The 288,358-nt window shown below is 39.6% G+C and overlaps 1 protein-coding gene across 1 annotated transcript; it reads right to left on the bottom strand.

Annotated features, from left to right (window-relative positions):
- Positions 1-52,753: 52,753 nt before the first annotated feature.
- On the bottom strand, positions 52,754-195,390 carry GALNT9 (polypeptide N-acetylgalactosaminyltransferase 9). The gene is made up of 11 exons (XM_010199562.2): positions 195,150-195,390; positions 167,078-167,258; positions 145,305-145,471; positions 143,053-143,227; positions 130,894-131,091; positions 119,749-119,866; positions 67,095-67,280; positions 63,832-63,969; positions 61,769-61,864; positions 53,634-53,801; positions 52,754-52,925 (listed from the first exon to the last, which is right to left on the bottom strand). The coding sequence occupies exons 1-11, from the start codon at positions 195,388-195,390 to the stop codon at positions 52,779-52,781; spliced, it is 1,815 nt and encodes a 604-aa protein (XP_010197864.2). The 3' UTR covers positions 52,754-52,778.
- Positions 195,391-288,358: the final 92,968 nt, after the last annotated feature.

The following is a 288,358-nucleotide window of genomic DNA, read 5'->3' as shown; positions in this document are numbered from 1 at the left end:
AGTAACCCTTAGTGTCAAAACAATTCTCCAAAGTTGATGAAAATGACAGATTGTCACTACCATCGCAATTAGGCTTCTTCCCTGCTTCCAACTGCTGTCAGAACACCAGTGAAAAGTGCTTTTCAGGTTATATAAACCTGGATATCCACTCTGTCAAGTGGCTTTAGATCTAAGTCTTTTGTTTGTAAAATTTAGCTAGCTGGAAAGAAAGATTTACAAGTATGAAAGTATGAAAATGAGGAGGGGATCCAGTTGCTGGAAGATATGCATTTTTTTTCCCCCAAAATGTAGCAAATCCAGAATTTACTTGTAATTACTCAGAGTAGGACGATGTGAATTGGTTGAATGAAGACAGTGTTTGGAATGGAAAAGTCTCTGAAAATGTATCCTACCATAAGAGAAAAGACAGATCCATGAAACCTCCTAAAAAACCAAAATCAGATTTGAAACCATATTCAAAGCTAAAAACATCCAGATGTTTAAGTCCCACTCTAGGACCATCTCTGATGAGTAACGACTAGCTAGCATGGTGGATATCTCAATACTCTTCTCCAGCTCTGTGTGGCTTCTGTATGAGTGCAGAATGAGTACTTACTGATGAGTGCAGACAGAAGGCTGCACAATGAAGAAAATGTGGTCATTTTTAAAAAAACATATCTTTCTGAAACAATTTATACAGGGGGCTTTGAAAAGTGGGAAACACAACAAAATATAACAGCACAGAATTCTTTATTATATGATTAATGCTAGTATGTGGTCATTAAGAGTAGTGAGCCTGTCTAGAGAAGTACTGATGTGGTGCTCTAGGCTTTGTAACTGCTTATTGTGGAAAAAAACCCCTCACAGATCTGGCAAATACCGTTGACATTCCTGCTACATCAAACTCAGTCTTCTGGGACAGAAGCCAGAGTGAAGGATTTGCTTTCTACTTGACCTTGAAGAAGTCACTTGACCTCTGAGTAACCATACTAGAAAACCAGGTAGGTAGAAGAGCTTTAATGAGAATGAGATGTTGTATCTGAACTGAATTTTCATGAGTTCATGAATTATAGAAACCCTAGCAGCAGAGGTGGTATCAATCTTATAATTCAATTTCAGATGATGTTTCAGAGTCCTCTTCCAGCATACGTAGATCCAGTGGGAATCTAAAGAACTTTTGTGAGTTCCTTTTGTTAGATCTGAATATCAAATAACTCTCTGATTTGCTTCGTACCTCAGATGAGAATTCTCTAGGTTTGATTCTTCACCTATCCCAGTGGGCAGTCTGTAGTTTCATATGCAAATATCCCTATTATTGCAGGGTACTCTGTTTCACCACTGTACACATGGTTAACCAAAGTACAAGTCAGTTATAAACAAGTCTGTCTCTGAAATCACACTTAGCCTTGCTTGAAACTTCCCCTGACGTTGATGGATGCTTTAAAAAATACAGAGAACTGACAAGACACTAAAGGCAACCACTAAACAGCTTTTGCATGCATTTGGTTAGAAACTATCCCACCCTCATTGTCTTCAAGCAGCTGTTAGTGACTACAGCGGATGGAAAATGCTTTTTGACTGTCTGTAAAACTTGTGCTATGTAATTTTACTCCTCTAAAATGAGAGCACATACACATGGAAACAAAATGTAGAGTCCTTAGCTTATTCATCTCTCGTCTTGTCTGGGTAGCTGATACGGAAAGTGACTGTTTGCCATACATCAGAGCCCTTTTCCTTAAGAGCCAAGCAGGTATTAGAGCAATCCGGGGCCCTGTCTGATAACACCATCTTCCTTTGGCTCTTCTATCTCAAGTATTGCTCGTTAAAAAAGGCAGCTGTGTGTAGCAGATGGCCCGATGTGCTTCAATACACTCACATGCAATGCAGTGCATCGACACATAGTCTGCAGTTCCAACCTCAGACCTCACAAGCCCAGAACTGACTCCTAAATTATTTATTTCTCAGATCAGGCTTAATAATGGTGTGGGGAAGAACTTGCTTTTGTGATGAAGGGTGATTTAAACAGAGCTAACAGTCTGCCTACAAGCTTTGCTGAGGCTATTCAGCAAAGAGGTGAACATTCTGCTGCGCTATTAGTGGTTATGGGTAGTTAGTCATCAGGCATTAACCAGCTGTCATGAATAAAATCCCTGCAATCTACCAGTTTCTGGACATATAGCAAAACAGTCTGTCCTATGGAAAAAAATACTGCCTTCTGGATCAATGGATAGGAGCACAAGATGTTGCAGTTTACTTTGGTTTTGTTTTGCTGAGAAACTGGCATTCTTGTTGTTTGGATCAACCCTAATGAAACACCTGCTAGGTTTTAATTAAAATAAAATGGAATGCAGTTGTATGAACAGGTGGAAGGAGAAGATGATATACCATAGAGCTCAAATCCCTCCATGTGTTTGGAGACTTTGCAAAGTCCCAGCCATCACATCCATAAACCACCGATGGAGTGTGTGAAGAACATTTTGATTGTGCACACGAGGCTGGTTAAAAAGTCATCTACTTAGTCAGGGAACAGCAGAAAGATAATATTCAAGTAGTCTTACATTATGTCCAGGTAATGGCTGGTGTAATGGTTTCTCACTTCTCATGTACTACATGGTGATATTTTCCAGTTGTGAGAAGCTGGACTATTCAAATAATTCACAATAAAATGTTAGACATCAAAACAACAGTCAGACATCAAAATATATGAAGCATATAATGACTATGATCTTAAAAAAAACCCCTCCAAAACAACACTAAAAACAATTCCTATCCTGTATCCATCCTTTGTTGCAAAGAGCTGTCCTCAAGAGACATGAGGCTGTGCCAACAGTCAAACAAACCTGGGCACAATTAGCTTTGTTTCATATATTCTTCAGGTATAGAAGAGAGATGATGCTATTCAATAGCCTCTTGAACTTGGCACCAGGTTAATTGCCATCTGTATGTAGCAAGAAATGAAGAGTCAGAGTCCTGGCCTTGGCATGATAAAGTAGATAATTGTGAAACGTGCACCTAGTGCAAGAGCTCATTCTAGTGCTATCATTTATGGACAATTTAAGTTTTAAATGACATAAGTGAACTTAATGGGCTAGAAAATCTGGCCCTTTGCCAAAAAATCTTTAGTACTGATTGCTTTAAATTAGGTCTGTTCTTTAAGCGTTGGCTTTCTATGCATTTACTATCAGTGAGCCTGTAAGTGTTCATCTGTTATTATTTTGGTGGGTATTTTCTTCTAAAATGATAGTTCTAAAACAACAACAGAAAATCCCATATGAATTCTGAAATGCCCTCCCTCATTTTCCTCGGGAGAAACTCATGTCAAGGACTTTTCTAGTTGCAAATAAACTACTGCAGAAGTCCTTAGCTTCTATCTACTGATGAAGTCAGTGCATATTATTTTGTGCATGGGTTATTTATCTTTAATAAACTTTTCAGTCTATCACATTGAAACAGTTGAATGTTATAAAATACTTAGGGAAGTGAGGTTTTCTGTACATAAACATCCTCTATTTTCTGATATGCAAGGCATAAAAGCCTTTCTGGTTTTTGCTTTCAAGATAACAGAAGTCCTCTAAGAACTAATGATTTGTAAAATTTCAGTTTGACTTTAAAGTATAGGGGAAAGAACATAACATGCTGCTCTCAAAGGAGCTCTTCATTTCAAATAACTCCAGGAATTGCAATCATATACAGTAAAAGGTAAGAGACAGAGCTGGAAATTTGACCTAGTAGCTACCAGCTCGTTCTGTTTGCTGTATATTTTATACAGTAGGTTAATTACTGATTATCTCCTGTAAAACAAGGAGTTTTCTGACATGCTGAAAAAAAGTCTGTAGTTTGTGCTTTGATTTAGAAAATGAAACATTAGTGGTATTTTAAAAGAGAACTCTATCAAAGAATGCATAGAACTTGGAGAAAGTTTCTCTTTCTGAGGGATGCAATCCAGGGCACTGTTCCTTGGCAATGGGTTGAGAAGCCTAAGGAAGCAACAAGCCTGATAGAAGCTGGTAATTAAAACAATTTCATAAGTGTAAAAATGGTTTGGAGACAGAGCATAAGGAAGGATGACCTTGGTACGAGCCAGATCCTTACCTAATCCAAACATATGCTGTTCTATCTGAGGGCAGGGAAGTCACCAGATCCAATTACTTATGACAGATAATTCTGTATATGTTTAAAAGCATCTGCCTATGTGATTTTTTTTGCTTGAACACTCATTGCAAGCAGCAAGGAACTCTGGATTCCTTTAACAGATGCTTTAGAATCAAGAGTAGATTACAACAAAAACTATGTATTCTCTCATATTGCTGAAATGAGCCAAACTCTTCCAGTAAAAAAATTAGCAAAGTTTAACTAAGAAAACACTTGCTCATGCACAGTTGGATACAACCTCACATCAATTAGTCGTGTGGCCTGCACCAAAAAAGACAGTGACATTTAAAAGTAAGTAATTGGGTACATTTTTCTCTTGGCTAGTGGTGGTAGGCTAGGCACTCCACTATCTCATTATCATCACTCTCTGATCCTGAGGAGCAGAAAACTAACACTTTTTTTGTTAGGAATGAAAAGCAATCTTGTGCAACAAGACAACAGTGTGAATAGCTGCAACACAAATCCTCACCATGGTTGCAACATGTTGTTTTCCTAATATTACAGTTTCTCCATCTGCAAATAAGATGTCCAGTCAGTTACACTAAAAAAACCCCACCCAAACCTAAGTCCTATTTAATTATTTTCATAAGCTTCTGAATGCACATGGACTGCATTATGGAGTGGAAGCAAAGTACCCTAAATTTAAGGTGTGTCTTGGTTAAGGAAAACACTTATTGCCTCTTTGATGTTGTAAAAATCCCCTACTTTTGTACTCTATTTGAGCATATAGTGCCTCTTTGTGGGCAAGTTCTGAGATCTGAGGGAAGCATGAAGGACTGCAAATGTTTTACAGGTCAAAGATTAAGTTTACTTAGTAGGACTGAAATGGTTTGGGATACTTTTCCAGTGAAGATTTGATTGTCTTCTCTCAATTGCTTTAATAATTATGGTGAAATGAACTCCCAATGTGCCTAGTCATGAGCCCCCAATGTGTCTTGTCACTGACCTATCTTCCTCTTAAATATTATATTGCACAGGGCCTTGAGACATCTTGTCCTATTTATTACCTGTCTCAGTCTGGGTTAACCCTTTCACACTTTGTCTGTGTCCCTCTTCCAGTCCCATTCTTCTCTTCTCAGAGATACAAACTTGGAGCTGGAACTCAGGAGCATAGGTCCCTCCTACCTTCCCCTGGCAATCTCTGTATGAGCTTTACTTACATCACCACTTCCCAAATGCATTTAAAAAAAACCCCCAACTCTCTTAAACACGTGTAATTCCCAAACCTAACACTTAATTTTACTAAATCAGAACAGATTGCTCTACTTTTTACACCCTAGTAATTGTCCATTAATAAATCTTACTCCTGCTCAGCCTTATCGTTCAGTTACACAGTAGCAGCAAGATTCAATTCAAAATTGTTCCCAAGAGGGCTATAAGAAGAAAGCTTTTGCCCTTGGCAGGCATCAATGATAATAGTTAAGTGGTAAGGTGCTGACCTACATCCATCTCACAAGCAGATGAGCTAAAGAAAGTCTTGAATGTAGCACTTCAATCTGCCTTTCAGCCCCAGACTGTTCACATTTATCAGAATATCACATATTTGGAAATAGAGCTGGCATTGGTGTGGTGGTTCTGGTTTTTTTTTCATGGGACTGTGAGGGAGCCAGGGAAACTGTGCTGTGTAAAATGAAGCAGTGAGCAGTTTCTGGGCTAACCAGTCACTGACCATATTTGGCTGTGAAAAAGAACATGGGTAAAAGAAGATCATATGTTTGAGGATCAACATTACAAACATGGACTAAGAATGAAGAGGTGTGAAGGGTGAAAAGGGGTTAGTGCTGGAGACACACACACACACACATATCCTCCAGCAGCCTCAGAGAGTGTTTAGAGGATGAGGACACGGTTCCTTGAAGCTCTGGAGATGTTCAAGAGCTCCAGGAATTAGGATGGCCATGGTTTTCCACAGAGTTTTACTACAGCTGCTTTCATGATGTGGTACAGAGGCATACTGCCAGTTAAACTCTATCTGCTTACCTAATTTTCTTCCTACTTATGATTCAGAAGTACTCAAAGACGTTGACACAAGAACTGCTTCAAGATTAATGGGATTTTGTTCCCTTTGTACCAAACACAAGAGGGGTTGTACTTTGGGGTCTACAGTTTCACTTTTGCTTAAACTAAACTAGCTTTTATCCTGTGAAAGTTACAATTGAAGCAGAAAAGAAACTTCACTTTAAGCTGTGGCTTTAAATTGTTCACAAGCCTTCTCATGGTGCTCACTGTCAGCTACACTTCAGAAGCAGCAAGTCACTCCAAACATGTAGAATGCAAGCTCTGCCTATGAAACAGGTGCTCAAGGAAAGACAGCACTTTGTTTAATGTAACCCAATGCCTCTGTGTCCCTCTCATCTGCAGTGCCTAGAGAGTAAAATAGATACAAGTGGCAGATTCTCTGCAACTGCTTGTCCCTATTTTAAAGATGAGTTCCCCACTCTCCAGAGGATGAGCTTTTCCTTTTCTAAAATAATGGTTTACCAGCTGTTTTAAAGTTTTCTTTGCTTACAACTGTCTTCTCTTTCTTTGTACTCCCTTGGGGCAAATAATCCCCTTCTCTTCATTTGGTTTTGTGAGCTTTCAAAAGAAAACCTTTAAAGGCGTACCACAACCTCCACATTTGCGATGGCTTCTTCAAATCTGTTTAGACAAATTGATTCCAAGTTACATGAGGGCAAACTAATTTTAATTGATGGACAATTTCATTTTAGACTGTATTTAGCTAAAAGACTCCGAATAACTGTGACCTGAAACAAACCACTTTTTCCCCGGAGGTAGTAAATAACTCACCTGAAATCAGTTAAATACTGTGCAAATGTAAAGCCTGAGTCTCTATTCCATTCTCAGCGTGTCACTACAGTTTTCATCTAAACTGGTGAGAGTCCAGGAGGGAAGTTACAAATCAAAGTCTGATTGGGAAAGTTGAGATGTTTTTTCAAAGCTGAGAGATTATAATAAAGATATAATATTTGCTTTAAGGAAAAAGCTTTGGAGCAAGTGTCTCCCATTTGATCAGCATGCTGTCTACTTTGCCTGCCTCTCCTCCTTCAAAAGGCTAATAGAAATAATTTCTTTAGAGACTGCACACAGTGATAAGTGCAATGGAGTCATAGACCTCTAGTGAATGTGCTTATCAGCCACTTCCAAAGGGCATGGAAATGAGCTCCTTCTGACTTCATCAGCAGACTGGGAACAATTCAAACACTTCAGCCCTGAAAGCATCAGATTTTTATACACATGGCAAAAGAAAGGGTTACAGCAACATATTTCCTTTCATACAGTCTCAATAAAGAGTGTAACTTGCTTTTATCTGCTTTGCAGCATCTCTCAGAAGCTTTTTTGAAAAACATCATTGAAAACTCAACTTCTTGGGCAATTCATTTGTCCACCTGACATGCTAAATGATCACTTTCTATTTCAAATAATGGTATTTAAAGAAAAATGACAGATATAACCCATAAAGAGGAAATTATCAAAAGTCCTTAAGAACAGGATCATACTTGCTATAGAAATGCCTTATCCCAGCATGAAACAGGTGGGCAGAACTCTAACTAAACTTGACAGGTATTGCTACCAGTGGAGTTGAATGTTTGACTGTAGGTTCCCACGAGCTTGTGATACACTAGCTATTTTGTGCAGACATGCAGTGCAGCAACATTTAGATTAGATTCATATTTAAATTCCCTCCACATCCAAACAGATTTTGTACCTCCTACGTACTTAGATGAATGCATCCAGCAATAACAGCTCACTTCTGGCTGTTGGCAAGAGGTTTGTTCTTCTTGGGTTACTCTTTTCTTCTCTGGCCCACTGCTGGTTTTTATTCACAACCACTTAGCCCAGTTTCTGTGACACCAGTCAATTTTATCTCTTATTCCCCCAAAAGACTATGTTAAGGTGACTACGTGCATTCCAGACAACATTGACTGCAATTATCTGCCTAATTTAATTTTTCCAGGCATTTTCTGTGATTTTACTCAAAGCATTTACAACTATTGTCTCAGATTTGTATCCGTAGCAGAGATAGAAACCCCATGAAAAGTGAAAGTCTGATACTCCCAATGATGATCTTAAATTCTGAAGCTTTTCCAGGGAAACTATTTGCTCTAGCACTCAAACTCACAAGGTATTTCCCTTAGAAAGTATTACAGTATGTTCACTTAAACTAAAGGTCATGGTGGACTAAACAAGAAAAAAAAGAGTGAAGACGATCAGTGGGAATGTAGTACAGAGACCAGTATTCTGTCTACCATACAAAGGACTACTCTGCTGAAGACTGCTGTATTATGTGCTGCTTTTCCTCACTAGTGAATGCCACCATTCCTAAGCAGAGCAGCTTAGCAGCAAGCTCCAGGCATCGATTTCCATTTAATTGTTGGAAGGCGAAAGGAGAGAGCAGAAAAAGAGTAGAAAGGGGAAGTAGAAAGAGAGATTGCTTTTCAAAAATCAACAAGGTACAACAGGGTGATGAAACTACACAGGAGCACGGTCACGCTGCTGTCAGCACCACAGTTGCTCCTTTTGGTACCCCATGCTCTCAAACATTCACTTCATGTGTTCTCCAAAAGGTGCAATTCTGCTTACCGTTTCTGTTTACTTTTCAAGCTCAGTTTGCCTGAAATGAATCTTGTCAACATGATGTTGGGATCAAAGTATAATTAGGATAGGACTCAAAGTAGATTTATGATTTATTAACCACTGATTGGGTCTCCTTGGCTTCACTGCTAACGTGTTACTCATCCAAGAATTGGGCTTTTATACTCTGGTGTCAATCAGGACTCTCCTGAAGGGCTCTATGAAGAAGAGTGATGTTTTGCATTTCAAAGTGTTAATGGAGAACAAGTAGAAATGATAGATGTAGCTATTATACACAGTCTGCCTTTGTCATTCATTAGCACGATATCCTGGTAGGAGTCCTCACTATGCATTTTATCCCATGCAAATATTTACAGTCCTGTGGTCTTTCCTATGCCCCAATGAAACTAGAAAACCAAGCAAGCAGAAGTCAAAGCCACATGCATCTGCTGTCAAACCAAACACCTCCTTTGATTTAAATTCAGTTCTACTCAGTGAAGTTGACCCCAGTTTTGGTGCTACTACATGACTTTTTGTGCTTAACCTGAAGTTGCCTGACTTTTTATTGCTCTTTACTATCCAATTCTCCTCAGAGGAGTTACACTTGCTTCTGCAGTAGAATGTTTCAGAAGTGCTGCTCTATTACAGGGACCTGATTAGGGCTTACTGGAACTAATGCTAAAGTTTCTACTGACAGCTTCTTTTAGCTGGGTCAATCAGGCGTTTTAGCAGTAAACCTGCCCATTTATGTAGTCTACTGTCTAATTTTGAAAGATTGCTTTTGAGACAAGCAATAATCACACAACCTCAATATTTCATGATATCCAGTGAGTAAAACTTGTAGTTAATGCCTTTGCAAAAAGCCCTCAATGCCATTTAATTATTACAATGGGAAAATTGGTTCTTTCCTGGCAATGAAAAACAAGAGGAAAAGATCTTAAAAGCCTATAATCAAAAGTACAAAATACATCCCTGGAGGAGAGTTGCAAAGGAGGCTTTTTTTTTTTTTTCAGGCAGTTCAGAACACAAACTGCTACAGAAAAATCAATGCAAGGGCTGGACAGTTTTCCTGACACTTTTCCTTTTCTGAATGGCTCTCAAAATATTTTCGCAGATTCTTAGAGTTCTTTGCTTCACAACAGATTTAGAAGTGCCTGCATGCAGCATTCTAGTTGCTCCTCAGAAGACAATGTACTTGCTTATTCCAAGAGTTATATAGAAAGGAAATTAAAAAATTGAAGATCATATCAAATCAAAGAGAGTCAGTCTCAAATATTGCAATAAAGGTACAAAATTACACCACCACTCCGTAAAAGCAGCACCTTGACAAGCAATCAAGAAAATCACAGCTCTGGTTTATAGTTCTGCTTGAGATGGCTCAGAAGAATGAGGATCCTATTCAATGGATTATGTAAATGCAGGCATAGATCCCATGGTTTCTAACTGGATGCAGTCCTTCCTTCCTTACAAGTTTTGTGTTATGAGTGTGCAATGGAGGCGAATAAGACTCTTCAGGTAGGGCTTCCAACTTCATAGATCATTAATCTGGATTAGAACAAAAGATCATTTTTTTTTAGGGCAAATTCATTAGTTGGTAGCCTTGGAAATGTCACATTATCAATTTTGCTTGTACCAAGGTCTGTTCCTCTGCTAACAACTTCTAGGTCACGGAACTAGCTATGTCAAAGCTGATGTAGGAACTTTCCTTTTCAGATCATGAATTAATGAAGGAATCCTACTGTTTCTGGGAAAGTGATGCTGCTGCACCACCACTTCTATCTGACAGTTGATGAGGACAAGTTCACCCAGGGGAGGCACATCTACCAGTCCTCCCAAAGCTCTACATTGGCAGAATGACAAAATTCAGATACAAATTTGTCATCTTCCCTGAAAAATGGCATGATGGAAATAGATTTTAATTCCAGAAGCTGTTATTTTGTTCAATAAGTAGACCACCACAGGCATAGAATTTTGTCTAGTTAACCCCTCAGAGGCCAAATGACTTATGTTCACTTAAATCTAAATCAAAACTGTCCAGACAGGTTGCAGCATCTCATGGGTAAAGAAATACAAAGTCACCTATTAGATTAAGTTGCTAATTAATTGGTAATTATACTCACAATTATATATAAATATATAAGAATATATATGTTTAAGTATACACACCTCATTTTAAATTCATTTGGAATTCTTCTTCAGCTCCTGGGTCTTTCAGGTTCACTTAAGTGAGTGAAATTTGTCCAAAAGCTAGGAAAATCTTAGTTTTTTGTTATCCACTCTTGAGGGATAACAGTAGGACACCTTTTGGAATTGAAAATGGACTTATTCACTTTTTCCACAGTCACCAGCAGTTTGTAAGACTCAGGGGGACTGTAAGCAACACATTTGCTTATTAAGTCTCCTTAAAGTACCTTTGTCATGCTGGAGCCCTTCTGGAGCATGTGTCAGTGCAAGTCTGATAGTTGGTGTCACATCATTGCAGACTTCAAACCAAATTCACTTCTTCGCACCTCAGTCACACATGATCAGCACTCATCTCAGCAGCGGATTCAGACTTGCACAGACGTCTCTAGTCCTGTCCATCTCATTCATGCAAATTAAGAACTTCATTTTACCAGGGCTCAGCTGCCACTGCTCCTCCTTTCTACTGTTTGTACTTTATCACAGTTGGAGGTTTTTTTTGTCTTGCCATGAATGAGTCTCCTCTACTTTTACAAGAATCTCTCTTTATAAAAGATTGTGTTTTTTCTTCTCTCCTTCAGGCATTTTCATTACAGGGTACTTTATAAAAACAACAAAACAATAGTGCAGTGGGCCAGTCAATAGTGAAATTATGAGAAGTGTAATCTACTCTCCTCACCTTAATGAGCTGATGAGTAAATAACTGTCAGAACATTGCACTGAACTATTGATTAGGGCTTCCCACAGAGCTGATATGCTGCATAGGTATCTGCTGCTAAACAGAAGAGATCAATATAGGAAACTTCTGAAAACAATAGCAAAAGGCTTCAGGTTTTTCAGATGCTTTCTCTCATGTGCTGGGACAGCACATCTTCATTGCTAGATCACACCTTCTACCTTGCTTCTTGCCTTTCACCTTGAAAAGGTTAAACATGTTCTGTAAACACATAGTGCCCTGGGACAGAAAGGACTGATTAGTAAGAAGTGGAGTTTAGTGAAGGTAGATATTAAAGCAGCTAGCTGAGAACTTCATCTGCAACAATTGCTGCAGGGAAAATTTCCTCAAGGATCTAAGCCTTACCTTTTTTGCCCCTACTCAACACAGCCAACACATCATACACAGTGGCTTCCTATTCTATCAAGAGCCAAAGCTTGAAATTGTTTGGCTTCCAAAAGCTTTGAAGGAGGTTCTACACTGAGTGTCATGCTGTGTCACTCCATTTTCCACAATATCATCCTTCATTTAGCACCAAACTTTCACAACAAGGCTCTTATCTTCTGCTACATGTTTCTTTTTCTTTTTTTAGCTTCTCAAATCTCAGTTGAAAAGTCCTTTCCCCTTCTAGACCTCCAAGTATTATTTTTTGTCCTCTGATCCTATTATTTACTTTGATGGTTCTATTTTTTCAAGGCTTATCATAGCTTTGCCCTTACATCGTCTTGTTGAGGCTAGACATAGTCACAGATGTCAGCCTTGAATGTCAGTTTTTTGAAATTTCCTTTCTATCCTGTAATACAACTACTTTCCATTTGAACTCTTATAATATTTTTGTCCGTTTACCATCATTAAAATATGAATAAAACATTTACTTTTTTAATGGGAAAAAATGTCAATTGACATTAGCTCATCTTAAAAAGCTGCAGGGTATGAACAACTGCAAAAATCTTATTTAATTTGGTGATGTAAAACATTCTAATTCAGGGACGTTCTCACAAATTATTACATCCTGTTGTACTGTAAAGATAAAGAGACTTGAATGTTACGTGATTATCATCTGATGAATTCACAAGCAGCTATACCTGAAACTTCAAGTGGATAGCATGTATCTCCAGATAAACAAGTCCCTGTTATTGTACCTAAATCAACAACATGTGGAAGCATACTGTTCTCCTTCCTGCAGAGCTGAGACCCTGTAATTACAAAGCATGAGCTTCCTTTTATATATTTTTTTATTGTCTCACAGAGAAATCCTGAAATAAACACACTATCACATTTCATGACTGATATGATTAAATATTAAGTTGACAAATGAAAAGTACTTTTCCCAACAGAAAAAAAATGTAACAATTTGAATATAATTTTTCAAATGGGAAAATTCAAGCAAAGATTTGAGTCTTGTCAAACAAACAAAACAGTTGTTTTGAAGTGTGGAAAACTTCTGCTTTCATAGAGAGCCCTGACACACACCACCTTGTGAAAAGATTGGTTATAAAGTTTCCAAAATCAGCACACATTTCATAGAATCATAGAATGTCAGAGAGTTGGAAAGGACCCTTAGAGATCATCTAGTCCAACCACCCTGCAGAAGCAGGTCCACCTGGATCAGGTCACATAGGAACGTGTCCAGGCAGATTTTGAAGACCTTTCTTGAAAGACAATTTCTTTCTTGACATCTTGATCTGTGATATTAAAAAGAGTTTCAGAATCTCAGAGTTTTCTTCAGAGTTTGCTTGCATTTGGTGATTTCTTGTAAGAATTCTTTGAGGTATAGACTCCACCAGTGTTCATTTTTTGCTGAATTTATTGTATGCTGTGGATATTTGGCTTCATCACATAGCCCAGAAGGATGTAATGACAACATTTTTTTCAGTAATGTCAAACTTTTCTTGCTCAAATTCAATAATTAAAGATAAAAAGGAGAAGTGGATTAGACAAGACATTCTATCCCTTCCTGTCACATTGCCCCAAGTCATTTTATCACAGAGAAGATATTTTCAGCAGATAGGTACTTGTCTCCATTAAAATGCAGCAGAGGAAATTTTAAGAATGATCAAGGGGGCAGATGGAGGTTTTCCCGTTAACAAACAAGAGAACTTGATGTACAATTCAGAAAACAAGGAATAAAAAAGAAAGCTTAGACAAATAAAAGAGATAACAGCACACAGAAGATAAGTTATCAAACAGGAGACCTTGAAGTAAAGCATATTTTGTTCATTTCAATAAAGAACAGAAGATTCCATACAAGAAGATTATTATTTTCTACTCTGACAGATTCATGTTTGCAGTTTCTTACAATTTATTTTTATATAGATGTACTATAATCAATTCCCTCCTTCAGACTGCACTCCCAACCTATAGATCTCAAGCCCCAGAAGCTACTGTGCAGCTGAAGTTACTCAGTTGTGAGATACTGTCAGCTATGAAATTTAAAAGGGGAAAAAAAGAATGAAAGTAAGAAACCTGGAAACTGCAACATGTCGTTAAAGTGAACAATGGACAACATAGCAGAATGCACTGAAAGCTATTTCATAGAGCCAGTATCTGGACTGTTGAACTTGATATAAATATTTTGAAAAAAGTATTAATTCTTAAGAAACAATTCATATTCATGTAGACTGCAAACCAGTCATTCAAGCTCTGGGTCAACAGCAGAAAACACTACAGTCTTTAGATCCTAGTAATAAGGCCACTGGTTATAAGGGCTCATTTTTAAGAATTTGACACATGGACTAACTGGATAATCTAATCATGCAGAGCTTGCTCTCTATGTCAGCTAATTAAGAAGCATGCCCACATTTTCTCAGTGAAGAAGAAAATGATATAGAATCAAAGAGAATGGAAGCTACCATGAAAAATGCCCACCTCAGAGATCAAGGAGCAAAACCAAAGAAAGTAAAAAGCAGTTAGTGACCAATCAGGATCTTGTTCAGCGTTAGAACCTCACCAGGATTCTCTTGATGTTTCTTTTTGAGGGTCACCTTTCTCAAAAGGCAAATCTCAGAGGTAATCAATAATGCTAGAAGGAAAGATGAAAGAACTAATATAGTTCTCTTTCCAGCACCTAGGGATATGGTGTGAACAGACAAGGAAGAACTACAATAAGTCTACAATAAGAAAACTATAATCTCTTTCATACGAGGAAAGGCTGTGGGAACTGGGGCTGTTTAGTCTGGAGAAGAGAAGACTGAGAGGAGATCTCATTAACATTTATAAATATCTAAAGGGTGGGTGTCAGGAGGTTGGGACATCCCTTTTTTCTATTGTAGCTAGCAACAGGACAAGGGGTAATGGGATGAAGCTGGAACACAAAAAGTTCCACTTAAATATAAGAAAAAGCTATTTCACTGTTGAGGTGAGGGAGCCCTGGCACAGGCTGCCCAGAGGGGTTGTGGAGTCTCCTTGCTTGGAAGTCTTCAACACCCCCCTGGACATGTTCCTATGCGACCTGATCTAGGTGAACCTGGTTCTGCAGGGGGGTTGAACTAGATGATCTCTAAAGGTCCCTTCCAACTCCTACCATTCTATGATTCTATGACTCTCCCTGTCAAACAGAATGCCAGCAGACTTCAGGAAATTAGTCAAGGAAAAGCTTTCTAGTGCTCCTGGGTGTGATTTGTATTATACTGTTGATGTCTAGGGTACAAAGGTTTTACTACCATAAATCTGAACATGCCAAGTGTTTTCCTGCAGTTAGAATCCAAGACAGGTTGGCTTTTGCCTGAGATCCAATGCATAGTGACAACTGTATTTCCAAAACCAGGATGTGCATGGGAGAACAGAAAGACTTCTCTGTGTTTGAGGCTTCAGCTGGCATACATCAATCCCGTAGCTAGTGGTGGTAGCCAACATTAATCAGAGCTACAAGAGGCCAGATTAAAAAAAATAAATTAAAAATCTACATGCAGGCACTTTGTCTGACAGCATCTAATTAGGCTGAGAAATTCATTGACCACTGGATGCTCATTAAGGCTGAAACCATCAATCATAGTCAAAGAGGGAGTGGACATCAGACAGTTATGGAAGAAGTGCAGATGACCCCAACACTTCAGAGAGACACTAAATCTCCATTTCTTGGACTTAAGTGGGGTTTTTTTCTGACTAGACATTAGGGCAAAAGCTTTAAGGCAAAGGAGAGGCAGCACAGGTTATTCCTGCTCCTAGTATGTAAAGGAATTTTCTTGTGGAGTACTTTGTTACAGGTCAGGATATTAGTCTGATAGGTTACTTGCAGGATGTACTAACTAGATGAAGTCATATGCTGGCAACTACAACATCCACAAATAATTCGCATAGATTCCTATTAGTGCACTACAAAATTGTTCCTGTTAATATAATAGCTGCTGTTGAAATAGGCAAGGAAACAGTTCATAGTGTCCACTCCCTTGTGTGGTAGGCAGGGATTTCAGTGCAGTTGCTGCCATCTCACGTGCATTACAAGAGCTCCCAATGTCTTTTGCAACCTTCCATGACCCCGTTCAGGGAGTTTGAGTTCTGATGATTTGTGCTAAAGCAGAGCTTTGAATTGTAGTAATGAAGTCACTTCCCTCTTTTCCCTCAGGGACTTGTGGATTCCTTCCCAATTGGAAAGATCACAAGAAAGGAGAGGTTGGTGGGCTTCTTTCTTGCAGGACTGGTCACAATCCAGACTGAAGCATTTGTTAGAGAGTTTGCTACTGCTCTTTTCATAACAGATTTGGCTGGTAAACCTGGTAACATCTGCGTAAGCTATGCTTGTGATCCATACACTTAATTCTCAACTGGAAAACCTGTCATTGTTCATCACTAGATGACAGCAATGCACTTCTGTGCATGCCTTGAACTGTTACTAAGGGCATGACTCCAACCAGCCTTATGCAGTTCTGTGGCCTGTTTCCCTGCTGTAATCACAGTTACATCAGAAAACGATAGGAAGAGGATGTACTTGGGGAGATAACTGCATGGGTGAGGTGCCAAAGAAAGGAAACACCAGTTCAGGAAAATATGAATTAAGAATAGTTGTGGATCTCAGGATTTAGTGTCTCTAGGTGGACCTGCTTCTGTGGAGGGGTTGGACTAGATGGTCTCTAAAGGTCCCTTCCAACCCCTACCATTCTATGATTCCCCACAGACTGAAATATTATCTCCCTTCTTATCACCATGTAGAGCACACTCAGAGGAACTTAGTATACATAGGATTTCCTTCTGCTACAGCACAAGTGCAGATGATGTTGCAACAGAAGGCAGAGACATGAAAAGAAAAACTTCTAACCATGTGATGCTATGCTCTCACTACCAGGAATAGACATGCTGGGCTGCAGGAAAGGAGTACCAGAGGAAGTGTGAAGCCTGTGGCTGCAATTCCTGCCTCAGGATTCCCACCTTCCCAGTGGGAAGCACAGCAGCTAGCAGTCATGCCAGGGAGACCATTTGAGCGACTTGTGAGTGTGAACAAGTTGGTCAGGAAACAAAGTCGGCCTTGGATCAATGGGGCCCATGTCCACCATTTTGCCTTACAGCCAGTAACATCCTCAAACTATTATTCCACAAGGGCTGGGAGCAGCAAGAGCAAAAAATGGAGCTGCAAAAAGCAGGGATATTTTGTCATACCCCATAGCAAGCAATCTGGCCTATTTGTATTTTCTCCAAAGGTTACAATTTAAATGAAAAGCTGGATGCAAATGAGCTCATAAATGGAGGATGGGAGTGTGGAGGAAGAAAGGAAACAAATACAAATACAAAACCCCAAGCAAAGCAAACAGACTGGATGCATGACCAATTCATAGCCAAATACTACTTCAACTGAAGCAACTATAATTTAATCCTCCAGTTTCCACAGGAAGAGAGTTTATAGATTTAACTGCATACATACATATGAATACCCCCATTCACAGAAATCCTAGTGTGAGAATGGGAACATGAATATCTGCAACTTCAGTGATTTCTTGCCTGCTGGTGAGAGAATAATAATTTTCTTAGTTGAATCTCTGACAAGCCATTTATTTTCATAATGACCTTTTTTCCTTCTCACTAGATATTTTGTCTTTGCTGTATAGTTATTCATTTATGTTAATTATGTTAATTCAGCAGTTAGCTTTGGGGTAGGTAGTCTTACAGAATATGAGGGTCTTGAGGTCATTAAAGACTCCAAGTCAAGAAAATTATCTGTGAACAAGAAAACTTGGTTCTCTCTACCTACAAGGACTAAGCATATGCCTGGTAAGGCCAAAAAAAACCCCTCACCCCAAAACAGACAAAAAAAAAATCAGCTATAAGAGCATAGAGGAATGTTCATCTTAGAAAAAAATGGAAGACTTACATTGCTTTTGAAATATCAAATTCTCTGGGTTATCCACTTGCAGATATCAGGGAGCTATGCCTTCTTTCTCTCTCACTTTAGGATGACAAACTGTGGTTATTTCCTTCTGGAATGGGATCATCAACTAACAAGCAAGTCATTTTGTTTTAGTGAAAATCATCAGCCTGAGGTGCTCAGCCTACATAAAATATCTTTGTCATCCTTACAAGAGCCAAACCTTCTGAAAAGAGCTTATAAAGGAAGGTGCCAGTTCAACTGTTTATCTTCATCACAATTATAAAAGCCATTTTTTTTTTTACAGAAATGAGGAGAGTAGAGAAAGTCATAAACACAAGTTCAGCATGGTAGCCATACTGCGGCTACTTAGGCTAGCTTTATAGAGTTTTTTGCCTTCTCAGTCATCAATCCTCAAGTCCATAGCAACTTGTGAGATAGTCCCACAGTTCCCTAGGAGAACTGAGAGGACTCAGTCTGACTTTCCACTCGGCAAGATCTGTAGCAAGGCACAATGGAAAGCAATGTGGGCTGCTTTGTCCAGCTAAATGAAAGATACTGGAGCTATTCTCTACCACAGAAGTAAAACAGATTACAAAAAAATGACACCTGGATCTTTTTTTGGCAAAATACTAAAAATTTTAGACCTTACTCTACAGAAAATAAATGTCATCTTGGGATGGCCCCAGCTGTCTCCAAAACTAAATCAGTTCTTCACTAGGTGAATCCAGATGCCTCTGAAACTCTGCTCTTGAGTGTTTTTATTTTGCTTATATAATTATGCACAACTTATATTAATCAATGAAGCATGTGATTCAGAAGACCTAATTGTAGAGGTCCTTCCCTCTTGTACACTTCCATTCTCTCTCCCACTGCAAACTTCCCTGCTGTGTATTCACTGCCCTTCACACACCAGCATCTAAACTTGCCCTTTACCTCAGCTTCTAACATGCAGGAAATCCCACAGCACATTCTGTATCTGGTGTCTTGCAAAAATAAGTTTAAGAAAACATGAAACAATGTCATTGTACTTAAAGCACACTAATGATTGGTAGGGGACTGACTGTTCCCTATAATGAAAGGGAAGGTGGAACAGGCTTCAACTTTTGCAGCTCTTTGGGGAAGTGTTGTTGTTTTCCCTCTTCAAATAAATCTTGAAAAGGTGACAGGTGAACTCTAACTGCAACTCCCTTTGAAGCTAATAAAGCATCTGATGGAATTTCTGCACATCTGTAAGTCAAGTAATATGGATTAATCAACATACAATATCACCTCACTTGGACTGTTTTTGCAAGAACATCCTCTTGACATTATTTTGATATTCATAGTTCAGTCTTTATTTGTTCCTTGTCTTTCAAGGTGGTGGATGAAGGTTAGAAAAGCAAATCTCGGTAAAGAATTTCCCTTTGGACACTTGACTTAATCCCTAGAAGCATTTAAGGGCAGGTTGGATGAGGTTTTGAACAATCTGGTGTGGTGGAAGGTGTCCCTGGCCATGGCAGGGGGGTTGGAACAAGATGAGTTTAAGGTCCATTCTAATCCAGACTGTTCTATGATTCCATGATGATAGAATCAGGCTAATTTTCACCATAGATTGTCATTCACATAACAGTAGGGAGAACTCCCTGGAAACTTCTTTAAGTCTTCCACCCCAAAAAGAAAATGGGAAAAAACAAGATTTTTCAGAGAAAAGCTTTGCATTACTGTAAGTGTCCAGTTAGTTTTGTAGTTATTAGGAAGCTCATTTTCACATACAATGGAAATTTGGAAAGTCACAATTGCACATTTTTTTTTTTACACAATATGAAAATGTAAAACTGAAATACTTTGAAATGGTTGGAGTTAATAAAAGTGTTTTCCAAACTTTATTGATGTGATGAGGAAGCAGCAAACATCATATTTAAATATTTAACTTTAGAGAGGTATAATTTTGTCTGATATGATGCACTTAAATGAAATCTTAAAGATCTCATAACTACAGAGGAAATCGTGTCTGTCTCAACATAAAAGTAATTTGATTAAATTATAGGGTATATTAGGAGATATAAGTTTTGATGTCTTCAGTACTTTCAATTGATTTGCTTTAAAATTTGTGGTTTAATAGCATCCTCCACTGAGTTTTGAGACAGCTCTGCAAGTTTTGGAGTAGTTTCCTGAAAGAATATCAGCCTACTCTTAGGTGTGTCACAAGTTCTTCTGTGCCAAGTAGGACTGCTTTCATCCATTTTTCTATTACACTCAATTTTATAAAAAGCCTCCTAAACCGAAACATTCAATGTAAACCATGATATAATAAGTCTTTGAATTCCAGTTCAGTATTGTCCCAACATTGGTTTTCTGACTCAAATAAGTATTTGTCTTACATTTGTAGTTCCTTCTTAGAAATGAAGATTTTTCATGTTAAAACTACTTTTTCAGCTTACCTGGCTCAACAAATGGGTCTATTAATCAACTTATCCTCTAAAATGTTGCAAATTCTGAACATGGTTCAAATGACAGATCAAATCTTTCTAAATAAACCTACTCATAAATCTTTGTAGGTAAACATCTGTCATGCACCTAAGTAAACTGGAGGAAAAAGGAGATTCACGACCACTCATTTGCTTGCTTTATCCACTTTCTCTTTGCTGGTTCATCTCTCTGGTTGCCTAAAGCTTGGCAGAGATAGAAGGCACATTTGTTGCAGTCAGCTCTGAGTGCATTTGGAAAGTTTTGCTAACATGACTTTTTTATGCCTGCATGAGGACACAGCGAAAAGCCAAATGGGAAATGTTCTGGACAAACAAGAACTTCATCAAATACCACTAGTAGCAGAGCACAGTCAACAACAAAGATATGCCGGTGAGAAGAATATCCAAGTCAAAATCTAGCAGCAATCACAACAACTCCGAGAATTCATAAAGATATTTAGACCTGAACAGCAAACAAGTCCCAGAGTTGAGTCAGGAGTTTAATTTCTGCAGCCACTGCACTGCTGCAGGGCTACAGGTACTAAAACAGCTGCTGCTACCAGTGCTGTAGAAAAGCTGCTGGACACAGTAAATTGATTCATTTTTTACATATCTTCCTCAGCTAATTCTCACATGTACTTCCCTGTTTAAATCAATGGGCTGATTAGGAATGACTTGCTTGTGGCAGGACTGCAGAAGCTTATTAATATCACATAACAGAAAAGAAGAAATAAAAGGGCACTAGGGAATCTTACAGGCCACCAGAAACATGCTGCTCTGTCTTAGGGGGCTTGCTTCCATTACACTGATAAATTATCTCTCTATTACTTGTCAGCTACAGGATAAAATAGGCATCTTTATTAGCAACAACACACTCTAATTGGAACTTTAAAAGAAATTACTTGCTTAAGAGCTCACTCAACATTATTAGGAATATGCTTTACTTTGTGCTACAGAATGGAAGTGTTTCAATAGTAACAGCCTATTTTGCCTAAGTTCATATCCTGACAGGGTAATGTGAATTTATCACTATGCCTGTCAGTTATCTTAGGATGATGATTGTGTCTTCCAGCTAGGGAATAAAGCCTTAATAAAAATATTTATGAACACATGATTTTTCTTAATAGTGCTCAAGTTGGGAAGACTCAACTTGCAGTAGCTAAGCAAAACTCCACTCAAAACAATTAAAAACAATTCTTCAAGCTCTCAGCAGTTAGACTTGAAACATTAACAAGTGACAAAGTGATAACACTTAAAATCGTGAAAATTAAACTAGCATAAGTAAAGAGATGTACTGTTGAGAAATCTGAAAGAACTATGCTGCAATTCCTTGAACTATTCATCCTCAAAATCTTATGCTGCTTTGGTCATGCCTTTTGGACTCAAACGCTCAAGAAGTCACTTCTTGACAGTTACAATTGCAGTCAGGGAAAATAACAAAAAATAGACAAGATTCAGCAAAGAGACCATTCATCTTCCACAAATGAGCAGGTGGAGAAACCAGTGCAGAATTCTAAAAACAAAGGAAGAACCAATTGAGCAAACAAAGAACATATGGTCCAGAGACACCATTGCACCATCTGCCTCCATTTACAGTGGAAATGGCAGTTAGGAGTAAATCTATCTTTTGAGCAGCAGCTGGACAGCAGCTCCTTGTTCCATAGGGAATACTGCTCTCTGAAACAAGACATTCTAGGAAAAACTGTCTTTGTTTCCTAAAAACAAGCTTATGTTCCAGCTTTTAGCTGCTCTCAGCTTAAGCCTTGATATATTGTTTCCATCCAATTTGCACACATAACTGGCAGTCCTAAATCAGGAACACCTTGTTGTGACAACTGAAGTAACCTTTGCAGTTGGCTGACAGTCAACAGATACGGCTGCAAGATTCACAGAAGCCTCAACTGAAAAAATTCACGAGTTCCATCAGTGGTAACTTCTTTACAAGTTCTATTTATTCATGAAACTGCAAAGAAAACAAATGAAAGTATGAAGTGAATGCTGTTCCCCTAGGGCTGAGGCTATTTCAGAGGTAGATTATCTCTATCTTTCTCCATAGGAGAAGCTAAAGACATAGCCAAGGCCCATAATCCTGTCTTGTGAAGTGTAAATGCTCATCAAAAGCTTTTGGAAAAGAACAGGGTTATCCTGACAGCTAATCAACCAAGGACTATTGTTTATTTCTAGAAATGACCTATCTGTTGTTGCAGTGTCAACTTTTATTTGAAGAACACATCACAGTACATCAATGCAGATGTAGGGGCATGCAAACTATTCTATCTGACAACTGTCATCTTCAATCCTTCTTTTCCTACCTACCTCAGACTTCTTGTCTTAACCTGTTGTAACAAATTCTAAAATGCTCCCAGGATCTTGGCATCTTGTAAGAGTTGCTGGAAAAAAGGGATTCCAGCCTGTCCAAGTCTATCTATGACCTGGTGTAATTAGTATACAATTGCAGAGGAGCAACTTGAAAGAGAAAGGACGTGCACAAGTGCAGCCTAGAGACCTGTTTATGTGCATTTGTAAGGTACATTGACAGGTCCCAAATTATACTGAAAATTACTTTTGATTTTTTTCCCCAGCCTTTGTCTCCAGCAAGACAGTTTGGCATAATCTTACCCAGGGACATTAGGAGTCTCTGTTGATACTTTTAACTTCTAAAACCAAGTGAAGATTAAGCTGTGATGCTATAGGAGCACACATGGACTAGAACACCAGGGTGCTGCTATAGCACTGAGTTGGGCTCATCTAAAAAATTCCTGTGGAAAAACCCACTAAGAGTTGAAGTGCCATTAATCCATTTTCAGCCGCTTGGAAATCAATCAATGGATTTGTACTATTGCCAGGGAAGATTCAGTCCACATGTCTGACAGAACTGCTGATTTGGAGAAGATCAGGCTTTGTCTTTTCAGGAGAAAATGCTGTTTGAACACTGAGCAAACTGATCAGCCTAAGTCTGATATTCAGCTAAATGTCTGTCATGAAAAGAAAAACATGCACTTTCTCTGTACTAAGATCATTGTTGTTCCTAGAGGTTTTGAAGGGTCTCCATAGCAAGCTAGTTCAGGTTTTAGTTCTGCCAGGTGATACAATTTACATGCAACCTGAAACACACAGACTTTGAGGATACAGAGTACTTCTGTTGGAAAATTTTTAAGTACTCTTGGTACAGGTATATTCTAGAATGCTTGCTGCATAAACATCTTCCATGTTTAAGTGAGAGGACTAGAGTACCCTAAACTGTCTTGACTCCCAGGACACAGGGCACTGAAATCTTCTAATCAGCATTTAATTTTCCCTTCACACCAGAATTATCTACTCTGTTTAAGAACAGATACTTTCATCACATTCAATCTTCATTATAATCTAATCAATACATGAACCCTGTCCTCTTGCAATCACCTTTTGCCAATAGTTCCAGTTGCATAATCAACGCCTACATTTCTTAAGCCTGTAATATCTTGCTGTTAGTCGCATTGTTTAGCACACTCAATCACCTACTGATGCAAGCCTCAAACACATCTGTCTCTTCTGGGCCTCAGCTTCCCCCAGGAAAGTCTACTTCATAATAGAAAACTTCTTGAAGATACTTTGCAATCTTCATACCTATCAGAGTAAGCAGATTCCACCAAAGAATTGCTCCATGTGATTCAATTTCAGCACTCAATCTGGTTGTAAATATGAATGGATACTTCCCAGATACATAGAGTGAGCAGAAACCAAGCTCCCATGAACAAAGCAAGGGAGGGGGGGAAGTGCTTCTCAAATATTAAAAAAGCAAATAAAATTGTTTTGACATGTCTGTTTCTACACTGTGGCTTGATTTGAACATTACCTTAATTGGATGACTACGGTAAGTATAAGAGACTAGAATGGCATTCTATAAAGACTCACAACCAGTTATTATTATTCTTATTTATGCTTGTTTACCCGCTGCCCATACTGCATAATAATGGCAGAAATAAGCACTGCTATTGTCTTCCTGCAGCTGTCCTGCTTTCAAAATAATTTTATTTCAGTCTCCTTCCTCCAAGATATAACTTCATTTCTAATTACAGTTTTCTGTTCCATTTAATTTCCATTAGGCTCTTTAAGGATAGGAAAAAGAAGATCTCTGTACTGTTTTGACTCTGCATGTCCATCCTTAATCATATGAAGCTCCCAGCTATTTTCAGCATATGCACACTTGTGACCCAACTGATGATTCATTTCCTTCTGAATTTCCCTGTTAACATGCATTTTAAACAAACTTTGCATTAAACAATTGGGTTGTCAGACAATGAAGGAAGTCAGCTTTCTGTGTATGTACAGATATATGACAAAACACGGTCCCTGTGTCAGAGCAGTAATACATCTGCATTAACTCACTGTTACAAACACCTAGGCCTGACAACAGCTCAACAGGATGCCTCAATACTGGCAGAGAAGTGCATTATTGCAGCTATGTACTCTGAGGTCCAAAAACAAGGCTCACATCCTTCTGAGTATCACAGCACTGTGCCAGGTAGAATAACAACAGTGCAGAAAACTCTCAGTCTTTCAATTGTCCTTTTGAGAGAGATAATAATAGCTCAAACACGCAATTAAGCAAACTAGTAATTGATTTCAACTTGAACTACATCAGCAACAGAGAGAGATTTAAAACTGTATTAGAGATGAAAAGTTTTTAAAGAGTAATTCTTATTTTCTACATTTTCATACCTTGCCTTTGTTGCCAGTTTTTGTAGTTACTTTGCTCTGAAGGCTGCCTTTCAGTGTTCATTTGTATACACACACTGCCCACTACTACTCACACTCAAGTCAAGCAGAGAATATTTACTCCTGTTATGCCAAGCCAGGAAAACCCAACCATAAACTGACCCATTCTGCTTTAGCCAAGGGAATTCTGCTTCACTGTTACCACAGACAGCAACATTTAATCACCTACTGAAACGTACTCATTTTCATTTAGGCACACTGCACCTCCATCATCCTATAACTGATGTGGCCCAGGAAGTCATTTGCTTTAAATAGAGGTGAGTGTCCTTGGCATTTGTAAGGCAGTTATCACCATCAGGGGCCTTCATTGAAATCACAGGGCAAACCACTCATTACAACTGCAATTCATATTAAGCTTAATTTCCAACATGATGTAAATTGAATGTATCATGTTGAGCCATAGAACAATACATCTACCTGCCTGGTTTCAAGGTTCATTGTCATTAGAACTTGTATTCCAGTTAGTTGTAATAAATCAGGTCTATCAAAAAAAAAAGAGCTCCAGTAACAGCAGGTTTCCAGACTTTGCTTCAGCTCTTCTCTACCTGTAATTAATGTTTCATCATTGTGCTTGAGGGAGAACATCTGTTTTCACAGACCATGCTAATTCTTGGTTAAATACTACTGTCTTTACTGTTCCCCAAACCATTTTTGGCAGATCCTAAACATATTGGATCAGATTTTTCAGGAGATTTTTATAACTGTTATCCTAAACTGTTTCCTATTCCCTTTGTAGGTCCTAAGAAACCTTTTTTCCTATTAACTAACAAGGAATTACTATCCTACTTCCACTGCCTAGAGGAAGAGCTGCAGTATGAGACTATCATCATTATTATTGTTAGAATTATTCTCAATTACACTATGCTACAATCACAAATAGCACATGATATCACTATCAGCATCACATCTAGTATTACTAAGGAAAAGAAAGGGTGACGATAATAAGCAAAGTGATACGAATACTCTTTTCTCAAGGTAAGAGTTTCAAACCTTTTCTTGAATGCAGACTTTTGCCTACAGACACAATACAGAAAGGGCAGTCAACTGCAGAGATGGCAGTCTTAGAGTCAAATAATCATATTGGCAGCAGAACCATTTTAAAGAAAGTAAAGCTCATAGTAGATTTTGATAAATAGCACTTCATTAGCAGAGACTCAATGAGACAGAGGTTAGTGAATAAGTTAGAGTCCAGTCAGATTTGTAACTATGTTTGCAAATTAAATCCTTCATTTAGAACATTCAAAGTAGAATCTGGGTTTTATGGCTCATGTACATTTGCTACCCTACTCAGGTATTAGCCATCATTTTCCCCATCCAGCACACCACAAAAAGAAAGAATTCCCCTCTCTCCCTTTTAAATGCATACAGTTGTCTTGTGTTTTCAGATAAAAACTGTTAGTACCTAGTAAGTATAAGAATTAAAGCTTTGGCACATCTGATGTTTCTTAAACAGGAAACAAGCCCTGCAATCCAGTTAGCTACCTTTCACAGTAAATTTAATTTCTAACTTCGGGTACAACTCTTTCAAGATAACCACTCTGTGCTGTGAGCTCCCACCATGCCTGGTATTTATTTATCACTGTCAAAAAGAGTGCCAGAAACTAAAATACTTCAACTTAGAGTTAGAAAGTAAGGGCTTTGTAAAAGCAGCTAATAACTGCAGTAGCATTCATAATCCCATTTTAAGCTTCTATTGGCTCAGTCATTGTAGACTTAGTACAGACAAGTAAAATTGAGCAATCATATGACAGCGAAGAGTCAGTTTTGAGTGTAGACACCCAAGAAAGAGTAGAAGCAAGTTGATTCTGAGTCATTCCAACAAAGGATCAGAAAAAGCACCAAGTGATCTCACATCAGTGGTCCAGCTCTGCCAGTCAACCAACAGAGAGACTGACAAGTTTGAGCTCCAGATGCTCAAATTAGTTTGTCCAAACCACTGAGTGGAGAGTTACAATATGTAACTATAAAAGTACAAAGAAAGGATGGTAAGATTTCCTCTCCTTCTAACAAGGAAATTCAACTGAATAGTGAAAGCAATTTCTGCTTAATTCCTTTATAAACTCAAATCTGACTTCTTTTAGTTACACCAACCTGCAGGCAAGCTTCTCTGAAGTCTGTAAGGTAGTGAAAATAAGAGACTACACAGAAAATAAAGTACTGGGAACTACAAAGTTTCTTGCTATTTTTTTTCTGAAAGGCTCCACATGACAATGACCACATACAATACCCACACATCAAAGAGCACCCCATAACCAGACAGAAGTTGTAAAACATCCTGCAGCACACGAATACAATGTACCTACCACCCTGGGATCTTAACTTTGACTTGAGGCTTTGAATTCATATCAGAGATTATCTATTACTTTGATTCAAAATCTAAGAATATCTGTATTTAACCACCATCATGTAAAAGAATCCTTAGCCTTCTATCAAATTAGACTTGTTTTATCAGAAGACTTAGTGATCCTTAGAGAATGAATTGACTTCCTACCCCTTCCAGGTATCTATAGATAGACACCTCACAGCCAAACACACCAGACTCCTATTTGGTGCAGAATTAGGTTCTAACAACATGAATTGCAAAAGCAAACCAATAAAAAGCAAAACAAATAAAGCAGACTAGGTAAAAAAAAATAGAAAATAAAATGGTTATAGTGCTTATGAACTCATTTATCAGTATGACTTCCCTATATTACAACCATAATTCATTCCTCTGAGTAGCTGACAAAGTTCCCTCAAAAGCAGTCAGCAATCTCCAATTTTTCATTCTAAGCTCTTCATATTACATTCTTTTACTTCTCGGAGACAACATCAAGCAAACTCCTAAGCACAAGAAGTGAACCAAGATAAACTATTCCATAATTTCAGAAGGCTTACCTCAAGCTCTGATCAGTAGTAGAAACCATACAGCAGCAAAACCACACTCCCTCCACGAGCTCATTTTGTATGATTACAGGCACCTGTTTATCAAGTGCTAATGGCAGTTAATTAGCATCAATTATGAAAAGCTACGATTTCACCTGTTTCAGATCAAAACCGCTGGTACTTGTAGATTGTTCATTTACCTTGTCCTAACTAGCAAAGAAGTTGACCTTCTGTTTGAAGTTAACTCCTGCCTTCCAGGCTATTTAGATTCGTGATGCAGTGTTTGCAGTGTGCAGTTATAGAATTGTCTGCATAGTTTCTCTAGTGAATTCTTCCTAGTTAGTATTTTAGAAGTGAAGTAAAAATATTTTGGAAGCAGCACACAAGTTTGCTGGAATATTCTGTTCAATCATAAGCAGTTTTTCTAATTAAGATTCTTTCTTAAAGAAGAAGACAATTCCTCTTTGTAGGCAAGTCCTTCTAGTCTTTTTACCATGAAAAAGGAGCTCTTAACAGATTGTATGCTTTGATAAGGACTTGTATTTTCTTTCTTAGCTCTTTAGTTACATTCTTGCTGTCTGCAGTTCACTTGTTTGCACTTTATTAAAACTTCAGTGGAAGCTGGCCTGCTGCTATCATCTGTATCCTCCCCAAATTCTCTTTCTTCTTGGCTGATTTATTTTTTTTAATTAGAAAAGAAAACGAAATTAGACAGTTTATTTTTATGAAGCCATTCAAGTTTCCAATTTTCAACCTTTACAAATAAGAAGACATCCAGTTCTAGAACAAATTAAAATTACCTCAATTATTATGAAGATAAATTCACTGCAAGTGAATAACATTGATATCACAGGTACCTGATTTGCAATAATTTACTCATTGAACAACTATAAACCAGTTGATTTACATTAGAATGGTTAAGTACTTTAATTCAATTATGGAATTACTACTGAGTGATTAAAGACTGAGAATAAATAACAAATAAGTCAGAGTTCATTTTATTTATCTACTAGCTACTAACTCCATGACTTAACAAGATTGTCAGTTTAATTACATTTGTTCCTATGGGAATTTATCTGGTCTTACTAAATGCAAATGTGTACACTAAGGAATGACTTTGCATTTCTAGGAGAATTTTGGGATCAGGAAGGGAGACCTTATGCAAATTCTTTTTCAAAATTGTGGACACAAAAATCTTTCACAAAGGTTGTAAAACCAAGAAGAAACATTTGAGACTTTTATAAATAAATTCATACAAAACTGGTTGAAAGAGAGAAAAGTTGAGCTATAAATGTGTAGCTGGCTTCTAACTCAACGTGTGATACATATGAGGAACTGATACCCTGTTTGCTTGCAAAGCTTTCGATCAATGTGAAAAGTCTTCAGATAACTACTCAAACTTTGTGAACCTGCCTTAGCCGAATAGGTGTTTAGGGACAAATGATTACAGGTCTCTCTTCTGACACAAGAGGATTTCCTTGTAGTTAGGCACTCAGTATCATGACTAAGCACCTCATGCTCCTTTGGGATGCTCACAAGCCCTAGGCATTACTTGACTGTGCTTATTCTAGGAGAAATGTAAGTTGGAAGTTATTATATTCTACATTACAAAGGGCAAATCATAAAAATCTCTGTATTTAATGTGCCTCTCCTATCACTTCTGCCTTTTTAGCACTCCAAGGTGATTGTGAATGAAAACTGCTGTTCTGCAAAGCACTATTAAATCTGTTTAATGGAAAACAACTTGCATTGAATGTGCATGTATAGTATGTGTGCTTGTAAAAATCCTCAAACACCACTAAGTTATTGTTCAAATCTTGGCTTGCAGTTGTTCTTTTCTGGCACTCTGAGGACCACTTGGCAATGGTTAGGAAGCTGGGGTGTTTTGATCACTAATTATAACTCTGCCATAACTGCATTACTGGTCTATTGGCTTCTCCCTCTTCTGATGATCCTATCTCTTCAACTGACTATGTCATAACTTCCCTTGTAGATTTTAACAGGTTTTTAGGGCCGCTGCCTTTCTATAAAGGCTCTGTACAGCACAAGATATGATGGGCCTGAGCCTTCTAGGCACACAACAAACCAAACAATAAAAAGGCAGAAAGGAAAACATGAGACGATGTATATGTGCATTTAAACCTGGCATTCACAGTATTTCCCATTAAAAGATATTGGCAATTTAAATATTTCTGGTCATTTGCTCTTATTGTACTGATCACATTTCTAATTTCTCCCAGGCTCATCCAAGAAAATGATTTAACACACAGTGCAGATCTTCCATGTAAAAAGGACCAGCATTTTTAATTATAGTCATTTCAAAGCATCTAATAGCAATAAGGTTCCCATAAATGTTGAGAATCTAACAAGCTTCACAGCACTTTGCAAAGAGTAGCCATCATTCAGCAGAAATGTTAGAATGCCCTTTATTCCCTTTTTCTATTTCCTAGCAAGCATCCCAGGAGAATCATTGGTTTTAAATTTGCTCAGGCGTGAAGGGATTGTGTGCCCCTTGAGCCTTTGTATTATGATAATGCATACATAAAGGTAAGTTTTATTAATTGGAGCTCTATCCACAGGGGTTACTACAACGAAGGAGGCAGGGAAAAGGGAACTGAATGGGAGAAGGAGTGACTCTGCTGAGCAGTGATTCCAAGATCTAAAATTCAATCCTGATATACTTCCCCTTGAGCCTGCCCTCTTTACCTGAGCACTGACTTAACATGAACTGTTCCAGGCAGCACTAATTTTTAACAATTCACTCCAATTTATTGTCTTTTCAAAAAAATCAATACTTGAAACTCTCCTTTGTACTTATCTTAAAAATTGCTCTCAGGCAAGATTGGAATTCATTACTGTAGCCTTTGCATAAAAGTACTTTGAGTTCAGGCTCTGTGCCTTCTTAACAGCTCGCTCTGCCTTTCTAACACCACTAGCATAGATGTGATAGATTTCTCAGTATTTTCCCCATTGCTGTCAAATTACACTGGATTTCACTCCTTTTTATTTGCCTCTCTTATATCTGTGACTCCTATCATTATTGCTTTCTTCTTATATCTTTCCCCATTTTAATAGCTGAGGGATATATTTGATGGTGCCAGATTCCTTCTTCCAATCTTGCTACAAGCGCAAGCATGACTAAATTGTTGCAGAGCCTTTCCCTCCATCCCTACCACCTCTAAAGGTGAGTGTAAAGATGAGCTGCTTCACTTTGGGAAACAAAAGCCTACACAACAAATGTCCTCTTGCTTTCTTACCAGCTAACCAGGCTTTTGAGGGAAAGAAGAAAATACAATGTGGTGGCAGGTTACTTTCCTGCTTCATTATCTCCTCAGGAAGCCAGCAAACACATGCTTTGAATACAATTTGTAAGCTCTGATTTGTCAGAGAGAATGTCATCATGAAAGTGTTCCATATTCACAAAAGTAAATTAAAAAGGCACCAGCATTGAGCAGATTGACCTAATTATGCTTTCACACATCTCTAGTGGCTTCAAGTGAGACACTCAGAGAGCCCCTCAGGACAGAGACCAATCCAAAGACAATAAATACTGGAAAGGGCCCTGACACGTATTGTGTATCAGCATACATGAAGAGAGGAGGAGGAAATCACTGGCATGGGCTGGGGACATACAAATAAGCCTTCAGACATACCTGGTAGGAACTCAAGACAAACATGAAGAATTCAGGAGTGTATTGTTAGAATCCTCCCTCCACCAGTTTCCCAAATGCAATAGGACTTTTTTTCCCCTAACTGAAATTCACTGAAAACAAAAATATTACAGAATTTAGATGGGTTAAAGTTGCTCATTGGGTAGGAGGAAAAAATTGTGCTGTAAGGAAAAATAAGTAGGCTTTGTAATTTTTAATAGGTAAGTTCAGAGTCTTACTAAGAAAATACAATGAGAAAAAAATTCCTTCTGAACCAAGACTACTTGTCTCTGATTCATTTTGGCATGAAAAACTGAAATGTGACACTCAGGCAAATCTGACAGAAAATTTGTTTCCAGTTTCAGCCATTAAACATTAAAAAAAAAAGCTATTTGCATGGATCTTCTGTTGTACCAGACAAAACAAGATATCAAATATTCTTCAAAGATTTCTTTCATGTGAATTCATTGGAACAGCAAAGAACAGGACCAATAAAAACCAAATGCTTTAAACTTTCTGCAGCTTCTTGGGTTGTTGCTTCTGTCTCTAATACTCAAGCAGAGCCTTTTCACTGTTAAAAAATGAAAGAACTTGGGCTTTGTTCTGCTTTTTCTGCCACAGACCCATTCTCTTTAAAGGGCACAAGTGGAGTGTAGCTAAAATGAACTTCTTTAGGATGTGATGGCTGACAGTTGTAGTTTTTAAGATGTACAGGGATGGGGAAAAGCTTACAGTGACTTCTGGAAATTGAAGCAAAATCAAAGAAATGGACCTCTCTCTTCTACCTGCTGGGTGACTCGCCCAGGTGTTCTGGGTATCTCCAAAGCTGGGTCTGACCAGAGAATGCTCAGAGAAGCCAGTAATTTTTGCACATCATGTTACAGAAAAGGGAACTGGTTACTTCTCAGATCCCTGTGTTTTGCAAGTTTTGACCAGGCTTGGTCTCTTCTCTCCATTACAATCTTAGGGCATTATGTGTCTTGGAAACAGACTTCATGTGGTACAGCATATGAGGGCTGGTAAATAAATCTGACAGCACCAAAGCAGAGCTTGAATCAGACATGTCTGTCTCACTGCACTAACAATTTTGGATAAGATATTGTTTCTCATATCATGTTCTCACATATATGTCTCAACAGCATCTGAACATCCTGGCCTTCTGAATATTCATAAAGAAGAAAGTCATAAAGCAAAGTCATTGTATTTAGCTGTATGTCCCCACTTAGCAAACACCCTGCCAATACAATTGGAATGCAAGTTTGCATACCTTACCATGGAGCCTTCCTACCTGCTACATATTGGAAAAAGAATTGTTTATTTCACAAAAAGGCTTGCAGAGCTGATACCTCCTCAAGTAGCTCCAATCCTGCTGGCGTTCCCTACTTCAGTAGAAAGCAATGAGCAAGAGTTTGTTGCCCAACCTGACAAGTAAGGGTAAATTGACTTAGAGAGTTTAATTACTTTTAAAAAAAATACTAATGCCACTGGTTGCTATGGCAATACATTCTCATTAGATGGAACAGCATTGGCAGTATTGAAGAAACAGTCTGGTTTTGTAACAGCTAGTCTTACAATAAAACACAGTTATTAACTACGATGTGTGGCTTTGAAGAATTGGGAATAGCTCTCTGTGGTAACAAGTGGGCAGAGGGACTATTGAGAGAAATATTAATCTCTATGTCCTGCTCCTACTTTTTCCTAAACACTTGCCCAAAACAGTTTAAACAAGCAAACCAGTAGCTACAAATGTGTTATTGATGGAAGTGATAAATAAAGCTAACCAACCACTGAGCTGACAGTTTGGACCCTAACCAGTTATTGCCAAAGGTAAAGGCAAGGTCCAAACTTTTGCTTTCATGAACGTGGAATCCTGACTGGCTTCTCCAAGTTTTTCTCTGCATCTGGCTCTTCATATTCCTTCTCTTTTCTCAGAAGTAGAGCTTAGGTAAAAAAAAAGTATCCTGGAATAACCATCTTAGGAATGATTGACAAAGTAAACAGTAAAATTGTGAGATGATGGGCTTCAACAAAAACCTGTCAGTGCCCTATTCATTTTCAGCTGTTTGAGCTTCAAGGTGTGGAAATACTTGAGAAATTTTATGGCATGTCGTTAAAGTACAAAACCTGGATTGTTAATACTGATTTGTAGAATTACAGAAGCAAGTTGCAGAAGAAAGAAATACTTGGTTTAAGTTTAAACAGTTGGCCCTCATTCTGGGGAAGGAAAAAAATAACCCCTAACTTTAATTGTATTAGTTATGCTCATTGAGATCATCCAGATCTTTTAGATTTTTTCTAAAGGAAAAAAACTACTTGCAGCTTTGAACTAGGATTTGGAAGCATAAGTTTTGCTTTTGTTCTGTAAATATATTTCTGAAAAGCTCTACAAGAGCATGCCTGTAGGTGAGGATTTTGCAGCTTTGCTTGCAAACCTGCAAACAGACCAAATAAACATTTCCAAGTGTTCATAGCTTACATTTTTCAGGAGTTGACCTGGGGATCCTAATGGTGAGAACACATTCAAGGTAAAAAATGATGCCCTATATTAATGGCTCTGACATGTTCTCCACTATCAAATGAAAAGGAAAATCATAATAGTATATAAACCAGCCAAACACAAGAGATTTCCTGGTGGAAGGCATTACTCTCTTATTTGTCATCCAGCATTCAGAGCAAATATCTCTGGATTTTGCTTTTTATGAAGACTAGGAAAGAGCTTGTCATACTGGCACACAGTGTAGAAAACTAAAATGGATATTGGATTGTTCTTTTAATTCAAAGGATGAGCAGATAGTCATGCAATATTTATCACTGAAGGGCAGAGGAAGCAATCAATAATGTTTTCCCACATGGGTAATTTTTCTCGTTACTTTATAGGACAGATCCAGGTCTCCAAATACATGAAACATAGATAAAATTCACCCCTGCACACAAGGGTAGTATTAAGATCTATCTGCTTCTCTTGCCCTGCTTTGGAGGTCTGAACTCTTGCACTAATTCCCCTGCTCGGGAGTGAGTTCCATCCGACAGATACTGTTTACCCCTAAGCAAGAACAGAGGTCAGGTTTTAAGTTTCAGCATTTAAGACTGCTTATGTAGTAAAAGATAACAATGTTCAATAGCTGGTGTTAAAGAAGGAAAAAACTCAAACCCACACAACCCCAGACAACAAGAGTAGAAAATCCACCTAAACCATGACTTGCAAGTTAGGAACAGTCAGTCTTTCTGAAATACATTAATCTGCTTATCCTCTATTTCCAGTTCTTTCCCTTCTTCCTCAAACCCAGATAGATTTATTCCTTGTACTAACAAAACTCACCAGCTTCAGCTAGCTATTCCAAATTAAAAACAAGGTAAAAAAGATTTAGGAAAGAAGATGAAAATGCTTAAATAGTGGCATAAGAGGTAAATACCTTTCATATTTAATTAATAATGCTTTGGATCCTTAAAGAACTGGAATTGATTTGTATGCTTTTCATAGCATGCTCTGTACTTTCAAAAGAAATCAAAGAAGCTATGTCAGATTTGGAATTCATGTCTTAATGATAAGTCATTAACAAAAATGTCATCCAGGAGCAGTTTGTTATTTAACAGCTATAGGAAAAGAGAAATGCGTCCAAGCTGCATGCAGTTCAACAAACAGTCTCACCCCCCAAAATCTGTATGAAACCAAAGCTTTGGGTTTCAGAGTTTTGCAAAACCTCTAGGTTTCCCTTACTAATAAAAAATAACATTTGGCAAAGTGTCATAAGTTTACTTTATGCTGCTGCTTTGAGAACTGCAACAATATAGGTATCCTCTTGAAGTGTCAATTGAATTAATTTCCCAGTTCTTTTCATAGTTTCTGTTACTGCCAGCAGCCCTTGTACTGGAGCAAAACATATACAGGACCCCTAGAATGGAAAAACGGCTACTTTTTTGGCTCTTAAAAATAAGCAAGCAAACAAACTCTCATTTCAAATGCTTAAAACCAATGAAAAAGGAAACAAAATACAAAAAGAGTGATGCAGAGAAGTCCTGTATACAGCCATCTGGGCCACACTGACCATACCATGATTCCTTGGGCTCACACTTCCATGATTGTGCCAGATTTTAGCCTTTGCCTCTGAGCCTGAAGAGCAAACCACGTTTACCTACAATGTAAACAAATTAACTCTTAGTGGATTGTGTAGAATCCCATAAAGAAAGGCTCCATATTTTGAAAGCTGTAAGAAAGATAACAAGAGATTTCAGACTCTCTTTTAATTAAACCAAAAAGTAATTTTGATGAGTGGCTGTTCCACTTGTATCAGTGTGGAGAAACACTATACTTTGATGTTGAAATGAGAAACTACATTGTCATGCAAGAGATGGAGGTCATTTAGATTCATCACGTACTCATCTCTGTACAGCTAAGGCAACAAAATCCTTGACTGCAGAAATTATCCTACAAAGCAACCATTCTGGGTAAGGCTGTAGATTCAGTAATAGGTTAAACCACAGAAATCTGGTTTCTCCAGATAAAGTACAGTCTCATAGCTTGACATAAGCATTCCAGGTAATGCATTTTGCTCCAGTGGAAATGTTTTACTGCAGGACAAACTAAGGCATCATCCCCTCAGTCTTCAGACAAGCAACTACAGCCTATTCATTGAAGCAACATGATGCACTTGAAGTTTATGCCCTCAAGTTTCAATTCTGACAGCTTATCTGTCTCATTTCTTGGAGGCCTAAGAAATGCTGAAAACAAGGTAGCTGCATCTCGCTTTTTGCTCAGATAGTGAGCAAAACCCAGTGTATTTCAGGTCTCTTTGGTTCATTCCTTGCTTATCTTCCACATATACAAAATTAAGGCTACATCTTCTCTTTGCAGCAATCCCTGCTGCCAGCTGCTTTGACCAATGCACTCAGGTCCACAGGAACACAATGGCACTTTGCTTGTCGTTAGTATTCTTGTCCTGAACACCTCATAAAAGATGAACACCTCAGATGAAGTAATGGGGTTTTTATTTTCCTCTCCTTTCACTCAGATTTCAATCTTTCAATGTATCCTGTCATCAATAAGATTCTGACTGATGTAAAAGGACTGCCTCTGATAGAAGCCAAAGGCCACCATCACTGACAGCACTAACATAACCAATACAGACTGTTCAGCTGAGCTTTAACGTCATTAGAGTCACTCGAGGGCACAGGGCAGCACATTGTGTTCTTAGAGTTCAAAGAGGAAGGTTCCACAGGTCTTGTGTAAAATATTTTTCAAAACATTTAGGTGGTAACTTCACATATCAAACTGTTCAATCATGGAAGTTTCCTGTCCAAATATAAACAACAAGAAGCTCAATTTGGAAGTATTGCAAAGACCATTTTGTTCAAGAAAGAAAATCTCTATGTACTCACAAAATTTTGCTGTTTGTGAAATTGTGCTGTTGCTTTCTCCAGCCAGACAAAGGAAAAAAGAAGCTTAAAGGATACAAAATCTTTTTGTAGATACATCTCACTTTTTGTTAGACATTCCACTCTGACTTTTTTCCCTAGTTCTGAAAGACTGAAGTTGGTGAAGTTTTAGCCTTTTATTTTTTCCCCTCACAAGCCAAGCACTCGATTTTTTTAGCTTCAACATTACCTTTTTGGGTTCTCTCTTTTTTTTTTTAAGTTAAAAGCTTGTAAGGTTTTCAATTTTAAAAAAAGTAATCTAAATGTGTTTTTAATGGCACAGTAAACAGACCACTTCTTACAGCACATTAACAAGGAGCAAAATCTCACCATGCACATGGAGCTGCAACAGCAGAGCTACTTGTATCCACACCCTTCTCAAATTCTTTATAAACAAATCTCCTTTTCAAGCTAATAAGACAATGAGAGACCAGACTCATCTCACCTGAGACATCTCAATTATTTAATTAAAAAAATCACATTTGGACATGCTAATCCTGGCTTAGGTTTAGTTTTCAGTCTCAGAAGAAGGTGATTACTAACGCAAGCAAATCAACATTCTGCAGCAATGTGGTACCTCAAGTGTATTTGTAAACAGGAAGGTATTATTAAAAAATAAAGAGCTCCCAAGCTCAGGCTGAATATGCAATTAGAATTGACTATGAAACTCTGCCATTATCATAAACTCACCAAGAGAGATAGCTAAAACCACTGTTAAGAACAGTTCTGGTCCTCAGGAACAAGGGGATAACACTGCTGCTTTCTCCTCCCAGGCTTCCAAGGATAAGGCTTGTTGCTCAGACTGCAAAGGGTCAGAATTAATTTTATCTGGGCCCACAAACCCATTCTGGGATTTAACCTTTGGCTTTGGCTGGTGGAAGGTGATAGCTAATGAGATTTGCTTCAGAGTTAGACAAGGGGATATGGGAGAGTAGTGCAATGTATTAATGCAGCAAGAATAACTAGGCAAAAAAATCCAGGCTGTGTTCCTTCCTCTTCACTGTGCAAGTGTGGCAGAGCCACTTCTCAGATACTTCACTGTAGGCACTGAACACTGACTTTATGGGATGAAGGAGAATTGCAAATATAAATGGTATTTTTACAAATTAAAAAAGAGAAAAGTTTAAACATCTTTTTTCCATCTTTACCACTGAAAATGGCATTTTCACAGAAAGTGGAAACACTATTAGAAATTGCCATAGTCACACCAATGAGGGTCAGCTAGCTTCAACAAGGGACGAGCCTTTCTTGATATCTTCTTCAAGATGTAACTAAGGCTATGAGAGATGTTGTTGTCACAGGTAGTAAAAACTGAGCACACTTGAAGGATACAGGGTCAAACACTCTTTGGAAAACAAAAGCCCTTTGGGGACAAAATGTCTGGATTTTGTGATTTTTTTTTTATAGTCCATTGCTCTAAGGTGGTCTGAGGGATAAATCAATCCATTCTAAAACATTGCTCGGCGTTTACTCACATGCATTAGCATAATCTAGTTTGATCACAGCTCCAGAAATTTACAGCTCTGAAAGATATTTCTAACTCAAAAAAGATCATCTTGTCAGCATATTCCTGCCTCTGCAAGGACAAAGCTTGTTCCCCTGAAACTATTTTCCTTTCCTGTGATTAAATGCAACAATACACAGCAGGAAAAGGGGAGTAGAAAAGAGCAGATCTCTGACCACACATCATTACACAACCCTTTCAGGTGGTAGGCAATGACCAAGAGTCATCCCCTTGGAGGTGACTGCCTTGAGCTTTGACTCTGCTTCTCCAGAGGCCACTGGGCTCAAAGCCCACCCAGTCACTCCTTCTGAACAAAACCACTGCTAATCATTGCACCTCCAGCCCATTGTGAAAAAAAAAAACCCTGCAGCTTGCAAACTTGTTACAACCGGAATTATCTTTAGCACAGTAAGCTCAAGTCGTTAGTTATTTATTCCCTGACAGTGTAGGTGGATAATTAGTGCATAATTTGAGGTTTTCTAAGCATGACAGTCTGCTCTGATAGCTGCCCCTAGCCCTGATTAAATCTCTGCCTCAGATCTCACAGCAGCATGTCATGTGAGAAAATTCCAGGCTCTACCAATACCAGGTTGCTGTCTCACAGTTTGAAACTATTGCCAGTGCTTTGGGGTTTGTTTTGTTTTGTTGAGGAAGAAATTATTGGTTTTTTTTCCTTTTTTCCTGAAGCTTTGACTGAGTGTTGCCTTGCATCCAAAGCACCTGTGAGAACATGGATGCAACTGCAGCAGAATGAAGGGATCCTACACATGAGGTATTAAAATAACATTATGAACAGAGCCATTACAACGCACACAGACCATCTGCCTCCTACACCACAGTGCCCAGTGCTTCACAAGAAGCCTCCTGGGCAGAGTAAAAGCAGTTTACTGGGCATTAGTCTTCCCAGGGAGGGAAAGGGAGTGCAGGCTGTCTCTACTTCTCTCTGGTGAGTAGCTCTGGGAAGCCCCGATTCACCAAAGACCGGGGGGTGGGAGGGAGTGTATGTGAAATTTTCCTTCCAGATCCTCAGGAAAAAGCCTTTTTTCTCATTCCATTGATGCCCAAGGGTAGCCTGTGTTGTCTGGAAAGTGGATTTGTTACCTGGTGTGCAACTCATCACACACTCAGGAGAGCCATTAAAACTTCACAGGTTTGTACAGTCCTGGGTGCTTGGTGGTAATTCCACAAACCCAGCACATCTGACACAAGTTTCTGCATTGTACACAAAAAGTTACAAGGTTATTCACTCCTGTTTCCAATGATTAGTTAGTAATTTGCATACAATTGTAACAGTGCTGTGTCATTCTAAACATCTACTATGCATGCTCTCAGAGGGTCCTGTGTGGTTTCTGGTGGTTGTTATTGAAGACTCTCACCAGTCCAAGACAATAAAGGACCAACAGGATGCCATTTGATCCACAGATGGTGAAACTTCTATTTCTCTCTTCTCTCATTCTTCCTCTCACTCCCTTTCTTTTCCTTTTCCCTTCAGACTATCCTTTCTCATAAGTCTTAAGAACAAAAGCCCAAGCCATTCTGCACTGTCTGACCTCACCTGTGTCTTAACCCAGCATAGGGTAAAAGCCCCTATGCTGTGAATTGGCACACTACCTTAACCCCTTCCTGGGGATCAGGACCTTATATTAAATTGGGCAGGATATTCTGCTGACTGTGCCAGCCTTCCCATGCATTGGGACATTATGCCTCACTCAGAGGGACACAATGACCAGGCACCTGCTGTACCCTCAGACAGATACCAGCTGCTTCTGGGGCAGCAGCTGGGGATGGAGAGGCCACACAGAGCAGATCTCCATCTTCAGGAGGAAGCCTTCAGCAGCCTCTTGCTGAAGGCCTAGTGTCTGAGCCTTCCTGCTCCCCTGAGTTGGGTTCAAGCCCCTCATTACCTCGAGGTACTCCCATGTTTGTTCAGCTCCAGGGCAGTGTTTGGGTTTGAGGAGGTATTGATTTTGCAGATGGCAGCAGTAGTGGGGTGGCTGGTTCCTGCCTGAGGCACACAGACTTAGTTGCTTGTCCTCAGTGAGATCTGCAGATTTTATACATTGTGCTTGGAAAGGTCATAACTCTCTGAAGTCTGCGAGCTGTATCATCACCCTATTCATCTCTCCATTCACTAAATGCCAGTTATCTGAGTGGCCTCTGGCAACAAATTAAAAACAGTGGGATAAAGTGGACTGTAATCTCTGATTCACAGAGTGGGGTTCTGTACAGATGTTTGTGTAAGATTTTTCTGCTCCCATAAAATACTGGAGTATTTTATAATACTGATAAAATACACTGAATCTACTCTCTTGTTCTTTCATTCTTACTGTTGGTGCTGTCCCTGAAGAGCACAGGAATAAACAATGGCAAAGCCTGGCCCAAGGGTACCCTGAGACCCCACATATATGCAGCTCACCAAGCATCAGACCTCTGGTCCCTCCCTGAGTGCCAGGACCAACATCATGAGCACTTGAGGTGAATGTAATAGGAGGGAGAATCTGACCCTGTCTCAAGGTCAAACCAAGAAAGGAGATATCAAGTTGCTGCTTGTGTTCTCAAGCTCTTGGCCTTCTCTTTACCTAGTTTCAGCTGGCAAGCACCCTCATAGCACAGGAGATACAGGATAGCTGTTCTCACCTTCTCTGCCTTCCAGTCCTGCTCACACATGGGCTAAAGAGTCTACCTTGAGTACTACCAAGGCACAGAGGGACTTCTGGCAATTACATTAACCTAAATTGCCTCTGTGGATATAGATTTGATAAGGGCATCCTTTACACAGCTTGCCTTCCAGAGTCCAGTTCAATACCTCAATCCATAGCTATTCCATAGATGTTGAACAGATGTCACCCCAAACTCCCATCACAAAATATTACCTCTCAGCATCTTAATACATTTCTTTCTTTCCTTGGTCTGATCCCTTATTACATTTCAGGGGCTAGCTTGCAGGGGACAGGTTCATTTGCTAATACATGAATCATTATTGCTTTGAGCCCCCGAGCTAGCATTTTTATGAGCACGTTTCAAAATGTATGTGATTGCTGTTAGAAATCGTTTTGGTTCACACTCGACAACCAAGCTAACCTAAGCCAATATGCTCTGCCTGGCACTGTGAAAGGATGTTGTGAGAGTTTAATTACTAACTGCAAGTTACTGTGCATATGGTGAATTTTAAATGTACTTTTTTTTTTGTTTGCCTCCAAGATAAAAACACCCAGTTGTTTAACTCCAGCTTATTAAGATTGCTGTCTAGCAGTTCTGATAAAATTGTTTCAGATTGCACACCCTACAGAGAACAGCGTGCTGCCTTTTCCTATCCATGAGCTGCTTGCAGACCATAAATGCCATCCAAGCCAAAGTGAGTTCTCTTTGCCCTTCCATGTGTTAGAGATTAGAGTTACTTCATTGCCTTCACGTAAGAAAGCTTTTGGAAAAACATTTGGTTTATGTGATAAGGTACAACAAAACATCACTAAACAGAACTACTTAGTGCTGACAGCAAGAGTCTCACCTTGGGGAAGGAAGAGAGAGAAGGAGGGAGGGATTGTGGAGATGTATACTGTAAAAATGCATTTTAAATTGTTTAAATCCACCCACTTTTACTTCTGTTTTTCTTTTGCCCTGCTATGACGATGGTGATCTTCCATTGTTTGGCTTCCATGTACTTATGTGACAGGAAAACACCAGTATATGTCACACTGATACACACAGAGAGGAAATCAGAACCTCATAGTGAATCAGATTTCATCAGCACATTAACAAGAGGAGGAAGAGGATTTTTCAGAATGTCTCTTTTTAATACCTACAGCACAGCATAAAGTCCATGGAGAATTCAGCCCATAAATGCTTTTACTACACTGTGCTTGTACCTAATATTCTTTCCAGTGAGTTGACTAAAACAATTTGGGCCCCATTCTATGTATGTATTCCCTTAATTATTTTCCTCTGTGGAATATATAGTGTGCATCACATTCCTCACTGTCAACCAGCTCAGTTTAATCTCCAGGAAAGCTCAGTGATGCAGTCTACATTGCCCTTGTTAGGAACCTGGTACCACACCTTTTATTAGAAGCTGACTGCCAGTTGCACAAAGCAGCAGGATATCACTCAGTCAGCAGTAGAAACAGGGAAAGTATGACAAGAAGGCAGAAGAAGGATTTGAGGTGGGAAAAGTAGCTTTTCCAGATGGCAAAATAACATATATGTTTACAGTTCAGCTCCCTCCCTTTGTCTTTCTGTAAAACAGACATTTCAGTGCATTGAGCCTCCTTTAGGACAAACATTTTCCACATTCAGCAGCATGGACTGCCTTAGATACATCTTCTTACCTGTAAGAGCTGCATGCTTACAGGGATGGAAAATTAAATCATTAAATTGATCTGGAAATCTCCCTTCTTTTGGTGATTTTTCCCCCCTCTCTCTCCTTTATCTGAATTCCAGTGCTAATCTGCTTCGTTGTGAAGTTTTTTTATCTTGAACAATTCAGATTGGAGGGCTGGATATAAAGAGTGTGACTTGAATTTGTTGTAGAACAGAAAAACTGCTGTGGATGGTGAAAAACAAGACTGGAAATGTGGAGTAATGATGCCAGAAATAGAAAAGTGATTTAGAAGCATCCAAAGAAGCATCTGCCGACTTTCACCTCAAGATAAAACTGAAGCTGCTTCTTTAAAAACCCACTCTCCCTAGATGACACTTCTCTTTGGAGGAGGATTTGAAGGGATTTGATAACATGCTACTTGAAGGGGAACACCACTGAAGTACAAATGACCTGAGACAAATATAGCTGTTCTGGAGGCCGACAAGTTACCATTATTCTTAATTACAGGTCTGAGGGGACACATTCCACCCACCATGTTACATTCAATTACATCTAATTTCCCCACAGCTTAACCGTGTCTGCCTAGTGTTAAATCCAACAACTCCACTGAAGATCGTGAGCCACTTTTCCCTGCATGCATGAATGAAGGAGAAAGCACATCTTCTCCCTGCTTCATTCAAGACACATGATGTTCACCCCTCTGTTTTGTTACAGACTTCTGCTGGTGAACCACTTCAGCTAGACTTTTTGCCTTAGTATGTACCCTGAATTCAAATTTTGGAGAGACAGGCAGAAGAGAAAAAAAGCAAAGAGCACTTTGTTCTTGGGACTTCTTTTCCCTCCAGACAGCTGAGGGCATGGAATTCTCCTCAGCTGTCTAGAATAAGCTAGGATAAATTCAGTCTTTATCCTCCTTGTACTGCAACTCCTCCTCTCTGTGAGGTGGAAGATACCTTACAAAGATACTGTAGGGACAGGTTTGTTAGTATTTGTGACACATTCAGATATATAACAATGAGAGTCACATTGCTTATCAATGCATTTCAAAAAGGAAAAGAAGGAAAGAAAGAACTCTTAAAAGTCCTGTGCTTGGACTTGTGGTCAGGCAGAGAAGTTAACAAAGTGCTCCAAAAACCTTAGAATTGAAAGGTTTTAAACAGGTTTAATGTTACTCAGAGTCCCGTTCTGCTAAACCCAGTGAAGCAATGGTATAAAGAAGGAAAGCTTTATGTCACCCTGGCTTGATGGATAGCAAAAAAGGTCTCTCTAAGTGTTTCAAACTTCAGAAAGGAGCTTTGACTCCAGGATCAAAACATAAAGCAGGCTCATAAGACAGGGAAAGTTCCTGACTTTCTGATAAGGCTGAACACAGCACAAATCCCCCACTGCCCCTCAGAGCCCACTAAAGCTTTGAACTTCGTTTCTGTTCAGAAGAAAGTGTCATGATGCAGTATTCTGGGCCTCAGTATTAAGGTATCTTGAGACTGTGAGGGAAACACATGGCTTGGACATGCTAGGATGTATTCTGAGTATTTCAAACAGAAACTCCAACAGAATCATTCAACATGTACCTTTCCAAAGAACAAGGAAAAACATATTCAAAACACCTGTGCCATTTCAATGAGACTATATCTGCTTTCTAGACTGACTCAAAATGACCATGCAAAAAGAGAAAAAATGGATACAAAGTTATTGAGGTTCAGATTCACAAAAGCATTTAACTACTTTCCTTCAGTGAGGTGCACCTCAGTTGATTTGCTTGACTTGCAATTTGCATCTTTGATGCAGATTCTCTTCTTGTAACACTGCCCTTTGGCCAGGAAGAAAAGGCTATCCAATGTTTGTCTAGCCCAGACCTTCCCCTTGCAGTGAGAGTGACCAGCCACTCTCAGCACTACATTTACCCTGAATCTTGAACAGGTCCATCACCTTCCTAATTGCTTTTTAAATACAAACCCACCAGCCTTGAAATGAAAATAGCAGTTTCTTCAGTTTAAACAAATCATTTTTTGCTACTTGAATTCCTCCTTCTTGCTGATAGGTGGCACCATTTTCTCTACAGAATGCCAACACCTGAAATATATTGAATATTTAAATTGATTTTGGCAAATGCTTAATTGCCAACACACCACAGCACCAACTGGTGTGTGTTTCAGAGCTCTGTCAACAGATTAGACAGATTTCACTGTAATAAGGTGCAAAATCAGAAAAAAAATCTTTCAGAAAGCCTGATGAAAAACTCATTATTAAGGCTCAGTTATTCATGTAAAGAACCCAGGGCTTTATCACTTGGTATCCTTGTAGAAATCAGGAAGCAGAAAGTTTGTGCACTCAGGTCTCATCCAGTTAATTCAACTGACCCAAAGGAGTGCAAGAGTCAGGAAGGCAGAAGGATGCACATTCCTGTCTGTCCAAGAACTGTAACCCATGGGTGAGCCTTACAGCCTCCTTCTAGCAAAAGAAGCAGAGCAGAGCAGGGAGCTCTTCCTAGCAGAATGAGAGAAGGTACCAGATCTTTTCTCAGATGCTCTGTGCTCCTTGATCACAAATTGTAAACTTTGTGTGTGCACACTAACAGAAGAGAAACAGTCTTGGCTGAGATCCAAAGTCAACATTAAAGCCAGTAATGTATGTTTTATACTGCCGAGCAGTTCAAGAACCCGATCAGTTCTCACTGTGCTATCACCTAGTCCAATTTGACACAGAGCATCTGCTTGTGCTTTACAAAGTTGTTTGCTAGCAATACAGAAAAGCATGACAGTCAATCAGTTCTCAAATGCGTTTCAAAAGAGGATGACAGAGGTCAAACTAAGAAGGGGGTTATAAAAGAGTTGGCAGCAGTGATTCACAGTTTTTCTCTGTAAGGGAACTACAGGGCATCCTATGGAATGAAAAGCAGAGATAGTGACTTGCAGCAATTGTGCTATTTATTACAACAGAGTTGTGACATCCAGAGGTGTGAGTGGATTTGATTCACACAGGCACACAGGAGTTATTAACTCTAATGGTTGGGTTGGTGTGCATAGCTTCCTGTCCTTACCTTTTGAAAGGAGGGGGGAGATGTGTGATGAAAGGATCATTCTGTGTTTTCCCTGTCTCTTATTTCATTCTTCTAAGCATCAATTATTGACTGTTTTCAATGATGAGGTGCTGGGCTGTGTAGACTTCTGATAGAAGTATGACACTACAGAAGGGAGTTCATAAGCACTTCATTTCCCCTTTCTATTGGCTTTAGCCAGATAAAAGTGACTTTGGAAACAGAAAAAAGTCAAGACAATAGCAATATCATCAGTTGCAACAAACGAGTCTGTAGATGGTATAAATTACTACAGTTCCCACCGCTGCTTTTCCTTCAGTTCCTTCCTTGCTGGCTGTAGCAGAGCAATGCCATTTTCTATTATCTGCAAATCTGGCCTCTCTGGTGCTATAGGTCAGGTCACAGGGTGTGGGATATCCTTCACTCCTTTCTGTTAACCAGGAAACGTGGGAATTAGAAGGTGCTCTGTTTCTTTGGCGGTGTTCTTTAGAAGAGATGACATCATCAATGACAGATCAGGTGTACTCAATACATTTGAATTGCTAAAAGAGAGCTCCAATGCAAAACTCCTAGAAAAAGAACACTTTCATCATCAGCTTCCTAGATGTGGTTTGACAGCTATCTTTCCCCATAGTTCAATGATTCCAGGAATGGTGATTGCAAGGTCAGATTTTTTTAATGGAGATCTTTTTAATCTATGTTTGAGTGTTCCTTGTGGAGTGTTTACTAGTCCAGAGGGACTGTAAAAGAACGGAGCTTGTATTGCTGTGCAGATTGGTACCTGCAAGCATTACACAAGTACATCTTTGTACTAAGATGGCAAGATAAGCCTTCCCTCAGCTCTGACAGTCACAGTGCAGCCACAGACTGTGTTGCTACCAGTCTAGGTTTGGATGTGCACTCTCTGGGGCCAAGTCTCTGAGTGTGTGGTGATATGTTTCCTTGGACATACACAGAGCTCATCTGTGGTTTGCTGCAAAGTGTGCTGTGCTCATCACAAAAATGGGCTGACTACCTTCCAGACAGATTATGTGCAATTTAAACTTTAAAAGGTGTGTATGCTTTACTTTTTTACTTTTCCTTTGTGTGACAACTTTGAGTTTTAATACAAGGTGCCCAAATGTAGAATGATAAAAAATGCAGCTCATGTCAGCAGTAAAATGCATAGTAATTTATTAACTTTTCAAGTGTAATTACAAATTGATTTGATGATGTGCCACATAATGAAAAATTATTTGCAGTCACAACTTGCATTCTAGTTGCTGCCCCATTTTTCAAAGTTAAACTTCTTACAACGAGCTTGGAAACTGCTCAATACTTGTTGGTAGCCAAAACTGTAACCCTGTGAAAAGTAGTAAATGCTGCTACACATCTTCGAAGAATGCTCTTGGTTCAAAAATTCTGTTCTTCAAAAACAAGTTGCCATACATTGCTTCACTGGAGTATTTATAAGTAAGTATTTTTGGTCAGAGGAACATTGTTTTTACTTAGGGCAATCCATGAACTCAATACTTTTAGCTACATATCATTAATGCTGTTGTAACATAAGTCCATTAATTTTGTGAAACGATTCTAGAATCCATTACAACACACTAAAGGGGTCACTGTATATCTCTTTTTCAAATGCCATTAGTAGCTGGGGAATTGTGAAGACACAGCTAATGCATAAGCATCCCAGATATTTATATGGACAAGGTATTTTCAATAGTTCTCAGAGTATAATTGAGAGAACTTGAAGCTAAGTCCTTACATTTTTTTAGATAATGCAAATATTGATGAAACTCACTGAGAATTAACTATATACTTTCAGTATTTACTCCTTGAGTTCCCTCAGTTCACTAGGTAAACAGACTCCATCTCCAGTAGAATGTAGTCAGTATATTAGTACTTACTTGAAGAATATCCTTATTACCACACAGGAAGCTTTAAATGTATGAGATACATACTTCAGTAGACCACAGTGCAAATGAATGTATTTTCCATGTTTTCAGTAATTACAGCTCTTACCTTAAGTCCACTAATATCATTCACAGAAAATCAAATTGTATCTGCAAAATACAGGTTTAGAGATACACACCACAGTGGTCTCTTGAAGAGGAATTCCTGATAAAGCAATACAAAATGTGTCAAGTTTGAGATTCTTTCCAGAGAAAACATATTTCCTTCGGTGACATCCAAATCTAGAGACATGTGAAGACTTGACAATTCCTTGGTTCTTCTACCTTTCAATATCATCTTTTATCTGTGGCATGACCTCACAATCAACTCTGATTAGGGGCAAGAAGCAGGCAGTCAAAATAGCAGCAGTCAAAAACAGAACATCATCACTAGAAACACTTTCAATTAAGCAAATTCTAACAGTTGTTCTTCCTCACAAAGCTTTTCATGAAAAAGACAAAGGTGTTTGCCTCCTAAGTGAATAGTAATACCTCAAACTCCCTCTGAATTCTAACTTTAATAAAGTTCTTGTTACGACCCAACTCATTGGGTCCTGAAACAGGCCATAATGTGCTTTAGTATGGCTGTTAATGAACCATTTCAAATGAATATGGGATACCGAAGGAATTACATGCTGTGTAATTGATCTAAAGAACAGATTAGGATGGTGTTATTTCATTAAATCTTACTAGCTCTGGCTCAAGTACTTAAAATGCAGCTGTCCCATCTCAGATAGATTATGCCCCCTGTCACATGGCAATGCAGATTTTCATCTACTAGATCACAGTTTTAGAAAGAAATGAAAGCAAAAGACTGAGAAGGTCTGATCTTCAGAGGCATCAGGCACCAAATTATTCATTGGAATGAGACAGATAGTTCACCACTTTCAGAATACACATGAAGACCCATTGTTTGTTTCTGTACTTTTGTCTTGGATCATAGAATCATAGAATGGTAGGATTGGAAGGGACATTTAAAGATCATCTAGTCCAACCCCCCTGCAGAAGCATGTCAACCTAGATCTTGTCTATGGAACCAGAGTTTAGCTTTTATGGATGTGGGAACAGTCCTAAAGAGTTCTCATGCCTCATGTATAAACACAATATAGATCTTTGTGCAATTGCAGGGGAATTCACTGGGTCTTTGAAGACCAGCTTTTTAAGCTCTTTCATTCTCTTAGTTTCTTTCCACTGGAGGTTAACGTACCTGAGGAACCAGTGAGTCAATAAAGCCAGAGGACAATTTTGGCTGAGGAAGAAAGGGCTTTAATCAAGCTAAAAAGAAATTTATCTTGGAAAACAGTTTATAGCTCTCAAAGGAAAATGGCCTTTTTTTCCCCCCACAGGACTCAAAGTAATTTTTAGTGACTTTGATACGTTAAAACAATGGGACTTTTTTTTTTGTTCTGATTTGCCTTTGACAGCAGTGTACCAGGCTTGATGTTCTTTCTCATGTTCTATTCTTCTGTCCTAGGACCTTGTATTTAACTCCATAATCCTCCCAAATCAAACAAAATAGCAATTGAAGATTTTGATCCGAATTTGCTCTGCAAGGTATAGTACACTACATTAAATACTTTCTATAATATCTGGACTGCTGCACTGGAGGAAACAAAACTGAAACAACATTAAGCAGGATTTCAGATAATACTAAGGAGTGAAATACTCACAAAAGACCCACAGACTGGTTAGAACAGATATTACTCAAGGGTTTTTTTATTATTATTCATTTTATGAGAGAATATTTAAGACTCTCTCACATGCAGAGTGACTGTGTTCTTACCACAGCCAAAGCACTAGTTCATACAGATAAAGACTAAAGTAAAAATAATCCAAGAGATGTGGTTTTCAAATATAAGAAAGGCTTTCAATAAATCTTAAAAAAAAGAGACAATCACAACTCCATCTTGAAAAGTTATCAGAATTCTTTTATATTCTTCTGTACATCTCAGAGCTATTTATCTATCACAAAAATCTGATTTCCGTTTTATACTAAACGTCTGGTTCTTGCAAGTCTTCTGCAGCCTGTGGTCTCTGCACTCAAAGCTTGCCAGGACTGACCACTCACTGTTGGTGTGGCCACAGTCAAATGCTTTGCACTGGGCACTGAAAATGTTCAGTAGCAAAATTCCAAGAGAACCAACTCACACTCATTCTGGTGGTGTCATACTGAAGGGTTGTCATGCTTGCTTGAAATCTTTGCCAGTAAACATATATCTATCTGGTCTTCTCAGTTTCAAAGCTCCTAAACTGTAAATGCAACAGCCCTTTCAGAATAATAAATTTAAAACCTGGTGTTCCTCCAAATATTCAGCTTTCCTTTTTCAATTACTCAGGACTTGAAAGGCTTGCTGCTCCATTGCTAACCAAGTATCAAGTGTAGATTTGTAATTCAAGACAAGGGGGAGAAAAGGAGGGGAAGTATGTGTTATATTTGCTTCTGATCAACATGGTAACTTTATAGTCTAATAGTTCAGCATTTAGTAGTCAAACTAATATATAATTACTTTCAATTTCCAGGCATCTTTATATAAAAAAGTTATCACTTACTCATTGGAAAGTGTACAAATGGTGTGAATGACCTGTGGCATTACTCCCCAAAAATCTCCCCCAAAACATCCATCTCTTCTTTTGCCTTCTCACCTTCCTCAGACAAATATTTCATGGAGTAAAACTTCATCAGAGTAAACAAAAGAAGAACACAGCTTTCAGACATTGTCTCCCTTTTAAACTGTATCTGGAGAGAAGATGAAAAGTCACTTACAGATAGAACTCCTTTAACAAAGCATTCAACACCTGTTCCATAGATGGTAACTGTCCTTTCAAATTGTCCAATATGTTAACATAAGGAGGTTAAATACAGGGCAACTGTTCCTAGTCGATACTTAGCCTGAAATTTCCTATCTGTTTAAGACCTGCAGGAAGGCTTGAACACTGAGCTTGTCTGTGATTTTTTTACTGTATTGCTTGATTTCTTAAAGATGCTAGCTCTCCCTGCAAATCTTGCTACACTGTTGAAGAGGTCATGTTCAACCAACCATAAACATAGAATTTTAAGCATTTTCATACTTAGAATCTCACTCAGAATTATTCTTTTGTGTATATTCATGCAAAACATGATCCATGTGACATAAAGATCAGCAATTAGACAGAAATAAACTCCAGGAGAATTGGCTTTGTGTTACATTTTGCATACTCTGTTTCAAACATAAAACCGGGGCAAAACATAGTGATATGCTCTCTAGATACCAATCAAGAGTTAACAAGAATTGAGGGATTTTGTGTGTTAAAAGTAAATATTTTATTACATATCATGCCTTTGAAAAATTAACTTTGCTTCCATTCCATTTTGTTCAGCATGCCTTGAAATAGGAATGGCAAAAGCTCTCCAAGAAACAGATTGCCAAGATTCATGGTACCACAGGGTCTGCAATTACCTGTCTCAGTAAAACAAAGCAAAACTCTTTAAAAAATTACTATAAAATATTGAACAGTAAAGTTCACAGACAACATCTTTGTCTCTCAGTATGACAATCTTCCATAATTAAAAGCTGCTTGCCATGGACTCACATCCAAACCCTGCTTCTTTTATCAGTGGTCACCAACTTCTGATAGTCTTTTTGGGTAAAGCCTTGTCATTGCTCTGCCTACCTGTGCACAGATACTGCACAAACCACTGAATACATTATTAAAATCAGTTCACAACAATCCTGTCAATGGGTCAACTACAGTAGAATATTTATATTGCAGAGTAACAGTATTTATAGAAGCTGTCTAGTTCTTGCCCTAGTTTGTCCTCTTATCACTAAGTTTTTGTTTGTTTTTCAAATGCTGAAAAGAGTTTGTTGCTTTGTTCAGGAAATTTGTCTAGACAGTGCTCACAAAGCAGTTTTGCTCACATTTGACATTTTCACAGGATGGGTGACAAAATGGAAGATTCAAGTTGTTAAATTCCACAGATGGCACCTAAGTCAGCCAACTTGTTTTCAGAAGTAGTGTCCAGCTTCCAGGCAATTTCTGGAATAACACAGCAACGCACCTGCACACAAAGTACTGCGGGATGGGAACCTTGTACTTACATACTCTGGGCTTGTGGGCCAACTGAGGCCTCTAGAAATTCATCCATCTACTAGGACTTGTAAGAGTTAAATACACAAGTGCATATTGTGATGCCTTCACAGTCAAGAAATGTAAATTGTGGCAATATAATAGAGCATGTGGCTATTTTACCTATTCAACATTTACCTGTGTCTAACTAGAAGAGGTCTCCAAAATGCTGCTTTTCAGCAGCTTGAAGGTTGAGAACCACCACCTGTAAACATTTGTGGAATAGTCTCTTTCTAGAAATAGAGACTCCTAAACAATCAACCTTGAAATTTATCATATATTATATTATATTTCCAGTGTTATTTACAGATCTTGTCGTTTAGTACAATGAACCAGACATGCTGAAAAGGTAGGATTGTTCCAGCCCCCTTTTTATACCAAGTACAATAAAAAAGGCACATGATTATTCACCATAGGAGTTGTGCACCAGTCAATAACTTAAAGCTAAAAAGCTACCCATCAGAGAGCTCTCTTTATGAGGCAGTATTGAGATCTCTCCTTTCAACTCATCTCAGAAACATCCGTCCATTGATTCCTCTAGGAGAGCTTAAGGAACACATTTTTCTGCTGTGTTCTGATCTTCAGAAGATTTCAAAACCAACAGAAAACTCTTGTTCAGCTTCCCAGGTCATCTGCCAGAGCAAAGAAGAGTCAAATAGGGCAAGTACATGTCTACTTTTCTGTTTTCTTTTTTTTCCTTTTTCCCTTTGAATGCCCAATTATGGAGGAATCCCGGGAGCCAAGTCCTGTTCAAACCAATCTGCTTTAAGACAAATGCCTTGCAAGATATGGCACACTGAGCAATGGACAACAGCAGGAGAGGCAGCTTCTCAGCCCCAGCAGTCAATGTCTGCCATGTTTTATCCAGTTTCTAATCATCCATTTTTGCCCCGAGCATCTTTGTACGACTAATCTGAGCCCAAAATTTGCATCCTTTGACATTTCCACTTCTAGACAGCGGCCAGTGTCTCTGCTGATGATTGGACCATTCTAAGAAAAAGAAGAGGGGGAAAAAAAGGGATTATTAGAAGAAATAGAAAAGGCAAAAGGGCTAAAAGTAGTGCTAGATCTGTAAATCCTTAGAAAATACTATAAAATGCCTGGAAAGTTCTGCATACATCAATTGATAAAAGTCCCTGGAAAGTGCTAGAAATTCCTAGAAGCTAGATAACATACACAAAGTGCCAAAACAAGTCAGTGGTAATTCTAGATGTAGGAATTGCTAGAAAATTCCCCAGAAATCACAAAAAAAACCCCCTCTAAAAAACCACTAGAGGATCTCTACAGCCTCCAAGACATAGAATATACCAAAAACTGTAAGAATGCCTTTAGAAGTTCTAAAAACTATTTGAAAGCTCTAGAGTTAAAGATTTCTAGAAAGATGTTAGAAAATTTCTAGAAACCTTCTAAAAATGAAAATTCCTAGAAACACATACACACATACAAAGAGAGGTATCTTCTTGACAATCACTCCAGAAACTGAGAATCTTCCAAGAAAGGATGACTAAACATTCCTAAAAAGCATACTCCAAAATCCCAGGTAATAATGCAAGAAAACTCCTGGATAGCACACGACCTGTGGAAAACATATTTGACTATTTCTAGAAGGCATAAAGGGAAATTCCAAGAATAGTCCTCTAAAGAGCTTGTTTTTCATTAAATGTGCACCTCTGCAAGGCTCCCTGTGCTCTTCCATACCTGTGTGAAATCCCAGAACCTCTGTGCTGGCCTCAGGACATCTTCACACTTCTTCAGAGTCGGTGTCCTGCCCTTCCCATCATCCACGAGGCATTTGGAGTCGGGCAGGAAGGCGGTGGAGCCCAGTGGGCCCAGCTGCAGCACACCCTCTGAGCTGTACCGCACAAGCTGCAGAGCACAGGGAAGGGAAGGAAGCAAAAGGAAAGGTAGACTTGAACTGCAGCTGCAGGGACCCCCAGTGATAGGACACAAAACCGACCTGCAGCTTCCAGCTCAAGCCCTGCTGAGGACTCCTCTCTCCTGCTACATGTTGGGACCTGGAACACTCAGTGCTCAAGGGCAAAGCTTAGGAAATTTGTTTTACCAACACGGGGTCTCTCTCAATATTCCCTTCTTTCACACCTCTGCTCCCCACCATTCCCTCCCCGCTATTCCACTGCAAAAGGGCAATCAAGGAAGTGAGGCAATCAATATGTGAATCATACCCACTCAGCAGGAGCTGATTTAACAAGGACACAATGTCAATTTGCCAGGCAGTTTGTTATTAAGAGCTCAGTTAGAGGCTATTGATAGCAACAAGTCTAATTAGTTTTTGTAAATAAATGTTACTGAAAAAATCCAGCCATGCAACCTGTACCCAAAAATGTGAGAGAGGAAAGAAAGAAATCATGAGGGATATAACAGCAAATTTGCTAACATATGCTTCAGGCCTACATAATAAAGAATCAGAGTCTCTTATTTCAGTTTGTGTGAGGCTTAACTGTTCTGCAATTTCATGATGTGGTAAATGCTACTGGCTGTAATTAAAGGTTTCAGGTAAGGGTCATTTATTATTTTAATAAAAAAAACTTCAGCACAGTCATTCATGTTAATTTTTACAGGAGTATAATTTATGTTTTTAACCTTTCTTCTGTTCTAAGTGATTGTTTCACTTGCCTCACAATAGAATGGCCCTAAAGAAAAAAAATCCCATCTGTAGAAGGTGAGGTGGTCTCTTGTAATCACAGTGTGCCAGAATATGTTTCATTTCATTAATATTGGACCAAGAAAAAACCATTTAAAGATATAAAGGATATCTCTAGATGACTTTTGTTGAGCACAACTAATTGGCACAGTACAAATGTGGGATGGAACAGAACTGTTCTGTTCACAGCAGCCTTCTTCTGTAAGCAGAGGGTGGCACAGCATGTGTGGGAAGGGGCACAGCCAGCAGCAGCAGACATAAACCCACATCTCAAGGCAACAAAGGCAAAAAGGTTTTTCTAGGGACACACTGGGAACCTTGGAAAGTTTCTTGCAACTCAAGAAGCCACTGAAAAACTGCTGGGTGATGGCAGGTCTGAAGAACACAGCCTTGATGAAGGAAGGTTGATTTCAAATCCTTTATTCTGCCTCTTCCAGATCTGATCTTTCTCTACTAAAATTGATTTCAATCTGTATTCTAATAAAGCCTCAGAGCCCTAAGGGCAGGTTTAGTACGCTCATTTAGTGGGAAAAGGAGCTCTGTCAGCTCCCTCTCTATCACACTGCACTGAGATAACTATGATAGCAATGGAGTCCTCATTTATAAGTTACAAAAGTTAATAAGTAATCTTCTTAATTACTACTACTTTCCAGATAGTTCAGGGAGAGCCTATTGAGGGAGATTTCAAAGCACATTAAAGTGAAAATGCACAAGGTTAATATGGCAGCAGACTAATATGTCAAATCAGATGTATCTACTTCTTATTTTTTCTGTGTTTAAATCCAGAGTCATTACACCAGCACAATATTTTGCCCTTCTTATCCTAGCAGCAGCCAAGTGCAGCACTCGGATGCCAAAAGGCTGCAAAATGGAGTCTGCTTAATGGCTTGTGTGCTGTGAGGCTGGATGCTGCAGGGTAAAGATCGGAGCCACTGAAGAAATGCAATTATCACCCAGGAAATTCATTGCCTGTCTGGCCTTATTGCTGTTATATGGCTGAAATTACTTAACAAGAAAGCAAAGGAAGGTCAGAAGTGCCTGCCATTTATTGGATGCTACTGACCGGTGCATGAGATATCATTAAGAGTCAATCAAAATACCTGAAATTAGAGTCCAGCTTTCTGCCACCATCCTTATTAACCTCAGAAGAACCACACTGTGAATAATCATATCTTGCTGGTGTTAAAAAGAGCATGGTCTAGTCGCTCCTAGACTAGATGCACTTTGACAAAGTATGTGTTCATTTTCCCACCTGCCACTTCTGTTCAGAGCAACCATGTGAAGCACAGAGTTAAAACAGATCCTACATCAGAGAAAGCAGAGGGATAACCACACAAAGATATGCTCTGGTATGAACGATGCCATTGTTGAGGCACTGTTTATACACAGTCAATCAACACTTTTTTTTTGCTTTTCACTATAAGGGCATAGGACACACAGGTAAAAGAAGCTCAAGCAAGCAAAGTGATTCAAATGTGAATGACAGATTACCTTCCTTTTTTCTCCTGCATATAAAAGAGAGAAGAAAGACACCACTCTTTTTTTCTAAAAAAAGTAAAATGTGTCTATGTATTTGTCACTTCTCATGTCTCATGGGTACTCAGCAGAGCACAAATTAACTGCCATGTGTTTGTCTTACAGTCTTTATTACATCTCCCCAAAATACCACTTTGCAATCTGGTTGGCTTTGCCTTATTTAGATAATCAGAACCAATGTTTATGACAGGCTACTTGTGCTCTAGCATAGGATCAATGTTCCCTGTGGTTTAAGATGAGCAGCATTTCAAAATGGTCTAAGGCATTCTTTGTCTTTAGAATCTCAATAGCCAGAATTGCTATTGTGTGCTCTGCATCACAGTACCCATGTACTTGGGAAAGATACTGTTACACACAAGTCTGTCAAACCAGAAAGTATCATTTCTGACATTACTGCTGTTATATGGCTGAAATTACTTAACAAGAAAGCAAAGGAAGGTCAGAAGTGCCTGCCATTTATTGAATGCTACTGACCAGTGCATGAGATATCATTAAGAGTCAATCAAAACATCTGAAATTAGAGTCCAGCTTTCTGCCACCATCCTTATTAACCTCAGAAGAGTTATAACCTCAGAAGAACCCTAGAAAGAACCCTTTCTGCTTAGGCTTTGGAAGTGGAAGATAGATTAACTCTATTACAAACCACCTCCGATATTGAAAGCGGCAGTTGTGTGATAGCTCAACAGTCAGCACTGGCTCAGTGCAGCCAACTGCTGTCTATCCAATGGAGAGACAAATGGAACACCATGGGCTGAGCTTTCCTGAATATGTACTTTCTGCCAACACTCACAACAGTCATAAAAGCTTAGGCTTAGCTTATAAAACTCACCTACAATTATCTTGGTTTAGACCACATTACATAGTAAAGCTTTAGCTCCTGCTTCTGCAAAATCAGTTGAGAAACTAAGGTTCAAGCAGCTCATATATGGTTAACAGCATCTCCCTCCAAAACTTCATATCATAACTTCATAGGGACAGCATAAACCATGAAAATAAAATAATCATTAAAATAAGTTTCTTATTACTGTAGAGAGGAAAGCAGGAACTGGGGTGGAGAGTCAATGAAATGGTGAAAGTTTCACCTGCTGTGTTCAAATGTGATCTTAAGAGCAATCACCATACTGAAAAAGAAGTAAATGCTGGGTTTGCATTAGAACTATGAGTGTGATACACCACACCAAATCCATTCCCAGTGCCAGTCAGCCAAAATCAAACTTATTAAGGAAAATTCAATCCCATTCATTAAAAAAAGTCTGTGCAAGGATCGATGGGCTGAGAGCCTTAGGTATCCACATCCTCTCATTACAAACTGCAGAACAGAAACACCATTTTATACAGCACACAAGGAGGGATTTTCAGTTCTTCTCTTATCTGAGAAGAGCTGAAGGATCCATATAAACAACACTGAGGCTAAATGCTCTATTAAATACTCCAAGATCTAATCCTGATACTATCTGCTGTACCTATAACACAGGATAGTTTTCCCTTCAACAGTCAGAAATCTGAGTAGAATGGAAAGATGTCAAAGGTTGTTTATCAAAGTCATCCTATCTGGTTCAAAAACAGTGAGTAGTGCTGCCTGTGCAAGGTGATCCTCCAGGAGCATCAACACGATAAGAAAATGCCAGCTTCTAACTGAAAGCTTTGACTCCAGAAAATCCATTCCTGCTAATTTCCAGTCAAGTGAAAAAACCCACAAAACAACAGGTAATTGTTTGTTGGAAACGGTTACATGGATGGGTCTGTTTTATTTATCCCCTCTCACTTTTCTCCAAGCAATAGGAAAACTTTACGATCTTTTCAGCCCTAAAGGTTAAGGTAAGCTGTAAAGCTGAATCAGAGAGATATACAGGCTATCTGAATATAGTTTTTTGGAATACTTGTGGTCTGTTTGTCTTATGGTGACAAGTAACCAAACCTTTGGGTTGGCTACAGAATCTCACTCATTGCTTCATGAAAGTTAAGAAACTACCTTTTCATCCACCCAAGCAATCAGATCTGCTACCCAGTGTGCAACTCTGGGAAGACAAAGCTCTACCAAGCAAAACGTTAAATAACTGCCCTCAAGCAACAGTTTAAGTAAAGCCTTTCATCTCCTTTTATTCCATCTGTTTGTATATCTGTGAGCTCCAGGAACATGAACATCGAGATCTCCCTTCCTTCTGCTTGATCTCAGTGCAGAGGGAGTTCTTGCTTCATAGCTGCAGTGCCTCCTCCTTCTCTCAGTGTGAAAGAGAAGAGAGCAGGGTGGAGAAGGGGGATGTTCACTGGGCCGGTTTAGTAAGTTCTCCTTCCACACACTGTATAATCTGTTCCACATCACAGCACTCAAGATAGACTCTGAGACAGTGAATATTTCCACAGAGGCTATGCTCTATAACAATTCTAAGACACTTCCAGAACAACACATTCCACTTTTGGGGGGTTGTGTCATCCATCTGTCCCCCCTCCTCTCTTTTTGTTTTACAACCAAAGTGTATTATGCAGTGCTGTACTATGTTCTACAACCAAAGTGTATTATGCAGGGGGCTTTACAGGTGGTCTTACAGGAGAAGCTACATGCAGAGGCAAGGCAGTTCAACACTCCCAATATACTGCTTTGTTTCTGAATTTTCCCTAGCCCTGGACTGTTTCCTATTGCTCTCCCAGCAGTATTTGCAAATCTCCTTTTTACTTTTTACTCTTTTTATTACTTTTCTGTAAAGTGAGTTTTGAAATCAGCTTAGACTGATGCAAAAAGCTTTCCTAGATATGTCTAACTCTTAGCTTACACCGACTTAGCTCAGTCAAATTCATTAAGCTAAACTGATGTAAACTCAGGCTAACTGTATTCCAGTGCATCCATAAAAGAGCTCGTCTCTATTTGAATAAAGAAATTTAAAAGCTCATGCCACTGAAAAGATGTGATTTATCATGGTAAAAACTAGTTTCAGAATACACAAAGGCATTTTGTTCATGGAGTAGTAATGGTGGAAAGGTTTCACTTTTCCCTGGTAATGCAGGACACCACCATTCAGTGGGGTGCAGTACAGAAGGGAAACCAAAGGGTACCAAGTAGAAGAAAAAGAACAATTTATCACAGATGAACAGGAATCTTATCCGTAACTCAGCTTTCTTTAAACATTTGACTGACTTTTGCTGGTTTCAGTGGAACCATGTGTATACTAAAAATCACTGGTAATTTGCTTGTCAGAATTGAGGAATATAAAAAACAAACAAGTCTGCAGCAGAAAAGCAAGAGGCTTTCACACCGGTAGGACACATCAAGCACCAGTGATATCCCTAAGCCGGTGAAAATGAGTTCCATGTTTATATTAATTTATATTCAGTAGGCATGTACAACTAACCCACATCTCAACTCAGCAGGGGTATTTTATGCCCTATGCTTGAGATGAAAAATGTCAGAAACTGAAAGCTAAACAGAACAGACAACTATGCTCACCCAGGCTGATTAGAAGAAGGGCTTTAAAAATGTTTATGTATTAAAACTCTTGCTGTCAACACCTTTCATGCTATGTGCTTGAATATCCTTGATTAGGGTTTGTGCAGCTGTGGTTCTCATACTGAATTAAGTTTGTAAATTGTGGTGAGATGATAGAAGTTTTCCAGCTGTGTAATCATTAATTAACTTGGCTGCATCTGAGTGGCTCCAACCCATGCTCATCTCTGAAATACTAAACTTTGACAAAGCTTCACCTCTGTCTTCTGCTTGGTGTTTCTTACAGAATGAAAACTTTCCTTCTCCTCCTCCTCTTTTTCTTTTTTTCCCAAGAAAAGGAAATGGAAGGCACTGCACAATGATATGGGAGATTAACTTTTTGCCTCTCCTATACTTTAACAATTCTCACACACAGGGGATGCTTTTCACTTTTAAGGATCTGGGAAGAGTGACTTTCTCTTTTCATGTGTTTACATGGTGTTAGTAACAAAAGGGCTCTAGCTTGAGGCTGTAATATAAAGCTTTCCAGGCTTTTCCAGAAAATTCACACAGACAGCATACTAAAGACATGTAGCAGAAGTGAGACAGAAGAGATTTAACTGTTCAGTACCCAACTTCAGCCTGCAAGCAGTTGTATATTGTTATTTGCACCTGACAAGAGCTGCCCAGTGTCCACTCTGGGGCACAGAATTCAAGGCTTCATCTAATAGGCAAGGTACTTGTACATCTTACTGAACCAAGAAGGACGTGCTCCTTAATGTATAAAATTGGTCAGAGCTGGAAGTTGAGAAATCAGCTACTTTATGCCCCAGAGTTTACTGAGTTAGTCAGGAGAAGCTGGGCACATCATACTTCCTTTCAAATAAATTCACAGAAACTTACATCCTCATCTATCTCCTTCTTTTGGAAGCCAATGAATATTTTATGGAAAAGGAGTCATGGAGGCAAACAAGTGGGTTAAGGACTTAAAATGCAAATAAATTACAGTCACCACTATTTATTTCATTATTCTTTCCAGTGCTTGCATGGTGATAGGAGATTGCACGTTGCAAAGGGACTCTCTGGAAGGACTTGAATTTACAACTTCCTGTTCAGAATTAGAATGGAGCAAGAGACTGAACTCTGAGTGCCTTAACATCTATAACTAGAGTCTTCTTGAAAAGCTCATTTACATCTAATTAAGCAATGCTATTTTGTTACCTTACTGAAAGGCTGTTCCTCCTGCCTCTACTAGGAAAATGTCTGTCAAATGCTCCATAATGATCCTGCCAAAGGTGGACATTTTGTCAGCAGGAATTACCATCTATCTCACTTTGCTTTAATAAGGTATGACTCTTCAGCAGCTTGAAATTAAACAAAATAGGCAATATTTATATTTTGCAACTCTTGTTATGCCTCCATGGTGATGTACAAGCCAGGACTGCAAATCAATATACGTATGACTAAACTTCAGATAATTATTCAGTCTGTGATAAGGTCAGAGTTTATTTACCCATGAGAATGTTCATTAATGTAGTTTTGATTCAGATGGTACTTCAAAAGAAATCAGAATTACACTTCAGAAGAAGCTCAAACCTTCGATTTAAATAATATCCAACTTATATTAAAAAAAAAAACCCAAGTAACATCACTACGAGCTTGGGAAGAAGAAATGTCATTGTAAAATCTTCAGATATCTGTAAGAAAATAATACACTGAGGGACTAACAAAAAAAGAGAACTCTTCAATTTTACAAAAGCATTACCTTAAAAGGGATCTTTAATTCCCTTTGAAGTTGATGTTAAATATGTGCTTAACTTTTTGCCTACTCAGGGAATTACATCAGCAGCTTGCTAAATCTTTTCTGCATAGGATTCTATTGGACCAACGAACTGTTAAAGAGATACTGTTCCTAGATTAAGTCAAAGCATAATGAGAAGAGTGAATGCTCACTCACAAACTGTCTAAATTCATTAATCTTTGGTGGATCTCTCTGTTATCAGAACAAGTTACCGTGATTCTTTTGTTTTTCTAACTGGCATCTTCAGTGTATAGATTCAGAACCTTGGAGAGGGTGCCCAAAAGCACCAGAGTAAAGTCAGGTATTTTCCTTTGCAAATCAGGAACATTCTGCCACATTGAAGAACTTTTTGTTTCTTAAAATAAACCTCTATAAGTTAAAAGTTTCTCACTAATAATGGGATTTTAACCATTTACCTGAGAAGACATTCCATGGCAAGGATAAAGGATTGCTTTGTCATCCTCTTCAGCTCCCTGATCTAGGCAGTAGCCACTGGCTTTGCTGTTACGTACCTTGAACCAGATCAAATAGGAAAAAAGTTGTATTAGAAATTGATCGTACAATGCAAATCCAATCTAGATAAATCTTAGCTGCACCACAGCTAGCATGTAAAACTATTCTCTGAGAAACACACGCTTATTCTCCAGATGTGATAGGATGCCAATACTGATTTTTGCTCCTGGAAAAGGCATTACTTGGACAACTTCAGGGAATCTGACTGGATAAGGGTTAAATTTCACCAATAGTTAAATTTCAGGAGGTTTATTTTATGACTTGAGTACAATAAAGGCTAAAGAAGATGAAGATAGCTTTACGACAGGGCTTTAAAAAATGTGAATTGAGTCACTAGGAAATATTTTTTTTACTGCTATTTCAATCTGTTTCAAATCTCCTCAATACATTTATTTCCCTTAATCTCACTAAAATCCAGACATCTTTTCCTCCAGGAAAATAACCAGATGAGAAAGTATTTAATAACAAGCTTGATGTCATTTAAGATGAAACCTCCAGTTTTTTTCATTATGGGCACAGAAGACTAAAAGGGAACTATGCCAGCCTATGCTAGCTAAATAGCTGGTGAGGCTCTATTTTTCTTATACATTTTAATGAATTAGACACTTCCTGTTTGACTCAAGAACCTTCTATGTGACCACTCAATAGAAACAAACTTCTTTTTAGAGCCCAGCTTGCTAACCATGTGGTATAATTGACACAACATTGGCAGTTCTGCCAATGTTCTTTGCAGTTAACAGCCTTCTCAGAGCTGACAGTTACTAATAGCTCCCGTTGAATTTACTGAATGTCTTTCCTCAGTTACTGCCAGAGATAGTTATATTAGGATGCAAAGTGACGTTATGCAATAAAACCTGCACTTTGTATCAATACCTGAAGTGCCTGACTTATTTTTATATGAAGTCAATCAAATGCAACAGAAAGGAAGAATGTCCATTTAGTCATCTTGTGTGAAAATATATTGCCTTTGGATTTACTTGGAGTTTAAGTAGACAATTAAAACAGAATTTTAAAAACATTATGCAGCTGGATTGCTCCTAGAAGTTCACCCCAGCTTGCAGTCCCAAGTGACAGTAGTCATTACAGTATTATTACAAGCACGTGATACAGATTTAAAGTTACAAAAGGCATATCTGATTTCTTTAAGGACTGGGGACAAGCATATGTTTTGATTGGTTCACAGAAGAGAGAGAAATGATCCAGACAGCTGAGGTGAACTGAAATATCTACACATTTCACAGAATCACGGTATCTCAAGGGTTGGAAGAGAAAGATCATCTAGTCCAGCCTCACTGGACACAGCATTTTACTGGAGTTAAGTATCATATCCACTCAGCTATCTCCAATTAAGTATTGCAAGGTCTTACTCAATACTGGTACACAAGAGAAATTGAAAATACAGAATCTTAGCACAAAACCACAACATTGTTTTTCCTCTAATGATGTTTCCATGATGAGATAACGACCTGCCAAGCAATAGCCTCACCTCAATCTAAACAAAAATGTGTTGCATTTTCTCCTGTAAAAGTGAATTATGAAAATGAATGCAATTCTTCAAATAGTTTGGCCAAACTCAAAAAAGGGGTCACTCTTTACCTAAAAACAACTCAGCAAACTCAACTGTTCTCCTTAATCGTAATTATTTTCTCTTGACTGCTGATGTATCTGTGGCACTCTATTTGGGAAAATGCTTACCTCAAATGTATGTCCTCAGAGCTGTTCTATTTTAAAATGAAAACAAAGAAGGTTGTGTATCAACATTAATAAGAATGATGTCATCTGATAGACTCCAATGAGAAGGACGGTGCTTCTCAAAGTCACACTCAGTGATCAAAAATAGGGGAAGATACTCCTGTTGCTACTACAGTGATGACTTGAAATTGCTCCTTACATCCTAATACCCAGCACTAAAATGAAAAGAACTGCTCTAATGCAGTCATGATGTATTTCCAAAGACATACAGTACCTCTCCATAAGTAACTGTATTATTATAAACCCTCATTTCAGGATAGACATTCTCCAAGTACCACTTAAAACTCCGGCACTGCAGTCGCTGTCGTAGAGCTATTCTTTCAGAAACATCTCCAAAATCAACTCCAGGGTTCTGGAAAGCAGAAAAAGAATAAAGACACTCACTGCATCAACTTTATGGTTGTTTTCCTTACTGAAACCAAATTGGAGTTCATTTTGTATACTGAGCTTTATTTCCTGCTCTTCTTTCTCTTTTGTAAGAAGCAGCTCATCAAACAGCTGCTGTTGAGAGCACAGAATAAATATTAATAAAAGTCAGTGGAAGAAGGATAACAAAGAAGTAAAACCCAAACATAAATCAAAATAATATGAATACAATAAGAATGTTGTTACTTACAGCAATCCTAAATCTTTGCAATCAAACCTGAACTCCTTTGCTTTCAAATTCATTAGGAGTTTAGGCAGTAATTCTGATCTAAGAAATGGCAGCTCGATCATGGTTTTCTCTAGTAACAGCCTTGGATATTCACTATCGTAAATGAGATCAGAACAGACCTGTTAAAACTTTAAAGCAGAGCTTCTCAAAAAGTCATTAAGCTCCATTAAATGTTTGCATAGACCAGCATCCAGTTTTTACTGTAACTGGAGCTCATTTGCAGACTTGAGCCATAAAACCTTGTTGATAATTCTACTTCAGAATGGAATTAATGTCTGAATACAGACCCTGGGAAAAACACAGGCAGGGAGAGTCAAGTCAATATGATCAAACCTGGCCATTTAAAAGCAGCCAGTCCCGAGTTAGTGTCTGTTGATTTAAACCATTATAAATCATCACAGTTCAGCGTTAAGACAGCAAGAGCTTCTTCGTCTGGAAATCTTTTCTGACACTGTATGAATCAAATGGACTGAAACTGGGGACTTTTGCAGAGATCTGTCTAAAGTGCCTTGTACATTTCCTCCAGAAAGATTTCTGTATATTTTACAGATTATGTCTAATGCAGGGTTACAAGACAGCAGCAAATCTTAGCTCAGGGTTTATTACAATCCCCAACAGATGCCTAGTTTCCAGGAGAGAATACAAGTGTCATACTGAACAGGTTTTTCTATTTGCCACAGAGTTTGCTGTGCTCACTGCTGCTTGCTGATGCATACTTTGTCATCAGCTCTCTCTGCAGCACCCATTCAAATGAATATTAATTTACGTACTACTTCAGGCTACGTGCAAGGAGAGCAATTCTAAAAGGCACTCAGTGCAATAAATCATTCAATATAAGATTCCTTTATCACTAAAATTATTGAGGGATAGATCATAAGCAGGGGCATATAAAATATTTGGTTAACTAAAATAAAGCTGCTTTTGAAGGTTATAGGAATGATCTTGCAGATGCATCCAAAGTTCATTCGCTAATCACAGAATCACATTATGCTCAGTTTCCCAACTTGGGAAGGGAACAAGTTGTAAAAAAGATTATGAATTATGTAAAGGGTTTGGTATGGGAGAAAACATGTATTTTTCTTGCTTCCTTTCTGCCCTACTCTAAAATGAGACAGTACAGTGCCCTGTTTGCAGTGACATTTCTACAGAACACAAGAGCAGCAATCTCCATGTGCAGGTTACAGTGTGATGGTACAAGAATGAGGTGTCCACAGAACCTAATATGTGGACACATCATTTTTTAACCAGGCAGCAATGTTTGTAGTTCTCCTGCAGAAGGTTTTTCTAACAGTTATATGAGTACAGTACTTCTCAGTCATCTAGACTGACTATTACAGCAGAATAACTCTATGAACACCACTAGCTTCCTTTTCCTGAGAGCTAATGGGGTTATTTTTATGACGTACATTTTATCAATCAATTTATTTTATGGAAAGAAAATGTTAGTGATCAGTACATCTGCTGAGTTTATGTATTTTAACATAGATGTGCCTGGTTGGGTTTTTTTTTTTTCAAGAGTGCTGCTGTACAGCTTAATGCAGAAAACTACATCAATAAGTAATCTCAGAGAGATTAAAGAAAATCATGTGTTGGTGTAAAAGCTTATTTAAGTGTCTTGCTTTTCCTCAGAATTCATTTGCAGATGGCATCAAACAAACAAATTTACCAATGATACTTTTTCTCTTATTCGAAATGGACGATTTTATCAAATAGACAGTGCTAAAATGCCCCTAAGAACTTAGATGGAGACTGCTTTGTCTTCCTCCTATGATCATGGAAATCTCATGTGGGATAGATGTTATACAGTATTGCCTTTTGTTAAGACAAAATAATTCTCTGCAATTACCTCTCATGCCAAAAGAAGTCATCAAAACACATCTTCTCATCTTCCATTGAAAACACTCCTGTGACTTTGACGGGCTCTAGGTCATAACTCATTAGTCACAAAGACACTGCTGGGCTGGCACATTTTTCTGTTCCAACAGGAACATTCTTGTTTCAACTTACTTCAATTAGTTCTGGGCAAACCCCTCATATAAGGGTTAACTAAACCATCACTACCTACAGACCAGAATATGCTTCCTCTCAGCCGCTCTCCCTGTGCCCCTTCACATGAATAATTTGGATGCAAATACCACTAAAGAACACAGCAGCAGTCAGCTTCCACCTGACTGGGATATAATATATATCTCTTCTCTCCAAGAATTATGCTCACTGGAGATGTAACATGTGATATACTTACAGAATAAAGTGACAAATTGAACCCACAGTTTATCTAATATTTATATTACATGGATTCCTAGAGGTCCCCACATGCCATCTACAATTCACATGCACAGTAAGAAACAGAATGTGTCCACATTACAACTCTCAGCCTGCGGACAATAAAGCTAGTTAATGTGCGATTCCTTTATCACATACTTTGTTTTTTATGCTGGTGAGGTCTACTGAGTCTCACAATGAATAATGACGTTTATTTACAGACATTTCTGTAGTCCTCATCAGTGTAGCATATGAGCACTTCCAAGTTTAATGGCATCCCGAATTAACGACGACTTCTGAGGAAGCACATAAACCTGAAACATCGTCCTCTACATTATAGATCTGCGTCACTGCTCCTGAGTGGGCAACAAAACTTATACCCAAGGAAGCAAGTTTATATGGCAGAACTCTGTATATTAAGCATGCACCAGCATGAAACACTCTTCCTCCTAAGCTTAGCTTGCTTTGTACAACTGTAGTAATATCCTTCACCTCAAAGGGATAATCAGGAGTGCCATCCACGTCTCTCCCTCTGTTCAGGAGGAGTGACCCATACTTACTGCCATGGGGATGTTCCACGCCATGTAAACATGCGACTTGAAGTCGTCCATCCAGACCTCAGCGGCCCGCAGGGCGTTGCGCTTTGCATAGTAGTCGATGTCGTTGTTGTAGGGCTTCTTTGTGCGCTCAATGTGTGCCACGCGAGAGCAGGGTAACACCTCCATGCTCCCTCCGCACTGCCACACCTGGGAGGGTTGGAGGAAAAATGATTACGTGATTTTTTCACTTGGTTTTTAAACTGTAAAGAACAATAGAGCTGCTTCATTAAGGGCTACAAAAATGATGGGACTGGAACATCTCTCTTATGAGGAAAGGCTGCAAAACTTGAGGCTGTGCAGCCTGGAGAAGAGAAGGCTGAGGGGAGACCTCATTAACACTTATAAATACCCAAAGGCTGGGTGTCAAGAGGATGGAGTGACACTTTTTTCTGTAGTGTCCAGCAACACAAAGTTCCACTTAAACACAGGGAAACACTTCTTTGGTGTTGAGGTGAGGGAGCCCTGGCACAGGCTGCCCAGGGAGGGTGTGGAGGCTCCCTCTCAGGAGGTTTCCAAACCCATCTGGACATGTTCCTGTGTGCCCTGATCGAGGGGAACCTGCTTTAGCAGAGGCTAGGACTGGATGATCTCTAGACATCTCTTCTGACCTCCACTGTTCTATTAGATGCCATAAATATCCAACTCATTCCCTACAATGTCACTTTTCTTGGAACCATTAGGCACAAGACAAATTATAAGGTGGCAACCTCTACATAGGGACTAGTTTAACCTAGTACTTGTGACTGAAACTTCAACAAAACTTGGCTATATCATCTGACAGTGTTTGGTACTATATCTGCAGGGGTTAACTTTTAGTAGTTTAAATGTGTCTGGCAGAACCATCCGATACACATTTCATTTACATAAGCATCTCAGATGATCTATTCCACACCAGAGCCTTTTATGTGGGGACTGGAACATTACCTTTGGGAAATAAAATGAAACAAATCACCCAAATGCACAACAAGAAGAGAGAGAGAGAGAAAAAAAAGCATGGAAATACACTCATGGAAACTCAAGACTTTGACTGTGAGTCAGTCAATTATTCTTTTCTTTTTTCTAACTGAGCCCCTGTGGGCTTCACTGATTTTCAGTGCAGCAGTTCTCCCTTGCCAAACACACTTTGCCTTACCTTCATTAAGAAACAGGTACTGACTTACCTGTTTGGTACAGGACGTCCCATGGAAATTTTGCCCAAGAATAAAGACACAAATCTTAGCACAGGAGGTCTTGGTGAAAATGTGCATTTACAGGAGTTACAACAGCAGTTACTGCCACATTGGCAGTGGTTGTAGGCAAAGCAAATGCATTTCTCACCCCATGCTTCTACAGCCTCTCAGCTCTTATCAGCCAGGCAGAGAAGGAGAAACCTCTGGTGAAACTATTCTGTATACTTTCACCTGCAGCCAGGTCACATAAGAAGCAATAAATGACCACTTACACCTCTGCCCCTGAGCTGATGAAGATGGATAAAAGAGACTGACTAGAGATTGTATCATCCAGCCTTCCCAGGTAACACCATTCCCATACTGTCCAATCTTTTCTTGTTCATTAATTACTGTCTGAACTCTGTGGTAGGAAACAAAGAGAACTCATCTCTCTCAATCAGTGAGATTTGGAGTGATGCAGAGTGAGTAAACCTTATGCATTTAAGTTCTCTCAGGTCTGCACCTAGTACTACAGTCTAGCTGAAATAAAATATATTAAAATACAAGCAAATAATCCATTGCTTTTCAAGGTTGCCTTTTACAGAGCATAAAAGTTCATTTCCAGAAAGGATGCACTCCAGGACAATACTGAGGCAGTACTCCACCTAACCTGCCTTCTCAGGGAGCAAGATAAATTGTTTGGGAAGTGTCAGATAAAAATCTTCTCCTCCAGTTTAGCTTTTTTTTTGGTTTTGAAAATAGTGTTAGGTAGTATTTATTTGCTGCTTTCCAAACAGTTCTGTAGTAAATCACTGGCCATGGGAATTTACATTTGATAAATGAAATACACTGAGAACCACACTGCTCATAAATTTGGACTGACATATGCTGAGGGTTTCCAGTACAAAGGGGAAGTGCTAAACAAAAAGAAGTGAAATAATTAATTTTCATGATCAGAAGGGCAAATCAGCAGCATACTTTAGTACAGTGCTATTTGCCCAACCCATTCTGGAAGTCAGCTAGTTAATGCACAGCACATTTTTCTTTCTCTTGCTATGGCTAATGACCTTGTAATTTTTATTTATATATTTTGGTAGCAAGGGCAAATACATTATCTGAGTGACAGATTTATTTCCTTCAAATGCCTGTGCTCATACAAACCTGAAAGGGAAAAAGGTACTAAACTGCAACATGAAAGGGAAACAGTTTAGCTCATCTGTAAATTCAACACAAACAGTTATTTATCAGATCCCCAGATCAAATCCACAGGGAACTCAGACACCTGGCTTTGAAGAAAACACAGCAAACAAAAAAAGGCAGCATCAGCCTCAGGGCAGATAATTCTCACCCTGCCAGACTGGATTGTCGGTGCGAATTTGCACTGTGGTGTGACTGCCCTATCTGCAGTCCTGGACGTTGCTTTACACATTTACATTCACTCACTTCTTCCCCTAACCCCTCAGCTCCATTTTGCTCTTTGCAAAGACAAATCAGAGGGAAGGAGGGAAAGAAATATTCAAAGAAGTTGTGTTTCTTGTGAAAATGCTGATTTACCCCAGATTGCTTGTGGGTTTTTTATCTTTTCTGGGCATACAGAACTTTTAACACCAGTGCAGGATGTTTCCCAGGGTAAGGATGGGATTACCAATGCCAGAGAGAGAACTAGATGTACAGCATATGGGGTGTGGAGGCAGTTAGATAAGTCGTGCATCACCAGGTGTACATCATCCTGCCACCATTTCTCCATATCTCAAATAAATGCCACAGCAGCTCAACTATGGCTCATTTCTTTTCAGGCCAGACAAGGTCTCCTGTTTCAGTTCATAAAGATTAGTTGCTTTTCAATGGAGCATGGACAGGATTCTGTATCCTCACACCCTTTCAAAGCCCTACTAAGTATAGAGTGAAGCTCTTGTCCTCTCCCTTTCCAGCCTCAAGATTACTTAAATTTACACAAAATGAAGGAGTTTCAGTAGTACAACCAAGTATGTGCACTCAAAACCAAACAAGATCCCAGTAGTTAGGAGCACCCATGTGAGATTTAGATGAGACTCAAGACTTGAGTCTGAATAGAGAAGATTCACCTTCTCTACACTGGACAAAGAATTGAAAGACACAGTGATTCAGGAAACCATTACCTGTCTGCCCCTAACTACAATAAGTCTGTGAAATACAAGGAAAGATAAAAGAATGAAGAAAGTTTTACTGCACAAAACAGATGAAAGGTGAGTCATTGGCTGCCCCTGAAACCAGTTGATTCTGCTTCTCTTTTCTTCTTCAATACTGTAATTAATGACCCAATTTAACAGTAGTAAACAAGCCATTTGTTTCCACATCTAACTATGAAATCATGCCAGAAAAATAATTACATGCCTCTATATAGCATTTATCATGCAGAGTTCTTCAAGTGCCTTACTGTGGGAAGCAAACTATTTCTACCTGTGAGCATAAAATGATATCTAAGTGCCCCAAAATTGACATGATTCAGGCAGAGGAAGCCAACTTCCATACCTATGACTCATCTTCTGGGTTAAAAATCACATTTCCAGCCCAAATTATTCCTCATATACTGAGTTGCCAACACTAAACATGTGTTCCAAGGTTCATTTAGTGAGAAGGTAGAAGCTGAACAGCTTCTCTGAGCTGGTCCCTACATGTGGGGAAAGCACTAAAATGCAAAGTCAGCCTTCTGTTCCCCCAAAGGGGCAAACACCCAATAGCAAATGTTTTTGGCATCACAGCATGCACTTACCAAACCTGTACTGAAGGGCAACAGCCCAGGCTCCACTGAAGGCAGACACAGGTTCAAAAGGTGCCCTGAGCTGGGCTTAGAAGTAGCTCCAGCTGATAGGGAAGAGCAGCAGAGAAGCAAATAGGCTTCTGCTTGGTGTGCCCCTTGACTCAGTGCAGCTGACACAGCCCAGGCAGTTGGCTTTGCCTTCATAAATGTCACACTGTGCAATGTTTTAAGACATGATCAAGTAATTCCAAGAGATACTCAATTTATTTGCTAATTGTAGTTAATTTCTAATTTCAGTATTGCTCTTTAGGCTGCTATAAACAAAATTGATAGCAATATAAATGTTACCATAGCTGTGTTACCTTAGCATTTTTACTGCTAATTATCTCAATCAACTTTTCTATAAACAGACATATTAAGTATTAAAAAGAACAAGTACCCACATCAGGGGTAAATTACAAATGGAATGATAGTGTTTGTGTTTTGTGCTACAATGATTTACTGCTGCTAATTATTAGCCATTCCTGTGCACCTGAGATATGGCTGTCCTACAGAAAAGTGGTTATCATTTATTATACAGTAGTCAATCGGACAATACATCCTATGCAAAGAGAAACAGAGATGAGATGGTGTCTTGTCTACCATGACCCAAACTGTGCATCACCAAAGTTCTCTGAATGCAGTTAGGGTACATGGTTTGGAAAGGCTAATAAATTGCTATGCTTTAACTCTTGCCAAGCAAGAAGAAATGTTCTGAGGAAGTTTATTTTCTCCACAAGTACTTGTTTTTCAAGGTCCAGATTACCATTTCAAATAAGATTTTTAAAAATATGTTGGTTTCCTAAAAAAAGACCAACTTTTTTTTTGGCTGAAATTACGATGAAGTACAGTTTCGAAAGGAAAACCACAACACTTCTGACCAAAATCTAGGTATCTTGGGAGTGAGGAAAGGGAGCAAAGTGAAATATCAAATTATATCAAACCAATTTGTCCTTTGGTGAAAAAACCTGTGTCTTATGTATAAAGTCAAACAAGAGGCCTGGTCACTAACTGCAGCAGGATGCAGAGCTGTGTGGACTGTTGGGCTAATCAATTCCTAAGTCACGGCAGTATATACAGAGAGAACATTGCTGACCTGGTCTCCAGCTCTGCAGGTCAGATCTATTTCCAATAGCAACACGCCCTGCTGGGTGAATGTCAGAGCTCAAAAATATAACAGGATTTACTGTTCAGGTGAGCTGTTTGCAACAGGGCAGCTGCATCTCCCAGGGCACTCACAGTGATTACAGGGAGAGCTCTTCACTCTCCATGACGTAGTGCCCTGTAAATGGGAAAGCACCCCACCCTATCTGCAGCCATTCCAGTTTGTCACAATGCACATTTACTGACTAATGAGAGAAATGATACACATCAAAAATGGCAATGAAACTCCAATATTTTGTGGTCATTCTTTCACATGTGTCAGGAGAAATTGGTGCCTGCAGTGTACAAGTAACTAATACTAGACATTATTAATTGTTTCAGTCAAAAAACCTTCATAGCTTCACAAGTTAATGTATGACATTATTTTGTACACCAAGAAGACTCTAGGGGGTTATTTAACTTGGTTAAAATTATCTTACTAAAAGCAGTAGATAAAAATAAAAAATGGCACTGGTATAAAGGCACAGCTGAGGAAGCAGTTAACTCTCTTAACTTAGAAAACAGACTGGAAAGAAAGATCATGATCCCTAAGAACTTTGTATCCTGCTGTGAATGTTGCAGTTTAAACACCTTGGTGCTCAGTGGGAGAGAAAAATAAAAGTTTCAGACTCCCTGTTTGAACTATTTTTTCTATCAAATACACCTTTGATTCAAGCAGCTGGAGAGATGAGGTATCCAAGAAAGTGTAATAGTAGAAAGAAGACTTCAGCCTATCTGAGACTTGCTTCCAAAAAACTGCCCTTTGCTAACAATTTCACGGCCCATTCTAACAGGCATACCAGTTCTTTCCATTGGTGTGAACACTACAAGTTTACAGATGCCAAAGCAACTCCAACACAGAATGAGACAGGCATTTGCAATGCATTGGTCTCCACCTCTTCTAAAAACAACTGAGCAAGCCTTGGCTTGCTTCTCCAAAAGAGCTGGGATTAGTCCTGTTCTCTAATAATATAGAAAATCAAGTAATTCATGAGATTTGCAATAATCTGAGATTTTGAACCCAGCAAGCTCTTGGGAGGTGGTGCCCAAAGGGACTATCATCATACACTTTGCAATTGTGTAGTAGCAGCTTTGTCCTTAGAAACATATTAAAGAATTTCTGAACATTTCAGTGGGCCTTTGCTGAAAGGAATAATCACAGTCTACATCTTCCAGTGGTAAGGAAATATAAAGAACCAGCTTCAAACCATGCATGTGGCAGCAGGGTCCCCTCATTTCTAATATACCCAGCAGAGTATGTCATCTGGCATTTCTGCAATGGCTTCTGCCAGAGGCAGCACTTCAGAGGTGGATGTTCAGCACATCCTGAAATGAAACCCTTATGCTAGAATTGGACTCTGATGTTTTATAAAAAACAGTTCTGAACTCCACCTGAGAAGCTCTTCATAGAAGTAGCCTTTCAGATTTCAGACTTTCTTTTCCATGTGAAGGCAACAGAAGAGATGGAGGAGTTTTTAAAGCTCAGATATCACTGTTTTATGATATCCCAGCGTGGGAATTCTTAAAAGTCAGGGATCTCAGGTTTTCTTCAATTTTCAAAGCAAAGCCTACCAAAGATGGATGTCTTCTAGACTACCCACACACACTTACAGCAGGTCCAGAAAAGATCTTCCCATCATGAAAGAATTTCCATGTCTCAGAATTTTTACTGTCCTAAATTGTCAAGAATAATATAAAATCTTAAAGGTTTTCCCTAGTTGAAGCACTGGCTCTCTGTAACCTTCATCTTCTTCCCTCTCAGAAAACTACTCCCAAAAAGTTTTTCTTAAATAGAACCACAGACAATTTTCAGAAGATCTGTTTAGTGTTAAAAGTTGAGGGTTTTTTTAATGTATAACCACCTGAAAGGTCAGTTTAAACTGAAAGCCCAAACCTTTGTTGCAAAAACAGCAAAACACAAATTTCTGACATTAAAACCAGGTATTTATTCCCATTTAGAAATTTTGCCAAAGCACGGCCTTTTCCACAGAAATATTTTTGCTTAACTTATCAGTTGGAAAAGTCTCAAATGCCTGCCTATCAAACTGTAAGGTGGCCAGCAGGCTCACAGTGCTTCTCAGAGTACATGTGGCCTGGAGATAAAGATGCCTTAAATCACTGCGACAGACCGTCCAAATGATGGAATCTGACACTGTGATTAAATTGGGGTTCCTCAAGGTGAAATAAGTCTAAGCACTTTCTGGCAAAAGCTGCAGTACCTGAAGGGTTGGAAGCTTCACAACCCAGGTTGTAAATTCACACCAGCCAGCACCACTGGGCTCTTTCCAGCTCCTTTAACACCACCGTGTAAAACTAAGTCCACACGTACAGCACAGCGACGGGAATACTCCTGCTCTGATGAAGACAAACAGAAAGATAACTCTTGATATTTAAAAACATCTATAGGAAGATGATGTTGTAGTTTTGGTCTCTCCAATCAGATATAGATCAATATTTAAATCAGAGGGAATTCTTAAAAGTCAATCTGAAATGAGACAATAAAATCCTTTCCCATCTGAAAGAAAGGAGCCCTCTAGTTTTTCTCTAGTCCTTAATAGATCTCACACCTGTTCTAGTGCCTGCTCCAAAAACACAGATTAACATAAGTATAGCACACTTCTTATTCTTGTATCTCCAAGTTGACAATTTAGAGTTCACTGAAGACTGTTTTTTTCCAAGTAATTTATATCCCGTTCTTTTCTTGTTTTCTCATGGGGCTTTATGGATATTCTTTCTTCCATGTATTCTCAGTGCTGACTAGAGAGTCATATTTAATCATATGTTCTAGATAAAATGCTTTCTCTCTGTTTTTCACTTCACATAGGATGCTGTTAAAAACTAGGAAGCTGTCATAATCCAACACGACATATGGAAAAATTAATCACATGGTCTTGTTTTGTTCATCAGCTACATTTTTATCAGCATCTTTCAAGGCAGCCATAATTATGGTTTAAAAAAGTCCCAACACTCATTTCTCAAAATAGTCTGTGCTATTTAACAGTGCACTTATACAGCAAAAATCTCTCTGTGCTTGATAAAACAGCTTACAGAGATACTTCTAGCTGTGAAAAAAAGAACTGAAAAAAGGGTGAATGAAATATCTCAAGATTAACAGGTCAAAAGATTGCGGGATAAACTTCTGAACAATGCTGGCAAATTACAGAACCTTAAAGGGCCCTTGTTTGACTGATCATGACATTGTCTCTACTACAGTCTCTGCCTTTTTGTTTTTAACTCCTGTCAACAGCAGTTTACAGCTAATCTGCTAATAGCAGATATACAGGGAGTGTGACAAAATCTCACCCATAAAAGCTAATTCTGTCACTAGGATAGTCTTATTAATGTAGACATGTAAACACCTCGGCTCCACTGCTCTTCCTGCCCTGTAAAGGTGAGAACATGCAGCACTGTTTGTAGATTATTAATTTTGGAGGGTTGACTTTCACTTGGGGCTCTCCTCAGTTGACTTCTTAGTTTAGTTTCCTTGGGGTTTTCTAATATTTACAGATGAATTGCTGGCAGAGAAAAAAGGCAGTGGGACAATAATACTCTTGCAATGAGATACTCAACTAATGTAAGTTACATTTCTCCAGTGTCTCTTCTTCAGGAGCAAATTTAGAAGTTGTCCTTCACATACTTCTTAGAGGTTACACACAACCTCAAGACAGCTAAGATCTTGGATCTGACAAAACTCTCTGTTAACCCTCTTACAGAAGAAAATAGATGAGCCTGAAGAAATTGAAACCCGTTCTAGAGAAACACAAACAGAGCAATTGCTATCTTGCTGTAAAGACAGCAATTAACAGGCAACGACCAAGCAGGCAACCTCACAGGCATGGTGTCTAGAAAACGTAGGTGTTCAGTATTGCTTAGGGATGGCATTAGGGTCCAAGAGGAGATGAAGCATTGAGGAATGGGAGTAGGGAGAAAGAATAGCCTACCTAAGGGAAGGTTTTAATTTTCAGAGATTTGATTTTCTTAAATAAATGACTGTTGGCACCTCAAAACACTCCAGGAGATGTTAACAGCTCCTATGTGTAAATGACAGGCATAGGAAAGAGATTGCTTTGAGGCATACCCTTAAACTTCATAGACTAGAGATGATACCTGCATGCTCTGAATTCTCCTCAAGTTTGAAAGAGGCTGCAAATATCTTCTTCTGGTCTAATACCAGATGTTTTTTTGCAAGCCCAAATAATTTTTCCTTGCTTTAAGTAAATGCAACTTGGTATCTCTAATTTGCTTTTCTAATTGTCCCAGGCAAACGCTTCTTATATTTTTTAAGAACATATTTGATGAGAATAATTTTCTGCCTTCTTACAGATTTACTTAACTTTTTTCCAAACCAATAGAACCACCATCAATCACTTCTGCAAATCTGTCAGCACTGACACTGTTTCTACTGTAACTACTAAAACTCAACCAATTGGCCTTGGATAAATACAATCCACATGACATACATGAAATGACATTAAAGACCAGCCAATCATCCTTGTTCCTCAATTCTCATTCACATGATTGCTTTAGGTTGTTTCTTCTCACTTATCCCAAAAGACCACAGAGAAAATTTCTGGTTAAATTCAAGTCTCAGCAAGGGATAAAGACATAGGTACATTAAGCTTACTTCAGAAAATCTGCAGCTGAGCTCCTGCAACATTTAAGTTCTTAGGAAAACAGCTGTTTTCCCAGACCTTGAGCTTTACAAACCTGCACCAAATCACCAAATAATGCTGACTGGTCAATTTAGAAGCTTCTCCTGAAACAATAGAATCAACATACTAGCTGCCACAGTTCAATGCTCGCTTAGACATTACTTAAGAGGCTCAAGACTAGGTCAGCAGTAGTCCAAATCAGCACACTATCAGATGCCAGGAGATGATTATCAAGAACATTGAAGGTCAGATTCAGTAGGGATTCCTTGCTTGACATGTGTAGGTGTTCACACAACACTTCCATAGAACACTTCCATCTGCAATGATGGAGATTTCACAGTCTCTCTGGGCAACCTCTCAACATTGTTTCAACAGGTTGATTTTAATTAACTTTCTTCAAAATGGTAAATGAAATGGTTTTCACACTACTTATGGTGCCTGTCCTAGTATATTGGGGGAGATATTTGCTTTTCTTACCTTGCAGAAAGGGCAAACAGCAAGTGTTTAGAAAAGCACCTTTTCTAACAGGCAGGCAAACACATTAGCCTAAAACTAGGCAGAACCTGTAATAGCATCTCCCTTCTCTTATTACCTAAGCTAAGCCAGGATGAAAGTAAAAGGAAAAAGTTCTTTTTTTCCTCTCTCAAAGTGACTTCTCAGCTTCCTTGTGTAATACCATTAGTTCACACTTTCAGGCTTTTGCTAAAGAAATAATACTTACTCCATGTTCAACCTTCAGTGAGAAGGCTGAAAAATGATAAAATGCTTCCTGGCATTTTTAGCTGAGACCACAGGGAGGTAAGAATAAAGAGTGGAATTTATTGATGCTTCCATTAGAATACAGTCATTCTTGAGTAAGAAAATATTGAAACAGACTGTCTAATGAAGTGATCACAAAGGGTCTTTTCAAAGGATCCTAAGTGTAGTCATCCTCATTTGTTTTCTCTTTCCACAACAGCTCCTTAAATGATCTTTGCATAGTGTCTGCACTAAATCCTGCAGGGCTGCTGTTTCATTTTAAAGAAAAAAGCTTTTAGGCTGCAAGGGATTCATTCAGTGAGAGCTATTATGCTTATTGTGATTCTGCTGCAGAGCCAAGGGATTTACTATATGCTCATTAGATCCTGCTTTGTTCCAAAACAACCTTTTGCAATGCAAATTTTAGCATGCTGATCTACTTAGAATAACACTTGCAAAAAAAAAAAAAGGCTATTAAAGCAAAAGCTTCTTTCAATGCAGAAACACTAAAAACTCAGATTAATTGCTAATATTTTAGACCATGAAGACATCTGGTGTCTCAGTTTTGAACATAGTTATGAGAGGTCACAAGGTCTCAGTGTCAGGGGTACAAAGCAATGCTGTGGATATCACAGAGCTCAGAGGCTACATTACAAAGCCCTCACATACAAGGCATATTTGCTGGTTAGCTTCTTGGTGGCTGGAGTACAGAAGACTGCATTTGTTCAAGCATTGGCACCTGAGGAATCCAGGCAGTGGAGAAGCCTCACCAGCAGAGATGTTCATTCACTGAGATCTCTGAGGAAGCTACATGAGACAAGAGGTGTGAGTTCTCCACAGCCCTGCTGCATTACCCATCATGGGGGGAGTGCCAATGAAAAAAGGAAAGAAAGCATGGCAAATGGAGCTGGAAAAACATGGCAGAAGCAAGCAGAAACAACCCCCTGAGTTCTGATGCTGGATGTGCAGCACTCAGGGAGTTCTGACAGTTTCCATCTCATGGGAGGACTCTTTAAATTCACATTTGGCAGCCGTGACCTGCAGAGGTGTTGATGATGCAGAGCACATCCTTGTTTTTAAAGCATTAATTCTGTCTTGTTCCTCCTCTGTGACCTTCCCAAGGGAACAGTTGTATGAACACAGAACGATGAATATTATCATCCACGAGATATACCTGATAGCTCATTCTTAATAGTTCTATAAATCTGAAGTCTTTGTGCTTTAAATATACAGCAGAGATAGTACTGCTGGAAGGAATAGTATGAATCCATCTGTCATAAGTACAGCAACCAGCCAGTCTAGTGACACTATATTAAATAATTCTCTCTCGTGCTCTGATTAGCAGAACTCAAGCTGGAGGTAAAATTTATGCTGAAAACTCATCTCTAGGAAGATAATTAATAAAATATCAGAGCTGAGCAATAAGGAAAAAAAAACAGTTGGCTGGCAGAAGTACTAACAAATCATTATAGTAATTCCAGGCAGCATTTCCCACACACCCCTTCTAAATCTCATCAAAGTAAACATGCAATTTAAATTAAAGAAAATCTGCAAATCATCACCTGCTTATACTGGACAAGTTCATCTGGTGGGAATAACCACCTGGTCACTAAACCAACACATGATTACTGAATTGAGATGGCATCCTGTTTTACATAAGTGCCAAATCCATAATAAACACGAGACGCAGGTGTGTGTGAGCACGGCTTTCAACTGGGAATGCTTATTTACTTCACATGACAAACCCACAATTAAGATTCTCCCTGGGAAAACATAACCAGTGCTATAGGAAAGCACTGAAGGAGAGGAGTTGCCCACAAACAACTGGAACAAACAGCCTGAAATAGGTCTCTGAAGTTTGAAAAACATGCCTCTGACTACAATGCCTCTTTGCTCAAGCACAGCTACCCCTGGTAGGCATCTGAGCTGCAAGAACACCAAAAAATGAAGAAAACTCCATCAAATCTGTTACAATATACTTTGAATTCACTTTTCTGACTAAAAAACTGAATGATTTTTGAGTATCTTAGAGGAAAGGCACAAAGGCAGAGACAACTTCAACAGAAGAAAGTGTTATTATGTCCTAGTCATTCACTCTGCTTAAATGCTTTATTGCTATTATTAATGGGCAGATGATGATAACATTAATCACAGGCTGTGAAGTGACTGACAAACTAAGCTATTTTATATGAACAGATTGCTTAGTGCATCACCTAAAGAGTTGGTAAAGAGATGTGATTTGAGTAAAACACAAAAGAAAAAGGCTGCTTGTGATTTTGATGGACAACTCCCTAAAGAATCTCCAAATCCCAGGACTACAAAGTAGGCTGTCACATTTGTAGATTTGCTGCCTCTCCAGGGAAATTTGAAGGGAGGTGTATCATCAGACACAGCCTTGTTCTGGCTCTTTCCATTTCTTCAGGACCATTCCCATTTACAAAGATTTAGACTAAAACTTTAGTTGATAAATCCTTTTGTTTGGAAGATTTTTATTTTGTTGTTGTTCTATTGTATAAGGAAAACAACAGAAATGTATTGATGGTGATATAGAAAAGAATGTACATGTCTTTATATCTTAAACTAGATAGGACACATTCCATCTAGCATAGGAATGTGAATATACACATACACATCTAGCAGCATTTTTCCCAAGCTACAACTGTCCTCACAATTGAACACTGTAAATATTAGCTTCAGCTTATTGGGAAGATAGTGTCCTGTATTATTAAAGTACTGAGCAAAGAAGGGATGTTCTCTGTAAGAGATTTCTAGAAGCTGAATATATATGTATAGATACAGATATGGTTTCAGATTGAACCAAAAATGTGCTTGGCATTTCAAGGAGTTTGACAACTCAAAAGTACAGAAATAAAGTTCATTTCAAGATCAAGCAAAATATTTTGTTTCAATAGCTGAAAACACTGGGTTTTGAGAATGGAATTTAATGGATTCTTCTTTCTCAACAGATGAATTTAAATTTGAAATAATATTTCCAAATATGTATTTTTTTCAAAACAATATCTTGAAAATTACTGTCCCATTATAGATTAGTCAATTACAATGAAAACATTGATATTTACCTTTTGCCTTTTTATGGCTTCCTTAATTAAGTCAAGCATAATTTTTCCCTCCTTGGCTGGGAACCTACACAGCAAATTTCTGCTGAGAGCAGATTTAAAAAAACTCCTTCCCTTAGAGACAGTCTTGAAAGCAAACTATGTAGAAGAGAAGTGGCATCAGCTCTGCCCCTGCCCTTGGAGACATCTGTATGACAGAGCTCAGCAGAGGTTAGAAGTGTTTTTGTATCATTCTTGCTTACTCTTATCCTGACACCTGAGAGTGATTTGCAGACACCACTGTGAGCATTGAGAACAGTACCCCAGTTTCATACACTTGGAAATGAAACAGGATGTTTTTCATGCCATCTCTTGATGACTCTATTCTTAAAAAAACACCATTGCCTCCATGAACCTGTTAGCATGGAAAAGGTTAGAACAATTAGGATATGTTAGATGAGGATTTCAGAGAATACTTGGAGCACTTGGTTATACAGTGTGCTCATCCCTCCCCTCTCAGTCCTGCTCTGATCTACCCCTCCCTGCCCTGGCACAGAATTCAGCCTCTCTGTGTTTCACATACTGTTTGCTGTAGAACAGGATGACAGGGCAAATATGCACTCCCAAACGTGGCACTGCTTGACTTGTGTGCCAGAGAGTTATATATAGTCATGGAATACAGGTATAGGCACAAAACTGACCTCAAAAAGCTATCAGACATGACCAGAAGAGTATTGCGTTAGTATAAGTACAGAGTTTACTGCTTGATGACTGCTTTATGTTCCCAGACAGTTGCTACAGTTTTACTCCAAAATATTCACTTCAACTACAGCTTGGCTAAAATAAATAAACAAACCCCAACTCCTCTGATTCTCCAGTAATTTATTTGTGAAGAACAGTAGTAATCATTAAATACTATTTTGCTTCATTAAAGTCTGATTTTCCAAGAACTGGAAGGGATAGTGCCACAGGATTAAGTAATTCTTCCATCACATAGCTGATGTGTTTTATCCCTGCTGGGTTACAAGTGCTCTTCATTTACTGAGCTCCAGGTTTTATCTATTTATTTGTGTATCTTCTGTTGCAAACATTCTGGGCTGCCAAAAAAATCATCAGGAGTCTTTCCTACTTTTCTTTTTCAACCTAAATATAACTCTTTGTTAAAAAAAACCCTCCTTTTCTGGTAAAGTGGGATGGATGATAAAAAAACTTCAAAACAATTAAAGGGCCTGCATTGCTTTGCCTGTCATCTGTAAGAGAAATTGATAAAATATAGCTCTACATCATTTTTATGAAGGTACTTTTCTGGACTTTCAGTTAATTTAATTTTGCCCTGGAGTATCTTTGCTGTGAGTAACACAGAATATGATCCACTTGTCTGTCCCATTGCCTCTAAATAATCTCTTTCTATCTTCTCTCAGAGCCAGGCTGTCACAAGCAGTGTAACACCTCCACAGAGATGAAATAAGACAAAAGCAATAACCACAGTCACGGCCCCCAGGGATTTCTTCACTAGCTCTAACTACAGTGTCCACTGTATCAAAATCCTGCCTTGTTGCCCTGTGTCAATGTTTACATGCTCTGCTGCGTCTACCACTTGCATTTTCTGGGAATTCCAGCCTTATTATCTTTGTCAGGCTCTTGCCACAACCATTTCCTTTCCCCATTTCTCCTGTCATTGTCACCTTCTGCCAACCAACTCAGGTCACAGCCCCTGTGGTATGACTGAACTATGCTAAGCAATTCCAGTATTGTATGAAGGATGCTGCGTTTAAAAACTACTCAAGCATCCCATGACACTGCAGGAAAAAGGGCTTTGTGGCTGCTTGTGTCCCATTGCTGAAACTAAACTGTTGGTTTGTTTTGGTCCGGCCAGGTGAAGTCCTTATCCTAGAAGTCTGTGCCACTCTTGACTCATTCCTTCTGCCCTCCTTATTTCCCCATCCCCAGACAACTGCTACTCCTTGAGCTGGTCATGCAAATGCCCTGTAATCTGGGTAAATTAGAAGCCAAAGTGATATAGTCTGGTTTGAACAGAACAGAAGATGTAACCTTACTTTGACAGATTTGGAAAGATTAAATAGGCAGCTGAGATTTAAGGGAATGGTAATCTCTGTTTCAGGATGAAGACAAAGAGAAGGCAACATATTTTTTTCCCAGCTTTACTGGAAACAAATACTTGCCTGTAATTTATGTCATCATGGACCTGTTAAAGGGTGAATTTCATTTCTTTGGAAAGAAGAGTACTGTGGCTCTTATGTGACAGCAGTTAAGGAAGCTCCAATCATATCCAGATGCTACACATGCATGCATTAAAATACCAGAGGCATTTTAGAGATCTTATGAAACATGGACAATGACAGAAATATTTCCTCCCATCTGCCATAAACAAAAAACTGAATATAGGGAAATAAAGATGTCTTATCCAAAGTCACAAAGTCACATCTCAATTCAGAGTCACATCTCAACCTATGGCAGAAACAGAAATAAACTCCAATGAATGGGCTAGTGCATTAGCTGAAAGATTACAGCAGGCAGCCATGGCCAGTCTGTAGGCTTTGCATAGAGCAGGCAGAGTGGTTTTTTACTCATTAGCAGATCTCTGCAGGATTTCTGTCCAGGAAACATCAGTTCCACTCAGTATTTCAAAATTTGTGTTCAATCCACTTTTCCCTCACCTTTATTATTTTGAAGGGAAATCCTCCTTGGTGCTCTTACTGGAATCAGGAGCTGAGAAACACTGTAAGCCCCAGGTGAACTGGGATTCTTAAACAGGGACAGTTCTCCAGTGAATGCATAGGACTCTCCATGAGCTGCCCCGAGGAGCCCCCAGGCCCCCCAAAGCCATGCACAAGAGGGCTGCTGATGAACCTAACCTAGTGAAAGACCAGGCAAATCCTAAGAAGCCAAATCAAATAAACAAGACTGCTCATTAGATGAAATATTATAAACCATTGCTTTTCAATCAAGAAATATTCTCTTAATTTTTTTCCCCAGTGAAGTTTAACTGGAATCCTCCTTCCTGATCAGAGCCAGTGATTACTGATGGCCCCCAGAAAACAGGCTAATAAATTCACATGCTGACAGACACATACAAGTTATGATAATACAAAGATACTGCTCTTCAAGATGTCTAAATACTGTCTCCCAATGTCTCAAATGATTTGTGTCAAAATGCCTCAGGGAGGGCTCAGTACCACCATCTGCTCCCTTGAGAGAATATGACACATATATTCAATGTCTAACTGAATTAATGCATACAGACAGGCACCACAGCAGAGCGGAGCATCTAAAGGGGATGGCTGGAGATCACTAGAAAACTGCAGGTAAGCCTGTCCCTTATTTGCACTTGTTAGTGTCACACTTCAGGTGGAACAAGGGTTGTGCAAATGGACCAAGAAAAAGTACTTTTCCTTTCACAAACTAACTCTGTTTCACCTGTGATCTTTCTAAATTGCAGAAGTGGGTTTTTTTAAATCTCAAAAAAAAAGCCATGCAGTAAGACTTGAGAAGCCCAATCTATCTTCTGAAAGAAGTCCAAACAATAGTTTGATAACTAGCTGTATGAGAAGAAATCCCTGGTCCTAGCTCTTGAATTAAAGAAGCCTGCTAGAAGTTGGGCAGTTTAACCTTGCATATCAAATTGACAAAGTATTGTGAATGAAGGAAATACCAATCACCAAACTCTGCTTCTCCAAGCTTGATAAATTGCATCAGCAGGTTTTATGTATCAAAAATTAATCAAGCAAGCTTCCCAGACTGGGCTCAATCTGGTCTAGTGATTGTTTGAGGCAGAACTACAGTTTCTTTCCTCAAATTTCTCAAACTATTGTAACTACAGGGCAAAAGATACAGGTGGATATCAAAGACTGCTTCACAAGAGGAAAAACAATGAATGTAGAGTGCATCACTTATTGGTAATCCAAAACAAAATAGAACAACATCTTCCTCTGTTTGTAATCACTAAGGATGTGCAGTAAACCAGAAGTTATTAAGTAGAACAAACTTAATGCACTTGAGAGCAGCAGTGTCATGGTTTTATATTAATAAACTCAAGAGTAGGCAGCAAGCAACAGCTACTACTAAACAGGCACCGTGGCCAGAACTGAGCTTGCTATGTGACAACACCTCAGAAGCCAATGTTCCTGTAAGTGTCTTCCTCAAATAGAAAGTGGAAACTTTATTTTTAAGCTAGCCTTTGAGGGCAGTCATCAAGTTATGCTAAATAATAATTATAAAAAGGCAAGGAACAGTTACTGGGAAACAGACAGATAAAGTGAGTTGCTTCCAAGTCCACTCTCTCCAAATATTATAGAATCATTATGGTTGGAAAAACCTTTAAGATCGAGTCCAACTTCTCATCTCACACTGCCAAACCCATCACTAACCCATTTCTCTCAGCACCTCATCTGTCCATCTTTTAAATGTCTCCAGGGATGGAGACTCCAACACCTCCCTGGGCAGCCTGTTCCAATGCTTAATAAGCATCTTAGTGAAAAAGTTCCACCTAACATCCAATCTAAACCTTCCAGTCCGTCAGAGTGACTATGCAGGACTTGCAGAAGCCATGGTGTATCTGGAGGGCAGCCCCAAGTCTGCACATAAGTCTGCTTCACACACTCTGCTGAGCTCTGAAGGCAGTCTGTGGTGCAGCTGCACTGCAGCCTCTGGGACATGGAGGGACTCAACACACAGCACCCTAGCAGAGCTGTAAGCCTCAAAAATAACTGCTCATGGGCACCTCTCTGACTGCTGCAGAAGCACACCTACAGACATTCCTTGTATCCCAGCATGGATTATCTCAACTTGGACCTTCCAAACTACTTTCCATTTTTAACCACTAGACTGCATTTTACCTTTATCTACTGACATAAAGAAATTTCTGCTACTGTAAATCTCTTTTAATCGCATTATCGAGGGCAGAAAAGCAATTTGCAATTGCCTGTAGCTCCAGATCCAGCCAAGCACTTGACTGCTTGCTTAACTATACAGCTCTATGTTATTCCATTGACTACAGCAGGACCAGTCACACAGTTAAAATTAAATGCCTATTTAAGTGCCTTGTAGGTTTTTGGCTTGTTAACAATTCACTGCCAATACCTCAACCTGCTTAGACTATCATTCTCTTTCCCTTGTAGTGGTTTTCTGGTGTTAACTGGAGTTTAAAAACTCCTTTTAACTTCAATTTGAACAAGTGCTTCTGAAAACACTCATGAGAAGACCTACTGAAGAACCTGCTATCTTTCCTACTTATGCAATTTTCATAACAGAACTGTACATCACACTTATCTCATTAGCAGTCATCGCCTCAGGCACTACACACAATGTGGGTGGGTTTTCTTTTTTCTGATTACCTAGGAAGTCTTGGTGCTTCTAATTTTCCTTGAATCTTATGACTTGCCACTGAAATCTTTATAGCTACAGTACCATGGAATGTTATACTCTAAACCAATTGTATACCAAATGAAACGATTCAATACCTAACAAATGTGATGAAGAAAGTGGCACATTTCTAAGCAGTGCCTTTTGGCAATGAAATCAACCCAAAGATGATTGATGGGGAAGAGCTCCATTTCTGGGAGTAGCAGTCTCAGGTATGTGCTAATACTGAGAGGGGACATCAGAGACGTCACAAAACCAACCAGTACAACCTAACTTCCCAGCCAGATTTGGCAAAGCTGTAACAATGGGTCCATCAAACAAGGCTTACTAATCCTCTTTGCACCAGACAATGCACTAAAGTGCACTAATGCAGATATGGAAGGAAAGTCAACATGCACGGAACTAAAGCAAAGAGGCAAGCAGAGCTTCTGGAACTGTCCAATTGACAGGTTTGGTTTGGATGAACTCCTCAAAGGCACAGACTGTTATTCCTCAGAACAGCGAGGTCAGAAAAAATCACAGAAACAGTCTCTCACCTTTCTATTTCAGCTGAAGCCTGAAAATGTTGATGTGTGAAACTGGGAGCTAATTTTGCAAGAACTTTCTGGAGCACTCAGATGTTGACTTTTGAAACGCTGCAAAGAGACGATTCTCATTTTAACTGAGAATAGTGGAAGCCACCCCCAAGATGAAATCAGCATTCTTGGAAATGTAACTTCAATTTGGAGAACAGTCTCATTCTTTCACCCCTCAAAGTAGCCTGTAACAGATCTAATCAAATAATTATAATATGCTTTTGCTAGAAGGGTAAAGAACCAAAACTATGGATGGGAATGAAAAGAGGATGGGTCACAATAGTAGCAATGACTTATGAGGGTTATTTCTCACATCTGAAAACCCAATAACTCACAAGCACCCTAGCCATAAGTGAATTATATAAGTCTTTTGTGCAAGTACAATTTTCCATTATGTACCTAGTCTGATGTGCTGTAACAATTTGTCTCTATTCATAAAACTATAAGCATTGTTTCCAAGAGAACTTCAAGAGCCACAGAGGGTAAATAGCTTTCTTGCCTGTGAAAATTCCTCTGCCTCAGTGGCATGCCTCTCTACATTTAAAGCTGTCTAAGTGCTTAACACTCTCCTTTTGATGCTTTGTAGGAACTGTGCCCTACAATTCATCATTGGCATACAGTTTATATCTCCTATTTCCCTCTTTTTTTTTTCCTCTGGTACCTTTCACACAATAAGACTAAATGGTATTTTCAGCTTGGCTGCTGTAGATTTACAATAAAGTCATTGACTCGAGTAAAGTCAGTCTGTAACTATACCAGCCTGAAGGCAGCAGCTGGCCACAAGAACAGCTTTTGTCTTACAGATGTGCTCTCCTCTTACCTGATTTATCACAGCTGGACCCAGCAATCCTCTAGGTTTTCAGCATATGAAAAAAAACTAACAAACCAATCAAACCCCAAAACCCCTGGCTAAAAAGTAGTATGTCTCTGCAGTTTGGCTCATGGACCTCTTGAAGTAGTTTAGATGATGTAGTGAGAGACTTTACATTTCTAAACTTCAGAGGTTAAAAATTAATTTTTATTCTATTTTTATCTTATATAGAAGTTGTGTTGTAGAGGGTGATCCTGGCAGGGAAACAGTACAGATTATAGACTTTAATTCCATTTCTCAGTTCCTCAATTTAACCCTCAGGCTTTGAATAAAAAGCCCTTATTGACATAATGACTGTATAGAAGTGGGGACCCCCATCTGACCTCATTCTGGACAGAAAACTGCTTTAACTCTAACTTCCAATCAGCTTCAAAAGACAAATGCAATCAGGAGTCCATATCTAAAGCAAAATGGAAGATGTCAGCCCTGGTTCTTCTCTCCAGCTCTGGATACCACAACTGGAAGAAACCAATCTGATGCCCTCAAATAGTCTTGGTTGAGGATCAGAAGTGTGCTTTACACTATGGTAACAAAACTTGCATGTTTCTCATCTCCTATCTGTATCTTGTTCCATTATCCATTTCTCTGTTTGCAAAAGAAAAATGAAGAAAAAGGTGGGAGGACCTTTGCAGAGCCTTTGTACCCACAGAGAACTGCACATGCTACAGCTAAATTTTCAACTTTAAAAATTTCTACCCATTTCAGGGCTACTGTGCATACTGTCCTGAACATGCAGTGTGGAAAATGATGCTAATTATAACTGTGATATAACACATTAGGTGATTAAACCACATACCTGGGACTATGACTAAATCTCAACACAACAAATGAGTCTACATGCTTGATTCTTCCAGTGGCACAGGAGCTGTGAGTGCTCCTTCAGGCAATAACCCGTGACATCCTTAAACACACAGTTTTAAGCATTTCCCCTGACAGGAATGGTAAATTAAAAAGTGTGCTTAAAAACCTGTGTTCTATTGGGATGGAATTCAATCTGTGCTGGTCCTGCATGCTCTTGTATCTTTGCATGATGGAGCTCTGTAATCGTCTCCCACTTAATCAAAACACAACTCAGCATAGCTTTGATTACACAGTTTCCAATGATGAGTAACAGTCTTCATCTTTGGTTTTGAGCAATTCTGAGTTCCCTACCAACATGGATAATTCGTTATTCAAAAATGGCACTTAATCATTGGAAGACATTCTGTATCTGAACAGAAGAGAACAAGCAAAGGAAAAATAATCAAACAATATTTGAATTGAAAGAAAAAAGTGTTTTGAACAATTTTGTCCCAAGTGTTGAGCTCAGCAAGGGTAGGCTAAGTTAACAAAACCTGTACTGATCAACAAATGGAATAAACACCCAACCCTGTCTTGTTTCACTTGGTATTTCACACCATCTACAAGTTGCTACACAGGAGGCAATTTTTAGAGGATTTATGGGTGTTTTGTATTCTGAACAAATTCATTTGCTCAGCAAGAGAAATGACATTAAACTGCTGACAAAATATACAAGGCAGAGCTGGTTTCAGATATTCATGCCTTAGACTGTGTCAAAAGCACTGCAAACATTAATATCAAACCATGACTACCTCTAATAGAAAGTATGAGAGAAGTAAAAATAAAATGTGTTTTCTAAAGCAAGAAGCTGAAAAAAACATGTCTTGGGATGATAAAGAGACTGTGGAAAATTCAGGTACTGATTTCATGGGTATTAACTATGCATAATATACATATGCAAGAAGACAGCATAACCTTGTGAGTAGGGCATTTTTGTAAGCCTGAGAAGGAGAGTTGGCTTGAATCTTTGGTTCTGCCAGAAGCAGAGTATTTCAATAATACATCCCACACCTCAGTGTACTCACATGTAAAAGGTAGATAATAAAATTGCCTTCTGTTAAAACCACAGGAGAATCAGAAGCTGAAAAAAAGACTCAGAAATTAAATACCCTGGCTTTTTTGTTTCTGAAACAACAGCATAGGAAAACACTGACAATCTGTGTCCAGATAAGAACATAGAATTTGCAGTTGACTTAGAGTATGGGTCCTCCAGACATCACTGATTATTGGGGTACATCAGTTTGCAGATGGCCAGTTTTCTTTTAGCCCCCCTACAGTTATTTCCCAGTTTAGAAACAGCAAAAATAGGACAGTCGAGCCTGGTACTCCCCTTTCTGCTACTAAACACTTCACCATACTGTGCAGCTTGTCATGTTGTAACCACTGCCTTTTGTTAGATGGATCATCACAAGTCTAAGGGCAGATGCCATCAAATATAATTCTGCCTTAGCTGAAGTGCCATTCCATGAAATGGTTACTACTCCCAGCAATTTGAGCAAGACACATATTAGGACAGACCAGTGTTTTATGTCAGCAATGGATGATACCTACACCAAAAATGAAGTAAAATGTATTTCTTTACATCCTTGATCTTCAAGGATTGCAATTTAAACCAGTTATATATGGTGAACATTACAGTGTATACAGCTTTCATAATTTTCAGTTGTCCTCAGCCACCGAACATGCCCTGCCCACACCAGGTTAGCATCAGTGTCATCCTCCCCAAACCTCCCTGTGGGTAATGTTCTGCAGCACTGCTTTCTCAGCATTTCTCTATATGGAAAAGAAAAGCAACATCAAGTTCAGGGAGAGAAGGACTTGACTCTCCATTTGGACAAGAAATCACCAGCTTTCATTGACTCTTTGCAGCCTTGGAGAACAAGGCATTTAGCTCCCCAGCTGCTCTGTGGTCCTATTGGTAATATTAGCACCTGGGAGAGGTCTGAGCACACAAGATTGCTCCAAGTGATATTATGTTGGCCCATCTGTTGGAGGGAGAAAATGTACCTACAAACATAGAAGCACTGGAAATGCTTGGCTGTCCAATTAGTGAGGTGATTAGTAGCCCTGGCACACTTTCAGGCAACTATTCCACTCAGTAAGAAACAAAATACATTTTCATCAGCTGAAACACAGAAACTGAACCTATAAACATAATGCATTTGCTTTGTGAAAGTGAAAGAAAAGAGGAGAAAAAAATGAGAAGCATCACAGCTTTCAAACGATAAAAGCCCTTCTCAGAACAACATACTGTATTTGCTGAAAATGTGTGCAGCATCATTTGTCAGTTATGAAATTTTAAAGTGAGGATCAAAAGGTATTGAAGACAGAGTACTTACACGACACTGCTCCATTTTTCTCTCTCTGAAAGCCTTACAGTGCTTTTAACACAAGAAATCGTCGATGTGGCATCACATTCGTGCCACACACATTTTCAGCATTGACAGGTAGTGATTAGAAAGCCTGTTGAATGCAATTAGCAGTTGCAGGGATGACAGCATTGGACATTGGACCACATGCCACTGCTTACTGCTGAGAGTGAAACCAGTCTGTTCTAACTCACTGTCACAGGGACACCAAACTTCCTTACCAAGTGCCACCTTCTCTGGTGACCACATTCTGTACCTCAGTCATAACACACCATAGTCCTGGCTTTCCTGCAAGCTATGCTTCAGAACTCAAATGAATATGCAATAGATTCAGGAAAACAAGATCTGATCTTTCTAATTTAGGTGCTTTAAAAGCAGCCCTATTTCATAGAAAATGTCTTTTTCATCTTCTTCAGGTGAATGATGCAAAACAAGTTCCACTCCTATAAAATTATACTGTAGTGATGTTGTAAATCACGATGGTTTAGAGATTAAAAAAACCCTTAAAATAGGTCTCTGAGCTCAAGAACTCCCTACTTTTTCTATATATATATGTCAGCTAACCAAACATTCTTTCTGTGGCTTCAGCTATCAAGTACATTATTTCCTATATATTTTACTAATACTATTCCCTTCTTCCAATGTACTACTTTAGAAATCTAGTCTCAGACCCACATACTTTTGTACCTGGCACTTAGAAACAAAGATTCTGGCAGATATTGTTTCTTTTCATGACATTACCATGCAAATATGGACATAAATAATCTGGATGGGAAGTCAATCTCTTGGCTCTGCCTAGTGCACAATAAAGACAACACACAACAAAAAAACCTGTGGCTGAAAAAACCAGGAATGATCAAATTTCTTACTGTTCTGATATAACCTGCAGAATGCTTCAAAAGAGAGGAGTGACAAACTCCACAAGGAGTGGCTGTAGCAATGTGGGAGAAGTATTTTGATGCTTGAAAAACGAACTTCATCTAGAAAGCAGAGCAAGAAAATGCTGCTTGGAAATAAGTGCTGCAAACTGACAAGAGTTTTGCCTGACAGAAATCAAAACACAACCCTGCTCAGCCCATTTATTGAAAGATAATGTTTTCATTAGACAAAAAATACAGCTGTTGTGAAGTTCGTCAGAGGACAAATCTGATTGTCAGCATTGTCTTTACTGTTTGGTAGTTCCAACAGCATAAGATATGAGAATCAAATATTAAAAACCCTGTTTCTCATGCATGCTTCCCTAATGTAAGGAGATATCTCTCATCATCCTGTTCCTTATAGCAATTGTGACCTTTCTCATCTTAGGTCAATTCCTAAGAAATCCAGAACCACTAAATCAGAGGATGGGTAGCGCAACCCACCCAGCTTAAAAGTCCATTAGTGTTTGGACAAATCTTTTGCATCTCCTTCCAATCATTTAGTAAACCAGAGTCAGCATTTGGTAACCTGAGTCACCTTGAAGAACACAAACTCTAACTGTTCTACTTCTGAGAAGGTGCATAGCTGTTCACACCATCACTCCTGGCAGCACAGCATCACACGAGGGCATCATTGCACTGTAAAGACACCGAAAGAAAACCAGCTCCTACCTTGAAATACTCACTGTCCTCACAGACAAATGGAGAAAATAAACCAAGCAAAGGGAGGAACTTCCCTAAAAGCTTCATTTTTACCTAAGGAAAGAGACAGCAGTGGAGCTGGTGCTCCTATTTAACATCACTTCCTAATTGGAAGAATGGATTTTGTATTTCTTCCTCCCTTCTAATCACCATCCCCCTCCTAGATGCTGTATCCTTCATTTTCATTGGAGGACCATGTTGGTTTGAGCACTTCCCTGCTGCTTTCTCTTTGATGCATCTTTGTGAAGAACAATGCTACAACTTTTTTCAAATGTCACCTCCTCTCTGGTTTTAGGTATTCATTTTGCAGGCTAAGACAGGACTCCTCACAGTATGCCTGCCTTCACCTGCAGGCAGCAAAGCCCTTTAGGCAGGCACTCAATTCCCATGGATACCCAGGAGACTTACATGAGTGCTTCATACTAAGGAGGTACTTCAGGACTTTGCTGAATTGGAGCCTGAACTTTGATTGAAGACTTGGATGTGAGGAGTTTCAACTTCCATTTCTAGTTGTTTTTCTAATCTCATTTGCCTTCCTAAAACACAATAACAGCTATTCACCTTTTGGTTTTTAACCCCATGTAATCATACAACAGCTAAGTTAGCACCTCTAAGCACTGAATACAACATTTGAAGTAAGTCGGATTCAACTCAGGAGTCAGCTCTACTGATGGCAAAGCCCCAAAGTTTCACCAAAAGATTGTGTCAGTTCAAATGTCTGACTGCCATCCAGGGAATATGCTTTGGTTCACTTCCTAAAGCTTCTCTCAGCTATTTAAAGAAAAAACAATGTACACACAAAGCACTGTGTTCTCCTACCCAGAAAATCTGGTCAGGAGATTTTAATTTAAAGCATTTAAAAAAAATGTTTCTACTTTTTTTGTGGGTTTGAATATTGTAATTACTGTGTGTTAATCATCAAGAAAGCAAACAGGCTGCAGGTGCTGTGACAGATCACTTAAGTTTTGGGAACATATTTTGCTGTCACTCATTAAAATCAGCTGTGGCTATATATATATATATATATGGTAATAACCCCCTAAAATTACATATATACATGTATCACTTTAGGGTACATTCATGTATAGGCAACTCTCAGCATCCTTCTCCAAAGTTTTTGTTGAGGGGAAGTGCTGCAGTGCTAACTTCCAGATTATTCTAATTGAACAAACACAAAAACTCATCAAAAGCAACACTGCAAGTATGAAATTGAGTTTGAGATGTGCTACAGAACTCCAGACTCCCCTCAGGCAGGATCTGGTAGAACTGCAACATTTTACTAGGGAAATTTTTGAGTGGAAATTCACTGGGATTTCCACATCCAAGTCATTGAGCATCATCTGGAATATTTTACCCCTTTTATTGATTTTTCCTTAAATCAGATGCATGCCTAGCAGTATAGAGAAACACGAGCATGTGACTGCACATTGGGAAGGAGGAGAGAAAAGGAAGGACACCAAATCTCAGGCCAGGATGATATCTGACATTAAAATTACTTTATTATTTCCACTCCACTTGATTTTTTTGGGCTAGCAATCAAGCCAGACGGATTTATATTAGCAGAGGACCTAGTCTTCACTTTTCTTCTGAATCGACTATTCTGGCTACACATCAAAACACATCTTGGGCATTTGACAGGGCAAGAAGTCAAGATTGCAGGCTCAAGGATTATTTGTTTTTTTGGTGGTGGAGTAGGGTTTTTTTTAAGCTTCTTTTAGAAAGGTTTAGTGGTATTTATCTTCTGCAAGAAAGTGGGCAGGGCTTACAAGAGAAGCTTTGTTCAGCAGGCTTTGGTGTCATGCAGGCATGCTGCCTTATTTGAGTACCTCTCTTTTGTGTAAAGGATTTATAATTTGTTTGTTGTCAAGACACCTTCAGGTATTAGCCCCCACTTCTTATAAAGAGATTATTTTTCTATTATTTTTCACACTGTTCCCCTCCAGCAGTTTCAGCCATTGTAATACTTGAGGATGTGCCAAAAGGCAGAAGGATAATGCAGGGACATTGAAAAAATGTAATGTAATGTTGTGGCTTCAGATTCTCTTTCCTGAAGTCATTTTCCTTTGAAGTGGCTTCTCAGTCTCTAAATACTGACTCCTTGTGCTCTCTTAATTCTTTCTCTGTATTTAATATGAGTTTTTAACCGCCATGGCTTTACTTGTGGCCATGTAGTCCTATGCTACTGTCATGAGACACTGCAAAAATAAAGCAGGATCAAGAAGCCTGTCCCTCCTAGCAAAGTTGACCCTAGAAAGTAGCTTCTTGGCACCTTGAAGGAAGTCATAAAGACTTGATTCTCCTCAGAATAGCTCATTTTCTCCTTCAGCCGTAGACCTGGGAGCTGATCCAGTTCCAGCACCCAGTCCCACCTCCTGCATTGGACTACACAACCCTTCAAAAAAACTAGTGTGTATCTAGTCTTTAAAAAAAAAAAAAACAGAAAGAGAGGTCACTGCCCTGGAGGAGTTAATTTGAAAATAAAACTGACAAGTCAGCAATACAGAAGATGCCATTAGGGTAACCTCAAGGTAAGAGTATGAGGAAGAATAGGTAAAATGAGGGGAACATTATTATAAGTCTCAATTTCTTGTCTCAGTGTGTACAAGATATCAACTAGATGGGTTTGTTCTCTGAACAGGTGAAGAAGTGAAGCACACGCACAAAGACAGAGTTCCAATGCCATGAGGCATTTCCAAGCTGTCAAAAAACCCCACACTGAATTCAAGCTGTTCTGACTCACTGGTACATGAATACAGAAATAGCTAGTCTGGCACCTTTCAGCTCTCTTCAGGATAACAGTCTAAAAGGACTATGCCTGGAAGAAAATGTCAACAGCTTCAACTTGCTAAGGCAGAAACATTTGACACAAGGCATTTGAAAAATAAACATTTAAATGGAACATGAATCTGGACCCAGTAGAGCTTCCTGGTTTATACCTTGAACTGGTATGGACTGGCATCTCATTATCAACTTCACGAAAACCATGCTCATCTCAACCAAAAATGAGACATAGTCCCTTTATCACTGGCCATAACTGAGTTTTAGGACATCAGGAATTAACAGAATGTAATTTTAGCAGCTTTGCACATAATAGATAAATAAAAGCCTAATGAGAGTGATGGCTGATAACTTGCACAAAAGAGTAGTTGAGGTGCATGGAAAGGAAACATTAGACTGCTTCACAAAAATCAGACAGTAACACCATTCAGAAAAAAGTTATCTTGAGATACTGCACTAAATCTAGTGATGAATGTGCTGATAACTCAACACTTAGCTGTGTGTCACCACTGTAAATCAGAGGTCATTTTTCAAAAGTCTAAATGTTATTCTTTCTTGGTCCATCTTCAGCTGAGGGTTCTCAGCTCTAATGGCAAAAAGAAAATTTATAGTCCAGAACTTTGAGTTGATTCTCATGTTTGATGGAAGCTTGTCTCCAGAGGTTAAGCTAACATATTTCTTACTCTAACAGATGCTTGGACGTTTTTAAGGAAGCCTGAGGTTGCCAAAAAAAAAAAGAGAAGAAATAGCCTAAGACACAGTGGAGAGAGAAAACCAGTATTTTTTAAATGGTGAGGTTTTAAGTCTTTGTTATGTAAATTCTTAATTCTGGACATGAGGTCTTGTTCTTCACTCCAGACTGATACTCTAGAGCCCTCAGATGTCCAGTACAGATATTTATCCATGGACAAAAGTCACGGAGCCCAATTCACTCCCACCAGCACACCACACGGCCCTAGCACAGCAGAAAATCCACTCAAGGGCTTTAGCAGTTCAGTACACAATCTAATACTTTTCCTTTTGATCCAGATATTTCAAGGCTTGTCAAAGATCAAATTAAGATTGGTTAATTAAAGTGACCTTATGTGTTTATTCAATTAGATTGGACTGCTATGAACACACCAATTCAGGTGTAAATGGCTCCACATTAAAGATCTTGGTTTAGCAATCTAAGGCCACTTTACACACACATGATAACTTCACACTTTGAATTGATTCACCCTTTCTGAATCAAATCAGCAAGGCATTCATTTCTTTAGCATCTTTACTGAAAGGATGTGTCAAACTCTGAAAACACTTGGAAATTTGTCACAGACGTAACTGAGACAAGTGATTTAGTATTTGGTGTTGACATGAGTAAACTGTTTACTGCTACTTTTTTGGAACACAGAAGTGAAACACTGTGAGTAGTGAAATGCATTTATGCTGGTTAGAGAAGCAATCTAAAACTGGATTTGGTAAATGTATCGAGGGAAAAGACATGAGGGAAAACAATTTCACTAAGGACACTTGGAACAAATGTATATAAAACTCTTTTGCAAAATCAAGGCTTTACATTTACAGTAGAACAAAATAAATAGTGTTTTGTGCCAAATTTTGTCCTCAGAAATGCCTTTGCAACCCTGCTGCCATCAGCTGAAGCAGACTAAAGGGTAATGAAATGCATTTTGTTTCTGCCAGAGAGGCAAAGGAGCTGGGTGAATGCATTAATCAATATACAGGAGGAAGGATCCTACCTCAGCTTCCTCTGGTTTCAAGCTTGAGATGTTAGCTGCATAGCATGGGTATTATTCTATAAATGTTTTGAGACTGTTTACTAATACTATGTAACTCTTTTCTGGTTACTTCATAGAACTTTTCACTACAGTCTTTAACTGCATTCATAATGTCTACTGACATAGCTTCAGGTTTGCTTGCCTGGCCAAGGCTATAGAAGCCCCAACACCTCCCCTTCCTCTCTATCCTACTAGTGGCACCAAAGCCCCATGATACAGAGTCAATCAATGCATACAGTGAACATCAGGAGCTGATGTTACTCTGATTTATATAAAGCTTTGTTTCCTCTGATACTGGCACAACACTACCTTTGAACAAACAAACCCTAATGATCTGTGCACACGAGCCAAGGTATGATGGAAGCACAGATACATGTCAATGAAGCACAGAAGACAGAAGGACTGGAAAAATCCTCAGTTTGGGGAATTTTTTTTGTTGCTAAATCATAGTGATTACTGAAATGCAATTTTCAGTAGAGGAAACCCAAACAATGGAAAGAATCTATGCGTCAAATCTGGGCCATTTCAGAAGACAAAACAAGTTTTCAGTTACACTGAAAATATTGCATTCCTTCTTGTCAAATTGTTTTGCACAATATCACATACTCAATCAAAATACGACCACAGAATTGTTTCTCACTGGAGAGTACTGGGGAAAACAAAACTTTTCACCAAGGGAAAACTGTGCTGTGACTCAGGCCTAGAGAGCAAGAGAATTTCTGTTGTAAGGGGAGGTTGCTGAGATGCTCATTTCTGAAGACATAACTGACACCAGATTATCAAACACAATTCTGTTAGTTTAAATGTCTTCAGGGGAAGGGATGCAGCAGTAAGATATCACATGACAAGTCTATCAAGAATGACTTTCCAAAGGTACTAAAAGGCATGTGCAACGTAAGCCAGGATAGTTGTGACAATTCCAGTCAGGTAAGAGGCAAAAAACCCACATCCATTATCACCCAGCAGTGCTCAGTGTCCTTACACTTCCCATTACACAGAAATTCCAGACTTTATAAAGTCCAGCCATAAATAACAAGCCTTGTGCAAATTCATTCTACAAGAAAAGTACTAATGGCCTGTGTCCTTGCCAGTAGATTGTCTTCCTGCACCTCCAGTGGAGACAGTTCACTATTTACAAAGAGCACTTTGCTTCTTGGATGCACAAAAAATATTGTCAGATACATTTAAAATGACAAATTAGAAACAAAACAAAAGCTAAATGGTCTAAATTGGGTGAAGGTTAATAATTTAAGGGGCAGAGTCAAAATGTGATATCTGCTCCAAATCTAAGCCTCACCTGGGGGATCTGTGTTTGTATAATCAAAATAAGGAGCTTGTGGTCTCATAGCTCTGAATACCTAGATCTGCCAACAAACCTCAGGAAATTAAATCCTCCTATTGACCAGTGGGCTCTTGCTGCCACTAGATGTTCCTGTGTGGTTGTGATATAGAACATCCCACTTGTTGGCCTCAGATGATAGCACCTGAGGCTCTGGGCAGCACTGGAAGGAATAAATCTGCATAGTGGGTGCAACAAAATCAAAAGTACTTGGCACCCACAAATGACTCTCTGCCTTCACTTATAAAACCACTGTGGAGGTGGCTCATGGTGCTTCAGGGAGAAGTCCATTTGTTCAGCCCATCTCTGCTCTTGATGTGTGTCACGATCCCCTGTTGGGTTTTAATTTGGCAGAAGTTAAGCCCCCTTGCTTGTCCATGGAGGGGACAGCTAAAATTTGCCCCTCTGTGAGTCTTCAAATAATTTCTTTTCTGGTCCTAGCCCATGAGGCCAACAGACATAGTGTAATACACAAATGTTAATGTAGCTCATTCTTGCCAGTTAATTAATACTTCTTCTCAGAAACCATTTAGTAAATTATTTGTATGATGAATAGTGCTTTGAAAGGGTTTTGCAGTTACTAATAACACCATTCTGTCTTCCTGTTCCACAGCTGGTTTTATTAATAGAATCCTTTCAGAGATGAGGGCTGATCTGCAAGAACATTTGCTAAAATAACATCCAGAAAAGTATTATATCTAGGCTGTTCTGAATCTCTGACCTGTGAGAAGTACAGCTCTGGTTTAGGAAACCATCAGTATGCTGGCTGAAACTAGAGGAGATGAACTGCTTTCAGGAACAGAGTCTGAAATTATGTGAGAAGCTGCTGGGAGTTTTCTAACTTTCCATAAAATACTAGAGCTCCAGAGAAGGAAAAATTCACCTGCTCTCTCTCTTATTGAACTTCATCAAGTCTAATGGTCTCTACACGTTCATTTTCACTTAATTGGCTCTAACATGTTACCTCATTATTAGCAGAGCTGCAGACATTCCTACCATCTTGGAAAGGTAAATTGGACCTAAAATCAGAGAATGACTCCTTTAATTGGGTTGGATTGATCAGAAAGGCTACAAAGATCACCTCTATTAGCTACAAATCGGGCTGTAGACTCTCCCTAGAGTTAGGGAGTGACAAATGATCATAGAAGCCTTGTCTTGTAGCATCCAGTAGCATGAGACCAAGCTCTGAGATGCTCCAGTAAGGCCATCTATCCAACAGGCCACAGACTGCAGTCATGCTTAGTTGAAATTTGTTACTATAATGAACTGAACCATCTCAAAGTAGCAGATGCCAGGAGGGAAGGATGTTAGATGGATTTCCAATACCAGCCAAACAGCCTCAAGCTTGGAGCCAAAATTCTGTCACTTTGCCACTCCATGGAGTGTCTTGTTTATGGACTTTCATTACTTATTCTGCTTTGTAAACCACTCATTCCAGAGCTCCCAATAGTATAAGCAACTTATCATCACTTGCCATCAGCTGTTGTATATTATGTACATTAGTAAAGTTCCCCATGGAAACATAGCATAATAGAAGCAGTTTGTTTTATTTTCCCCAGTAAGAAAAAAAATAGTCAAGATTTCTGCAGAAATGAGCTTCTGAATATATAAAAATTAATAAGAAGGCACTAAATGTTTCTGTGCCAAATGACAGAGTAGGGCAATGAAAAGCTATTCAATATGTTGGTGCCTGGATAACACAACACATGTTCTGGGAGGGATTTAAAAATGGCTTAAGTGCTCTTGTAAGTGTTCCAATTTCAATGATATCTCTGCCTTAAAATTGCTAAAGTGATCTTCAGATTCTCCCTTTTCAACACCCAACTTATACCATTAGACAGCTCTCAATAAGAGCTGAAACATAGGTAGTGGAGTACCCAGAAGACAGTGTTTGGATGGTGCCAAAATGTATTGTGAAAAGTTTCCTGCTGCTTTATTAATTTTGAGTTCGATTGAAAAACAGGTCTCAGTTAGAATACAGATACTCCTGCTTGCAAAAGCTCATAAACCAATCTCAGTTATATGCAAAACATCTGTACTCTATATTCTGTTATGGCTATAAATCTGTATTATGCTCCTCTGCACACCAGTATTTATCTTTGTTGTTTAGTGCACCTCTGTACACAGGAGAATTCATTAGGAAAACTACACAGTCATGCAGTGTGGCCATAAATTAGTGTTCTGCCTGAAGAAATGCTATTGATTTTGCATGGCACTCCTGGATTTCTATGTTTGCCAGTTAGCTTAACCATAACACTATAATGTACATCAAAGAATATCCTCAAGAGTTGAGTTTGCAGCCTAAGGCTTCATTTTGGCAATATGTTAAGCCTTCACATAATGCCAGTGAGGAAAAAAAGCCTCCAAACCAATCAATTAAACAGCTTAGATTTAACCAAGCATTAAAAAAAAAGGTAAATTTTGTAGCTTTCTGTCTTTAACACTTAAGTAGAGCAACAGTGAGAAGTGAACTCTTTAGCTGATATGCTAAAGTGGTTCCTCTCTGTCCAGCAATTTGAGGGATGACCTTGGCATGCTACATTCAACTAACCCACGACTCAGAAAATGCTTCTTGCACAACAAGTCAAGCAAAATGAGATCCAGCACAACCAGCCTAGTTTATCCATTTTCATAACACATAGAATATGCAGATTCCCAGAGAGTAGAAACAAATGGAATTTCCCTGGCTTGGACAAAATGAGATAGATAATGCAGAACTCCATCAAGACACCAGTGACATCCTGGTAAAGGCAATGAGGGAAGAACACTCCTTGTGGGAAGCACCTGCAGGGCCTGATAGCAGGGATGTGAGTCAGAGGGAAACAAAGATTTACACCACCAGATGGAAGCCAGAAAAATACACAGAGGACTTGCTACTTGCAAAACTCAGTAGCTGCTATCTATGAGCTACAGATGCCTCAGCATTTACAACCATGACAGGGACACCTCATCTCTCACCACTCAACTAAAAAGTCTTAAAACTGTGATTTGGCTTTAACTAGCCTGCAATCAATTATTGCAGGAGAGCCAATTGATCACATATCGTGATTAGACAGATAATTTGCTTCATACCTCCACTAATGAGCCCAATAGGCATGATTAATTGCCACACAGGGTAGAATTTCAGCCTGGCTAGTGGGGAACCTCCTTTGTAATATTGTGAATCCCATTATCCTTAATGGAAATTTAACAGCCAAACCCCTTGTGGATCACTTAGAAAAAAATTACCCCTTAAGGTTAAAGGGGATTTCATTAACAGTGTTCTAGGATGCTCTGATTTAAAAGTGCTGTAAGCCTCCAGTGTCACGTAGAAATATGCATCCCACTGTTTTTTTGCATATCCCTTCTTATTATGTCTATCACATCACCCTTCTCAAATGGAACTTCAAAACACAGCTCAGTCTATTGAAATGTAAGGCACATTAAGGGTAAATTTTCTAAAACTTATTCAAGGAGATTTATCTGCCAAAATTCCTATTAATATTAATGGGAATTGCTCAGCTACGTTGCTAGACACTACCCTGAAAATGAACCCCAACAGCAATTTATCAGGCTCCTGATTCTTGATGCTCACAACAAAATATACACTACATATAAGTCTAAAATTTGGACTGGAAATCTAGATACCATGTTGTCATGGTTAATGACATCTAACGTTTCATTTTACACTAATCTGAGATATAGACAGAATCTTATAAATGACTTTCTGGAGTGTTTGGCATCACAAGCCAGTACATGGATGTCATTTGAACCTAGCTAAAGGACATCTAGAAAAATATTAAGTTGTCACTCTAGAGTGCCTTACTGACTGTCAAGCAGTAAGAAACACTAGCAACAGAATGCTCCTATTGTTGGGCAGCCAAATTGATAGAGTTAAATTCCCCCTGAAATGCAAGTTTTATGTTCTCTGGAAACCAAGGTCTGTTAAGATGGATGCCCCAAAGAGTCACCTTTTAAATACACATGAAACAAAAGGATAGCTGGAAATATTAGCCAGTCTATCTCAGACTGGGGATCCCAATCACTCAGAAGACATCTGCCTATTTTCCAATTCACAATTAATTCACAAATTGAGCAGCATTTTCACAAAATTTGTGTATTGCTGATAATTAAACTGGCTATTTATTGTTAACATATGACTATGACTAATGGTTAAACAGTTTGATATTAGCCAAAGTCATACAGTACTGCATCTACTACTCCTTGATCAAACTCTTCATGTAGGGAAGTGTCAACTACTGAATGTCAGCAGTGTCACGGTGCATGTATGGACTCGCTCATTTAACCACAAACACAACCATTCAGTGAAACCACAGCTTTGAATGTAAGCAGTCTGTGCATATCTCTTTGTTATGGTGTTCAAACACCATTACATTGAACACCCACAGGAAATGGTCCCTATGGCACTCTTCTATGACCTTTTACTGATGCAACCACTCAAAAAAAAATCATGACTGCTTATTAAAAACACCCATCCCCCCAAAAAAACCCTTTTGTGTTTCTGTTCAAAGTTAAGAGAAAAAAAATGGATCAAAAAACATAAAAGTTGGCACAGTTAGCAGCAGCCACAGCTTGATGCCATGACAGCCAAGTGGTTGCAAAAAATCCCCTGACTAGTTTGGGCATACTCATGCACAGAAGCTGAAACATCTGCACTAATCAACTTGTCTATAATATCAAGCCATTATTAGAATCAAAACCACCTCTAAACAGTTTAGCTGCAATGAAGGACCCACCTATCCCATCTCTGACAATATTCAGGATTGATGGATACTGTAAGAATTTTAAATATTGTTTTCTGTTCCACTTCTACATCCTACAACTGTTTTTATATTAAAACTACATCTCCATTAGGCAACCTGATCTCTGTGTACTATGGGGCCCCAAGGTCTATATTTCATCAGGCTGCTGAAAGCCAATGTTGGGTTCTTGTTAGCATGAGAGAAATTCTAGCTACTTTGTCCAGCTACCTCAGGGGTGAATGGATGAGAAGCAAGCAGGCAGCACTAAAACCAAGCGACCACACAGAGGAGAGACTAAAGAAACAGAAAAGGCAATCAGGAAAAAGATAACAGAGGAGTAAGGGATACAGTAGACAAACCTCAGAACAGGGTTAGTTTTTGAGACCTTGAGGATTTTAGAGATTTCTCCATATACATCCCAGTCTGTCATTCCTTTGGCCCATTAACCTGATTCTATTTGTGACCACCTTTGGGGACATTTCCTGAGGTCACTGTTTGAAATGCACAGCATCTCTAGAAGTGTTTACTCCATCATCTTTCTACAGTCAGAGATTAAGTCAAAAGAAAGCTCTATGATCAACAAAGGTTGATTTCCCTACAAAACATAAGCCTCTTCTACTTTTCTCTGACTTAATATCTGTTCAAACTAAAAAGATTTCTTTTATGGTATCATTTTGTGTCACAGAGAGTTAGTTGTCTTTGCTATGAAAAAAGCACTTTCTTCATGAGTAACAGGTTTTCTTCTCTAGTCTAGGCTTTTTCTCTTAAGCAAGAAAAGCTCCTCAAACCACTAATGCTTCCCTCACTTTGAACATCCATTGTGAAAGATGTTTATGAGCTTTCCTGGGACTTGCTTAGGTGCTTAAGAGGTCTGGTGTCCACAGCAGCACTGAGCTCATAAGTCACTGGCACAGCCAGATGAGAATGTGGAACATTAATTCCTGGTGGAGCTGAGCCAGGAAAGGTGCTGGGGTAGGAGAGTGATGAAAAATAATAAGACATATTGGTAACAGCAGAAAACAGAAGGTAGAGAAAAGGCCTAAAGTCTTGCCAGAAAGAAAGGATTTAGGATTGGAAGCTGAACTAAGGTAGGAAAATTCTCTCAATTTTCAACCTTCCCCTTCCACAGCTCAAGATGATTCAGTCTTGTTGATTTGTCTCATCTTTGCTATCCCCACAAAACACCATTTTCATTGCCAGCTCCATGCCCAGAACAAAAAAGATGTCCAAATCCCAAAGATTACCCTAGAGAGGATGCAATGAATGCTACTTGCATACAAATCCTGCCTTTCAGGCTGAAAACTGAGTAAAGTCAAACATGCATCTCCCTATGAATCCTGTTTTTATGGGGCTGTGGTTAACAGTCAGTCATTCATATCTAGACTTCATCCCCTTTATTATCTGAGTTGGGCATGGGACAGAAGCACCAACAGCAAAAATAAAGGATACAAACAGACTTCAGTGAAGACAAATGGTTAGTGGGGAAAATATTGTATGAGAAGCTCTCTCAGTGACAGAAGCAGAAACAGAGCAGAAATTAAGGCATGAAAGGGAGAGGGCTGGTATGTCAGATCTTTATTAACGTGGTGACAAAGTTAAAAGAGCACTGAATTTACCAGAGTTGTTTTGAAAACAAGTGCCATCCAGATCTACAGTAACTAAAATCAGTGGTTGCTGTGCCTCTGCAATTTGAGCAGAGATCCACCCCCACCCCACATGCTGGGAAGACATAAATATCTTTGACTGGGTTGGGCACTCCATTTTGGTGTGTAACACAATTTAAGGAGGTCAACATGCAGCAAGTTGAAAGATTTATCATGGAATCTTTAGCAGGATCATAGATCCAGTCTGCCATTTAAGGGCTTTCCATTTTGCTGCATCACAGCACTTTCTTCATATCTAAGAGAGTGTGAACATTCTGATAATAACAGTGAAGCAGAGTTTTTTCCCTGTCTTTATTTACCAAAGGGAAAAGATCTCACAAGATCTTTAATATACATTTTGAGATGCAGTCATCTAGGTCACCATATCACCAGTCCTTCTTTCTCTTGCTGTCACATTTGCCTCAATTTCGTATTTTACCTGTGTCTTGTGTCATTGCTAAGTTTGAAACTAAAAATGCTAGATTGCTCTACATTTGCCTATCTGCTTGCTTTGAAAAAACAGAAAAAGAAAAATCAGTGCTCCACAAGGTATGTAGAATGAAAATGTTCTGTGTGAAGGCCTATGAAGTATCTTAATAAGTACTAGAGTTTGCTACATTTTCATGTAGAAACTGCCTTTGATGTTTGACAAGACAGGAGATGTTGCTTCAGGAAGATGGACAACAGGTTATGCTTAATTAAAGCAGGTAGAAAGAATGGAGAAGGTGAAAAAGTAACTCATACCACATTTGTACATCACTGCAGTCACCTGAAGAGATACTGAATATGAATTAATGAGGAACAAGAAAAAGGAACCATGTTTCTCTTACCAATTATTTTTGCTGTGCTTCCTGTTGAAGACAACCATGAGTTGCCTGTGTAAATGAAAGCACATACAAAGTGAAGAGCTGCTGCTGAGCACAGGCTGACACAAACCTGCCTGAGTTTTGCTTTCTAAAACTCACTTCTGACTACTGCTGCAACCCAGAGAAGAACAGCTCACCATGACTTGAAGCAAAATGCATTGACCCTCAAGTTTAAAAAGGTTCTAGGATAGAGCTGGGAAGAAGGAGACGGAAGAATGTCTGTCTCTTGCATGGCACAGCAGGAAAGTTAATGGACCAATTTGGTTCATACCAGGTCTGCAATGAACACCCAAAATGTTAGGCCAGAACACTCAGGGCCTGGCATCATGATCTGTTATCCATACCCGCTTCCTCTCCAGGGACAGGTCAGGCTCATTTAAAGTAGCTGGTCAAACCATAAGTGGTTTAAAAACCAACTCTACCAGGATTAATCCTCTTCTTTCAGGAGATGCCTATCAAAGCTTGCTTTGACATGTCTCTTTCTGCACTCCACTGCATTATGATGCCCTGGACATCAGGAAGTTGCCTTCCATCCCCTTGGAAAATCCCCACATTTCAGTTTGTCTCAGTCTCCAGATGCCTGTCTGTGTTAAACACAATCTCCAAACACTGGTTTCTAGCTTGCCTTACCTCACTGCTCTGGTTTCTCAAGACACTTTTTTTAAGCTCCCTATCAGCTATTTTATTCTCCTTTTTCTTATAGACTAAGCCCAGCTATGCTTCACTGTCCCCCATAATTCATGTTATAGGCATCAGGTAAGGCAGACAGGAGAAAGCAGCATACACAGTGAACTGAATAATCAGCTAACCAAATTTCAAAGGTGATGGAGGCAGTTCAAATAATATTGAACTATTAGCTCAATACACAATAGTTCACTACAGTTGACTGAGAAAATAAATGCATTATTGGCAAGCTGTTGTACACACTGAACCCCAAATATAGAGTTTCAGGTACCAGGTAAAATTTCAAGCTGACAAAGAGAGATGTTCGAGATCCACAACCTCCAAGGGATGATTTTGGAGGTGGGTGCTGTATCAGCTCTACACACAGCAGATCTTAAAGTAACTTCACATCTTTACAAACAAACATGGATTCACCCTAAAGCTTCAGGCAGTGATACCTTGAACAAATAACTGAATATAAACCAACCTGATTTGCTTTCTGAATTCCCATTCCCACGTGTTTTCTATCCCTAATTAAGGGCATTTTGCCTTGGGAATTTGGAATCTCGTTAAATAAAATGTCAAGACGTACTATATGATAACCAACTTCTAAATTGCTAGTTCAAACTAGATCTCTAAGAATGAATAGCTGAGAGAGGTTTTACATGCATCTATTAGAGAGCTGACATCTGACCACAAACTATATTTAATAGCTGATATAATTAGAACCAGGTCTTTAGAGGAATTAGTTACTGAAGGTGATATTTTAACACAAATCCATAGAGGATCATATACCTAAAAGATATGTGTTAATTGGTAATGTCTCTGTTGTATGGGAAGAAAATATTGCAGTGACAAATTTCTGTGCAAGGTAGATAATAGGCAAGCTGAGGGAAAAATTCAGTTGTCTTTCCTGTTCTGGTTCTTCATTTGATGGAGGTAACTGCTTTTCCAGAGTGCTGTGCCTTTTTTTAAGTAATAAATTCTGATGCCAGAGCACAACTGGCAAAGTGTTTCAGAAGGCAAAAACTAAATATGAATTTACCAAGAAAGTGCCATTTTGGTTGGACAGGTGGATTACTGGGGATGGAGCAGAGCAGTGCAATATATACAAATCACGTAGCCGTAATTTATCATGTAAATCCATTCTCACAATAGTATATTGTACGGTACAAAATGAAGTCCTCAAGGTTTCATCTTCTGGCTTACTCTCAAGCTTTAAAGGTTTATCATTTGAGAATTAACATTTAAAAGATCTGAAAACAACAGCCATTGAGAATGGAAATACTGAGAAGTGCTTTTATAAGCATGCAAAACCAAAATACCCTTGATAATCTGTGCAGCCTTTCTGAGTGAAAATGCTTTGACTCGTACAAGCAAATCCCTCCTCATGTCATCTGGCATGTGCTCAAGAAGCCAATATTCTACAGAAACTAACACTTTTCTCTTATCTATTTACTTTAACAGCTTCTTTGCCTGATTCCTAAGTATAGCATAATACTTCCCTGGCCCTTAAACTATAATCTTCATCCTCTTCTGACCGCTCTGTAAACATTTTTTTCTATAATACCAGTAATCAGAAAAGCACACATTTTGAGGCTTGGAGCCACCTGCCTGGGTTGGCTAATCTTTCAAGAGCTTCTATACCATTCTCAAAATCCTTCTTACTAGGCAATTTGCTTCTTACCACTCAGCACTGTGGCTGACCCTTCTTTCCATCAACAAACCCCATTTTTCCTTCTTTTCTCTCATTGCTGCTCTTAACACCGTGATCATACAAATGGGGTACAATTGATACCATCCATTTAGTTAAGCTCTTGTAATAGGAAAGGTTCTTTCTCTTTTCCAGCTTTCTCTCTCTCAACCCATCTGCAGTACTTGTATGGAAAAACCTTTATTGAAAAGTAAGGTAAAACCTCTTGTTTTCCTAACCACTTACATTCTAACCCTACATGTATACTGAGGGTGGATCAGTTCATCACAGCACCCAAATGGTTTGGCATACAAACAACAGATTTATAATAGTCCCTTTTAAATTATACATACACTATTGATTATGTGTATTAATGGGACAATTTATGTGTGAAAGTGATGGTCATATATTTATAGTTAAGACAACTGGAGCAATACAGAATGCTCACAGTGAAACTTTTAAATCCACCTAATTTAAAGCCTCTTTCCTGCTTTCATTTGCAAAATTGATTGAAGCCAAAATAAAGTTTCTCCCTTTAATTATTTGCTACTAAATATGGCACCTACATCCATTTCTGCTTTTGGAGAAGAAAAAACCAACTTTCTGTATTTGAAATTGTGCACTTTTTATTAACTGTACAATGAAGTTCAGTGTTTTGGCATAAATTGAGTTATTTGACAGAAGCCCTGAGGGAAGGAATGGCCCCAAATGAGCATTAGTCTATGACCTCTACATACATATAAATATGTATACATACACTTATGCACACAAACACACGGATGAATCATTGAAGTGGGGAGACAGAAAGTGTGTATGATGCTGCAGAAAGAGGGCATGCTTAATTAAGCAGATAACAGTACATAGAAAATAAGTCTGTGTTTGTTGCAAAAAGTCTGGCTGTCTGATATTGAAAACATTGCAATATTTGATTCCAGGTTTAAGAAAGTTGAACATACTTTGACAGAGACACGTGAAGTAGTAACAGAAAGGAATCCTGTCCTCAGAGTCTTTTCACGTGCTCGGTCAGCAACCAGCAAAAGATGATTGTTTTAGAAAAAGAATATAATTAAGCAGTGATTGATATTGCTAATATTCCTGCATAGGAGGGAAATGAAGAAACTCAGTTATACAGGAAATCACAAAGAAAAAAAACATATACTGTAAGTCATGTGAGTTCTTCTGAACATCTGCATTGGTTCCAAGTAAAAAGTCCCTGTGAAGCAAAGATATGACACAGAAACAAGAGTGCAGTATAGTATTACAGCATACAAAGGGCTGCTTCCAACATCCTCCACTTTTGTTTTGGTTAAAGATCTCTTTGCCTATGTCCTGTCTTGGGAAGAAGAGGACATGAACTCAAGTCATTTGAAAGCCACCCTGGATGGGTAGGGCAGCTGGTGGAAAAGGCAGCCCAAGTGCTCTCACTTCATAATGCACAGCAACCCAAACTCCTTGTGACAAAGGAAATCAATACTTCACTAAGAGATGTGTCCCAGCTTGGCACAGAATCTCAAATGAACAAAAGGCCTCCTCCTGCCTGAAGATCACCCCTAGAGCACTGTATCAAAACTCATCTAATACAAGCATCTGCAGAGGGTATTTTTTCCCTCCACGCCTCCCACGTCCTTCTTTACCATTTACTGTTTGAGATCAGTAGTCCATACAATTTATTGTACCTGTCAAGGCTAATTTATTCATGCGATTTGGCAGTAATCAAAAGGACTGAGATCGATGTGCCAGCAAACCCTGACATTTATTCATATTTTAAAGTCCCATTTGACCTTGAACTGCAGCTAACTGGAGCTGAACTTGTCAGCATCTCTCCGAGGCTCGCTGGGTCTGACAGATCAGTGCCTCTGGGCTGAAGGCACCATGCCAGGGGAACAAATGCTTGGACCACGAGTATAAAAGGCTGAACCACAAACAGAAGGGTAGGGAAAAGGGCATCATCAACAATGCAGTGGTCACAGATCCACCAGCCGACCCAGTGCAGTTTGTTCCTCCTCTTCATGAGTCATTGAATTTCTTGCTGAGGGCTAAAAAGGGTGAGGAAAAGGAGTGAAGAAAGAATGTGACATATGTCTGCCTGCAGTAGCACAAGCAGGACACCCTGCGCTGTCCTCAGCAAGATTGCTTCCAGACTAGTCTCACATGGGACACTCACGGTGAGGGGCAAAGGAAGAAGCATAAAATAACAGCACCTTCCCTCCCCGGGAGGGGAACAGTGACACTAGCTGGGGATCCAGCCACAAAGGGCAACGCAGAACATATATCAAAAGCTCTGTAACCCTCTAGGTACCTGCCAGCACAATGTGGCAAGATCAAATGGAAACAGGATCAGAAAAAACCATTCTCAAGAGGATTGCTTTGAATGTGCTCTTGCATTTCTGCTCAGGAACAAGTTTTAGAAGTTGCTTATTCCTCTTGAAGTCCATCATCCTTGTCCTCTCCTCACTCAGTCATGCCCTAAAGGAACACAGGAATTTCAAGTACACTTATTCCAACACATGCATGTGCTGCAACTTCCAGTAATCTTTTCAGGCTTTGAATTCTGAACAATCAATATGGAAAAACAAGAAATACTATTTAAAATAGTTTCCAACTGTGCTGTGCCACCTAACTGCTCTCAAACAGTTCATGACGACATTGTTAGAGACTTCTACCTCAGTTTCCCCTTGTTTAAATAGAGGCATACTTATTTACCTGCTTCCCTAGAGCAGGCTAGGAATTGTATGAGTGTGACATGCTTTGACATTATTGAATTGTTTGTTTTCTGCTGATAGCAAGATATTTGTGTAAGTGACGTGCTATCAGAGATGCAGAGGAAATCTAAGCGGCATTTTAGGTAGAAATATGCAGCTACAGTTTTAATGAAACATGCAAATAGATTATTTTAGTACAGTTAAAACACTTGAATATGCAATATGCAGTTGTACCTAAAACAGACTTTGCAGCCGTATTTTGATGCTTCTCTGGATTCTCCTTGGCCGCATTTCTCACGCTATAAATTTTGCATGTCATATTAAATATGATTTCTAACTCAGACCTGCTTTCTCTAAGACTAGAGTACAAATAGAAATGACAGATATGCCATTTTTCGTTTGTTTTTCTTCTCTTTTAAATAGCTAACACCTTTCCATTATGTCAGAAGAGAGTTACCAAAGGAAAGCAATTGGCATTTGGACCGATAAATTTGTGCACGTTATGTATGTCTAACATTGCTATGCACTCTAATCTTATGCTCATGGAAGAGAAATGATGACATTTGAGGATGCAAGTGTCTGTAAGGATCTAGACTAGCTGCAGCATATAAGCAGTGAAGCTACACATGGAGCTATGCAAGTTACAGTAAATATGCTAACAAAGCATTTCAGCCAACTTGTTTCCTTATTTTACCTATGTAGGAAACAAAATTTGAGAGAAATAATCTTGGAGATCATAAAATCAAGGCAACCTTGGGAAAATAGTGTTTACCTGCAGGACGAAGATTGGGTGCCAACAGAAGAACTTTTCATCTACTGTCTGTTTGGAGTCTGTGTCAAGAACTTTCCATCTGTGTTCAAACAAACATGGATCTGTTTTCCTGCTTTGTGTCCCTGTTCTGGCCTCTCTATGCCAAGTCTTATTCCTCTGTGACCTCTCTGGGGGAGAAACTGTCTCTACCTGCCCCTTTCCTGCAAGGTGCCTGTCCAATACTGCCTTTCTGAAACGTTAATTGCAAAACACAACAGCACACCTGCACTCCTTTCAGAGGACACTTTCTGCCACTCTAGAGATGATAACTTTACCATTCTCTATACCATTTTGCACATCACACAGTTAATGTTATCATTGTCATTTGCAGATGGGCAAAGTGAAGGAAACAGAGTCCTCAAGATCATGCAACTGGTGAATATTCCCCTGTCCAGGGGGTCCTGTGTTCTGAATATTTTGATTGCACTATGGAGGCCATTAAAACCAAATTTATGGAAGAGCTGCATGAAAAATTTCACATTACTGGCTAATCTTCTGCTGCCTTCAACAGAAAATACTTCATCTCTTTCATGCTCATTGCTAAGTTGCTTTTTTCTGTGTATTATACATAATACATGTAATTTTTTGGCACCAAGGAGCAAATCTTTACTCAACAACATGGTAGGTACATTATTCTTTCCCTTCTCCTCAGATCAGAGTATCTGTCACACAGATCAACTCAACAAGCTTTGCTTTGTTCAGGTAACACTATTGCAAGGATAATTATTAATCAGTTGGACATTTCTTTAGCTGACTGCAAAAAATACACAGAAAAAAAAAAGGTCATATTCTCTCCCAGAGTTTTCCAGACAGAACGAAAGCAAACAAACCTAAAGCCCCCAATACTTTCATCCTCCAAATCCACAACTCAAAGATCAACTGATTTCCTCATGCTCACAGGATAAGAATGTTTACCAGTGGTAAGGATTTATATGTGTCTGTTTAACATCATAAATAAAGGTGACTTGAATTTTCCTACAGTGGTAGCACCTCAGCAACAGATGGCAACTTAAAATTTCAATGCCTACAAACCCATCTCCAGTTCCTGAACTTAAGAATGGAGATCCTATAACTCTGAGAGCTCCTCTCTAAGGCTGAAGTACATTTTCCCAAATGAGATGGTTTGCCTGGAAGACAGTACCTGGGAAAACCCTCCAGTAAGACAACTATGCATAGAAGCCCTGGCTACAATGAAGAAAAGCAGTTGGAACTGTGGGTCTCACATTCCCTGTCTGCTATTCCAGGACTTACCCAGCCTGCTGATCTAGAACCTCCATACAGGACACAAGCCCAAACGAAGATTTTACAACTGCAAAAGCTCAGTTTGAAAAGACTCCTCTCATGCTCAATGCTTCCCCAAGGGTCAGATTTTAAATCTCTCATCCCAGAAAAACAAGAACCACCTGGGGAGCTAATGAAAAGGTCAATTATAAAATGGGCATCTCCCTGCTCTGGGAACAGTTGGTATTTTGAAACACTTTTGCATTTCTTTTTTTTTTTTCCTGAGTGGAAAGACAATGCTTTCCACAGCACTAATATATTTTTAAGAGTTCTGAAATAGATTCAGAACAGTTCCTCAAAGAAACTTTTGGCCAGGTGTGCTGGGACTCAGCTAAGGACTGACAGCTGGGTACCTCTGGGTACACAAAAGCCCAAGCCAGGCTTCAGTAATCAGCATCAAAATTTAGAGTTCCATAGAACATTTGGAGTTCTGGATGAGCTGTTATTTTGCAATAGAAATATAATAGAAAATACGTTGCATCAGAAAGTTTCTGACCAGCTGTAGCTCATCTCCAGGTTTGTGGTTCAGTCTCATCATTAGGCAAGTGAAACCTATTTCCATCTCAACACAATTAACACACTCTCCTTTGTGGCATTTTTCCTCTGATTCTCATGCAGCTCACACTTGCCATGGCAGGGGAACCTGTGTTGGATTTAGACTAAATCTGCAGGAAAGGGGCCAAGGAAAAAGCAGCAAAGACAAAGGAAGTATTTTCTTTCCTCAGTTCTTTCATCGTTCATCTCTTTCTGAAATTTCCAGCCTTGTATTTTATAATGTGGAGTACATGAAAGAGTTTGTAACATAAAATGTTACACTTGATGGAGCATGATGTGATATCGAAGCCAAATGGCCAGATGCTCTCTTCTGAGCTATTTCCAATGCTCCCACTTTAGAGAGTGTTTTCAACGATCTTCACAAGCTCCAGTCCTGTAGTTTGCTGGCAATTTCATGCTAGAGCACCGTTACACTATGTTCTGATGAAAACATTGTTTTCCATTCAAGGTTACAGTTATCTTCAATTTAATAAAAACAAAAAGGAAAGATAGAAGACAATGTTTAAAGGAATTGTAGACAGGTAAGGAGTTGGATTCTCTCATGCACCCCATTTGCAGTGCAATAAAGATTATATAAATTATCTGCTCAGAGGAAACCCCAAGTATTCTAACTTAGTTGGAGCAGGTCAAACAGTACCTTTTAGTTGTTTGGCTTTGTTTTACACTGTTTTCACACTCTTTCATGTGTGGTAACACCCTTTACATGGAAAATCCTCTGGATTGAAATATGGTTGATGTCAGACATTTGAAACCTGTCACCAGGCTTTGGCTGTCATACTGGAATTCAGCCTGTCTTCTTCAGCTGCTCCTTCACGGTCTTCTTGTTTGTTGACAGTGCTGCATCTCTTTGGTTCACTGCACAGAGGCACGAGCACCCGTTATGAGGAGGAAATAACCAGAGAGCCAGGCTGGTTATAATAAGCAGGGCTGCTGTCAGCTTTCTTCCAGCTGTTGATGCAGTTACTGCCCTGTGTAGCCCATTGGGACTGGCAGTTGCACACTTTGGCAATGGGGGCAGTGGTGATTCATGGTGACTTCAGATACTTCAGGGTTCAGCAGCCTGGGATTTAATGCCTGCACGAGCATCTTCACCTACAACTAAGTCTGTCTGCTTTCCCAGACAGAATGCATTACTGCTTTATACAAATGTCAAGCCTAATCTCATCCTGTCTGAATCAATGAAACTCTGCTGGAATTAAAAGATGCTGAACATTTAAATAGGCTGAGGACCTGGCTCATCATATACACATATCACCACAGCATAACTATTCCAATCCCTATTTTGAAGAAGGAAAGGAGCTGCGAATGAATGTAATCCCAGCACCGTGAATTCAATCCTTTCATGATTTCTTAATGCTTGACTTTACAAGCTTAACATTCTTTTTCCTTAGGAAATGCTTTCTGAAATGCTAAATTAAATTGGAGATGGGAAAGAGAACACTTTACTTACATGGCTTATCTGGAGGGTGAGACCTAGGAAATTTATCAGAGATCTTCGCAATCTATGCAATGGGACAATTTCCAATAACTGTAGATTACATCACTTATTAGGATTTTGCTTAGGCAGTGCAGAGTTCAGTGGAGAACTGGTCAGAAACATTTTAATAGCATTTAACTTCATGCTGAAAATGCTAATTTATCACACTCCAGTGTGAACAGGTGTGTCTAAGGACAGAGAGCACTACATTTCAGATGCCAGCAATTGCTAATTTTGTTAATATCATCTAAATGATGAAATGCCTTCAAACTAAAAGGCTTTCTTTTTAAAGTTTTCATTTGAATCTGAAATAACTTATACTAAAAATTACAACTTGGGAAAGGGCAAAATAAAAAATAAACATCACCAAAGTAAGACATTTTGATTAACCTGTATTTTTGTCCAGTTCTCACTTGTATTTTACCACAGTATGTAAGAGAAAACCCTGAAATTTTGAGAAAGCCTCCAGAACAGGGCTCCTACTCACCTCTTGGCTCTAAGACTAAGGGCCTGTCTTCATGAATCACACAGGGTAAAAAAACATTGTCCAGAGTTCAGAATTAAAGTTTGCTATACATAAACCTTGTGACATTTTTATCACAGCATCCCGGCCTAGAATCTGCATTTAAAACACTGCCTGCTCAAAGGAATCTAAATCTCCTGAGCTAAAGGCAATAAAACCAGGTCAAGAATTCGCTACTCAACAATCTACCCTTAGCATTTCTGTTCAGAGGAAATGCAGTTCATCTGTTCTTAAAGAAAGAAAAGCTGGGCCCTATAGCATAAGTTTGGAAAGGATAATGATTTGCTTGAGCTTGTAAGTCCTCTAAGTTACAAGTTTTATTTCCTCATAAAGAGATTTCAGTGAATCTGTATGATGATTTTTGTTTTTACATACAGTATTTCTGGAAAGCCCAGAGGTGGGACTGCATTTCTATGTACATAACCCACACTTGATTTCAGCTAGGCAGCTTGGCCACCTTTAGCACTGTAATCACAACAGCAGACTGCAAATGACCTGAGCCTTTATTCTCTTTCAGACAGTTCTCCACAGTCCTGATGAACTATGTGTTCCCAAGGCCATGCCATTGCCAGAACTAGCCAAAGTTACCTGTGACACATCTTCATCAGCCAAGGTGACAAATGACCTTAAGCATCCAGACAAGCTCTGCTGGAGAATTAAGCCATCAGTTGAATTCACCATAGAGTTAATTTGCCACCCTGGAACCTGATTTCTCTGGCCAGCACCTCTTAAACCATAGGTTTCTTTAAGATATCTCAAATTGGGTAAGACATTGGTTGGTGGGAAAGGGCAGAGTCTATTCAGTGTTTGAATTTTTTAAATCTCTCAGCACCTCTAAGAATTCCTCAACTGCTGTAAATTTCTTCCTTTGAGGTATATCATAGTGCTACTGAGAATAAAGTAGTATGGCCAGTGGATGCTGGCCATAAAAGAGAGAAAGTTTTGCTTTGAGTTGTCAACGTGGTAACATATTTTTTCTTTAATTTGTTTGGATTCTTAATGGTGGAAGCAGAATTTAATTTGTCCTGGAGCATCCTTTAAAATAAATGCTTGATCTCATCCCACCCATCATTACAGTTGATAGGTACAAAATAAAAAGGAGAGCAATTCATTCACCTTATCACTACAACACCAGAGGAAGAGAGAGATCCTTAGTGCTATGATTAACGACTCTCTATAAAAAGATGCATCATAAACTGCTTGTATTAGGTCAAATCATAAACTAGGCTTTTAATGTTTATATGATCCCTTTCTAAATAATTAAGTGTCTGCAGCTCCCACCAGAAAGGGAACCACACAACACTTGCAAACCACACAGTTTCTTATAGAGTCATAATTTAGGACTTACTTAAAAGGATCTCTGTCTTCTTCCTCATTCAAGCATTGCTTGAATTTCTCTTACTATTGGGACATGTCTCTGTACTACAGGTCAGAGAGACCATATGATATTCAGAAGGAATTTAACATGATCTACCCTTAGACTGGAGTGGCACAGACACATCCACAACTCTCTACCACTGTTTTTCTTCATCTCTGGGAAAAGAACAGATGACCCACAGATGATATAAAAATAGAACTATCTACTGCTCATTGGATCCAGGTGGATACAAGGAGGCAGAGCAGCAGCATGGGGCTTGCCTGCATGCAGCTAGCAAGCCAAGTTGCCCATGCTTGTTAAGGGCACCTTGTCCAAACAGGAGTCAGCCATAACTCGACTTTGTAAATTCTTGGCCAAAATCAGCTTTAAGGTGCTCACAGATAATTCCCATCAGCTTCAGTAGCTGGTTGCTCAACGCTAATAGTACCATTTATCCAGAACAGAATTCAGTCCTGTATTTATCCATCCCACAGTGAAACTGTCATCTTTGAAAAATACAGTACAAAATGACATTGTATGTGTCCATCTATTTCCTCACTATCACAAGCCTGCAATCACATCCATCTCTCTTTTATTTCACAGAACAGCTGGTGCTTTTTCTCCACTAAACCAGAATCTCCCTAGCTTGGCAAACAGACACTGTCTTTACTGCAAAGTTACCCCATCAGGAGAACATCATAGCTCTAACTAATATAAAGTTACTCCCAAAATAATATGAGTCAAAAAAGAGCTGCAGAGCTCCCATCTATTTTCAGTAGATGTGGTAGCTCCAGTCAGTTTACACTCCTTACTCAATATAAGATATGGTAGCCCCAGTCAATTTGCACTCTTTACTGAATATAGAAAATCACTTAGGTTTATTATTTATATATTTCCATCTATGGAATTTAGAAAAGACAAAAGCCTATAGTGGAATACGCAAGATGATGATTTTTTAATAAACAATAGATTAAAGGGGGATTAGCTGGATTATCAAATAGTATCCTCCCAAATCAGCTCATTAGTTTCACCAACTTTCCCTATTTCACTGTATTAAAACGATTTAAATGAGGGTTCATTAGATGCAATGTAATCTAATTCAGATACTCCAAGGCTAATCCCTTTTCTTTTAGCAGTAACGTGATAATAGTTTGCCAAAAAGTTTAAAGGATTATTGATACAGCTATTTTAAATAGGGACTGTTTTCAGCCAAATGGATGCCACCACTTCCTCACCATTTTATTAGACATTATTGTATTATTTCTTGCTCTTGATGCATTCACTCATTTAGTCCTTCCCTTTTCTGTCTTTCATTGCTTCACACAAGCAGTCACACACAGGCAGCAGCATCCCTCTCTGCAGGTGTAGGGGATATGCCAGATATCCCCGCGTGGGCCAGGGCACCAGGCCTTAGAAAAGGAATTACTTTCTGTGACTTACTTTGATATCCTGGAGATAAAAAACCCGTCCTTTGTAAATTCACAGTGATTTTATAAATATCCTAGAGGGAAGGAAGAAGCTTCCTGTGCATTTTCACGCTGCTAGTTTCTGGCAGCTCTGAAAGACACACAGGAGGGGATCACACGGAAGACTTGCAAATTAGGAGGCAGACACTGTATATTACTTACCATGCTAGATCCAGGCTGAAACTATAGATTAATGGATCCATGTTATAGAGACACAGCTCCTTTTAGAAAGCACTTGTACCCCTGTACTTTCTCAAAGCCCTTCTCAAACAATAGGGTTAATTATTCTTTATAGGGCAAAAAATCCTAAATCAAAAAACCCCAACCCCAAAGAATGGGAGCTGGTTTCTGCAGACTTTGACAGAGTCTCTATTCCTCAAAACCTGTCCTTCCTCACTTCAAATCCGTGTCTCTTCAAGCAAGTACCATTTCATAATCCTATTAAAACCTTTGCCTCTGTTTACCAAGAGCCCTAATCGTACTCAGCAAGTTCTTCTTGTCTAAGGAAGAGCGACAGCTTTCAGATTTTTTAGGAGGCTTATTCATCAGCCACGCCAGAGTTTTGGCCAAAGCGTTCAATCTATTCTGAGAGCAGCCATGTGGAAAAAGTTTCAAACAGCTCAAAGCCCTGCACAATGATAAAGGAAAGCTCACACAATCCTGGTAATAGCCTGACTCTCTTAAGGAAAATTGGATGATTTGTGGTAGCAGTTTTTCTGTCCCCTCTGTGAATTCGGAACCTTAAAAGTGTAAGCAGTGCATTTGCACAGTCCCATTACAAACCCTATCCCTCTTGTGAAACTGGGATAATAAATACACGTCCATATGCCAAAATAAACTCTTGCTGCAATGACCTTCTTCCTCAGTCCACTAGTGTGAAGGAGTTTGTAGCCATTTTAGAAAAAAAAAAGAGTCAGATAAAGAATGAACTAATTTGACATTCAGTGGTTCACCATGAGCAGAATATATGCTTTAATGAGCACATTACATGCACCAGGGACGTGTTACTGTGAAGCAGGGAATAAAGAGTAAGGGGAAAATAATTAAACAGTCAGCTTTATAATGAGGAAACTGTGTTCATGCAACATTAAGTGGCCTAATTTTCGAGTGCTAAGCAAAGACATTTTCCTTGGACTTCCGAAGGACTCGCTGGCAAGCAACACCTTGAAAACAAGGGCAAAGGATCACAAGCATCAAAACTCCTGTAGGTCCAGAAGTGCAGGGTGGACTGATGCTCTCCTAAAGTCATTTCTCCACCCTTTGCAATGACCTACCTGACAGGACTGAATGGATACCTGTACTTTGTAGTTCTTATTCTATAATGAAGACCCAAGAAGTTTTAAAGTACCACAGCATTCATCACCTGTGGTATGTAGAACATTACAACTGACTTCTAGCAGCCTGGCCTTAGCTTTCTGTTTGTATTGCCTCTGCTAGGCCACATACACCATCATCTGGGCACCATGAGAACATTAAGACTTAATGCAGCTGTTTGCACCAGCAGAGCTAGGGGGACAGGAGAAAATCTGTCTCACTGGGTTCAGGCTCCAACAGAATGAAACAATAAACCATATTTCTGCCTGTTATCAGTTCTCTCAAGGCCAGTAAGGCCACAAACATTTATTTACTGGGACTGTCAGTTCCAGATAATGTTGTGATATCAATTACTTCAGTGTAATAGCCTGTCAGTCAGACAGCAATTCTGTTAGGCCATGAGCCCTCTGTCTTCCTTTGCAAATTGATATGGCACAAGTCTGCTCTTTGTTACTCACCCTCATGCCTAATTCAATGTTTTCTCCTCCATAGACCTCCATACCAGGGTCGAGCAAGCCAATCTCACCAAAATACTCTCGGTCTACTACAAATGAGCATCCAATCATGGCTGGTGTCCTGCACAGAGAGATCAAAGCAAAGAATGAAGTTCTTTATTAGCTACTACAGTACCCACTTCATAACAAATTTACACAGATAAAATAGTTCTTAGTCTCTAAGTTTACATTTAAAATTTATCTATGAGCATGCAATCACATTGCACTTCATCCCCCAAAGGATACAGAGGCTGTGAGATCAGAGTCACCCAAATAACTAGCACACTTCTAGACACACTTGGATCAGCTGTCTGAGGGACAGACACAAGATGCGAAGCCAAGTACTCCATGCATGTAAGTGAAGCATCAGGCCATTTTCCTTTGTTTCATAGACATTTCAGTGCTAGAGCTAAAATTCAACACCATACAGAGGAGAACAAGAGCTAGACAACACTTTATTAGAAGACTAATACACAAAAAAGACCCATAAGCTTCGTCAGAAAGGAGAGTCCCCTTAACCACATACTAAAAGTAAGTGCATATCAAGAGCCACGGATTAATCATGGCGTGAAGTTTGGTGAAGGACTTTCTGGAGTCAACTCTAGTAGATAAATTTCAGCCTTTGTGAAGCTGCTACATGATTAATATTTCTGTGTTTGCTGAAATCAGTCTTTATAAAGAGAAAAATTTCAGATGAAGAGACTCTGCCCTCGGATCTGCCACCGACCAACTCAGTGATTTCATATAAATCATTTTCCTTCTCTGCATCAATTTCTTTGTGAGTAAAACTATGGTTCTGCTTTCCTTTATAAAGCAATCTGAAACTTGTCACTGAGCAGCAGTACATGACAACAAATTTGGAGACCATTTACCATATGAACTCAAGCATTATTTCAATGCAATACAAGCTAGTGACATTTGCTGTTTCATTTTTCCACACTCTCTACATCTCTGTGCTGGTCACAACACCTGTCTCTTTAAAGTTCAAGGTAGGAGCTATGTTTTGCTACTATAGCCCACAATTTAAAAATGGAAGCTTGACTAACTTTCAGGTAGAAAAACCAACAAGAGCCTGAAGCTCCATGCTGGACTTGCAGTTCAGTTGCAGGTTGCACAGTGCCTACTGCAGAATCAGAGGTAGTTATCCTGCAACCTCATTTACAGGATGTGCCCAGGCTCTGGGGACAGAACCTCCCATTTCATTGGGATTCCAACAGGCCAGACAGCTGAATCAGGAAAGGTATCAAATCATTTGAGTAATTGAACACTTTTGGAGCTGACCTAGAAGAATTAGCTGTGCTCCCTCTTCCATAGAAAGAGAAGCAGTTTTGGACCATCTGGCAGATACAACATCATTCCTAACAGTACTATAGTAAAAAGACATCAGGAAAACTCTGGTTTATGCCAATTTTCTATTTTCTAGTAGAATAGAAAATACTCTATCCATGGCCCTAGCTTATACATACACTATGAACACAATGGAAAAGGTCTAAAATCTATTTTAAGGAGTGTCCTTTGTAATGCACTGATTATATACTGCCACTGTAAGGTCCCTCTGGTCCCAGATACCTTAAAGCTTCTTCAGTCTGTACAGAAAGCTATTCACAAGGTGTTTGCCTGTGAAATCTAAGAACCACATTCATGAGGCAGCTGCATATACATGTGAAAAACTATCCTGGCCAGGAAAATGAAGACATTTTTTTCCCCATCTATTGGTGGATGCCACTGGTAGCAGCAGGTGGCTGCTAGAACAGTACCATAACATCAGGTCCTTTTTCTCATCAGCAGTTCCTCATTCCTACAGCAGAGGGTTAAAAAAGCTTCAAACAAACAGCAGGAACATGGTTAGAAAAAACAATTCTTTGCTCCTGGGCCTAATGCATACCCTGACATTGCAGAAAACAGACCGACCTGCAGCAGGAACTATTTGGTACCTTGAAAAGGTTCATTTGCTGAAGCGCTGCTATTGCTTATTGTTAATGGACTCTGCTACAGCACTCACATTACTAGTACTGCTTTGGCATCTCTCCTTTGCAGTTTTTCTCTGTTTGAAAGCCATTGCAACCTCTGAGATCATTACAAGCCTATACTGCAGTGCACACTGTCCCTCTCATGTTTTCTCTGCGTAATTGAAAAAGGCAGCAGTTGATAGAAACACATTTGATTGGAACTGTTTCTGACAAAGAAGTTGAAAGAGCTTCATTAATTTCACCCTTACAAAATGGGATACATTCCCTGGATCATGAGCTGGGGGGACAAGACTCAATGGTGGTTGCAAAGGCAAACATTTGGCTTTCACAGATGACTTGGGATTGAAGTGAGACTCTCAGACAGGTCTCTGCACCCGTTCAGTCAAAAAGGCTGTAGGAAACTGAGAACAAATGTCACAAACCCTACAAAGAAACTGCAGCAGAGTCACCACCAGCATCCACAGTGCTTAGACCTCTCCCACACCCACAGACCTGTTGTTGTTTGTGCAAGGAATTCCAGCACTTCTCTGGTGCTGATATTTGTGAAGACTTTCTGTTGAATCAGTCTCTAGTTATAAGTGGTCTCAGGACTCTATAAAAACCCAGCATGGCTCTGGGTACTCCTGGCTGGACACATCCATCTTCTGTTGATGCATACACCAGGATTTTTGCAAGATGGATGGCATTCACAGGTTCAAGTTCTTTGGTAAAATGTATCTGCCTGTTTATAGTTTCCAGAGCCATGTCTGAAGGCAGACTTGCCTAAAAAGGCTGAAAGCTTTCCTGTACACTGGACTAGACATATCCTATATATGCATACATATATATATCCCACTGTCACCTTCTGTATCACTGAAAACCCTATTTTAGGCTAACAAGGAATAAATTTGGTTTAGAAACTGAAATAAAAGGATCTGACAGAGAAAAGGGAATTCAGCAGCTCTGAAATAAATAAGCCTTTCAGGGAATATTTAGGTACTTCTTCAGTGTTAACCAAGGTCAAAAAAAGAAGGTGGAGGAAGAAAAACACACCAAGTTCTTCATTTTCCTTTTTACTGTATTTAAAGCTAAACACAGGCTTTACTGGAAGGAGACTGGAGCATCACTGTTTTTGCAAAACTGAGCTGCTAGTTTGGGCTTAGGCTCATTCTCTCCCCTCCTCCCCCGCGTCAACCCTCTGGAAGCAGCTCCTTAACTGTGGTAGGATGTTCCCATGAGGACGTTTCTCCTTCCTTCCTAATGAGGAATGGTACTGCTCAGCTGCTCTTAGGTGCTGGAATCTCTCTCTCTGAGGGATGAATTTTTGCAGCTGTCCATTAAAACACTGACTTGTTAATTGAATAGGGGTGGGAAACACATTTTAGATGCAACTACATAATTATCACTCACAGATGAATGCCACTGAGGACTGTCTTTGCAACTCTCTTTCTTCTAGGGTTTACTCTTTCTCATTAGATAGATTCAAATACAGACTGCACAAGCCTCCATAGCTTATTCAGAAAAAACCTATATTTTCAGGAAAGAGCAACAATAGGAGTGCAAAGCTGCTCAGAGAAGCCAGCCAAAAATTACCACTGTTAGTGCCTTTCTCTACCTGCATTTGGCTGCCTGTGTCCTCTACTCTGCAAACCTAGAGGCTGAACTGAGAAGCTGAGAAGTCTGGGCTGCATCCTGGTGTGATGGAAGAACTTGTCTGTGATGCACAATGTTGAATTTTCTGCATACTGCATGTTCAACACTTTCATCAGGTTCAACAGGAGTTTTAGGCACTCAATCCCCATCAAGTCCAGGCCTTTAACTTCCCTGCATTTTGACTGACCCAACTGTAGACTAAGTGTAATGTGATTGCACAGCCCAGTGAGCTGGTAACAGTGCTGCAAGCCAGGGGACCCTCACTCTATTCCCAGCTCTGTCATTCATCTGGTCTTCAGTGAGTCACCTCCCTTTGCCTCTAGTTCTCCATCTGTGAAGCACACATAATAATAAGGGGTAAAAGTGAGAATTGCTTCAGCAGCTTGAAAGCCTAAGATTTGCTTCTGAGAGCAGTTTAAGCACATAGGTGGATCATTTCATCCTGGACTGCAGAGTTACACTGACATATTGCAAACAGTTTAAAAAAACATGGCTCCCCAAAAAGCACAAGACCCTCATCTGTCATCCCTGGGTGATGGAAAATCTCCAGTGTACCTACCATCTTCAGTACAGTGCAGCAAAGACTTCCCTTGAAAGTCAGAAATGGGTGCATGAGCAAAAGCAACTGTGTTAGTATATCTTAAACACTGCTCACCAGACAAGGGACAGCAAAAGAGAACGTGTCTGCCCTCAGCCCTTCACAGCTGTTGAGAAAAAGATATTAACCTAAATCACACCTGCTTTATATAAAAGGACCTTTTTCCCTTAAGTCACGTGCTTTCTAGTAAAATACTGACACTTTTAGAAGGAAGGTATCACAAAATAACAATTAGAGGTTTACTATTTTTTACCAAAGGTGCTGGGAAACTTAATTGATCTGTGGAATATTCTTTGAGATAACTGAGGATGCTGTAAGCATTAATGATCATCACCAGAAGCACTCAAAGGATAACGTGGAAAACGTAGCAGAACGGTTTTTGCAGCTAAAACCTTAAAATACAGCATTGCATAGTATTGATTCTGCACTGGAGGAAGACACAGCATAGTCAATTTGTGGAAATTACCTGATGGCATGGCTGTAGCAAGGGAGATATGAGAGACACAGTACTCTAGGTAATACTCCAGGGAAAGGAAGGAAGCAGAGAGAGCAGCACTTCATGGTGGTAAACATCCCTCTCCCTCCCCACTGCTGCTGCAGCAGGTACAGTGTGGGTGGCTGTGAGGGAAGAGAGACACTGTATAGAAAAGGGCAGTGCCTGCTGTGGGGTGCACTACGAGAAGCAGAAGACACGTTGGCCAGAAGTGAAAGCCACTCACTGTAGGTCTGAGTCATGACTATTTCCTTTCAGGGAGATCTCCAGGAGCATGGCTCTGTCAGGAAAACTCCCACAGGCATCAATACTCATATCTCCAGATAGATGCATCTTCCTTCTCTTTACAGACAACTGAAGGATGCTGCCTGGGGACTTCATCAAGAGCAAGTGAAGGAGAAAGGGATGAGCACTAGACTGACATACTGCACATGATAGGCTAAGTCTTCCTCTTCCTTATGCATCTTTCTCTCTCTGCCTTAAGGTCAGTATACATGAAATCACATTTGAAACAATTTTAAGAGCATGCAACTAGAACTGACCTACAAACATGAATACATAAATGCAAACACAAATGTAACTATAAAGAAATATATAAACACAAATGTATCTATACTGGGATAAGGAGAGAGAGAAAGCAATTCAAATGACACATCATACATCATTGAGTTTTCCACCTTTCCTAGCAGAATGTTTCTTTAATTCAGGTTCTTAAGCAGCACCTCACCCCTGGCCTGACAGATAAGTGGGGAAACCTGTGGGGTTTATTTTTTCTTGTGACTCATGTCTTCTGCAAGAAAGAGTCACGCTAGACTGTGAGAACAGAACTCAAGGTTTGCTGCTCAGGAGCTGTAGGAAAAAGCCTGGCAAGCTGAATGATTGTTAACCCTTTGGAGAGCTACAGCATGTGAGAAAAAGCAACCCAGAATGCTTGGCTAGGAAAGGCATGGCAATAGGGATGTAGAATAACTCTCTGATACCCCACAGAAGGATATTCTTTGGCACAGGCAAGATATTTATCAGAACCCAGATGAATAAAAATGAAACTGCTCTGTTATAGGCTCCTGTGGACCAGCAAGAGAAAAGGTAGCCATAACCAATCAATAATCAATCATCAGTTTTATTATTACATGACAGCATGATTTATCCTGAAAGACTTTACAGAGCAGCCCCTTCCTAAGCTGAGGTACACAGATGGATTCCTTCCCAGAGCAGCAAAGATCCAGCATGGCTGCATCACCATTGCTATGACAGAGCAGCACAGAGCCTGCCTTGCCCATGAGATGGGCACACACACTCCCAATAGTTTATATACACAAATGCCATGCAGGTGCCTCCTGGAGTGGCTGATTCAGTGCACATATGTACACATTCCTACTGGTACCAAACTATGGCATATTAAAGCAATAAGTGAGAGCATATGCAACAATGAAATGCACCAGTGCTGCTGGAAGAAGATAAAATGGAAAGCTGCGTGGCACTTGGCTGAGTGAGGCTGACTAATGACTCTAATGTTAGTAGCTGCTGATCAAGAAATCAAACACAGAGCAGTCCATCATCATCACAGCAGGTGAGGGGAGATGAACCAGAGCTGGAGCTCAGGATATCAAAAACCTTCCTTGCTGTTCCAAAACCCAGTAGTATCTTCTGCATACAGAAAGAATCCCCAGCTTGTCTAAATGCATAGTTAAATTCATTAGAAACCCTCTGAAACAGGATCCTTTGATACACAGTTTGTTGCCAGATGATAAGGACGATTTTGGGCAGTGTTTTCTTAGGAACATAAATGGAAAGCGATATGATGGACACAGTGTGTCAAAACAACAACCCTCATTTAAACCTTCACATTCAAGACATCTTACACTCAAATGTCAAACATGCAGAATGGGTTGTCTGCAGAAGGCGACTCGGGGAACATCAATTGTTCTGAATTTCAGAGTATTAACGTGGAAAAAAAAGGAAAGATCTGACTTTAAACTGTACCAGAAATCTTTACAAAATCTGACACTTTGTTCTTGCTACTTTTTTACCTTTGTTTGCACTTCAAGGCCACATCCCCTTTGTCTCTTGGACCACAACAGCTGATCTGACATTTTACGGTGCACACTTGACACGACTGCCTACACAGTGCCCCATTGACTTGAGGGACAGCTCCTGCTCGTTCCCAGCAAGGCTCTGAGTAGCATCACACCATTGTTAATGTTCAAGAAAGTAGAAGATCAGGCTTCAAACAGAAAACTTCTGAGAAAAGAAGCAAGTACATTTGCTGTATAAACCCAGAAGAAAACAGGGACTGGACTCTTAACTTTCTGAAAGTCTCACCTGATTCTGGAGATCGATATTTATTCATACAATGCAAACATCAGAAATGTGCCAGGGCTCTGATCCTCACTGATGCCAGGCTATGCATGGGTTTTTTTTAACACTGAAAATCTTTAATTCCTTTGAAGATCTGGAAACATTCAGCTACACCAAACATAAAACCAGTCACAGGGGTTACTAGTTATTAGCCTTTTCTTTTACAAAACATGCAGAGAGGTAAAAAACAAACCCACTATAGCTGAAGACAGCATCAAGGGAAGCTTCGAGAGTGTCAGCAAGGAGTAAATGAATTTGCAGTTTTCATGCTGATGAACAGTACTGCTATCTTATGAACCTACAGAACAAGCACATGGATCCAAACACTGTCAATGTGGATCAGTTTGCCTGCATTGCAAACTGGACTGAAACAGACATCATGGTTGCAGGACATGGTTTGCAAGCCGGTTATAAACCCAAAACTTGTACTAAATCAACAGAGATTTTTGAAAGTCTGCTCACCAGTCTGGCTTCTCCTTCTTTTTGAAAAGATGCCTTACAGTTTCTAGAGCTGCTAAGTTCCTATCATGGGTGCTTTCACATCTCAATTCTAAGTACAGACTTCCTGATCCCTTTCATCAGTAACACCCACACATTCACTCTTTCTATTGCCATAATTACACTCCCATATCACTTTAAAAAAGCCACAAAATTGCACTGTATTTCTATAGGCAGGAATAACACCACAGGACAGCCAAATGCTTTAGCAAATCCATCCAGATGCTACTACTTCGGAGGCCTATCAGAAATCAATGCAGTGTGGCTATTAAGTGGATGCTCTGCCCTGCTCTCCTAGATCACTGCCCTCAAAGCACATGTTTCCAGGGAGACATGTAAGTGTTCATGGTTAGACGTGGATGTGTCTGCATTTTATGGTACATAATTCATCATTTGCAGGAGAGAGACGTATGCAACCATGACATCTCAGTGCTCATGATATATGACAGCAAGGGTTGGGTGCTCTCCTCCTTCTGCTGCTTGTCTCATCTGTCTCTGGGCAGTTTATGCACTGTTGAATTGGAGGGTTTCTTTGCTTGGTTCAGAGCAAAAATCCCTGCTTTCAGGAGCCAGCTACTTACATGCATCAGATTTCAACAGTACTCACTGCTTGAATTTGGACCTTATTGACTTATATATCAGCCCAACGCAGTGCCAGAATAACTCTGGCAAGAGGTTAGACATGAATTGAGGAGAGTCCATGGTAAATCAGGTCCTGCATTGCTGAAAAAAAACCTCTTCTGCCACCATTACAGGGTTGAGTTTCTTCATTTTCTATTAAGAAGATCTGTATTAGAATTTCCACAAGTGTTTTGCAGACACAGCTTCTGTACTTTTGGCAGTGTTTGAGCTACCATTGCTGAAGTTCAGTCTTATCTGATATCTGATCATTGTCTCCAGAACAGAAGATTCTCAAATACTAGAACAACTCATGTGAAAATTAATACAGTGATTTCACATATAAACTGGAAGTAATGAAGCGTGCAAAACCTTTCAGGAATAAAAGACTGAAACCTTGATTTCAGGAATGAAAGCCTTGGCTGATTAATTTTCCTTCATCAATAAACTATTTCTCAGGGCTGAGTCAAATAGATATAAAACATCTACACTTTTAAATCAATGTGAGGAGAGCAGGGCATGTTATCCTGGAAAACTGATTTTCTAAGTAATTACTTTCCTGCTTATTCAGGTTTCAAGCTGAGCAAAGGGTCAGTGATGAAAGACTGAGCTGTCTTGTAGTAAATAAGGTTAATGTTACTATATAGCTCCATTTTGCAGTCACAGGGTGTGAGAATGAACCCAAGTGCAACTTGCAGCACTTGCTCAAATATGGGTTGAAATATTTCTGTATGAGGGACAGATCCTGTGAGACAGCTTCTATCACTTAGAAATGTGAACAGTTAGTCTGTATCCTTTCACTACCAGGTGAATTCTTTTGGTTGCATCTGTGGTTTGAAGTGCTTGGATGGACTTCTCAGGACCTGACAATTCAAGCTCTACATTGGAAGGGGAGTCCATCGGCTTCTCTGCCAGAGCCTACATTAGGATCATACAACAGAGCTTTAGCTTACTTTAGGATGAAGCTGATATACATAAAAATGAAGACAACTCTAAGGTGGTAATTTGTGTCCTTCCTAAGAAATCTCAAAGTAGTACAGAAGAACCTAAAGTGCCTATCTAGACTTCAGATCCTTTAGCGTTTATTCCAACAGTTGCTGACAATAGTTCCCTTCACCCAGCATGGTACATCTCAGAGGAGCTGTCAGACAAGCATCTGCACTGGAGATAAAGGACTAGGAGATGTGCATTTTCAAATGAAAGGGAAAGAAAGCCCCTTTCTTATCAGTCCATGTTTTCCCACTGTAACAATTCTCAAAACCACTATCACAAGTCATGAAACAGTATTTCCTTAGAAAATTCTATTACTGTAAGGTAAAATGTTCCCTTTTAGAGAAAAATAAAATGACACTCTGAATACATGGTCCAATTTAACTTTAAAATTAATCTGGTAGGAAAACCCAGAACATGTGCAAAGTTCTCACAAAAAATGAGCAACTCCCAAACAAGGCAAGGCTAACACATCTCCTACTACTGCTCCTGGAAAGCTCTGGTTTGGGCTGATGGCCAAGAGTGCTGCCTACAGACCAAAAGTGAAGGCAGCCTCTTCATCATCACATACAAAATACCTTTGTTTCCCATACACATGTTTCACTGGCTTATTACTCATGCCAGAGTCTACTGGAAAATAAAAGCACAGATAAAAAAGATTTTGCTGTCCCACCACGGGATTCAATGTGAACATGAACCACACACTCACAGCTAAAGCAAAAGCAAAAGCACTTCTGTGTGCACTGTGGTGCAGCCCTGAGACGTGATATGTGTATCCAAAGCTCTGTAGAGCCATCTGTTTTCTTCAGTTTCATTTTGCTGTCCCTGTGATGAACTTCATGTATAGGGGGACACCTCCAGGTCCTTCTTCACCAGGCATGTTTCCAGCCCCTCTGTCCAAGGCCTGTGGCATTGCTTGGGGTTGGTGCAGCCCAAGGGCAGAACCTGGCCCTGAGCCTTCCTGACCTGCACACAACAGGGCTTGGCCCCTTGCTCCAGCCTGGCCAGATCCCTCACCCTGGCTGCTCATGCCTCTGGAGCGTCGGCTGCAGGGGATCTGACTGATGGTCACTCAGGACACACCAACACCACACATGCAGCCTGTGCCTCTGCAAACCAGCTCTGGCCCTCGGGTGCCGTCACCCATCCGTGTCTTGCTTGGAGACATCCTGGCTACAACTACTGCTCTTGGGAGCCAGATCATGGTGAGGAATTTTATGGAATGGAATTCTCCTTTAAGCAAGGACAAGGAGATGAGTCTCTTGGGAAACGAGCTCCGGTGGTTAGAAGAAGGGGATAAGGCTGAGGCTATAGTAACACTGTAGAGGTTTGCATGACCATGGATCAACAGCTTCATTGTGTGAACCTGATCACTCTGTGTTCTTGAAGCGGGACCAGAGACTGATAAGAAGGGAATCTCCTGCCTCAGGAGGCCCAAAGGCTGGATGATGCCTAATTAGCACTGAAGTCAGCAAAAATCTGTGGTAACTGGGGAAAGGTAAAGGCAGCAGGGGCAGATTGTGACCACTGACTCAATTCTAGACCAAAAAGGCACCACCTCCCCACCCCCATGCCTGAGTAGCATGCCTACTAATTAACATGGCAAGCCAGGCTAATTTAAATATAACTAATCAATAGCAGAAGGAAAGGTAATTACTAACTGAGTGTAAATTTTGGTAGGATCTTGCTAATCAAGTAACAAGATAAAAACAGGAAAGTTTTTTGGTGTGCTGGCTTTGTAGAATTCCCACCCAGCACCAGAGTTTGAATAAACATGACATAAAGGAGTATCGTGACTCTGTGTGTAGATTGCCTCATTGTACAGCAGGTACTGAACCCTGTGCGACAACACCTGTACAAAGCCTGTATCCTTGCTTCACTTAAATTCCCCCTTGGCAGACAGCTGAGACTGAAATGTGGTTAGTTCCAAAGTGACAGCACAGGAGATTTACCTGATGGGAGCTGACTCATCCCCTTTATCGAGCCAGTCCTGTGGTGGGATTATGTACATGCACCAGAGCCCCCAGTTATAGCCGTGGGCTGCGTTGGCATATTGCTGCACTTCAAAAGTGTTGTACTTGATGTTGTCAATTGCTGGTAAGATGATCCGCTTTCGATCTTCTTTGATCCGGGTAAGTGCAGGTTCCACCCTGAGAACAATAAAAACAGTAAAATGCTTTACAGCCGTCCAGTAAGCCCAGGTACTGCTTTGCAGTCTGATAAAACAAACTTCTCTAACATCGAGAGCAGCAACCCAGCGAGATGGCAGCCCTGAACCCAGCTCTGTTGGATCGAATCCAGATCACTGCCATATACTGAAGAGGCTGGAGCTTGGTGTGGGTTATTTCACACAGCATCAGCACACCTTTATCATACCTTTATGAAGCTGTACCAGAGTTTAACAACATAAATTTTTTCTGAACGCTTATTCTGAGGCCTCGAGACTGTCGATTCATTTTGCAATGGACAAGTGTTGAGAGCCACTATCACCAAGAGTAACTAAATGGTCTCCTAACAGCTATGCCATCAGGATGCCTGGAAGAGATTAAATACCTGCTTTTGCCGACAAGGTCTGAAGAACAAAACACACACCAGGGACTGAACGGATCTGAAGGTTACTCAGAGGTTTTAATCTTGTTTCCTAAGGACTGACCCCACTGGATCTAGTTTGAATGACAAGCGTGGCTGCATTATGCCTTCTAAAACCTCTTTGGTGATGAGAAGATTTCAATTGTCAAATGGTGCAAAAGCAGCAAACTGCGGGAAATGTGCCATCATTTCAAAAGGCTTTAAAACGTTCATGTGCTTTCAAGAGAAGCTACATCCCAAAGTGTTTCAGAAAACTGAAAAGCTTCAGTACAAACATTCATTTCTGAGCAAGGTAGTCTGAATTTGCTAGGAATTTACAGAGAAACTGATCCAAAGAGGTAGCAGACTTACGTAAAGGTAGACAGCACTTCTCAAAGGACAAACAGAAATAGCCACTGGTTCACCCCTTTGTATCCATGTTCTCCCTTGAAATAAGCTTTGAAGGTTTTGCAGATCTCTCACATGTATCTTTAAGGGAATGGTGGCTTGCTGGGATTCACAGAGGCAGTGGGATTTGAACACTGATCTTTTCCCATGTTTCTTTCCTTGTTGGTTAAAAGGCAATTGTTCTTTTGCAGTTTCAAGTTTGTTAGCTTATGTTTTGTTTGTTATATTTAGTTTGTTACCATCTGTTTTCTTGTGCAGGCCGACAGAAAGGGATAAGTTATGAAATGAATACAGGCTCTATTTTCAATCTTCAGTGCCTCAATCTGAACTATACAAATTTCTGTAAGAAGAAAGCAACTTTCCTGTACTTCAATATGGCCAAAAGATTTGTCTTTTATGTACACAGACTCCATATTGCTTACATGAGGTTGTGTACTGCTTTTTTCTTTTCTTTCTACTTGTCCCACATCAATAAAAAGACACGTACATGCAGTGAAACCCTTGAGTATTGGTGATGAGCTACTTACTGCAAATAAACCATCACAAAACAATGTAAAATAAGAGTGTAACTGACAAAAAGACAAGATGTCACAGCATTTCATTTGGAAAGAAGTCAAAGGGAATTAAACTAGGTTTATTTGGATTCCTCTAGAAAAATGACATTTGAATCTATCATCTGGATGCAAATACCACAGAGCATGGAAGTTTTAATAAAAAGGATGATCACAAGTATGGTAGGAAGAGAACAGCATTGCAAGTTGCAGAAATTGCCTGTGGCCTGGAAGGTTATCAAAGCAATGCTCGTCTCATATGCAACACATATTGTTTTGTTACTCTACTTGATTTATTCTGAGAATAAATCAATGCATCTGTCATATCTGGAAGGGCCTCAGGTCTCTCTTACTACTGCCTGCCACCTGAAATTTTTGGTGCAGTACTCCCATTGTCAAAGCCTAGTAAGGTACCAAAGACCTCCACAGAAGCATGAAAGGGCACCAGCCCAGAGGAAGTACAGTGATTTCAGCTCAGGTTGTTAAGTACCTTGTTGGCTTTAAAATATTTCCTTAGACTGTAGAATCATATGTTGTTTCTTTCCTCCCTTTTTTTTGTATGACATTTAAAGACCTTCACCCCTGACACAAAGCAGTTTGTTTTCTGTGAGAGCGACAAGAAACAATGGAGAGAGATTCAGGACAGCGCACTACATGATTCAGAATGCCAATTCATGCACCCACATGGAGAGCCAAGATGACCCACCAAATCTGGATAAGCCACTTCCATTATTAACATGAGATTATATTTATGAGATTAGTTGTTTAAAAAAACCCCAAACAGTGAATAGCAGAGAAACTCTTGCAAATCCAATAAAGCAGAGAAAAACACAGAAAAGATGAACCTGTTTTGTTCTTCCCAGAACGGTATTTCTGCCAAGAAACAAGCCACAGAACAACAGAGATGCCAATCAGACACCCTTCTCACATCAGCTGCCTTCATGCATGGCTGTGGTAACCCCGGTACACAATATCAGCAGGAGGCTCACCATTCCCTTCTGGCCTCTCAAACAAAGGCTTCCAAAATACCTAACAACAGGTATAGATGTCACTAATGACAGGCCACTAATTGTTTGACTGGAAGAAGAATCCTCTTTGTGGCTGTAGAGGATGACCTTGGAGCAGGTCACTGTCCACACAGAGCACTTGCAGCAGAAGCCTCGTTACAAAACTGACTCTGAGTTCCCACCTTGGGAGGCAGCCCACTCCTGAAGCCACCAGGCACTGCTTCAACAGATACACTGCAGTGGGGAAGTCACAGAGCAGAGGGATTACATCCTCCAGTGAGATCTGCAGCACATTGTGGGATACAGTTGCTCCCAGTGACTCCCCAACACACAAATTTTGTGTGTTTGGGTCTGATTTCCAGACCTGCCCTGCAAAGCAGGAAAACTGACTGTATGCCTTCTGAACCAGAAAACTGTAAATGAGTTTCCTTTGCAAGAATCAAATTCTGTCACTCTTACTACCATCTGATTCTGGAAACAGCTCTTTGATGAGCAAGGAAAGATGGTAAGTTTTTAAAGCTACTTTTATCTCTCTTAGAGTTCTTTGATCACCAAATGATCCTTAAGTCCTCAGTTCTTAGGATGTTTATGTTGATACAAAGCAAAACCGTTTAACCATCATACTCAAAACTATGCTGAAGTTTACATGTTTCTTCTACAGTTCCTCCTTGTGTGTTTGCTTTGCAATTATTTTACTTTGAACAGTAGATTGAGATCACATAATGAAAAAGCCAAAAGAAATAACGAATTCTCCTTTAATGTTAGATGTCTGCAACAGACCCTCCACGTCCAAGGTAATTGCCTTAAACTTTCATTCTCAGCAGAGAGAGACGGAGGCTGGCACTTTCATAGTAAAATTCTTCTCATAATAACATCGACACTGAAAATAGGTAAGATTAATGATGTTCCAGGGGAGCCTATTTTGAATATAAAGGGAATTTAGCCTGATACTCTGCAAGAGATTATAAAATTGGACTGTTGAAGTGTATCCCAAATAATGGCTACAGAAAGAAAGTGAAGAAAATATTAACAGTCGCTCTGATTTTCATCCTTCAATTGTATTTGTGATTCTATTCATCTGATACTCGTGTCTTGGAAATGCTAATCTTGGTCTCTATTTTCTTCAGAATAATAAGAACAATCCGTTCCCAGCTCTGGTGCTGCTGTCACACCGGCCATCACCAAACTACTCCTGTCACTCCACAATTGACTGAATTCATGTGGTTTTTTCAGTTGTATGGCTTACATTTATTACCACCTGACTTGGTGCTTTACATATGAATGGCACAGGAAAGGATCTCTGAAATGTAATACAGGAGTCAGACCTAAACACATGATGAACTTTCCTTAATCTCTAGCAATCTATTAATTTGAAATATCAGATTTTGAACTTTGCAAAATCAGAGGAGTCTGAAAGCTGTCCACGTGATGCAAGTTCTGGTTCTTTCCCCTGCACTTAAGACATGTAAATGTTGAAGATATTATTACTTCAGCAAGTGTTGACATCTCTGCCCTCAGGCTATAGATGAAATGCCATGGCGAGGTTATGGAGTGAATCGGTATAAAAGCAACTGCTGGAACTGCATTTTCTCAACCTCCCGTCTCCCTCAGGGGAGGTGACTTTCTTCCTCTGTCTGTATCCACATGTGTGGAAATCACATTCCCACAGGTATTAGGAAGAGGAAACATTCAGTATTTAGACAGACTGCAAGTTTATCTAACTTTCAAAATACATTCACACCCACAAGCTAGAGAGCAGGCTCTGAGTCACAGACGGAAAGAGAAAATCCAGTGCAGAGTGATTCTCTGTTAGTGAGCAAAACTCCGAATGGGGAGCCTTTTAATTAAACATTGTGCACCTAAGAGATTTCACAGCTTGTCTTTCCTGATTAGGGACAGCAGAAATAGCAACAGGGTTTTCAGATGCCAGGCCCTAGCTCATTGCAGTGAGATCTACAGGAACGTTCCAGTCCCAGATTCTGCCAATGGCCTTTGCACCACCTGCAGAACACACTGCTTGTGTTCTGTTTTCCTGCCTGCCAAGATCCTTAGGTAATGGCCAATGAAGAAGGACTATGAGCTTGAACAGCACTGGGTAATGGATTGTGTTTACATTCTTTATCTTAGGTAATCCATGAAATATGAGGGGTTTTATTGCTAGCAAGGTCCAGCCTTGGAGTAGCTCTGTTAGGCTCAATGGACAGGCAGAGCGTCTTCATAAGCTGAGCTGCACATTCATCAAATCCTTTGTCAACTTTGCAGGTAATTCTAGATTTTTCTAATTGGTTCAAGTTTTTGAAAGGATTCCAATTAAATCTTCCTAGTAATTTCTATTGTTTTCCCTATTAAACTGCTACGTTATCACACATTTACTCATCCTCTTTAGAGACACCGGTGTTCTTTCCTTTGTTTTTTTTCCCCCTTTGTTTTGTTTTTTCACTGTGCATCTGCAGAAGTCAGGTGCTCCTGGCAGCTGCCAGGACTAAAAGGACAGAGTGGAAGAGGTTGCTAAAGTCCAAGTATGTTCAGCGCACTATGCTGATGAGTTGGAACGTGTGGTTTGAGTATTCCCTTTCCACATGGCTACTGCTGGCAGTGAGGCAGGATTCAGCCAGGCCCAATTGGGTACAAAAGCCAGATGTGCATTTTGAGATTCATCTCTGTTTTTCACAGATGCAAAAATATGAGGTTCCTAGCTTGCATCTGAATCAATGCACTTTATGAGCACAGCGTAGTGTATGTTATTAACAAGTTATTTACTGGAGCAAGAGGAAAAATTCTCCCAGGCATATTCATAGACATGATGGATTTCAGTAAACTAAATATAATCAAAAGATTCAGCTTTAAAGGTGGTGCTTCACATTACCTAGTTCTTTCTTCCAACTAGTAAAAATCAAGTAGACAATTCAGGCTGGAATTTGAGTGACATAAGAAGTTCCCTCTTTCTTTGCCCTCTAAAAACATATATTTGTCAGGGGTCCTCCTCTCACTCTGAATAGATTGCTAGTGAATGGTTTAAGCCAGAAGAAAAAGGACAGTAAATTTAGTTCTCTTATAGACTTCACTAGGCTAAAGGGTATTTTTACTTGAGTTTCATTTCTCTGAGGCAATTCCAGAAATACAGTAACACACTGCTGAAGTATCCTTCCTTGGACTCAGCCCTGCAATTGACAGTGCTTGGTTGAAACTCCACAAAGTATATCACTGACCCATGATTGTGGTGAGCTTCCCATAGGCACAGGGATGTGCTACGAGGAACATCCACAGCAGGTGCCTTGGTAAGTGACTCCTCCTTACAATCTTCTTATAGCAACTCCCTTGGGGAATTTGTGGGAGGAATCTCTGATCAGGAAGAAACTCACAACAAAAGGATGTGTTGATTCATCAAAGACTGTTGAGTCTTTGTTGAGTATATCACTAAACCAAGTACATGTATTTCATGCATTTAATGCTTTTGCCTACCAATAGATCAATTTCTGGATTAACACAGGTTAATCCATTTCTGGATTTTCCAAGGTTTTGAGCGCCCATGATGAGTTCAGTGGGAGCTTCAGCAGTGCCAATACCATGGGCCTCAAACAGTAAGTGTTCCCAAGATAAACATTAAAGTTAGGAAAAGAGCTGAAAGGGAGAATTTAACCCAGAGTATAGAGTAAGTCTGTAAGAAGACTGAGAGCAAAGGTAGAGGCTATACTGTGATCACATGAGTTTCTCTAATCTCATTGTAAGTCTATGTCAGAGCATTGGTGCATTGTATTCCATATTAGGCCAATTGAGAGCAGCTCAAACCCCACAGGAAACCACAGCAAACAAGAATTGTATGTTGTCTTACATCTTTATCAGATTGCCAGAGAGTTCATGCCAATGGGGAAGTCTGATTTTTTCACAATGCTAAAAAGAACAGCTTCTTCCAGATAAAAAACAGATAAAAACAAGTCAGTAATGAGCTCCTCACCACACATGATTATATAATTTGCTTTTTTTAAATAGGTAAAAACACCTGCTGACTTCAAGCAGACTTCTAAAAAGGCACAACACAAGGAATAAACACATGCTATCTAAAAGAAACCACACACATGCTACAGCCAGATCCTCCGCTGTCCAACTCTTGTACTTCAATGCACTCCACAACGTCAGGGATGCTTTGCTAATATGCATCATCTGAGGAGCAGACTCAGAATACTTTTCAGTTCTTGATTAGAAGGATTGTATTAAGCATTTGTCAATAACTCCTCGTCCCAATGCCATTTTTTCTGAACTTGTCCAGAAGTCAATCCTTTCCTAAGTGACAGGAATTGCAATGGAAAATGTTGCTCTTAAATTCTGCCCCATCCCAAGAGGGTACTCAAGTACCTTGATCTCTGGTTTCTTTTGAGATAAATATGTCTTTTTTTCCCCTCTCCAGATGACTATTTTAATTTTTACTCCATTAAAAAAAAATGAAGAACAAACATTAAAAAATACAAGTTTTTTTCTTCTCTTTCACAAGTCAGAATGTCTTTTTTTTAAGGTGAGGTTGAATGGGACTTTGAGCAATCTAGTCCAGTGGAAGGTGTCCCTACCCATGGCAGGGGCATTGAACTGAGATGACCTTAAGGGTCTCTTGCAATCCATATAATTTATGATTCTATGTTTTTTGTCTTGCAAGGACTTAAGGAAGAGTCCTTACAAGACACAAATGACAAAACAACATGGTCTCATCTGCTAGATTTTACAGTTCAGTGTGTTTAACACTGTATTTTACTCTGACTTTACCACTGCCAGGTACCATGAGGTTAAAACTTCACACAGAAGTGTAAGAGAAAAACCTGTGTAAACTGAAAGCTTATTTTGCATATGGTTTTATACACTACCTCATATTTCACTGACAATATACATTTATCAGATGCAGACAAGCAGATCTACTGACATACACAATTCTTCACTGAGGCCAAGTGAGAGATATCTTGTGCAGAATGCCTTCCCTGGAAATAAGTGTTCAGAGAACTAAAAAAATAATGATAATAATAAAAATCATACTTCCTTCCTTGGTCTCTAAGAGGAGAGAAAAATTCCCCATCTGTTCTATCTGACATCTCTATCTGCATTTCCACGTGCCTGGGGAGGTTTCAGACCTGCAGCCCCTGGCCAGAATGGAGCGAACACACCATAAACGCCTGCTGGAGAGTTAAAGATCAGCTCTTTGGCTGCCAAATCTGAATAGCTCTTTTCTGCACCACTGAAAAGTAATGAGGATGCTTCAATGAACATTCTAGGTTGTTTAGGTAGATGAATAGTTGAAGCTGCTTTTCTGGCATGTCCTCTGCATGTAAGCTGGCACTGTCCCATGAATCTGAAAGGCCCACGTGGCTTATGTTGCATGCTTCCCTCGTCACTCAGATAATATTAGTTCATTTCTGCTATCTAAAACATCTATTCCATTAACCTTCCAAACTGATGCTAAGTGATGGTAGAGGCTTTTGTTGAGAAAAAACTCCCATGTCCTTTTCTTTGCATTTGCATAAATATAACTTCCCAGGTCAAACTTAGCATGGTACCGGGAATGCTGAAGTGAACCATGTTCTCGGCAGGAGTGATAGGCTGAAACCCTCCAGAGGAGATGAACTGCACAGGACTGCAAACATAATTGCACCCTTATCTTCAGCACGTCTCTCACAAGAAGGAAAGAATCACCTGGACCTTGACAGGTTTCCAAACAGCGACCTGAACGCGAACAGAGGGGATAGTTAGGTGACTTGATGGTAGATGGGTTTCCAGTATGTTGTATGAATATATTACAGGGGACTTTTTGTTTCAGAAGGGCGTAAACCCTGTGGTTTTGCCCTACAAAAGCATGACCATGTCTCTGTTACAGAGTACTTGGGAAAATCCAAGTCAATAGAGTAAGAGGAAATCAACTTCCTTTTTTTCCTTATGCTCTCTTTTGAGAATCCATTGCTTATGGCCACTACAGTAAATTGTACTACACATTACAGTCTAAAACAGTATTTGCAAAATATCATCCATAGACCTTGGGATCTTGATCTTCAGCTCTTCTTCCTAGTTCATGAAAATGCTAGTTTTCTATATTTTAAAACACTGCCAACTTCAGGGATAATCCATTAGGATGGAATGTGTATGGCACAATCTAATGGATACTCAGCTTGTATTTCAGGTCCTCATTCTCGTTTCAGGCTGTCTCTATCTCTCTAGTATATTGAAATCTTTTGATTAAATTCTTTTACTTCACTGAATCCTTATACTGATACTCCTCCTTTGTCTGGCAAAATTTTAATTACTACAGTACTGCACAACTCCATTCAATGCTTTGATACTACCTCTGTGATAGAAGCAAAAGCAATTCCTAAGATAGAATCCAAGTATGATACTCTATCATTATGTCTTCTTTTATGGCTCCTAGCACCCTCTTTATGGCTGCTAATATATTGTCCTCTCTGTCTTTCACTTACTGATTTCTGCTCTCCTTCACTCAATGTGTCCTTTATCTCACCCAGAGAATTAACACCCTATCACTGCAATCTCTTTTCCTTCTCCCAGATATAACATAGTGAAGTTCTCATCTCCTTGTCACATTATTCTTTCCCATCTCTCAAAGACAGGTATCTATATAGTGTTCCATCTTTTCTTCAACACAATTATCAGACAGGATGCAATGGTCTGTATTCAGTGTTACTGTGGGTTGCTTAATGCACAGGGAGTGGACTCAATACAGAAGTCAGAGCAGGAATGCTGAGTCCTTCAAAGGACTGGAGAGAAAACTGAACTGTGTAAGTTTAAACACACCAACAGAAAGAATGTACAGGGAATGCAGTGTTTTCATACCCACTGGTTCTGCTGGGTGCTGATGCTAGATGCTGACTCTTATTGACATCAAGTAACCATTAAACCCAGACAAGGTTCTACTGCAAAGCAGTTAGAGTTTTACATATGAACTGTACACATACATTATCATGTCATTGTAATTTAAAATTCCATTTGAGAATTAACAGTAATGGCCTCCCTTTCAGCTAGTCCTCTCCACTTTGGCTCTCACAGCAGCAGCATTGGCTTACACTATCAAAAGCCCTAAGGGGCACAGGTCAGTAGAAAATCTCTGCTCTGTACTAATACATTTCAACACCTGAGAAGCAAAAAAGCACCAATTAAGCACAGCAAAATAAATAATTCAATAGGTAATTTGACCCTCCAGGTTGCAGAGTATTTTTTTTATATCCTACCAGATTGTATTTTCGTCAAGAAGAAGTGTCCCTGGAGAGTAAAGCTGTAAGAGCCTGTAAAATGCTACAGTGTGATATAAGGCAAAAGCTCACCCAGAAGTGGGGCAACTATTGTTTAAAGAAATATTTTTTTTTCTTGAGTCCTGCATATTTCATGAGACACTGATGAAGTCCTTCTCTGATTCTTTATGAATTAATCTGCCAACTGATTAGGCAGCTGAAGCCGCCATAGATTGGGAGGCTAAAACTGCACTGCAGGTACTTGGCTTTTAGATGGAAAACAAACCAAACTGAAAGCTTTCTCTTTTTTTTTGCTGTGGCAAAGGAACTGGCTTCTTTTTAATTGCTTCACAAATAATCCATAGACAGCTTTGAGTGGGAGCAATCCATGTGGACTCTGAATACATGAATATACATTGAAAATGGGGGGAAATATTCCTGCAAGATGAAACTTAGTAGGAGAGCAGAACAGCGGTACTTTAACAAGATATTCCCACATGACTAATAAGTTTATAGGGTAGTAGAGTCAGGGTAATGTTAACCTGGTGGTAAAAAATAAAACAGTCCAGATGGAAGAATTTCCAGTCCCTCCTTGTAAAAGAAGATGAGATGAAAATTGAGATGACAGGCAACTGCTTGTGCACAGGTGGATAGAATTAAAACTGGGAGGAAACAGGTCAAGCAAGGTTTGAGATGGCTGTCAGCAGCCCTGACTTGAGGGGAACAACAGGAGAAACACCAGAAAGGAACACTTTGAGCCTCACGTACAGCTTTGAAACAAAGGGTTATGTGATGCTTCTGGTGTGCATTTGCTGTTCTTGTTCATCCTCTGTGCCCACCCCAGAAGCGAAGTGATCTCAGAGCAGCTGCACAGCCTGGCTCAGCAGTATTCCTGAGCCTTAAGCACGCTTGTTGAAAGGAGAGTACACCAGGGAGGATGCAATAAAAGCAAGGACTTTTTATACACACACTCTCATTTACTGAGTAGTCTCTTGCTATGCTGATTTCCACCCTTTCTGACATTAATGCAATGCACTAAAGTTAAAAAAAAAAAAAACCCAAACAACCCCAAAAGCAACCAAAAAACCCTTTCCTGCTTACTGACACCATTGCTCAGCTTCTGTGAGTACAGTACATCAGTAAGATCTCAATGTCCTTTAGAGAAGTGACAACAAAATCCCCCACAAGGCTCAGAAAGCTGCAGCTTGGGCAGGACAAGCACTGGGATGAGCACCCGGAGCATGCTCCCTCCAGCCCTTGATTCTATCCAGTAGCTGATATTACATTGCATGAACATTTGTGATGATTTGAAAGTTCTAGTTGCTTTAAAAGTAAATAAATAAATTAAACCAGCTTTTAAGGTTCTAGAAAATGACTACAACTGCTATTAGCATCTTTCATAGTCCCAGGGAAAACAAAAGGGTAAACAGAAACCAAGTGCTCTACAAGACTTACTGCATCTCCCATTTTATAAAGATATTCATGAACATATAAACACTCCACTCCTTTGCAGCTAAGTTCTCTCTGGTTGTAAGTAAAGCTATTTTTAGTTTTAATTTGGGGATATCTCCCAGAACTGCAGAGCATAATCAGCTCCACCATAACTCTGCATCATCATTATCAAACAACAGACTATCTCTGGAAAATACACATTTTACATACCGAAGGTCCCAGCAGCACTTTTCAGCTGACTGCACAGATCTGTTCCTTCGGCCCCAGCAATGCCAAGCATTGGCCACTAAGTGGGGCTACAAAGATTCATTCCAACTGCAGATCTGGCCCATAAAGCCCAAAATTGTGCTTGCCACAGCCAATATTGCTCCCTTGCAAAACAAAGAGGATGAGGAAAGTCGTACTAATTTCAAGCTCCGTTAAAAATGCAGGAAATAATTCATTGTTTCCCTCAAATTTAAATGCAAGAAAACTTATGATGAAATCAAGTTTTTATTCAAGCTCCTAAAAGGAAATTATAGAAAATGAGGAGATAAGAAAAGTACTTGAAAGTATGCCTTTGCCTCCAGCCCAGAGCCTCCTCAATGGCCTCTCTCCATTTGACTGCTTTGGAGATTTCATATCCATTGTGCTTTAAATTACTTATTTCATCACTGAGCTGTACAAAAGCAGGCACAAGAGGGTTTTCCATGGATCTTGCTGCCATTGCAGAAGTTTGTCATCAATGTTGCAATAACCAAGAATATTATTCCAATGTAAGTGCTAACATGATAACACCAATTTACACCCATCTCATCTCTACAGCTGTTCAGCTTCTGTGCTGCTGAGCAAACCTCTATCACAGCCTTTGAGATACAGGACACAGTGTAATAGTACTGTTCTCCCTCTGGGAGCAACCAACAACTTACCAGCCAATGTTGAACTCAACATGAGCATCAAAGAAGCCGACAACAGGAGAGGTTGCTGCTTTCCAGCCTTGGATTCTGGCTCGGATCAGCCCTTCTCGTTTGTTATTGCGCACGATTTTCACCAGACCTGGGTATCTTTTATTGACATATTGGTCCAAATTAAATTTCAGCTCAACTGCAGGACAAAAAACAAAACCCCACACAAATATTGTGAATGAGAAAAGCCTTGCAATGATCTGTTTTTGTTTGATTTGTTCTGTAACAGAAAGGGAAAGAAACCTTTAAATATTCCCAGGCTTTCAGTGAGTCTCACAGGTAGAAACCAAGTAACACAGTTGTGGCCTGGACCAGTTCCAGCGGCATCGGTTCAGAGAAATTCTCTGCACATGAGAGTTGCACAGGCTTAATATGGCCTGAAGGATTTGAATATTATTTTGAAGAGGTAGTTTGTTTCTGTGTCTTTAAAGAACTGCTGTTGTAACTCTCTGATGGTTTGCATCAGGCTACAGCAGGCCTCTGGAGCAGCAATTCTTACCTGGCTGAAGTGTAACATGGGAGGCTGCTGATTTTTTTTTTCCTGATTTATGCTATTCAGTTAAATTTTGAAAAACAACCTCAATGGATTTTGGGTCAAGACATAACTCAGAATACATTTCCCTTAATTTTAAGGGTTTTACCTTAAATATAACTAAGAGTCCTCAATACCAGGCTTCTTCTCCATTGAACTAAATGGATATTGAAGATTATATCTCCTCTTTTGTTCATTTTCAGACATTCAATCACAGACGGAGCAGGAACTCATTCACTCCTTTATTCAGATTCATTTCAATAGGCTTATAAACAGGCAAATTACCAAAATGGTCTCTCTACGTTTTTAAATCAATCTAGTTTGGTAATTCATTTACACTGCTACTTATAATGCAGCTTTTGCTCAAATATATTTATTAGGAAAACTAATAGAAGCTTCCAGGACATTAGAATCCTCATTCTTCTGATCTAAATTACTCAGTAGAATCATTACAATCGGAATGAAAGACCTGATAAATCTCCAGTTATCTAGAAGAATGACAGAGAAAAGCCATATAAGAGTTCATTGAGAAGCGAGTCCAATTCCCCTCTGTACTGCATTGATTCAAACACTTTGCAATCTTATATAACTACTCCAAAGGTTACACTGCCATAACTGAAAGCAGAATTGGACAAAAGGTTTCTTAAATCTATAGGATTTGGAGCTTTTTGTATGGTTTTAGTGATTTTTTCTCTCAAACGTTTATTTCTTTTTGAGGAGCTTGAAGAGGAATACCAACTTAAACCAAAAGACTTAAAGCTGTTGATCTGTGGAGGAAATGCTGAACTTGAGCCTTGTTTTAACAAATATGATTTGAGAAGATACAACAGTTCTAGAAGTCTAAGGTGTAACAGCTTTGAATATAACAACACTGCTAGTCATGTGTATCCTGTAAGTTGTAACCTGACCATCCTCTGAAGGGTGTCCATCAATAGCACCCTTATACCCTCACCAATATTTTGAATTTTGATTACTCTAACAGAAATGTCATTAAAGAACCAATGACCTGAAAATTGCATGTGCTTTGTGCCCATTCTGTTTCACTCTCATGGTCTGATTTAATCTCTACCTACCTCAAAAAAATATTTCACACTCAAACCCTGATATTATTGACAACTGTTTAAGTGATGAAGAAGCAAAGTTTGCTGCCATGTAAAAGAATAGAAACTACCTTTAGGGGAATCTGTATCCTCACTTTTCCTTTAAAGCAGAATCTAAACTTTTAGTCCATTAATCATGATATTCCTCTGGCTCTGAATGTTTAGAGAAAAGTGTCAGTTCTATATTAAGATTGTCTATAGATGTGTCAGTCATCCTCTGACGATTTCAATGAAATTTCCAGAGTTTATTCACATAATGTTTATTTGTTATACCAATAGTTAACGTTTACTCACAGCTTTGTGCAAGTGGCTGGATCAACGCTCTCATCAATGAGCACAACTCTTGTAAATCCTACTGATTGCACCAGAGGTATGTTACTTTACATCAATTTGTGATCTAGCTGATTAGCCATGAACTAAATCAGTGGTTACATGTATGACCTTCCTCCTCTGGCTGTTTAAATGCAGAACTCAACACTGTTTCATCCCAACACTTTAAAAAAACCAAACTCCCTTTGATTTACATTTCATGTCCGTTAACCACACTGGATACAGGACTCAGAGGAAAATTTATGTGTGTTCACCATTGTCACTGTTGTCATCCACTAGAATGATCTCCTTGAGCAAGTGTGACGGGGTGTGATTCACAACACTGTGCACAGAGCGCAGGATGACAGAGAGCGCCTCGTTTACAAATATAAACACCACCGAGATCTGGGGCAGGTTATCTGGGTAAGTCATCTGTTTGCACCTGGAGAGAAAAAAAGAAATAATTAAAACCCAAGGAACCACTTTTAGAGATAAAACACCCTGAAGAGCGTCCTCTCCTCATTGCTCTCCAGTGTACAAGAACTTGCAGGTTTTGTTCTTTCTGATCCCAAAGAAAGATGTGGTAAAAGTTGAAAAGAAGCAGCATAGCAAGGAGCAGTAAACTTTCTATTAACTCAGCAAAAACAAAAGTGTATCTGTATGCACACAAGACTTTAGTAGCTCTCATTCTCTGGAAGTTTAAGAGCATCACTTTGAAAACCAAAGGAATATCAATGACTTTGCTCAAAAACAACCCGGAGAAGGCCCACAATACCAGTCTTCTGTTTTCTTATGTTTTTAAAGCCAGAACCCACTCAAGCAAGTTTACATTTGTCCATACAAAGAGCACTTGCTGCTCTTTCTGATTTTGTGCAGCAATAACAAAGGCATGGACTTGCTGAAATGTTGGCAAAACAAATCTGCTCCAGCTGAGATGTCATCTTGGCAGGCAGCTACACCCTGAGGTTCACAATTTCCTTTTCTGCTTGCCTGCTGATGCATATATGTTACAATAGACCATTTTGAGAAGACTAAAGCCTGGAGAAGACACACAGCACAGAGCAGAGCCTCTGCTTCCCAAGCCCCCAACCCATACCCTCTGTAACACCACACTATCTTATATTAGTGGAATTCTCTCCCATTAGCAAAGACTTAAAAAAATTACCTATGTGTTCTCACAGTCAAAAGCACTTCAGAATTACCATAGCAATTACTGAACCTTCTCTCTAAAATACTGCTAATGATATCATAGGAAATGACTTTTCCTGCTCTTATCAAACTTTCTTACCTCTTTGCTCATTACTTTGGCATAACAATCACTATTTTACTCCTCACCATCAGCAGTCATGGCAATGGAGAGGGCAACAATCGCTTGACTGGTGGGTAACCTCTGGAAATCAGTTATGAATTCTAGGAAAGTCCAATTATGCATAATTCCTCCTCATCCCAGCACTATTTGCTCAGAGACCTGAGTGCTTGTCATTGATTACAGTGTTACCATAGCTACTTCACTAGCAGCTTGCTGGTGGCCTGTACCATCCAGGGAACCACTGTGTGAAAACTTCTGGCTAAGGAGCATTCTTGCACAATCTAAAAATAACCTGGAACAAGGACAGAGATTTACAGGAGATGTGAATGCTCTGACACAGTCTCTTTTTTTAAATTTCTTTTTGAATGTGATTTTCCTCTTGACCACACCAACATAACAAAGAAATCTGTCAGGCGTCCTCTTCATGAACAGGAAAGAGCCATCAGCTAAAGACATGGACATCACAAGATTTCTGTTGATGAGGGACATCTTTGATCTGACAGCAATTTGCTTCAGAGCCTCACTTGTATGAGCAGGATGTAGCAAATTGCATCTCAGTAAATTAGAGTGGTACTCGAGGAGTGGGTGCATTGCTGGTGGAAGAGAGACAGAGGAGGAAGTCCACACCAGGCCATGCATTCTGATGAGGTCCTGCATTAACACTAAAAGCTAGAGGAAACAAGGGAAGCAAAGAAACTACATAGCCAAAGTCTGGAGACAGCAAGGACACTGTGGCAGGGGAGGAGAAGGAAGTGCAGTGAGAATGAGAGAGCAGATAAAGCAGTGCTTGCACTGCAGAGAGACAAGCAATCAAAGGAAAGGTAGGATGGACACAAAGATCAGAAGCAGAGAAGCCTGTGTGGAAGGACCAACATTTTTGCCAAAGAAAAGACAGGGAACCACAGGAACCACTGAAATAGTACAAGAATATCTCGGGTAACCCTGCTGCAACAGGAACATCAAGATGGGCAAAGGCGAGCCTCAGAATTTAGCAGTGGTTTAAAAGCTGTCATAATTTTATTTATTACAGCAAGGATGAAGAACACCAAAAGAAGCTGTGCAGCTGAGCAGACTTTTCAAAGTACAGCAGTGATTTAGGAGTTTATCTCCTGCAGACTTCCAGTCAACCTTGAACTCCCAGTTCCTAAAGTCACTTCAGAAAATGAGATGGATGTGCTGAGGTAGTCAGGAGAAAGTACTGGTCTACTAACAAACACTTCTGATGATGTCTGGGAGCATGAGCAATCCTAGACAAGGGGCCTTTCCTTAAAATTCAGTGGGTGCTTAAGTGCTTTGTTGGATTGTTGCCCAAGTGCTTCCCAACCTATTCTGTAATTAGGAAACAGCCACAGCAATTTACAGTTAATACTTCCTTCATTCCAAGAAACTCTAACCAGCAATTGACACTCTGAGCCAAACAGTGACATTAGCAAGCCATATGCAAGGATGCTCTGCCATCAAAGCACTGCCATGCCCACTGCCTCCTTACAATGCCTTTGCAGCGCTATTCTTGGCAGGATGTAGACAACAGAGTGCACTGTAACAGAACACTCAGTCGCTGGTGCCTGTCTGCCAGGTGGAGAAAGTCAAAGTGTCAGGAAGACACGTGAGGTCCTCTTTGGCGCAGGAGAGAGGTCATTCCAGAGAAGTGCCAGGACATGCAAGGCTATAACAAGCCTATTGACTTTCGATAGCACATCCTCTCAGAAAATGGTTGGAGCAGCAGTCTGGAAACAGAGGGGGAGCATCAGGCAAGAAATCTATGAGCTAACAATAGAGGAGCTTAACATAGGACTAGTCACTTCTACTATTTGTTTTGAGAAGAAAAGTAACCAGAGGTTACTTTTACAAAGTGTCCTAGCAAGGCACACCATTATATGCTTTAACCTGACACCTAAAAGGAATTTGTTAAGAAGTTATAAATCATCCTTTTCTTGCAGCCCTGACACTGTGCAGTAAAGTGCCTGGATGTTTCTCAGGGTGCTGAGGGTTGGCTGCCCTGCTCGTGGGGCCCACAGCACCAGCATTATGCCCAGTACTCTGCCTAGGAAGGAAACACCATAGTCTCCACTTCTCTGGACTAGGTTTGACCACATTATGAACTGTGACAACTGGATGAGGGAGGACAATTATAGTAACTGATAGACGAATCTCTTGACCTCATTAACATCCATCTAACAGTACTGAGTTTGAAAAGAATTCGGAGCACACATTTGACCTCTGTGGCAGCTAACAGTGCTCTAACCTGGCCAGGCACAACTCACATTTCATATTACTGTGATTCTAAATTAGTACTATGGACTGTCATCAGATCTTGAAGTGCACAACCAGCAAAGGAGGTCTGCATGGGAGGCAGTGCCCCTCTCCAGGGCAGACAGGCGTGCTGCAGAGAAACACACCATTGGGGGCAATTTAGGAGCACCAATTCCAAACAAAGACTGATGATGCCACGGCTAATCATCTCCATGGACCAGCTGAGGATGGATTAGACCTGATATGTGAAACAACCCTTCAGGCACCTTTATACAACATGCCAAGCATCAAACCTGAGGCATCCTGCTGTTGTCTGTATTGGCTACCGCAGAGCTTAGCTGGCATCTGAGAAGTATTTCCTTTCGACGTGACAGAGAGCTTGATGTCACATATTTTGCTCTACTCTGAACATGATTTTCACTCATTCTTTCCCTTGCATTGAACTCATTCCTTAAATGAACATTTCCTAGACAGTCCACTGAGCCCAAATGTGAATACTGTCTATGCAGGCATAAGAAAACAGGAAAGGCTCTTCAGTTAGCAGACCAGAACCTTGGAAAAAACCCAATCATGTAATAACACAAAAAAGATTAGAAAACATAGATTAGAAACTGTGGCAATGAGAAAACAAAAGCTTGTCAGCTCTCATGGCATTCATGTGAGCATGCAGGCAATAAAGGAAAGAAGGACATTTTCTTTTGCCTGAACCTTAATTCCTTGATAGCTGTATTACTCTATTTGTGAAGGACACACACTACAGCCATTCAGGTAGTTAAGTGCATTACCAAGGAAAGAAGAATCTTCCCTACTCTTTCTCCTTCCTTCTCTCCTGTCTGCTTGCTTGCTAAACTGAGTTTTGCTTGCAGACCTTAATATACTGAGTTTGGAAACAGATTATGCAATGCATTTAGAGATTCGTGACAGCTTTACCCTTCAGGAAGAAATGCAAACAAAATTAAAGCTGCTTCATGAATCTTTAAAGTATTTAATACAAGATTTTTTTTTGAGCAAAGCACTGGGATGGAGATGACTCTGGGTTTCTCTCCTTCACAAACTTAGAATCATACTTGATGAAATTACTGGACATGAAGAAACCTTCTCTGCAGTTCTTCCACAAAACAAAATCTCAACATGCTCCATATCTTGAAAGCTGCAGAATGGTCTGTGTTTGTGTTTTATAAGCCAGAGCAGGGGAAAGAGGTGGAAAGGCACTTCGTAGGGTACATGATCAATGAAAGGACAAAGACAAATATGAAAAAGATTATGGAATCTTTGCTTGTTGATGATAACAAATGCTACTTTTAATCACTGGGTCAATGGGTGTTTTGAACCCGTTAAATCAAAGACTCCAAGTAATCTTATATACACGGTTACCTTCCAGCACCTAAATGCTGCTGTGGCTCCCACAGGCACAGACGATTTACAACAGCTAAATCACTAAATTTAGTGGCTATTCCAATGCCTGATTTCTTTCTCCAGAAAACCACTGAGGCTTTGTAGCTAGCGCTTGAGGTAGTAGTAACTTTTCAGATTAACAGATAAACTAGCATTACACCCTTGTTCCACACTGGCACAACAGTGGGAATGTGACAAGCTGCAAACATCTCCTTCCCCAGCATGGGGTTCAGCTGCTGACCAGTCCATGGCAAAAGCAATGACAGGCTACAAAACAGGCAGTGGTACCAAACACTGATGTTCTACATATCTGGAGAGAAGCAGCCCATTGTATTTACAACTAAGGTAGTAAGAGAAGCCTCAGTTGCCTTCAGAAAAAGCCTAGAAACTATGGGGATACCAGAAGTTGCTTTTTTACCACGGCTTTTTCTCAGCAGTGTGTGTTGCTTTATAGAGCAGCCTCTGTTTTGATTTATCATACAGAAGGAACACCTCCTCCCTTTTTCCTGAAGTTATTTGGGGAAGTGCACATACAGGATACAGTGTGATTCTTCTTGGTGCTGTAAGCTTGATAGTCTAGGCAGCTCCAGAAAGCCATCAACACTGATGAACAAAGGATTTGGTGGGTGAATTTCCTCCTGAGTGACAGCTAAAGAAATTGGGACAGTTTTCCCTCCACCTCTGCAAGTACTATAACAATACTGTCACTATTTGGACATCCAGCATTACACTGACTTCCTGAATCTGTCCATTTTTTGGGTCCTCAGCAAAGTATTTGCCAAAGCAACAGAAGTAAATTTTGAGCTCTACTGCCTGATCCTTCTTGAAAGAACTGATTGACAACTTTGCAAGAACTAAATGTAATGCTGAAGAAACAACTTCCCTTTCTATTGCTTGAGAGGTCTTTTTCATAGTACACATTATTTAAAACACTCTTCTGTCAGGACTTTACAGTCTGCAAATGGTTGGCTCTCCTAACTAACTTCTACCTGACTTCAGTTGCTCCATTGGCCACACTCCATTCAGTATGTCCTGTTATCTCTGATAAAGATATTCATTAAAATAAAGACACTCCCTCAGCTGTTCCTGAGGACAGTGTCACTTGTTCCTCCTACAGTGTTTCAGTGCTTCATATTAAAAGAGGAGTCAAGGTAAAACAACTAAACTAACCTCACACCAGGTTTTATGGTACAGAATGGTGTTGATGGTCATTTTCAGGATTATAATAAACTGAGATACAATACTCCATATCATGGGAATTCCCAGCAGCATTTTTTTTCACATTCCCCCTTGACAGTTTTTCCCCTATTTTGAATCAAAAAGTCTAAGGAAGAAATCACTCACATTCATTAGAAAGAAATCAGGCCAAATCCTTGGTTTCTCTGCTAATCAAAAAACACTTCTTGTAACAAGTGTCCTTTATTATCAACCAGAAACAAATTATGGCAAGTTATTGCAATAATTGCACATCAGCACACATCTACTCCTGGCATTTCCCACATTCCCAGCCTGAACAATTGGACATCAAGCCTATAGGACTTGCAAAATGAAGAACAGAAAGCAGCAGCTTTTTAAAATGAAATGTCTTTTACACCTTTGAACTCTCTTTTCTCTGTCCTATTTCCTACAGAAAAGACCAAATTTACAAGATTTTCTGTCCTGTAATACTTCCATGAAGGAGAGAGCCCTTTCAAGCTGGGACACAGGCAGTTCCAGAGGCAGGTTAAAGCTCCCCATGAAGTTGCAGTAATATATGTGTGACAAATGTTTCCTGAGAATCAGACATTAATTTTGCCCCTTTTTAAATTCCAGGCCACTACAACTAGGACTAATTTCCCTGCACAAAAAAACCCCTCAACACTTTTATATCTTTTGTTTCTTAACACACTTACTGCTCTGTTTGGCTTAATTCCTTCTTTCTCTACAACAAATTATTTTGTGTCTATGGTAGAAAGACCTGGGAACTGTCAATCAGTGACTAATAGTACAATTAATATATGCGGCATGAAGATGGCTCCACTTGTAAGGGATATTAACCCTTACATTTAGGATTATTAGACTATTCAAAAGCAGCTACAACACACATAAAATAAGAGGCCTTGTACTTCAGTGAGCTATTTCTGGCTTTCCTCGGGCAAACAATAGCAGAAACATGCCATCATGTCTAATACTTATATTGATTTATACATATAAAAATGCTTAAACTCATTTAAATCACTTTTAAAACAAGCCTCTTTATTAATATAAAAAAAAAAGGCTAAAAGCTCATGCTCGGATCCTTCTATAATAAAAGGTATTTTTTTTGGTAACTTATCTTGAGCCACTAATATGTTTTGAAATACAATCTGTAAGAAATTTCCACTCTATCCCCCAGTGTGCCCATTCAGATCTGCCCGTGGCTGTATGCACACTGCATCACAAAGCATTAGGCTGATTGGAAATTAATGGAGAAGATGAAGTCTGCTTTCAAGTGCTTTTCAAAAATCCCCAGAGAACATGCATCACCCAGACGATATTATTTTTAATGGTGTTGCACTTAAATTCAAGAAAGCGCCTAACTAAACTCCAAGTGACGTGTATTCTGCCTAATTTTAGGTGATTAAATGCCAATGGCCTATTTGGATTTGTCAAGTGATTCTCAAGGTTTTTGAAAGACCCTGCTCTATGTTCCAGTTGGATATTTAGCTTTCAGCCTTTAAAAGGAAAAACTAAACAAGAACTGTCTTTAAAAAAATGAGCAAAAAGATGTTCTTGCAAAATTCTGCTTTGAGACTGGAGAGCTCTTTGAACTTGAATGGAAACATAATCATCAGGGAAGTCAATGAAATTGATACTAAATAAAGGCAAAACTCAAGGTATTTTGCCAATTCATAATAGTCATGCTTTGATTCGAAGTTCTTACCAGCAAAACATACTCAGAACCTTTTGTGCAGCTTTTGGAAATTTAAGTCTGGGAACTATGCTGTCTGTAGAAGAGAGAGAATGTGCTCTCATCTCAGTGCTTTGCCAAACCCCTCATATTTCAAATAGAGAAGATTCAGAAAGAGCTGTTCAAGAAGCCAGGAAATGTTTTCCAGGGTGCATTCACAAAATTGGCTGCTACCCTGTGGTACCACTTCTTGTTCCTGCCACCGAGGGTCATTACTTTCCAGCTAGCAATGTGAAGTCAGCTCTTTAGCTGCATTTCCAACCGTGATTTCTAGCTGATTCCCCATTAAGAAGTGCTCTTCTACTCTAGGTGATGCATCAAGATCCTAAAAAAAAAGGATCTTTATGGCAAAGAAAAAAATAATCCCAGTATGTCTGCAGAGTGAGAAGGTAATAGCCCAGATATCCAAAAGTGGACTAAATATCTTAAGATACCAACTTCTCTGAAATGTCTCTCCCATAGCCCTCCACGTCCATGCCAGATTTAAGGGGAAAACACTAGAGTGGACGAAATCAAAGGAACAATTTTCAATAAATAATGTATAAGGGTAAATTCATCATTTTCCATTTGCACAGAACAGTCTTTTGTACCCTTGAAGTTATTTGCTATGCAGATAAGAATGTTTAAATACAGAAAGTTATCCCTATTAAAAAATTGACAGCAAGTATTTAATATTAAAAATTCAAGGTATTTTTGTTTAATTTTGACTATCTCAGTCCCTCAGCTGGTGCTGTTGGTGCTGGACAGAGGCTGAGTATTAGTGTTATCTAGAAATGTAGGGCAATAAAAAAGTTTTCAAGGTAAGTGCTGCTGAGTTCTTCACAGATTTCATTACAGGTTTGCTGTCACATTGCAGTGTGGTGGTAAGGAGGAGGATAGAGGAATGCAATCATTTTCCACTATTACTTCAGCTAACAATGTTTTTTATGATCCCAGGGGGACATACAACAATGTTTGGCAAACAATCCTTTCTTTAATGGGCTCCAGTATATTTCACAGGAGACCAGCTTTAATCTCTGGTCAAATCCATTTATGCAGCAGAATGTTTCTTTCTACCTGTGTACAAATACAGGGCAGTTGGAGGAGAAAACAACCAAATGGGAGGTCAGTCATGAACTAAGTAAATCCATCCCCTCGCTGCCTGCCAAAACTGTGGTGAGAAGCTCTTAATTTTGCCTTGTCCCAGCAGTTGCAAGGCTGGCTGTAGCCCAGAAAAGGTAATGCTTCCCTGGTACTCACAGCACTTGATGTGCCCGATTTGACTAACCAGCAATGGCCTTGAAATGTTTAAATACTAGTCACAGGGTTTTCCCCTCTTGCTTTAATGATCAATTTCTATCAGAATGAAAACAGACCGAGTTTATGGTATGTGGGAAGAATTATGGTTCAAATGGAGCAGTGTTCCAAGAACAAATGCATAAAGAACATTGATTTAGCACTGAAAATGGGAGTATTAAATCCATGATGCTTTGATGCTTTATATGGGATTGAGCAGAGAGCTTGGTTGTAGTAGCAGTATGTTTATAAAAGGGCATGTCTCTGAGTCAAGCAGAGAGGACAAATGAAGGTGCACATGCTGCATGTGTTTCCCTTGGTAGACAGGGGTAGGAAATTGCCTGACAGGCTGAGCCTTTCCAACAACAGATGATGGAGAGCATCCAAAGGTCTCAACTAACTTTGAATCAGGATCCTCCAGGATAAATAACTGGGCAAAACCAGCTTTGTGAAAACCTAAGAGCAGCCAGATCCTGAAGTGCAGGTAGGACCTTACTCCTCTTTACATCCTTCTCAGAGACACTTGCAGGATTGTTCTTTGTGTATTATAACTACTTTATGAAATGTCCTATTCCAATAAAGCAGTTAAGCATGTCTTAACTTCACTGGGGTTACTCATACACTTAAAACTAGGAACATATTTAAGTGCTTCATTGGACTGAAGCCTAATTGCACTTTTATAGCTTTTGTTTAAATTAAAGGCTAGCTAGAGGTGAACAGCACAGTATCCAACAATTTCACGCATTTAAAAGTTAAATGTTAACATAGTTTCTTACCTTCTAATTATTTGGGGCACTTCAGAAAACTCTCACATTTTAATGTAATTTTGATTACATTGAGAAATAAAAACAGTTTTTAAAACTCCAGCCACCCTCACTGTCTAGCACAAAGCTGATATCTAGGGCACACACTTCATAGCAGCAAAACACCTTAACGTATGGGGATTTTTCTGTATACATGAGCTCCCATTCTAATTCAGAAAAACAGGTCAGCCTACACACCCTCTTCACTCAGGCTGACAGAAATTAGGCATCAATCTGAGACCAGGCAACGTACTGAAGTATGACAGGGAGTTTGAGCTGGCCAAGGACACATGCTCATCTTTTCCTGACTCTGAGAAGCTCTGGCCATGTAGCACTTCAACATTCATGCACTGCACTCACCAAATCTGCCTGCTGAGAACCAACTTCCATTTTCCCTCTTTGTTGTCTGGTGGCTTTTCCTACTTTACCATAGACATTTTGAAGTCACATCCTCAGCGTTTGAAGATTAAAATTAATTTGCCATCAGAAAGAAACACTGAAGGGAGGAGGAACTGATTATTCCAATTAACAGTCTGCCCAGTAGACTGGGGGTGTACTTACAACTGTGTCCTCCATCCCTCATCTACAGACAGACACGTGCAACCTGTTCCAATCACACCATTTGCTCAAACATGTACGTAGAGAAACTTTCCCCTCACTGCTTCCAGAGATTCCCAGATCTGTCAGGCAAAGGAATTGAGTGTTCCTCTCTGAGCAAACAGAACACAAATTCCCTGTCTCTTGGGTACACGTGGGTTAATAACACCGAGGCAATAAGCCATTGAACTAGCTGTAGGTCATGCATTTGTTTTCAGGCAGTGTAGAAAATATAAGAGCAAAGCTTCAATGTCATTTTTATCTTGAGTTTAATGTAAACTGCACCATGACCCTCTGGGAGAACTGTGTCCTAATGAAACATCCACAGAGGGCTTGAAAGCTTACTCCAGTTGCTGAATGAGACAACTGTTCACTTTGTGGATGGAAATAACCAAAATGTATGCCTTTCCTCTAGAATTTTAGGGATACAGCCTAACTTAGCAACAGCACCCAAGGGTATTTTAGTGCACTGCTTTAATTATTATTGCTGCTATTAATATTCTACCATTAGTCAACTCCAAACTACCGTCTCTGCCAAGGAGGTGTGTTTCATACCACCCTAGAGGCTAGCCCAATGCTAGGTCATTCTGAAGACAAAATGCATAAATGCAGACTAAAATAAAGTCTGGGAGCCTAGAATAAATAACAGACTCATCCCTTGGAGCAAAGAGGAAAATAAACTAATTAAGGAACTATTTGATAACCTGAAGGCATCTCACACAGGTAAAATGCAACTCCAGAGGGTTTTGTTTCTAGAAGCTGAGAAACAGAGAGCTTTGTGTATAATACACAGAGATGGAATCTGCCGTAATTTTAAAGCTATCTAATGCCTCACTGATAAATCCTGCCCCACCAGCACCACTAAAGGTTGTAGGTGCAATTCTTAAACCAAGGGGATGACAGTGCTGGGTAGCCAGCTCTGCTGCTCTCCACTGTGTGTGCTCATCTATACATTAGAGGTGGTCACAGTGATGTACAGAGGATTCTTAAGAGCCTGCAGCCCACACCAAGCCTCTTTGCAAAGGGTAACTTTCCTTCAAATATTCATTAATCACAGACTTAGGCCAGTCACCTAAGATAGAGCATTTACTTGCACACTGAATGAAAAAAACCTCCAAAACCAGAGACACAGAGTGTGCCTACATTTCCCCAGTGACTCTGCCTTTACAATACTAGTTAAAAGCTCCATTTGTGTGAAAAAATGAAATTTCCCAGTTAATTTTCCCAGTGCTCACAAGACTATTTCTCTCAATGCACAGAGTCATCAAGAACCACGGAGTTGAGGAATCTGATTTTTCACCACATTTTACACCCCGATCTCTTGCTACAGGCAGAGATTGAGTTTTTCACCACCTTGGAGTTCTGAGGCCTAGTAACACATACTGCATGATGCTGCTTCACAAGGGTGATTTAAATGTGACAGAGAAGAAACAAAGAGTGTTCAGTCTAGTGCTGGCTCTACAAAGGAGGCAACATGGCACAGGCTTGGAGCTCCTGTTCCTCAGGGCTTGCACCACATTTCAAAAGAAATCTCCAGGTGGGAACATTCAGCTGCTGAAGGATTTCTTGTGGCCAAAAGGACTCAGGCCAAAATTGCACAATGGTTTCTTATTAAGATAGCCAGTTGGTTTGATAGAAATTTAGGGAAAAGAGTACACAGACTGCATGGGAAGCAACTGTCCCTCGATCTCCTTCAGAGTGGGACCTGGCAAGGTGACCTGGTTTGAACATGGCTTCTTTTTGAGTCCACAGCAGAAAGTTTAGAAGAGAGAGATAAAAAAGAGAAGACTTTCTCAAAAAAGCTTAAGGAACAGAAAACAGAGGCCCCATATTTCAACATCATAAAACTATCAAGCAGCTTAACTGGCAGATGCTGTTTCAGAGAAACAAAACCTTGGAAAGCATCTAGATCAAGCTAACTCAGTTAGAGAGCTTACATTTGCTAGCCTGTAACTGTCAGGTACTCCTGGTTCAGGCTAGTTTTAAGAGTCTCTCACTTTTATTAGCACTAAATTCACTCAAAAGAGAAGACACGGGCAAAACAAGCAAGAACTGACACTATTAAAATGAAACACTGCATCAACTTGGAGCTCACAATTCAGCTTTATTTCAGATAGAAGAGTAACTTGTCTGACATTTTGGCCTGGTCATGCTTTTATTGCAAAGGCACAAACAACTAAAAAAACTTGATGTTATTTGACCCGAAGCCTTGGCTATGAAACCTGTCCAAATAACATAGGAACCAAAACTAGCTCATTTTCAAAGTTACACCAAGAAAGCATTTGGAGATAATACATATGTCACATTGTCAGAAGAATTAAATTTGCATGCACATTTTAAGCAAGAAAAGGAGAATGTCATCTGAAACCATTAGAAGAATTCCTGCTAAGCAGTAAGAAGGATATCAGAGATACAGAGACATCAGAGAGACATGTAAGGAAACACAGAAAGAAAAGAAATCCCATCCTGAATTCATTGCCTGACTTGTTCTGTTACTTCTTTTTATCATGTAATGTGATATCATGGAGTGTAATATAACATGACAGTTTAGAAATTTACAGGAATACCCTTTTCTCTCTGGAAGTGATAGTGGGCAACAATCAGCCATGGGCCCAGGGGAGGGAAATGAAAGGAATCTTAAAACACCAACACAAAGATACAGACAGCTGCAGGTCATGGCTGGATCTCTGTAGTACTTCTGCATTACAGGTATCTGTTTACCTGGGAAGGAGTAGCTTGCACAATTGAAGAAAGCACCTTCCCCACTGATCTTCTAAAGGAGGAAATACTCCTTCTGCTATGAAAACACTGTGGCTCTGTTTGCAAGTTCAAAAAATTACTACAGTCTCTAAAGCACACTTTAAAAAAAAAATAAACCAAAACAACCATGTTCAATGTAGCTGGAAATGTGCAGGTCACACAAGACACATTTAGTCTTATGATCTATACAGAAAATGAAGGAATGCAAACCAGCTTTTTGATTGCCTTGTCTTTTCCTTCCAGCTGAAAACTGTGCTGTATCCACAGTTTTGCATCCACAGCTGCTGAGGAGGGACCTTACCCTGATTGCCCACACTGCCAGGTCATTCTTCAACATGTGTTGCTAATACAGAAAGTCTCTCTTGTTTCTGCATGCCTTGGAGCACAAAACATTTTGGATTGGATTTACCCGAAATCCTTTTTAGGCTGGCTGTCCTAGGCTCCCGAGGGTAAAACCTCCAGAGGACATCACACACAATACATCTTAAGCAATGCCATCATGTGTTTTCCACTGACTATAAAGGCAGTCAAGCTGATCACCTTAAATTAGACATCTAATTCCTAGTCAGTGTTATGCAACCCACCTTAAGTAAACTATTCATGTATTCAAGAGTACATTCTGGTGCAGACAAATTGCAGGGAATGTCTTCCAGTCTTGCTGCATTTAAACACAACACTGCAATCAGTTCTCTAGTTAATCAAATTCAGCTTCCACTAAATCTACATTTATCAGTGCTGACAGCCACGCAGAATTTGTCTTCAACAATTAATAAACACAAAGACACTGCAAAAATATAACAAGAGGAAAATGACTGCATTGGAATGTAAGGTGGGTTTTTGGAGAAGGTTGATCATTTTTATGATTCTTTTTAATTTAGCCTTGCTGGTCCTCCTTTCATTATCCTCTGTGCCAGTGTTAATAATGAAGATCTATGTTATATGCTTTATGGTATAATTAAAGTCACTACTTAATTGGAAAGTCTAGCTAGCGCTAAACAAAAAAAGAATCAATAACATATCTTATGGGAAAAGCCAGAGAAAACTTCTATAGAATATGAGAAATAACTGAGAGGTTTCTAAGTGTCCAGTACTGCTACAATGGAGACAGCATTAGGATCTGTGTCTTGCAAAGAACTTTGGTACTGTTTGAAGAAACTCTTGGGATTCACCAACCCCACTGCACAGCAAAGCAGAAGGTAGAGTATTACCATAGTGCAGCCTGGTCAGTCTCATGTCTTACCTCATGACCATGAGCTACTGCTGCTGATCAAGCAGGAGCAGTCTGAGAACCTTCCTGATGATGGCCTGAAAAAGTGTCTGGAAAGTTTCTCAATAGTTTCTTTGTTATTATTATTATTGGTAAATATGGTCAGTGTTACTCTGTTCCTCAGTTCCACTTCTCATTGGAGCAATTTAGCATTGGATAGCCAACCAAATTTTCAAAGATTTAGTGGTGACCCAGGGTTTTGGAGACAAAGGTTTGAGCCCACATTTTAATGAATATATCATTATTTATGCAAAGCAAGCAGAGGTTGGGAGAAGACCTACAATACCTTCATAAACAGGATCAAGTCACGATTGTGGGTGTTGGTGACAACTATGGAGGTATAGCACAAATAAAAGGCCCTGGGTATACAGCCAGGGACTAGCTGGCAGTACCTAAGATGCACAAGATGTTTCCCAGCCAAAGGAGCAGCTGATTTTTCCCATCCTTTGAGGGCTTCACACACTTCCCGTATGAGCCCTTTACAGCCAAATAGGAATCACTTCCCAAAATACAGCAATAAGCCTTTGGCATGCATAGAAACATACAAATAAGCACAGCTGTCCCAGAGGCAGCAGCATGAGCAAATTTAGGTTGTCAACTGATATCCCAAATGAACCGAGTCAGAATTATACCACTAAACACTGTGTCAGAGCCCAGCTCTCCACAGAGGGAGCAGCACAAGGATGTTTTCAGTCAACATAAGCTCCTTCCATTTTTTGGACATGATGGAAAGTTAGCTCACACTTGTGCATGTCTTTGTGAGGCTCTAACACCAACCACATGTGCAGGTACCATGTGTGCAAAGGCGTCTGTGCCATTTGTAAGGGATGCACAGCCTGAGGAAAACGTCCAGTCTGTGTCACTTGGCAAAGCTGGCTGAGATCTGCATAAAGCCCTGGAGCACATGTATACACATGGCCCCTCTGCACTGTTCAAAATCCACATCTGGACATTGATTTGAGATCTAATTAAAACACTTCAGTTAGTTTCCTCTCTTACTCAATTTCCCTCCAATAAACAGTCCCAATCTGTTGCCCAGAGGTAATTCTGTCGGTTCCATTTTCTGTCTCTGTTTTTCTTTCTCTCTCCTTCAACTCACATCACATGTACAGAGTGGCCAAAATGGGGTTTTCAGAAATTTAGCATGGTGGTGTTAGAGTTACAAAGGGGAAAAAAAAGTTGAGAAGTTTCCTATTAAAAAATAAGTGTAACTAAAATCAAAATATTGTCCCTGTGCTGTAATTGTCAAACACTGTCAGCTGTGAAAAGGCTTGATTTTAACTAATGTTTCACTTTACTGTCATCTGACAAAGTACTGCTAGAAGTTAGTGATGGAGAAGTCACCATTTTAAATTGTTAATGGGAAACTAAATGTTTCATTGCTCTAAACATTTGGTTTAATCATTTCACAGAAGACGTTCAGCCTGACACAAAATCATTTTAGGTTTGTTGTGGTTTTTTTCAGTTGTCATTTCTGTTCATCACAAATTCTGATTCCTCAAAAGCTGTGGATCTGTTCCAGTTCAAATATTCCTTGCAAAAGGACTTGTTCTGTTGCACTCTGATTAACCTGGGAAGAATCCTAAGGGTCTGCTTTAATTTGGAGATTCTTGTGTTGTTTTTCTAAGCGGTGCAAAGAATTTCCAGTGTCCCCAGAGGATCTGAAAAGTGGGTCATGAGGCAGAGCAAGCTGCAGAGGTGGAGAAAATCAAATAATACCAGGCCTAGCCCTCTCCAATCCACTGATCCAAAAGCTGATGCTCTTTGAAAGCCATCTGCCTTCCTGCCCTGCTCCTGCAGAGACATCCAACACAGATGGGCAGAGGAGCTGCCCACTCTGACAGCCTCGGGCAGGGGTTGTTCTTCCAGACTGCTGAGCCTCCTCTCACAACAGAGAACTTGCAAACACATACATGATTTGGCTTGAGAGAGCTGCTGACTGATGGCTTAGATATCAAAGTGAGTCCACAGAGCTCTATTGCCAAAAAGGAAGGTAAGAACTAAAGGTGCCCTGTGCTCTCCGAAGGCTCAAGCTCACCTGCCACTGAAGGACAAGCTCTTACAGAAAGGCTTTTCTAGCTACTGGCCTCATACTAGCTACTGTTATTAAATCCTTGAATGAACAAATTAGAGGTCTATTTACTAAGTCTGCCCCCTTGATAGCACGATTTGATCAATTCCAGAATCCTTTTTGATAGGTAATTAAAAAAGCTTTTCCTTAGGTATAGAGCAGAGTGAACCATTAATTACACTTCAGAGCCCTAGAGATGCAATTCCTTTGCTATTGTGAAATGTCTATAGCAAGCAGTGAAAATGCTTGCTTCTATAAAAGAACTGAATAAATGAAAGTAATTTCCTCGAGACGCAGACTCCTCTGCTTTTTATGGCTAAAGACTTGAGTTGCCTCAGCATTAATAAGTTTGTTCTTTAGGGCTGAATTCTCTCAATACAAACATCCATGACCATAACACAAAGAAACATTTTCTTTGGCTGATAGAGCCAGCAGACTGAATCCATATATTAGTATTATTGTTATCACTGAACTGCCACAATGCACTCAGCAGCACATTGCACTAAAAAAGATCAGTTAAATTAAAGATCCTGACCAAGAGGTGACAATTTCTTGTAAAAGCCAGTTTAGCTGCTATAGAAACTCTGGGATCACATTAACTTTTCTCTAAATTATGCATAATGTATCACTGCAAGTGGTTTTGAGAAGTGCATGTGTGTATATGTGTGGACATGTCCTGCATGTAAAGAAACCCCAGAAGTTATTTAAGTTGTGAAGTTAAGGGATAGAAAGTTAGAAAATGGCAGATTTACAGGTGTTCAGCCTGTTTAATTCAGCCCCTTGTGATCCAGCCTGGTCTTGACAAAAAACAGGGGAATTGATGTTATCCTGAGAGACGATGCTTATGTTTGAAAGCATCTGGTTAGTTGACACTTCCCAAATTTTGAGGATGCCACACTGTAAAACAAACAGCTTTGGTAAGTTTGGGCGCTTTCTCTCCTGTCTTTGAATGAAATTCCCTAAGGTTTTGACTTTTTCTTCCTTCATTGTATTTACTAAAGTCAACATCTACTGTTATGTGAGGCTGTACCACCCCTGTCTTCATGCATGATCAGGAAGGATTGTGTCCGATCCTTTGTTACTGGAGCACAGATTTATATTTTGTGCTACAGCTGGCAGCAGTGAAGGCTGTTATTCCCCCCCAAAAAGGGCAGATGAATGAATGCTGCTATCCTGAAGCCTACTGTAGCAATAGAGCATGTCCCAGTTAAATCTGTTCTCTTTCTCTACTCTCAGTATCTCTAATAAATTAATCTACTTGAAGACAAATGTCTATACAGTAGTTTAGGTGTCTAACTCTGGGCACTTCTGTTCTGAAGTGTGAGTTCCCTATCAAAATCTCAGCTGTGTCACTCCAGATCAGCTCTTGACTATTCAGTCAAAAATCAGCCCTTCAACATTATGGTAAGAAAGGCATGCATACAGCCTAGCAGATTTCACAGCATTCCCATGGGTAGGATACAGGACTATTTTACATCTACACATATTGGCAGAGGTAACAGATACAAATACATCTGCTTATGCTTTCCTATGCATATACATAAACGTCATTGACCAACACTGACTTTATCTCCACTCAGTACTCTGGTTCATGTGATCACAATACTCAATTAGTACCAACCAGTACTAACACTTCCTTATTTTCATGTAGTTTAACAGACAAGATATCAACTGCTTTCCATTGAGTACATAAAGCAAAATCTCAGGTCAATCCAATACTAGGATGATTAGCAGAACATTTCTAAATACTCATCAACCAACCTTAATAAATCCTCAGTATTCTGCTTGATGTTGAACTCAAAGACATTTCATTCCCACTACTCAGTTCTTGCACCTTCTCAGAGCATTCACCTGCACTGTACTCAGCTGCTTCAAGCCAAAAGTCACCATTAAGACCAATAATATGGAGAGATCATCAGCACAACTTAAAAATCATCCCATTTGATTTAGGTGAAATCCAACAAGAAATGAAAATAGTGTTCAAGGTCACACTGAATAAACTCACAAACCGTTGGGGAGGCTTTGCATTGTCTTCTAAAACAAAATTGCAACTTCTCTATATTACACGTCTTGAAACTAAACAGAGATTGAAATATCAGTTCACAGTATGTTTCTGAACTGTTTCCCCAGGGCTGTCTGCTTTCTACACAGAGACAGGGCAAGCATTCAAGCTGTGGGAGGTGCAATATCAAAGAAGAAAAAGCTGAGACATGTTTATTCCACCACATTATGAGCAAACTATAATTTTGTAATTATTGTGTGAATTGTAATCACAAGCGAGTTATTTACTGTCATTGCTTGGATTTGGGACACAAAACATGCACAAAATCTGTTCTTGTTTCCTGCACTGACTTAGTGATTCCCATCTTAAAGAAAAGGCTTCTGAGTTAAAAGGAATATCTGCACTGTCAGCAGCAGGGAAGAAAGCAGAACACAACATGAGTGCGTGGGAGAAGCATCTTGAGAAGGGGAGAGCCCACCCAGGCTGGTAGACTTTACTGCAGTGAAAGGACATGGAGGTGGCTCCAATTCAGGAGTCTTCATGGTCATGCTGTCTGACTGCACACCTCTTCAGTGTACCTTTTCTAATTTGCTGTGTGGGGATGAAAATGCCTCCTGATAAGCAATTAAACTGCTGAATGTTTACTGAAACTGTGCTAGTAGTCAGAACAAAAGGCTTATTCTAGCAGAATAGGATACTGGACAACAGGAAGCTCAAAGATAAAATGAAATAAAAGACAATATTTCTGATCAAATTTCTTTTGAAAGAAGACTAAGCCTGGAATATTACCAGTTCCACATTTGCATAGTGAAATCTTGTTTGCTTTCATAAATTATGTCTATGCAATGCAGACTTGAGTGTAAATTGTCCTGGTTCATGCCTTTAATACCTACTGCTGTGTGCAAATATTTGGATCTCAACATTTTAAATAGAAGCCAGAATGGGGAGAAAGCATGGTTTAATAGCTCAGGAATGTGAATGCAGGTAAGCGTTTTTATTCATAGACTGGCCATGGACTTTGCACATAGGACCTTGGACATTAATTCTACCTTGCTTCTCAATTTAAAAATGAAAATTCCTCCCTTTTTAGAAATGAAAAGTTCTGGGAATGTCATGAATGTAAACCACAAGCAGACTGAGAAGAGCTCGGCGATGAGAGATCTCATCAAGAGACAGAGAGATGGGACCACTGGGCAAGTCAGTATACAAAACTGGATAAAACAACAGTGGTTTCCCCAAAGCCTATCTTAAAGATCTAGAGGTTTAGTTCTCTCCTATACATAATTACAGTGTCTACAGCAGACAAAAAGTTAAGCTCTGCTTGGCCTTATGGCTATGATACACAACTATAACCTGTTGGGTAAGCAGATGTGATACTACATGATGGATAAGAAGGCATTTATGGGGTAGGGAGTGAAAACTGTCTCTCAGCAACAGATTGAGAGCTCTCAAGAGACATCCTATGTGAGTAGCTGTGCATTTGAAAGGGCCAAAGACAAAAAAAATGCTGCTCATGAGAACTGCAGAAATTTCTATCAGAAATGGCAACCAAACAGCAGCCAAAGTTCCTTTGAGCCAAGTGGATAAAACTCTCCTACCTCCTCCAAACTTTCATTCATTTTTCATAGCAAATTCAATCTGAAGGGTTTTCCTGTGATTCACAAGCATCTAGAGACAAGTGTTTCAATTCCAGCATCTAGACCTAACTAGAACCACCTCAAAAGTGTCAAAATACCACAAGGAGGACAGTTCTCCCAGTAATTCAGACAGTTATTTATGCAGCATGGCAAATGAACACGTCAAAAACCTTATCTGAATGACTCATCAAAGCTTCCAAGTAAAACTGCAAGAGTATAATCTGATGTGAAACATCACTGCACTGCAAATGCTCTCATGCTCCTGACAGCTGCTGAGCTAGATTCAAGATCTGCAACCTTTGCTTTTGTATTTCCTAGTAAAGCATTCTCATTTATTATCCACCTGACCGCAGCAGCTAATAACAGGACAGGTCAAACCTCATTGACTTTCATTTGCAAAACTTCACACTGATTTTAAGGGTCTTTGGACCAGATCCAATGCACAACTCAAATATTTGCATAACTACAGACTACTTTTCCCAAGAATAATTCCATGATGGATTTTTATGATATATCAAGAGAGATGGAGAGATGAGACCACTGAAGTCACTATATTTGCACCAAATGTGATAGCAAAGCAGTAGTTTTTTTTCCTCTTTGCTGCTTCTTTTATCTAGGTTTTCCTTTGTATAGCAAGTGTCTAAGAATACAAATGCTGACTTAATACTTCTGAGATTAAATTAATATGTTACAGAGCTAATGAAATTTGTAGTTAAGACGAAGTTTTATTTTGCTGGGTTTTGTTTTTGGCAGCTTGAACTGACTAAAATCCTAATTCAATTGCAATCTACTCACAAAGCACAACTGATTTGCTTGGCTAAACTTTTCTTGCCAGTTAATAAGATACTTTTTTATTTAACTTTCAGTTCTGCCTAGAAGCCCCAGGGGGTCTTTTAAAACAGAAGATTATTATTAGAAATTAATTAAGTATTCTTTCAATTGTGTCTCCTGAGAGTAAGGAGGCATTGCTGCTGATCTCCTCTGCATTAAGACATTACTGATTGTCATTCATAAGACGACAGTGTGAGTGTCTCATCTGGAAGATACATAACTCCATAAATATGAAAGATTTGAAAGACATTTAATACAAAATATAATATATCAGTACAAATATTAAATGTATAACTGCGATGTCAAACACAGCACAGGCATGGGAAGACTATAACACTAGAGTAAAAATAAACACACATCCCAAAGATAAGAAAAACAAATCATTGCAATTTTAAGACCCTAATGGATTATACCCAATACGTGTTTCGGCATGTTGTAAACCCCAACAAAACAACTGTAGAAATGTCAAAGGCAATTAACCAAAAAGCAGTTCATTTGATGATTGCTTTTTGTAAGTAAAGCATCTACAAAGTGTTTGTTGTCACTGCCTCACCTTCCATTGCACATAACTACAAGAAGCACAGACTAAGGCTCCCACCTCTGATGGTGGGCTCATCTGGCTTTTTCTAGGTGAACCAAACCAAAAAAAAGCACAAACATTCTAATACAGTTTTTGATCTGAAGCCTTGAATGTGCATATTAATGCATTACTCAAAGAATTAGCTATGCATTGACCATGGCACTTTATGCTTGAGATGGCAGTTGGTCTTTTGAATTTTCACTAAACTCAGGGGTATATGTATGACTAACTGCTGTCATACTCTAACCAGGAAATGATATGGAGAGAAGAATGGCTCCATGGACCAACAGAACAACCACCAACAACTTACTCTTAACAATAACATGGAATTCAACTTACTTTTTTGGTCTGTAGTCAGGGATGGACCTGTCCAGTGATATCCTGTCACTGAGCTGGGCGTTGTAACCGTATTCTTCATACTTAGTCTCTGATTCATGGCTATCATCTCTCAGGGTAGCAGCCATTCCTCCCTGGCCCAAGCCTCCTGGACCTTCAACTAATCCCATGGGCTTTGCCAGACCTAAATGAAAAAGATTTTAAAAATCAAGTTACTAATATAAAGGAAATGGATCTAATCTCTTCTGTGACCACAGAGTGTTTTTTTAGATAAACAAAATCTGAACTCCCATGAAACTCATCTCTGAAATCCACATGGCTCTGTGGAAATTATCCCCAGCTTTTCAAACCACAGTCCATATCAACACATCTTGTAGCATCAGTGCATAATTACTAATGAGTAAACTATAAAGATTCAATTAGCAGCTTTCTCAATTTCTCCTTTTTCCTGTACAAATCCCTGGTAACAGGAATCTTGTTTTCAAACATTCCAAGAAACCTAATTATCCTTAAGATAATTAAGATAAATTTTCCTCAGAAGTATAGTCTATTATAGCTTCATTCATTTTAGAGGAGATATTATGAATTTCTACTACATGTAGATCTATCAGTTTATTTCATATTAATACCCATTCTGGAATAAGTGTTGGAGCTGAGGCATCTGCTCTGTGGCACTAAGACCACCTGGAGCTGTTGAATGGTTCAGGTTTGGTTATCATGCTGGGAACACAGCTAAACGACTGCCCACCAACTGCTGCTGGGTAGGAAATACAGGGTAAATCAAATTTCACTGTGTGAGTCAACAGATGGGTGACTGGGACTCAACTGCACACCTTGCTCAGTATGTTTCCTCAAAGATGTGTGAAAACTATTGACACCATCTCTCACCTGGGAATTACTCCAGATTTCCCCTGTCCTTCAGACCTCTGATGAACAAAACACTTATATTATGTAAAATACTATACAGCTTATAGGATCTAAAAGCTTGGGCACACTAGAGATAAAATTACTAACCCCAGTTGGTTAGTGCTTAAGATATTACCTGGTCAACAATGCATTTACAGGTTTCATTCAGTGGTATATTACTGGTGAACTCAAAAATACATGTAAAATGAAACTAAATTGACATAAAAAATGCCCATATGATCATCAAGAACCTCTTCCATGGCAACAGGCATTTAACTTGGTGCTGAATTCTCACAAATAAGTTCCTCAAATATCCTGTGTTTAATGTCAAAACTTTCCAAAGGGCTTCACTATCAACAAGTCATTAGAAGCAAAAGATGTTTTTATAATAGTCTTGGGGTTACCATACAGAAATGTGCAAATATCCTCCAAATCATTTACAACACTGAGTAAAACAGTTAGAATGTGACCTGCTCAACATTTTTTTTTTAATTAGGAATTTTTTCAAGATGAAATTGTTATGGTTTCAACTAAACAATTAAAGTGAAGGACAGAAAGAAATTGGCAACATTTGCTACTAACACACAGGGCAGTTACACAGCTGGGACTGGCTTCTCCAAGTCACAGTAAGGTCTGGGACACTTTAGTCTCTCATGAGGGAATGTCTCTTTCATGTCATTGCTAAACACTGTCCTCACTTTTTGTAGCTTCATCATCATCTTGGCTTCATCACAAGACAGAAAAGAGAGGCAGTGGTTTGTTAGTGGTCTGAAAGAGTGAAGTTAGCATTTTCTACAGCAGTGCTTGTGAGAAAATACTGTGCCAAGGTTAAATGCAACACTACAAATTGTCTGAACATAAAAGGACTGGGTACCTGCAGTGCTTGGGGAATTTTGGTACTGAATTTCAGACATTGCCTACAAAAATACTTACCTCATACTACAGTCAGTGAGTGATCCTAAGTCAGGACAGACCTTGCTTGTGTTTGTGTCTGATATCTTCATGTTCCTCATCATCATGCACTGAAATGCTCAAATGTCTCAGAATGATGAGTCTTAGCAGGGGACAGGAGGGCAGAAGAAGAAAAATAGGAAGCCCTACAGAAAAGCATTTTTGGCATGGCCAGGCTTTTGAAAAATTCAGACAGCTCCAAGCATTCAAGCCTAGTGAGTCGTGGAAAAGAAGGGAAACAAGAGGCTCACGCAGCCATAGTCTCATTATATGTGTGTGTGTGGGAGGTGAACTCCAGGTCTCAGTAGGAAGGCAGATTGAACAGAGGCACAAGAAGAAACCCCACAGGCCATACACCCATGAGGGGAAAGTAGAAACATGAAACTTCAAACCAGCATCTTTTTCTAAGGCATTGTATTACTGGGCCACAGAGAGAAAAGACCAAAGCACAGAGCTACTGGGATTGATACTGATGCTTAATCAATAATGAACTTCTTCAAAGCTGTGAAACAAAATGCTAGGAAAAAATGAAAGGTATGCTCAAGGCAAGGGAATGTGGTATCAGTAGGCAGCTCTCTTCTTCAGTCAGTCTCACTGACAAACTAGGATCTTGGACCGTCTTTGATGACTTATCCCCCAATATCTGGTTACATAAAACCAAGCCCTCCCACTGTTTAATGACTGCTCTTTCTCCTAGGCTGGCTATGTTGTCTTCCTCTCTCAAACACATTTTCCTCCAGTAAGGTATGGAACTAACATAGAAGACAAGTAGGGAAGTGCTCATGTCCTAGCTCAAACTATACAAGTAGAACACAAGAAATCAGTTCAGCCGGACTGAACTGAGCCCCAGAAGGACAGCAGAGTACCTATTCCTGCTCATCACCTTTCTGAAAAGAAACCAAACCCACCACAAAACCAAACCAAACAAAAAACCACAACCACAAAACATGGAGTTACCAGCACAGGCAACTAAATCCTAGAGAATTTGGATCTAATGCAACAACTGCAAAAGTTTCAGAGGCATTTTAGAAATTAAAGAATCCAGAAAACCAAATTCTTCATAAAGCCTGTGTCCTTGAGGGACTGCCATGTGGAAATTCATTTGATGATCACTTGCAATCATCCAGGCTGAGTTCTGATGTTACATCAAAGCAAATTGAAGATGACTTCATTAGAGTTAACTGACCTGCTTTGATAAAAGGGTCTCCAAGACGTGGTGTGCTCATTTGACTTTAAGCAACAATTTCATTCCAACAATTGAAAACTTTACTCTTTATGCTAAATGCTCCTGCAGTTTACAGAACAAAACACTTGCATCTCTGAAGCACAAGTAACAGGAGAATGAAACTTCCAACTCACAAGGAGCATCAAGCACTTTGATATTTTTCTTATGAGAGAATCTGACAGCTTTCCAAACCATGCATAATGACAATTATTTTATATACCTTTTTCCTACATCTGATATTCTAGCTCTTCATACTGTTAATTTGATCTTGTTCTAGGGAAGAGCCATCATATGTTTGACTTACTTTCAGAGCATATTGCTGTGAGGTTTTTTCCCCATTTGTTACCCAGATTGCAGCCTAGTCTCACTGACAGTTATTATAGCAATGCAGTAACTTTGACCAATATAGAGCAGCAATTAAATAAATGATATCACATTGCTTCATTCTTCAAGAAAAGCACTAAAGTGTCTCCAGAAGTTCTTAGGAACAATGTATACAGTACATTTTATATGTGTGTGTATGCTAAATGCAGCAATTACAGGCAATGTTCTTCAATGCGTGGCTGGTTAGCTGGCCAGGATATAACATTTTTCATCTTGAAGGACTACCTGTTGCTTCAGCAAATGTCTCCTCAACAGAGGGCTTTGCCTCACGACTACCTAAATCAAGATCATACCTTGCCAACCCCCAAAATCTACAGCTATTATGTATTGGTCAGCCTCTTGTGAAAAGAGAGAAAAGAAGTGCCAGTTGAACAGCATTTTCTCAAAAAAAAAAGGTTGGTCTTAAGAGATGGGATGGGGAAGCAGGCGATGCAAGACATTGTCCCTCAGGTTTGGCTGAAGCAGAGGCTGCTGGTAAAGACTCACCTTCAGGTGCATCCTCCAGGCCCTCATCTGAGGGTAGTCTGGGACCATTGAGCAGAATTATCTCATCAGTAGCCTTCATGCACACCAAACACAGGAACAACACCTGAGAGGACACTGAGGAGCAGAATCCTCTACAGCAGTGCTCCCACAGGATGCACAGGTGGGTTGCCAAAGACAAGGACTCAGCAAAAGAAGTTATTTGTGACCTAGAGGTTGGATGTTTTCTGCTCAGCAAAAATCCTGCCAGCCTTCAGGGACAGCTCACAGGAAAATTCATTCCCATGGGTCTCGCCTACTGGAACAACAGGGAAAGGAATATGTTTCTGGAAATACTGCTGCTCAGCAGAGACAATTGGTATTGATTTTATATACTGGGTGTTTAGGTCCTTCACTGACGAGGAGCAGTATAAAACCTAAAAAAGACAGATGGAAAACTGCTTCTGGTTTGTCTTCCAGCATCTACATGGGTTTTAACCAAAGCAGATCTGATAAGAGCACTTCTCTACTTCTTTTAAGGCTTGTTGCAGATTTCCAGATCCGCCTCTGATCTTTCATTTACTTACTTATGGCTCTAACTAGCACCCATTTCACCCATTTTTCCATGGCTTGTGAAGCCATTGTGGGCAGCATTGTTGATAGTGTAACCCTGTGGCCACACTTCCAGCTCTGAAATGGGACTGGCAGAGAGCGAAGCAAAGGAACAAAAGTGGTAATGCCCAGTGAGCTGCTATATTTAAATATGCCCTTCCTTAAAATTTTTAGACTAAAGAGATCTACAGCCCATACACCGGGATCAGTCATACCCAGTTCAATGCTGCAGATGACAATGAGGTCACAAATAATTAGTCTCTGTCATTCATTTCAAATTTATTGCTCTCACTGCAGAGATTTCTGTGTAAGACAGAAATTGCTGGGAGAATGGAGAGCAGAATGAACCGTAGTTTCTTCACCAGATTAATTAATCTGCAGGATGCATAATTTTCTAGGAAAAGAGACCTTCTATTTTTCACCATAGACCTTGTCACAATGGGAGAATTACTGCAGAGATTTATGTGAGAAACTATAGCAAAAGCAAGATCAAGCTACATCTGTGATTATTTTACTGGTTTGGGGTTTTTTATCTGCATCCTAGTTACAGGCAGCTGTAAATCAGGTTCAGCCAAGGTTCTCAGATATAATTAACCTTTTGACAATTCAAAATAGGAAGAAATAATTGAAAATAATTATACATCCATATTTTCACAATAGCACAGGTCTGTTTTTAGCCTTTTTCTGGCCTTGCTAGTTCTGGCAAGGCCACCTCCCCTTCAGAAGCTGCAGCTCTGCTCTCACATCTCATCCCAGTTTGTCCAGCTGGTATCAGGGATGCCAGGCACAAGCACAAGGCCAGATCCATCACCAAAGTCACCAGATACTATAAGCACTGACAGAACTGTTGCAAAATCTCAGAAAAGCCCTTGCTGACCTCCCTCAGTATTAGGCAGAGAAGGGCTCCAAAGCCAAACTTCTGCACTTTTTCTACACTTAGACCATTTGCATTCTTGAATAACTACATGAAAGTATTTTGGTTCCTGGCACCTTAAAAAGAGACAATAAAACATTCCTTTCTAAACAAATCAAGCATAGTCACCCAGCAGTTTTACCTGCAACTCCTGAAATACTTCTCTCTCTTTTAAACAGGAAACATAAAACTCATCAGTGAAACAGTTGCTTTCCTCCTTTTCCAATTCAGATTTCTCAGTTGAAAACATCCCTGCATATACCTTGTAAGGCAATAAAAATCTTCTGAATCTAGTTTAACCACGGGAGAAAAAAAAGTAATAAAGAATTTGGGGGCAATAGCAACTCTACATAGATTGACAAAGGTGACTTCTAGCACTTCCAGTTACATCTTTGTAAGAATAGATGTTCATAGACTCTAGAATAGGTTCAGTGACAAGACTCAACTTACAACATCTTTTTAAGCTAGGTCTATACAAAATCACCAGGTATTAAATTAATTGCATCTAATGAATCAGCTCTAATGCTTCCATCTCTAATTATTGTATTGTGCTCATTTTGCAATCCTGTTCTGTCACAATGAGAAACTTCAGGTGAAGGCTAAAGTCTCATTGCCTGGCTTATCTGTAGGCATGGAGGAAAAAATTGGTCTTCCTCCTTCAGGAGTTAACAGTAGGTGTTAGAGTGAAGCAGATACACAAGAAAAGCAGCTGGTTGGAGGAAGAAAAAGCAATACAAGTGAGCTGTTCAACACTGAGCAAAAGGTCTCAGCTCACCAGTTGTCTTGCTGTTTGTAGCTGAGAGGAACAAGTTTTCCAAAATAACCTGTTTACATTAGAGTAAGGCTCAACCACATAAACAGTGCCCTGCTTCTCATACCCACCTGGCACAGCCCAGGGACACTGATCAGCTGCTCAGTACGCTGCCCAGAGTAGGTGCTGGAGGAGACATACTGGAGGGGCTAAGCAAGCTTCTCTCTATGTGACACACCAGAGAGGAAAGGTGACTTGAGCTTTGTCTCTATTGAGTCCCACCAGGCAGATGGTTTCACAAAGAAGGGACATACAGAGGCTATGAAAAGTCAGCAGGAATTTTACAAAATGATTTGAAATCTCTGTATAAGAAGCACCCAAGTTATTTACTACCTTGCAAAAGAAGCAGATTTGGGGCTTAAGATTCACTATCAGAAAAAGAATTCTTTTTCAGAAATAAACAACCCCCTTCTACTTTGGATACTTTACCCACTGAGGTGCTCCAGGATAATGTTTTTGCACTAGTTTATATAGGTTCACATGTCCTTTCATCTTGCTACCAAAGACAAAGAAACCTTCACTGTACAGAAAGTTACAGTACTTGGAGCTCTTTTGCAACTATCACTGAAATCTATATTCAATCTATATCTGTATCTATATCTATATCACATGTGGAATGAGATTTCTCTCATCTCCATCCTATGACACTACATGGACTCTGCCAAAACGCTCAGCAAGTTTCACAGCTTGTGCCTTCTTTTTCCTCCATCTCCCATACTTGATCCTCCATTTTTACCAAAGGATCCCATGTAAAAAAATTGCCCAAACCAGATATCTGCCTCTTTCCTTAACTCCCATAAATACTGCACAAACTATGGTTAATAAAGAAGTGAACATCGCTAAAGAACAGCTCTCGGTGATTATTGCCTTAGAGATGGCAAAAGAAATGTTTTGTTCCATAGGCATAAATTTACTGAATGCATTAGCACCTCAGTGCACCAAAATTCAACCTGGAAAAGTAAAACCATTTTGAAGTTGCAAGCAAAATGATGAACAGTATGCAGAGGGGGGGAAAAAAAAAAGTCTTATTTGAAACTTTTTCAATATTTGACACTATTTCAGTCAACTTTGCAAACAGTAGCATCAGTAGTGTCAGTAGTGTCTAGCTTATGATTCAATCTAAATGTTAAACAGAGCCTGGCCCTTAATTCTGCATATTCCAACTTTCCATATCCCAAATGTTTCTCCTACCACGACCCTGCAGTAAGCCTACATAATATAAAAGATTTGCTGCCCAGAGAGTTAATTTGAATTTGTCCATATCAAAGGTGCCTACTTTCTGAGATACAAGGAATGCTATATGTGGATGACAGTTTTACTTACAGAAACATTCACCAAATCACCCTCCACAGGGACACAGGCTCCAACTCTCTGGAACAAACAAAACTCTGTCCAATTTAAAGGAGTTCAGTGCTTCCATTTATCTGAAATCCCAAATACAACCCTATTTTTATAGTTGTAATCAAGTTTGCTGTACATTTGCTCGAAAGATTTATGTCCCCTCATATCCAGTATCAACCCCAAGTATCTCTGAAGATATACAAGGGAGAAAACAAACAGTATCCTGACAGTTTGAAAAAGAAAGAAGAAAAATAACTCAAAGCTGAAGCACTTGATGTCCATCTTCTCAGCTCTAGAAGCTGAAAGGTACAGTGTGTTTTTCTACCCTGACCTCATCTCTAGACCTTTCTGTCGGTTCAAGTGGAAGCCCATGGCAGTGTTTCTCAACCTCCATCCACTGATGACTGACAATCCTGTAAGTTATCATTCTGTAAGAAGGCTGCTGAATGATGGTGAAGGGAAGAAGTGCTCTTGCAGCTCTGCCTGTGGGAGGGCCATTCCTCTTCTGCCCACAGAAGCTGGTCAGGCAGAGACAGTGCAGAATCAAGACCCTTGGAAATGATGCAGATTAGGACAAATTAACTGGAAAGAAGACTAATATCCAGTCCCTTAACTGCTTTGCCCTGTCTTTCGTCTACTTTAAAATAAGGACATTGCCTGGTTGCAGAGAACACTCTGAGGCACAGTCTATGAATATCTGTCCAGTACTCAAGGTACATTAGATGGAAAACACCATAAAATGCTCAGGACTATTATCAGCATCTGAACTGGAAGTTGACACTTATTCCATCCTACACACTCTGTATCATATTGATATATTAATCCTTAAACCCTTTATAGTAAGCCCTACCAGGACAGGATCCGGCCAGAAAAGCATGTGGTCTAGATGCAGGACACCATTGCAGCAGATTCTACACAAGCCCAGAAAGACAGTTCCTACTCCAAAGAGCTTGCTATCAATGCTGAAGACAAGAAACAGAGGTAGAAAGATATCAAGGAAAAAGACAACATAGATCAGTAAGAGAGGCAGTGATTGCAGTGCAGCAGTGGCCTGTGGGTTTCATCCTTGTCACAACTGCAAGAAAACTAGTTGTTTCATAGCCCACTGGAGAATCTTCTTTTCTACCCCATCAAACAGACTCTATCCTAGTGTGCCCTCCATACACATGGCTTCTTGGGGATGAAACGAGGCAATTCTTATGGGAAAGTAATCTAGGGAGAGGATTTACAGACTTCCCCAAAATAACATGATCAAGATGTTTCTGAAATGATTTCTTTTGTAGAAAATCTTGTGATAAAAACTCCCTACTCATTCAGGTTACTTTGAAACAAAGAAAGATGCCAGTTCTGATATATGTAAGATGGGTTTCTTAACAAGAAGGCTCAGCACAACTCCTATGTCTACAGAAGAAAGCAGTCCATGGAGATGTCTGGTAAAGCTATTCCATGTCAAATATCAGACTGTGAGTGCACAACTTAAGCCTTTGAGAAGAGGAGAGGAATATCTGAGGAATTTAAAAAGGAAAATATGTAATGGAGGAGACAAGCATAGTAGGAAAAATTGTGTTAGTTGTCTTGGTACAATGTGGGGAATGATCAAGTCCATCAATGTACACAATAGTCCTGATATGTCCTTGCACAGGAATCTTCTCTCTCTGATCTGCTATTCAAAGGTGTGGCACACGTCACTGCTGGATTCATCAGCCCTCTTTCAGATCGAATTTTTTTGTTCAGTGGCTTAGCAGAAACAGTAGCATTGCGTAGGATACTCCCTCTCTAGACACAAAATTCATTAGTGCTTTTTAATTGGAAGAAATACTGTGTTTTTATGTACAGATATCTAATATCAAAAGTAATTGCTTTTATAGAATACTCATTTGGAGCTGGTTTCCCCTTGAGATGAGAAAATGTATTCTAATTACAACAGATAATTCAGGAAGAGATAAACAGATTGATGTCTGGAAGGACCAAGAAATAGGAGCCACACAGACCACTGGAGATGAAAAGCTTGTTTATGAGGCAGGACATTGATCCCAAGCCTATAGATAATAAGAGAGATGTCAGAGTTTTGTCAGATATAAACAAAAATCTCTAGAGAGCAGGAATCCTTAAGTAAGAGAGATCTATGTGATGAACTTTTTAAACTTAAATATTGAGGAACCAAAAAAAAAAAAGAGCCTACCCCATATGCATAATTTTAAATGCCAAGATTCTTCTAGAAGTTTTAAAATCCCAGATGACTTGTGGTTTGTGCTGGTGAAATATACAAAATGGATTTTTCTTTGGAGCGAAGCCAGAAAACTGCTCTGGTGATGGCATAAATCTGGATTTGGGAGCGAGGAAGCTGAAATGTTGGTATAGCTGCCTGGCAGCCCACTGATATTAAAAGGAGATAAAATCTGAGTGTCATCAGTTTGGTATCTGGCCTCTGGCAATAGCCAATACCTGAGGCTTTGGAGAAAATGAAACACAAATCATAAAGCACTTGGCCAATTAAACTCTGCACAGTCCCTGGAAGCAGAGTCCCCTTCTGAACCCCACAGGCAGGTAACTAAAGCCCTGAAGCACAATATTAGATTACCCTCATTATCTTAACTCAGACAGGTAGAAATAGGGCTTAAAACTACCCAGTGTCCTTTAAAAACCAGCCACTAATATTGGTTTCAATGGCCTCCTGCAGCAATGAATTCTCTGGTACCATCACGGTCAGAGTGTCACTGACTCACATGAAATGGATCATCTGTATCAAAACATTAGATTTTCTTTAATTTTTCCAGGGAAATGGAGGTGAGAACTCCTGGGGAAAGTGATCATTAAAACAATAACAGAGCCATTTTAGAGAAAGAGAACGAGACTTCTCCTTGAAAAGCTTCAAGGTGCAAGAGCTAAAACCATGGGGCTGTTTAATTAGGCTCAGGAACAAGCTGCTCCAAGAGAAGTTAAAGGGCTTTCATTTCACAAACGAGGAAAAAAAATGTTTTGAAAACCAAGGAATTTGCTTGTGTGAAGCAGAGACAGGGAAAGGAAGTGGCAGACTGTCGCAGGGAGTTCTGACCCAAAGTCTGACAGGATGATGCCCACAAGCTGAAAAGATGCTGCTGGATGCAATGGCATTTTCTTGCACCTACAGAGCTGACTGCACATCTCTAATCATTAAAAGTACCCCTTTGATTTCTGATGCAATTCTGGGTGAGAAGTCACTGACTGGCCTATTCTCAGACCAGCTCAAATACAGCAGTAAATCCCACAGGTTTAGGCTCCATAAGGAAGAAATTATCTTTAAACACAAAACATCGAAAAACAGCTTACCTAGCTAACTTTAGGTCCTATGCAGGCTTGTACTACTCTAGACTCTGTTGTGCTAATATTAAAGTCTAAACTAACCAAAGGCTGTACTACACCCAACATTGCCAAGCCTGATCAATTACTTCTTTCAGATCAGGTTTCAGACACGCACCCTTGGGACTTTGTCTCAGATGGGACTATGTTCAAGACTAAGCAAGACTCTTCTGCCTCTGCTCAAGAGTGAGCTCTTGACAAGGGCCAGCCAAGCCCATCACCTGCAGCATCATTTTGCAATCATGCTCCACATCATTTGCAGACATTCATATTCCTCCCTGTTCATTTACCTAAACAGCCTGCTATTAAATCAAAGTAACATAATCATACAGACAGCTTTCCCAATAACAAAGCTGCACACAACACTTGCCATTTGTATGATTGAAAAGTTCGTGGTTGTTCAACCCATTTTACACACAAACTCAGACGTAGCAGCTGCTACTCAAAATCACATCATGCTTGAAAGCAGGATCTCAATTTTCCACTACTGTGAAATTAGTCACCCAGTCCACCTCAGGCAATGCAACTACAATAACGAGACAACGTTAACACCTACAGACCTGCAGCAGGTTCTCCCTTTAGTGCTTCAAGAGTTACTGTCCAGTGTCCTTGCCCTGAGAAAACCAAACCATCTGAAACAGACCCCAGTTCTGTCAGAGCTCTGATGGCTCACTCTGTGCTGCCTCTCGGCATTTCTCCTTGGGGATAGATCAGCTGCCATTGAGGACATGGGATTTTGAATACTTCCATCAGATCTCTTCAAGGGTCCACACTTGAAAATCTGTTAATTTGGATATTGGTTTTGGCAGGAGCCAGAGAGAGCCTCGATTCCTCCATTTTCCTTTCAGTGTGATATTGCCTTATAGGCTCTTTAAAGGTGACACACTTTTCTTTTGCATCATTACACAGCAATATTGATAGCTAGCTCCACAGCATACTCATTTTCCTGACAGACTGCCTATTTTACATCTGTAGATATGGGTATTTTTCTTGAACTGTGTTTGTGTGTGTCTTTTTGAGGCACATCTTTGACATGTCTCAGGGAGTTTGGCTTGGAAATTTGGTTTGAGATAGAACTTACATCTCTGCTTTTCCTCCTCTTTCCTCCCTTCACCTTATTTTCATATCTCATGTTAACATACACCACAGCTGTGCCTTGCTTGTCAATGACAGGCTGCAGTGCCTCCTTCCATCAGCCTCTTAAGAGGCATATGATTCACTTTTCTATCAGCAGGACAAGTCAGCTTAAAATCAAACACAGGAACACAATTGAAACTGCAGAAATACAGCTCACAATCCAGCATCTAAACCAAATGCCTACAGATCAATTTATGTCACTTTTGAAGCTATGGGTGGATGAAGAAGGTTGCTGTGCAGAATCTTCCTAATTGGTCAGATAAATTTGCAACCACATTTATAGCAGATCTATTAGAGGACAGGCCAAAACTAAAGGTCTAATTCTCCCCTGCTCACAAAGGAGGAGGAGTAAGAGCCCACAGTCCTGAGAATCAGACGTGGTTTTAAAGTGCCTTGGCTCTAGAGGGGAAAGTTTTCACTCTTGAAATTCATGAAAGAAAGCCTATTTAGAAATGAAAGCCACAACATAGCATGGATAGCTTATCACATACAATTAATCAGGGATTTATCAAGCAAAAAGACCAAGAATTGGGTACCATGTTCTCTGGAGGAAGTAAATCAAAGAATGAGCTAGCTTTGCAACAGAAAGGAGAACTGAGGATAAATAGCAATTGTTAATAAATTTGAGAAAATAAAGATGTAACGTTAGGGAAAAAATATTGGCACAATGTTTTATTTAAAAGCGGTAATAAAAACATTGCTTACTTTGATTTCTGTCCTTTCTGGTTTATTGTTGATATAAAGATAAATTGACTCAGACTTCCAAGAGCGAGAAAGCTACGATGCACTGTTATAGGCACTTTAAAAACCAGCCCTGCTATACTACCTGATTCATTATTAACAAGATTGGCTTCATTGCACGTTGGTTTTTTTATGAATTGGCTGTGACCTACAGCTAGTTTAGGCCCTGACAACCTCACTGTGGGAAGGAGTGAGCTTTGTTTGACAAAGGCAAGATGTATTTGGTAACAACATGCTACTTTGATCCACCTACAGAGCATGCTTAAAGCTCTCATACACATATAGAACCTGAATCATCTATATAGACAATGGCTGAGTTTTTGAAATAGCTCAGACTTCTCCAATTTAGCTTTCTAATGCCACTGACTGCAACAGCGCTTAACTGGTTTCCACCAAGGCAATGTAAAAAGAAATCCATGTTTTCAGAGGCTCAATTGTTCTTCATGCTTTGCTTCATTTCATGCAGAAATTCCATAAAAGAATGAATGTTCCTGTCCCCGGTGTGTCTCAGGTTTGTGCTTATGACTGCATTATAAGATGCTAAATTACACAGTAAACAGAGAAATGAAGACAGTGATAGAAGATGCCTTTATACAGGAGAAGATCCTTCAGTGAGGAGATGGATATGAATCAGAGGGTGAACTTCTGGAAAGTGAGGTCTGAGCTTATAGCTTCGACTCCTCACTCCTCAAGGACACAAAGCAGATGTGCTATCCAGTCGTGCTCCAACTCCAGGTCAGACTCACATTTCTCACAAGCAGAAAGAGGTTTCCAGCAGGAAGTGGTCCCTGGGAAGCCAACACCAAGCCCCCTGGGCCATGAAAGGTATCTGCTTGACAGAGCAGCAGGGCATGCCTCACACAGCCTGGCAAAGAGCAGCATTCCAGCATTGCTCTGCTCCTTGCATCATTTAATTATCCAGTCAGTACTGAAAGGCAATGAGACAAGCTAGTGAGACCCAAGTCTGACATTTTAGGATGCTTAAAATACAGGAGGCTCTCCTGCTGTACTGGTGTAGTGTCAGGGAAATTTCATGCTGCTATAGTTATTAACTGAAGTAAGCAGGAAAGCAGAGGAAAAATGCTTGTATTAACTTATTACCAGTTAATAGATCAAGCAGAGGAATTCAGTGTGAAGATCTGAATCTGGTTCCTTTAGATTCAGAAAATCAAGAATTTGATTTTCATGTTTGTGTTTAAATGAGTAAAAACCCTGTTTGTCACCAATACAATTTTTAGCCTTCTTTGCTAAAAAAAAAGCCTGTGGAATCGTAGTGTCTGCATTTGTCCATCAGTTTGTTTCCCTCTCTCATACCTTCCCTTCACCTCTGTTTGTTAGCTTGAGGACTGTGTCTAATTTAAGCCAAAGCTTGGCAGATAGTCAGAGGTTCTTCAAAAATTACATTTCTGCAAGTGTCACATAAGTCAACATCTGGGAAGAAAGTGGCATTAAAATATTCCTACTGAGAGAAGAGGTCCAGAGAAAGATCAAAAACAAGAGACTTGGTGGAGCTATTAGAGACCATGCAAGAATTCACCTTTAGGATACCAAACCAGAAGACAGTCAACTTTCTTGCTTTTGCTGCTCAAGGAACCACACACTTGTTTTCAGGATTAATAGTTCTAATTACTGCGTGTCTAGGTCTGTTGGATGTCTGGCTGTTATTTACATCATTGATTAACAACATCACAAAGGTAAGATGCTGCTCAGACTGGTCTGGACTCAGATCTCCTTGGCTAAACAGAGGACACAGATAAAGGGAGGGGATGAAAAGAGCAAAAAGATGAACAGCCACCACAGCTAAGGGGTAAAGGCATGACACACCTGAAAATGAAGTCCAGGTCTCCTAGGTCCAAGTCTTGTACTTCAGCAGCTGTAAATATTTTCTATTAAGCTGAAACTGCTCCTTTAGCCCCCAGTTCCTATTTCTATGTGCTTACACACGCATCTCATCAGGTGTTAGCAGCAATGATGAGAACCAGGTTAAGTGATATACCAGCATGCCTTTTAGTCACAGATTAAGGGATTCCTAATGAAACAATGAGGTATGTCTGTGAACCCATTTAAAGCTACTTTAAAATGACATGGTAAAGATACCATGTTAAAGACAGTCCAAATGTAAATACCTGACTCACTCAATTAGCACTTTTTCCCCTTAGGAAGGGAGAGAAACACACATAACACCAGGCCACATCGCTACCTTCAGATCTGCCTGTTTCCCTGACATTCATTAAGAAAGTAATCCTTCTGACTGTTTATAGTAAGGGTACTTTTCCTTCCCTACCTTTGAAAGGAACATAAAACAAGGTGTGATCTCAAATCCACTCAGCCTCATCAGCAAAGTATCAAACCAAACCTTTGTGTGATTTGTTTCATTGTTTTGGGTTTTTTTGAAACTGAGAATTTCTCAGTTCAGTGTTTGTCAAAATATTTTTGAAAATAATCAACCCCTAGTTTCACACTCATATGCTGAGACACACACATCTAGCACAGAGAAGCCATAGGCATGCACTATCATCCATCAAACAGATTAGAGGCGTCTTCTTCCAGTTCAGAGACAAAACCAAGAGATTAGACGCTGGCTTCTTCTTCTAAAATAGATTTCTATCCAGAAATATCTAGTTTTGTTTTCTGATAGTATGGTGTACAGAGGATATCTCAGCCTACCATCACAAAGAGCATTACCTATGCATGCCTAATTGGTGCTGATCCTGCAGTAGCTGTCCTGTGGGCCTGATTTTGATCCTGCTACTCCAGTGGCACAAGTAGGCTGTGCCAGAGACAGCATTCATCACTTGAAATTGTGGCCCAGAATAGTTATCAACAATCTAAGTTTATGACATATTTCACTGGTCTCATTCTTCCACAGCCTCCATTGTGTCTGTAAGACAGCAGTGTTTATGCTCCAGCTTCTTGTCAGTATGATTAAAGGCTGAGAGATACCTAAACAACTAGTCCTATGACATATGCAAAAATGCCCTCTGCAATGATCAATGCCTTCTCTGAGGGCTGCATCACTCAGCTCCTGGCCGTTGACTTGCTGGGTTGCACCATCCCAACTTCAAAGTTTGGCCATGTCTTTGTTCTCTCATGAATATTTCTCCCCCAATTCCACATGTCTTCTGTTCGCTCTTCTCACTGTGCATTGAAGACTTAAAAGTCTTACTCTGTGAACTTTTTAACGTGTGACAGAAAGAGGGAAACAAAGAATCCAGTTTTTAGGCAGATCAGGTTCAGAATGAATCACAGAATCAGGGAATTCTTAATTCCCTGACCCCAGCTAAGAGGGCTCACTGCAGCTTGGCTTAGAGTTTTGCAGGCCTGCAATGGGAACATGGCTGTGAATGTGGGAACCATACCAAGCTGACTCTTTCAGAAAACAAAAGGTTTTACACATAACCCCACTGGATACTTGCATTGTAAAAGCCACTTCCCTTCCAGAATTAATCCTCTGTTGAATGAAAATACATTGAGCCAGATGGACCTATTTCAGGAGGAGGACAAGGCTGGCACAGGTCTAAAATAATACATTATTGGTTTTGTGTATTCAAAGCTGGAGTAGCTGAGAGCAAAGCGTTCAGTGCAGGTGCTGACATATTCACGTCTATGCCTAGTGGAGTATCCCAGGAAGGATATATCAAGTGACTTTGTCAAATATTAAATTGAAGAAAGATGGGATATTTCTCATTAATACCTACACATCTTTTCACTGTTCCCTATAATACATACCAGGAGAGAATAAATAAAAAGACATTCTTCAAGCATTGAGAGCACTGCAAAAGTGCGTCTAGCAGATGCAAAAGATCATTAAAAAGTGGGAAAAAGATGAGTCACCAGGAAGATATACACAAGCAGGCTCCCCACCCCTGGGATGGTGCTGGAAGTCAGAAGTCTAAATTCACAGACCTGGATTCAGGGGACATTCCATGTGACACAGAAATTATGTAACAGGACTACCCAAAAAAAACCCCAAAAGTGGTTTCCAAATGCAAGGTTAACACAGGCTAACACTTAAACCACTCAACCACTCATTTTTCCAAACCAAACCTACTCATTGCTTGTGTAATCTGTAAGCATTGACTATTTCAGCAGTCAGGCAGCTTAGTATTAGGTTGTTTAATAACTTGAACATGATCAGCTCACTCGTACCTCATACTCCACTCCCATCTGTTACACGGAGCCATCTGCAATCTATCATCATGTTTTAGGATTAACAGCTCTGTGCAGCAAAATCTGTTTTTCCTATTAGAGGTGTGAATGGTACCTAATCCCTGCTCAGCACCTCCAGTACAGTGCTTGTAACACAAACATAGCAATATGTAAGCCTTACAGGCCAGCTGACACAGGCACAATGGGTATCAGCATCCTTCATCAGCAGGTTTCTGCTTGGGGTAGTCACCAATGGGATTGAGTTTTGCAGATGCAAAATTTTGCAGCTAGCAGTAGCCTCATTTTACACATGGCTGGATGGCTGGAAATCTGCCTTACAAGGAATCTATAAAGCAACTGCAAATTTTAATCCTGAGGAAGACTAACCTTTGGGTTATACAGTGCTATTTCAATTGGGGATATTTTTAGACTTATCACTGCCTTCAGTTCAGTATGCACAGGAAAGAATACCACCAATCTTTTCTACAACACAAGGCTTGCTTGAAAATGAGTTAATATAACAAAAAATGCATTTTTATTTACAAAAGCTTCACCTCCTAGAGGCATATGAGAACTGTAGAAAAAAATAAACTCAATTTCCAAAAGGGCAGCAAGGCCCCATTGCCAAATAAAATACAAAACCAGCGTAAAGAATCCCAATGAAAAACAAACAATTAACCCCAGCACCCCACCAAAAATGCCAGAGACAAAACAAGAAGCAAACTTCTCCAGTATTGCAGGAGAAGGCTTCCCAGCTGTCACGGTGGGTATGTTCCAAGAGAAATGGGCTCCTGTGCAGCAAAGCCTCTGCTGCTTTGTGAATAGTACAGCAGGACCTTGGCCAGGATGATAATCTGGGCTGTTCAAAACAGGAATTGGAGACTGTGTGTGACCTTGCCCAAGTTCCAGTTTTGATGCATTCAAAAGTTCTCTTACACACTGAAGATAACTCAGGATGAGACTAGTCAACAGAGGATATCGAAAGGGTGAGAAGGAAAAGTCCCACCCTTGCCTTCAAGACTGAAAATATTTGTCCACATAAGACCCACAGCTCTAAAGAATACAGCAGAGGTCTTATTCTTGACCTAAGAGAAAGTTATATGACTGTTCTTTTGTCGTTTTTGTTTTAAATAACATATTAGTGGTTAAAGCATTCAGCAAGGACTCAGACCATCCATATGCATTTAATTGCATATGCACATTGAAAAGAGTTATTTAATCAAATCCTCAGGAAAAGCCCAGTGTTTGGATCCCAGTTGGACTCCATGAGTTAGGCACCAATTCGCCCAGTGCTGTCAAACGGAGACAAAAATTATCACAGACAGAAGCAGACCTCAAAAGTGAAAAGCAAAGGGCTTCTACCTGAATGCACTGGCTGAGGACTCATGGGGGGGTTGTGTCCAGCAGCACGTTACAGACACAGTGTGAGAGGAGGATTCAGTTTTGCTCCATGGTAGGTAGATAGTATTGTGCATTGCTGTGGAAATAGCTAAATCAATCTCTGAACAAAGCTTGCTCAGATACTAGGAGCGAGACAGTGACAGTAAGGCTGCTGATTTGGCCTCCTGGTCTGCATACTTCCTTTTGCAAGACACAAACTGGAGCCAAACTGCAAACACAGACGCAATAAAAGACTAGTAGAAGTGATCAGAGACAGAAAAACAAAGCTCATCAGATCTCTACTAGAAAGAGGAATCACTCCCAAACCTTCAAGGAGGAAGGATCCTGTTCTCAGCCGTGCTAATGTAGTACAGGAACACAGCATTAATTCATCCTTTATATTGCATATACATCATCATATCTAGCCAATACACTGTTCATGCTGTGGCAGAAGTACCTTCATTTGGCCAAATTTACTACTGGAGTTACTATGCTGATAACGTCTGGCTGTGCTGATGCTTCTGAATCAATAGCATAGATTAATTTAGGCAACTGATTTCAATAGGACTAAGTGCATGAGTGAGCTGAGGAGAATTTGGATCATTGCTGTAGGCATAAAAACCTATTTGAGCAAGTTATTCCATCCAACCAGTAATATCTGTCACTGTCCACACAACAAGCTGCTGACAGCAGAACAGGGCTTGGCAGGATCTGTGGTTTGCTTAGAAAGCAGTGTGAGATTTGCATCTCACTTGCATTTCCAACTAAACACAACTGATGAATTTATCATAGACATAATTTTTAATTGTTCTCCCCAGGAATAAAAACTAGTAACACACTGGTAATCTCACAAAGACCAGCTCTGTACTTCACGGACCTATGAAGTCTATGACAGAGGGTGCCCCTTACAGGCATTCCTGCACAGTCTAACAGTCCTACACAAACCTTTGTACTTGTATTTCACAGTATTCGAATATTTCAAGAACTTCACAGAAGAGAGACACTTGTCAGGATCCATTTTCTTCCCTGATCAGTTATCAGAGGGGGGAGATTTTTTACGCTGCTTACACCAAGCAGAGATTCAAATGCAACTCCAGCAAAATAGGTTTGAGTCATGCCATATAAAGCATGTAAGATCCTTACCCGAGTGAGCACTTATGAGCACTCAAGTAAACTGGACTGCCTGTATAAGTAGCTCTGAAATGTAAGTAGAAGGTAGACAATTGAGTTCCATGGCTCAAATTTTCTCCTCACCCTCCTGCCACAGCTAACTGACTGAAGGAAGACTTTTGAACAGTCAAGTAATTGTTCTCCTGGAGTAGACTCCAGTGGCACACATAACAAAGGCTTTTACATCAGCAAGTTCTTTCCACTGAGGTGTCTTGGCCTTGCAGGATGGAGGTGTCAGGGATCTGTTGGGGGATAGCATGGCATTTCCCAGTGGCTATTCTATCCAGGGGAGATAATGACATTACAGAAACAACTTGGGAATTTGCTCTAACATTTAGTCCATGAGGTTAAGTTTGAAGCAAATGCACTAAAGAATCTCAGGGCCTCAGTATGTTCCTTTGTATTTTCATCTATGGAGTTTGGGTTATTTAGGTATGATTTTTAGATGATGCTCTGAAATAGGTAACTGTATCCTGTAGTATTGTGGCATCAAATGCCTCTGCCTGACACAACCATTTTTAAGCAGCAGTGCTTGGAGAAGCTCTTTCAAAAGCTTTTCCTTGGTTTAGTTTCCTTAATCATTGCCCATTCTCCTAGGATGACATGCAAATTACAGCTCAAGTATTAAAAGTATAAATCAGACTGTGGTGCAAGTAAAAGGGCTTCTAGAGAATAGCTCCATAGGAGGTGGTGCAAGGCTTAACATATTCAGAAATCTATATTCTCACCTTTTCTGAAAATGCTTTGCTCATTTAGACAACTCTTCAGTCTCTTAGAAAACTATGCATCCACCCTGCTCCTGATGACAAAGCAGAATCAATCTATTGTCTCCTCAGCTATCTACCCTGCAGCTGCCCTCAGACTCTCCTCCAAAGCCAGTAATCAAAGACATACTTGGAAAAAAACCAGAAATGCCAGTCTTTTGCCATTTGTCAGAGATTCCCAGCACCAACTCTTTTCTACTGCATTGTTTCACTGAGGACTTCTCTTTTCTGAGGATACAAAACAATACATGGTCCCAGGCTCATCCTTGGCTTGAGAGCAGATCCTTGTACATATAAATAAAGAGAGAGCATATTCTTATGTATATAAATAAAGGGAGAGGCAGGTAGCCACATTTGCTTCACCATACAGCTTTGCCAGACTAAGCAGAACGCATACAGAGTAATTTAGCCTGAAGGTGAACAGCAAGTGGGTTTATTTTATCCAGAGGACATCCATTTCTTCCAACAAGACCAACAAACTTGTCTACAGAGACTGAAGTGAGCCCTCTTGACACATGTTTCAGCAAGATGACATAAAAGGCAGAAGCTAACGCACATAAAATTATTCAGAAATTAAATAGCCTGACAAATGTGGTAAGAGGAGTAGGAAACTATCACAAGACCTCCTCCAGATGTTCCACTGGATTTCCCACAGAAAGTGCAGCTACATTGTCTTTCCATGCATAGCAATGAGTCCAAGTTAGCTAAACCAGCTTTTTAGCTAGTGCAAATAAGGCTGGACCCAAGGTTTCCGTCCTAAACTATTCTGTGAACCACAGACACACAAGCCCACTTCCCTTACCATGGAAGGAGAATGTCAAATAGAGAGATAAGAAAGCAGAACTCAGCCCAAAAACACCACTTCCTTGGACATCTACAGACTTGTATATACATACATGACTCACTCTGCTTAGATCTACACCAGGTCATGGGTGTGACATCACTTAACCAAGCCAGCTGGGGAAGCTCAATTTGAAAAAAGCACTGTTTTGCCATAAATCCGATCCTCGGTTCTCTCTGTTTGAGATGACCTCTTTTTCATGCAAATGAAGGCCCTTTCCTACCACTTCAGAGCTCAAAAAACCATGGCCAGAGAAGTCATACAGACTATCCATGTCACATTCTTTCATACTACCAATGCAGATACTGTAGGCAACAAAAGAAGACAGGCCAGAAATTAGAAGTAAGCCAACACTGAAAAGATGAAGCCTACCAAACCTTATGGTGCTCCTCACCAGGTAAAATTCCATACCCCTCATTGTTCTGGAGAATTTGCAAATAAGAACTCAAAAGCCTAGTAGATTAGACTGAGAAATAAATGACAGAATCTGGATTGTTTCTGTCACCCCCAGCAGTACTACCATGTGTTTAACCTAAAAGTAACCCCAGCTAAATGAGAGGACCTTAGAACAACATCATGCCACTCCCTGATTACTCCCTTTTGTCCCATAAATCAAGCCAGTCTTGGTCCAGGAGACAGGGTTGCTACTGGCAATTTTTATGCTCTTTTTATGCCCTACAGGACTTCCTGAGTAACCAGAGTCAACTGTACTCTATCGTGTCTCCAAAACAGTCTGGGAAACAGATATATTGCAGGACACTGGAATGGATAAAAACTATAGGATGGAAATACAATTTTTGATCTGTTTGCACCTGCCATACTATCCTTAGAATGAGTTTTGCCTCCACCTATGAGGCTTTCAGTTATTCACAGACATTTCTATGGCACCATAGCTTTGGCTTTTAAGAAAAACAGACACAAGTAATATACACATCCAATTAGCACTTAGCTGCTTTAGCCCTGTGCTCTCAGGAGAAGATGACTTTGGGTCAGTGGGAGGATCTCTATCTCGCTTTCACTCTCAGAAGCCAAAGTTCTCTTATTTCAGAGCAGAGTTTTGATCAATAAGACTACAACAAGGTTGGAAGCCGCTCTGCTGTCATTGGCTTTCTTCCTTCCTGTTATCCAGAACACCACAGGCTTTTTTTTTTTGCTTTTCAGTTTGTTAGTTTAAACTAAGTGATGGAAATAGCTACCAAGTCAAACCCCACAAATAATAACAATAATTAAAACGTTCGCCAAGTATACTGAGAAAGGGAGAATGAGTACCCATTAATAAGGTTAGAAAGGGACATTAATAAAAGGAAGATTTGTTAAACATGACTCATTTCTTTTCCTTCCTTTCATAAATCTTATTATTTCCTTGGAGAACAGCCATGCACTCAGTGGTTGGAACTGCATTCTTAAATGATGCTCTTGGTTTAACTACTACTTGCTTTTACTTCCTAAAGATTCAAATAACCCCCCAGCCTTAATGCAAAAAACAACTCCATCCCCCACTATCAAGGGTATTTAAAGACGGGTTTTCTAATCCTCTGAACCTGTTATGGTGCTTATAGATGTGCAAAAACCACACTGCAGCTCTTGACCATAAAGATGACAGAGCCATATTTGCTTTTCCAACTTCAGCCACATCTAAAAAGAAATGGAAAGAAACTGAACTGCAAAACCTCCTGAAAGGCAACAGAACCAACACTAGTCAAAGATTTTTTTTTCCACCTCTGTAAACACTGCATTTAATCCTATATAGGACAAGTGATTCAAGTTCTACACAAATAAATGAGTCGATGATAAAATTACCACATGATCTTTTCTGTCAAAACAAGCTTTCTTCCCAGGTATAAGTGCAAAAAGCAGAAACATTACATTACAGTATATGAAACACAGAATACAGGGAGAGACTTTAAAATTACTGATGTGCAGCTGGAATGGAGATATATTTTTTATTTTTGTCAATATTTTGAAGATTTGATTACCTGTTTTACCCTTTTTTTTCTACCAAACCTTGAGACCTTTTCTTCCTAAACTACCTAAATAAAGTAATACTACTTCAAATACTACCTTATATTTTCATAGGGGCTATACAAATATTGACTTATGACATTTTCTTCCCTTATTTTGGGATATAAAATCTTGGCTTTCCTGAAAGCACTGATTGTGAGTTTCCTCAGCTACATAAATCAAGACTAACACAGCTAAAGCCAGTGCGAAGTGGAAATTGGTCTTTTGGACTTGACCATCCCTTTGCAACACAGAGGGTCAGGCCTGTAATAATGGTTACTTACCCAAGCTTGGGCAGCTGATCCAGAACAATTAAAAATACTTGCTACATGCTGTGTGGGAAACCGATACCCTTCAGCTTAACTTAAAACAAACCAAAACAAAACAAAAAGCAGTTGATGTTTTTCACTCCTGCCTTCACTAAGCCCAACTCTGTGTTTCTTTAAAAAGTCCTCAAAATGAGACCATGTGAAGATGCTTCTCACTAGGACAAGGGAAGCACGTAGCTGACAGCAGCCCCCACAAAGTAATACTTTTGGAGATAATTATGTGCTAATTTTGTCTGATGCATGTTAACAGCAGACCATAAACAAATTCAATTGAAATACTTATAACAAGAGACTCTGTATGTAGGCATAAGAAGGAGCAGTTTCATTCAGGCAAGGCTGTAAGTCCCACTTAATGTTCCTGCATGGATGTGGGGTTTTACTTCTCTTCCCTGCAAGGAAATTGCTCTTCAACCAAAAGTTGCTAGCTGTAAAAGCTTTTTTTGAACAAATCTGATGTGGACATTCACATGATTCATTTGCAGCCTGTTCCTAACCCTTATTTTCAATATGGAAATTTGGAACCATTTTCAACCAGTCCCAAGTCCTGGGAAGAATAAACTATCCTTTTAAAAATACTACTGTACCTTTTAAGTATGCAGATTGCCAGCCTGAATTTTAAATGCAATCACTTTCCCTCCAGTATGCTCTAAAAATCAGGACTCACAGTCTGCACGAATCAGTTCTCTGCATCCAGGACCTACCATTTCCATCATTTTAAGCCTGTGTGCTGCAATTATGTGAATTGTCCACTTTATCCCCCAGCCTCCTCCATGAAATGCATATGCAATATAAAACCCATTTATCATACTGGAAATGGCTATTGTATTTAATCTTCCCAAAGAGAGCAAAATCAAATTACTATGTGTAAAGAATGATAATCTGTCAAATTCAAGGGAATACTCTGAATTCATCCCTCCACATCTGCAATAGAACAGGTCAAAGAGGTCTACTGTAGAAGAGACGGGTAGGAAGACGTGATGTGAGCATAAATAATGAGAAGTTGAAAACTCTCTTAATCTTTGCAGATTGAATGAAATCTAATTACGTGCTGTATTGATTGTTGTGTATTACTGGAAAGAGACAGCAAAAAGGGAAAAAGGCAATTAGAGTGAAATTGTAGTCTGATCCTTCAATTGCTTTTGGCATGAAAGGTTATGCTCTACTTGGGGCATCAAAAATTCTTTATGGTAAATCATTAGCAACAGACTCAGATGCCAAACTGATTAGGGGAAAAAGTCATTCTTCCTCCCCAACTCCCTTCCTAAAAAATAGAGACAAAAGAAGAAAAATACCAAGGTGTTAACATAATGCCATTTCATTAATTGCTACAAAGTCTTTCTGGCATTGGTTCTGTGTAGACTGACAATAAATCATATTTGTCAATAAAAATACCAGAGTAAAAGTGAAAAAAATACAGATTGATGAACTAGACCTAGAATAACTCACTTTTTCAAAATAAATGTTGCACTTAAAGTCAAATATTAAGAGGTAATATAAAGTTTCAACAAGGAAACCCCACAGACACATTGCTTTGCTTTGCTTTCCTCTCTTTTTGCATGCTCTGTTCATTTACTTTCACCAAAAACAACAGCAGCTGAGCTTTTGGAAATACTATTTTTTCCTAAGTTGATAAAAACGCAAAGCACGAGCCAATTGAAAACTATTGTTTGGGTGTATGTCTGCATGACTCTGCAGGGAATCATGGCAATGCTCATTCATACTGTTCTAAAAAGTCTTGTTCTGCCAAAAATAATTGCAAGGACCAGCTTTCTATTGACTTTCATGCATGATCCTCTGTGTTCCACATGCACCTCCATGGACATTGTATGCACAGTTTTTATTCAGACTGAAAAGTTAATGAGTTCTCTAGTGATCAGTTTTGTTTTGCCTCTTGATAACACTTGTAACATTACTGCTTGTGTTTGTTTTTCCTTGCAGAAGGTACACTTTCAAATAACATGTCTTTGCATGCAAACGTGACAAAACCAAAATTCTTCATAGACACAGCTGCAGGGCTTGTCTCTCACAGAAGGGTCTTTCCATTGCACTGGATCTTCAATAGAGTAAGGTCTTGGCAGTTTAAGACTAATTTGATTACAACAGGAAAATAAAATGAAAGAATACTGAGATGTTATTACCAAAAATATAAGATCCTTAATAGGTGGGTCTGAACTTGCTGGTCTCAAAACAGAAAGAATCAAGAGTAGAAAATTGTACTACTGATCTGAACAGACCTATGGTAACAATAATATTGAGCTGGACTCAAAGTCCTGGGGACTGCTGGAGTTCTGGGTATGCAAGGAATTAGTATTCCCTATGAATAAAATCCATCTATCCATGTCTGTCTCTCGAGATAAAAGTGACTTTGACCCACCTCATGAAAAAATTACCTCCAAGAATGCCTGAGATGGTTCTCTAACTTTGTGATAAAATAGTATGCAATATAACATCTGAGAAAACTTGCTCAACATTAGGATGAAACTGCACAGCTCCAGAGAGAATGCTTCTGTAATACTAGTCATGCTGTGAGACACCGTAAAGCATTGTTGGAGACAGACTCCCTTGAATCAAAATGCTGCCAGAGCAGCATTTCGCCTATTAATGGCCTAAGTAATGAGTCATTAGATTAAAAACAGAATGCCAGTGAGCTAAACCCAAACATAGATGCTTGATCCTGATCTTACTTACAGTGATGCAACCAATGATTTCAGTGAAGCATCTCTTAATTTTTTAGGACTTTTTGGTTCTGTTGCCACAGGATGAAAAGAAAAACAAAACAAGAAAGTGACAAAGTATCTTTTCACAATGATGATGAAATAATTAATGTACCACTGTGTAATAAAAAACCCAACTGGGTTAGAGAGAAACTGAAGGGAAATGAATAGGAAATCTGAACAGCTCAGCTTGAAAAACTTTCTGTATTTTCCCCTGTAAGAACTTACAAGAGGAAGAAACTACCTGCACTGTTTATTATGACCTAAAGAAGCAACATAACATTTAAGTTCAAGTAATTTCACTATGAAGTTTCATATCCCGTAAACCAAACTAAAGAAGAAGAAGAAAAAAGTCCTCAAAATAGATACACACTTTACAGAGAATTTACTGTGAAGCCATGGGCGTTATGTGCAACGGTGCCTCCCTCCTGCTGATCCTCCAAGGGATGCTATGCTAAGATGAACCCAGAGCAGGAAATCCTATCCAAAGTCTCACCTAGGAGGAACAGCAAGAACAAATCAGTTTGGGCCAAAAAAACCTCATTCATTTGAGCTTTGATGGATACAGCTCAGCCACTGATCTAATTTAGTTTGGGAACTCCTTGGCTTTGTTGAATTTGGGAGGAGGATTTCCCTCTAGAATCCAACATTTCTTAAAACTGTTCAAAAAATATAGTTAGGAAACACAGCTGTTGACACTTTCCCTCTAATTCATGAATGTGTATGTTGGTGACTAACACCTACACTCCACATTCCTCTTCTCTCTTCCCTATTTTATACAGATGAGCGCGTAAGGGGATGCCCGTTCTATAACTCTTGCTGGCATAGACTGCATAGTAGCCTAAGAGTCTAACCTACTTAGATTCATACAGTCATTCAGAAAGCAGTAATAGGAAGCATACTTTATCCTAAGCCTCCTGTCTGTGTTTTGAGACTACAGCAGCCTTTGTTAAATCAACGTTACGACTAACATTTTCACAAGCAGCCTAGAAGCACATTTGGTATACTTAAACACATTTACAGTGGAAGTTTTATTTGGTGCTAGACACTGAATGTTACATTTACGTTATCATTTCATGTAAAAGTCCACTCCTTCAGCATCTTCTTGTCCAAAGCACTGATGTATTTAATCACATACTTATTTCTTTGATGTTCCACATTTAGAACCTTATGAATCTATACAAATACAAATGCACTTGTTTTGAAGAATTAGTTTCTATATGAAACGTTAGTTGTCCTCTAACAACTTTTATAGCTTAGCCTGTTCTAACTACCAGGGAAAGATTATTTGCTTAACTACCAAGATTTTTCAAGGCTGGTGAATTAGAACAGAATGTCATAAAAGGAAGTGGCGGAAGCCTCCGCTCCTCGCCAAACGTAGTATCAAATTTAAATGACAAAATCATTCAAGAAAACATCTGGGTGGTATGTTTAAAGAGACCATTAAAAGTACACAGCATAAGAACTCGGCAGAATTTTTTTAGAGTAGTTCCAAGACAAAGCGTACGACTTTCAACTGCACCCTACAGTGTATTTGCTAGACAAACACCTACCCATGCAGAGTTAGTAGATCCAGGCAAACTGTAAAACCTGATACACTTCATCGGGGTTTCCACCAATTCTTAAACCCATGAAGTCTACAGCCGCCTGAACTTCCTCTGTTGAGGAAGTCCCGACTTTGGACTGAGAGTTAGCAGGGAGTGGGGGAGGGCGGTCAACAAATCCTCTCAGCAAAACCCTGCAACTGTCTCTTTCCCTTCGTTTTCAGCACTTCGCTAACGAGCGGTGTCCGGGCTTCCCTCCCCTTCCGGAGAGCACTTCGGGTGCTCTTCCCCGATCTGCACACCCTCCCAGGACACAGGGCACCGCGGGACCGGTGCCGCGCCCCCTCCCAGCCCTCCGTACCATTTAGCTGGTTGTAGACCACTTCCTCCAGGTGGTCCAGGCGCTGCAGGATGGACTCCCTGTCGCCCAGGCTGCCCACCTTGGCGCCGCGGCTCCTGGCCCGGCGGTCCGCGCTCCGGACGATCTGCACCAGCTCCTGGGAGCGGTCCTGGATCCTGCAGTACACGGAGAAGAGGATGATGCCCACGAAGACCAAGATGTTCACCGTCAACAAAGTTTTGATTTTCCGTGCCACCGCCATGGGAGCCGCGGGCGCGGTGGCGGGGGGCACATCAAGGCGCGGCGGCCGGCGGCCTCGGCGGCCACCCGGCGACGGGGCGCGCCCGGGGCGCGGAGGGGCGCGGAGCGGAGCTGTCCTTCAGCACCGCCGCGCCGCTCCCCGCCCGGTGCCCGCCTTCGCCCCGCCGGGGCCGCGCCGCGGGCTGGGCGGCATGGAGCGGGGCCGCGCCGGGAGCGCGGAGCCGAGCGGCTGCCGGATGCCGAACCGCCGCCTCTCCTGCTCCCGCGGCTCCCGCCCGCTCTCGCTCGCTCCCCGCCGCCCCAAACGCAGAGCGCCGGTGCGGAGTGACGTGCTCCGGGGGATCTCATCTACATGCACACGGCGGAGCCGCCGTGCCGTGCCGCCCCGCCCGCGGCTCCCCGCCCCGCATCCCGGGCCTGCGGTGCGGCACCAGCTCTTGCCGCTGGCTTTCAGCACGGCGTAACGGTGAACGAGCCAGGGGAGCTGCGTGCTTTTCTCCCACGCAAGACACTAGTGGCCATTTTCTCTTCATTGCCCACCTAAGTGGGGCCCTTACTCTGCCCAAGCAGGGCTTCAAGGAGCTCCTGAGAGCAGACACGGCAGAGGTTGTCCTTGTCAATGAGTGCACCCCTGGAGAGGAGGTGATGCCCAACCTGCCTCACGGCAGAAATACTCTGAAACAAGTATACATGCTTCCAGCAAGCCAGAGAGCTTTGCTCTGTGGGTTTCCCAGCAGCCAAAAGTGCAACATTGGGTAATGATCCCACCTGGAAGGGACCATGGCTGGGACTGAAAGTCCTTTAGGTATTGGAAAGTTGCAATAAGGTCTTCCTAGAGCCTTCTCCAGGCTGAGCAACCTCTGCACTCTCTCAGCCTGCCTTCATAAGAGAGGTGTTCCAGCCTTCCCTTGATTTCTTTGGTCATCCTCTGGATCCACTCCAAGTCCATGTCTTTCCTATCATAGAATCACAGAATGGTACACAGGTGTAGAAGAGCAGCCTAAGCCCTTTTCTTAAGCATACATCTCGTGACTGCCAAGGTCTCTAAACTTTGTATCTATAGACATTGAATAAGTCCTTTCAGCTGCAAGCTTCTCCATATTCACAGTGGGGTCATCCATTGTATAATATGTCCCTTAGGAGGTTTCATACCATAATATAATCCTGTCTGGGGGAATTTTTTTTCCTCCTTTCATCCTTCCTTTCTTAATTTCGAAATCTTGATTTTAAAATCCAGCAAAAGTTACAACCTCCCTTAATTAACTCTAATTGAGCAAGGTTTGCTCTTGATTTCCTGAGGTGCAAACAAACTCTCCACTGCTGTGCCACTTCTCACTGTCCTGTTGTTCACCTTCTGCAAGACCTCTGAGGGTGCAGTTTGTTTGAGAAGACATGTTTTTCTGTCTTGGAGCAATTTTGCCCTTATCTTTTGGGGATCACTGATTAAACCTCTGTTGTAGGTATCAGCACAGAGGAAGCCTAGAGTAGAGTTTTGCAATACCCTAATCTCATCCCTACCAAAACACAGGTTTCTGTAGTATCATCTCTAGCAAGTAGGTATTTCTTTACAGAAATATGTATAGGATTTGTTACTTCCTACAGTACTCTTTTCTCTAACACAATACCTAAATGCAGGGTCAGATACTCTTTCACTGAAGCAGTAGTAAAACTCAGCTCAGCAGAAGTAGCTCAGAACCTGCAATTTCCCCGTGTTTTGATTATTTTAGTAGTATTCTTATTCCAGATCTGTCATAGCATTAGGTTTTCTTAGAAAATACCAATTTGATTTAAGAAAACATATTGAACTAATGCTCCAGTGTAGCTTATTAGATGTTTCCACAGCATTTAATATATTATAGCAACACCTGCTGGTCTTGATATGGTTAAGAATCTGTTAGATCGCTATTTCCATTATAAACTCTAAATTCACAAGCTGGCCACAAGAAATTAGTTTGGATTCTGACACATGAGTATATAGTTTGTCTCAAGAGTCACAAAACACTTTAAGCTATCTCAGAGAGTTTATTAAGTTTTGATGGTGGTTTGTTTTGAGTTTGTGTTGGGTTTTTTTTCACATCAGTGCAGTTTTAAATAAGCTCTTTTAGAGACATGATTTCATCCATGATTAAGTTAGGTCAAATGATTGTTTCCTTTTGCTAAGCAAATGTTCTTAAACGATCAAGCTTCAAATAGTCTACAGTACATAGAGAAGAATATGAGAATATGCTTATATGGCTAATATCATTCAAGCAATAGCTGGCTTTTATAGATCGTTGTTCATTCAGAGATCTCAAAGCAAATTACAGAAAATATAATATTAGACTAAAGGATGCCAGTGGTGTTTTTGGAAAAATGTCAAGGTCAGAAAATGTTTTTGGGTTGGGTTTTTTTACATTGGAACAAAATCAAAAACCTTGAAATATTTTCACACGAAGAGCTTTGAGCCGAAGTCGCTGTTTCCTGCTCAAAAGGGTCAGGTTCCAAAAGAATTGCCAAAGAAAACTACATCAAAATCAATATATCTGGATTTCAGTAAAAATGCTTTTGTTGAAACCATACCAATCAGTTCTGATTGCTGACCCATCTAACAAATGGGAAACATGGGAAGGCATTGGGAACTTGTTCCAAATCAATGGAACAAGCCAAGACACAATGTCAGATCACAAATTCAGTCTCTCTTTTCCCTCCACTCACCACTGATTTTTACAGGAGCCATACAGGAGCTCCACAGGGCTCCTGTTTTCACTCATGTCATCCAAGAGGGGTTAGAAAGCTGCTATAAGGAAACACAAAGATACTGTGTAACTAAATGTCAGCCTATAGTTCATCATACTTTTTCAATCTCTCTGCTATCACTGTGCTCACCCAGAATAAACACCTGGATGAGGGACAGCTAGCTGAAGATGATGTTAAGTAGTCAGAGGCAAAGACTCTGAAAAAAGCCCTCCAAAATAGCCATCTGTCATAGGCATCTCCTCTAATACAGGAGAGATGGTTTATTGACTTGGGGCACTTCTAGGCTGCTACTGGACTGTCAAACAGCTAAAGCTGCAATGGTAACAACAGCCAACCTTGCAATTGTCTGTGGCTCTGCTTAAAACTGTGTTTGGTCCTGTACAATGTTGGTCATGTAACTTTTATCTTCACTTCTGCATTTACAGTCCTGTTTTGCTTAGCTACTGAGGTCAGAGACAGTAAATTTCACTTCCAGCAACAGTGCACTAAAAGATTTTGAAAAGAACCTCTAGAGCATTGATCTGCAGAGCCCACTGTGCAACTAGTTAAGGCAACAGATTCCAAGTCAACCTGACCTCAGCTCAGTTGGACCTACTAACTCCAATCAATAGAGAGAAACTAGATTATTTTTTTTCACCAGAAGGAGATGAAGGAATTGGCTTGCTGATGAAACAAAATCAGGAGGATATTCCTTTGGGGAGAGGCAAGGAGAAGGTGGTTGAAAAGTTGCTTGAAAGTGTTTTTTCATTTTTATAAAGCTTAGGTTGAAAGAAGAAGAAAACCTGAATTGAAGTTAATAACCATAAAATCATTCCCAACCACTTTTCCAAAAGGACACAATATTGATTTACCATATCTGAAGAGACATACCTTTCTGATCACTCTACTGCATGATATGAGACATTTGCAAGAATGAATAATGTGTAGAAGGGGAGACTTTGATGTTTAAAGTATTTGAACACTGGCTTTCAAGAAAAAAAATGGAAAAAAAGAACAAAATATGCCAGTAATGATCTGCAATTGTGGATTCCAGCTGTAGTTATTCACACACACTAATAGGACCTACCATTTTCCTAACAAAGTCCCAACTGCACTTACTACAGTTTTAAAGTAGAAAAGTATTAAGCTATATTAAATAGTACTTCCTTAGAAGAAAAAAAAATAACATATTTTAAGACCTCTGTAAATTACCCAGACATACAGAACTGAGGCCTTCACCCTGCTGCAAAGAGGTACTGCAGCCAGCCCAGGAGATACTTGTGAGATTTGGTGTTTGTGCAGCCCCCTCCTTACCGTATTCTCCTGCAGATTCGGTGAAGAGATTGGAACAAACGTGATGTTTAGATGAAGTTACACGAAGGTTATTGGTGAAAGCAGATGGCACATAGACAGAAATAAATAAGGAAGCCTCAACTGTCTCATACTTGAGATGTTTCCAACCAGCCTCTTATCTTTCCTGCTGCAGCTTCAGGGAAGATGGCAAGCTGGTATTAGGATGGCACGAGAGGCCAACAGCCAAATAGCTCCTCTGGCAACAAGACACTGCCACATCCCTAAGGCTTCAGACTGTCACTCTGCTCGTGTAGAGGCTTTGGAGCATGTTTGCAGTTGACCAAATGCCTGTTATTGCTAACATAGAAGTGCTGTGGCCAGGTGAGGCAGAGAGGAATGCCCAACCTGGTGTCCATGTCACTGCATTCAAAAGGCTGTAAGCAGTGATTCTATGCTGGGTATATTTAGTACAGGCTCAGAAATAAGGGTATAGGGTGACAGGATACCCTGACTATAATCAATGTCCACTTTACTTAGTGCAGAATGACAACACAATGTGCTGTGCTGTGGTTTCAAGCAAGTTGTGTTTGGCAGGATGACCTCTCTACTACACTTACTACAGCCCCAATGCCATAAGCTTTTACTACTGAGTTTACAATTACATTGTGCAAAGACTCATTCATAGCCAGCAGTCCTACTCAAAGCAGTAGGTACAACACAGGGATTAAGTATTCACAGGATTAGCCTGGAGGTGCTGCACATTAACTTCATCTTGAGGATGGTTCTAAATTAAATGAGATGCCTTAAAATCTGAACATATATTTCAGAAACTATATATCTATGTATATTTATCTCATTTTAATTTTGACAGTATTATTCACTTACTAAGGTTACACAAAAGTTTCCTAAATGGAATTTTGGAACACTTTCCTTCTGAAACTGCAGCAATTCCCACTGGCACGTGGCACAGTTCTTCAAATGTACAGACCACGTACTCTGTTCTAGTACCTAGTTCCATGCACTGTGTTCTAGCACCTGCTGCTGCCACCCAAGGATGCACTGACTGTATATACCTCATATTATATTAAAACTACAGGTTGACTCTGCAGAGAGGATTTATAAAACACAGCACAACTGCAGGCAGATCTCCTGCTTTCATGCTTCTGATAGTGTTGGTGACCACGCTGTAGTAAATAGCATACAGATAAAACCCAACAATTATCCAAAAACACATTAAAAACCCAATAGACCTGTCATTGTAAAAACAAAACATAAATAACTGCCAAGACTAAAACATTCAACCCACATGTTTACATTTTACAAAGCTCTAATTTATAAACATCACAGCTCTCACCAATTTTAATGAGCTGAGCTCCTACCTTTTTTAAAGAAGTCCTCTATCCATTTTCTATTATTGTCTCCTACTGTAATTTTAGAAGAGGTGCTTGTTTGCTGAGAAGAGCATCACCATTTACCATGGTCAAAAGTTATTTGCATGGTCTTAGATTTAGTCCATGCAACAAAAGAAAAGAAGACTACTTGAGGACCTTGTCTCCTACAAACTGCAGAGAGGCTCAGTCCATCTGTGCCTCAAAAAGAGAAGGTGGTTGGAACCTGACCAACAGCTGCTGCACTGGGATCTTGGTTTTTGATAACCATAACTTGCTGTAAGGAATTTCAGAGGTATTGTGATAAGAGACTTACACAGTGGCAGTAAATCTGTCAAGTTTTCAAGGACAGCTTCTATGTTTATGAGAGTTCTAGTCAAATAAAATAAACCTGCAAGAGAGATATAAATGTAATTTGATATCCAGTTATAACAGCTACAGAAATAACCTCATTACACTCCTTGAAATCCATGTTTACTTATTCTTGCCCAAAAACTTAAAGCCCTAAACAATGGCTAGGCTGTTTGTAGACTGAGATTTCTGCTCTCTGTACTGACCAGTACGGTCTTCTGTTTCCCTGTGGTTCCCTCTTCTGCTGCAGTCACTGCCTGCTCTGGTACTCTGTACAGCATTTGAAGCAGAGACTGCTTTTTGATAGTATTGTTTTTAAAAAAAGCTTCATGAATGGTGTTCCTAATCCCAGGAACAAATCAATCTTTAGCTCTATCAGTGGGTTGACATCTGTGGACTTTGACCTTAAGTTCCTGCTTGGAATCCATTTGTCTCATTTCTGCCTTTACTCATGAGCAGCCAGCCTTGTGGTAACACAATTTGTAGTCAGGTCTTTCATTAGTATTTAATCAAATATTATCTTAGGCAGAAGACATTGTCCAGATCAGGTTTTATATTAAGGCATGGGTTTTTTTAATATAGCTATGCTTTAGGTAGAAGCCTGTTTATTGAAAGGACTGGCAAAAAGAATAGGGCTTTCTCAGATAGATATTAAATGTAAGTACCAGCTCTTCACTGGTGTTAAAAGTGTTCCCTGTCCAATCCAGCCAAAAGCCTATTAAAAAGCTAAACATTGTCACTGGCATAGAACAGTTAAGGAATTCTACTACTGGAATTGCACTGGAATTCAGTGGGGTACTTTCCTATTTTCCCATTGTTATCACGGTCCCAATTTTGCCACGAGGTACAGGCTTGTGAACTTCTGCAGGTATTTGCCCAGGTTGATCCCTTTGTAGGAAAATGGCCTCATACAATATTCATTACTTACTTGTCCCTGTCTTGATGCACGTTATTAAGAGATTCATGGCCCTCCAGCAAAATCTTCACAACAAAATTAAGAAACACAGCCAGTCATCATGTCAAAGTCATAAGAGATTAAATATTCTAAGTGCAGCAGCACAGGGGTAAATTAGTATTGTTACCTTCTGACCCCAGAGCTGCACCCAGTGCTGGCTTTAAACAATAAAAATAATGAGATTTTTAGATTCCATTTATTTTGAAACAACAATGGGCAGCTTGAAAGAAGAGAACATGTTTTGGAAAAATAAAGTTGACATTGACATTTTTAGCAAAGACTATCTGTATGGAGGCTTGTCACTGGGCAAATCTCAAGAATCACTGCTGAGTCTGATGTATGATGTTTTTCACAGGGACAGTGCATCTGTGAGTAATAAAGAACATTTAGTACAGTTTGTATCTGCTTTTAACTGCTCAGAATATTTAAATAGAAACCACACCATATCTAGCATTAAAATCCTCAATGTATTTTTTTTAAGATATCATCTTAAAAACATAAGAAGATAAAAGCTGATTTATGGTAAAATTCCATCCTAAAAACTATGCCAGTGAGAAACCTTAACAGATGGAAGTAGGATGACAAAACTAAACTCATCTAGTTGAGTTGAATTCCCAAATATTTCCATTAAAGGACAAAGTCCCATTTAACAGTTTTGGAAGCTTTTTTTTCCCCCTCTTTTAAATGCACTTGAAAATGAGCCAGTCAGTAGGAAAAAAACCACTTAGGACTATATTAGACTATGCAAATGCCTAAAGAACTGTTATGCTGTTTCTTGTTCCAGACCACACAACTTCTCTTGTTTTCAACTTCTCTAGTTTTCAACTTCTCCATCTGAAAATTTGGGGCAGCTTGCCGTTTGCTGTTATTAATCTTCATCTCAATTGATTTAGAGATCATATGCAGCCTAATTAAAAGTCCAAAACAAGAAAAACATTGAAAACCAACAGATCTGCTACAAGGCACTAAAAGGACAACATAGTGAGGGGATTTGCAGATAGACACATAGGTATGACACACACAGATACTCCTATCCCTGTTAGCTGTAGATGCTGGGAAGACTTTCTCTATTATTCATTAATTCCATTGTGAGCAGATAGATTAAGCATTTCCCCCTCATAATTAATATTGTTCTGAGCTATGAAATTGAAGAGCTTCATTTATTTATATATTTACTTTTTTGAGAGAAAAGTTTTTCTCACTGAAACCCTCCAAAGTGAAACTGCAGCATCACAGCCTCTGGCCAAGCTCACAAGCATTTCAGGCTGCACATGTCTTTAGCTACTACAGCATGATATAGAATTGCAGATACAGAACACTTAACTGCTTTTGATACTAAATACAGGGAGATATTTTATGTCAGTGTCTTGATTTTCCCAAATACAGACATTAATACCAGCCATGAAGGACAGATCATATTCTACCTGCATAAAGGAAACATGAAATGGAAAGGATCAAGTCTGTGGTTCTCTTTATATTATTTATTATTATATATTAAATCCAATGTGTCCAATTGTATCAGCTCACAGAAAAATCCTGACATCAAATCCTTTAATGTCTATTGAGCTGCTTTTGATTTACATAAACCAAAGATCAGCAACAAGCAGTGAACAGGGTACCTAGTGCTGAGCAAAGCTTTTGTTGGTGCTGCTTATTCCCTTCCCTCCCTCAGGCACACAGGCCCCTGGGAGGACATGCCTTGCCAGAGGTTAGCACAGACCTACCCTGGCTTAAAATAGAGGTGTTTCAATTGCTCTTTAACTGAGACAACGGTTGCAGTGAGCAAGCACTACTGCTTGCTAGCATGCTTTGTTCAACACAATTAGTAGGGTACCCTGCCAGAGTAAATACTAAAGGATAGCTCAGGTGATGGACTGAGGTTATTCAACTTTTGACAAAAGGTTTGGGGAATTCTCTTGAAACAGTAATTGTCTGTCACATGAAATACTGCAACTTCTTGAACACAGGAAAGAGGAAACCAAACATGAATTGGATCATGGCAAGGGGAAACTAGAGGCAGGCAGGTTAATACAGTGGAATCCAATGGACTTATCCATGGAGACTAGGCTAGAAAATAACAGATAAAAGGAAGTTAATAAAAATCTCAAATTCATCTGACGTGTCTGCAGGTAAAAAATTCAGGCTGGTTTCCTCCTAGGTCTTAAGAATTACTGTGGTCAGTACATGGATAGGGAACTTCTGTAGTATCACAAAGAAAGGCCTCAGAGAATTTGGCATTGGATGCTTTCCCATTAAAAACCAAAACAGAATGACATAGGAAGACTAATGTTTTTCTAGGGGTGACAATATTCATCACAATATAAAAACAGACCCACAAGCAATACACCATCTTAAAGATCCAGAGCCCGATCCAGACCTCATGCCATTGTTACCTGGCTAACTGGAGATAAGTGAATTAATTGCCTGCAGGTTTGGTTTGAAGAAGTAATATTGACAAAGCCTTCAGAATGAGCATGCCTGTTGCACAGGTATCATTTCAAACGTGGGTGCACAAGTACCCTTGGAACAGAAGGTAAAAAGAGGCTTAAAGTAAAAACTTTAAAATTAATATGGTAGTAGAGACAGAAGTAATATTCACAGGTCTTACCCCTGGCTTTAACTGCTCACAAATAGCAAGTGCTGATTATTATCAAATTCACTGTACTGATGAATCCTTCAGTCTGTATCTTAAAATCCCCCTGTTCCCTGTGAAACCTTCCTAAACTTTTTGTTCTCAGTGCTTGAATGGAGCATTTATCTACGACAGGACCCTTGATGTTAATGGGGACAGTGAGGTGCTTCCATCTGACACATAATACATAGACAAGACAAATAATAATGGGCAGCTGTGATAAGAATAGCACATCTTTATAACCTCCACTCTATGTATGACATAAATGAATACATCAGATTACTCTCAGAATAGTCTACTCTAAAATTAGGTAAGTGAATACTGACACATAACACTATGATGTAGTTGGAAGAGCTGGATATAAAGACCTTATTTAGTGCTGAGAGAATTCTCTGCCTTGAATATGTAAATTCACATAATTGCCACTAATTGTGCATAGCATCAGTGTAAATTCAAACATGAGAATTGAGCAAGCTGTACCGAGTCTGACCTTTGCCAGGTAAAACCTTCATTTTAAGGAAAATCTGTGTCAGAATCAGTGAATATATGCTGCTCCACATCCAACTTCCCAAAGCGTGCTGCAGACAACTACAAGGACAATGCCATGATAAACGTACCCCAAATTCATCTCAAATAAAGTACAATTTCTAAGGAACATACAACAGTTCTGAGACATATCTTCCATCACTACATTCCTGAATTGCACAATTGTCTGAAATTGCAACATAGAGGGCAACCAGAAAGAGATATTGTTCTTTAAATGCAGCTGACGAGAGCACCTGTGCAGAGCATGCTCATGTTTTCCTGGGCTGATGTAACTGAACTGTGGACTTCCAGAGATCAGAGCAGGATAAAACCTACCTCAGAAATGAGATTTTGAGTGATTTCTTTTTAAGAATTATTTCTTTTGTTATTTTTACCACAAGAAACCATCTTAAAATGGTTAAAAATGGATAACCAGCCTCAGGATATAACCTCACACATTCCTCTGCTGACTTCAGTGGGAGAAAGACAATCTCTCAACACAGTAAACTTTCCATATCATCATACCAAAATGGATAAACCACTTTTCACAGGCAGTTTTGTATGAAAGAGGTAGTCTTAGTTGACTCTATCAGTCACAAAACAAAATAAAGCCAACCCTGAAAAACCTGTAAGTCCTTATTGCTGTAAACTTTGGGAACATCACCTTGAGATCAAAAAAAGAGGCAGATGTTACTATGCAGTCTGCTGCTATGGGTATATCCTAAGCCACTGGAGAACTGTGCACTATGGAAACGATGCCTGCGGGGCAGTGCAATATCAGCATTAAATCCCAGCCTGAGATCTAGCAATACTACTGAATAACACCAAAAGGCAAAGCTCCACCTTGGGAAATCTCCTTACCCAAAAAGCATTATGGTCTCATAGCTGTAGGATAAGAAAGCCTTAAGAAGTTGCAGGAAGTTACAACTGGCAAGAGTAAACCTTTTGGCCACTTTTTGTCCCCTGAAATCTCCCTCTCCCAGTTGTGGTACGTGGAAGAAAATTTGATAGTGTCTTAAAATGGCTAAGGTATCTGAATGCTTTTCTGGCCACTCCTCTAAACCACAGTAAATCCTACAATAGGTAGCTTTACACCTTAGACTTAGATGATCTTAAAGGTCTTTTCCTACCTAAATGATTCAATGATTCTGCTTTGTTAACACTCTTACCCTAATGGGAATTCAGGAGCTTTGGGGTGCAGAAAAGAGGCAAGACAGGACTCCTTTGTTTTAAGGAGTTAAAAATCTACACCTCATAGCCAACGAGACACTAAATACTGCCATGATGGACACAATTTGGTATATTAGAGGAAAATTGCTTATTCTTCTGGGAATATGCTGTCAGAAGCCAGCTGCTTATACTGGATTAGAAAAGGGAATTAGAAAATGCACAACCCAATTAAAAAGTAATGTTTTGTTTGTTTCTTGAAGTTCTTTTGCTCTTTCATACTAATTTCTTCTCTCTTCCATTTTTTTACTTAATTTAATATTAATATTGAGATAAAGAAATAAATCCCAAGGTTCATGTCTTTTTCAAATGCTTCTAGCATTTGTTTTCACACCATGGCTTGATCCTACAGCTATAAATGGATCTACACCAGTTTCCAGCAGGCTAAGGATATAGCCCCACACATTCCTCTGCTGACTTCAGTGAGATAAAGACAATCTCTCAACACAGTAAACTTTCCATATCATCATACCAAAATGAAAAGGAGCTCCAGTCTTTCAAGGAAGGACACTCAAATGAATCTATATCACATTCACACAGATTTGTAGAAAAGTTAAATGAAATATTATGTTGTAGGCAAAACAGAATTGGAATTTTTCTCTGTGTATTTCTTTGATAGCACAGATTGGAAATGGAATTGAGACATAACAGAAATACTAGTACATTGACTCTACTACTACCCAGAATGGTCTATTAAAATAACAAAGACAGAGGATATTTTAAAGCAGCATTGAAATTCCAGAAAAATAAACAGTAGAATTGGCTGTAAAAACCTACACAGGCTTTAAAAAATACCAATCCCAGATTTGCCAGATTTGAGGGCAAATTCCCATTTTCCATCAAAGTGAAAAATGGAACAAAATCCAGTTACACAACTTCAGATGACCTCTGGGCCTTTGAATTCTTTTAAAAATAAGATGGATTTTAAAGATGCAAAGCCCCAACTCATCTATGTTAAAAAGAAGGAAGTATAGTTATAAAAAATCTCAAACAAAAAGGTTGTGACATTCCACTTGTTCTTGCTTTCATGAGTCGACTTACACTATTAGAAAAGAAACATAAACTTCCTGTTAAAATCGGGAAAGAAGAAACAGGAAAAAAGCCTCCAAAACTGTGATCTTGCACTTCTGGTAAATTCCCTTGGTCTTCAGTGTCCTACTCTCATATCTGTGACACCCAGAACAGTTTCGATCCTGATAACTTCTCATTTTGAGAAGTAAAACTTGTAAATAACAAGGAATCATTCAACATTTGTGTGCTTGCAAGTCCATTGTTTTTCTCATTTCTGTTCAGTCTACTCAGCTAACACAGCTGTCATCTCCCACCTGGGCTACCTACCTCTGCAAATAGGCTCCTAGGATGCTGGAGACCTACAACACCCTCAAACACAGTCTGGTGATCTTGGAGAGTGCAATGCATTTCAATTTCAGATTGCAGGATACCCTCCATCTTTCAAGAGATTCTTGTTTGATGCTTGAAGTCAGGAAAGCCAATTGAAACTTAATTCTATTCATCTTTGATTTATAGCAGCTGTGGATTAAGAACCTGGTTTTGGACAGATTTAATCGTTTGGCCACTGAAAACAAACTGGGAGTTTTTCTTAAGGTTTACACCTTGAATAATGGTTGTGTGTTATCTTATCACACCACTGTATTTTATTAGAAAGCATTAGTCAACCCTTATTTCCTGAAAATTCACCAGTGGTGCATTCATATGTTGTCACAACATGGCAATGACTCAACAGCACTCTGTGCTCAAGACATGTGGGGACGAAACTCTGGGCTAACCTGGGAGATGATTTCCTTCATTGAAAAATAGAATTTGGAAAGCTCAAAATGGGCCAAGAGCATTTACTGCAACTGTCAGTAATTTTTCAGAAACAAACTTTTAAAGGGTTCTTTTATTCCAAACTTTTCACAGCTCTCCACTCTTTCAAGCTTTACATTTCTAAATGACACCCTGATATGAAGTGGTCCCAATTCTGACCCTGAAGAACTTTCTCTTTTTTTTTTTTTCATCCTTTTGGATGCAGATATTTCTCTTCACCAGTATTTTTGTTTAGCCAACAAACAAACGAATCAGTTATTTGTATATCTCCATTCTCCTTACTAAAATCTTCCTTTTTTAGAGTTTATAGGAGACAGCATACTTCAAATCAACCTATTCTGCTTTGGGGCTTAGAGAAAAAGATGCTTAGTTCATATAAATCAATACATCTTCAAGTGAGGAACATGAAGCTGTGTGCTTTCATGCCAGGCTAGGTACCAACTCATTTTTGCTAGCTCTTTTTGGAGATAACTTTTTTGTTTGCAAATACATGTGTTTCATTACTGAAAAAGAGTTAGGTAACAAAATGGAGTTGCAGAAGATATTAACATAGTATTTCCCTAAAAAGGTGCACTGAAATGCAAAAAGTGTTAGAAGAGAGGGACATCATGCTATACAAAAATAGGAACCCTTGACAAAAGAGTAATGCTTTGAAAAGATAAAGGGAAGATCAATATGTTCCACATAAAGACTCTCATCTTGCATTCTCCTCTAGTCTCAAGTCAAAGCCTACTTTTGTCTGTAGTTTAACAAAGGGTATTGGTGTTATGAAATGTACAGTAGTTCCTTCTTTATGCTCCCTGATAACATGCCATTTATAATCAGTCTGAAATTCAAAACATCTTTTCCTTTACCTACCCAGTTCCCCTTGCAGAACAGCTCACAACTACCACAGCATGGTACCTTGTTTCTCTGCTTTCAAAAGGTTGTTTCCTTTGTTTGGTTCCTCCCTGTCAAACTAAATGCACTGCAAACAATGGTCAGAGCAGAAAACTGGGTGAAGAACAGATCTGTTTAGCTGATGTAGCAAGTACTGCCACAATGTGACAACATTGAAAAGAAAAATGCACCTCTAATACATCCACAAGCCCAGGTGAGGCAAATGAGCCTCTATTCACCAAAGCTACTACTATTAGGTCACATTAGAGGTGACACATGTGCACCAAGGGCATGCTGTCTTGAAATAAGCAGCTGAAAAGTGAGGCATTCAAATACAGAGGTCAAGCCCAGAGATTCAATTAAGCTCCTGAAAGTTATGGAAAGGAAACGTAAAACACTGTTCTTCAGGGCAAGTACAAACCACATGTGCTTAGCAATTTAAGAATAAAGCTTGTTACCTGTCTCAGAAGAACCTAGATGTGACAGCAATAACTTGTGTATAAAGCAACACTGTTTTCTTCCCTTTTCACTCAATTATCTGTATTTAAGTCATGCCCATTTACAAGAAGTCACACAAAACAGAAAAGGAAGAAAGACATCACTCTTTACCAAGTCCTTCTGCAAGGTACACCATGGCTGTGATGTTTGTGCTTGTACTTATAACAAAGGTTTCCTCAGCAGTTGAATAGCACTGGTATTCAGCACTATTGTAAGAATTTCTGAAGAAGTTATTTGGAGTGGAGGGGGTGTTGGGTGGTCATTTGAGGCAGCAGTCTGGGAAGCAACATCACTTTACAAGTTCATGGCAAGGCAACTTGCTGGAGCACCAGTGTGAGTTGTCACTCACTGGTTCCACAAACAATTCACTCAAAGGAATTCTCTTCAAGTTCAGATTTACTGGGTTTTTTTGTCCTCATATGTTACCATTGTGGCTAATTACAAGTAAAACAACAGTAACAGACTGGCTAGTTCACATCCTTCTACAAACATTACACAAAATAAGAGATGGAGTATTAGAAGGTTACAATATCCCAGCACTTTCCCTTCATGCAGAAGTCCATGAAAGTGTAACGTGGGCTTTTCTAACCTGAAAAATCACTTTCACTTGTTTGCTGTCCATTAGTCCCATCGAGGGAAAGCAATGTGCCAACAGCACCCAGAGGCCAGGCCTCTAGCCTGGGGCAGCACAAGCAGACTTGTACTGTTACTTTAGCAGAGGCTGTGAGTCAGACATTTGCTTTATCCTGACATAATTGCGTTCATTACCTGTGTTATGGCAGATAAAGAAGTAGCTGGCAGGACCACAGAGTAAATGATGCTCACAACCAGCCTTCAACTTGCAAAAACAAAAAAGCACCTTCTTTGGAAACTCCCCTAGATTAAAATCTGAGTTCTTGATAAGGAGGCAGATGAATACTTGGAAGAAATGCTAAACAGACAAAATCTTTTTGCCACAGATAATGAACTGCTATGAGGACAGAAACCCATTTCCTATCTTGCTGTGAATTTTTTGTCTGGATGCTATTTGCACAACAGCATTCCTCTGATCATTTGTAAATGCCATTTACAAATGCTCACACAATTGTTCTCTGCAGAGGAGATTACTCGGTCCAGCCTTCCTTCTTTCAGACTGCAGACCACGCTCTGTGTTTAACAAGGATGTTGCATATTGTTTTTTCAGTTCATGCTTCAGTGACTATGACCCATGCTGCCCTATAACAAATCAGACCCTCTTCCAATTCCAGCAAATTGCTGAATGTGTGATATGTGAAATGAAGAGGATCACACTCTCAGTTTGAAAAATTGCACCAATTTTCTCATAGAGCTTTCCTTCATGTCACCGCTGATTCTGGTGGATCAGAAAAGTGGGCTGATCCCACAGAGGATGAGCTGCATGGACTCCCAATGCCCACAGCAGTCTCATGCACACAGGTATTTTTGGCTCTATTCAAAGCTGTCTTGGTACAACTGCACTGCAGGGTTGACTCCTGGCCTCACACCTACTAGTATAACACTAATTTTGCAGTATTTTTGCTCCACTTCCCCCTCACCACAAGAAATGCACAAACAAAACCTGTTTATATAGACCAAATTTTAATATATGCTCAGGGGTAGACAGAAAGTGAAGTTTGATTTTGATCCTATGCTAAGAATTACCTTTTTCTTGACCCAAATCTTACCTACAGACAGGTGTGAAATTCATGCCAGTAGTGTCCATTAAAGAAGGATTGGACATGACTACTCTCCATTCCCTCCTAAACAAAAAGAGCAACTGCTACCTGACTGTAGCATCTGAACAGCAAATAAATGAGGTAAGGAAGACAGTAGACACACTATAGGCAGAGCTCTGTTCTGCTTTAATTGCTGCATGAAAGGAATCTACAGATCCAGAGTACAAATGATGAATTCCCCACCAGCCTTTCCTGTGGGGTCAATACCTCCATGCTGAATTTTAACATTCCAAATGTCAAATAAACATGCTGTCAGTTAAACTCTGGACCAAAACAAACAGATGTTGTTTGTTTACTTCTACTTTGAGCTGTAAGAGGCACTTGTTTCTAGGTATTTTAGTGACAATGTCCAATTCTGAAAAGCTGCTGTTTATTAATTTCAAAGGAGGAAATGGAACTCTCTCTGTTGAATTAATTCATGCAATGCTTCTGCTTCTTTACAGTTTGTGATCAAAGAAAGGATGTCTTCAATATGTTAAATATGCTTTAGGTTTTACAGTGTGCTATCTGCTAGTTTGGTTTTCGCTTCTCTAACAAATCTTTTGTAATCACATCATGCAAGGACTGTGATAAACACCACATAGGAACAAAAGAGGGAGGATGCTGAGTCCAATGTAGAAACCAAACAAAAGCCAGTTGCTACCTTATGGTTACCAGTCCTGAGCTGAAACAATAGCAAATCTCCTAAAAGCTACCACCTGCACCCTCCTCAAGAGACAGCAATGAACACTTTCAGTTTTGGGACTAGTACCACTTTTTTTCCAGAGGAATCTAAAGTCAACTGGTGAAGTGGGTGATTCTTAAATGCCACCATACACCTTCCTGCATTCAGTAGGTGACATTTGGATCTTTTTCCATGCTGCAGTAAACTGGGCTCCCAGCCAGATGAGTGCTGCTGCTCTTTCAGCATGCTCCAATAGCACAGAGCTGGTGCAACTTCAAAGTTGCTAAGACTACACTCACCACACGGCTAATTCCGACCCAACGCAGAGAATTATGTCATGTTTGCCAAAATATTAATGCATGTTATGCTCCAGTGTTAACTAAAAACATTTCTTAATCTATTGCCTAATCCAAACAAACACATTAGTATAATTGGAGAGTTGTGTTGGTGAATACAAAGCATAAAGAGAGGCAACACATATTGTGTTGTCATTCCTGTCAGGCAGCAATGTTCCCTTAGTTCTGCTCCTTGCAGTCTGAGCATAGTGGTATAATTGATGGCAACATTTATCATAACAGCAGTGCAAAAGCATCAATTGCTTGATGAATTTATTTACTCCTGCCCAGAAGTGAAGCTATGATTGGACCACTTTGTAAACATCAAACTGATGCAGACCTGATGTGCTGTTGTTGATTGCACTTAAAGGGGAAGAGAGAAGAGAAGAAAAAACAGGAGAAAAAGATCCTGATTGGGAAGCTGGAGGTTAAGTGCAAAGACAAATCTCTTTGATTAGAGGAAAACAACCATTATTATACCTAATAAAAAAACACCCCAAACACTCTTACATCGGTAATCAGCAGCTGCAGTATTATCTTCTACATAGTTTAGTCTTTTCTCCGGCAGTTTTTTTCCTTCTCAACCCACAATAGTCCTGGAGGTAGAGAGCTGTGAAGAAAGTATGGCTCTCACAAACCAACGTGACAAGGCCCCTGGGCTTAGCAAAGCAAAACCACCAAGCACATCACATTCCTATTTTGTGAACTACTTGTCTTCTGTAGAGAAATATGGGACCATATTCCCTTCACTCTGGCACTCCACAGTCATTTAAACCTGTGGAAAACTCTGCTATTTTTCCTGGGTGGATTCTGCACTTTTTGTGCAGAGTTGTAAGTAAATCCAATGGGAAATAGGTCCAATAGCTTTACATTCAGTAGGTTTCTAGACTTTCCTAGCTCTAAAAAGGTCTGAAAATGAATGCTTGAGTTGGCATGGTCCTTGACACTCTATCTGCATCTTAAGTATGGTTGTTTTTCAAATAATAGTAATTTAAAAACCATAATTTCTGCTGGTTGGCCCCTTCAACCCCCCTCTGAGAAGGGCAAAGGGAAGCCCCATCAGGAGACAACAGCTTCAAACATCCAGTTACTGTTTGAAGCAGCCTCTATCCAGTGTTCATCAGAGCCATCAGTATCATTACACACCAAGAAACAACACAAATGCCATTATGAGCCTCAGCAGAATAAAAGGCTCATCCTTAATGAGATCTTAATGTCTCATAACTCACTAAATAAAATTTGGTTTATGATATTATGCTAAGAAACCAAAATGTAGTCAGGTCTGATACGCCCAGACTGTTAACTCCATGGTTAAGTTAGTGCTTTGGATGGGTGAGAAACGTCTGCTAGAGAGGTATCTCCTTGTCTGGTAATTTTAGAAAGAGGTGACAGAAACCATGGTAATGCATATATAGACAAAAGAAAATCAGCTTTGGATAACCTTTAAAAGAAAACTAACTGAAACAATTTTGTACACAAGGTCTAAAAGGAAAAGCAATGTCTTTAGGCTCCGAGTTGGGAGCATCTCTCTGTCTCTCAGAGATACAGGCATATGAGTAGATGTAGGCAATTAATATTTCCTACTATCTAGAGAGATACCTTATAGACATTTTATTGGGCTTGGCAGCTGAACTGTTACCTTTGTCTGGACTTTCATTCGAGGGCTTTGGTGGTGTCACTCGATGAAAAGTTTCACCTGTGAACTCCCTGAACATACATGGGCACTTGCTTTCTTTGCCAGTGACCAGGTGAACAACTGTGGGCAGATTTTTTGTTGCTCTTTCAGATAATAGCTTTTGTGCTGGAAAACTTCACCTTCCACAGCACAAGTCACAGCACCAGGACAAGGAATTCCAAACTTGTCTTTCAAAAAGAGACTTTAAAGCACACTGTGGTTCATCCCAAGGAGAAGGGGATGGTGAAACCATCCTCCAGAGCCTATGCAAGCTAGCAAGGTTAAACAGAACATGTAGGACAAAGTCCCATGTGCTCTACAAGCAGTGTAGTAACAGGGACTGTATCAGGCCCCAAGCAGAAATAGGTGGGATTTCAGAAGTATGTGTTGGCCTCAAGAGCACAAAACTCACTGAGTTTCTTTGGTACTTACACACCTTAATGATTCAGAAGCTTTAGAAAATTCCTGCTGCAACCTTTTAAATTCCCTTCCTAATTATGCTGCAGCTACCTTTGAAGAGCCACATACAAGCCATTTTGATATAGAAAGCTAGTACAAATACTCATGCTCTCAGGAACAGTCTATGAAGGTGAATGGGAACAAACACACCGTCTCCTGTGTGCCCACAGGATCAGACTTCTTGTAATCTAAAGACTGTTTTCATAAGCGAGGCTTGGGTCTCCTCTGTGGTTTGCACAGCACTTCAAACTCGTGGTTAGTGTCCCACAAAGAACAATGAGATACTCATAGTCATAAAATGCTAATCTATCCTATTAACCTGTACCTGGAAAATTGCAGCAGAGATGCCTTTGGATAAAATTAAAGGGAGGCCTAAGAAAAGGGCAAATTAAAACAGGTTTCCAGCACAAGGAAATAATCCACCAAATACTGTTGTATCCTGATACTAATGTTACACATCCCATGGAAAACTGGATGAGAGCAGCAGGAACTGCTTGTGGCACAGTTTCCATCCTGCTAGTCTGCTGAGCACACGAATTACGTGAGTCCCTCTCAGCTCAGCCAGGGAGAGGGATGGCTATTACTGTAAAAGAAAAGCTTGCATAAATAGGGGTAAGCAGTTTTTATCATCCTCTTTGCTGTTCAATGAAAGGCACAGCTGCACCTTTCTCTGAGCTATCAAAAATTATTCCCAAAGCATAGAGAATGGCTTTTACAGCAAGATACGTCCCATCCTTTCTCTATTACCCTGTTCTACAAAGCACTGGCACGTGGTAATCTCCCTTAAACACAAGCCTCTTGGCCAAAAATTTGCTTCCCAGATGAAATGGCTGCTTATAGGTAGCCTGTCACTGCCTTGGCCTTTGTCAGGTCCTTCAGACTGAGGCTGTGCTCCTTTTGCTGAAGAGGTGAAGAGGAGACAGCCTTCCTACAGCTGTAGTTTGGACTTACAAGATAATTTAAAATCTCAGGCAAATGCCTTTGTAGATGTGCCAAGGCAGCCCCTGTTTGCCTGTGCTGGGATGTCAGACAGCTTCACTCCACTGGGAGCTGTCTGACTAAGCAAATGCTTTGAATGGAGGAACTGAGGACGGGATGAGACAATCAGAGAACAGGCTTCAGTGGTTCCCGTTTTAGCATGAATCTCCATGGCTTCTTCAAAAGCTCTGGGAAGGAAGGTGAAAGGGAGCCTCTAGAGACTTAGAAAATTCAGAGACTTTCAACTGAAAGGGACAAATTTCTATCAAAGACAATTATTTTGCTTTTGGTGTCAGGCAAGCTCAGGTTCCTAAAAACAGAAACAAAAAAACCCAAACCCACTTCCCACAACTGTGAATAGCAGCTGAAGGACTTTGCTCCCCCATGCTAAGAGCAACTCTACTATAACCTTTGTTTTTCTTTCTTTTTACATCACAGTTCAATGACAGAAATAAAAGATGATGGCCTTTCCATGTGACTATTGTTTTTTTCACTGACTATGTGGAAAGAATTTCTTTAGAGTTACACCTTCATGGAATTTTGAGCAGCTCTTCAAGCCCCAAAGGTGGCTGTTGTCCAAGGGAGGCTTAGGGGTCTGGATGCTGAGATGTGCAGATGGCCAGCTGGCTGGTTATGCACAATACAAAGGCTATAAAGCCAGATGGCTGATGTTAGGGAGAGCAGGAGAGATCAGCTTGATTGAACTCGCTGGCATCATTTATGGTCATTTCAGGACAGGCACGGGGGCACCATCATGAGTGTTGCTCTGAGCTGTTCTATCATATGTGCTTACCCTTGCTCAGAAAACAAAATCACGTTCACCATGGTTTGCAGAATTCCTCAGTGCCATCAAATCCTTCCTTACAATCCAAACATCCTTTTGGGGATATCTTTGTTGAAGCTTTAATAGTTATTTAACTATTAATATCATCTATACATTATTTAACTGTTCTACAAGCATTCTGCAAAAGCCTGGCTAATTAACAGGAATTCCTCTGCAAACTATTAATTGCAGAAGAATCTCTCAAGTACACCCTGGGTCCCAGCAAGACTACACACAAGCAACTGTGGGATGTACATCTCAGGCCAATATCAGGACCACAGAATCAGAAGCAGGAACAAGGCACAGAGCTGCCACTTCCTGAGCCCAGTGAACAAGACTTACCCCCTTGCAGAGGATGGAGCACAAGGCTAGTGACCACGTTACAAGGGCACAAACAGTTTAGCTGTTCCTTTCCATTGCCTTTCCACTAGTTTCCCCTCTCTGCCATCTCCTTCTGAACAATTGTATTTCCTCAGTCATCCATTATACATCAAAAGGATAACTAAGAGTCACCCAGCCAACCTGAACAGACAGAGAGGAATAATGCTCTGAGGAAATTAGAGAGGCAGAACTGTTGCACAGTCACAGAGGAGCTTTAGCTTGGCTACATTATCCAATCTGGCCATGACAGCACTAGTTCCCATGAGAGATGAGCTCCCCAGGGTTCATCTTGCTTTTCTGGGAATCTCTGCATCCTTCCCTGAGCTCCAGACTGATGGAGTTAGACCACGATGAGGAGTGACTTTAAACCCAGACCGAGGATGCTGTGGACTAAATCTGCAGGTAATGTAAATGAGCACCAATGTCAAGGCAGATTTATATCAGCTGAGGAATTTGTTTTCTCCCAAGCCCATCTTGCAAGAATGAAGTGGTTTATTTTCTCAGTCATGAGACACTAGCAGGGTTTGCAGGACTTTGTCTCCAGCTCCCTCCAGAGCCCAGCCTGCCTCCTGAGGGCTGCAGCAGTCTCACTCAGGATGTTTGGTCTTTTAATTCAATTGCCTTAAACCAACAGAACGGTCTAGGCTTTTCCCTTCCATTCTGATTAACAGACCAAATAAGTTCTACATGAATAGCATAATTATATCAGTAAATCCATTTTCTTTTGAAATTTTTCTTACAGTTTCCCAAACTGTAGGGCTTTTTCCCCCTGCAGTACTCCCCAAAGAGATGCCACAAAGCAAAGCAATCGTGCAAAAAGATTTATGACAGTCATTTGTATACTTGAGTATGCTCACAGACACTTGAGTTCCCTCTTCTGTCTTCTCCTTTTATTTAGTGTGAAAGCACAAGCTGCTTCCAAGTCACATTTATACATTTTTTGTATATCAGATACACCATTCACTTCATTTTAGAGATGGACATGAGGAGTTTTTATGTGTTTCCAGAGTCCCAGCATACTTTGTGCCTTGCCTGGAGTCTTTAGAAAGCATCAAATTTCATGAAAAGGGACACTCACCTCATGGCTAATCATGATCTGGACTGAGCCTTTGCTCCATGGCCTGTGTAGGATTGGCACTAGCTAAGGTATGTGAGGAAGAGAGCTTGACTCAGATACAGATCCTACTTCAACCACTGTTTCATCCTGCAGCTCTTAGCTAGGTAAAGTCTGCTTACATATAGTCAATTTCTTCACCTTCCAGGTTATATTCCTGCTTGGGGAAAGCATGAGGTGAGGATGACTTGTAACACACCAACAAAAAGATTTCAACCACCCTTACTTACTGCAGGCTGTTCTGCAGAGCCCAGTCATAGCCTGAATATTCATTATCATTAAAAAGAGCTGGTTAAAGCACACAATTCATCAAAACTAACACACATTTCTGCATTTACTGTGGACTCACAGAACATCAACATCTCATTTAGTTTTTTCCCCATCTTAGTTTCTTTGCAAATGCCTGCCCTATTTTACAATACCACACAGGAGATACAGGACATCATACTTCTACTGGAAACAACTTCTTCATCCTCAGATTCTGTGATTCTTGTCCTCAACTCATCTCATTCTCCCTGAAGAATAATAAAAACTGCACAGGCTGAGAATAAATCTACATTTTGCCCTAAAGAAACTACGAATATGCATAGATTTCATTTTGCAACCTGCTGAAGGAATGAGACCATCAGCTCACTGCTTGATAGGCCCAGGTGTGTCTTTTGCAGCCCTTTACCTTGAGAAAGCTGAATGTAAAAATGCTCAAAAGCAGAAAGCATGGCCTCAGGAATTTGAAACCCTGATGTCCTAGGATGGAGTTTGGACTGCCCTGTGATAGAGGGTGGGTTGTTAAATTTGCACAGGCTCCCCAAGCGTTACAAACCAAGAAGAACCATAGTTGCTTATTACAGATCCACTTGCAGCACACAATGTGCAAAAGACTGGAAACAGCAGGCACCCACCATGCTCTGCTTCAGCAGTGCTCTACTCACAGCAATACATACAAAACCAATGCAAGTGGCAGAGTCCCTCTGCACTGCTTTACATCCACTCTACACATGCAAGTGGCAGAATCCCTCTACACATGCAAGTAGCAGAATCCCTCTACACTGCTTTACATCCACTCTACACAGCAGTAAACAACCACCTGAAGTGCGTGGCAGGGGGGAATCAAACCACAGCACATCATTTGTCCTGAGTGTCTAGCTAGTAACTCATCTCATTATAGTATAAACTAGAAACACAGTAGCAGACTAAATGAGTTTCTGAGTAGAAACTTCTACCCTATTACTCAGTTGAATGCTTCCAAATAGTTACCAGAAAGTATTAATCTTCAATATTGCTGGAAATATGTCGAGGCAGCATGTAGAGCTAAAGGCCAGGGAAGACTTCAGTCTTCCAGAAGTGTTTCAGCCATGCAGTGCTTAGCATAACCCCCTCTTAAGGACTGCTCTCTCAGGAAGCAAAGTCTGGCTACAGGCTTTGTCTGACATCAGTTGAACAGAGCACAGACATCCATGTTTATCTGCATTTATCACACATTTTGTGCTACTTAAGGCAAGTGCCTTACTTCTCTCCTTCAGCACAACTGTCAGGATTAGACAAATTTCTTTCTTGAGGAGAAGTTACACAAAGCCTTTTCCATTCTTGTCAGATGCAAAGCACAGGCATTTATTAGACACAAAGCCAAAGAAGGTGACAACAAAAGCTGGGTTAAAAGAGAGTTTTGGCTGTTTCTTATGAATAAAAGCCAAAATATTGGGAGATAAAATCAGATACTTTCTGAAAACATTTCATTTCATTAAATATAACCAAGTTTTATGGTGATGATGTTTTCCCAATACACAATTCTACTGAGACTTTATTCCAAAAGGCTTTGAAATCACACTGAAAGATGCCATTTCTGTACAAAAACAATATCAGAAAATGTTTCATATTTTAGGAGTCCAGGACAGCATGATCACTTTGCAGTGGAAGGTGGTGAAAGGAAGAGGCTACTAAGTTACTAAAACAAGCTGAGGATTTGTCCTGATCAGAGAGAATTGTGAACAAAAGATGTCTTTAAAATACTATGTTATTCAAAGACTAGCATGACCATATTATGCTGAAATTGCTGATATGTGTTGAAAAATTAAAGACTGATATGACAAGAAGAAGGGACAAACAACAACCAACATATTAGGAAAAAAACCAGTTTCTAACCGATGGAAGTTAAACCTGGGTATGGAGGTTAGTCACCTGCTGTGGTATTATTTCAAATCTCTGTAAGTGTTGACATGCGAAGCTGTAAAGCTTGTCAAATCCTGTCTATCTAAAGATCTATAAGTTGTACACTTGGCAGAAAATTTCTTACAGGGACATTATCGAGCCACTGCTCCAACTGCTAGTTTAAATAATCTTGTAATGATAACAAGTAATACTCTAATTAGAAATATTTTTTCCCATCAAGTAAATCATTTAAAAAGGTATCTGGGGCTGATATGATGGACATTACAAATGCTGGTAGCATCCACCTGGGCCTGTGCCAGCAGCACACTAGGATATAATTTCATCTAATTGATCAATTAAATTAAAATAATCTTTGAAATAAGCTATAATAAGAGTTGCATAATTCCAGTGCTACCTATTATTTTCTTTATCTACTTTATCTACTCTGTCTCACTAAAATATTCTTCTAGGTCCTGGCTGAGTAGTAAAATGGCAGTCCTGATGGTTTCATGACAGAACAGTAGATGAGCTATGGCTGAACAATTCAATTAAATCCAGTCTCTGCCTATCTTAACCATTTCTTGCTGTTATAAAAAGTATTGAACCAGATCCTTGTCTAAATCCTAGTCACTTCCTCATTTACAGCAGTTCTCAGGCTTTAGAAGACAACCAGAACTAACACAAAAAAACTCACGAGATGCCAGTTTTGGACAGGAGGTTCTTCATTGAGATACTGTTTTTCTCCTATTACAGGGGTGCAGGTAAATCACATTATCTCATACCAGGATTGGGGCTGCTTTGTGTCAGTGAATTTTCCGCTTGTCTCTGTACATATTACCCATTTTCTCACTTAACAATGTTATCTTGCAGGGAGAAGCAGATGCTGGCTGAGATATGGAGCCCTCAGACAAAAATCTTTTGCTAGGCAAAAATAAGTGATTTCAAGATTAACTTAACAGCTAACAGAGTAAATGCCAATATGCATTGAAATGTGTGGCAGCTGGTCTCCAAGTTGTTCAGTCCCTCTGAACAACTGGCAAGGCTCAGATTTGTCTGGAGGGATTCTGTCTATTGAAGTACTATTTTTTCCTTTTAAAGATGAAATTCCATGTTCAAGCAAGGACAATGATCATGTCATACTCATCCACCTTCTTACACCCCAGAGGGCTGCAAAATGACTGAAGAAACTTTTACAGTGCTTTCATTGCCAGACACTCACCTAGAGAGTTTGCAGGCTGGAGTATGAGTGCTTGGAGAAAGTCAGGGAAGAGTTTTTTTCCTTAAGAAACTCATAAAATAAAAAATCTCACATGATCTAGTGCTACTGAGATGGAAGCAGGAACCTCTGCTGAACACTGCTCAACTTGAGAGACATCTTTTTCTGCTACAGGGAACGTGTCTAGGTCTTGGTGAGCAGCTATGTAGCAAAGAGTCTGGCTATTTCCATGTATCTTAGTTTTCAGCTCTTACTCCGTGTATTTAATTCACTACAAAGTCTGAAATTAATGTTACATTTGTTTTAGCACTTGACTTTGAGAGGGCAAGACTTTCTTTGGCTTCCTCTTCTGAACAGCTCTTGCACTGCAGCCCTTCACAAAACTCAGATGAGGATTTATATACAAAGTCCCAATTCCCACACTGGCAGAAGAACTAGACTTTAGAGCTTTAGCAGTCTTCATCATCTGAAAATATACTTATTTCTATTTAACATCTACCTGGACAGAGCTCAACATGCACTGAAGTCACAGTCATTGAATTAGTCACTGTTAGTGCCTCCAGATTTATGCTGCTGTAAAGAAGAAATACTTGACCCATATGGTCTTAATTCCTCTTTTCCTTTCAGTAAATGAAACTCTTTGTTTTTTCCCAGATGTGAGGCCTATTGTCTCTGCACAGCTATACTTCTATTAAACTGCCCTTCCTCCTTAGTTTCCCTGTAAAATTACATCTTCTGTTTCACTAGTGTATAAGGAACCTTTGTTGAAGGTAAATAAGTAAAACATGCCCCAGATGAAATCTGCCACTCGCAAAACCTACTACCAAACTCACACCATTTGTCAAACTTACATGCAAACATCATCCAAGTGTGACAGCAGGGAAGTTTCTGGTATGAAAAAGTGCAAGGTGAATTCTGCCAGGTCTGTTCAGCCAACAAACACTCAGCACTTCAGACAAAGGCAAGGAGGCACATGGCTAAAAGCACAGTCTCCATGGGAACTATTCCCACACTCTAAGGTAATAGTTGTTTAAATACTGTGCTGAAATGATGTTGGCATATTCAGCATCTTCAAGGATCAAGTTATTGCTAGTACTTAAAATATCGCAATAGGAGACAGAGTCAAACAGATAAGCCTAGAAAAAGATCATGGCCCCGTGGAAGCCACGCACCAGTATTTTCTGAGCCCATCATCCTGTGAAAAAAGAGAACATGAGATATCCTCAGCCTGCCTTTTGGGTAATACCTTTTTTTCGGGTAGAATCCATAGGTAGTTTAAATGGCTTCTGGTTTCTTTGCTTTACTTAGAGGCAAAAAATACCCACACAAGTGAGAGCTGAGATAACAATGGACTGTAGAGGTAGTATAGAAAAGAAAAATATCAGAAAAGGAGAATAGAGAAAGTGGAAGAGGAGAACTGCAATAATCCTGATCTGTCCTTCACAAAGGACATCTTGGCTTTCATATGCATTTACAATAGTTTTGTAGACCTTGAAAAAAAGAAACCTGAAAACCTGAGTCTCACTTGAGAAAGAAGAAAGCTAGAAGAGAGGCTCTGCCCTGCCCAAATGACAGCAGCAGGGTTTTTTGAGTGCTGATCTCAGGAGGATGAAGTTTCCCACTTTTTCACAACTTGGTATATTGCAAATGAAATCTATTGGCTCAGGCAGACAGAATGGGGAAATTCTATTTCAGTCAGTCAAGACTGATGATCAGACTACTGACCAGTAAAGAGAGTCAAGAATTAGCAAAGCAAAGGACTTTTTAATGGAACTTTATATTTGTCGATCTCCATGTGCCATCAAGAGTCTTCAGTCACAGCAGGAAATTTATTCAGACATTATAACCACCTAGCCTTACTCTGACATTGGGACTTAACATGCCTTCTCTTGTTAATATCATTCAGCAACAGCTGCATTATATTACCTGTCAAAAATTATTAATCCAATTCTGTTTTCATGTATATTTATCATTTCACTGCCAACCACAGTCAAATGATTCTGTAAGAAATATTGATTTCCTGAATGAATTAAATGAAAAGTATCTGTCATAAGTTTTTCAGACAGTGGAGTGATTTTCAGGTACTCTTGGGTTGGTTTTTTTTTGCTCTCTTATTCCCAACAACTTGCAGATAACAACCAGGGAACAGAGATGTGCTAGTAACTATAAGGAGTTCTTTGCTTCCTTTCATTTTATTTGCTTAGAAGAACTGTGACATAGAGCCAAATATCCTCACTTTCCTTAGATACTGAGTCCACTTAGTTTTAGGCAAGCTCTTTGTGCAAAATACTATTTCATCACAGCTACTCATCTAAGTAGTTCCCTGAATCAGAGCTAACCAAGTCCATTGTAGCAAAACCATTGTGTATTCCTGCCCTTGCATTCATGTCTTAAGACTCAATATATAGTAAGTTACTGCCCATCTCCCACCGCATTCAATGGCACACTTCCACTAACTTGACCAAGGATGGTTTGGGCTTCACATCCTGTTTATAAACAATTCCCCATTCACAAAACACTGGCCAGGTCATGCAGTGGACCACAGACTGCATTCTACCTTCCACAGCTGGGTTTCTACATGGCAAGAGGTGCAACACATCTCCACCATTAATGGTTACCATTTATATCTAGTAACCATAAAGAGAATTTAATACATGACAAAACCCAAGATGGATTTGTTAAAAGACAACTGGAGGTCTTGGCCCAGAGGCTTAGGAAACATGACACTTGGCAAGCAAGCCCCTTCCATCATTTTCTTCAAATGAAATTATCATGAACTTCACCACGTCTAATGCAAAAACTAAAGTCTAAAAGGACTTTAAAAGTGACAAAACTGTAAGAGATGTGTTAATATGAACAAGGAGTCTCTTTCAATCCAGAGCAAGAGATGCCAATCACCTGGAGATAATAGACAGTCCCTGTCAACAACACTCAAGTGACTGGTGATGAAAAGTAATTTTTCCCAAAACACAGTTTTCTCTCAACTCCCTTTAAGGGTTGTTGAACTAAATAAAAACCTTTAAAAATCTCCTTGTCTCCCCTTCAGGCCATCTCTGTGGGCATCTTGTGGATGTCCCAGTGTTCAGCAAATGCTGTGTCACAGTGAGGTTCAGCTCTTGCCCAGGAATACAGCTGATTCATCTTGATTTGATAATGCCACTGCAAAAGCCCAAATGACCCCAGAGATGTTCATCTCTCAAGCTCATTGCCTCTACCCCATTGCCTAGGACATGAGTTCACCTATCATTGTTATTTGCAGGTTGTAAATCTTCCCCATCTTCCAAAGGACAGAGATGCAAAATGAAGCTTGTTTTCAAAGATTGCACTGCCAGTAGCTAAGACAGATGCTCCTCAGAACGAGACCAAATGAGCTGTGCAACACAGGCCGTTATGAGCTGGACCTTGTGCACAATACATCAAGCTCTTAATAGTCAAGATACAGCACTGTGCAGGTGAGGTTTATTGCATGTTTTGTAGAACAGGTGTGAGATGTTGCTGAGCTGGGTAAAACAACAGCTGAGCGAAGCATTTGCTATCTGTACCCTGGGCTCTGAACTTGCAAAAAGCACAGCAGCTGTGGTCCCCACTGACAATGACTCCATCTGACAAACACCACATTTCCCAAACAAGTTACCATGTTAGCAGACCATACAGAGAAAGGTGGATGTACAATAGTTCATTTTACCATATTTTCCACATCAATATCAAGGGAGTTTGCCCCCTGATATTTATTCATGAATGTAAATAACTTTGAGATAGGGTAAATTGAGACCAAAAAAAAAAAGGACAATTCCCCCCACCCTCTTTTGGTCAACCTGACCTCACCCAAGTAATTTCTTAGCAGAAGCATGGAAGAGAAAGATTTTCAGACAGGCTGAAAGAGCAGGTACCTCAGTCCAGAAGTATGCTCCACACATAAGGAACAAAGAAGTAGAAAAGTATGGCAAAAATACTTGGATTTCAAGGGTGATGTCAAGCAGCTGAGACTTGAGAAATGGTGGGTCCCCACTTAAAGGGGCTTCCAGGAAAACAGGCCAAGTGAGAATCAGAAAGATGATTTCAGCATCTGTAATTGTCTCTCAGTCAGGAAGAATTATGCAGATTTTAAGGACACTAAGAGAGAGAGGGTTGCAGTATTTTTGATTCAAAAAGTGGCAGTCTAGATAGGAAGCTTGACTGAGCACAGAAAGAGAAAAGGCATTTCTCAGAAGCGATAAGCAAAATGTCCACTGCCTGAAGGAGGAAAGGGAATTTGGGGCAAGACAGGGAAGAGATGATATCTAGGAAATAGGCCTAGGTCAAACTGAACATTTTTCCTCCATGTTACCCCTGATGCTTTACTACCTAGGCAAGAGGCAGTGATTTCATTTCACTTTCTTTAAGGCAATGCAGCTTGGTAATTTCTCTAGGATCATCTCGATTTTGTTCTCCTTTTTGACCTCCAGCTCTCTGCATTTGCTCTCTCCTTTAGGAATTTTTTTCTGTAGCCACTGTGAATAGAAAAATGATGCTACTTCTGCTCTCAGTATTCCCAATTCTGCTGCTGCTATTTGCTCTGGAACTGGAGCTTTTTGCTTTGGCCGTGTTGACTCAGGGTTCCCACAGCCCAAATCTGCACTAGTACCGTTTGCAAAATTGAACAGTTAACTGAAATGCTTGATTTTTCACACACAGCCTGCACTTACAGTCAGCTCCCTGGGAAACAACTAGGAAGTATTCCTGAGGAAAGAAGAAATACTGACTTTCCTTTTTCTTTCTCCCCTCATATGACAAAATGTGGAATAGCAAATCTATGCAGAGTGGCAGCAGTGCTTTAGCTCAGTCTTGACTCAGGCATTTTAGAGAGATCCTCCCTTCAGCAACCTGCAGGACAAGTAATGTCTTTATGAGTACGTAAGAAGTGGTACTGACATCCCATCACACCAAATGCTCCATACTTAGCATTTAGTATGAGCACACAGCAACACAGACTGTATAGGTACCTAATAACCCCTTTCTTTTCCCCTCTACCTTCTCCTAAAGAGGTTTGTGCAGCTAGTTAGGGGAGATGAAAAATAAATTACAGTTTGCTCAATCAAGGTTCAGACTCAGACCACGTGATTAATGAAGAAAGGCAGTTTCCCCTCCCTAAGCTGACTCCTCAGAAGAAACACTTGTTCTGAACATTCAGGTGCAGATTGGTACTGTGGTCTAGAGGGGACGGCCAGACAGGTTGTATCTGTCAGGTGGACAAACCTCCAAGTCAGCTCAGCTGTCACTGGGAAGTGGAGAGATACAAATTGGTAGCAGACTACTCCACCTGGTTTTCCCTGGGAGCAGGAATGGTTTGTAGTTCAGAGGATGCTTCTGAGTCACAGTGCTGCAGGGCTCACATCCAACCTCTGCATCACCAAAGCCACCCATAACCCCAAGGAGCTCTCCAGGGAGCATATTAGTTTGCTGGAGCTTTTGTCTCCAAATAACCATCTGAAGCTTCAGCTGGAAGAGGAAACAACATAGTGTACATATTACAACAGAGGAGGAAATCGCCTTTCATTAATTTTCCATAAGTGGATTACATCAAGCAGAGTGTAAACAGTCCCATGGGCACCAATTACCAGACTTATTCTATAACTGAATTGTCCTAAACAAGCACCACTTTAATTTGAATATCAAATACTTTACACAGCAGGAAAGAGAAGGAGTAAACCAACCTAACAATGCATTTGTTATGGATTTGTACAAAATTGCTGTGGAAGCCTTTGTGTCCCCAGTGGATTGTGCATATTCTCTTTGCATATGCTCATGCTGCACATCTCACTCAATCAGATGAGAGGCAGCATGGGCACATGCCAGCTGTGGTACAATGAACAAAATTGCTCAAGAATTTAAGGAGGGGCCAAATTAAAAAAAACAAATCAAAGAAAAACCACCCAAAACAAAATACCCTCCCCCCATCTAATTACATTTTATATGATCCTGGGGCTTTTTAAGAGAGACTAGATTACTAGACCTATTTTCTGCTTCTAAATATCTTGATGAAACTACCCTTTGGGGTACAATTTTCTTTAAGAAATAGGAATGAAGAAATACCTAATACCTATTCTGTGATTCTACAGGAATGAGATTTAAGGTATTAAAGAAACAGTACCAAACATTATCCAGATTAGTTCACCAACATAACTCTCATTTCCAATCTAAGTTCTGGCTTGCTCCTGAATTGTCATTCCAACCCCTAACCCAGTCATAGAAGACCATGACACCCATATATGATGCGCTACTAAACAGAAGTGTTTGCTTGCTGCTCTGCAGTATAGACAAAAGCAGGTATCACACAATATAGAATGCTGAGGCCAGGTAGCCTAAGAAACTATGTAATGGAGAATTCCAGTTCTCACTAGTGGGAATAGCAGAGCATGATTCAAATTTCTTGCCCTCTAGAAGACCTAAGCCCAAGCAAACGAGAACCAGTCAAAAAGGACAACCAAGGAGCAGATCTCTGAGAACAGCTTGGTTGCCATTAGTCTGCTGGCAAATTTGGAATAAGTTGGTGAATTCAGTCCTGTTATCCCTAGTAATATCAGCAAAAGGCCAAAGTTTAAATAGATTAAATTAGAAATGAGATAATAAAATGTTCTACTCTGTCCAAAGGAAGGCAGAGAACTTGAGGGGATGACATTTCAGTCCTGGTAAAACACAAAGTTTTGTCCTCGTATTTTTATTCATTACAATTGTGGCTATTACAGATCACTCAAACACATTAAAGTTCTGCATTTTGTGTTTGCAGAACTGAGAATTTGCATACTATTCAGGCTGGCAAAAAGGTCTCAGAGAAAGGGGGAGTTATCCCCATTTAAAAAGTAGAAACTGAGGTATGCTCACACAAATAGTCTGAAGGACTTCTGCTCCTTAAAACCACAGGGCTCCTAACTCTCCTCTCTTGTAGAACATATATCCTTCAGAAACAGTAACAATGCTGGGAAAAAGCATCAGAAAACGGGTGTCCTGATCTACATCTCCAACACACTGACTGACAAGGCAGATTTGCAAGAAGGTGTTCAGAGCCTTTATTGGTATAAATTCAGTGATCCAGCCACAGGACACTCACCACTGCAATATGTTCCAACAGACCATGCAAAGTGTTCTCTGTACAGTTCTTGAAAAAATAATTTGGTTCCTAGGTGAAGGCAATGTTGTTAAATGCCTTTGAAGTTCTGAATACTAAACAGTCCTTTTTTCCCTGCCAGTATATTTTGAGTTCATTTTATACATCACATAGATGAATGGCCAGGAAACAGCAGCCTTCTGGATACTGAATTTGGTCTTTGCCCAAAACCATTATTCATTTCCATGTGGCAACAGCAAGAACTGCATGTTCTCCACTTGTACTTACAACATTAAAGGGAAAGGCCCTGAAGAGAAATGTGGGGGAAAAGTTTTATATGTAAAAACAACAGCTATGAAGTTTCCTCTTCAGTTTCATTAGGCAGATGAAAACTCAGAAATTACTTAGATGGAATGTAACCATCTTATTTAATGACCAGTCTCCTAAAAAGCCAAGACACAGTATCCTTCCATTAATGTCTGCCTATATAAAAGCAGGATTAAGCAAGTGGATCAACAAAACCCTAATGGAAAGAGTTGGATGTCTTATAAATCTGTTTGGCTGCACCTACACAGAGGCAGAAATTGGACCCCTTCCTCCCACACACTCCTTTGCTTCATACTGGCAGATTAAAGGTAATCAGCCAAAGTCCTTTGTGCCTAGATGCAAAGTGCCTGAGAATCCTATCTTCATCTGTAATCCCTTTTGTGCCAATTTATGTAATTCTGAAGATCCCACCTTCCCCCAGGAATGACTTTAGCCAGCTCTGCATGGCCACAGCCTCCAGGCATGGACATTTATGTGGAGTACTAATGTACTGGCATTTTCCCCTTTTCACTGGTTTTTAAGGTGAGTGGATGTCATCTGTTTCACACAAGAGGTGAAGACTACAAATATCATTGATTCAGCCTCAGGTACCATTAATTTCCAGAGCTTTGTCACTGCTGAATAAACAGGAAGGACAGGCTGTCAGAAGCTCAGTCAACTCTTCTTTGCTGTAGGTATACTGTTCCTGTATTCTGCTTGCTGCCTGGGTCTGGCAAGAGCACATACTTTTCATTCAGTCTCATCCATTATTGACAACTCAACGGCAAAACAGTTCAGATACCTGCTTCAACACAGATTTCCTGTGTGACCTCAACCAGGTCACTTCACTTGGGAAGCATCCATGAGCTTTTACTTCAACAGAGCACTAGAAAGACAAAATACAATTCACAGGAACAGAGAAGTTACCAAACACTGAGATAATGATTAAGCATGGCCCCTACATTTTCCAGCTAATTGTTTGTGCATCCTATGCTTTATTACAGAAGGTCAATAGATTCTGTCCTTGTACAGTCCCTGCAACCACCACTGTATCCAGGCAGCTTGCATACAGTTGTGTTATGTTCCAAGGCACAGCCACAAGCCTGTATCTAGTTCAGCCTATGTGATGAGATATACTGGATGAAAAATAGGAGCAACGAATTTCAGGCTCAGTGGAGAAGCTCCCTGTATATTTATGAGCTAAAGTCCAACCTTTAAAAAGTCTTTTCCCCAGTGTAGTTTCCATCAACAGGAAGTCATGGATAAAAGACAGAGAAGCTGCTAATAATTAAATGGTCAGGCAGAAAGAATAGATCTGGATTTCTTTTTTTTCACATCCCTACTAGCACAATGAAATAGCAAAAAGCACCAATAATTTATTTACTGGTCTTCGGTACTTTACATCCTGCTGTTTTTCTACCCTCAAATAAGACCCTGTGGGTTTAATTAAGTTTTCAGAGGAGGTTTGGCAGATAAGAGTCCACTCAGTCTATGCCATTTATTCCATGTTTTCTACTGATGTATGGGGAAAAAACCACACAGCACAATAAATCAAATATGGTGCTGGTGAGCAACACACTACATAGACATGGCAAAACCACCTTGTTCTAGCGCTCTAATACCCCATGGGATGACCACAACTGAGAGAAGTCCAGAAAGCCTATAGCTGTACAGGGCAAGGCAGTCCTCAAAACTTAGAGATCATTCTTCATCAAGAAGTGGAAGATGTGAACAAGTCCCATGACATACCTTTCCTCCCTGCTTTGCCACATTGTGCTACCTAATCCCTGGATATCTATAAGAAGGCTGGCATTTCCAGTCTCACATTTGAGATCCCCATAGGCAATTAACTGATACTATGATCTGGACAAAACTGATACTATGATCTGGACACCTAGGAGTAGGTCCAAGGCAGTATTCAGACCTTTGAAGTTGCAAAAACACACCTGCAACTGGGAGCTCAACACTTGAGAAATCGGCTAACAAACAGTCCAGGACCTTGAGAACAAGTTAACAGTTTTATACACTTGGCCCTTGGACTTTCTACCTCAGTTATCACCTGTATTGCAGGAAAACGTGAATATCTGGCCTCTGAGGGACAGCATGAAAGACTGGGGAAGCACTCAAACACTACAGGGGAATGTATATGTGCATCAGCACTTGCAGAGACAGACATGCAGGAAGATATAAAACTTCCTGGGCTAACTCTCCTGACCAGGATACAGAAGACGCCTGTGTCTTATAGCACATTTAAGTGGTCAAGATCCTTCTGGGGCTGTTAACCATGGGAAAGGTTATTGTACTTAAGCTTTCCTAACTGAAAATAAACCACTGTTCAGCTTTTTCTCTTAAGAGTCAATAATTACTTTTAAATTGTCTAAATGTCCAAGCAGTTTTGCTGTAGCATTCTAGGTGGCCCCATATCCACGACCATTTCCTATAGCCATCTTAAATGAAAGAGTTTAACACAACCTACCCAATACTTTAGCAGAATGCTACAAAGTAGTAAGAGGTTCAGGAACCACGCACTGACACAAATTAAGATCAATCCATATTTGAGGAACGTGACTAGAGCTGCAGAACAATAACTGAAAATGGTTCCCAGCCTTAGGCCATCTGTCTACTTCTGTAGGCAAAAAATAAAATACTTGAGCTTGGAGGCCACTGCCAGTGTATTTTTCATTACTTAAAAAAAATGACTGGTTTATTTTCTCTCTCTCTTGTTTTTAAGCCAACATCTTAGAAGCCTGAGAGTGAAATATATTTCTTTATAAATTTCTTGTTTTTCTCCTCCTCTGCCACCCATGCACAGTGGTTTGCTTATTGAGGTTCATTCATGTGTAGGGGCTGCTGACATTGATGTATTTTCTTAGCAGGGTGGAGATTTTTTTACTTTTTTGGAGTGTTTTTTTATTTCCTAGAGCAGACTGGCACTTTAATTTAGGCTGGCAGAACAAGTAGATGAAAAGGATGTTAATTTTGCAAGCAGAAACAAGCAGGGACAGAAATGTTAAACATCCCATACCTGAGACAGTGCAGGAGGATACCACACAGACAAGCTCAGGACTTCCATACTGTAATTCTGAGCTAGTCTTATTATGACTGTATTGTGACTGAAGACTCACAGGTAAAAGGTTTCATTCCTTTTTGAAAGTATATTTTGTGGGAGTTTTAAAAATTGTTTTTAATTGGGCTCATGGAACAATTACATTTTGAGATCATGAGCAGAGGAGGAACTCTCTCCTGGTTTCATTCACAACCATTCCCATTCCTACAGTCCTGCTTCTCATGGTTTCAACTTGCTGTTGAAAACTGAACCCTACAACATCATACAACTTAATGCACTTCAGGAAAAATTATAAAGCTCTTTATAGTGACATTATGATATCTCTCAGACAAAGAGGATCAGAAATATTCTGTAAGCATCCCTTCCAGCAAGAGAGACAGCTGCCAGGCTTAATCAAATCAGTATAAACATCTTACTCTCATCCATTAAGGCAATCACCCAAGAAACAGATAAAGGAAAAATGTTGATACAAGTTAAACCATTACTTAGACAAGTACAACTGTTTTTACCCTGCATGAGTGTAAGAAACCAGAATAATTCTGCCATTTCCAAATCAACCTCCACTGTGAAACACAATCAACAACATGGCTCAGCTGAAGGTGCCAGTTCCCCACTCTCTTTATAGCCATCTACATGAAGAACAAATCAGGGAGTGAAGTACAATTACTGCCATTTTGACCAGCTAGGCATGATCACTTGATCAGCAGCCCAGCTGCTCTAAGAGCAGTGAGATACCAGATGGACAACATGCAATTCAGCAGGCAGAATGCAAAACATGCCATGTATGCATAACTTAAATGATGTCTCTTAAAAGTATCTTCTCCATTAGGGCCTAGACAATGAAGAAGGCTATGAATTCAACCCAGTCCCTTCAAACTTCTCACCAGGCCAGAGCACAGCATCCTGAATTCACAGAGGGCAACATGAACACTCCTGTGTTATGGATTGTGAGGCTGCATCTCCCAGCCTTTCAGCAGCCGAGGTCAGTAGGCATCCAAATTTTATTTGCTCAAACACACCTATTACGTTAAAGCATTCAGCTCATCCAGTGATTCTGCACTGTGTAACACCAAGCCAACTGTCTTCTGTACTGCTCCATCTCCCTTGCTAGGCTGCCTAAAATATAGCAGTAGTAAGGAGCTCTCTGATCCTTCAAGAAGCTGGATATACACCAATTCACCTACTACTCTTTCAGCTATTTATCAGTTTATTAACATTAATTAGCACCTCATTCCCAACTCCCTTCATATAATTAAATAAGCAACAACAAAAAGTGGTAATTTCTTTGTAAGTGTTGCTGCACAACCTTCTTTTCACAGGAACATTAACTTTGGAGTGAACCTGCCTTCCTTAGCTGTACTACACACAGGCACTATCTTCAGACTCACATCCCCCATGTAAATTAGCTCTGGAATACAACTAGCTCTGGGCTCCCCTTATCAGGTTGAGTGTCTTCTGAACCTTTTGGCTAAGATCATATCATCTTCCATCAGGTCATATCCTCCTTTTTACAGAGAAGAAATGTAATGATCTAATAAGCTTCTCCCATCCCTAGCATTATTGAGTGGGAGTTGAATAATTCAGACAGAAGTTAATTGTGGTCAGAATCAGTCTGATTACTTTCATTAGATGGAAGCTGTTTAGAGTGAAGAGGAAGGCTTTGTCATTTTCACTTTTAGAAGAGTAGCAATACTGATCTGAGGGAGCTAACATGGACCAGACATCCTACAGCAGGGGCTCATGGCACTCCACTGTGAGATAAAGCCACTAGAGCAAACCTAAAGAAAAGGTCCAGGACTGATCTTGGCCAGTTTAGCTCCTCACCAAACATCACACTTTAAAATTTGTTTAACAGGAGTCTTTCTTCTGGCAAACACCTGGTCATGCCCCATGTGCACTACAACTGAGAGCTCTCACATCTCTCACCCTGCTTCAGATGTAGGGCTGCCCCATCTCCTGCTGGGGAAAAAAACATCAACATCAGTAACTTTGAATTAAAAGCCATTTTTTAACTCCAGTATCTCCCACAGCTGTATCTGCTAGCTCATACACATCTTTGCAAGAGCTTTAGCTTGTGCATGAAGCCATTTTGAGGCAGTAATTTGCATACAAAGACAACGGATGCTTCCAGGCTTCCCCTGAGGTCCTCATGCACACACTTAGAGTGAGACATGTTTGCATGTGTAAAATCTGTCATTTGCCTGGGAAAAGGGAGGCATGCTCCATATCTTGCAATCAAATGAAGGCTGCCTTAAAACAAGAGCTCATTTAAACATGTGCTGGTGTTTCTGCTGAACAATAATACTTCTACAACAATAAGGAAAACTCAGAAGAAATCTGAGAACACAGAGAGTTTCAGGCATTGCTTAAGGTCTGTTGTAATATCACAGATTATTATCCCTCCATATTTGTTAGACGAGTTTGGGAGAAAGAGGAGGGATTCCTGAAAATTGGCTTTTAAATCTGGTTTCCCCTGAGAAAGATGGTCATGCTCTGAGGTTTGTGGTATTACTTGATAAGCAGTGATTAAAACAGTAATCCCAAATTGTAATCAAAAAGCAGTCAAGGCTCTGAAATTACTTTTTACTAAGCTTTTTCCTCTTTCAAAGACAGCCCTGTATGGCAAAAGATAATAAAACCACAGACGCTGTTCCAATTTCATTTAGAAATATTTGATCCATTAATTTATAGTTTGGAAAGGTTTTTCCTCTTTTATTTGTCTTTAAATCCACTTCAAAAGTGGGTCTATAGTCTAGGAGGATGGAAGAAATTCCTTTTGCTGTAGCTGCTCGCCCTGGAAGAATACCTGATATATTTATGTCAGCACAGTATGAAGTAGTAAAAAGGTTTCCCCTTGCCCACTGAAATGCTAGCTAAAACCAGCCTTTTCCAAGCTGGTCCATGTGACTGTTAGCAGTGTAAAGCCTCTCCTAATTGAAATGGTTTTGAGATTTCTGAAAAACAAAGCCCATGCTGACTTGATTTCATGAGTAGAATTTATTGCTCTGACTTCAGGGTGATCTCTGCAGGATCACTGGGTGAAAACATCATACAGAGTGGCTGTATTCAACAACTACTTCAGCCCATTCAGCCAGAGCTGTGTGTTCATGTTTCTCTCATCAGATGAAAGGCACAGGCAATAGCTCATGACAGTTTGATCTTACACATAGTAAATGGTCAGACTAGCAATCGAGTTGTTCTCCCAATTTAATTTCCAGAGAAAACATATTAGCAGTAGTAAGATGGTCCAACACATGTGCTTTTTAAAATATCAGCTAAGTATAACACTCTCATTAAGTTAGAAAGTTTTCCATAGTTCTGTGCAAAGATTTGTTGTTTTTTTTCCCATTTATGCTGGTTTTGCAAGTAAACTGAAACAAACTTAAGCTGGACAAATCAATAGTGATGCTTTGCCCTATATAACAGAGAAACTGCAGAAGTTTATCAAACTGAACTACAAAATTCACAAGGACAATAGGTCACATCTGGCCATAGGGGGGAACTCAAATCACTGTTTGGATGTCACAGTTTAGCCTCACACCCAATTGTTAGTCTTTATTAGGTACACAATAGAGACACTACATGGTGTTACCTTTTCCCAAACATGCCCTTATAGCTGTGGAATCACACTTAGTTATTTCAGAGACAACTTAGATTATCTGCACTTAGTAAATGCTACTCATGTGCTACCCTGAAACACAGTCACACAACTCATGCCTATTCCAGGTCTCACGTTTCCTGCAAAGATCAGTTAAGTACTTCTCAATTTGTAGCTTTCAGTGTGAGATTTCGCCACCATTCCTAAGGCAAATTGGCTCAAGAAATAGGGTCAGCTGCTTCAGATGTGGTGGAAACAGATCAGCCTGATAGACTGAGGATGAAGTGGAAAGCCTCCACAAGGCACTTTTCTCATCCTGAAAGCCTTTAAGAGCACCAGCCTTTAGAAGAATGGTGGAGAGATAAACGGTAAAGCTTTCTGTGCATGTTGGTTAACCAAACTTGTGAAAAGGCCCACTAATGAAACTAATATATCCTTCATTTACAGAACTTGATGAAAGCAAAGCTGTAACATGAACTTTTAAAAGACAAATTTTCTCAGTGATAAATGTTTCCCTTCTGTTCCATTTAACAGCTGGGTATTGAAGATGAAGACAAAGCACATGTTTTATCCGTGGATTAAATTAAGCCCCCGATTACAAATCGTAATTGTACATAACTATTCCAATAAGCACAAAAATTTAAGGTTGCCCTCAAGAGGAAGAATTTGTCCCATAAAGTAGCATTAACATGATCAAAATGGTTATCTTCTACTAATACACATTCTGGCGTTTTGTTTTCCAGTAGCTAAAAAAACATCTTCAATTTCTTGTGGAGGAACAAAAAACGTCCCAAGATACCTTTGTGTTTTATGCTAGTCTATAAAACTAGCAAAGTGTAAACTCTATAAAATGGCTTTTAATCTAGCACAAGTTTACTTTATACTGTGTGATACAATCATCTAGAATAAGTGCTGTGGGTTAAATTTGGAAAACAGAGATGAAACCTCAAAAAACTTCTCTTAATGTTTGGAGAACAAACCCCAGCTGCCCTTCATCATCAAGAGACTTGAAATCAGCAGAATACACTATTAGCAATGCTGGTCAGGATGGCATTTCTCTCTATAGAAGGAAAATTCCTACTGTTCTTTGGTCAAATGAGTGCTGCTACTCATGTCAGCAGGGTAAACAGGATTTGACTTACAGAAAATTGTTATATGCAGGAACTGTGATAAATACAAATGCCTGTTTATCACTTTATCATTCAACCTTGTGATCTTTTACTTGCCCAATTCTATTGAAATAAAGGTAATGCAAAAATGAAATAAGAAATGCACGGAATGGACTCTGTCAGAAAGCATAAAAATCAGGGCTACATCAAGGAGAAGGAGATTTATTTTTAAGCATTGGGTTCATGTTCTTTAGAGACAAAAAAAGGCATTCTGGACAACAGAAAAATGTTGCTAAGCAGACATGAGGTGTGCTATGAGGACAGGCAACTCCCTGTTACGTCTAAACGTGTCAGCTCCTGAAATATGGAAAATGACTACGGAGTAGTATCCCCAAAAATAACAACAAGCTTGTTACATCATGATTTACTAGACTAAAACACAAGGTTTGCCTGCTCAGCTCACTCAGACTGCATGCCATAGCTGAGAGAACCCATTTGCAGAGATGACTGTGTACAAACCTCAGCCAGCACAACATGTGTCACACTCATGGCACATGCTTGTGTTATAAACACATGTGGAATCATTACTTAGATTTCACTCCCAGCAGTAAATGTCATATTGCAAAGCCAACCTGTGTTCAGTACACCTGATGAACTGTGAAAAGCACTGTCCAAGCTACAACAGGGCTATAACAGACCATTTAATTACACTGTTTGGAGAAGTGAAAACCAAGCTGTTTTGAGAGGAATATGTCACACAAAATCATTGAATCTTTTAGAGGTATGGTATGGGTCAAACTGTCAGTGTATTGTGTTTTATGTAATAAAAGTGAAAATTGACTTCAAAAAAAGGCAAAATTGACTTGATTACAATTATCTTAGCAATACTAAGAAGTATCTGATTCATCAAATGATTTCATTCAGCCTCTCAGGAAAGATGGACATGAATATATTCAGTATCCCTCCAAATTATTTGAAATGCTATGGGAACACTCAGAGCCACAAAGAATGATGGGGATCCATTTTACTAGGCAGTAAGGGACACTAGACTTCCTTTGGAAGTATATGAGTGCTTACAGGAAAAACCTTTACCTATTTTAGAGAGTGAAAACACAGTTCAGCATTAAGGTGAATGCAGTATTTCTAGAAACAGTGGCTGCAGTACATCAGCTCCCTTAATGCTAAAGTGGAAGGGAACAGTGACTCACAAATATGAGAGAGATGACAGCAGGAGAAGGATATGGTTATTACAGTGGTGGGGCTTGGTTTGATGGCCTGGAGGAGAGAAAGCCCTTCTTAGTGTGTAAAGCAGTCAGAATAGCAAAATAAGAAAATAACTCCATTCAAGATAGAAATGTGAATAAGACTGTCTCTAAGACAAAAACCAAGAACACAAAAGGTAGATTAAAATATGAGAATAGGGAACACCTAAAGGAAAATCCTCGTTGTGTAGAGAATGGAGCTACACATGAGACATACTGGATATAGCAAGAAAATAAACCAAAAAAGGCAGGCTGAAAAATATACCAAGGAATGCCATTAAGCACATTGTACCCTCAACACCCATGGCACTGACAATGAGCATTCTTGAGTTAACCTCCTTTTTGTTTCTGGGATTTTTTTATACTATTATTGCTTGCATCTTTTTACCTCCATTGCAATAGTTATAACAATATACTAATAATTTCAATGCACAATGAGCATTCCTGTTTGACTTCTGTAAGACACAGGCATCTCCAGATGTGGACATCTCAGGCAAACAAGATTGTGTCATATACATATACATACACAGCATACACAAACTTGGAAAAAGATTCAATTGTCTCATTAAACTGCATTTAAGATCTTTGATCAAACATCAGGATCTTACTGCACTAGAGACTTAGAAACACAAACCAAAGCAAGAGCTCCAAATGTGACAGAAGACAAAGACAGTGGATCACACACATGAAAGACATTATTGATGAAAAAACTGCAATTTAGGCAAATATGCACTCTGCCTGTAGTAATTTTTTCTTGTCATTTCAGCAAAGGATAGTTTGAACAGTATGATTTGAAAGAAACTAACAGTAAAGCTCTATGGACTTTTAACAGAAAGCTTTTCTAATTCATCTCAGAAATCACGGGTCCTACTTCCTTCAACGTATACTTGAGATTTCAGCTTGGTATTATATACATATATAAGTTCTGCCTCTCCCTGTAAACTAGTGAATTGGAGTGATGATTTGCAAAAAGAGGAAATTCTCGCTCCACATTCAAAAGGTAAGTAATGACTCTGACCTACTGTTCTGACCCAAGACAGCGCAGGCTGTCCCTTATCCATCATTTACTCTCATAGCATACAGAGCAGTACAATCCAGGGAGTAAATTAATCATTTTCTCTTCCTGCAGTGTACAGAATATGGACTCCTCTAGTGTGTGACTACTTCTTTATAAGATAAGGTTAATCAATAAAGATAATTAGACACTTTTGCTTAATACATCTATTTCACTGGTAAAAAGCACATAAAGTCCTTCCATCCCCTATTGAAATACAAACACTCAACAAATGCAACTGGTATTAAAATGATCTAATTGTATGGAACTGGAAAAACTCATATTAAAGATACTGCATGGCTCACTCCAACCTGAACATTTCTGCATCTCCAAGAATGTCACTTACTATCTGGCGTCTTGGCAAAACTAACTGAGGTAAAACCCAGCTCTGTTTTGGGCACAAGGATCCAGCCACAAAATAAAGCACCCTTTCAAGTCTGGAGCCTTCTTCATTATTTTTGCATCATCTCTACTCAGTAATTACAAAACTGGGAGCTGATTAACCTCACCCCAACCCCATAACCTCTGCCTGCTCAGGCTTCTTTTGATGCAAAGGGAGATTTAAGCAGGGCCAGTTTGTCCAGAACACAAATAAGTTCAAAGGTACCAGCATCATTCCCTCAGAGAAGTCCTTCTGGAATTTCCAATTGCTTCTGTAGCACCTACAGCTTTTATTTTTACATTCCTGTGAGCCATACAGTTGTTCTGAGATCACTTCTCAGCTCTGAACACGGAGGGCAAAATAAACCTCTTCAGCTAACAAGGAGAAATCTATAGTGATGGACAACTCGCAGATCATCTAGCTAATCTCCACTTGTCCCACTTTAACTGAAGCTTTTCACAAACAAGTATTGATCCACTGTTCCACAGTCACAAATCCTCAAGTAATTCTCTCTGAAAAGAAGCACTTATTTTTGTGACAAGAAGGAAAGCTTTCTGTTAGCTTGAAGAGAGAGGAAGGGGGGGGAAAAAAAACCCCCAAAATCTTCCTACACCACCAGCAGCCACACAGAAACATTTTTTTCTGCCCACAGACTCAGAGCTCTCTCTAACACAGTCATACAAGTGTATCATTTGCTTCCCCTTCCACTGGTTAACATTTAATCCCCAAGAAAGATTTGGACATCAATTTTACTTTTCTTACAGTTGTGCCACTGAGTGTAATTCTACTTTCCTTACTCAAACAGCACTTTTTCCCCAGGACTGCACTACAAGCCTTCCCTGACTTTCACTTCTGCATAGTATCTCTTTCTTGACTTCAAAATGAAGGTAACGTTGTGTCTTCATCTGAGTTGTCACCCTCTGATTTTTGCAGGTCCCAATAGGCAGCCACATACAGCAGCAGCTGGTCAGAGTTGCAGGGATGGTTTGTCATTTCCTAGTAACATATCTTAAGTTTAGCCTTTTACAAATAAGAGATAGTACCAGCTTTAATGGAAAGGGGAAAGAAACAGCAACAAAACCAACAAAATCCCAGCAGGAGCACTTGCCAGAGAAAGATAATACAAGAATCAACTACTCTGCTTTCCCTTTCACCATTGCAGCACAGTTTCTTTTCTACCAGCTCATCTCAGCATGTCCACACTGATGTTATTTTCACAAAAGCAGTGGAATTAAAAAAAGAAACCCAAAAAATCAACCTTCTAAAAAAATAGCAAGTGTTAGGCTGGGAGTGGAGTTGCATAACGTTGTGAGATGATGATCACAGCCCAATGGAAACATTTGGAGAACTGTAAGAACCAAAAGCCTGAAATTATATGAAGAGAACAAGCATAACTGGGCCATCAAGCCCTTATGAAAACCACACTAAGATGCTGCACATCACAACACAGTTTCACCGATTTGAAGCAGAATAATGCTTCAGTTCAATGGGAAAGAGGCTGAGGACACCTAGAAAAACAATGTCTAAACACAGTATAAACAGGAGAAAAAGGAGACAGGAGATGAGCCCAACCTATTTTATTCTATTAAACAAAAGAAAATTTTGCCTTTTTGTGTTAAAAAAAAAACCAAAACACAAAACCCACCCAAACACATTTCCATTTTCTTGTAGATCACATCAGAAAGTAAACTTACTCAGTATCTAGTCTCTACTAAGAGGAACTCAGAAAGGTCTCAGTTGCCTTTTGAAATCTAACTTGCCTTAGCAGGTGAATCTGTCCTCAGCAGGGGTTATGGCTGAGACCCTATTGTCTACATTACAAAAAGGGAAAGCAGATGATTGCCATCTGATCCCAAAGACAATTAATTACTTATTTTAAGGTGACCAGACATTTACAGTCCAGAGGAATAAGAAGGGAAATGCTCGGTTCCTGACATTTTTAACATTAAATACTTTTTTTGTTCTTATCAGACTCCAGATTCTGAGGTCAGAGACAATTTCACTAAACTCAAAATGCCAGATCCATCAAAGATTATTCCATACCCTCATGTCACCCAGAACAGTAGTTTAATTGTTTTCATTATCTGTGGAGTTTTATGATTCTAATTATCTGTATGCTTTTATTATCCTTAATATTGATCTTTCCTTCTAATTAAACCTATAATTAAGAAAGGAAGAATTTGAGTCCATTTGTAACAAATGGCAACTAAGAGAGTATAAAGCAAACTAACCCCCTGGTGCTATGGAGGGAGATGGAATCAAACATCTGGAAAACTTCCAAACTTCTGACTTTTATTTCTAGAACACGAGAATCTGAATTCTATGTTAGTTGCAATTTCCACATACAAGGACAAACCTATTGCCAGCTTACTGACACACATAGCTGGACTGCAGGGGCTTTGAAGGGAAGAAACTTTGTTCAGAGATGAACTTTGCACAATACTCTCCTGGCCCACGACTGTCGTTTCTGTCACTGCAGTGCAAAGGATCAGCAAACAAATGATTCTACTCAATATTTTGCTGTATTCTTCTGCTTCATTGCTCAAGAAGTTATCATGGCATGTCACATTTCATTTGGAAAATCTGTTTTGCATGGTTTCTTCTACAATTTGCATGTGCTTTGCTTGCCTTTTACAGCATTTCACAAGTAGTGGGCATTTGTATTAAAGTATGAACATATACAGTAACAAATAACAGTCAGTGACATGTAGTACAGCTGTCTTTCTGTTCAAATTTGGTGTTGTTCCCACTGAACCAAGACTCTGATGCTAGACAGCAGTGGAAGTAATGCTCAACTCACAGCATTAATGTATTTTTTAAACCCTTTGATAAAAAGGTGACATATAAACATGGAATATAAACGATTCTGTGGCAAATACATGATTAGCTCTTTATGCTGTATGTTATTTTTCTCTTCACAAATAGACTCCTGCTAAATATTTATGCAATAAAATAGATGAAAGTGATGGTGCTACAGAGCAAACAATTAGATTTTCTTAACTAATTCCTCCAGTAAATCAAATGGAACATTCCTGAATTTTGAAATCTTTCTCCTGAAAGTATTTGAACTTACATTGCAGGGTGGCATCTGGCTTTTGGTATACTGTTTTGGATGTAACTATGTAGACAAAACTAAAACCAAAATTCAGGATAATGATCCTTATCCTAGAGTGGGTATAGGAATACTGATAACAGTTCAACAGATTGGCTTCTGTGTCTCAATCTTGCTCATATTTGTGATTTTGGACAGATCTGTAGGTCTTCAGCAAAAATTAAAGTCCTATTCAAGTATTTTCCAACCTGGGCTGGATGGAAGGAAAGATGGATTTTTTTTCAGCTGAACAAGCAGTGGTAGAGTGAGATATTGCACCCAATCAAGCAAATCCATCCTTACAGACAGCAGAAGTTGGTACTTATTTTTCCATTATTTTCATGTTTTCTAATGAGTAAGAAGCAGCATTATCACAACTGCTGCAGCAGGATGGCCTTTGCTGGCTTCCACAGGAGATCTTCCAAGCTGCATTATTGTTTCTACAGCAGGACATTCTGCAAAATACTATTAATAACATAGTGTATAAAATTCTGACAGTTCCAATGGCTTGGTTTGTAAAGTATGCAAAATGCCTTATTCAGAGATGGAAAAGTATCCCGTATCTAGCTGAGCTCTACTCACCAAACGTTATAATGATACCTGAAGAAACACCAATGGTCATATAATTCCTGAGGAATATTCCAAGCATCTCAACAAGAGCTAAAGAAATGTTTCATTTTAACTCTAGGGCACATCTCAGAGTGGCAGCCTGGCCAGACACTACCACTTTGCATCTTCCAGTTCGCATTCAGATTCAGCTGACTGCACTCAAATTGAAAGTGGGAAATTCAAAGGAGCCTTGTGTATTGTAACTGCTTTTCCATGTGCTCGAGTAGCTCTGTGCTATCTGACATGACTGTCAATTCAGTCTTAAGCTTGATTCTTAAAAGCTTAAGTATATCTTCAAAATCTCCTGGTCTATCATATGTGGAGATACCATCTGATTTGTTACTGCTCCAGTATAACCAAGTCACTTGGCTCTTTCCTTCAAGGTACATTAAATGCCAAAACAAAATGAACTTGATGACAGAGAAGGGAAGAAGTTCAGATTTTCTTTTCGTGCCATGACTAAGAGGATGAATAGGCAATAGATGCATATTCTTAAGTACTCACATGATATTAAGAAGCATAAAAGACAAGTGTAGCTGAACAGATGAATCACTCACACAGTAACCGACATGTTTCTTTATTTTTCATTAAGAAGCCTGAAGTGTCTACTCTCTCTCTCCTAAGGCCATCTGTGCACAGATGACGGTTCTCCAGGAACAAGAGCAGCATATATACTTGCCACCCTGGTTTTCTTTCTTTGGTTTTGCTCTGCATCAGAATTGGTCAGGTAAATTGAAATAGTCTGCTGATATGTTCTGCACAGATTTTTGTGAACAATGAGTTGGAGCAACACAATTGAGATATGAAGCCTTTACTATACATAATAGAGAAAAATTCTGTAAATCAGTGTTCCACGAAACAAACACACACCAATGAGGTGCTTTGAAACTCGATGTTTAGCTACCCACTAGATTCAGAAAGGTGGTACAATAATTTCCACAGTTTCTATTCTATGACCAGATCAACCATAAAGCAGAACTGTGGAAAACATATTTCTCATGCTATTTCTAGACTTGGTGTACTTATTGTCACTAAAAAGCCAACTAGAACAACTCAAAAGAACTCTCTCACAGCAAAGTAAAGTCCAGAAGATCTTAAATAAAAATCCTGGATATCACAAGTCAATTTGCAGCTTAAGCATGTGATAGTTTCCTTAGCTAGCTTTCTCTTTGCCATTATGCATTTTCATACATGCACAGGCATTCTCACTTCACACATACTATATCTTATTTATCAGGACTAAGCTTTCCAGGACACCCACCATGCTTCTAAATGACCCAATGGCTCCCACAGCATGAACAGAAGTCTGCATGTTACTGTACAATAAATCAGAAGAAATATAAAATTATCATGAAGGGATATCAGGCAAAAAAACATTATTCAGATAATTTAAGGCCATTACCTTAAATCAATAACAGCTTTTGAGCTCATCTAAATCTTTATATTGGCAAATCTTTACTCTGAGTAATATCAAGACTGGAGTAATGCATTTAGACCCCTCTATATCTTGTTATGGTCCATGCCAAGTTTCACATCTTTGACAGCACGTGTACAAGGTCTCTGAAAATAATCCAGTCTAGATAAGAGCATTTGTCAATGGCTTTAAGCCATTCATATGAGCAAATGGTCATAACCTGACAAGTCTTCCCAGACAACCAATGAAGTCTTAATAGCAAACCTAAGATATAAGTCCTCTGATAAACCGAAGGATAGCACAAAGCCAAACTACTGATGTCAAAACAGCATTGCTCCAGGAAGTCTCCAGTGCTAAAACATGAGTCACACTGGCTTCCCACTCACAGACAAGCTGGTGATTCAGAATCTGTTAAGATTATAAACCACCTTTCAGATATGGTACTGCTGGTGCTTCAGAAAAGGTATTCAGAGGAAACTATCTATGGGTCTGGAAGGTATTTTCTTATCTTTTGGTGTTATTAATAATAGAATTTAGACTATCATAAAATATTTACAGGCATGGCTCTTCTGTTTTACTGAATTGCTTCCACCCTCCACTAAGAACTTGTATTTGTCCAAAGATTACATTTCAGAAAGGTACCTGGCTGCAGCTGAAGACTGCTGGAGATGTGGAAGCTATCACATCTTTCTGGACTTTGTGAAACCCTGGGTTTTTGCTTTGTTTCGTCAGCCTCAGCTGTAATGCTGCCTCAGGAAGTATAAACAAATAAACCTAAACTTTATTCAGGCTACTGAACACATGGGGTTGTTTTCAGCACTTTCAGATGTGTACATCATCCTAGGGAACTGCAATACCCTTCTTACATTGCTTCAGTTCCACCATCTCTGAGACTAAATAAGTCATACTGGTATCAGAGATAAGTCCACTAAAGTTAGACCACATTAATATACAGCTCACAAGATTGTATCCTTTTACCTAGATTACTCCTCTAATATGGTGCAAAAAAAAAATCTCTTATTTGAGAAGAGTGGATAGTAATTAGCACAGAGCTTGTTGATGACAAGAAATTGGCAGTTTGTTAGTCTGGTCACCCAAAGACATATCAAAGTCTCTACAAGGAAATGTAATTGTAGCATGATTAATGCCAGTTGTGTACTCTTTGCCAATCCCCTCACACATGCTTCCAAGGATGGTGTTTTTCCACTCTGGTATCTATAATATAGTTAATGCTGTGTGTCTAAAAGGCAGAGTAGAAATGAAAGAATGTGTGCATAACACCAGATGGAAACAGAATAATGCAGGTTATAAGTTGCCTGTGAAATGAAGATGATTTTAGGCAGTGCAATTAGCAATCTGTGTATCTGTCTTACTATGACTCCCCAGGTCAGAACACACTTGTATGGCTTCAGCACCGAAGAATGCATTTCTTTGCTATTGCAAGAGGATATGAAGCAAAAAAATGCCATGTTTTTTTTAACATCTTTTCTCATTTTGGTCCATTTCCTTGATTTCACTTGTGCCCAATGGCTGCTGTCTCTGCAAACAGCCCTATGGACAGCAATAGGCTGAATTCTCCCCTTTTCTGATCAAGGATGTTTTAGGAAACCTGAATCTAAAAGGCTACAAAAAGAAAAATGGAAGGATTTCTTTAGGATTGATGCACTAAATTGATCTTCACATCATTCTAAGTGCATTATCTTAGTCCTGGCTTTTCATGAAGGTCTTGGTCCAGCAAGTCAATGGCCAAAAGCTGAAGTAATGACAGGATTATTGACACCTCTGAAGTAAGTCAACTGGCAACCCCTGCAAGAAAAACCCTAATCTCCCAAAAAAACAACTCCCAAACAGCAAAACCAAACCCAACACCCCCCAACCCAGAGGCAGCTAAGGGCAAAAAAGGTGATGAAATCCTCTGTATTATCCTGAGCACTTTCTTTTTTCAGACTTCAGGTTTTAAACACCCAAAAATCTCAGAGGAATGCTACCAATGCTACCTAATTTCTGTACCTGTTCTTTCTGAGTGTAGCTCTGTGTTTCTTTTTTTTTTAAACAATTTAATATATTCTTAACATGAAACATTTAATGCCTGTTGCACAAATGTGTAATAAAATCCAGCCCTGTGGCTTTTTTACTGTCAAGCTAAATGGGATCCATTTGAAAGAAATGTGCAGCTTTAAAATTTCTTCATCTGAATGTTCCCATCTTTGAAAGGAGCAATTCTCTTCTACTGTCCCCTACAGATCAACAGGGATTTAGAGGAGCAGTAGGAGGGAACATTTCAGCTTTGGTTTTGTTTTGCCAACCCAGTGGTTTGAATGGTAGAGCTGTACCCTACTGTATTGAAGGAAATGAATCCTTCCTTGGAGGCATTGATTTTAGCAGATATTAGAAGTACACACAAATAAAAGAAGAAAAGCAGCTCCAGATAATTTCAAAGGGAGAAACAAAAGGGACTGAGATGGTACAAGGGATAACTGCTGTTGAGAGAAGTCTTTCCCTAACCTACATCTTGCATCACTCAAGGACAGTTTACTACCATATGCAAACATAAAATAATTAGGTTTAAGGGCATCCTCTCCACCACCTCTGAGAAGCCAGCTGCCTTTCATCCCCAGGAGACACAGCCTTTTGGTAGACAAGCCATGTTTCTAAGGTCATGGAACAGAGGTGCATCTGAACTGCTGAAGGCTGCCTGGCTTTACTGCCTGTGCTTTCCAGTTAAGCTCTGGTCTGATCCCCGTGAACTGAACACCCTTTAGCAGTTGGAGCGTGTCTTACAGTTTAGTTTCTGGATTCAAGTACCATATGTGAGAATGACAGGGAGATTTCCTTACAATCTAAACCAGTGATGCAGATGCAGACAAACACCCACGAGTATCAGGCCAAACACTGTGTTACAATCAAATATTTTTCTGTCAAACACAAAAGAGTTGCCATCCTTCTTAGCTCCAAAGCTGAGCGAGTCTTGTTAATATAAATGTAGTGTTAAGACAGCAGCAACAAACTGTTTTACTATTACACATAATATTTCAAACTAGTTTCCTAACATCTGAGTTAGGCTTTAGTCTTTGAAGAGAGCTGGTAATTCTAAGTTTTGTTCAGTACACCCTTGGGAGAAAAATCAGCACTGGTTAGCTGACTTTGTTTTCTCGAGATATTTTCCTACCCTTACTAAATCTGTAAGCAATTTTTATGCTAGGAAAGCTTCCCAGGAAGGTGTCATTAGCTTTCAGGGTGTCATTTCTAGAAGGCAGAATTATCAGAGTACTTGCTTTGTGATGGCCTCTGTCCCAGCACTGGCGTAGGTATGTAAATATGGAGAGATGCATTTCATGTGGTGATTCTCTGTTGTCTTCTCCATAGGGAAGTTCATCTGCAAATCTTAGGTTTATTTAACATACAGTAGCTGAACTACACCATGTCCAGAAGAGATATCTCCACTTTCTGAGTAGTCAAGCATCTTTTTACTTTGAAAGAGAAAAATATCTGATTATACAAGCACATGCTGCAAGCAATATTGGATTTAACAGATTATGTGATTAAACATGCTGCTTTGCGAGTGGAGAACAGACTAATGTGACTTAACTGATACACTTAAAGACAGAAAAGGAAGTTATTAAGCCCTCATTTTGTTAAATATGTAGGTAGGGAGTTTTAAACACAAAGAGGGAGAGAGAAAGATGCAATTCACACAAGAACTTCCAGTCTCAGTCTTACAACAATGAACTTGCAAACAATGCTTAGAGAAAACTAAACATCTCTTTTAAATGAATTGTGATATGAATCGACTAGTTTATGCTTCTAATAAGTTTTCCAAAACAAATGTCTAATAATTAGTGTTTCTGTTTTGCAAGCATGTATTAGTCATTTCATTCTTACACAGCCCAAGAACAAAAGCTGAGAGTAGAAAACCAGTCAATAAGACCAAAAAGCCCTCAGTGTTGTAAAATATAAAATGAAAAGGACAAGGGTAATTTCCAGTGGTGTGTAAAGCCCTGTGGGGCTTTTGAGTTTTAATTGGGTTGCAAAGACTTCTACAATACCAGCTATCATCAATTACACATAATGCCTCATGCCTTCTTTTTATCTATGGCCATTTTTTGTGGTGTTCCTGCAAACTTAAGCTATTTTTGAGCTCTTGGCAACAGGTTTGTGTTACTTCTGTCCTTGTGAGGACACAATATACCTCCCTGGCAGATTTCTGATGCAGACACTGCTATGGAAACAATCACTACCCAGATGAGAATAAAGCACTAATGTCATAAACACATGTTATTATTCCCAGGTACCTCAGGAACATGATGAAGAGTGCTAGTAAATTTTGGGAAGGTATAAGGCTCTGGGCAAAACCATTCTGTGGAACAACACAGCTGTTTCAATAGAATTTTTTTCACAAGGCCTCTTTCCTCAATCACACTGAATGGACCCAGAGTACTATGCAGAGCTCTTTAGTTCTTTTTCTACCACACCAAGGGTCTCAGCTGAAGCACTGGTTGTTGTAAGAGAAGAGAGGAAGTTAATCCTTCTCTAAAGCACTCACAAGACATGTCCAAATGTGTACTATTAGTCTGGTATTGCAGCCTAAAACACAAAGACTGATAGGTATAAAGTCTCAATAATGTGTCTCTGCAGTGACACACTATTAAAAGCATATAAACCCAGAGTCCACATAATCTGGCTGTAAAGGAGCTATCTTTGAGCACATTCACTATCAGAATGAGGTTCTCTCATTCCTCTTAGCTTAGGCATTGCTACACAATAATTTCTTTGATACCTGTGTTTTAAAATATTACTTTGTTTTCAGCCAGTAGGTTGTACTGGTAACATTCAGTAGACTTCATCTGTGACCAATACAGAAATACAAAAATAGTTCCTTTCAACAAGTCCACAATGCTGCATTTACATTAACAAAGGTCATATTCATTGGGAAAGGGCATGATCTAAAAGATTCAGCACACTACAGCTATTCCAGAGACCTTATTTCATCCCTTTCTGGTCCTTTTCCTAGTACCTAAGATTCTTGTGCACAACACTTGCTCTGAGTTCTCATACTATTCAGTAAAGTGTGATCCCTTTATACATAGATATTTTCAAACTATTCAAGCTCCAAAATTGTCATCTATCTGGATGCCAAAATAATATTGCAATTACTATGCCCTGTCCTGTTGATTTAATACCCTTTCCACCAAGGCCCTAATACATAATCCTTGCTATTTGCTTTAAAGTCTTAATGCAGAGTAACACCAAACTTCAATATCTGTCCCTAAAATTCTCCTTACCTTTTATTCTGCTGTTTTGTTAATCCACACTTTTCCTTTTTCTTTTTTTTAATAGGAAAGTGTTTAAATAGCTCTTTCACATATTGATTAGGCCAGTACTCAAAGAAGGGAGGTGATTGATGAATATACCTGTTCATTTAAAGCAGGTCTGAGGCAGCAGTGAAATTAGTTGCTAACTTCAGCAATTTAGTCACAACATTATGCTCATGTAAGTAGCAAAGAGAGTATTTCTGCTGTGCAGTCAGAAAGTCAACTTCTTATGCTCAGAAGAAAAAAAAAAGGAAATCTGTGTGTGATTTCTTTGCAGCACCTTGGACAGATGAGTGACAAGCTGGTGGACTTATGCAGGAAACTCATAGAGTTAAAGGTTGAAAAACCACTGCTTTTTAGCCAGTGATATATCAGCCCATGTACAATCTGTGAAGCTGTTATGTACTGACTCAGGAAATTACACTTCTTCCTATTCAAGTGCCTTAAGGCTAGGAAAGAATTACAGTATGCAGAGTGATACCTGTTCAGAGTACCTTGACACATTCATGGGGGTCCCTTTCTGCCAAATCAGAGGCAAGTAATCTGGCACATATCTAGAACAAATATTTAAAACACCAATGCAAAGACAACCTCCCTCTTCCATCTTTGCCAATCTCTTTATCTTTCAGCTCTGCTAACAGGTCTGCTGTGATGACAAAGCCTGATTAGGGGTGCATCATTTTAAAAAGAAAAAAAGGATGTGGGGAAAGGAAGGAGCAGATATCCTTGAGATCAGATGATTCCCCCAAATGTTTGATCCCTGAGACCAAACACAGTGCTTTTCCTCACACTGTGCACATTTGTGTGTGCATCTGCAGCACTTTACTGCCAGGTACCACAATCCTTAGAATTCCTGATCACAGTCACAGGAGGATCATAGCAGAAAGGAACAAACATTGTCCATTAAAAGACAGCCTTGAGTTGTTTTTTTTCCAGTTTTCTTGCTTTAGGCTGATACTTTGGTGTTCATTCAAACCACCGAAGTCTCTTATCAGGGACAGCACAGCATAGAACTTGAAATGGAAAAAAACACAGACAAAGTTTCCTTAGAAAATATGAGATAGCAAACTTGGAAATGTCTTAATTTTAAACTTCTTTCACTTCACAATTATCTCTCCCTTAAAAAAAAAATAATTAAAAGGCACAAAAGAATTTACAAAAGAGGGAAGGAGAAGAGAAGAAAAGGAAAACCTGGGAAGAAAAGATAGCTTCCCCAGGGTTTTTATTCTGCTTTCTCATATATATCATCTTCCTATGCACAGAACAGTAAAATGATCTATTAATCATATTGTTTAACCACCCACTAGAAAGTATTTTTACAAATACCTGTCTCACAAGCCAGAAAACTCTCAAAGACAGCCACCCAGCTTTTTGCATAAAGAAAGTTTATTTCAAAGGAAATCTAAGAATCAGTGAGAGCATGTATCATCCTTCTGCCAAATTTTGGTAGCTTGGATTTGCTGATGATTGGAATATAATGATAGAACTGAAAATTCCACCAGAACATGTTGGGTTTTTTCCCTTTCTCACCATTCTTATGGACTCCACTCTCTGTAGCAAGAAGCAGAGCTCATGATGAGAGCAATGTTGCAGTTTGCTACCTCTCCCAAGGCTGAGGGTTCCTTTCTTGGTCTACCTGTCAATCTTGAAGTTGTCCTTGCCTCATCCATGCCTGCAGGGCTGTGAAACACGCTTCCCTTATCATGTGTTCTGTGATTTGTAGATGTAAACCTGACTAAAACAATGCTATAGAGTAAATGCTCTCATACTCTTGTTACCTAAAAGAGTTCATATCCTATCAGCATTTGACTAATTCAAGACATTGTAAAAGATGGAGAAATCCAGGTGCCCCTCATGATTTGATAAGCCTTAAAGTGTAAAATCTTTGAATCAAGTTGCCAAAAGAAATGAATCTTTTAAACTCTATTTTGAGCCCACTTGGTTTTCAGGTAACCAAGAAACTCATCCACATTCCTAGGCAATTTTTTTACAGCTGCCTGTAATCTCCCAACTTCCAGACTGAAAATCATTTAAAAACAAATGAGCTCCCTGCATATAAAATTCAGAATCTTTCTGAGCTTTCAAAATAATCAAATTAAAAGGCAATGTTAAGTTGAAAGGGGAAGTGAAAAACAGAGGAAACCAGAAAGTCCTAGGAAGTTCAGAATCTAACCTTAATGTGAGAAGAAACGGGCAGAGTAAAGTCTTCATTCCATATGCCATTTTGTGGAACTGAGATGAGAGCAGCAGTGGAGCACAGTATCTGTATCTTGTTAGCACTGTTCATATTCTCTTGTGTTTGTGTGTGTGTGTGTGTTTGTACTCCAGCTGGGCCTACTGCAATCACATATTATATATTCACAGCTTCAGCCTTTACAGCCAAGATGTTCAAAAAGCTCTAGTAGCTTGAGGTGCCTCCAAAGCTGAAACATCCTAAAGCAAGCAGCTTGGCAGCACTTCCAGTAAAGGCAGTCTTTTTAAGGTTTCTCAGACTGGATGCTCAAACAGGCTGGTACCCCATAATCATCAATTTGTGACAAAACCTGGCAGTAGCATAAGGCACGTTTCCATCCACATCAACTGCTGATAGAGCTGTGTTGTGGTTCAGGCCCAGCTGGCAATGAAGCATCACACTCCCACCTCAACCTTCTATAAGATGGCAGAGGCCTCAATGAGATAGATGAAAACATACCCAAGGGTCTTGTGGATGGAGACAAGGGCAGGGGAGGGTCTCACTGCCAATTATGGTCCTGGGCAAAACAGACTCCACTACTTGACTTATGGAAGAAAGAAGAATTTAATCTACTAACAACTAGAAACAGAACAAACAGAAAGGAAAAACAGAACAGGATGATGAGAAAAGTACAACTAGAACTTTTAGGTCTCCTTCCCCTACCCCTCCCTTCTTCCTGGGCTCAGCTCTCTGTTCCCCATATCTTTACCTCCTCCTCCTCAGTGGAGCAGGGGACAGGGAACAGGGACTTTCCTTGTTTAGGCTCACTGCAGTCTTTATCTCTTCTTTCCTTTAAATTTGATCTGCCACATATAAGCTGTAAATGTCCTTCTCCATGACAGTTCATGTGCACTGGTCATTGTACCATAGAGGGAAATGTGCACCAGTGGCTGCAGGGGAACTGCTCACTCTCTTTTACTCTACAACTTCCAACAGCCCTAGCACAGATAAGAAAAAAGACTGATTAACTAGAAAAGATGGCATGCACTGGGTAAAACAAGCTATCACTGCTCTGAAAAAAACAAGCATTTTTTTCTGCAGAGATGTAAGGTGTTTTTACCATAATAAACAGCGAGAACAGGACAGAGGAAGACTGTTAAGTGAGAAAATTAAAACAGCTTGCTCAAGAACAGGTTCCACCTCTCAGCACTTTTTGTAAGGCTCCACATATCTGCAAATGTCCCTCAGCACTTCTGCACGTTAGCACAATGTGAAAGACTAAATGAGTCTGTAGGGGAGGAAAAAAAAATAGGCCAGCAAAGGAAGTCATGTACACACAACTGTTCTAAAGAATTAGAAAGAGAAAATGGGCAGTGCAATCATTTGCATGAACTGATGATAGATCATAACAATAGAGCAAGGTGCTTATAGGGTTGCTGTTGAAGGAGTACAAAGAATAGAAGACACTGTCTTGCAACAAACCCAAACTCTTTGAAAGCCCATCTTTGCTCTACAACTGACTGTTATGGGACCAGAAAGATACTGTAACTTGGGATTAAAAGTGCCAGCACTATGCCCCTCTAAATCAGTTGTGCAAAGCAAACAGGCACCATGTGATAATATCACATCTACATTCTATCTTGAATTTGGTCCATGCTGACAACATCCCAGTACCAACAGCCCAGACAGCTCGGAATGGAGAGCATCGTGCCAGGTAAATTACAGCCAGCCATGCAGACTTCCTAGGCAACACACATACCCATTTCAAATAGGCTAAGAAGGTATTTCAAGGCTCTTGAAATCACAGCCTTCTTTCTGCAACAAAACATAACACCTTTCTTACTGCACTCCTATACAAGGGGACCATGAAAAAGCCCAGGGACCTGTCTCCTGATAGCAGCAGTAATTCAGTCTATGAAAAGTAATAATCTAAGAGAGTTTGAAACAGTCATGAAATTAAGCAATTGGAGATCAGTCAAGGAGCAAACATGTTTTTCCACACTTCCAAGGCTGCTGCTTCTAAGAGCAGCCTATGCCGTGACACAAATACATGCCAAACAATTTTTGCATTTCAGTAACTGAGCAATGCCTTCAGTGTCACACATTACAAAGGGGTTACCCCAGGAAGGACACACTGCCCTTGTGGCAGCTCAATATTAAAATGCTGAACTAACCACTCTGTGCCTTTTTTTCTTTTCCCAGGGAGCATAAAGAAACCCAAACAATCACAGTTTGACTTTCAACACAGCAGCCTCTTCTGCATTTTCCACAATCCTAGGGCTGAAAAATATACTTCCCCTTCTCAAGAGAAGGAGGAAGATCCATATCTAGCAGATAGATCAAATGAATCACTATTTGTCAAGAAGTAATTATCAACATGAGATTGAGGGGTACATGATCTTGTTTGCCACATCAGAGCAACAGCAAAGCTTCACTGGAAAGATCTAATTAGTTTCTTCTCACAGCAGACCCTCAAAGCTGCCCTAAAGGCACAGCATACCCCCAAAGGTGTTTCTTAGCATGATCCAGGCACCTTTGTTTCTCTCCAGTTTGTAAGCTTTCACCATTGTCAAGAACGATTTCCAAAATGAACTTTTATTTTCCCATTTTAAACTGAATGAGGGAAAATAAAAAACATAATAGAATTATCCTCAGTTCACTGATCCACACCAGCAGATGTCTGGCGCTCGCCTTCACCCACTTTCTGTCCAAAAGAATTCATAGCACACTGCTCTAAGATGTGTCTCAGCCTACTAAACCTGCATTGTCTGACTGCAATGGCTGTGCACTTGTGTTTGAGCCTCATAAACGTCTGTTACTATATTTAAAAGATCAAAGTAAATGAGTGGTATATGTTTTCAGCTACATTGTCTTCAGTTACTTAATTGAATACATCATCTCAAGAATATGATAAGTTGAGTCTGCCAACTCAACATGCTAGTACTGGATTAATCTTATTCCCAGACCAAGGCCAAGCAGGGCTGTGAGAGGGGTCAGAGGAAGCAGCGTGATAAAGTGCTGGCATATCATTGGGGAGAGAATAACTGTAGGGTTTACCACCTGAAGCCACTTTCAGAAGCCACAGAGACAACATCTTCAGCTCATCCATATGAGCCAAAAAGCAACTGGTCTAAGGAACCTCTTTGTCTTACATTTCTGGTACTCTTGGAGAACAAGGTGAACCCTAATCCACAAGGCATGAAATCAAGATCATCAAAGAAGAGTTACTGTGAAAGGTCAAATTTCTCTAAACTTTGCAGAGAAGTCTGACACCAGTTTTGGGGAAGATGGCAAATCACATACTGAGTTGAAGACTTTGAATGGTTTGGGCTGCTGGTTTCAATTCTCAAACTAAATCTGAAAACAAACCTCCCCCAAACAGACTGATGTTCTGCTTAGTGGAACCTAGCATTATCTAATCTAACTGTAAAATATTCAGTAGTTTAAAATTCAATCATGTCAGCTGGAGTCTAATTTATCTCTCCCCTGTGGATTCCCAATGTCTTTTCAAAGCTTTTTAGCGTTAAAAAGCAGAGAAAAAATAAAATAAAAAAGAACAAAGAGTTTATAGTAGGGCTTGTGTATCTCCCATACAGCCTTGTGCCAATAAATGGGGGGTTTTGATCAAAAGAGTAAAAGGTGAGTGTTGAAGTCACCTCCTCTAACATATACAGCACCTCAAACCAAAGGCTTGTTCAGCTTGTAAGAAAATGGATGTTATGAACTAATTCATATTCAAGACATTTGAGTAAAATTGAGATTTCACTTGTCTTTGTTTCTTTTTGAGAAAAAACCCAAGTCAACCAAACCCCCAGAACAGAGCAAATAATAAAATAATCTAGAATAGCTATCACTTGGAACAGAAATCTCCCAAGAGCAGCCTAAGCTCTCTCACGTTCCACAATCGCTTAAATGTACAACCACCACAACAAAATACCCCACCTACCCTCCACTCCTACAAAACCCCAACCTAAATGAAACTAAAACTCCAAAACAAAACAAAAAACCCATAGCAAAACTCCCATATCCACAAGTGTATTTGACTAATCCTTTTAAATAGCCTTTCCGAGGTTACTCGTCAAGGTAAATCTGATGTTTTCTTGCTGTTGTCTCTTCTTAAAGCCAAAGTTACATGTTGCTGATGGATTTAAAGAATGACAGAAGGAAGTATGAGCTTTTACAGCCTTATAAGGAAAAAACAACAAACTGTATTTGAAAAAAATGATGGAATAGAGCAAAGACAGATTTGAATCAATGTGCTGAAATTCCACATTTAAGCTTGTGCACTGTGACAAAGGGAAAGTCTGAAAACAAAAAAGCCCAAGGAGTTATGTAATTCTGAATTATGACTCTGGTACAAGAATCATCAGAAGCTAGTCAAAGATCTGTTTACACTCTGCTTAAGTCACAACACAAACTAAGAACTGTTATCACCATTAAAATTATTGGTATCATCACTATTTTCCACTTGATTATTTAACAGTGTCACGTTTATTGTCACAAAACCTTTATGTGAACTTGCAGATTTCACTCAGGAGAAGATGTTGCTGCACCTATCAGGCAGCATACAGTTGTTTGCCTTTTAGTGACCTTCACCAAGGTCATTCAAACCAAAGTTCAAATAAACAGCACAGTCCCATTGTTTGATGCATTTTGACATGTTACAAATTCTTTGAGCATGAACTGACTGTATAAAGACTTGTGCATGATTTTAAGTTTAGAGAGCATATAGGCTGTAAAAGACTCACTTAGCTGAACTATTATCCCTATTATTCCAATGACAAAACAGACTACTAATTCACCTGGAACAGAAATAACCTTTAGATTTTAAGGCTAGCCAGTCTAACCTCCTGTACAGTCTAAAGTATACAAGGTAAAGAATTTTTAGAAGTAATTCATACTCCAAACTCCATTATATAAAATTCTCTAACTTAAATATTCAATGTCTATAATGTCCTTTACATTTGAAGAATATGAAGGACTTCATGAAAGCCCTAAGGAAAAGAAGTCAGACTTTCTTTTAGAACTACCTGCCTCCCCCTAGAAAATAATATTCATAATAACACATTGGCTGAGCACAAACAAATAAGTATTAAATTAAAAAGTGGTGAATCAGGTGTTTTTCCTGTCCCCCAGCACCGAAGGCATATTTCCAACTCAATATGAATCTACCTTAAAAAGAAATTCATGACCCTTTCATTGGATTGCTGTTGTTGCTCTTGTATTAAGAAGTATAAATCACATTTCATTTCCATCAGAGTAAGTAGCAGTGAATTTTTGTTTCTCCAAGCATGGATTGAATTAAAGCACCTTGTTTCCTTTTGCCCATACTGTGTTTTCTCTCCTCTTTTGATTGCTGTTGATTAGTTTGAAGAGCAGGCATTGAAAGTAAAAGATGTTGAAATGAGATGGTGAAGTCGAGCGTTTTCAGTTATGAGATATAACAGATGCTCTGAAGATGTGGCATAAACTCTATAATGCATATCATGCTGCTAAAGTGGATTTACTATGATGATTCAAGGAAATCACAATTTAAGGTAAATAAAATAATTTGCTAAAATCTACACCATCTTGTGTGGCTGCAGACGTTTCCACTTTCTGCAGTTGCTTATGAATGAAATAAATATTAATTATACTGGAAAAAATATTAAGAACTCAACTCTAAGCAATTCTTGTGCTCTACTGAATACATGAAAATTCAGATCAGCTATTCATGTGCCTGTGACACTATGATGAAGGCAAATCTTTCATCCAAAATTATAAAGATTAAGAAACTGAAAAAGAGACATTTGGGAAGAGAGAAAGATGCCACGTTTGAAACAAATGCTTTTGTTCTTAAAAGACAATAGATGACACTTAATTGTTTCATAATGAAGAAAGTACAGAAGTATGAAAATGATCTGCAATTTGTAGAAATGTTCTGAGTCCACAAGTTAAGAGTTCATTGCCATTACTTTATTCATTTATTTTAACATCACTGCACTCAATTCCTACTATCATCTGTCTACTTGCATCAGATCTCCTTGAATTTCAACAGATTCCAATTTCATTCTGGAAGTGTTGGAAATGGATAAATCAAAACAATTGTTTACATGGGTATAATTGCTTGATAAACCAAGGTAATGAAACACTCCCCCTTCCTGCAGCTGGGAAAAGGACTGAGGTTTCAGTTAAAAAACCAAACAAACAAAAATAGGCATCAGGAACTTTTCAACCACAAAATCAATCAGCCATTGTCTGGTTTTTTTACAGAAAAAAAAGACCTCACTATTTCCTGCAGGCAGTGCTTTAAGGATTAACACAGAGCCAAGAAATTAGTCATAAATGTCATTTTACAGCATTATAAGTTGTCCAGAAACAACAAGATTATTATGTTAAGTACTATTCATATGCTCAGGAAAATAAGACCCCTACTCTGTTCGTATTTTGAATTTATAAGACCTGTGATAAAAACCATTCCTGTGCTCATTTCTGGAGGTCTCCTAGTCCCTTTCTGTAGATGACCTTACTCTTCCACCTAAGAAACACTGAGCAATTATGCCTCTCATCTTGGGATATGCTAAATATCCCCATTAAGGTCTCAGTTTCCCCTCGCTCACCACAGCTTCTTATCTGCCCAGCTACATTCATACTGTAACTCTTAGACACCTTTGGCATCAACCACAGGAGAATAAGCTGCTCATAGCCATAGTAAGGTCAAAGCACCAAGCAACAACCCTTGTAGGCAGTTTACAGTGAGGTATCACCATGTTTTATATCACAGGATTAGCCACTTTAGAAATTATTCACAATATAGAATGTCCACAGCCATAGAATAAGTTTATCATGATCTTTACTTTGAATTGCTTTCAAGCAATTATCTTCAACCTCTCTGTCCGTCAGAAACCTCACTTCATCCAAAACTCATCACTGCAGACAAACGATTTAAAATGTTCTTCCCCACAGTCTACCTCTGGTGCATTTTCCTCCACTGCTGCAGAAGTCTGGAAACACTAACCCAAAATTTCCTTTCAAAGATAATTTCCAAGCCTAACACCTTATTTATTTATCAGAGGAAACCAAAATTGTTTCCATATTTCCCTAAAATAAACATACCATGAAGTGTTGGGTTAGTTTAAATAACATTGCCTTTGATTTGACCTGCCAGCTGCACATCAGTTCAGTTATTAATAAACCTTCAGACCACAGCTCACCTCCTATAAACACTAAATTCTAACATCAGCATGCATTCTTCTTGCAGAGGCTCCATTGGCCTTCAATATCACAATCACTAGGAAATTCTACTAAACTAATGGAAAATGCCCAGCCTGTCTCTGAGAAAATGTGAGCTAATTTATATGTAAACCCATGTAACACAAGGTTTCATTTATTCAGGCCTGACTCACACTGATAAGCTGTTCATCTAAATAAGAGGAGAAAAAAAATATCTTTTACACAAAATTAGCTGTTGAGCATCAGCTTGTTCACTCTGTGCCTGATCTGAGCTTTCTTATTCAATGATATGGAAAACATCAGGACCTAAAAAAGAGTGCTAGAGGACCTCAGGGTGTTTTGCTCTACCCCTGTTAACAGAGGAGGGCTTGAAGCCCAGAGGATATTGTACATTCAGTACTGGAAGAGGTACAGTCAGCCACTCATCAAGGGAAAGAACCTTACTGCTGTAAGAAGGCTTGTCTGTTTTAGCAAAATTGATGTGTTACACCTGTATTTCTCCTGGCATGAGTGAGGGGAGTCTCTGGAGAGGGGTGCTGGACTATCACTGCAGTGGATGTGCTGGAGCACATGACCACATCCCAGAGAGAGACCTCTGCCCACTGATGAACACCTGAACCCTGAAAATCATAAATATTTTATGCTTATATTCGTCTTTACCAAGATAGGATCACTAAAGGACTTGAATGAGGTACAACCAGTTATCTTTGCTGCTAATTAGTCCTCAATTACTGCTAACACAAGATGGAGTCTCTGATAATCTATCAATTATTTATCTTTAGGAAAAGCCTTGAAAAACATCAGCTGTGACCACTCTCATCTCCTACTTTTTTCCCCCTCTACAAGGGGCTTCAATTTCAGGCAAACAGCCTATGTTTTGGTTTTAATTGCTGTTGCTAGAAGTGTCACACTTCACTTACAACTGTACATCTCAGATGGAATTAATCTCTCCCAACTCATGCTGACAACAGTGTTGTGTGAACAACTCATCTTCTGCATCTGTGGGAAATCTGAAAAATGCAATGAAAAACTGTTGCAGATGGATCCCAAGGCAAATGTGTTTGGCTTTTTTCCAGGCAACCCCCCCCCCCCCATATTTTGATTAACTTCAAATTCATTTAGTTTATACATATTGCTTTTGCTTAAAATTACTTTTCTTTCTTTGAGGCTATTGTTTTTACCATTTCAAGAATAATTTACTTAGAATGCATTGGGGAAAAAAAAAAGTATTGAAAGCTGAGCTATATTTTACATACTACCCTAAAAATACAAGAAGCATAGGTGAGGATAAGTTATCTCCAGAAAGTTTTATCCAATGTTTTTATATTCTTTTCTGTTAGGACTATAACTGTCCCTCAGAATAATTAATTAAGCCCAAACAATACACAACAAAATCCTGTGTCATGTTCAAGGAACCTGCTGGGACCTATCTGAGCTACTGTAAGATAATTTAATGAGTACTCATTAAATTAACATCGACCCCCACAGCAAGTTCAGCAGTGAAAGATATAAGCAGAAGAGCTTTAAATGGCTTTTCCTGCTCTCAGGGCTCCCGCTGTCTCATTTGGTTCAGGCAGTTTGAATTCTGTGCCTCCACACTCCCGGGAAGCTGGGGCTGGCTGCAGAGTAAGTTCACAAGACTTCATTTTTACTTTAAGTTCCCAGCATTAATAGGAAATGAAGACTTATTAGCCTCAAGCACAGACGCCTCTGGAATTAGATACTTCCCCAAAGGAGGTGCCAGAGCCTCCCTAGGGCAGCTTCAGCTCCAACTGGAGAAGTCCCTGGGGTGGGATCCCATCAATTGCTCTTGATGCATCCCTTCAGCCAGAACCTGGAGGCAGGATACTGTCTAACCCACTGTGCAAGCTTTCAATTGTCTTTATTAATCCTTGTCTTTCCCAAATGAAGAATGTGAGAAGCTGGATATCTAGTGGGGAGACTCCTGGCTGGCTTTTAAGAGCCCTTGCCTGTAAATAGCTCATACCTTACAAAGCTAGGCTAGAGACAGAGGGATACAACCGGGACACAGATGCAGTTTAAAGCTGTGTGTCTCATATGCTTGCCCATTAACTAAAAAATAAAGATTTTCATCTAGTAGGTGATTCAGATGTGCTACTAGAGTGCTACAGAGACTGATAGGAATGTATCAATGTTTTATAGCAATACTTAGATGAACATAAAGAAAACTCAGGTTTTGTGCTAATATGCCCTCAGTAAGATGCTTTGCTTTCAACTCAGAGTGGGTTTGTTTTCACAGTCTGCCATGCTGTTTGCTGACTGGATAATGCATTTAGTTCAAAAGGCATCTAAACACATTTGGCACTTGGAAAAGGTAAACTTCTTGATACATTTTTAATACTAAGGTATTACAAAATAAGTTACTCAGTGTTCAGGATCACACAACTAGCCTTCAGCATCAGCCCAATGCCTAAGGAAAATAACAGCTCATTAGGTTATTCCATCATTACATTAAAGATACAACTTTCTCATATGTAAGCAATCTCTAATATCTTTTCTTGGCTAAAGCAGACTTCAGGATTAGTTAAAGCAGCACCACAAGCATCTGCATGCACACAACACTTATGAATGGTATTGAACTGTCTGAAGACAAATGTATGTGCCAAACAGATGTCCCAGGCACATGATGAGAAAGCATTGACTGGCAGTTAGGAAAGCAAAGTCCCAAAATGTCCTACAGCTTCTTGGGGTTTGGAGAGCTCAATTCCAGCATGTAGCCTACTAAGTAGCCTGAAGGTTACTGCTGCTACTATTGGCAGCTCTGCTCAAGTCAAGGAGCGCTGCGCTAGGTGCTGTACAGGCAGAGTAAGAAACAGTCTCTTAAGACATTTAGAGCCCATATGGAGAGAAAACAGCCACTGATAAACAATTCAAAGGATTGCACTGCTGAAGTGGCAGGGAGTTAATTACCAACTTCTAGGTCCTCATCTCTCAGTCTAGTTGCCAGATTTCTGCAATCAAAGTGCAGCAGCTCGAAAGCATGGGACAGCTTTTCAGAAGTGTGCTGCTGTCAGCTTCAGAGGTGGAACCAACAGTTTAAAAAGGAAGCATTTCAGAGAAATGTTCACTGGATGTTTACTAGCCCTTTACAACCAAACCTCTCTCAGAAACAGGATCTGCAGCCCTTCCTCCAACACATTTTCACAGGCTGTGCTGGAATCAATTGGGAAATAATGCCCGGGGCAGTCTCGCTAAGAACAAACAGATCCTCTAAGCACAACTGGGATGCAGTAAGCCAGCACAGGGAAATCAAGAAACAAAACTCTGCAGTGAAATTGTGTAGACATAGCTTATCAAAGTCTCAACAGCACTATAGTCCTACTGTAAGCAGCAGTAAAAGCAGTGACTCCCCAAATGATTCCGTTAAAGAACAGACATGAACACATTTCTAGAATGAGCATTTTGGGGTAAGGAAGGGTTTTTTTCTGTAAATTCAATAATATTAGATCTCCACTATGCTGTGCAAGTGGTAAAAAGCTGTGGACCTGTGTGTCAGGAGTACAAAAGAAGGTTGTATCACAGAGGTAAGAGAAGTCTTAGCTCCCCACAGAATTTGTTGGTTTATTTTATTCTAATGTCATGTTTGTGTCTCAATCATTTTTCACACAGAGCCTTTTGGCAGAGGAGGTGGGATAGAATACTTTTGCATGGAGAAACTGCTTTAAAAATGAAAGAAAGTACTGGAAATCAGAAGTAGCTTTATTATGATGGACCTTATTATTTCTACTGGTTAAAGATTTTCCTTCAGCCTGGAGTTTTTTGTTTTCTCTTTGCCCTTTTATTTGTTTTTTAATTTAACATGTGCACACACAAGCACACTCACTTCCTCTATTTGTTTTTCCTTGTATCTGTAGTCCATCTTTCTCGATAGCTGCAGCTGAACTGCAATAATGAAACTGCCTTTTGTTCTTGAAGCTGACTGCTGGGAGTAATGGTGGAGCATTGAGGTCAGCAAAGAATCAAGTAATGCATAAAGGACTGAGTGCACAACTTGTCTCCAGATAAACCAAGGTGATGCAGCAAAAGAAATCCTGAACTGAGGTTCTGCATGCTGCAGATCCCTGCAGAGAATTTCACACAGCTGAAATCGGTGTTAAAACTACACCTGAAACTGAGCCAGATTTGGAAGAAATCTACATTTAGCCTGGTGGCTTGCAGGTTGTTGGGTGGACAAACTTATGAGACTGTTGAAGCAGTGAGTCTGCAGCCTGTATTGTTTTGCAGTGATGCATTTAGGCCCCTGCCACTGTAAATCTGCTTTTATGAATGGGTCATAAAGTGGACATGGTGGAGCAGAATAGCAATCTATGGCCAGGAGTAGTGTCCATTGGTCTTTAAGGGATGAAACAGAAGTCATGCCCACAAACAGAGCTTATGGTAAAAAACAAGTCTCAGAGTTCAAATAAAGCTCACTGTGATATGGATATGCTCTATGACTGATCCTCACTTGTGTTCTAGACAGCTGAATTACTGTAGCCCTTGGTAAAATTTGTTTCATCGACTTCTCCACAGGTGATTAATTTTAACAAAGACCCACAGAGTTTCAGTCACATGTTTAATACAGCAAAAAAATGCCAGTGGGCATCAACTAGCGTAGTATACTCTAAATACTCCTTCAAAACTCAAAGAGAAATGTAGATTCCTCTACCCCATATACACCAAGCTTTCTTCTATTACTGAAATCCCTGTCTAAATCTAGTCCTTGATCAAGTCATCATTGCTTTCTCCTAACCTTTCCGTCTCCATTGCTCTGTTTGTCCAAACCCTAGGCCAATGTCAGCAACATCTTATAATCTCAGGTCAAAATCTGCCCAGTCAGACCTGGCAGCCCCCCTGTCAACTCACAGCATCAGACAACACATCCTTCTCTAATAAATGTCCGAGTTACTTTGGCACCTTGTCCTTTTCTCAATTACAGCACCTATCCAATAACTCTTCCCAGTCCTAAAGCCAAGCATTGTCTATACCCAGAAACAAAAACTAGCTCAAATCAGTGTCTATAAGCCCCAAATACCACCTTTAACTATATTCTCCCCCAAAACAAGCAAATCCTACCTGTCCAACACCAAAGCTACACAGTCCCCTGTCTTAACTCATAGGCTTCTCTCGCAGTCACATTGCTGCTGGGTTTTTATCTCACTATTTCTCCTCATGCCTCAGGAATTCACAAACAGAGGAGTTCATTGCCATTACCAGCTGCAAAGGAACATGAATTACTTCCAAAGAAGAGAAAGGCGGGGGTGGAACAGTAGGAAGCATCCTGTTCTCTAATGGTTATTTCCATTCAGCTGCTGAATCAGGGAACACTTTCAGATTAGTGCTGTCACTGTTTGGAACGCACATCTTAAACACTATTGATTTTTAAGATGATTAGTTCATTTGTGGAATACTGTGCCACTTACAATGTTTTAGATGAAGTCATCATCATCTTTCCGGTGGCATTTGGAAAGCCATGTTCTGGAAGAACAAAGTCTGAGAGAATGCATGAATGCTGGGCCACCTTCCCATTTTCTGACTGTTGTTCAGCTACAGCTAAGGAACACTTAGTCATTAATCCATCTTTGTTCAGTTTTTTACCAAGCTGTAGTCAAATGGGGTCTGGAACGTACTTAGAGGAACGTGTAGTACACATTAAGCTTCAGATGTCTACACATGTTAGAGACAAGTTGCAAGTGAGGCAGCTGAAGTACAGAGGAAGGCTGGAGTCAGAACAATCTGCAGTCACCATTCCTTTTGCTTTGCAGAGCAAAGCAACCAGGTCATCTTGACACAAAAGATGAAGGTGTTTGTAGTTCTGAGCTATGGGCAACTCCTTTGAAGTCAAGCTGCAGAACATAAAGTTAAACACACTCTAAGTCTTTCTGCGCAGCAAACTCATATCTGACATACATATCAGCAAAGGGCCAGGAAGGAAGCATTGCTTCTATTAAGAATGACAATTCTTGCCAAGCACTGACTCTAAAGTGTGGGATATAAACATCACAAATGTGATGTGCATTTCAACAGATATAACTGCTTTGAGGGATCAACTAAAACAGGATACAGTTTCAAGGTTACTGACAACCTTAACCACAGCATATCTCTACAAGGCTTGATGGAAACAGGGCTGTAATTCCAGCTGTGTCAGCTCTGTCATCCTGAATGCATTTACAATGGCATAAGAAATGTGACAGTCATCCCCAGCATCTGCTTTGTGAGTGTCAGGAATTGAGCAAGAGGACTTGACTTTTGAAAGTTTACTCACAATTTAACCCGTCTCAGGGCAAGCAGATATCAGTTCATTTTTTTAGATTAGCCACTCTATACACTGATGTGCCCAAGCCAATACAGTTGCTGATGGCAGCACACAGCAGTAGATCTGATTATTTTAACCTAGGTGGACACGCTGAAAGAGTCTGACAAGAACTATTCCTTCAGAGAATTTACCCAAGAGGCAGCCGCTTCACTGGGTTAGATGGTACTTTGAAGAGGAGAAACTTGTTCAGAAGAAAACATTTCCAAGTGACTTACACTGAGAACATGATCACTTCTCAGACAAAAGCATGGTCAGAGCATACAATATAACTTGTCATACACACATTGCTTTCCTATTAAGTAGAGCTAAAGCTCCTGGGTGAGTTGCCATTTTAGACATATTCCTTAAAGGCTTTACACAAGTGCACAGTCAGGTGCACACTTCTGGCACCAATTGATTGGAAATGTGCTAAGATACAACTCTCCTGAATTGACCAAAAATCCCTATAATACCATGAAATGCTTTTTCTAGTAGGAAGGGATTACAAGAATCAGAGGCCAGGGTTTTTTTATAAATACACACAAAAGCACAGAGCGTGTGTGTGCGTATGCACATACCACTGGAAATCGGTGTCTCTCTCAGCCCAAATTGAAAGATTAGTTCAGGCTTTCTTTAACGTGGCACTGACTCTTGACATTTCCTTTGTAAGTGTTATCACACGCTCAGAATTTGCTGCTAGCAAACTGCCAAACCCCTGAATCTTAAATCCTCTGCATTACTCCCTTTTGCAATTGCTGCCAATCCCTTTTCCACACAGGACACAAACACCTCACCCTACACCTCAATCAAAGAGCTAAGAGAAGAGTGTCTTCCAGACAGGGCAATGGATGAGAGAAGCAGAACAAATTCCACAAGGAATGTATCTTCACAGAGAATTTTCTGCTAGCAGCCCCCCCTCAACTTTGAAGAGGAAACATCTTGCTTTTATCAGCTTAGAAAGAGACGAATCAGCCTGGTCTCCAGATTGTGCACTGTGCAGAACTTTTAGGATGCTTATCTTTCTAAAAGGAGCTGGTTCAGAGTAGACTTGATTTATAGCTTCATTGACATTGCATTACAACAGCAGGTGACAATGACAAGGCAGTACCACAGAATCACACAAGTGCTGAAGGAAGACACATCTCACGTGCACAATGGTGAGAGAGCACACAAGAAGCAGGATGGGATATTACATGCTGAAAATAAGTATCAGCATTGCTAGTGGTACCCTATTCTCTTATTCAAGATTGTGTTCAAATACATTTTAATGATATAACAACTGATACCAGCAGTACAATGCACTCTACTAGATTTTTTAAATTTAGCAGTACTTTTAGGCACTGAAGCAGTGACACTATGGAAAGTGACCCAAGGGCAGTTGTCAGAGAGAAACAAAACATTAAAGCAGATCAAATTATATCACTATCAGATATACAGCAATAAACTGAAACTCTGCAAAATTCTTTTACTTACAGCCAGTGTAACTCAACAAATTAATGCCACTAATGTCCTGATACTACTTCAGATACTCAAACTTTAGATATTTGCCCAAGTTCTTAACTGGTAGTGAGATTAATCAATAGACTATGTTCATGTGCAAGTTATAATTCTAATACAAACACCAAACTGCATTCTGCTCACTGAATTCGATATGCACCAGCAATAACACGAATCTGAAAGCAGTTTGGCTCAGCAGTCATCAGCATTTGGAGTCCTCAAAAAATGTGTAATAAAACTTATGCTATTTTGTCCTGAGGTCTGCCATAGCTTATAACTGCAATAGACAAGTCAGCAATATTTTCAATAACATTTTTTTTCTCCTAGTAAAGTGTAGTTGGCCAACAAGAACTGTAAATTGATCTGTGCTTATCTTCTGGCCATTGCAAAAGCCATGTCCTTCTGAAACAGTGTCATCTGCAGACTGTAAGATGAAATTAAACCTAAACTTGTAGGCTTAATCGTATTACTTTGAATGGAGTATCGATTGCAGCTAATTTTATCGTACATTTTGAGAGGGCTGCTTGCTTGCTGGCTGGCTGTCACTTTGACAAATGAGAGCCAGTGGATATCTGAAGCAGGTCTGATATTTATATTTGAGAAAATACCACCACTAAGTGTACAAAGAGAAATAACCTATCCTCTTTACTGACCATCACAGGAGCAATTAAGTTTGATGAGTCACAGTTAACATCTACCCTAAAGGAGATGATTAGCTCAGAATATCTGGCTACATCAAACTGCATTTTCAAACAGCTGCTGCAGCTCAGGTGAGTTTGGCCCCTGCATCAGCAGCAGCTGACACTTTGAATTTCAGCAATTCTACTGCTAAGGCCCTCAGGACAGTCATGCCACTTAGTCTAGACAGTAACCATCCAGATGCTGAGGTGTGGACACTGGGCACAGATGATCTCAAGAACTAAGTTATCAATCTGATTGCATGGCCACTGAGGCTACCTGCCTCATTCTGCCCACCTAACATCCAGCAGCAGCTGAAACAACTTGTAGGTTCAGATTTTGTACACAAGTATGCAGTCAGATGCATGTTTCTCGCCTGGGCTGTCTTCTAATACAGTTGCCTTCTGATAAAGGAATACTGGTGGGAGAGATCTAAGCCCATCAGCTTTGACTGGCAGGCAGTGTAGGGAGGCAATCTGAGTCACAAATGATACAGTCTTTGTTCTTCCTACTTCTGTATCCTATTTCTATGTAATCACTTGAGATCTGATCATCCTTGGGACATTAAGGTTTACAAAACCTGCTTTTGCATTTGGTATTTTCACTTTTGCTTCATGGTAACTTTGTTTTAACGGTAGAAGATAAAAGAAGACAAGACTGAACAACATTTATCTTGCATTTAATGAAAATTAATGTATTAAAGGCAAAAGTTACATGGAGTTTGCTTACTCAGACTCATTCTATTACAAATTCACTGTGTAAACAATCTTCTTTATTCAATTTGCTACTTAAGAGTAGCATAAATAGATTTTAAAGGATTTATCAGCAGATATTTTAGAAAATTGCTTAAACCAAAGATATAATTGAAACTAAATGTAGGGGGGGAAAAAAAATCCTATCAGGGATTTTAAAACAAGTCCAGTCTTGTAAAAAATTTGTCACACAGTTGTTACAGAAATAGTCCACTGCCTTGTTTAATATTGCAGAGTCATTTCTCCAATTCAGATTCTTCTTCAGATAGAGATTAGCATGAAAGCATTCACATGTATAGATTATAAAACCATTATCTGTATTTTGGAACATGTGGCAGACTGCAGTACATCTAAGATGCAAAAAAGCTGTTTACAAAATATATGATCTTAGTTCTTTCTTGGATCCTTTTCAGATGTACTGCCTCGATAATACTATTTGATACTGCAGTATATTTCTCAATGCCAATTACAGGGCTGTGGCTTCCTTCTGAAGTATGCTTCTCGTTTCTCATTAAAGCATATTCTTATCTTCACAAGTTCAAAGGAGTGAATCCTTTTCTCCTCTTCCTGTGTTCTTCCCCCTGCTTCAATGTACAGCAGACTTTCTAATGAGATCCTGTGTAGTTTTTGGAAACAAATGGAAACAAAACAAAATGGAAAAAGCATAATTGTTCTTGGCCAAGTCATGCCAGCCCAGAGGAGTCAGTCCACTTTGTGAGATGGTTGAACATTTGAGCTACCTGGCATGCATCCTCTTTGCTGCCATCCATTACCAGGCTTGCTTTATCTTCATACTTGGACATAATCCCCCATATATAGACCACAACTAGAAGAAATTGCTTAGGTACATCTGCTGCCAAGAACAGATCTGCATTGTCCCCATTTCCATATTTACTGCCATACCAATGTGAAAACTCAATGAGATTCATGAAAACTCATTTGTCTCACAATTGAAGCGACTGAGTGGCTTATCCTAGCACACGATTAATTGTACTTCAACTGCAGCAATAGCTGGGCTTCTGCTCTGCTCTTTTTTCTTCTTTAAAGAAGGAAGCACTGCCAAAAGCCTATTATTTTATCTGCATAAAGAGATTTTATCTTTATAAACAATTAGGCTGGTTCATCAGAATCCTGAATTCTCCAAATAAAACTTTAAAATGAGGCAATGAACTATTATTTTAGTGGGGACAAGCAGAGATTCAGAGATGCCTAATTCAGGACAAGTCTGAATACGAATTTACAAGTCAAGATGCACTCATGACCTAGGAAAGAGATCTAAAAACATCTTAATGCCCACCATAGTTGTTCTGGCAAATATTAATTATGCAGAACTCAGTAGCAATTGGTTTGTGAAAACAACTGTTTCTGAACAGAAACAACCCTGACTTAAATGGGAAATGTCAGTCTATAGATTATCTGTCAATTATCCATCACTCCAGGAGGGCTCCTTGATGAGAATGAATGTTATCCCTCAGTCTCCTGTGTGGTCATGGCTATATATGACAGTGAGGGACAGGACTGGGAGATCCAGAAGGTCACTCAAGGCTCATTCTGAAGGAATTTAGGGTCTCAATCTGTGTTCTCAACTAACCGGCTCTGCTTTTTTTTACCTTCATCCTACATTATGCTCTTGATACTCAAAATTCAACATGCAATGCTGAATTATTGCAACAGGTAAGAACTATTACCAGTTTCAAAGTCAGAAAAGACTATTAATGTAATCTGCTAGACAGCACTGGCCAGTTAACACTACACTTTCATTCTGGCACAGACATAAACGTTTCCTCTCTCTCTGTCCCTATCTGAAGGAAAACAGATTTCCTTCAGTTATATATTTGGAAAGGAAAAAACATGCCATTTTCTCACTTCCTGGGCTTTATATAAGATAGAAACCAAATTGTACATAAAAATTGATTGTGTCCATCATCAGAGACATACAGACAACATACATCTATTTGTTTATCTGCTGACCTCTGCTTTATCACAGCTTACCCCGTTTTGTGAATTATTGCTACTCTTTATATTTTTAGAACTGTAGGTGAAGTTCTCTTTTATTCTATTGTACAAAGCAAACAAAAGCATTGCAAGCATAAGAATCATTTCAGGCACTATGTGCATTTAAGGCTACCAGATCCCAATAATAGAATAGCATCTTAAATCTTTTATTTGTCATCTACTATTTTCAGTTCATTTTTGCTTATCAAGTCCACTGTTTAATGTCCAACAACTATATCTGAAACTAATAAGGTAGTTCTTTCTCTAGTTGACTCAACACCCAGAGATGTCACTGGTTGAGGTTTCTTATTAGGCTTTTGCACAGGCTGTCAAGAATCATCTTGGGAAAGGTCTTGCAACCCCCAACCCAACCAATTCATCTGTCAACACTCATCAAAACCCATGATTTTCATTAGCCTCAACTGGTGTCAGATCAGACCATCCATCCGTCTGCTTCAACTACAAACTCCCTACAGCAAGGGTGTCTCCAAGTACATGGTGTATGTCATCCACATAACCCAAGGAGCCATAAGGCACATAGGTGACAGCATAATTGTGCCATGAAAACAACCATCTGATGATTACCAACAATTTAGTTTTGCAGTGTTTATTAATACATGTCACCATTTCCATTGCAAAAATCAGAACTATTACTTGAGTTTCTTTTAGCTTAGTCACAAGAGGAAGATTATCCTGTCATCAGATGAGTCTCATTTTAACTGTCTCTGATATTTCTGGCTCTAACAAGCCATCTGGATAACCTCTTTTTCTACAGCTGCCCTTACAACAGCTTCTAAACATCCAAATCAATACCAGTAGTGAACTGAAACTGTATAAAGTTGCTTTCAAAGCAAAAAGCAGAACTGTACTACTACTAGAATAATACTAGCTAGCTATATTCCTATACACTCCTAAATTACTTAGTAACTCATACATTTCTTGCTACACAGCTGTCTCAGAATGGTGTGTGCAGCCAAAGCACCTTGGATAAAGCATGCAAGATGCTGTTGTTGGGCAAGAACAGCAGCAGCCTCAGGCCAGGAGCCATCGGAAAAGTTGGTGCTGCCAATTCTACAGCCCACTATGGATCCTCCAAGACCACATCTATAGAAACAAAGACATGACAGCAGAGGACTGAGTTATAGTAGAAAACACAAAGCAGAACAAAGGCTTAAAAGGAGGAAGGGATGAGAACAACAATAAAAAAAATAAGACTTTCATAACAAAGAAGGATAAGTGGGGAAAAAAGAGTACTAAATACAGAGTGTTGAACCGTGGGAAAGAAGGTGAAAACTGCAGAGAAAAACAGGACCAGAAAATGAATAAAACTCAGAATAATAATAAAAAAAAAAAAATCAGGAAAAGAAATGACCAGAAGAAAGAAAAATGAGGGGCTTAGTGGGATAATTTTATTAGTCTCTGAAAGCTCCTTTAGACTAGTAACAGGAGAGATTAAAGATATTTCCTTCAAGCATCACATTTTAAGACATATTTCCTTCTACAATATCTCACTCCAAATATCATTTCTGCAAACATTAAATCAGAACCAAGGGACACTTTTGTAGGGGTCTAAAACTGGGATAAAGTCTGGAATAGGTATCAAATAGCAGCATGGTGAACAAGGCAGTATGGCATGCAAGGAGATTTTTTGTTCAGTTTTTAATATCAAACAGATTTTCAGTTCTGAAAATAAGGACAGTATATTCCACCTCTGATGCATTTTTCTCCAAATTGCATCAAATAGCTCATGCTGAAGTCAGAGAAAAAAATATTACTGAAGACTTTAATGGAATCAAAATTACTGACCCTATCAGAGCAAGACTAAATCTGTTCTTAAAAACATCTTAGTCTGCAGCTGGTGTCTCACACATATTTCTTAAGAGATTTACTTGCTCACCAGCTCTAAGCATCAGACAAGGAAGGATGCACAGAGGTGACTCTCTCAAAGCTCAATCAGTACACTAGTATGTCTTGTAGAAGTTGCATTTATAGCTTCAGCTATATTTTCTTAGAGAAACTTAACAGGATGAGGCAAGAATATTGGCCAAAGACTCATTACCATGATGTGTGAAACTCTGATGCAGAAAAGTATTTTCTTCAAATTGAGAGAGAGAGAAAAAAAGCATCATTTCAAGATAAACAGTGGGAAAAGTATTTTTCTGTTTTAAAATATACTTATTATCTAAACACTTGTGAAGAGTGTGGAATCACTGAAAATATCAACACAGTCTGTGGCATTCTCAGGATTTCCAGCACAGTGCCGGTGCCAAAAAGGCCAGGGCAGGGCCAACTGCCCAAAATCCTTTTAAATTATGTCTGATATGCAGCCATAACATAGATCTTCAACTTATACCTTTGGAAACAATGTTTATTCATTACCAATCTCCTCATTACCATCTTCACCTTTCTGAGTAATTGCCCAGAAATGGAGCAGGAAGGCCAGAATGCTGTAGCATACCACTACCAGTGGAACATACAATAATTTGACCCATTTTCCGAGACGGCTCCTATCCTTATAGAGATTCATTTTAGAAGAAAAATTCCTTTGAAGCAATAAAAAGCATGGTCATGACTGAGGAACGTAGACCAGTCAATAAAAGCAATGGTTTATACATTAAAACAAATTAAATGCCAGGCTCTCATGCTTATCACATGAACATGCTCAAAGTCATTAATAGAAACTAGTCAATTCCCTGAAGTACATGCTGGGATAATAGAACAAATGCATTTGTGCTGACAGTCATTGGTAAAAGGCTAATCAATCTGTTAGTGCTTCTTAATTAGCAACTGCAGGAGACCTTTTTAATTGGCATCTGATATTTTATTTGAATGGACAAATAAACTGCCACTAAGGTCCTTATTGGCAGTCAACCTTTTTTTTCCCCTATTAACTCCACTGTAGTTCCTCAGTAACATTTCCAAAGACCAGACCAAATTACTAACTTGCTGCCATAAACTAGCTTGGCACCCTCAAGTATTTTATCATGATTTCAGTGCTGATGTTGCATTGAAACACTGCATATGCTCTACTGATTGCTCAATATGGTTTATATGAATACAAGTAGGCTGTCACTGTTCAGAGAGTAGGTAGTTACAAGGAATGCATTGGTTACTTTCTAACTGGAATAATTTATTATGGAACAAGAAAGTTCAACAAGCACTATAAAATCAATTTATAATTTTTATGCACTTCATCTGGGCTGAAAAATGGTTTTGTTCTCCACTATTTTCTGACTAGACCTCTTTGACAGAGAAAGGGGGAATAAAGCTTTTAAAATTGCATTTTGGTCAGCACTGCACTCTGGAAATCGAGATTAAAGATGACAGTCTTTGGATGCATAAGTTATGCTTACTTTGTTTTATGAGCCTAAGGCCACCACAATGCCAAGCATTCCATTGTGAAAGAAAACCATCTAAAGGTTAAAGAAAGAAATATACTTCAATAGTGTCAGCCAAAAACTTTGATGATTTGCATTAGCTGAAAAGCTATTCCAGTTTTGTTTACTTCTTCAAATCATAGATTCACAAAAGCATGTAGCTGGTGGTTATTCAAAGTTTCAAGAGGAATGGCAGTTTTGGAGGAAGTAAAACAAGGAGTGCTGAAGTCTTTGGTGGATGTGCCTGTAATTGCTATGCAAGACACAAACCACCCACCTTCCCAGTAGCAAGAAATTCAATTAATACAGTTCTGGGAAGACTCAGTGCTGTAGTTCTGATGAAGATTTAAAGGTGCAATGACAGATTGTAAGTTAGCTGGGCCTAACATCCCTAAAAGCCTTGTTAATACCAGCAAGATTTACTTAGCATGTGTCCAGCTGGTCAAGTTAAAGCAATAGTTCATCATCCCTAACGCCAGGACGGGCTTTGCATTGTATCACTAGCAAGAGGAAGAAAAGCACAGCTATCTGGCAAGCTAGCCCATTCCAGTAAAGTTTATTCAGTGTCTAACTCTAGGATGTTAATCTCAGAAAGGTATCTCACCATCATGCATCTCTGAGCTGTTAGAGGACTGATGCATCACTGTCACCAGACTGCCCTGATCAAGACCAGATCCAGTTGCTCCATTCTGTGCTGTTCATGGCACTACATTGCATTTACAAAATTAACAGTCCCACTTGCCCCAGTATCCAAGCTTTATTGCCACCACTTAACATGTTGTTTCACAACACACACATTTATTAAAATACTCTCTAAGTTATCCTTAGCAATGATTAACATTAGTGAAATGTCCCCTGCTCTCAATTGGCACTTTTCAAGGCCTTGTTATTTATTACTAAACCAGTTTATCACATCACACTCACCCTCTAATACTTTACAGTCTGAATCTTTGTGTAGTTTGGAAATACAAGTACTCAAATGCTATTTGATTTTTACAATGTTCAACCTCTTGGAATCAAACAGGTTGAATCTATGAGGTTACTGCACCAGCTTTCCAATAGATTGTACAGTGGGCAAGGAATGTGATATAGAGCCACTCTCACACATGCTGTATCCTTCTGAACAGAACCTCTTGTCTTACATAAAACTCTAACTGAAGTTTAGCAGGTAAAGGAAAATGTGTTGGGGAAACTTTGACCCCAGAAGGTGGTGGTAGATAACATGTTCACACAAAAGTTCATGTTTTGCAGGTTCATTTACCACCTGTGACAGCAGCTTGCTGCAAGAAAAGTTCAAACCATGTAAAGCATCAGCAGTACTTCAGCACAGGAGGATGACACCTCCCAAAGTTTTATCAGTGGACTTTCAATTTCCCAGCTATCAAGCTATTTAACATCAGAGAGGCTTAAAATAGTAATCTACTAAACAACAGTGGAGAAGTACAATTTGAATAAGCCTCTCCCCCACTATTCCCCAAGTCCCCCATACTATCCACGTTTCCTGTTACTCAAATCTACCGTGTCTGTAGATTTTTTCAGTTGAGAAATATCCCAAATTCATTGTGTGCCTGTAGAAATGGTCCAACAACCTTAAGAGGAACACTGAGGTAACCAGTCCCACTGCATGAATTTCAGAAGTGTGTGCACTACCAGTGTGGGAGGAAAATATCTTCTTATGGAAAGGGGAAGGAAGAGATGATGATCATAATTTAGACAATTTTGATTTCCTTGTTTACCACCAAACTGACCACATTTTTTTTTTGTCTTAGAATGCTTAAGAGAGGAAAGGAGATGGGCAATAGCAGCTGTGAACAGGAAGCAAAATAATTTCAAGGGTATCAAACAGAAAAGTAAGTAGAATTAAAGAGTAGATCTGTTAGAAGAAAGACAATGATAGATGGTTTTGGAGAAAACAAGCACACTTGTATGCATCTCTCTTTTCAAGTGAAAATTTCTGCTTCCAATTCTGATTTGGAACTTGAAAAACTGCTGCTGAAAGGAGAAAACTTATGGCTTAAAAGTGCTGCTGCCATGCCCAGGGAAACTACAGTTTGGATGCTCTGTGTTTTCACTTCCTTCTGTGGACCAGAACCCTGGTGTTTAACACCATCAATGAAGCATCACAATTTCTCTCTATGTACAACCAAGAGGACAAAGGCCTTTTATGAGTCATCCAGCTCAGGAGCTCCAGCCATAACAGAGATAAGAAAAATGAGTCCACTTAATGGAAATGCCTACAAAATACTACCAAATCTGTTTTGTAAAGACTGGTGATTAGTCAAGACCCTTTAACTCACACAAAGAGACATTTCTGCTAAAAGAATTCAACTAAGCTCCTTGCTGAGTATCACAGGTCTCCCTGCATGCTGTCACCTCTGTGCCATTCCACTCACTGCTTGATCAGCTATATCCAGAGCAAAAGGGATCTGCATCCATTCAGCAAGATGCTGTTTCTGGGTCTGACAGATATAAGGCTTCCAGCAGAGGTCTTACCATCACAGGGATGTATCTGCCAGCTCCAGATATGTTGTGTAAAACACAACTAGAGTATGGCATTATTTAATGAATGTCTCTCCCAAGCTTCAGCTTTGTGTGCATGCTTTTCCAATCAATCAAAAGCTATGCCATTTAGATGACAATGGAGCAATGATACAATTGACACCTGAAGGGAGGTTTGAACAGTCTGAAAGTGTAATTACTCCAAAGCTGGATGATAAACTGTGCAAAATTCTTTCCCATCAGATCAGAAACAGCAACTGCTTTCAGATTCAAATGCAAAACTAATATTCCCAGCCTAGCTGTCCCCCATCAGCACACTGATGAAACTTCACAACTCCTAAGGAATGACTGCTGTTGGAAGATGCAGCTACAGGATGTATACACACGTCACAGCTTTAATCCAGCTGGCACAGGCTGAGAGCTGTGAGACTTCAACAAGGCACTTTTAAAAACAGACTACCTGGAGCCACAGATACTTATTCAGCACCTCAGAGACTGGACCATGGGTGACTGCCCTCCAAGATCTAAGCTGTTCAGAACAGAGCCAGCTGCAGGTGTACTGCATCTCTTTGATCTAACCTCTAAATATCACATTAAACACTGAAGAATAGTGACAGGCTAGCACTGCTCAGATAGTTCACTGCTAAGACATTTCAACTTTGCAATGCACTTTGCCCTGACAGTTCTAGTCAAGGAAGGCTGCAGATGGGGGGACAGTACTGGACACAAAGTGGGGTTTATCTGTCAGAATGTCACACATATATACAGTGTCTAGCATTTGTTATTATGTTTTCCAAGGGCTTTTTAAATGGCTCCAAGAAATATTCATAGGATGAAAAATAGTCCAAGACCTGGACATCCCAAGATATTTCAGCATTAATGGATTACAACATTAGGGAAGAAGGGATAGAAATCAATCCTTAAAGAGTCTCAGAGGTAATGAAATAAAACCCATTGAAAGACAAATAGGAACATGAAGGCCTGAATATCACTATTCCTGCTTTAATCAGGTTCTTGAGAGATCTAAATCCATAATGCTAATTAGCAATAAACAATGATAGCACTTACATGGACCTGTTCAACTCTGAGATGTTATAGGCACTCAGTTATGGAGTGCATAGGAGACCAATGCTATAGGTATTACTCTTCAGTATCACCAATATTGGCTAAAATTGGAATTTCTGTTCCAGGAGAAACGCTCACAGACTGTAGTTTCTGTTCCAAAGTGTAATAATTCTTCTAAAGATTTAATTTCACAGGCCTTTTTAAACACTCTTTCCTTCATTTTAATTGACAAACCACAAAATTAATTTATGTCAATCCCAGGTCTGTTCCATAACTTTGCAGCACTAAAAGCTGATCTTTTTCAAATATTTAAACTCCATCTTTCTTTCAGAATCAAGTTTCAGCTGACATATACTGGAAAGCTGAATTCTGATAAAGATGCTTTTTCCTGAAGAGAAATAGTCTGATCCAAAAGAAACTACTGCAGTAGGAAGGATGGAGACCATGGACAACTGTTACTAAAATAATGCCTCATTTTCCAAGTAAAATATGATCAAATATTATTCAGGGGCATTACTACAGAAATGGATAATTAAGACAGACTTCAGGAACTAATAAGCATGAAAAAAGCCTTAGCTATATAGGGAACATAGGCAACAGAGCAACATGCCTATTTATTGAGAATGAATCAACAAACATAGCTGCCACAGGAGTAAGTTTAATTTTGGCCATCCAGCTAAGCTAAAGGGCAACTTCCATGTAACCTCTATCATGGGCAATTCCTTTTCTCCAAGCACTTGCCTAACACCAGATTGTTTTACAGTGATTAGTAGCAGGAACCATTCACTTCTCAGATGCTGATTCCAAAGTCATTAAACACACACGTGCAAAAATTAGCCTGTCTTAATTATGTCTTCATCAAATGCAATCACAAAGACTTGAACTTTCTGTTTAGCCACCCTATGCATCAAAGTAAATGTAATCCTTCAGGCAAAATGTTTACCAAGTTGAATAATCCAGAGCGGTGGGAAACCAGTGTCACATGAAAAATTAAGAGCTTTGGTGTTTCTAAAAGCATTCCAAACAGTAGGGAAAAAGCAATCAAAATGCATTAGCAGAGGAGGGCATTCACACCTCCCCGCTACCCTTTTTTAAGCTATAAAAGCAAACGCCACATGAGCAAAGCACAGAAAATTGAATGGACAGGATTAATTGGAAAACAAAATAATAATGGGAAAAGCTGCTGTGCTTTTTTTTTTTTCCACCCTGCAATTTTTAGTTCAGTAAGTGGCCACTTACAAAACCCAAACAAAACTCTCAAAAAAAACTCCTGGCATGGGATGGCACCTCCTTGTCTGCCTTTGAGTAATGAACCTATTTTCTTGTTCCTTGAAAATCAGGCAACTTTTGACTATGAGAAATATAGGAGAAAGTTTTCTATTATAGGTATAGGTCAGCTAAGGAACAGAGGCAGAAAATTGTAATACAGCAGTGATACAAAGTTGTGGAAGATAAGTTTTCCAGATGTCCTGATCTGTTCTTTTTTCAGTTTCTGGAATTTCAAGGGCACATAACAAGAGATGAGTCTCTGATGGGAAGTTCAGTCATTTCTCAGATAAAGAGAATGAATCATTGGGGGGGAAAAAAAGGAAAGAAAAAAAAAATGAACTTTTCCAGTACAGGAGTGAGGATGGGGAGGGAGCAGTCTGAGCACCAAAGCCTATTTGCTCAATCTAGTTAGTGCTGTCTCAAAGTCAAAGGGAATTTTCTTCATCTCCAGCTCTCTTTTCCCTGGAGTACTTTGTTGGGTTGCTGGGAATGTCTACCTCTGGGATACCAGTTCATGGGTCTTTCTCACCTGCAGTAGGATGTATCAGGCCCTGACAGAAGTCTGTTAACACCGAGCAGTGTCTCCTGCAGCACCACTGAAGTAGCAAGAATCCCTTCAGAATACATTCAGCTGTACTGCCACGGGATATTTAAAATAAAGCACATGTTTTCTACATATATGTGTGCATGTACATACATAAACACACATGAAGTGAGAAAGGTATCTCCTAAACTGTCAGGATAAACCATGTGCTGGTAATTAGAAAGAAAAAGAAAACTTCTGAAATGTTGCAGCTTCCTTTTGGTTTAGATGGTTCAGATCACACATCGGTTTTCTGTTTGTTTTCTAACACAGATGGTTGAGACGTTGTTTAGGCACATTTTGCTGTCAATAATCACCCTCAGCCATACATCACTGATGCAAGGACAGATAAACTTTCTGAAATTAAACAACTTTAAACACAGATGATTGCTGGTTTTCCTCTTTCTATTCAGTTGGACTTCACGTTTGATAATGACAATGTCATAGACAATTGGCTTTTGTCATCTGAAGAGACACACTAAGAAAACTCACTGCTTTCACAGAATCACAGAACAGGAGGGGTTGGAAAAGACTTCCAGAGATAATCTAGTCCAACCCCCCTGCTAAAGCAGGTTCACTTCGATCAGAGCACTTGTAGATATGACAGATTTATTTATATTCCTCCAGCTCCTTTCTTTGGATGTGGATGAAATACTGCTAGTCCTGAAGAAACCATTTGTGAATCAAACATCAAAGAATGTAGTGATCCCCTTGATCTTCCTAAGTGATCAGATATAAGCACAGGCAATCCTCTTGCCCATGCAAATGTAACTTTTTATATTCTTGCTAGGATGTGAGGTGCTGACATTTCCATAAAACTTGTAAGATTAAATCCTTCCTTCCTCTTCAGGAGCAAAGGAATAATCTACTGTTAGGGTAAGTGCTGCCCTATGTACTCATGTCAAGAACATTCTTCCATAGTTGTTCCATTCAAGTATCTTATCAGTAATCAGATCAGACGTAAGTAAATCTCCCTATAGCATGTCTATATGTCTCTATCATCTCTAGCATTGTGTCCACATCCTTGCTCCTGCCAGGAGAATTTAAAACCAATGTGTCAAATCACTAAGCTGTTCAAGCAACAGATGAATCAATGATTTTACAGAAAAGAAAGCAAGATGAGGCAACACCAAAGCAAAGCAAGAGAGGGCTTATTAGTACTGAGCTGAGGAGCTGTGTTACAAACATCTGTAGTGCAAATATCATTCCAGTGTGACAGGGTGACAGTAGAGATAAGGAAAGATTCTTCAATAGGACCAAAGAAAGGAAGAAAATGAAATTCTCTGTCACTCAGCTGTAAGTGGTCTAATGAAGTGACAAACAGATTTCCCAAAATAAAAAAAAATCCTTGCCTCTGTCTAAATAAAAACCATTAGACTGAAACCTGCAAAAAGCTTGTAGGCGCAAATACTGAACTGAAATAATCACCTTCTCTAGCAAAAAGCTTTTTTTAGCAAAAACCATTGCCTTTCCCTCATACTAAAAGGCTGTGTGGAAGCAGCAGAGCTCTCCTAGCCTGAGGGCAGCACGCTGTCAGAGCAGGTTCAGCAAAGACTCATCCTGCAGCAGATACTGTGCTGCCTGGCTCAGCCCTGCTGGAGTGTCTCTGGGGAAAGAGTACACCTTCCTCCAGGATCATGCAAAACTACAGCTATAAACTCTCTTTTCTTGTATCAAGTTCCCTTTTTCCCCAAAGGAGAGCTTTTTTTTTTTCTTTTCCTGGTGGCAAAACTCCAGTAGAACCTCTCCAAATTACTTCTTGAGTTTGGGCAATTAACACACAAGTCCAGGACAGATGACATTGGGTCACTTCCAGTGTGCTCCAGTCAAGCAAATCCAGTCTTCTACACTTCATTAAACAAAGTTTGTTTCATCACCAGAGTGCCCAGGCAGACCAGAGTTTTGCTTCAAAATGGCCCAGTCAGAAGCCACAGGCATTCAAGTGGTCTTGCTATGGTATTTATCCCCAGCCACGTGTTTCAGGCAGCAGTTCACAGAAATCTGCATGATGGGAAAACAAAACCTATTGCAACCTGTCAGGGAGTGGAGAGAGACCTCTGAAATAGGGCTGAGTACAGTCTGTAGAAAGCTCACACCATTACCATGCTTCTGTCCCTGTCCCTAAAAGGCATACCTGGGTCCCTTCCCAGCCCCACACTTCTACCTGTGCACAAAGCAGTTACACAGAGGATGTTCTCCACAGCACTGTGGTTCAGAGCTCACTTCTTCCTCTTCTGCAGGGTATCATATGCTCAATATCTAGCCTTAAATGACTACTGGGGTAGACCCTCGGTCTCCTTGACGTGTTATTTTTCTCTCACTTCTCCCCTGATGGAAACACCAAGTTCCTACACAAATAGATAATATTAATAGCTAGTTAATGAATATAAGTGACATGTTTGCAAGATGCTTTTCCCCTCTAACAGTGGATGACAAATCAACCATGTTTCTGAGCACATTCACTGACTGTTTCCCTGTGGGTGCAGTACTGAACTCAAACTGCCAGTGAAAGCTTCACTTACCTCCAGTTTGTCTTACTTTCACTTAGGTACAATCTGAATTTGTTCAGCAAGCCATGCATGATTTGGGAAGAACCTCAAAGGCACAAGAGGGTTTGGAAAGTTCATTCAACATCAAGTAAGGCAGCCTTTCTTTTAGTTATCTTATTGGAACTAGTCACACAACAGCTCATTCTCTGTGTAAGTGAAAACAAACTGAAGTGTCTGCTGTGATTGCTTTACAGTACAATTCCAGATAGGCAATGAACACTACAAATGTATTTACAGTGACAGACACTTCAAATGTTGATGGCTCTCAAAGGCACTTTGCATGGCAATTGCCCTTTTGTTTAGAAAAAAAAAAGGCAAATCTAAAAAAGCAAAATTTATCACTTTGGGCCACTCCCAATGCAGTGAATTGCAGGAGTCTGAACTCAGCTGGAGCACATCCCACAAGGATGCATTAATTCTACACACTCCAAATCCATCTGAAAAGATTTACCAGGAAGAGACAATTCAGATTGTGGGAGTGATTTAAGATCACACAACGAAGGGGCAGTATGCTGAGCCTCTCTTTAACTAGCCAATTTTTTTTCAGCTGAGCTGTCACTGACTGTGTCATATTTCACTGCTGTGGAAACCCTGCTTGGAAATAGTGTCAAAGGAGAATGCCCATTCCTGTACCTCTGCTAAAGAACCTGTTACAACTTTCCTTACAATACAAGAGGATTTCCAGTACTGGGTTGTTGCTTTTTTTCTGTAGTCCTTCCACCATGATCTGTGCAGAAATTAATAAACACATTTCCCACATTTTGAGGCTGGGCAGAGAGCACCAACAACAAAAACCTTGACCCTGCTTCCACACAGGTAACCATTTTTCTGATCTTCCTTCAGAGCTCGGGTAACACCTGAGAGGATAAAGGTCTCCAGCAAGTCCAGAAAGCTTCAGAAAAACCTCAGTTTTCTCCCCTACCTAGATAGCTCCAGGACAACACTGTTAACATGGTTAACTGGCTCTGAGGCACTTTAACCACAAGCCCTTGCACGTGGGCAGTTTCATCATGACCATCATCAGGGTATTGTTTACATTTAACCTTAGTATCTGCCCTTTCGTAAAACTGAGATAGGTTAGAAAGGCCAGACTTGTCTTACTGCTCACAGTATTTATCGACTTGAAGAGGCCATTATGATAGACTGCAAGTTCACAAGGTCTCTTGCACTCCAGCTCTGATTTCCATAAAGCTATAGATTTTGTGATTACGGCTGCTCTGGATAGGTACATTTAGCTAACAGTTGCAACAAGCTGCCCAATTGAGCTCTGTTGAAAGCAGAAGCCCAGTGAGAATCTTAATGTACTGTCTGCTGAGTTACTGCTTATCATTTTGCCTTTGTAGAAACACAGAGCATTTGACTATGAGTACAGAGATGAGGTAACTCCATGTTGAAGACTCATAGCTTCAGCTACACGTGGTCAGCTGGCACCAAAGCTGGCATCTGAACTGTGCCATGTGGATACAGCCCAAGTATTACACATATCAAGTATCAACCAACAATGATTTGTGTCTCAAAAGAGCACTGACAGAGTCCCCAGACGACTTTACTTTGCAGTTGATGTTACTGTTCCTCCTCTGACCTAGACCAGATTGACAGCCTACTGCAAAACGAGCTTGGGCCATCCCCATGGCATTGCTGCTATGACCTCAGGAAATCCCAGTGTACTGATGCTCTCCATCCCTATACACCAGAGCAAGGAAGAAACGGTCTCTTTTCTGCTTCCTAATGAGATGGCCAGGTAAGAAAGCACAGATATAGCAATAGTTCTTAAAACCACCATACAATCCATGAACACTATTAAGCTTTGATGTCAAGAGGACCAAGCCATGCATGGTGTTCTACCTCCAAGCCCAGTACAATGTTTCCTGGGCTTGGCTCCTGGACAAGTCATCCTTCATTTTGACACTCTTCCTTCAGCTTGCTTAAGATGAGCTTCTCAGTGCCGTGCAGGCAGAACAACCCAAACACCAAGTTTTGCCTGAACACCTGTGGTGCTTAGTGATGTTCAAGCCATTTTCATTAGTGCAGCTTCAAAGCACAGAAACATTTTTAATTCAAATGAAGTTTTAGCAAGGAAAATTATGATGAATCTCTTCATGTGTCACACTCATTGTCATCTTCCTTTTGATAACGATATCTGTCAGTACTACAACAGTTCAAGTTAAAAAAGTAAAAGGCCCTGACACAAGACTACTCTGATAAGAAACTGTAGCTAGGTTGGTGACCAGGACTGTCTCCCTTTAACATTTTTACCTCTGGTAGCCGGCCTAAAATATAGCCATGCCAGACATTCAGTGTCCACTTTCCTCTTCACATGATGACCCATGACTACAGGACCAGCTTATATTTCAGGACCAAGGATGAGCTTGAATTTTTTCCCTCTTCTAAGATCCATGGGTCTAGCAAGACATATTAGCCCCATCTAACACATGGCTGATATAGTTACATAGATAAATCTCCATTCCCAAAAGGCAAAGGCACTGACAGGATGAAATACTAGTCTACACCATGGCTGCTTTTCACAATATTTTAACTTGTGTCTTACATGGTATTTTTATTTGCTTGTACAAAATACTATAAAACTAGATTGAATTTTATTGGGGAAAAAAAAGACCAACACAGAGACCAAAGTATTGCTGTGATGCATTTTTCCTGCACTGATCAACCTGCACTGGAAGATTTTAAGGTTTCTGGTCACAAGACTTTTTAAAAACCATCAACTATCCTCAGAGGAAAGACACAAATCTCCACTTTTATTTGCCAGCTTGATTGGTGCTTTATTTTTCTTTCAAGGTTTTGCTGAGTCTGCTTGGCTCATGGCCAGGGGATGCATTTTGCCTCTCTATTTGTATGAAGTTAAGAATGACCATATTCCAGTTGATGGGAAACAGGCTGGTAGAAAACAAACTATTAAACAAGCCCATTTCCTCACAATCCTTTCTTCTCCAGCACTTTTAAAACTCCTCTTTTCAGTACCACTCCATGCTGACACAAACATTCTGTCTCTTGACCTTAAGCAGATCAGAGCTGTGTCAACACTGTCAAATTCAGATGCAGTAAATTGTGCTGAAGCTCACCTTTCTTATAGCCTGCCCTTGAGCTGCTAATGCTTCATGTTGCAAGAGAGATCACTTCCCAGAAGGACCTGTGGCATTTAATGTGAATGAACCTTGCCCTACAGGGCATGTGGACATTTCCAGTACCCTATTTGTTATTCAACCAATGACATACTTAATAAAAGCCAAGTGAAATCTTAATCCTGAATGTGTCTGTTTTTCAATAAAACCCAGCAATTATCTCCAAGCAGACAGTGTATCTGGTCAGGACACAAAAGTTTCTGTGCTTAACAAAAAACCTTTGGTAGGAATGAAGACAATATTTCTCTGTTCCTAGGGCAACCAATTAGTGCTCAGAGCTGTGTTCAGACATCTTTCCATAATGCCACAGATCTCAGCTATTGCTTCACACTGAACTTCTCATAAGTCTAAAATCTGTAATGTCTGTTAACAGAGCAAAAGCTAAATGTCTTCTTAGAAGAAAAAAAAAGTAGCCAAAACACAAAAGGATTTAATTAAGAAACAAGTCTTCATTTACCAGTATTGCAATGAACATGTAAGGGGTTCCTCAAGGAGTTCCTAGTACACAAAAGTCTCAGGAATGAGAAGACTGACCTTCTACAGGCTTGTGGTTGCTGTGTTCTCATCAGAGCTGAGCAAGAGAAGGTCTGAGCAACCAACACCCAGTCACATTGGTGAGGACCAGGAAAAACCTTCTGTGACCAGGAATGTCTTTAAAGAGAAGAACTCATAGTAGGTATCTTGATTCAAACCTTTTATGTATCAGATACAGTTTGGGGTCTGATTTGGTTTATACATATTTGTCTTGAGCGCCTGAGGCTGCGGTTAATCCATTTATGCAAGCCTGACAGACTGTTAATTACTGCAGTCCAAGAAACTGGGAATAAACATTCCAGACCCACAGTCACCATCTCCCCATTTGCTAGGTAATACTTGGCACAGCATTGTCAGCCTGACACAAGCCCACACTTTTCATGATTTCAGAGAAATTGCTCATAGTTATCCCCAAATTCAAACTTGCATATAAATGATTGCAGGACAAGGCATGGAACTAGACAAATGAATATCACTGCCACAATACAGCACATCTTTCATTTGCATCCAGGAGCCACTCTAAAACAGGTGTTCTGCTGGGCTTCCCCACTGGATATGCAACTCACTAATTACCAGATTTGTCTCATGGCTACTGGCACTAATTAACACTGCAGTCTAATTAATCAGAAATTCAAATTCCACTAAAGAGCTTTTATGCAGTTATTTCTGCCAGGCACAACGGAGAATTGGTTGTTGTTTGGCTTTTTTGGTAGTTTATTTTGCTTTGAACTAGTAGTTGGATTAATAGTCTTGATATGAGTAAGATTGATCACTTTCTATTAAACAGCTTTTTGTCTTTTTTTAACTAACATTGCTCTTGCCAGACTCAAACATGTACCCTTCCCCCTACCTTGTATTTCATTCTCAAAACACTGGGGTTTTTTTTTCATATGACCAGCCTTAACTGGTGTTTGCTATAGATCTTTCCATCTCTATCCTATGAGCAATTTGGGCTTAAGCAAGGATTCTTCCTGCCACAGATTTTGAAGAATGAGATACCTGCAGTTCCTGCCATTACCAAAACCAAACTCAGCCTCCCACAAACTCAGGTCACAATTATGTTCTCCAATTTAGCTCAACTTCTTCAGGGCTGACCATGTTTCTTTCATTATGCTGATGATGTTCAAGGACAAACACAGTACATGACCCAGCCTTGCAAAAAACAAGAGCCAAACAAGGCCCTCAGATTTTTCAGGAATCTGAAATACAGCAAAGTGCAGATTCCCAGCTGCTTTAGCACCAGATATTATTACTGTCACCACAGCACTACTAACACTTTACATGAAATCCTTTCCCTCTCACATAGTCTAAATGGACATTTGGCTTCCCAGACCTTATTTTATCCCCTTAAGCATTGGAAGCTCTGGTCTCCTATGATGGTAAACAAAAGACTCATTGGTTGGTGCCCTGCCTCCTGTGTCTCCCACAATCACTACTAAAATAATTAAGCAGAAATGGAAGTAACTATTCCCTGTAGAACATTCTCAAACTGTTCTCTGGACAATATTCATTTCAGCCACATGGAAGGCAGGCAGGCATTTTTATTTTTACCAAAGCAATGATTTTTGGTAGATGTGAATGAATATGAGCACTGGCTGCTGTAACTAAAAAAGAAACAGAGCTGTGAAATGCATAACAGATCATAAATTCTACCTGCCTTTAAATAATCCTCCTTCCTTACTCTTACCCTGCTACATCTCTATGCAGGTTTGTTGTAATCCTTAGCCCTAGAATTTAAAATTGAACCTACACTACAGAGGCTTACAGCAGATATGGCTTTTGGCCATTTCAGCACAAATCAGTCACACAGTATCTCACAAGTCCAAGACAACCCTTCAGCCCTTGTCCATCAGGACTTCAAGCCACTGAAAATGTCGTGACCTACCTGATTTTATGAAACAGCAGGAGACTGTGCCATCAGAGGCTAGTTTTGAAAAAAGTGCATCACATTCTGATCAGCTAAAACTCAGATAAGCTCCAAGGCAAAAAGCAGTAAAAGAAACTCTCCCATTCCTGCTGCTCTGGAAGATCTGGTTCACTAAATGATTTAGCAGCTGAAGGCAATGGGAGCTACAGGTGCTCAGCATGTCTGAAATATCACACCTAATGTGGTAAGCACTTGGAGAGAGCAGAGCTGCAAACTAGCACAAGCAGGGCTTAATCCTGATACTTTTAAAGAGTGAAGATAAACAAAAGTTAACCCTTATATCTTGCTGGCTTATACATGGGGTAATATGGTAAGTCCTCAGTGGCTCTACACTTAAGAAAACTTCCCCTGATTGAAGAGATTAAATGTAAATACAGGAACACTGGCAAAAACTTGTGAAAAGGGAGCTTTTTGTGCCTCATGAGCTTCAGGAGACACAAACTGGAAACCTCATTGTGCTTATGTGTCCCTCACACCTGCACAGAGAAATGCCAACTCCAAATAAACTGCAGCAATTGAACATCAGCAGATGTGCGCTAACCCAGATTCTTTTAAACTTGTACAAGAATAGTCTAATGCAGGTCTTGTACGCCTCTGAAAACCAAGGCATGTTTTCTATCTCTCATTACACATCCATGCATCACACTGCATTTGTTTTCCAGAGTCTTCCCATGGAAGGGAGAGGGTCTTTGCAATCATCCTCCTCATTATACCTACAGCTGGTGAAAATTAGGGAAAGCCAGATGGTGTCTCACCAATTGTTCTGCAGCTGGCCACAGTGAAAGCATCTGGGGGAGACAAACCCTCCTACCACACTCATCACAGGGAACAGTACAAAAAAGAAGTGCATCTCCTCTTAGCAGAACTCCAATTCATTAGTGGAAAAAATAGAGGGTTGAGGAAAATTCTTTCATGCAATTGCCAGGGGACAAAAAGGAACAAAAAACCCAAACCAACCTAGAAATTTAGTTACATTGTCAAATCAGTGCCCTGAAAACTAAACTAACTAATGTTGCTGTTTCCCAAGACACAGGAGTAGGGAGGATGTCCGTTGGCTGCAGACATGGTAGCCATGTGTGTTCAGTGTGATGCTTCACATTTTCATCTGCAAGCTTGATTTCCTAGCATCCTCTGAACTGCTAAGGTTTTCCCTTCCCTAGGCAACACACCATTGAGAACAGATACAGCTCTAAGGCTCAGAAGCTGAACTACAAATTTTTGAGCAAATGCCTGCTGGGTGGCAAAGAAAACCACCCATTAACACAAGAAGTGAGATGATATCATAGGCTACAGTGGAACACTGCTCCCCTGAAGTGCTTACCT

The sequence above is a fragment of the Colius striatus genome, chromosome 17 (genome assembly GCF_028858725.1).
Source record: "Colius striatus isolate bColStr4 chromosome 17, bColStr4.1.hap1, whole genome shotgun sequence".
Taxonomy (NCBI): domain Eukaryota; kingdom Metazoa; phylum Chordata; class Aves; order Coliiformes; family Coliidae; genus Colius; species Colius striatus.
This window is presented reverse-complemented; position numbering and strand designations above follow the sequence as displayed.

What these genes read in the sequence shown, in the direction of transcription:
- GALNT9 (XM_010199562.2), bottom strand. Translation starts at nt 195,390, where the DNA reads ATGGCGGTGGCACGGAAAATCAAAACTTTGTTGACGGTGAACATCTTG. An exon ending in ACATTGAATTAGGCATGAGG is followed by an intron (nt 67,281 to 119,748) that starts GTGAGTAACAAA and finishes CAACCCTCCCAG; the next exon opens with GTGTGGCAGTGCGGAGGGAG. An exon ending in CGTGGAACATCCCCATGGCA is followed by an intron (nt 63,970 to 67,094) that starts GTAAGTATGGGT and finishes TCTGCTTTCCAG; the next exon opens with AACCCTGGAGTTGATTTTGG.